This window comes from Anabas testudineus, chromosome 14 (genome assembly GCF_900324465.2).
Source record: "Anabas testudineus chromosome 14, fAnaTes1.2, whole genome shotgun sequence".
In the NCBI taxonomy this organism is placed as follows: Eukaryota; Metazoa; Chordata; class Actinopteri; order Anabantiformes; family Anabantidae; genus Anabas; species Anabas testudineus.
The window spans coordinates 3,260,922-3,549,279 of NC_046623.1; the positions used below are offsets into that span (position 1 = coordinate 3,260,922).

Below are 288,358 nucleotides of genomic sequence, written 5' to 3' on the forward strand. Positions count from 1 at the left end.
ACAAATGTGGCACAAAATAAAAGCAGGTGTCACAGCTGCTGCTCTGAGATACTGGTTAAAGTACTAATTATTACACAGACAGAAGAAGCTCATCTTTTTTTTTTCTGATGTTACATTTAAATTGAAATTGTTTGCCCTTTTATATCTGAAAGCTCATGAACAAAAGTCTCTACTGGACTTACATGTAAACTATTTCAGATGGGCCGTTTTCCCAGCAGATGAAAAACATAGAAAAGCAGGAAAGATGAAGCGCTTGTCCTGTACCTGCCAGACCTGTGCGCCTCAGTCTGTACAAAATATGCACCTGCATTATTTCTCCTGTCCTCAAATGGCTCAGATGAAATAGTGCTGTAATATCCTGTGGACATGTGAGGAGCCACAGATGGAACCACACTGGTATTGTCTAATCCGTCCTGATTAGGTGTCTTGGCATCGCTGTGCTGTTGTGTACAAAACACCTTTACAGGCATTTTAATGGGCTTTATCATTTTGAAATGGCTGACTAACATTAAGGCACACGCACACCAATACAAACACAGACAGAAACTCTTTTAAAGGGGGATACATACATCCATGCCATTGGACTGCAGGATTTTAATAACAAAAAACAAAACAAAACAAAACCTTCCATACAAAAGTATATGTACATGACCACTTACTGAACTGTAGCAGTTTATGGAAACGGTCTAACATGGTTCATCTTTTAGTTTTAAATACAATACTGCTCAACAGTCAGCAACCACAGTACTGGATCTGAGACACAAAGTGGGCTGCTGGTGCGGAGTCCTTCTGTGCCATGGCAGGTGATGCAAAGCAGTTGTCCAGGTCAGGACCCACACACTGGTTATGATATCAGTCTAATGTTAGACAATATGAATGAGTTACATCCTATGTGATTGGGGAAAATTAAACTAAATATTGATTTTGTTTGAAACAAAGAACACACGATCGTTGAGAGAATTAAATAATGCAATCACTGAACAGCGGTGCAGGAAAGAACTCAGAACAGACAGAACACCACAGATTGTGGGACTGAAACACTTGTAATTAACGTTTACAGTGGAGCCTGAGTCAGACATTGCAACAGAACACAGACAGATTTTTATTTTTGGACAGAAAAACAGTTGCAACTTTTCCCTGCCATGTGCTGTGAGCTCCAACCTGCCACTCTTAATAAGACCTCACGGAGAAATCTCTCTGACAGGTGGGTTTAGCTGTTGATCATCGTGTCACAGTTAGGGAGTCTCCGACTGGGCCACTGGATCCGGCTCCCACCTCGCTTTCAAGTAGCAGAACCCTGCTGTGTTCAAAGGTCACTGGTGAGATTACTTGAAGCCTAAATGTGACTGTGGTTGCATGCTAATGTGAAGCCCCGACACACTTGACGTGTACACACGCCCGTTGTCCTCCCACCTGCATGGGCCCACTGCCATGCAACCTGAATGAAGGCTCGGGAAGCGTCTAAACATTTGCTTGAACAGTCAAAACGATGCAAGTACTGGGACGGCAGGCTGTGAACTGAAAGATGATCTGCTGAGATGAAAGTTACAGTTGCAACCACACTGATTGAAACTGATTAAACACTACAAATGAAGATCTTGCAGCTTGCAGAAGCTGCTCTGCTCAGTGATAAGGAAAGGAATTTGGAGCTGCTGCACTGAATTCTTATACCCTGGTATGCTAAGGCTGTACTTTGGGTGTGGATGTGTTAAAAGTACTTTTGGTTATGATGTTACCGCTGTTATAACAGTTAGGGTGTGTGCAATGAGGCTACAGTTGGAGCACCATTGTACAGTAATGGTCCCTGGTGTGGAACAACAGAAAACAATAACTGTGTCAGGTTTAACCTGGAGGGTGATTATTAACACAGAAACATATGTTTTGTGCCATATATTTACTCTAGGTTAAAAATGGGAGTTAAGCTTACTGTTCCAGTACTTGCACATACTAACTGCATTTCATTTGCTATGGAAGTGATTACAACAAGTGCAAATTGGTCGTTATTCAGATTAGCTCCTATGATTTTTGATGTTGCTATAAGGGAGTGAAGACCACGCCTTTGTCCTCTCAATTCAAGTCCCTGCCTTGGATTTATCCAAACCCCCTGTGCAAGTTTTTCGTGCCTCCCTCTCTCCTTAGGTCCTCTCCCTCACTTATCAGAGTTCTTGCGTGGTCTGCGGAAGCTGGACATGTTCTCGTTTAGTGCATAGATGCGCCTGGAGAACTCCTCGAATCCAGCCACGTCCAGCTCGCCCAGCACCTGTTCATCACACTCCACAGCTACTGCGTGGTCCACCGGGATGCAGCGGTAGTCTTCCAGACGGGCCTCGTCCGCTAGCCCTAACCCCATCCCTAATCCCAACCCCAGGCCTAAACCAGTGGCTTCTGTGCCCATAATTTCCTCCGCTTGCTCAACAGAGCAGCGTAGTTCTGGGACCAGGCTAACGGGCACCTGTCCTGGGACCAAAGAACCATTCATGGTGCCCGTGTGTTCAACTGTGGCCACAGTATCCTCACCAGTTTCCTGCACTGTGGAGGAGGTGGCTGCCACTTTGCTGCAGCGCGGTTGCTCTTCAGTCTCATCTTTATCTACTTCTATCTCTTTGTCAGTGCTTCTGCATCGCACCACCTCCTCTGCCGCCTCCTCACCCTGCTCCTTCTCTTCCTTCTGCACGTCCTCCTCATCATGTTCCATAGCCTTCGTCAGGTTAAGTGAGGCCATGCTGGCATCAAGGGAGGAGGGCATGTGTTTGGGTGAAGGTGATGGTGGTGACAGGCCAACTGGGGGCTGGTCTTCACCCATGGCTGTGTTGTAGCTGGGTGGAGGGTTTTGTTTGTACTTGAGATCATCTGCTTCTGAGCTTGCCCTTTTCCTCAGGCCTCGGTCTGGGGACCTGGTGTGGCAGGTGTAGCCCATATCTGAGGCAGCTGATGCAACAAGCTGGGACTTGGTCGGCACTGGGATGGAGCTGGAGACTTGGTGACGGTCACTGCATGGAAGAAAGAGAGGAAACTAATTGAGTAAGGGCATATCAAAAGCAATTATGATAAAATAACTTGCATGTTTTTTCTTCAAGATAAGATTTAGACTTTTTTCCACTTCTTAGAGCATGAATAAGCTCTAAAGCCAAGATTGCAGGGATTCTCCTAAGGAGTTGTATTTGGACCTGGTTCTCCACTGATTTCATCAGCACTGCTCCACACAAAGCAGCCAGCTCCCTTCCCCTGATCCAGGAGAAAGACAGCTGGAGCTCTTTGTAAATCACTTCACCTTACAACATTCCAAAAACATTTGTGCAGCCTGTGAGACTACACTCACGTTCTGCTGAGTGGAAGAGCGCAGCAGGCGTCCAACCAAGTATGTCAGACATTTTGCTCCATAACAGATAACAGACTCAGGATCTGGGACACCCCGCCCTGCGCCAGCACTGCAGCCATAAATTTACTTAAATGGGGGCCTCACTGCCTCTTCCGATAGCTAAGGCCATGTATAATTCAGAGGACTACTTAGTGGTCTGTTTAACGTGGACAGTCTTAGGAGCCAAGGCACTGTACTGTTGGGGTCAAAGGTGAAGCAGGGCCTCTGTGTTCTCTCTAGAGATTTACATCTGTTGGTTGAAGAGTTGAGGACAAATCTCTGCTTGTTCGGTTGGACATGAAGTCATAATAGATGCCCTTGTAAATTTTCTCCTCTCCTTTGCCACTTGCTGAGGACGTTATTCTTAAAACAGCAGCACTTTCACATCAGTGAGGAGAGCTCTGGTTGACACTTGGATGTTACTGTGTACTAGTTCACAGTCAGATGGGTAGCTGCACTATCAAATGCATGACAGCTTGTGAACAGGGCCATGACCTTGACCCATGTAGACACCCTTCTGAGGTGGTCCTGACAGGATTCAGAGGCAGAACAGTCAGTCCAGTTTGAAGAGACAAGTGTCAAACTTCAAAGTGCCTGTGATACAGTAAATGAGAACCATCTACAGCCTGAAGTTACTGTATGAAACCGCTAACAATAACAACCTGTAAATACACACCTAATGGCTAATATTAAAGCTAATTAGAGACACACAGATCATCAAAATTACATAGTCAACTGAGGTCAGGGTTAAGAAAATAAAGATACAGAGTAATGACCTAATCATGTGATAGTGCTCCTTTTAAGAACAAAAGATGGACTGTGTTTTACTTGGCAATACGTGTCCATCGAAACACATCGTATTTAAAAAAAAAAAACTGGCTCAAGTTGCTTCCCCTAACAAGCACATGGTTAACTGTCACAGCATTTTGAGGCAAAATTGAAACAATGTGCCCTTTAACACCTAATTTTCTGGAAATGAAATGAAAACACACACACACACACACACACACACACACACACACACACACACACACACACACACACACACACACACACACACACACACACACACACACAAAGAATACAGAAGTTCAATTATTTGCCATCTCAAACACTTATCTGTGCCTTTCCAAATGAAACCATCATGGCCTCTTTAAATGCCAGTCCAAGAATTCTAAACCTGATTTGGTAGAAAGGAATAGAGACACATGTCATGAGAAGTCAATTATCATTTGAGTAAGTGGAAAATGTGGTTCAGGCTCTTTGAAACACGACATGGGAAACCCGGAGACAACTGGTCCTGAGTGAAAAGTTTATGATGTTCGTGCATCATTTATAAGCTACAAGTCACTACTACATTTTTCTTAGTTTGACTGAGTGATGCGCTCATGGCAGCTAGCTGATTACATGGCTTTGATTTAATTTACTGTCAGCCACTTTCTTCCAGTAATTCTTTTTCTCCGATTTTAATTCCCCATCTATACCATAAACAAATGCAGAATTGACAGTGGCATAAAAATCACAAGGTCATCACACACACGTCTGTTTGTTGTATACTGATGAGTTGCATTTTTGGGCTGTTTCATTTTGTTCCACTCTGTGTCTTGGTTAGGCTTCCATTTGTTCTATTATTTGTGCCATATTGCGCTGCAGCATATGAGTAGCAGGGGAGATTGGGTGTGTCAGCCAAGTAGATCTCTAACAGTCATAAAACATTTTTAATATTTTAACTGTTATACTGATTATATGCTTTTTTTAATCACGCAATTAGGCCACATACAGTCTATAAAATGTAGCCATGTGTGAAATGTTTGTACGCATAAACTTTAAACTGCTTTTCGAAGGACTGGAGTGAAATTCATGGATTGTAATATTGAAGAATTGGTTGGTCCACCACTCTGGTCCAGTAAGTAGCAATAACATGTATAGATTTTTCTAAATAGAAACCTACTTACTTACTTTTTTTCTCGAGTATATTTCCTGCTGCAATTTAATGAAGCAAACTTATTTCTTACTGGATTATTTGATTAATTGATGAAATAATCAACAGAATACTTTAAATAATTTATTGCAGGACTGTTAGTTTTTGCAAGTTGTACCCAGTAAACTGGCAAGTGAGTGTATGTTCATGGTCCCCAGAGGATAAATCTGAATGACTTGGCATTTCCTGACCTGGTGCCACATGAACCAGGTAAACATTTACCTGCTTAAAATCAGCATGTTAGCATTGCAGTTAAGAGCATGATAGCATGCTAATGTTAGCATTTCACCTCTTTTGCATAATGAGGAATTTCATATTTTGTATTTCATCCAACTTTGTCTATGTCATACTTGACAAGCAAAATGTAATCATGAAAGCAGCTCAACATACCATACGTATAGGAAAAAGGCCTGTGGATCATCCTATGATGTATGACACGCCGCTGTGTAGTATTCCAAGCTACACCCCTACAGTAGAGTCTTAAGTCTTTAAGTGTCACTGGGGCCCACTCTCTGTTGCACTACTCTGACAACAGCTTCACTGCACACTGTAAATGCTGCTAAGAGGATTCTGTCTAAATCATCACGCAGAAGACTTGACATGCTGAGCCAGAAATAGCCTTCACTCCTCTAAAGATGCTTGCCTGCTCTCTTCCTTTCCAATGCTGATGTCAAACCTGGCATATTTTAGGCCAGCTCAGAAATTGTGTAAGCCAGACCGTTCCACTGTCCAATCCCCCGACAGGCTTAACAACATGCCCCTGTTCATATCCAAATCCTGCTGAGGAGCCACGATTTTGGGCCAAAACAAACAACGGCAGATAAGATTTGGCTGTTTGATGTGGTCAGGGAAATCCCTACGAAACTACTAGAGCAAACATTACTAAAAATCTGATATGCACTACGGTAGAAGTCTTTTTACACAACACAGGATTTATTGACTGCCTAGCATTTGAAAACAAGGAGTCAACCCCAGCACAGTGTGAGCAAAACGATCAGCAAGTTGAGAACACCCTCATGCTGTTGAATAGTGCATTATCTGACATGCACCATCTACTAAGAAACAGAAACAGCAAAACACAAAAGACACTGATACAAAGGTAAACGCCAATATAAATGCATTATAATAAATGATTTTATTAAATATTCCTGTATTACTGCTCTCTTGCATCATTCATTCAATAACAGTTTAGTAGACTATCCTGTTTAACAAAATATTTTATATATTAACATTTTGGCAGTAAAGAAACATTAGAATAACAGTTAAAGTAGTTTTTACTCCTCTGTAGTATATTGTCTTGCTACTGTTTATTTATATCTACTGTGTCTGATGGGCTTTGTAATAACTTTATTTAAAATGGATGCATTAGGTTATTAATGATCTGTACGTGTGAGATCCTGCATCCTTTCTTACTTAAGACTACTACAGTACTTTGTTGGCTGTGAAACATTGGGGGAAAATGTACTGAATATTTTCTTATTACATCCATGACCATTTTACAGATTTTAGAGGCTTTATTACAACTAAAACTATCATGTTCACATTATTATTTCCAAAGCATAAGAAGATAGTGTTGCTTGAAGGACCAGTGCAACTTTGCAGAATATCACATGAACAACCATCAAGTCTTTGTGTACATCATGTAACACGAGGGGTTAACGTGGTTTTGCTAAGCTTTCACTCCCTATGGGGTCTCTGGGGAAGTTCAAATCATCCAGCTGCAGTGTTCCATCTGCCCGGCAAGGCGATCTGCCACACCTTGCCTTCCCCTGTGTACGTAACCCTGCTTGCAGGCATCGGAGTGGGATTAGGACCCTCTGAACCTTTGCCAGGCCCTTAGCGGATGTGGGGCGGCAAATGGGAGCATGTTGAATGCGTTTGCTTTGATCTCAACAGACGGTGCAGTTTATAAAGAATTGGTTTTAGGTACTGTCTCTGTCTTCCTCTCTGTAATAGATTCACCATTTTTTCCGCTGTTTCTTATCCTTTAGCGACAAAAAAACAAAAACAAACAATACTGCCCATTCTTCACCATAACTGGACTGTATATATAGTGACATGTTATGAAGTGTTTCGGAGACAATACTGCTTGAAAATCTATGAAGATATGATCAGCAGATTGCCAGGAAAGGATTACATAACCTACTGTACAAAATTAAGACATTTTATAGTAGATTCTTGAACTCTGAACTCTTTCCATATCTTTTCCATCCTTTGTTTAAAATGTCCAAGATGAACCTGCAATCCTCTTGGTCTAGGCTCTCCCTGCAAACTGGATGCATGCTGAATTAGTTTAATATGTAGAGAGGAATGTTTCCAAATCGGTTCTGGAAACAGTTCTTCCAGTCACATCCTTCATCACATCATCCCTGTTTGGATGCATGATAGAGAGGGAGAGGTGGCAAGGAGGGATAGAGGAAGTGGATTAGCCTCTCTTACACAGTCTATGGAATAATTACCTGCAGCTGCCAAGCAGCATTTTTATACATCCATATTTCATAGTCTGGGCCCCAGTGCTGGAAACTGTATCTGAATTTAGATTTTTTTCAAACAATTGGGAAAGGGGAACTGGAACTGATATAGAAAGAAAATGGTGCAACAGTGGGTGAATAAAAATCAGTGCATATCCTTCATATTACAGGGCACTGTGACACCTCCTCATCCTGACTTTAAGCTGAAGGTCCAATAAGCATGCTTAAATTGTTTAAATTTTAACGTGTTTTTTATATACCATTTTTTGTAGTTTGGTTATTTCCTGTGAATCTGTGAGTGTTTTAGTTCACTGAGCTGAAGAGAAAGGAGGCAGATCAATTTTTTTTTTTTGTTTCCATCTGTGTGGTCTCGTCACAGAGGAGTGTGGCTGTGACAAGCCACTGTGGAAAAGTTACACTTGTATCTCCACTTCTTTAAAAACCTCCACAAGTGTGTAGACACAAGTATATGTGGCTTCAGGGTTAGCGGTCCTGTGCTTTCATCTCATCTATCTTTGGGCCCTTCCACTTCTCATTTAGGATAGAGAGGTTGATGTGAGAGCTCAGGCTTTTCATGGCTTCTTTCCTTTCAAAACAAAAGATTATTCAATTAATGTGTGTAATACACATTTTCCCCCTTGCTAACCCTGGGAGAGGAGTGAAGATCAAAGACAGCCTTCTCTTTAATAGGGCAATAGAGCTGAAGCCTTATGTAGACCAACTCCCAGGTTTTAGTGAAGGGTTACTTGCAGGCCATAAGACTGTAGAAGAATACAGGCAGAGATCTAAGCATTCCAATTCACCAGGACATTTCAGCAGTTACTGAACGTCTCATCGACAGCTGCTTTTTAAAATGTGGAGGGACTGATGATGTGCAGAAGTTGTACATACAAGTGGCAAGAAAAAGTATGTGAACCTATTGAAATTTTGTGTTTTTCTGCATTTATTTCTGATCTAATCATCTAAGTCAAGAGTATTAACAAATATGATGTGTTATTATTTTAGGCACATCATATATATTTTGACTTTATGACAAATTCATGCAGAAAGCCATGAAATTCCAAAAGCCACTGTACCTGCAAAGGCAAAGTGTAGCATTTTTAACATTTACCTTAGATGTTTTCAGGTAAGCAATTTCAGACAATCGTTCAATCGAGCAAAGTTAACAAACAACTTTTGTACAACTTTTCAACTCTGGCTATTTAGTTCTTTTAGAAACATTTCTGTTAATTAGATGATTGCTAACCTTATGCAAACGACCTAGTTTTACTTTGCATGAACAAGATTACCTTAGTGGCAGGTTGGGGGCAGTAAATATACTGTATGTTTATGCCTGAATATAAAATTATCTCTCAGGCTTTTGTTGCCTATGACAAAATATTTGTGCAAAGTGTCTCTTCTTACTGTCTGTCTTCTTACCATCGGACCAGCAGGCCATGTTCCAGAAAGTTCTTCAGGTTGGGTAGTGTCTGCTGCAGATCTGGGGTGGTCAAGCTATGTTGATATCTCAGCTGCAAGAAAAAAAAAAGAGAACACACACTTGCAGTGTCATTCACCTCAAACAACTTTTAGCATTGAGCCATACATACTGTATACTGTAGTGTGCTGTGGTCCATTATCACTAAGACACGCATGCACATTCTCCATGTTTGGATGTTGTTTGGAGAAGAAAGAAATATCACCTACAGGAAAGGTCTCAAGTCTACATACTTTTACCATGACACATTTCTACACCCTCCCCCATCAGACCCTTGGGACTATTAATCATCTGGACACACAATGGGCATCCCTCTCTGATAACAGGCATGTGCGCTAATATGCAAGGTGTGTGGAAAGACAGGGTGAGATGTGGGTGGCAAGAAATACCAAATGTGCTCCTAAAACATCTGGACAAAATGGGGCAATGCAGCACACTAGAAACCCCATTCCCATGGCCTCTCCATGTCCAGTAGAACCACTTCTAAATTTGGCTTTGAATATTCCCCTCTTTGTTTTACAGTGCTTTATTTTATGATGACAGCATCAAATTCAGTAAAAAAAAAAAAACTCATCAAGGCCACCTTGAAACTCTGGCTCTAGTGCCAGAAATAGCTGCTAGAGCATTTGAGTGATGTCACAGTAAGCCAGCTCTGGTCCCAGAGAGTTTATTTAACCTATATTACTGAACAGCAGAGGAGCATCATGCTGCACGTCCGGCGTATATCTCCGAGGCCCCTCTGTCACACACACTGTCTGCACCAGCTGACATCTGTTTTGTTTCCACTTGGGTCCTGCAACAACCACTATATGTTTTATACACATTTATATACACACACACACACACACACACACACACACACACACACACACACACACACACACACACACACACACACACACACACACACACTTCTGCTGAAAAGATAAAGAGATGACGCATATGACTAACACACCCCACATCCTGGATAATATCCTGCTTATTAGTATATCATCATATAATGGATGAATCACATTATAGGAATTAAGGAGAAAAAATGCCATGTTTTAAATGTTTTATACTCAAAAGGTCAAAGGTAATTTTTCCTTGAATTTAGTTTTACAGCTTAGAAGCAGATACATTGTTTTCAGGGTTTAAGCAACCCTCCTCTGAAACCGCATCCATAGAGGTTTTCTTGAGGCAAAATATGTAATAGTCAGGGTCCAGCCAGATCACATAAACACTTGAATAATGGCCAGAGGAATGCCATAAAAGCATTAACATGTAAGGTCATTTTGACAGTGTCAACTTTCTACTTCACATAAAATGGCTAAATCCCAGCCTGTCTAAGCAGCTGCCAGATTTATGTGCTGCATTGTTTGAATGGTATGGTGTATGTATGACAAGTCCCAATGTGTTCATGTATTCTGGCCTTAAGGAAATAAGAATCATGACAGTATCAATGGTGGATTTTATCAAAAGCACCTCAGATTGAGAGAGCTGGACAAGGGTGTCGCCTTGAAACCGAGCTGGTGATGGAGCAGTCCAAACTATGAGAAACCTATGAGAACAACACAGAGATCCATTCATGGCTCAGACTAAACCTCTGCGTCTGACCAAATGACGGTGCTGAGCCTTCCACAGGGCCGGCTGAACGGAACTGGGTTTAAAACAGCAGGCCAAGATCAATAACACCACCAGTTTAGAAGCAGAAAGAGTGCAGCGTCATTGGGCAGAGGGGCCTGCTTGTTCTGTGGCCAGATGCTATAAAAAGAAGAAAACCCCAATCTCATGGATGGTCTAGAAAGTATGAATCAGAAATAATGAATCAGATAGAAGTAAAGAATAAATATTGTGGCTTCAGCAAAGGTAAACAGCATTCATCGGTTATACTGTATACATTCTTTGATACTCAGCTAGCAGGCGTAACAAAGCGGTGCCTTTAAACCCCAGTACTACGCCTGTTCTCTGAGGTGTAACAACCACACTGTCGGAGAGACACCCTATGTCAAATTACATGCCCGTATGTTTGACTGTGTGGAAGAGAGAAAGAGCATCAGTGTGCATTTGAATGTGTGCATCCTATTGTTTTTCCTACTTTAAGAGGCTTGTACTGTGTAGCATATAGCCGACAGAGACAAATTCTAAACTGTATCTGTAAACTGTATCTGCATTAATGTTCCCTCAGGTTTTTGTCAAATCTCTGCCAACGGGCACCAAAAACACTTGGACTAAGTGTCTGGTTGGCAGTAGTGCAGAGCCACGAGCACTGGGTGACTGCTGCATCACACTGTCTTTGTAATGAGGTGTGTTAAACACATTCAGACAGGCTGAAAGCTGCAGCCCTACTGCAGCTGATCCAGTCCACGGCCAGCCAGTCTCTATCAATATTCATAAATGGCTCTGGCCCTCCCTGGTGGAAATAGCATTACGTTTCTCCACAGAGTGCACTATATGCGTATGTATATGTATTGCTCATGAACTTCGTCCTGGGAGGGCATATATCCTGGAGGCAGGCTGTTGAATATGCAAACATCAGCCCCCACCTTTCTTCTGTGCTTGCTAAAGACAACCAGAAACACATTAGCGACTCGGCTGTGTCATCTGGAGGAACAGAGAATCTTGTAAAAAAGAAAGAAAAGTGTGAGGCAGGCTAATGACATGAAGCTGGGTGTCATTTCCAAAAGTCAAAGCCATGAAAGCTTTGACTATAGAATAGAAACAAACAGCTGAGTGGAAAGGTTTAGATTCTGGTCTGTAAACCCAAACTATTCTTTTAGAGTGTGTTGTAACTGATATGAAGCAATGTGCTGTAATTGACACAAGGTAAAAAAAAAAACAAAAACAAAAAAAACAAGCAACTGATTGATTTCTGTTACACACAAAAACATGGTTCCTCACTCCAAAAGCCAGTAAAATTGGTACCTCGAAGAATTTTTTGTACAAACACAGCATCAAGAAACAATCCCTCAGTGTTTCTATGTCAACAACTCCAGTCCAGATCATACAAATTGCTCAGAATCAGTCCACTTGGGACAGCTTGTCATTTCCAGTTTCCTTTTCATACATGCTTGTGATAAATGTTGGTGGAGTCCTTTGCATGCTTGTGTGTATGTGTATGGAAGAGTGCTTTCAAACTGGCCACGGGGTTCTTTGTAATGGAGCTAACCAGATCGTGGTGAGAAATTCCCAGGGCCCATTGAGGACAGCTGAAAGGCGAGAGGACCTAGATGGGGAGGGGGTTGCACTGGGGGACAACCACTAGGGCTCTGTCACATGATGACACGATGAAAAAGAGCCGGCTAGGTCTCCTTATTGCTGTTCACACCTCTGTGTCTGGACACTCCCTTCCCCTTCCCTGTTTAGTTATTCAACTAAACCCACTGAGGGCTTTGAAGAGTCTTCAGCATGTGTAGTGGGTAATCAGTTGGGATGATTCTAAGGTTTGGTATGAATGTGTGTGAGAGTCTGATAAAGGTGAGGACAACTGACTCAACACATCTGAGAATTTCGGGACACATTCTCATCCATCACAAAGATAGTGTAACAACCCCAAAGAGTCCAGCAGTTTATATAGCCCCAGCCTGCCAATCCACTGAAGCTATGACCACACATGAATACACTCAAACTGTTTACAGTCAGTTTACAGTACATGCCACCCATCACTTGGCAGAACCTGCTTGTTTGCTCTGAGCTCTGTACAGCGGCTAAATAAACACAGCCAGGCTTATGCCACATATTACTGTTTCCTTGAGTTTGTCAGTACAAATCACAGTCAGAACCAACCTCGATTGTGGGCCGGCTGCACAGTCTTTTGAGGCTGATTGCTGATGATGTGGTTTAGGAGGGTAGCCCAGGTAACAAAGCACACCTCTCCCCTCCCCGTCTTTTATGACATGAGGTCACTACAGAAACTGCTCGCCAGCGTAGACACTGCAACTGTTCATGAGGCACGTTATGCATCATTTGAGGAGTGGTCTTCCAGAGTCACTGGAGATGGGCGGTGGAGGAAACTGGGACACAGGATATTTTCATCAAGACCGTTGGATTTTATGTGCCAAGAGGTTAAAAGTCTTCAAATCAAGCTCTGGGGTATCCTGTGCATGTCTGAGCTGCATCATGGACAATTACCCTGTGGTCTACAATCAGTATGTTTTGGTCCACTGGGGTAAAAATAGAAATGGTTATTTTACAGAGTACATGGGTTTTACATACTCCCTGGAGAAGATAATCAGGAAGCTTGTTAGGTCCTGTGATAGCTTGTTATAGGGGGACTGTCCAGGTGCTCCCCATCCCTCTGATCAAAGTGTGAGTTGGATAGTTCAGCAGAGAATGACTGACACAGACCAAGCCGAACAACAAAATTGCAATAAAATTTTCAGTCTTTTTAGACCAACACTGCAATTAAAAATTTCAAGTTTGTTTCTTCTATATTATTCAGTATTTTCACTGCAATTTTTTTATAGGTTCTGAATTATAAGTTGTGCATGAACAGTTACATACCAGTGAGTAAAGAGATGTAAAAACAAATAATATAATAAGAACTGAATGAAACCACAGTGTAGAGGAATGTCCTGCAACAAATCTTGTGTGGACAAATCTTTGTTAGAGCGTGATGAAAGAGTTCCAGCCACTTTGAGCATCATTTCTACTGATTCTGTTAGGAAATACTATAAAATGTGCATGCTGCGCTCTTGATTATTAAACTAAAGCTAACAAAGCTTTGACCTGAACACCAAACAAATGGTCAGACAAACTAATCTCCTTCTGTTTTGAGTCGTAATAATCAAAACACATCCAAGCCATCCAATTAAACAGTGAAAACTGTTGGTACTCTAATGTGCTGAATTTTTAGCTAATGCTGCATTCATGTCTATTTAGACCACTACGGGTGGCACTGTACTGCACTCTTCCAAGTTTTTAATATGTGTAATTGCAAGAAAGACTTGCAATAAAATGGCCAATAACCAGCAGTTTCTTGGGTTATGAGAACAGCTGTTGGGCATCCACAGTGTCCTCTGGAGCCATTTGGCTTATGCATTAAAACCACATACCCCACCCAACGTTCATGCTTTGTTCATGATTAAGCTAATGGAGCTGTCAATTCCAGCCAAGAATTTGCAATTCCTTCACACAACACTGTGAGCGCCAACTTTCCCTATTCCTTTTGGCTGTATTTGAACTTTTTACTCTTCTTGATTGTAGTTGTCATTAAATGTGTAATTTGTATGCATGCTCTTGTTTTAATACTCTCCGTATGTGTCTTTGCCTTTGTATAAGAAACTAACACAGTGGCATGTCAATCTAACTTTTTTGTGTTATTATTGTTAACAGCAGCATTTGTGGCTCACACATACAGCTCACGATCTCTTGATTGGCATCTTTTTTTTCTGTTTGACAACAGAATTGTTGTTGCCAACTATTGGAAGGCTGAGTACAGCTTTGAGATAATAAACAACTCATTCACCTCAGTTAGGCTGATATGGTGCAAACCTTAAAACACTTTATTTACATACAGAGATTTCTGCCTGATCTATTGTTTTGACGCTTCAATAAACAGTTTGACTCGTCCAGAAGAATTACGACATTGGCATTATCTTATGTGGCCAAGATACAAGCCAGACAGTATATTTATTTTAACCCAAAATCTACAATACAGCAGAAGATCACTATATTTGACCATCACTTAGGGCATGGGGAAAAAAACAATAAATAACAGTCGATTTCTCACCTTGAAGCAAAACCACAAAATGAGAGCTAGGTAGTTACCAGTGCAACTGCTAAAAAGACACACAATTCCCCTGAGGTTCTACATTCAAACTGGCCTAAAATTGACCCCAAACAGGCCACATGTCTTGTAAGTCAGTTTTCTGAATGAAAGACTCAAATCTAAATGTACCAGCCTAACAAACTTAGACATTTAAATTGCGTTTCTAGTATTAGCTTATACAAACATCATATATAAACACTGCTAATCAGTAGGTGCTCTGGTTTAATTCATAAAATGTAATTTTCATTTTAAAACTAAATCTTTTTAATTGACACAAAAACTAAAAACACACACACACAGGTAGCAAGGTACATGGATCCTAAGTGAGGGTGAGAATTTTAATCTAAATGCATAAATAAAACTATCAAATCATCAATATTCCTCTTATCCTGTTGAGGGCCGTGGTGTCTTTACTCGGTGGAAAACCTATGCAAGCACTAAGACATGGAAATTCACCACAGAAAAGCTGACCTGAATTTGCATCAGGGATCTTCTAGCTGTGAGGTGGCAATTCTAAGATGTCCTCCACCATGCTGGCCTGTATAAAACTACTGTTACCAATAAATATTAAAAAAATATTATTATATAATTATTCATCTGTTTTGTTTTGATTTTTTTCCTCTGATTTATATCATTCATAACCCACCATCTTGGAAGCGCTTTCTAGCTCACTGGTGGATTTGAAATGGCTGATTATGTTTGTTACAGTGCTGTGCTTTTATAATTCTGCCCATCTGGTGTATCACAGGCAAATTATGAATGTTGACCAGGATGCATACAAGATAGCCACAGATGGGAGAATGACAATATGAGAATAAGAAAAAGCTACATTTTCAGCATTTGACATACATTTATAGTTATCCCTTGCCCTCTTCAGTGTTTTACGTTTGCAGCTATGTATTGGACAATGTTAGGTAAAACCTTACATGGTGCAACAGAGGTTCAAAACCTCAACAATCATGTGGTATAACATGGAATATGAAGTCTAACTTGATTAATCACTGCAGCCTTTCATGTGTCTCTATAAATATACAGAACCGAGCTGAACAGTTGTTTGAGTCTGGCTAGAATCATATAATTCATTCACAACAGAAATTCACTTCCACAGTTTTCTGGCCTTGAATATGTGCCACCATCATAATTATCCTGTCTTTATGCCAGACTGGGAATCAAGCTTCATAAACACAATAGCTGTTTGCTTACCACATCAAATATCCTCCCACATATGTACACTGTAAAGGATCCCTGACGTCTCATACATGACTTGTAAAAGACATTTCTTTAATTTTCATGCTAGATTCTAAGTTATGGTTACAATGGTTTTAGCGTTTCTTGCATTGTTTTCACTTACATTAGATTTAGATGGTCAGAATTGCCATAATGAGAAGTACAACTTACTGTAATGAGTAGGGCCGTGGCCCAATGGACCAAACATGGGGGTAAACAAAATAAGAACAGGACAAAGTATCACATTATTGCAACTTCTGGAAAGTAAAAAAAAATATATTATACACAATAGTCTATGCAGAAACAACAATGCAATTTCAGACAAAAAAAAAAAACCCACAACTTAGACCTAGTCCACCCTGACAGGTGATGTCTCTTGCTAGGCAATGTCTGTATTTGTATTTCGCATTGCATGGACAGAGGTCAGATCAATCTTTTCATGACATTATATACCAATATAATATTTTGACCAATTGATCATGTGCTTCCATTAATTCCAGAAATAAGTCTACATAAGTAATAACTTACAGTCACATTTGTGTGAATTAAATTAACACCCCTGACAGTAAAATGCCATCTCTAGTTTGGCAAAGATTTAAAATTTAAACATAGTCATATTTATATTTATTTTATTATTATTATTATTATTATTATTATTTGTTTTAAAAGTATGAGCAGCAGTTACAACTTTTAAAGGGACAAAGGCCATGTTATACTAGAAAATAAATAGTTCATTAGAATTCAAGTCTTTCAGATGAACTGACCAGCCACTCTAGAAGGTGATGTTAAAGTTAGCCATTATAGATGTGGAGATGCAAGATTATTTAAAAATGCAAACATTTAGCACAATTTTAGACAGTGTCTTCTGGGATTTGTTCAGTATTATGAACACTTAGTTGTTCATATGAAAGCTAATACAAATAGTTTTGCTAAGAATGAAAAAAAAAAAAAAAACTGAAAGGAGAAGTGCAATCCTTAGTGCCTAGTGTCCTAGTCAGCCCCACACACTATGGGCCGATCGTGGCTAACTTAACAACTTACTATTTAAAAAGATGTAAATAATAAAAAGGGGACGAGTTCTGTGTTGAATGAAAGTCATGAGTTAATTATTTATTATTTTTATCAGCCTCTATCAGCTAAAGCTCTTTAGCTTATAGTGGTCTGTAACTGATCTACAGCACATTAAGTTTAATATTCACAATAGAGGAATGTGGACAACATAATCTGAGGCAGAGTGAAAATGAAATGTAGATTTGTATTCCGTGCTGGAACAAAAAAACAAAAAGGCCAGAAATTTCAGCCATGCTATCGAATCCTGATGATCAGTTTGTTTCAAAGGCTGGAATAAACAAAACAAGGAAGAGTTCAATGTCACAAGAACCAATTGCTCTGTACTGTTTGATAAATTCCCTCAAGTGATGCCACTTGAGTCTGTGTCAGTTAGGTCTGAGGACTACAACTTTAAAAATGAAAAGAAAAAAAAAAACTGGGAAGGTGGAGCTGAAAGATGTGCGTTTACCATGTGTCTGTAGTTCACCCCTGCATCTCTGTTTTCACATGAAAAAAAAAAAAAAAAAAAAAAAAAAAAAAGACAGTATTGCTGGTACTGCTGCAAAGACTTGATCTTTATTACGTACTCTTTAAATTGTCGTTTTGATAGTCCTAAAGCCTTTTCACTTTCATAACCATATCCACACCTTTACAAGATTAGATAGCAGATAGTGGAGCAGTATGTTTAAGATTAAGGTGTTTGACTAAGTTATTGACTTTAGCAGTGACCCTATCACAGTAAGATGTTTAAGGACCAAAGTAAACTCTAAACTCTCATGGTCATGGGAACTGCCTGACTGCATAGCTCATACTGTATGTTTAAGCACTTCACTAACAGGTGAAATGTAATATTCTTCTTACTTCCTGTCTCTGTTGCCATTTCAAACAAGCGTGTAATAAAACAGTTTTTAATATTGCATACTCAAAGTTCTTCCACTTCATTTAACATCCTTTAACTGGGCTTGCTTTCTCCTTTAACTCTCTGCTCTCGTCTCCTCTCTGTCTCTTCCACACTGTGGTAATGTAATGCAGGTGTGGTGTACTCACTGCGCCTAAGTCTGATTCAAAAGCTGCCCTAATTCAAACCAGGTTTTTCCGTCGCATTACTTATTGTTACACTTTGCTGAGTATCATGTTGCTGCCAAATTTAGTCAACAGATTTACATAATTACGGAAACGGCTGTGAGAGATGAATAGGAAATTTATTTAGGAAGACCGCTGGTGACAAGACATCAATGCCAGTCTCGTCAGAGCCCAGTAGCTATTCAGCAGGGTCAAAGGTGGGTACTGCCATGCCTTTTTTGGTCTAAATGAAATCTCTTTATGATATGTATGTGTATGTGCTGCTCATTGAGAAGACCAATGAGTGTTGTGTGCTATAGTGACATCTAATGGAAGAGCCACCATCCTTGAGACTAGCTCTGGTCGTCAGGGCTAATGACCCTCACCACTTTAACACTGGAGCCGAGCTATAAGCAACCAAACACCCAATCAGGCTGACCCCGTTTGTGAAGTCACGACTCTGAGGTCAACTTCCTGTTAGCAGTATTCCTATACAGAACCATCATCAATCCTCCAAGACAGCTCTCACAAGAACTCCTGGGGCCTGGGTGAGGCACATCTAGGTAAATATGCTAATTCAATACTTTGTAGTTTAAAATTCAAAGCATACAGACCTTGTTTTGAGGTAAGCCACAAATGTTTGTGGTCTCTACGGCAAATGGTGCCAAATACTAAAGAGCCCAAAATATTTGATGGATAACTGGGGGAAAATAGATAGCCTTAGTGCAGCACAGGTCTAATATCTTCTTTATTAGCATGGAAAAATACACCCATTGACGGAATGTATTTCACAACAAACACACTAAACACACTGCCAACAGAAAAAAATACAGTCATTTTAATTTTAGCCACAGTCTGATCACAGTCATTTTATTATTTAGAATAAAAGTGTTGTGGTATTTTATAAGGGAAATCCGTTTTTATACACATGTTGTGTTTCCACAACACCCCTAGGAAAATAGTAAGCCAGAGAGGAGAGGATGAATATATGGTTTGTGGGTAAATGTCTATCTTGGCTTCATGCTACCCACAATTTCTCTCTAACTCCATTCCACTCCTTGTAAATGAAGATATTATTTTCTTTCCTCTTTACTTTGTGGATGGTTTTACAACTTTAGATTTTCTATTAGTATTACCGGTGGACTGGAGGTCACTGGGAGAGTCTGGGATGGTGAACTGTGTGCATTCTTCCTCATCTGTCAGCGTTACCACCTTTCAAAAATATTGTTTTCAAAGTCATGGGTAAGTAAGCAATAGCGAGAAATAAAGACTGAATACTAACTGACATAGGATTCAGTGTGGTTGTTTCTCACTATTTATCACTATATAAAAATAGCAAACATTTGCATCTGCCATAGAACATTCTAAACCTCTTTCAGCTTACCCTATAGAAACAGTTTGTCAAGTATGAACACAACCTTGATGACAGTAAAATGAAAATGTCTGGCCTACAGTACAACTGACTGGCCAGCTACATGTCCTACCAAAACAGTAGCCAGAGAGCCACAGATTGAAACCCAGACTTCCAATATTTCACAGAGTTCAAAAGATTTGGGTTGGTTGGAATGAGAGTACAAATAGGAAAACATGAGCTATAGCATTAAGTGGCTCACACAGTGCTTATTAAAAAGGGTTCGCCTACGTTGCAAGTTTTCACCTTTCTTTTTTTTTTTTTTTTAAAACACTGAATAATGTTGTTCTGTCTGAAGGCTCAGGAACTATTTGGCAATGCTTAATGCTGCTTATTGGACACAGTACCACCCAGCATTTCACATGTGTCACTCTAAAAAACTGTCCAAGCAAGGTGATTATGTGTTTTGCTTGCTACAATAAATGTAGTAAATGTGTAAATGTAAATGTAATAAATGTGCTGTAATTGTGCTACAGAGAAAAGCTGCAACGATCATTACAATATAAATGTAGGTATTAGGGAGTGAGTTGAACTTGTTTAACTGTTCAATCGTCCTTTAGTGTTGTTGTAGAAATGCAAATCCCAATGAACTAGAGGGACTATTACTCCTAGAGAAGTTGCTGGACTTTATTCCCTGCACACACACAGTGGCAAGAAACTGGTGGAATTGCACCTAACAATTAACTGGTTGGACCTTTTTGACCTCACAAGACTTGTTCTTCGGACAGTGATACAAGAAGGGGTGGATAGCTTTCAAATGGATCACTATATTTATGCAGGCAATGGACAATGCTCCATTGCCTGCATCCAAGTACTGCATTGACTGGCTAGGCAGCAAAGGCTCGATGGCTGAGTGAAAACTTGTTGGCCCTTGAGTGTGAGGTGTGAGTTTTACAATCAAGGAAAGCAATGTACATCTCGGAACAGTATCAGGGAGTTTGTGTTGGCAACTTCGGCAAATATTGTCCGTGACCTAATAAAGCAACTAATGGTTTCCATAGACGTAAAACCCATGCAAGTAACTAAAAAAAAGGTGGCTATGTTGCCAATGAATGTATCTAAATAAGCAAAAATATGAATAGTCCACTGTTAATAAGTGATTACGATAATGCAGTTTTATTATTACTTCAAAAATATTTGTTAGTTCATTATGTACATTTTATAGAAATAATTGGTTATCCATTTGCCTAATAATTCTGCTCACCTGTTTGGTAGAATTTAAAGAATTAGCAGAGTGTACTAAGGATCTAACCTGGAAGGAAAAATGAATAATAGGAAATAACAGTAATGATTGTGCTTTGGTAAAAGGCACACTGAGTCAAGATCACTCACCATCTCCCATTATAGACCGCAAGTCACAAATATCACTGTAAACAAATTGTGCTGTAAAATACAGTGTATATGTTCAGCAAATACAGTAGTGCTTAAAAATCATGTTTGAGGGATAACAATTGAAAAGTAGAATAATGGTATAATAAACAAAACAAAAGAATAATCCTTTCGTTGACTTCAAGTATTAAATTAAAATAAGCCACATACTATATTTTTCTCTATGTTTCATGTTTCATACAGTTTTCTTTGGATAGCCTGGAGCATTCTCTGGTCATCTGGGTTTGCTCAACTATGACCCTGTATAGTGTTTAGGATGCTAAAAGTTTATTTTGCACTGCAAGAGGGATGCAATGCTTGTAACTGAAACAATCATAGATAAGCAGAGAAAGGGTTTCTCATAATGAACTGTTGATTAGAATCAGAGACTGGCCTTTCAAGATCTTAAAGACACAATGTAATGTATGATATGTGCAATGTTTGATATAACTTCGAAAGCTATGCAGTACACATTATTTCCATTATCTCAATAATTAGGTGTAATCTGTGATTAGACTGGCTGATTGAAGCACATGATGTCTTTAGGCCTTATGAGCACAGAAAGCTGTGCAGAGTTTAATCCATTTAACTTGACTGCTTAATAATGACCACTCAGTTTTTTTTTCCACAAACCCATAATTTATTTGTCTAAAACAATTGGATTAATTTGCTCCACTTCCTCTTTGGCCTATGCCAGCGCTGTGCTACAGCCTGACAGAAAATATATGTAACAGTATAATACATTCCTTTCCATTTAAATTCGAACAAAATCCCTGTACAGTCAAATGGTACCCATAATTAGGTTAGGGGCATTTAGGAGGATCTGCCATAATGTATGGTTTTCATAATAAATAAATAAATGCTTAACTGGTTAAAGAAAGTTTCCTAATCCTCAAGAAACCAAATCCAATTAGGACTTGAAGAGAGAGGCAGAGACAGATTGATGAAGAAGAAACAAAAAGCTATTGTGTGGTAATTTTTCCCCCACCACACGTTTGGTGTCCAACTATGCAGATTGTTCCATTAATTCAGAGTGAGGGAAAGAGTGTGAGGTTGAACGTGTGGTTTCCAAATTTCTAATAAGCTGGAAGAAGGCCACAGGGAATGAAATTGAAGGTTGAAGTGAAAATAAGGTCAATCCAGCTCCTTTACAAAAAGCCAATTCATAAAAAATCAACCACTGCTGTAGTAAATTAATACAGTAACCCGACAATACCTTTAAAAACTAAGGCTGAAAAAAAATGTATCACATACACTGATGAAATTTGACAAAATAAAATTAAAGTGAACTGAAATAATACATAGTAAATCATCTAAACACAGCACCTCTCATCAGATGATCACATTATAACTGTGGTTTACTCCCAAAACATTGTACACTGACTGAGTTTGTCAGGTGAAGAAAGCCTTGTCAACTGTGATAGAGGAAATTAATCATGATATTGATGCTGACAGGTAACCTTCTCTGGCTGCTTGGTTCAGTCAAGGGAATGAACTGTGATCTCCTACTCTTAAAAGCAACTATGTTCTCCAAACTGCTTCAGTCTGACTGTTGTAATGGTTGTGAGGCTAGGGCTACAAACACATACAAGCTGAACACGTGTGCTGACATAAGATAATTATAGCATGTGCATTTGTGTTTATATTTGTAGTTGGATGCATAATTAGCTAAAGCAGGGTGCAGTTTCTGTGGACAGAATCCTAATTGCTCTAAAAAGCATGAGTCAACGACTTTGCCAAGACAAGTTTTTACTTAAAAAAAGGTTGTGTTTCCACGGTGACAGCAACAGTATCAGCAATAATTTGTCCACTAAAACCTTACAGCTGGATGCTTGGCGTCAAAATGGGCGTAAGCAACAAACTGGACTACAACAACAAACAAAACAGTTGAGATGCAGTCAAGCTAAATCTTTACATAAGCAATTTTATAGGAAGTGACCTTTCAGCGATGACAGTGATTTCACACTTCTTTAACCATTATCCCCTTCAAATTAAACCATATAGGGGATTCATAAAATATTCAGATCTTTTCATTTCGTGCACACTTTACTTGGCTGTAGATTCAATTCTAACTGGATCAAATTTGGTCCATCAATCTGCACACAACAACGAACAGATGAAAACCTTCGCAAATGTAATAAATGTTAAAAACTGAAATCTTTCCTTTACAAAAGAATAAGATCCATAATCCAGGACTGTGTGTCCCATTTAGCAGTTTATGTAATTCTAAATGGCAGCTACTCGAAAGCTCCATCACAATGAATTGGAAGTGTCTCTAGCCACTTTCACAAATGCACTCCAGACTATGTCTGAAGAATCAGGTCCTGACATTCTGCGGAGGTGTGTGTTTGACATTCATTCTCCCTCAGGAAAATAATCTATTTGATTTCTGGGTTGTGGGGTGGTCATTGTGTGCAAGAGGACACCGTGGAAATCATGGTGTTTTGTTTCCAGTAAATCAGAGTAGAGCTATTCACATGATTAAAAAACAATATGTTATGTATGCAACAGAAGCATGATAAATATTTCCTATACTTTATGGTATACTTTCCTTTTTGAATAAGAGGAAACGCCCACTCACTCGCGGTGAATCCTCCGAAATATTACCTGCCCTATTCATACACGGACATTATGCCGACTTTGTACTAGGGAGGTCACCGGATAGTGCAAGTCCAAGTAATCTCTGAGCTTACTGACTTAGACATTTGGATTCTCACACACAGCCCACCTTGGAAAAGTTCAGGATTCCAGTGCATTTGTGACAGCAGCTGAAATACCATCATCTGGTGTCTCCACAAATGTTCTATGGAGTTTAATTCGGGGCTTTGGCTGGACAACTCAAGCACAATCAGAGACTTGACCTTGCATCACTCCAGTGTGGCATCTGTGCAGAGAACTTCTGAAGCTCTGGGAGAGTGGTTATTGGGTTCTTGGGTCGGTTACTGTGTATCCTGACTGCTAATTGTAGGAAGAGCCTTAATGGTTCCAATCTTCTTCCATTTCACAATTACTGAGGCCACTGAGCTTCCTTGAATGCTCATTGCTTTAGGAGTGGTTCTGCTAAACGATGCCTTGCCGTACTTTTATCACAGAAGTCTGCAGAGAGTTCTGTAGACTTGATGACTTGACTTTGTTCTGTTATGTAGTCTGACATTAGAGACATCAAAACAATCTCCAATGGTTGCTAAAAGGTGACTCCACAAGTTCCACACACATCTCAAAAGTGATTCTAGAAATTTTTCAAGAAGTGTAAACTGTTTGCTTGAGTGCAAAAGATTTGAAAACTTGTACATAAATACATTTCAGTTTCTGATTTTTAATAAACCAGCTGGACTTTCTAAAAACATGTTTACATGGTTATTTGTTATTAATTTATTTGATGTTTATTTGTTATTATGGGCTATCGGATGTTGATTGATGGGCTACAATTGCTATATCCATTTCAAATTAATATTTAAAATAAAGTGTGCAAAAAGTGAAGGGGTCTGTATACTTTTCAAAGCTGTTGTATCCACTCATTGGTGGCACCTTCAAACCCGGAGACTTCTTGGTGCGAGGCTAACAGTGCTAATCCTTAATACCACCCACAGAGCCAGTGTACTTCATATTTAGTATAATTCTGTATTAATTGTGCTGATATGAATGTCTACATAAAATGTCCAGACAAAACTTGTGCATTTTATACTACTTATAGATTAGATCAAATATGCCTTTTAATCATATACATGCTTATACTGTAGGTGTACGTAAGTGCTATGAATTTTAATACACAGAACCACATGATGAATAACATTATTCATGCAGCTAATATGTTGGAAAACAAAAATCGACTTAGATTCAAAGAAAACAGCTCACACTAATAAAATTTCAAGTAAAAGAAAAAAAGAACTCCCTTGCAGCCTCCTTTTTTAACTTGAGCTGGTGTTTATTTAACAGCTGCTTTCATGAGCCACTTAGCCCCTTTTCTCCAAAAACTGTAAAACGATTATGTGGCCTCTGGGGCAACAGGCCTGGACTCATCACAGACGCTTCATTAATAATGAGAAAGTTGTGGCTTGATGGCAGAGGAGATGACATGACAGTGAGGACACCCCACCCATTATAGTCTCCTCCTAAGAGCATAATGGACGATGACATCAGCAGGTGTAGCAGAGACACTACCCTAAATGAGGTGTTAATTTATTTGATGGGGAGGAGTGTTAGAGTGACTGATGATCAGAGAAAAAGACTAAGCCTGAGATTAACTTGACAAAACCAAATTGGGGAAAGAGACATCGACTCTTCTCACTCAATGAGAAGTGCCACTGAAAGAATTCTGTGGTCCAGAGCCGCTGTGTTAATTCAGATGAAAAGCTGCTGATTGGCCAGAGTCAAAGGGCTGTAATGAAATCCACATGGAAGCAAAAACGGCACTGGATAGACTGAATAACACAGAGCCAAGATGGTGAATGTGTTTTTTTTATTTTATTTTTTTTCAAATACTGACCAGATGGGGCCAGCATTGTTTTATTCTAAGAGCTGTCACTGAGATGCAATAAGGCCTGTGCTCATGATAGAGTACCTCTACTCCCAAACACCCATGTGACAGCACACAGGGTTTGATGAATTAACAAGAAAAACAAGTTTTTCTAAACTTGCTGACATAAAATATACTTGGACTATGCCCTCTCCATTCTTATGACAAGCTGGTGGGGGCCTCAGGAGCTAAGCTTGGCTGCACAAAAAAGCCCACAAGCAGAGAGAATTCTTTTGTTTGTGTGCCTTGGGCCAGTTTTGTTTGACTTTACTAAGAGAAACGCTGAATGGACATTAAAACTCCACATATTTTAACACATTATGACATAATTATGATCAACAGAAGAGAAGAAGAAAAACTAATCCTACTTAAGTTAAAATGAGACTGTCTGATGGGGTTTTCCTCTTCCTTTTATCTACTAAGGATTTAGTTTCCTTCTAACCTCAGCCAACATTTTTAGATATTACCACAGAAAAATGGCTGTGAAAGTGGAGTCATAAGTGAAAGGACCTTTGAGAGGTCTTGTTGCTAAATTAAAGTGGCATAGTGTAGCAAGTAGTGGGGCGACAGTAGAACAGACTCCAAACAAACTAGCCTGAGCTCAAAATTCCAACTGGCTGGAAACTGCAGACGCACTATTAAGTAAATGATGGAGCAGAGCAGCCAACACTATTCCAAACACCTACAATCACAGCAAAGCCCTCGTTCACTGCAGCAGTACCAACCATAGTCTGACCTGTAAGAATAATTCATTGTAGGATGACTGGCATACCATAATTATGCTGACTGATTGGTAAAGACGAAACATAAAACTGAATTAATTTATCATCTCTGAATCTCGAACAAAATCCTGATATTCTATAAGCATCAATATCTGCTTGTCTGATGGCACACAAACACATACACACATAACAGTACCCTTATATTTAGTGGAACTAGCTCCTCTGGTACCTCTTTGCGGTGATGGGCAAACCTGGAACTACCAACCACAAAATGTGGAAATTCAATTACACAAATTTAAGTGTTTCATAAAGTCATAGGTGGCTGTCCAGAGGAATTCCCATAAAAAGCTGGTGCTCAGGCATAATCGCAGAATGCTGACGGCTTCACTACGTACACACACCCAAAACTGGAAACCACAGAACAGTGACATACACTTACAACTGCGGTCTAAGAGCTTATGATAAATCACAACTTCTGGCCAATGGCAAGTAGAAAGCTGTCAGACTACAAAGAGCACTCACTTCATTGTACTGGTCTGCTCTGAAGCATCCATTAATTCCACTGCACTTTCTCATTAAATACAGAATATAGGATGGGGTGGTTAAGGTTAAGGCTTTGCAAGCACAGCACCACAGACGCACTGCCGCTTTTCCACCCTCACCCTGATATAGTGGTATATGGTAAAAATCTGTTTATGGAAGAGTGCTCCGACTTCTGGTAGTAAAAAGGGTCCCACCAACAACTCTCTCTGGCCAATAAGTGGTAGTAGATGCAAGCCGTAGCTAACAACAAAAGTTTGTGATGGAAAACAGGGACCACACAGTAAGGCTTTGAAAACCCATTAGTGTACAGAGGTGTGTTAGATAGCTTGAACAAGGAGTTTCAGAGAACCACGGAGTGACTGGAAGGTTTTCGGAAGCTCTTTTTTTCTTACAGGGAGTTTCTTCAGAGGAGAATATTGTTCGAATACATGTAATTTCTCTGTAGTCCTTCCTTCTGTACTGTATTCATGCAGTAGATTTGTCTCTTCTGACACATCTCCTGCTTGCAAATCATGTCTCTATCTCAAATCACCTTTTACTTCAGTCTAGTAGAGCAGCAGTAATTACAGATATTTCTTCCTTAATATGAAATAATATATATACATTATATACAGGGATTGAAGAGAAAATGAAAAAATACACAGTACAAGGATCTATCTGCAATAAGCAAGTATGAATACAACATACAATCTGTAATATTATCACATTATAATGATAATGATGATTAGACAGATTTGGTCTGTCCGACACATACAATGTTCAATCTAGTGCTAGGTGGTATATAGTACTGCAGTACAGCATATTGGTTGCATATTCCTGTCCGGTATGAATTTTTCATACATTGCCATATTTCAGAAGGATGGAAATTGCATGTTGTTGTTTATTGTCGTCAACCTAGAGCCACCTAATCTATGTTACAGTCAAGGCAAGCAAGCAGAGGAACTAAATAGATAGTACAAAAAGGATGATATTAACACAGAATCAAGTGAATTCAATATATTGTGAATTAATATTAAGGACGCTTGAGAGATCTCTTTGAATACTTTATTTATTTTCTATTTTGTGTACTTTTGACAGTACAATATGCCACAAAGCTATATAAAGGCCCAGATGTGTATAAATAAGAAAATACTAGTACTACTGGTAGAAAATACAGCATAGAACAATCTACATTTGATGACAGTATCACCAACTATTTGACAGATCTTATCTCTCTAACTCCAGCACCATGAGAACAGTAGCTTCCCTCTTCTCCCCCTCCTCTTCACATCAATCACCAGGAGACGACCATCAGCCTGCTGTCTCTGCTCATGTCAAGCTGTTAACAATCTCACAATGGAACCCACACTGCTCTCAACTTAACCCACTTATAACCTGCCAAAAATAATTTCTTGCTTGAAATGTGATAAATAAAGTACACTAATGAAGTGCTTTTTACTGTCAGCGGCGTACAGAGATCTTGTTAAAAGTGGCACCTTAATGGCATTCAAATGCAAAACACATTGACAGGCACAGGCTCTATAACTTATCCTCTATTAGGGATGTAAGGGGATGATTATCCAACATTTGTACAGCATGTGGCCATGTGGGAAATGACGCTTAGAGCATACAGATTCAGGCTTTTCTTCACAAGGTTAAAGCAAAAACAGATATGTTGTAGCTTGGCCTAAAGGGGAACTTTACTTGGTACCTCATTTCTCTTTTCCTCTTTCCTGTTGAGGTTGAAAGTGAGGTATATTTCATTGACTTGGTGCTGCATTTCCTGGCCTAATATCCCACCCATCATGTGTTTTATAATATCAATCCCTGTAAAATAAGAAACGGATGGAGCTGTTATGCAGGATAAAGACAATGAGTGGCATAAGGCAGTTGAAATGGCCTGATTACTTCCAGGCTCTGTCTGTCTAAGGCTATAGATTGTGGCCGAGCCTAGGGAACCATGATCCAGGGTTCAGGTAAACAAACAGCATACAGTGGTCTGCATTATGATTTCTGAACATTAAGGAGTCTGTTTGTTGAGATGAGGTTTTTGCAGAGGCGGCTGGACAGAATAATGACTGCTGTTGTTCGAGTGAGACAGAGGAGATGTAATCGTGGGTTTCTCTGCATTTCTTTTTTTTTTTTTTTTTTTTTTGGATGTTGTCTGGAATGAACTGAGAAGTGAGTCATGAACCACAAGCCTCAGCTGGACAAGGAGTGAAAGACCAACAGGTTTCTGTGGGAAACCTGGAATAGTTATGTCTAAAAGTGTTCCACTTCTCAGAAAGATCTTGCTGAGGAATAAGTAAAGATCAAGTTTCTGCTCTCATTCAGAGTAGTAGGTAACAGAGATAGACCAGCATGTTTCGTCTGAAGATCAAACCTCTATGTTTTAACCTTCATTAATGGCTATGATGTTTAAGAAATCTCTTGATTGTCAATACTTGTGTCTAAAATGATTTTCCCTCATAAGGAGGCTGGACTCACCCATATGATAAGGATGGACTTCCAGACACCTTCTCGAGAACATCTTGGATAGATTATGCATCATCTGGCCTGGGAATGTCTCAGAATATGTGGACTAATTTACTTAATTTGCTGCTACTGCATTCATCCATCCATACATATATCTATACTTCTGTTCAAAGGTTTAAGGTCACTTAGAAATGTCCTTGCTTTCCACAAACAAACAAAACAAACAAAACAAAACAAAAAAAAAACACACAATTTCCATCTTTACAGTCAATAACATTAACAATCTCTACTCTGCATTTCTGATTAATCTGATGTTTTAAAAATATTGTTTTTACGTGACCTTAACGTAAAGGACCTTTTTAAGTGACCTGAAAGTTTTAAATCGTGTTGTAGATAGATATAAGCTAGGAGGACTGAAGAAGATATTTTCATAACCAACATTTTAATAGTCTTGTGGGCTGTCAGTGTAAACGCACAACTGCTTACAAAATGTTGATACCATGTGCAAATATGGTACATCTCTCCACAAAATCCAGTTACAGAGCCTGTACCATCTCTAACATCTACATTAAAGGAAACAAGGTAATAACTGGAGATAGTTTTCATGGGAGAACTTTAGCAGTCTTGACAACTTGGTCTGAGGTGGAAAGGAGTTATGAGGTGGAAGAGAGCTGCGTAATGTTCACTTTTTGTATGTCTTCTGTCTTTGCTTGGCTCATATGGTTTTTATCGAAGCACAATCACATGAGCTAATGGCCACAGAGGGTTATGCCAAGATCAAGTTGTATCTCTTTTGACTGGGGTCATGAGCTTTGTTATAGAAAACTGAGGTATAAGCACACAGTCTGGGATATAACAATGTAGACTTAAAGATAAAACTAATAACAAAGGAGCAAATGGATATAATGGGGTTTGCTTGCAGTCTGCCTCAACCAACTTGGTGATACATAGTTTATTTACATATACTTTTTTAAGTTATCAAAACAGAGGCTACTCTCCAGCCATTTCATTTTTTAATTTGCAAATCAGTCAGTCCTTTGTTTAACTTTCTCTTCTTGTGCTGTATCCAAACTGACAAGGTCTTTTTGTAAGGTTGATTTTAGTGAAAGCAAGCTGAATGATGAATTATAGATCATATATTTGACCTGTGTATGGCATGTATATAATGGAAAAATGTCCCCTTTGCAATCAGACTTTAAGGAGATAATGGAGCCACTGAGGTGACCCACTAGAAGACAATAATTCAATAACGTGTAAAGCCTAAAATCAATTCATCACATTTATTTACCTACTTTATATTTATCTGCCTCAGTGTCATTTTTAAACAAACATTTTTCTTTCTCAAATATCTGTAACTTTTCCAAATAGCTTCACCAAGAATACATCCAGCCAACCAGCTCCTGTTCCGCTTGCTGCCACCTCCACTAACCGCAGTAGGTCCCCCCTGAGTCATAGCTGTGTTTTATGGAGCCACAGTTGCCACTCTTGATGGCTACAGGCGCTCTGACGTATGCTTTAGACCACCGGTATGGCACTCTGCCTGCAGCTCATGGTGTGAAACTGCTCAGTGCCTTGGAAGTTGGGAGACTGTAGGCGATTTTCCCTAGTTGACAGAAATAAAGCTGAACCCAGGGGTGACCTGGTTGAGCCACAACGGATTTACAGTTTTGATTTCCAAAAGTTTCTTCTGCAAGATGTCCACAAAATATGAGACACAAAGCTTAGTGACTGAGAACTAATTGCTATATATACCGCCTATTGCTTAAAATCTAGTGAATATAGTGGGCATAGCTAAAAGCACACAGATTGTCCCAGACAAAAGGCTGCTGGTTCTGCTCTGGAGTTATTCACACAAATTATATAATAATTCATCACTGTGAAAAGAATGGCAGATTAAACATTTACTGTGTGCCCCCCTGTGGACAGGCACTTCAGGCCCAGTAATATACCTGTGACTGACTACTTTGAATTACCCAGTGCCACAGATTTATCATCCTAACTGAAAGGAATCAAATTTACTATATGTGGCATTTGTTTACATTTTTGTATTGATTCAACTGGGACCAAAGATAATGTATGCATGTGAACAAAAATGTTAATGTTTTCACATAAAAACAAATTACTCACATAAGCTTGGCAGATTTTGCAATATTTTCTTATTGCGTAAGAAGTAAGGAGTTAGAGAATGTCTCAGTTTCACCCCAGGCATTCCTTAAAGCCTTTCTTAACTTTCTTTGTCAAACAAATTAACCTAAAGTGGCAACATGGGAGTGTGTTACCACCTTACGTTCATGGTTCTCCAAGCTGCTTTGCTATCCTTAGTCCTGGCCTCGGAGACATAATAAAAGCAAACTTCTCTCTCTGCCACATCAAAGCATGGTTGACCTGCTGTGGCCTTGAGCCTTCACCAGCTTCCCTGTATCACTTTCAAACACAACCACACAGGGCAATTTAATAAAAGATAGGCAGCTAATGTCTCCCACCTAGGACTCTACTCAGTTAGCAAGACAGCCAATCAGTTTGGTCTGCCGTGAAACCGGACCTCTTCTTTGTATCATAAAGCTGCACATGGGACTAGATGCACGATACTTTCATCTGTCTCAACCAAATGAGACAATTAAAGAAAGATCCTAAGAAGAAAGATTCTAAATTATTTGCCGTCTGATGTTAACTCATATCAGCAACAGAAAATGCTCAGTGTGTAGCAGTCAACAAAGTAGCCATGTCCTAATAAAAGCCTAGATAAATTAATATGAAACACACAGCAGCGTGTTTGTGGAACTCTTACTAATAAAACAGTTGATAATGGCAAGTTTAACTAATCCTAATTAGATTTCAAATGAGAAATTACATGTAAGGTCAAAGAGGTCTGTGGACATTTGGTTTTTCCAGGCTTAAACCTGACCATGTGTGATGTGAGATCCAAGAAACTGAAAGATCAAGACTCAAGGGAGTATGCAGTTTAATGTGGTGTGTAGAAATCAACAAAACTAGAAAGGAGAAGCTCTGTTTGCGGTGAGTTCTATTTTATCAACTATGACATGTTTACCACTTATTCAGTTTTGAAACAATGGCCTATTATCACTATCATATGGAGCTGCACTGCTCATATGGCACCATTATACTGTTTTGGAGTCAACCTGATAACTCATCCTTAACGTACATGTAGCCAAGGCACACATGGAATGTATAAGGCTGAATGAAAGATGAAATTTCATCTTGTAAAAATACTGATGCTCTACAAAGCAGTTAAAAGCAGTACATGTTACTGTAGCTTTAGTCAAAATAAGAAAAAGAAGTCTTTTCCTCTACTTGACCTTAAATTGAAGACTGCTCTGAGCTCAACTACAATAAACACTCTGCATATTTCTATGTGCATGGTGTGCTGTGGGATCTTACAGTTGCTGAGATGCACAGTAACCTCCACAGAGGTTATATTCTAAGAAGAGTATGTTATCAGTTTATGAATTCAGCACTTCACAGAATAAACATCATGCTCTCCTCACAAGTGCCCACCTGTGTTACAGCTAATGGGTTACACTGACACAGGTGAAAACATCCTATTATATGGATCTCATCTCAAGTGGTTGTGACTGCTTTGAAGTATCATATATACACTTTTCTCTCCCTTTTAGATTTTATAGCTTGAAAGCTAATGTAGATAAAGAAAATAATTTCCCTCACTTACATGTCCCTTCTATCTGTAATCGCATTAAATGTTCTGCTAGAGTGAGTACGCAGAGCTAACATTTGTGCCACAATATGGAAAAGAAGAATGAAACAGAAATCTCTGTAAGCTTAGATCACGATGTGCAGCTCTGATAAAAAAAAAAATGGTGGGAGTTGCATGAGTTGATGGGCAGAAATATCCATTGAGATGACTGCATCTCAGAAGTTGGACATATGAAAAAAAAAAAATCATATTGTCATGCATATTTATTATGTCTGTCCCTAAATGTCACTTATATATCACATATTATGAAATAGCTACCGTCAATTTATGTATCACTTTATGTTTATGTTTGTGTCACATTTTACCTCCACTCCCAAGCAAAAGTGTACATCACCAAAAAGTACAATCTGTTGAATTTTATATATGCAAGCAAATTTTTTTTTTCACTGCAAAATTTTCCTCAGGTCTTAGAGGTTGTGTCTGTTATAAGTCAGAGTGGTGTGAAGGCATGCCTGTGTGCATATGTGAGCAATCATAATTGTGTGTCTGTGCAGTCAGTCTTGACACGTATTGTAGCACATTGAAATAAATCAAATCATACTGACCTCAGTAGTTCAGTGCAGCTAATATTTCACGTCTGAGATGACAGCACTCAGATTGACAAGCAGTCAGAGAATGAGGGTCAGATTAGAGTTTGAAGTTAACAATTTACATGAAGCTAATGAGATGAAATTTAGCAACAACCCTGAATAATGGCTCCATTTTGGATTCAGTCTACAGAAATCATTTTGAAGAACTATGACAAACTATATGCACTAAGACTGTTTAAAAACAAAAACAAACCACTTTGTCATTCCTTTTCATAACACTTACTTCCATTTCCTGCTTAAAATATTTTGGCTTATACTCCTATTCTTCTACTATTATTTCTACTCTGGTGGGAAGACAGCAGACATGGATTCTGGAATCATAATTATAATAATTGGGCTAGGAGAAATGTAAGTAAGTTGGAATGTAAATTGGTAAAAGTCAGTACTAAATGTCTGAGGGGGAATGGAAGGAGTCAGCCAGGTCAACACATTAGGTGTACTTTAATAACTGTGGATAATCCAAGAGCTCAACCCTCCCCTGGGGTGAAAGAGAGAGCAATTTAGAACATGATGTCAACGTATGTGGTAAATATGACCCACACACATAGATACATTACATGTTGTGACTATCTCTAGCTTCAAAGGCAGTTTACTAGAAAAGAAGAGGCTTGTCCAGCCACATCAGAAAACAAACAAACAAAAAAAGAACACCCACTGCCGTAGTGAGGTTTGGAGATGTAATGTGATTTTAAAATGATTTCAGGCTGTCACTCCAGGTAGCTAATCAAAGGTTTGTGCTAGGTTGTCCATGCAGCTGAGTGAAAGAATTGTGGTATAACAAATGAAAAGAAGGAGAGAGCCATTGATTGGCTCCACATAGCTGGCCAATCACAGCATGCTGTGGATATGGACGTCGGAATGTCAATTTCAGAAAGTTACAAAAACAGTCAGACACAGACCTCCCAAATCCAACTCCGCCATGTCTCCAAAGCTTTTCAAACATCACAGCATAGTGGCCCCATCAGGTTCAAGTTTGCAGATATTCTATATTTTTTCTTACTGTCAACAATTCCCTTGAAGAGACCAGGACCAACAATGACTTGTATTATATGCATCCATCCAAGGCCTGATAGACTTCCCTTTCTCTGTGCCACAGAGCTCCACTGTTGTCCCAGAACAACAAGACACAAGATCTTGCTTTTATCTGCGAGGCTGAATTTAGCTTTCAATATGCTACTATTGAGTCCATATAATGTTGAACATACTAACATTTGCTAATTATTATTATTATTATTATGATTATTATTAAGCTGAGGCCACTGTTAATGTGACTGGTATTGCACAATTTGAAAGTCTGGTATGACTAACCATTAACTGGGAGAATGAGCTGGCTCCTATTCCACTACATGTCCGTCCCCTAATAAAAAGCTTTGACTTCGTAACAGAGTAAACAGTTACCTTTATTCTGTCATATATGTATAATGACACTTGTCTGTTATTTGTACCCATTCCTCCAGAAAACATTTAATGTATTAGTGGCAAACATTTGTGTGCTGGGTGTGTGTTCATATATTACCTGGGCAATGTTTTTGTTGAGTAAGTAGACCCCATATTCAAAGTGAAATCTCTCTCCTCTGGGGTACAAGGGGAATCTGTGAAAGACAGGAGAAAAAGGGGAAAACTTGAACAGAAACAATTGATTCATGCCAATTGATCATTACACAGGTTACAGATACAATACATTTAACTCAGTTTTGCAACAGTATTACAGTATATTCATACTGTACATGCATATCACAATGCACTGTAGGTCTGGCACTGTTAGAGGGGCAAAAAGGATGGTATCATGAAAAAGGGATTCATGGCTTGTTATTTTAAATGTAACCGTTTCACTTTGGCTCTCGAACAGCCAGTGACTTCTTTCCATGTTTGTACATGTAGCCAGCAGCGTTTACAGCAGGTAACACTTGCAAATGATTGAAGAAGCTGAGTCTGGGTCTATGATCCCACCATCCCACAGAAATATCAAACAGGAGCAGAAACATCCCAACAGCCCGTCCATCCGCCTCTCAGCAGGAAAAGAGAGAATGTCTCCCTTCAGCATGGTGGGAAAGCCCCATCTGTGCCATTCAGGATCTCTTAGTTAGGACTGAACAAGGAGTGCAAATGAATGATGGTGGAGACAGCAGTGGTGTTGAGGTAGGGGAGAGAGAGAAGTATGCTAGCATTCAAAGAGGGGAAATTCTCTAAGGTTGGTCTCATTCCTTCCTGTGATTATGTGCTTATATCTGCTGGTCTCCCACTGAGCAGGATACAGTATTTTGCCAATCTAGCCTCACAGACTGATCATGGCTATGGTCTGACAAAACACACTGATACAAATACTTGTCATGACCTTTGTTATCTGCATTCATATCTTAGCCCTATCTCAACTCCATCTCTAAGTGCTTCATCTTGACCTTCAGAGTAACCTGAACCTAATCCCACTCTTAACCTCTCACCTAAACACTGAACAGGGCTTTTGAAAAAAAGGGAAGAAAACGTCTCCTTTCATAGCTTATGTCTACACCTGAAACTGAAATGTAGTCTTTTAAAGAGCGAAAAGCCAACACACATGAGAGACGTTACCAAGGTCAAGTACTGTCACAGGCATATACACATGCAGCAGATGCAGCATTCATGTAGTTACTTAAATAAACAGCTGTCGTACACTGTTCCTGCCAAAAGTCTACAGCAAATGGAAACAAAGGTTGACGAACGGCCTTAATCTTAACCATCTTTTTCACAGCCAACTTCCAGAAAGGACAACAAAAAGCTTAGTTTTAAAATGAGTTTTTGATGTGACAGTGAGTTCATTTGCTACAAGAGTAAGGTCTGTAAAAAAAAAAAAAAAAAAAAAAGAGCATTCAGATGAGCTACCTTATCATTAAGACATTTGGAAAGTGGGAAGTGGGAAATCAATGAGAGTTCCAGAGAGAATTCTAAGATGAGACCAAATCACATCTATACGAAAATAAAGCAGCTACAGCGTACAGCTACAGGTGACCCCATAATAACCCAGTGTGGCCATTTCCCTAAGACATATGCCTGTTGTTATTATTATACCACTGTCAGAAGCAGAAGATGTGTTCTGGTGTGTATGTGTGTGTACTGGTCAGTATGTGCATCCGGCATGCCTCCTTCCTGTGCGTGTTTGACCCCAGGAGATTTGGTCATGGTTGTTTGTTAGTCCTGTGTGAGAGCAGAGCACGGAGAAGCGCTCTTCACCCCCTCTCATGACTATACAGGTGCCTGAGGTAATGAAGGGGGCACAGCGGAAAATACATTTCCTCAGTGCTGGCACTTCACTGGACTTTCCTGTTAACTGAGATCATGCTATTTAGATGTGCTACTGGCATGCTGAAGGCCAGGTTTCTGTTATATCCTGATGCTCTCAGAGAATCTTTGATGACACCCACGCCTCAGCATTTCTGCTATTAAAGCATTTGCCCGTAAGGACATGAACCTACATACCCATGTCTGGACATCTCAGACGATATTCTGAACTATAGTGCGCACTGTAAACAGCTCCCCATTCACACATCACTTATATAACATCTCTCAGTTGCAGCGTAAACTCTCTACAGATGGAGATTCTAACAGGATGTTACTGGCAAGAATAAAATGATGTAGCCCAAGGGTAGTACAGACAGCCACTTGTTGGTCCTCCACATCCCTTATATGCATCTAGAGCCCCACAGAGAAAGCGACATGCCAAAGGTCAAATCCTCAGCAATGGGAAATAACTAACAGAGAGAGGAAGAACAACAAAACAGGCATTCCTAATATCACTTCTCTACAGGCAGATATGATATGCTCACTGATAAAGACACATGAAAAGTGGAAACAGAGCCACTTCCAACACACACACGCAAACACATGAACACACATGGGCTGCGTCATAGCAAAGTGATTAATGACCGCTGTCCACTGTGTCTGAAATCACACTGGAGAGACTCCGGTTCACCAAACACCAGGAATCCTTCTCAGGGACATCCAGTAAAGTCACATATATTATTACACAGCAGCAGGAGGGGATCGAGGCAGGAAGTCTGAGGACAGAGGAAAGGAAGAAGGTACAGAAGGAGTATGTAAATCAGTTAGAAAGCACAGTTGACGATTGAACTGAAGACAAGGCAATACAAGCAGGTTTGTCTCTAAACTTCTCTTCTTCAGGTGATGCCACAGCTTCAGACCTATTCCTCACAGTATATCATCTGTTATCACCATCTGACAAATAGAATAGAAATCTATTCTATTCTATTGCTCCACATAGATGTAGTCTAGCAGTTGACATGCCTTTTTGTCCATTTTGACTGTTGTTACTCACATCCTGGTCTTTTCAGAATCCAAATACAGGAATAATAGGCTCAGGAGAACACAAGGAATAAAATTTGTCTTAAATGCAACTCTGAAAGACACTCACTCAATTTAGCTTAGTGGAACAGTTCCACATGCCTCAGCTAAACTTTGGATTTCTTTTTTTTTCTACAAAATGAGAAAAGCTTCAAAAACACAAATAATTACTTTAAGTCCAACAGGAGAGATTTTCAAAGTTTAGAAGCCGTAAATTCAAAGTTTAAGTCTCTTAGTTTTGAATCTGAAACAAAGGAAGAACCTAGAAACTTTGATCAGATGACCCCATCAGATCTCTAATGCAGACAGAGGACAGGAACCTTGAACAGAATTGGAATTTTGACGAAGAGCCAGCACAAAGAAATCAGGACTGGTGTTACATAAGTCTTCTTTGAAGCCCTGGTCAAGAGCTTAGAGATTAGCTGCAAATAAGCATAAAAGATTCAGAGGAAGTTTGCAATATTGCAAAAGTCAAAATTAAGCACTTTCAAAGTCACTTTTTTTATTTTTCAGGTATCACCTAACTCAGCCTTAGGGACCTTGAGGAATAACCCTGGGAACAGAGAACCATCGCTATAATTTTTTGCTATGACTGTAGTAGAAAGATCAGTGGAATGTGTATGTGAAAGACATAGGGAAGCAGAGTAAGAAGAGTCACAACGCCATTTTTAATTACTCAGCCAGCAGCAGTTTAGTTGTATACTAAACGGGATGAAATAAATTACAGTCATGGAGAAATATCCATGCCAAAAACTGAAGACTCCAGAGTAAACACAACCCTAACCCTAACACAAACCAGAAAGATTCATACACAGGCTGGAGAGGTGCTGTTTGTGGCATGAATTAGGCTTTTGCACTGCCTCGAAACAATCCATTATGTGCTGTTTTTAATTAGGTCATGCTTCCTTCCTCTCTTGCACCTTGTGAACAAAACCGTTGTGTCTTTTGTTTAACTTTGTTGTACACGGAAATCAAATCAAATCATCTCTATCACAGCAGACCACCTCGTATTTCTTCACTTTCCTTAATCAAGCCGTTTCTTCCGTCCCCCTTCCCCTCCAGTGGCAGCTCTGCTGAAGGGTCGTGTCCGTGAAACTAGCACCAGCAAACTAAATATGACAGGCACCGTAAGCAACACACCCACACACTTTAGCATCCATTTAAAAGACTGATTACTGAAACATGAAGTCTGTTTTCGTTTAGCTAATAGTCAACTGTGCATGCACTGGACCAAGAGATGAAAAAGAAATGACAGTGAGTTAAGAGCTGAAGTAAATCTGTCACGATTTTTTTCTCCTTCGTCATAAAAAAAATTGCCCTTCTCTTCCAGAGAGATCTCACCACAGGATAGTTAACGTGCAAGTGCTGACTCTGGCTACAGACACAAAAATATGTAATTAATAAGTGTGGAGCCATGACACTGTAAAAAGACAAAAGAAGCTGAATCTCACAGGAAAGTCCCCTGTCTTTTTGAGTGAAAATATGTACACCCTCAGCCTGCCAACTCCTTAAGTGCAGGGTCTAGACACCCATTATTCACACATACACTCTTCAAATATAATGCACAGACTCTTGTTAAAAGGAGGAAACAACCAATAACCAGGCAGTCCCAACAGCGAGATGAAGCAATAGGAAGTCCCTTGCACTTTCCATTTTTTTAATCACTCCTTGCTCTGTGGAGGGGTCTTTTAATACCAGGCTGAGTTATATTTCTTTCATGTTTGGATGATCCTTCACAACCAGTGTCTACAATGTCTCCCTGGACTGCAACCCAGGGGCCTCCTAGCAGGTGTCAGCAGCACATGACGGTTTTTATAGCCTGCAGTTAAATAGCCATGTTTGTGGGCTATTTTTCAAACACAAAAGGTGAGGGTGCTGTGGAGCAAAGACGCCAGTTAAAGCTTTGCTTGCTGGGGTTTTACAACAACAGAGCAAAAATGGAGGACACAGAGTCCATTGGAGCTTTGTTTTTTTTTTTTTTTTATTTATTTAAAATAGCCATAGCCTATTAGAGAAACAAGGTCACAAGGTCGCGGTGCTTCTTGTGCAAACTACAGAGAGCGTGTATAGTTAAACATGTTCCAGTATATTGGGCTCTTCTCTCTCTCCTCTTGGGTCCACTTTAATAAATGGAGGAGAGTAAAGGAAGCCATGGGCATGTAGGTGGGTGGTCGTGCTCAGCTATACTGAGGTTGATGAAGATACAGAAGGAAGACTCCAAGTGACTGGCTGGTCCGCTGTAATGTATACACAGGCTGATGTCTCCATATGTGTTGGCTCGCCTGTTTAGACATCCAAATTAATACTCCAAATGTGCAAAACAACAGTTCTGGCTCACATGGTGGAGACCAGGCATGGCCAGCAGTAACACCATCGTATTAATGGCAGTTGTGGTTGAAGGGGGGTGGGGGGTTGCTTGTGAGTTTTACAATGTCTTTAATGTGCAATTTCAAACGGCATGGGGCCATAAATCTTCACTTGCTTAAGAAAAAAAAAAAAAAAAAAAAAAAAAAACACCTGCCTTGCAACTGTCAAGGTTCTAATGGTAGTGGTTACCATATAAATCACAGTGAGCTGTAATTTTCAATATCTGAGAAATGATTACACTGAGCATCTGTCAGTGAATGCTATTTTAATGACCGCTGCTGCACTTAAGGCCCCAGTATAACGGTTTCGCCATCTTGGTCTATGCCGTTAAAGTGTCTCCAGAGTGATGTGGCGGTTGCTCGTTCTGTCATCCTGGCTTTTTCATCACAGCTCTTAAGAATATCCAGGCTCTGCTGACCTCAGCTCCCAGTCTCCACACCCTCATGTTGTCTTTACTTTCCCCTTTGTTTAATTTCATTGTTTTAATTATAAGTAGAGAGGTAGATGAGGGGTACCATCTGATCTGTGTTCACAACAGCAGCATTACTTCTTCATTACTTATGAAGCATTACTTCATCCCAAATGTATGCTATCTGACTCTAAATCAAAAGATTATAACAGCTACTTAGGATTAATATTCAAACCTAAACAATTAAATGTAAACTTGGTAAAGTGGTGATAGAGGACAGTTGGGGGACCACCAAAGTCATTACGATACACCCTACAGCTATGCAGACACTGAAAAAAAGTCTGGACTTTTTTTTTTCTTTCCATTTACTGTATAAACAAGCAACCAAATACTAGTGAACGCTCTCAGCTGGCTGCATCACTCCTTTCAACCTACAGCATCCTTCAGAAAGTCGTTAACCCCAGATGCTTCTTGTTATCTTTTTAATAAAGTATGGACTAAGACTGCTCGAATCGGCTACATAACAGCAGGGCTCCAAGATAAAGGGCTGCTTATGCAACTAACCTGTCATCCTAGAAGAGACTCCTTGACTTCTTCACAACTATTATAAACATACCATTCCCTGCCATTGTCCTTGAGTGATTTGGCAGAAAACCACAAAAGACAAGTAAACATTCGGTCCAGTCCGAGGGTCCCTTTGTAGTTGACATACAGACCCAAATAATGAGCTATTTGTTCAAATTTGATTTAAGCTCTCTGGCTCCTAGGTTGATTGCCTCCTTCATCTCTTCTATGAAGAATACGGTAACTGAATCACTACCGAACATGTGCATGTGACGCTGCTTAAATAAAAGGATTTATACTGCACTGCCAGACGGGGATAGAGTGAAGGAAATAATAAAGACGGCACATTCAAAAAAGAAAACGTTATCATGTGCCAAAGATGATATTCCACTGACTGAACTGTGTGAGCAGAAAAAAAATGATATCCTTAGGGATAAGATCGAAAGTTAGTAATTGTTGAAATGTCAACTAATTTAATCCAGTCAACTCCAATTGTTCTTCCAACCTACATTCTTCCGTAATGTAGGTTTTTGAGCTGGGTGTTTCACCCGCCCTTTAGCCTCACATTGCTTTTCCCTGTCACTGCTACACAACCTAAAGCAGGTCAGAGTACTTTAGGTGTAATTCTCCCTCTCCTCCTCTGCACATGGTCCATGTTAAGAGATGTGAAACCGCTGAAACCCCCAAACAATAACCTCTTTTCTTGGAGCTCACAGGTTCTTCTCGTCTCAAGCTGGCCTCCCTCCCTAGGCATTCACGGTCACTACCTCCACCAACTTTCTATTGTGCTCAGACCAAGCAGTGATGTGTAAATCCAACTTACATCCGTTTTCTTTTAGCTGATGATAAAGAAAGTTTTAAAAAAAAATGATTTGCCTCAATACTTTGAGCGAAAGACTATATGAGCCAGTGCTTGCTTTTTAATGGCTGGGTTCTGTTCTCAATCAAACACAGGACATCTGGATCACATCTCCCCGTTTCTCCCCCATGCAATCAGAAACACTGGAACTCTGCTCTACACAGGACAAAACGTGGGCGCAACATGTCATTAGCATCCATTGATTTCAGAGAATATATCTAACCCCCCACCCAAAACAAATAAAAACTGGGTGTCAAACAGACCAGTTATCTTTCATACCTTACTTTCAAACGTTCATCTGAGCCAAGTGGCTAACACAGGTCAGATCAACACATCTCTAGATGGTGGAAAAATATGAGAATAGAAATGAAATAATTGCTGTGTCCCATAGGTGGAGTGGAATGGAAGTGATATTAGCCAAACTCAGAAGGTCCACGCTGTTCACACCATGCATGCAGAAAATCCTGTGCTTGTAAAACTCAAATTAACAGGCTATGGATAAATGGATAAAGATTAGTTTTTGCTCATTGTTCCACTTTATAGTAACTGGGGCAAATATTTCAGCTACTGAAATCTGGTTGCACACTCTTACTGCAGTAGAGCCAACAAATAGGATCCACTCACATCATATTGCAAAACCAAGGTTAGGGTAACTCCACTTCAAGGGGCTCATAATGCAACATGTGACTAAACCATAAGGTTCCTATGTGCATGCCATTATAATTGCCTGACTGCTTGATAATCCTGCTACACTTTGAGAAACTGATCCCAAGTCACCTCACTTATCACTGGCTGCCTCTTTCCGACACTTTAATCGCCCCATTTTTGTACACTTTTAGAGCTCTGCTAGTTGCTTTCCATCGCCCCACACATCATTTTGCTGTGTGTTTGCAGCCTGTTGGAGCCTCAAGGGTCATAAACATGTTTGGCCCCTACTCAGGGACACCTAAACTGGATTGTTGTGTCTACCTAAACGGCCACACAGTCTAGAGGTTTATTTTTTGTTGCTGGAGGTTGGCATAAATATCCTACGTGGTCACACTGGAAATGTGCAAAGTGACTCCCACTGAGCTTCTCCGGCTGTTGTCATGACAGAGTCACACTCATAGATAAATAGCGGCTTTGTAACTTTCCTGTCTAATGCCGCTTTTTCTCACACACTTTCTCCCAGCTGTTTGTCTTCTTCTGTAGACAAAAGACAAACGTAGAAAAGGTATCTGTGCCTATTCCTATGCGACTCAATCAGGACTAAGCAGTGACTTGTTTCGGACTGGCTACCTTGCTGGTAGCTGTCCTCAGTTCTTCTCTCAGTGAGAAGTTGCCGAGAAGTTGGCGACTCTTACAGGGTTACAAATGTCTAACATGCTACGCTATGATCACCTTAGTATAAAATACAGAAACCAAATAATGAGTATTACTGACCTGCAGAACTGTTACTGTATAACAGCCTGGTTTAGGCCCACATCACTTTTCTTAATAATTTAATTAGTTTCAAACAAACCCCCCAATATGAGGCTCCAAGATACAAAAGTGAGCAAATTTGTACAGCATCCAGCCACTATTGGAACTAACACTACTGAAAATGTGTGAAACTTATTTCCATAAAAAATCTAAAGCTTATGAAATGCAAAAAGAATTATATATTGATATAAATATTCTATACCAAACATAATGTGAGTTAGTGTTGACGAGTGCATACATGACTCTGGACTTTCATCTTTAGTATCTTTGAACCTGCCTACACTCTTCACTCTAACACTGAGGGCCAATCACATTCACCCACACACATTAGCAACACTGCTGATTATAACATAATCTGTCTCACGACTCCCCCTCTCACACTCTGTGCTCGTGTGGAATGTCAATATGTATGTAAGAAGCACGTGTGTTCCAGGCATGCAATTATCATAAACCAGTGTGTTTTTTTTTTTGTTTTGTTTTTTTTATTTATCCTCACCTGATGCATAGTTACAAAACCATAACAGATGCAAATAATAATTTCATTGCATTGCCCTGTGCTGTAATTACAGTGCTTGTACTATTCATGCCTTACACAAATAGCTCTGGCAAGGCCCCAGGTGAGTTTATATTCTAAGTTTATCATTTGCCGAGCTCTATGTCAGTATAGCTTTCTTTATTATGTTTCTCTGTGCTAAGTTCTTGGTGCAACAAAATCATATAATGGTGTAAGGATGTGAGTCAGAGTAGTTACAGCCCTACAGGTGTGACAGAGACACACAATGGGCACTGTGATTTACAGTCTCAGCAGGAACTCAAAGTATATTCTCTGAACACCTGAATCAATTTCAAAAAGGGGAACTTTAAGTTGTTACCATGGTCGAAGCAAAACAGTAAATGAAGTCAGCGCCTCTCATCTAAGCCATGCATGTCTGTAGTGGAACGAGGGAGGGATATGAAAAAATAAGCATCTCTGCAATGTGGCTGCTAGGCCCACTGGAACATTTTATATTTCAACATGTATCTGAATCTAGAGGCACTGCACTTACTGAGAGGACATTTGCAGGCAGCGGATGAGAAAAGGTGCTGGATGACAAAACTGTTTCTAAATAATGCATTGTAGGTCTTAATATGCAGATATGAGCCATATTTAGTTACATTATCCAGTCCAAATCCTTTTTCTGTTTCTGCTCATAGACAGAATAATGCAGCTGCTATGAGTTGATGGAAAACAGGATAGTGTAGCAGGCTGCAGCTGATGACTGTGATGAAAACAAATATAATCTTCTTGTACTGTTCACTGCAAAGGAACAAACTACTGTTACCATGATCGCTGCAACTTAGTTTACCCAAGACAGTTGTCACAGTGACCACAACAAGTAGATTAAAAATGCATGGGTAGGTAATTCATTCAAAATCATCTAAAACACACCACTTATAGATGAGACATTACAATTTTCTAAAGTTGTTGAAAATTTCATGGTGCATTCTGGAGACTTTAGGGCAACTTTAGTCATTTCTACGCTCCCTGAAATGAGTTTCTCTCCAGATGCTTTGACTTAAAGTGCTTACTTAAGCAGTACAAGACTCTTTACACTACAGCTCCATACATTCATACCACTGTGTGTAGATACAAGGTAAAACTACCTATTAAATATATTAATTTGTTATTTTTATAAAAGACTTTATAGGCAGGATATACAGTGCACACTGTTACTAACTATGAGTACAAGGATGTATGTCTACTCAACTTCACATGCACCCAGGCAACAATATAGAGAGCAGGACTGGTGTGAAACACAGTAGCAGAGTTACAGGAATCAGCTACGTGATGAAAGAGATAACATAGAAAATTCTAGATACTAACTAATTTCAGTGGAGGTAAAAATTGGAAGCTTAGAGAGAGATTTGCAGTGCAAGTTTTGGGGGTAACTAAAACACAATCTTGACTGTAAATGCCTTGATACAAAACACATGAACTTAAGTTGACACCCTGTATTTATTTAATTCAATTTAGTCACGATAGTAAAACTTAGATAATAGAAAGCGACAGAGAACATTACCAACACCAGATGCTGGCAACAAAGGTAAAGCTGGAAACATGAGAAATGGGTTGCACAATCTTAATTATCGGCGTGCAAATTACACGCACATCTTACTAGTCCAGGAGTCCAAAAACTGTATAGTGATTTCTGATTCAAAAGATTTATTTTTTATATCTTTTTTTTTTTATTTCATAAGATGAAACATTTTAAATGGAGTTATAGGCCCTATGTCAGAATTAAGAATGCAAGTTCGTCCTTTCGTTTATTTTTGACACTAAAAATGATTTTTCTCATACAAATGGAGGCATTAAAAAACATAATAATAATAATAACCCACACAAACTGTTTACAAATTATGACAATTATCTATAATAATCTTAGAAAACATTTTTTAAATAAATAACTCAGCTGCATTATATAGAAGAAACAAAACAAGTACAGTCATGAATACACTTTGTCTGCACTGCAACTAAAATGAATGTCTGTTACGAGTGTATTTTCACTGTGTATTTACTAAAATAATGTATACGTTAACATATGAAGTGCAATGGTTCCTTCATGCTCCGAGCACAATGAAAACAGAGCTCTTAATCTGAACATCAGTTCACCTGATCCAAATATTTTGGGAAAGGGGAACTAATCACACAGCCCACACAAAGCTGAGCAAGAGCTCCAGTTTACTCTAGGATTTATTTATTTAACTTAACTTTAACTTAAAACACTTTATTTGAGTATTGCAATGTCCTGTTTATACAGCAAGAAAGCGTTTGTGATGAAAGAGGTGCATGTGAATATTTTATCATTTGGTGTTTCACTGTTTGCAGTCAACTTACTCTCTCTCCTTCTCAGTGAGCCGGTCAGTGATAGTGTCCTTGATGGAGGAGCGTGAACCCTTGTGGATCACCGGATACCTTAGAGGGATTTGCAGGAAGCACGAGATCATCAGGACCAGGTGTGCTGTGTAACCCAGGGCGACAGCTATGCTCCCATCATCCTTTGCTGCAGGACAGTGTTTTTTTGGAGGACACAAAAAAAAAAAAAAAAAAAAAAAAAGAAAGAGGTTCCAGTAAGTCACACATTAGATATGTTTTCTTCTAGTTATATATATTGGATGTATTACTAGGCTTTTAAGATGATCTACACAGAGGTTGGTAGTATTAAAAGAGTGTAATCTATTGAAAATAATATTGAAAATGGCAGCATTTGGATCACCCCAAGTCAGTAAACTATTATTATATCAAAAACTTCAAAGCATACAGTCAAGAGATGCCTGTGTCCTTTGGAATGTCCTTTCATTAGATTTAGAAATAAATTGTGTTTTCATAAACTGTGTCCACATCTTGTGAATGCAAACAAAGATGTAGAAAGAGGCAACCAAAGACAACTTGGCAACCAAATATCCACAAGAGGAAGAGCAGATGCATTCATGTGGGGAGGAAGTTTTGAAAGAGACAGCATATATAGTATCACAACAGCACTGGCTGCAGTCGGATACCCAATTTAATTTGAGATATGTGCTTGAGAAGCAACCCATCACGTTTTTCTATCCCCTCTGAGCCCAAATATTTTAAGGGGGTGAAAGCTGGATGTCTCTGTGAAGTTTCTCTGACAGGGGGAAAGAAACAGAAAACCAGCTCGATTTAAGTACGAGAAATGGTTTCAAGACAACAGGCAATGTGGTTTCACATTCTCAAACAGCAGCAGGACACTGCCTGAGGCAAAGACTCAAAATCACTGTGGTTTTTATCTTAATGCTTGGAAATGATAGACTATGGCAATAGTGAGTTTTAGGCTCCTTGGCTCATACTTGTGTTTATCAACTTAAAAAAAGCCTACTTTGTCTCGTTCTACTTCCTGCATTTTTTCTACTTCATAGCAACTAAAGCACCTGGAGAAAACTGCTTCCTGGCCTCTGGTGCTTTTGGATGGTGCTTCACACTAATTGAGATATCAGGTCAAGTAAAGGATATTCAGCTATAAGCGACACCTCAAGGTGCAACTGGAGACTGCCAATACCAAGCTAATCTGACAAGAAAGGCTTAGTTAAATGTTAAAAATATAGATGAGCTTCAGCACCACCCTGTTACATTTTGACCCACAGTAGGATTAGGACTTCAACTAACCCTGACCCTGCTCTCTAATGTGGAACATCCTCCCCTGTAGGGCTTTTCAAACCGACTTTGACACACATCCAGACAGTTCTGGACTTGAACAGCCTCTCTCTGGGACAGACCTCACACAAATAAAAGAAGGGTCAGCAGTGGGGCTGAATTGAGGAAGCATGCTTCTCCAACCTTTACTTTTGTCCTCTCTTTATAATGTCTATACATGTTGTGCAGGACTTTGCAGGATGTCTAAAAGTCATAGCAGTTAGAGCATGAATGTTAATGGCTACCTGGAACTGCATTTCACAAACCACAAGCCGCCTGAACATGAAGGAGGGCATACGGGATAAGGTAGTTAGCAATAAATGCATTAGGACGTTCTCTGTTAGGCCTTTCATCTTCTACACATGCTCAGTAGTTTACTCACTGCTAAGTGTCCACCTATGAAGCACTGGGAGGCAGAAGCAGGCACAGGCCTCCACCTTATGGGAACATGTGATCGCTGCAAACACAAACGGGCTGGCTGTCACTACTGTGCACTTCTGTGTGCCCCTATAGATGTTAACAGGTGGAATGTGACAGCGGGGAGCGGAGGAGATTGCGAGTGGTATTTTTGAATTATAGGTTTAGAAGCCTGCTCGGTCTCACCAGCTGTGAGGAAGAGGTGCTTGAGAACGCCGAGTGGACAATGGCGGTTGTGTTCTCAGTATTAGACAAGTGCTGCACACCAAAGCTGACCATTCATTACCAATTCAATCCACTCCCACCCCCCTCAATCCATCTGAGCAACAGAGAGGTCATGTAGTGATCAAGTTGCACTTGCTGTGACAGCAAATCCCATTCATCACAACACATACAGCGTGACCCTTGGCCTGACCTACCCCACTGTTGTCCAGTACTGTATGTTTCATATTAAATGGTTTTTGTGGATGCATCTCTCTGGGTGGTGAAACCAGATACAGAAACATCTTGTAACAAGTAGTAGCTCCTCCTGAACAGGTCCTCCACCAGTAGTCAACAAAATATAAAAGGGAAAAAAAAAGTCCCCAAATGCCCAAGAATGCCCAAAATATTTCTATCAAAATACCTTCAATAAAAATTATATTTTCTGTCTTTTTACCATGCCAACAAGAACAAATTATGAAATTTAATGTTGGGGAGAAAAAAAAGGAAGTAAGAAACTAACTATTCGTGGTTTGTGTTCATTAATTTACACTCAAATACTTTCGTTGCCACAGGAAAGTGATTAAATTGGTGTTCAATCATTACTGACTCATCTCACATATTTCAGTAAAGACCTGTTGTCATGTTTGGGCAAATTGTGACTGTGAGGAACCAGCCAGAATAAAAAAGGGTGTCACCGTTACCCAGCTACAAGTAGGACTGGCTCTCTATTGATGATACAATTATGCTATTATGTTTTTTTATGCAATAAAATGACATACCGGTAATTTAAAGAAAATCATGCCATTTATGCATGGTAAAGACTATAATAACTTAGCATAGTAATACCTACTCTCTTTTCCAAATTGCCATCTACAGTAGCCAAATGATGATATCACGGACACTTTATGTATGAGATCATCACCCTCGAAAGTGCAAAGCATTAAATTGCTTTTCTTCACCAAATATCTATGTATAATCATGAGTATTAAGCCTAAGACCAAACATTTGTTGAGCATGCCTTACCACGGCTTATCCTGCTGTAACCCTGAAACACAAAAGCAGGCACACACACAGTAAATTACCTTGAAACTCTTCAGAGTTTGGCAGCTTCACTCCGCAGATGACATAATCTGACTGATTAGCCTGTGGATTTAAATGAGAGGTTTCGTATTAAAGACAGTGATCAGACAGCAGAAACACACCCAGACAAGATGAAAGCCGGTGTGGGACGAAACACCTGCTTCGCTGCTGGCAGAGGCACTCACTTTAAATCATTCGGTCAGTGTGTAGTGGTGTTTTAGGGTACAGTATTTAGTTTGCCTAAAGAAAAAAAAAATCTATAATATTATCTATATCTAATATCTATAATATTAATATATAATATTAAAGCATCAGTGAAGCAAGTTTACTAGAAAAGTGATGACTCTCGGTGGTCACTGACATTCAGGATCACACATAACTCCAGTATATGCACCATTTCTGCTTCATCAAAGCCTTGGATAATCCCTTGTAGCTGCCTTGCCAAAAATGTGTTGTGCAGCAAAGACCCATCAGGTCCAACTCACCACATCTATGGGGTAGATGTAGGAAAGCTCAGAGAGGAGCTGACGACAACGGAAGGTGAGCTGGGCGTTAGACTTGAGAAACTGCTCTCTGGGGAGACAAAACCAGACACAAGGAGGACGCAGTGAGTAACCGGCTGGCACAAAGACACAAGAGCTGCAGTTAAAGAGCAGTGGACACAGGGTAAAGGACCAATCAGAAAAAGAGCAGTGGTGAGAGCACAGGGGAAGGTGTGTAGCTGTAAGACATGAGCAGAAATAAAGTTAGAGAAATTTCAAAAGGATTAATGACAAACAGAAAGGATAGTTTATGTATTCACTGTCACTATGTGTGATGGCAGGTTAATGTCAGCCCAAGGCTATTCTTCTTTTGATAAGGCCACATTTAAAAGTAACCTTACTGACTTGGCACTGATTCAGTTTAGTCCTAAAATGTGTGACCAAACCTACAGCTGAAAAAAAATACAAACAAGAAGAATAATACCTTTCAATGTGCTGTATCGTACTTTAAAAAAAAACTCTCAATGTTTCAGGGTATTCCAGATATTTCATGTCTTAATATCAAGTCAGTGAGGAACCTACAGCAACATTGGTTTTAACTTTTTATCATACCTTGTTTGCAGATTGAAAGTAAGGCTCTGGCTGCACTAAAAACAAAATGTAGTTGACAGAAGAATACAAATATAAATAAAAGGTATACAAATTTAACAACTAAACTAAACCAAACACCAATCGGTCTAATCAGGTGAAATTAGCTCTGCATATAAACGGTGACTGCTCAAGGGAGTGCTCCAGTGAATGCTGTTGTCTAATATCACAGCAACATCCCCCGGGTTTAACAAGCTGATGAATCAACTGACAACTGTGTTGTATATCATCTCTTTTTCTAAAGATCGTGTACAAAATATACATCACTGCTTCTGAGGAATAGCCCATCGTTCCATGTAGATGTAGAGTGAAATGTGAGGAAAAGGATACCCCAATGAAATGCACCCTCTCATCCGTGTTACTCGCCCTTCTCTTGAAATTTCTATATGGTTTTGCCAGTGGTTGGCTGTCTTTTATCATTTTCCTTCAACAGTGTGCAGATGCTTTGAAGCAAAGGAGGGCAAAGATGAGTGTGTAATGATTGTTTGATCTGAGGCACATCTGTGCTCCCAAAAAAGTTCAGACTCTGTAAAATGTAAATAAAAGGAGAAACGGTTCTCTGTGTATTGCTAAGAATTTGGGGGTTTTATCATCTACAGCTCACAATATAATTTGAATATTCAAAGAATCTGGAGAAATATCTGTCTTTTCAATCTGTCTTTGTACATCTGCCTAACATCAGGGCCTCAGATGGCATTTGCATTATAAACCAGGGAATCAGTGCATGGACTCAGGAACACCTCCAAAACCCAGTCAGTGACCTCTGTTGCTCTATCCAAGCAAAAAAAAAGCAAAAAAAGCAAGTTAGGACTCCATCAGACACAGACAAAAGGATACAAACAAGATCCAGAAACACTGCTGCCGTCTCTGACTGTCTTGTGGTCTGTTCCAGCCAAAATGTGGAAGCTGAATCATCTAAGCTAAAGAGGACAATCTGGCGTATAATGAGCGCACAGTTCAAAGACAACATCCGTGATGGTATGGGGGTCTGGTATTTAATACTGAAGGATATTTTGGAGGAACATATGCCGCTTTCCAAGCGAGGGCTTTTTCAGGGACGGCCTTGCTCATTTTTAAAAGGACAATGCCAAACCACATTCAGCACATATTACAGCAGCATGGCTCAGTAGTAAAAGATGTCACCCACTAAAACGTCTGGCACAAGTGAAACGTACAACAAATAAGGCCCCAAACTCCTGAGCAGTTGAAATCCTATGTCAAGCAACAACAGGGAAAAACTTCCCTGCAGAACTAAAAGCAACATTTGATATTTTGCATTTGTGCTATTTTCAATCAAATTTAAATTATTTGCAAATCGCTACATTCAGTTTGTATTTATATTTTACACAGCGGCCCAGAACTATGTAGTTGTAATTTATCTGTTGTGTGGGATTGGAGTCAAATTGTTTAAAGCATTAAGCAAAACCTTAATAACCCAGTGTCCTTCTCCGTGTAGGTTCATAATTAAAATATTTGATGGATATATTTGCTAGGAAAAGTAACCATGCTCAACAGTGGTGGAAGAATTTACTGCACTTCCTATCAAGTGACAAGTTTGTCTACCGCTACAGTAATCTACTGAAGCATAGTGAAGTCACAGATCTGCTACAGGTGAATATACCACCCTTAGAAATAACAGAATTAAGCCGCATTTAGTGACATAAGCTGTTTAAAAGCAGCACAGAAATAAACTGGAATAATGAACAGCTATGAAAAAGTGTGCATGTGCATGTACAGAGGTTCCCAAGATAAAAGAAGTTACCATTTCAATGAAAAACAACACTGATATTTCCAAGGAGTGGATGTTAGGCAGATGTACAAATGTCGGGGTTAATTTCCTGTTTGCTGGATCTCTTGGCCCTTGCTGGCCTTCCCGGGGCTCTGGTTTACCCTCTGTGACTGCCAGGTACTTCTCAGACAAACAAAGCTGTATCTAGGGTCGACAACCTCAGTGCACATTTCCCCACAGGCCAAGGCAAACACGGGCCAACAGGCTGTTTAACACAATCTGCAAACTCTCTGTTGAGAGCACACAAATAGGCAGCGCCAACCATAAAAATATCCCCTTGTTATGAAAAAGCAAGGTGGGAGGTAGGGTGCAATCTCACTACGACTTAATACAATTGTGCAACACATTGGGTCACATCATTCAGTGGCGCCCTGGGCGATGTCTAGCTGGTGGGAATAAATGCAAGTGTGTTTGTTTTCAGAAATAAAGCAATAACTAATTACAGGTTCACACGTACCTCTTAGCAGTACATTCCTTTTGCAGCTTGGTTAAGGATTCTTTCTCCTCCTTCAGACTCTCGTGCTGAGCAGAGAACGCTTCCTCTGATAGAGACAGAAAGAAGAAGAGTAAATTATCAGGTGCGGGTTATGTTCAACTACATCTGAACATCCAGGTGGGCTTGTGTTTGGTTGGCTGCCATCCACTGTTAAATCTGAGGCAAGATCAAACGGCTCCTTTGATCAGACCAAATCCATTTCCTTTTGACACCACATAAAACTAAACAACATATGTATGCAAATTACAGGATTTGTCAGACTCTGTAAATACAGAGCAGGGCAAATAAATAAAATCAGACAGATAAGGGACAGTGATACAGCTTGTGGAAGTTGTGTAACCGCAATATTGGCAAGCTCACAATGACTCAGTGTAGCATAAAAACAGAAAAGTATTATTTAGTCGCAACTGAGTATTTCTCTAACCTGTGTTCATGCAACGTAAAATATGGTGGGCTTGCAGGCAAATGCATCAGATTCATGACTTACGGATGCACATGATTTTATTAAAAAACATAATCAATGCTCATAAACAGAAAAAAAATAATTATAAAATTATTGACAAGTTTCAAAGTCAGTTTTGACGATGTAAACTGGATTATGTTGTGCAGCAATCGTTACATATGATCCCCATTATAAGTATGTTGACAAAGCAATAATTAAGAATAATAATGAATGAATAAACAGAAGAAAGTGTTTGCTTATTTAGTGATCTTGAAAAAAAAGAAGAAAAAAAAAAAGGGACACCATCAGGTGTAATTGCTAAAAGACTGTGACCGCTCCATCCGGCAGAGCCACAAAGGAAAAGCTCTTCATGCCAAAATAAAAATCACATTTGTTTTATGCTCAGACTATGAATATAAACAACTGTAATGAAGTTTCTCCCCAAGCAGCTGGTCTCACAGCTGCCCCACAGTCAGTTGTTGCTATGGATACTTTTCAGGTGCCTCCATTTAATGCACGACATTGACCACAGCACATCCATTGGTCTACATAACCTACCTCTGTAATCTTCTACATTGTCTGCGTAGTGTTAAAGTGCTGGAACTCGACCATCAACAAAAATGTCCACCCGTTTTTGACATGTGACGGTTCAGGTTTAAAGAGAGATTGCAATCCACCCTTCTTCAGACAGAAGTAAGGAGAAAATAGAGGTACTCAGAAGTATCTCCATCAGATTAATTTAGAAGACAGATAGAGTCAGGCAAAGATCAGACGGGCCGTCCTTCTGCTGTGAGTGATGACATGAAAACATATTTCAACACTGACTACGCGGGTCTGTATTGGCTTTTTGCTTTCATGTAATGCCCAGCTCTGTCTATCTGTTCTATCCATCCATCTTTTTATCCTGTCAGCCTTGTAACATGTTCCAGTCTGCATCACGGTACCATCACAGACAGTATGGAAAGACTTAACAATGTTATAAAGCTATTGAATTTAGTGTGGAAAAATCATAACCTGACAAAAAATCAATTTTAAAAAAATCAATTAATCAGGAAGCTAACTGTCTTTGGACAAAAAAATATGTAAAGTAAGGTCTGTCTGGCAGTAAACGAAGGGCTTTGGGTGGAAGGAAACTCATTTTTGGGGTTTGTTCACACTGCCACGAGGTTAGTGACGTCTGTGTAAAACCTGGCTCTGTTACAGTTTTAAAGAAAATATATATAGCCTATTTGAATAAAATTGAACTGGTCAATAGAAACATTGTTGTTATAAATTACAACAACACGTTCATGAAAAAAACCCCATAAACACAATCTTTAAAGGCACATATAATCTGATTTTCATTAAAAAACTGTAAACGATCTTACAGATCCGTTGGTAAGTTTCACTTTGTGCCATCATCATCAACTGACATTTAATCTGAACAGCATTCAGTGCAGCTGTGGGAGCGATGATAATAAAAAAAAGCAATGATATCGAGTGAACAGAATTAAAATTAAAAACAGTGAAATGAGCCTAAAATCACTGTGAAGCAGTTTCAAAGGGATACATTATACTAGTGTCAAAGAAAAAATGCATTATGGGAGTTTAATAACTATGAAAATGTTGAGCAGACCATGCCTGAAAACTGCACCTTGGAAAATTAAAGAATGCATTTTTGTTTCCAACTAAAATAATCAACAGCCCGATTATTAAATCATGGCTCTTCATGCTATATGCAGAACATGTCTGACAAGCTGAGTGGGAAGTCAGGGGAGTTAACAAAAAGGCAGGAAGTAGGGAGAAAGACATGTTATTGAGTCATTAGGCAGTGTGTTGGCCTGCAGTACCTGTCGGCCCATATCCTGAGCCAAAGCTGCAGCCAGCTGAAAGATGTAAATGTGTAAAGCTCAGCTGCTGCTTAAGGAGTCTTAATGATGATAGCTTCAATATGAGACCTTTTCTCTGAGGTGACAAATGCCTCCACACACACACTACACCTTCCACAAAGCTGCCTTAACCCATCGCTGACATTTACTGGTTGGGAGCCCTGGCTGTGTTACATAGCGTGAGAAAAACTAGCGCTACAATAAACGCTGTTCACAGGCCTGATTTATGTTGTCTGCTCAAGGTGAAAGGAGGGAAATTAGACAAGAGGAAATTGTGACAGGAGTGTGACCCCACCGGAACCAAACCCATTAATTCGAGGCTTTTATTTTAAACCCACAGCCTTGGAAAAAGGAAAAAACTGCGGTCATGCTCATAAGTCTTCTGTTATGATTTGTGTAAAAGACATGAAGTACACTTAGCGTGACTATGTGTGCAAAAAAAAAAAAAGAGAACAAAAAAAACATCAGCTTTTCTCTGCACTACTGCCATGATTTCACTGCCTTTACTGTAAATCAGCAGGCATTGAACAGCCAGTTATTAACCTGTCATCAGGATGATACCAACTGCTGATGTTTTTCAGTACTTATTACGCTAACACTGTCCAGGATGGTAAAGAAGCTGCATATGAGACGCAACCAAAGATGTACACAGAACAGGTATCAGCAAGTCCGAAGCAGCATTCTAATAGTTACTTTACAAAAAAAGCGGACCTCAAACTTTCATCTCATCTTTATCTGCTGGCTCACATGTAGACGCACACACACCTGCAGGACCTCCGCTGTATGTTTGGGTTTTCGGGGGGGCACTTGTTTTGAGAGAGGCCGGTTTCCTGGGAATAACAGGTTGATAAGAGTTATTTGCTAATGGGCCCTAAGACTGTGTGAGAGATGAGAGGACCACACAGCCAGGTACAGATGAGATCCTAAAAGCATGACGAAGAATGGAGATTAACAGTTCATATGGGATGGCCTCTGGGGATATATTGCATAGCAATGTACTTACACGTACTGTTAAACCGTCAATAAAACTTACAAGGAAACCTGTGTCTAATAAGCTTTTGAATGTCATAAAATTCAACAAATTAAACACTCACTTCTAATTAAACCAATATTGACACCAAATGAGTATATAAATCATTGGTCCTTGGCCAATATTCAGTATATTAACTGAACAGAATCGAGTTTGCTTCCTCGAGCTTGTGTGGGAAAAGGAAAAGTTTCTAAATGAAATTTAAGCTACAACTGATAGAAATCATACACACCCTCAAAATGAAAGATGAGATCAGATGAAACAAACAAGTTGTGGTGCCAATCTAAATACAATCAGACAAAAAAATCAGCTGCTGTATGAAATACTATAAACAGCTGTCTGTGATAGTATCCTGCCTGTAATTAATGCAGGGTTTTTTTCCGATCGTGAAACAAATGAATATGTGCAGGCTGATTAGAAGAGTTAAACAACAAGTTGGAAGTACAGCAAAGCTCCAAGGCATATGGTTTTTGGCTTTTGAGTTATGAGTCCAGGGGAAAAAACAACAAGTATTCCAGCACAGCCCTACTTGGCTACAGCATTTCAATTTCTCCTAAAATACATTTTCCTTCTCTAACCAGCTAAAGGAATTTTCTTCATCCATGTCTTAATAAGCACCTGTCCAGTCTGGAAAAAAGCCATGAAAGGGCTGCAGAGAAGGAGAGCAGCTAGTTCTCTTGGCTGTAGATACAGTGGTGACAAGTAGAGAGGCGGAGTAACATCCATTTTTTTTAAGAATAGCAGCACACAGGAAATTTCTCCCTCCCACCCTCTTATTGCTGTCTCTGAGTGAGTGTGCAGACTTCTTGCTAATCATTAACGATGCCTACCTCAAGCTGGGGCTCAGTAAAGTGCCCTGCTCTGTGGCCAAACAGCAGGCTGATCCTATATAGACACAAGCTGCCTATGGGGAACGCCTGACCTGCTAGAAGACAAACTCCACTGATGTTGACTGTAGAACCAAGATACAATCTATCTAGTCACTACATACAATGCATTGTTGATGCACAGGAACAAACTAACTGTACATTAGAAGAGATGTATGGTGCTGCTTAGCTTATTGTTGACATTGTAATGTAACAACATTAAAGTAACCTTTAATCTACAATCAGAAATAAAATCACCGTTACTAAGATGTGTCCACCTGAATATGTGTTTATGTATGTGTATACATGTGCTAACCAACACTTCCCCAACATCAGCTTTCATAAGGTTTTTATTCCCCTGTGGACAGTAAGAGGTGGCCGTAAAATGTCCTCAGGCATCAGAAATGCAGACTTCACAGGGTTAACTAAATGACACTGCTGCACACTGATCTCTTTTTTTAGTGCTCTGCTACAGGCTGCACAAACCACAGGAATGACTCTATATACTGTACGAGTGTTTGTATTTGTGTGTGCATGTTGAGTGACGGGACACGCGCACACTTAGGAATGAGATGCTTCAAATAGCAGTTTCCTGAACAACACATTCACTAACATGATATGTGGCTGTAGCTTTAAGACAGGATTATGGATATCCTTTCAAAAATGTATATATTTATGGTAAGATAAAAATTAAGTCAGGTTGAAATGAATCTTTAACTGAAAATGTGTTTTTGTTACAAAGACAAAAGACTAAATGAAGGCAGTCATTATGGGTAGGGAAGGATTTGTGATTTACCTGCAGAGATATATATTTATGAAGGTTAAAATGAAGGAAATTGTTTAATGTATTTTTAATTCAATGGGCCACAGAGAGATTTACTGTGTTACTCAAACTGAAAATGAAAACTATCCAGTGCTTTCTGTGATATAGACAAAATTATGGTCAAACAGTCTCATAACAACATTCCCTTTACAATTAGTAGCAGAAACATAGGTGTTTTGTGAAAGGTTTGGGGATTCTGGTCAGATTTTCTGAACATGTTTTGACCTTTGTGTTAAGTTTTCTTACACAAGCTGGATTTGAGTAGCTCATGCAGCAACATAAAATACGATGAAAAGGTTGCAGAAAGCTTGACTGTTCGTCTAACATGATACTTACGCAACTCTAAATACTTCAACTTCTGTTCTATTTCCAGCAGCGTGTTCATGTAACCTCTACCAGTAATGTGGGGATAAAACACTGATCTAGTGTACATGACTACTATGTTTTCTTGAAATGTTTTGCAACACAGCGAAATGACACCGGGAATTATTTCAGACCAAAAAGAACACTGTTCAGAAAAGATATTTGTGGGGGTGAAAACAATATAATCATTAACCACCACCATTCAATGAAATTAAATATGTTTAATCCGGAGGCACATTATTAAATGTCTCTGCCACTTTACCTTTCTTTTGAAGCTGTATCCTCTCCTTCTGCTGCAGGTCTCTCTCCCTGCTGAGCGCCTTCTTCTGCCGCTGCAGCTCACTGCGCAGCACGGCTATACGCAGCTGCATGCACTCCCGTTCTTTCTTCTGCTCGGAGCAAAACAGAAGACAAAAGACAGATATGGAGAGAAAACAGAGCACGAGGATGAAGGAACATATTAAGTATGAGGTCACAGAAATGTTGGTTTTTCAAAACCCCAAATTCCTACTAGCTCCCTCAAAAACAAGCCATGTTTTTGCAGGCTGGTCTCCTTCATATCTGGTGTGCCACTAATCCAGAATACGCTGTGTCAACAACTAATGACAAGAAAGATGGAGACTAATTTGGCTACTTAAAACATCTCACTGAACCCTGAGATCAGTGTTAATGGTGAAAAGGTTTAGTAATGGGCCCAAGTCACGGGACACTGCAGCTTGACTGGTGTGGTATCTGTTCTACCTCAGCTATCAATATGCATGTCTGTGGGTGGGTTAAACATTTATATTGTTTTTTTGTTTTGTTCGTTTTTTACATAGCAAACATTTTCAGACAACATATTACCTACAATACTTATCCTAATATAAAATGGGCTGCCAATGCCAAGGACCTATAACTGCAATACTACATGGATTTCATTAACTCAGTAATCACATCATAGCTTTCTAATCAGGAAGATGTCAACGCGAAGTGTCTTTAAACTGTTGCAGACACTGGCGGTATCAGTGTGTTATCACCGTAAAGATGTGTGTAAAGTGGCAGGAAGGAAGTCAAAGATATGCAAGATAGGACATTTGGAGGCACTAGAAAGTGGTGGATATGCTGGGACAATGGGAATTAGCTGGGATGGGCTGCAGCCCCCCTTGAAACCCTCAAGGATAAGTGGGCGTAGCTAAATAATTGGGTTGCCTTTCACCAGATAAGTATAAAAATACCAACAAGCAGACAATAATGGCACATGCAAATATGCGGACACACACGTAACATCTGTGAGGTCCAGATTAGTCTTTATCTCTATGTATCTACAACTTACAGCTGTGTATCTCTCACCACATGCTCCCTGACCAGGAGCAGTATCAGTGTGCTGGCTATTAGTCAACATCCTCATGGGGTGTCCCTTTATCAGGCTCCATGTCTTTATCTGGAAGAGGGGGGGTTGCAGTGGGCAACACATCTAATGAGGAACAGCACAGGGGATTTATGGATTGATGGATGTGGTATACAGTAGATAAAGGGGAGCGATTTGGAGGTTAACAGAAATGTTCAATGTAAAATGATAAATTGGGATGAACAACTTCAAAACAAGCATGGAGAGATTTAAGAGGTGATGTTTAAGGACTGTGTGGATGCTGTCAAAGACCCTGATAAGTTGAAAGAGTTCCGAGAGAAAAACATGACATGCAACAGAACATGACATGGTTAATGGAGAGCTGTGAAGGCGGGAGCTTGCAGGCAGGATAGCAGAGATTTAACCTCGTTATTTTTCCTGCAGCTTGCAAGCAGGGACTGCAGCATCTCTTTCTCACACTCACACACACACACACACACACACACACACTTAGATAACGATCTTAGCTGGTGTCTGAGAAAACACAGACATGCATCTTCTTGAAGACTTCTGAGGGCTTTGTGACAAAAACAGAGAGGGGTATCAGGAGCAGAGAGAAGACTGATAGAGCCTCCATCCATCTCTTTGTGCATTTGTGTGTGTGTGTGTGTGTGTGTGTGTACCCTGATGCTTGCATGTTAACCACCACTGGTCTTGGCACGAACCACTAACCTCCCACACTTTCACTGAGCAGCACAGTTGACAAGTGGGTCACAGCCATGTGAGTTTGTGTGTGAGAAGGACTGTAACTGACCAGCAGGGCCTGTCTGACTCCTACTGAACATCAAACAGGATTGGGTCAGCTGAGTAAATAAGCAGCCATGTTATAACCCAGCAGATTAATGGCAGAGTGTGGGTGAGAGGGTGAAAGGGCCATGCACTAGGGTTGGTGGCCTCCAATCTGTCCCCCTTTGATCTATGCTGGCTATGACATGAACAGAAGGATAGTACAGAGCTCTCCAAAGGAGAGGAGGGAACCTCTTAGAAGAGCCACACAATGCTCCACTCACTCTAAGTTGCTGGGTTTTTACAGAAGGGTAGAAGATGAGGATTATGTGATTTATTCGCTGATGTGGGCTCTGAAAGGGACTTTTAATGAATGTTTCACTGAGGGGGAAATATCAGAGACAAGTTTTTGAAAGGTATCCTTTGTGTTAAAAGAATGGAGCCTTAATGTTTTTGTGTGACGGCAAGAGAAGGCTATAGTGGAGCTGCTTCAAAAGATCGGGGGGGACGTCCAGGGAAAATAAAGAGCCTTATCAAAAGTTGACAAAGAGCATAATGAAAAGCAACAGCTTGAACAGGCATTCAAATGATAAATTTGGTATCTTTGCATAAAAAACACATCCACAGAGACTCCTAAATAAAATTCAGCATGTAAAGTATGGTATGTAATCCTGTGAACAGAAAAATGCCTTTTCCAAAGACAAGTCTACCTGGGGACTTGTCTCCAGTGTGTCACCGCCTCTGAGCTTTTATAGACAGGGAATGTTTTTGAAATGAATGTTTACAATAAACACAACGTCAAACCCGGGATGAGCGCTTCATTTTTACAGCTGCACGGCTGCCAATTTCAAAAATGTTAAATATGTTTTCTTGCTCTTGCTTTGGATCCCAGTAGAGGATATGACAGGAAGTGAAACCGTAAACAGTGGATGTTGCCTTTTCTCAACTTCTCAGTTGAGCCATCAAAACAAAAGAGATACAGCAGCTGATCAATTTACATTAAAATTTGATCTGGGGATTTATGTCATGCAAGCTCTTAAATCCTGTTAAGTATTAAGCACAACACTGTCTGCCGAGGCTTATTATTGGTGCGGAAGTCAATAGTCGCGTTAGTGCTGATCACAGCGATTACTGCTTCCTGGTGTTAATGAATGTTCTCTGAAAACATCAAACTTCAAACTGCACCTTTACCTTTATACATTTTCTCAAAACATTAACTTCACCTCACCTTTACAAAACTTTACTATAGAACAAGATGAGGAAACAACATCGACTCGTGCTACTAAAGCGCATGAATGTTTTTTTGCAGACGGGTGACTGTGCTCACCCGTTCTGTACAGGTCGCTGTTGTCCTTAGCTTCTCCTCAATCTCCTTCCCAATCCTCTGCACTGTCACTTGGGTCTGCTTGATGGCTCTCTGGGCTGTGTGAAGCCTGCAGGAGGAAGAAAAACACAAAGTCATCACCCTGATCGTTGTTTGTTACCAGACACCGGACCACAAGAACAACCCCATGTTGAAACTGTGTTTCCAAGCGGCCACTGAATTGACTGGCTGAATAAAAATTGAGCGTCAGTGTTATGACTACACCATTTCATTTAGCTTAGATGTTTACAGTGACTGTTTGGAGGACATCATAAGAATTATGACTGTCCCCATCTGGAAGTGTTTTTTTTTTCTTTTTCTTCCCCTTTTTTATTTTATTTACTGGAGTTGATCATCATTCTTCCAGCCCCACTGCCAAATCTCCAAAACTGTAAAATGAAATGATGAGCTTTCATAATAAACAAAAGGACAGAAACAATACTAACACCGTTCCCAGTGTAAAAAGTTTACAGTTCATTAGATGTTTACAGATCAAGTTCTTAAATAACAAACATCACCAGAGTGTAATCACCGTTACTCGCTAATAATCTAACCACAACATAAGATCAAAAGTTGTCTGAACGACCTGAGCCCCTCAGTTCCAGAAAGCGAAGACAACCCTCAAACCTTCAGCTGATTAATTGAAACCACAAAGATGGAGGCCCATTTCCAAATTGCCTTGTCCCTGTCATCGCTGAAATAAAGAACAGCAACATCAGTACACAAATGACAAGCAAACACATTATTTATACCATCAATCACATGGGCAATTAACTTCCAAGGATGTTTTCTGCCCATACAAACAGGGACACCACCCCATCACCCTGAATACAACCCGAGGGACACTAACAATTCAACAACAAAGCCTGCGTAGTGGAAATTAGTTACAGGAGATGGACAAAGAGTGAGAGCTTGAAATTAGCAGCCATACTGTCAGACTGGTGCTGGGTCATCCACGTCTTGCTTAATGTCTCGATGCCATCCACATACATGTATTCTAAGAGCTTGATGACACAACCAGCCTGGGGCCTCGACAAAGACGTGATTAGCTCTTCTTGTTAGTGTGTTTCTTTCTCCCTCCCTTGCTTCCAGGTCTCATTCCTGAAATGTATCACCACAGGGTGTGTTTCTCTTACTAGCATCTGAATATTACTGTCTCTTGCTGGCAACAAATGCAGAAAAAAAAATGTTTCTATGCCGATGTAAATAAATCTTTAGGGAGGAATCTCGTTTGAAAACCATTTCATGTTGTCTACCCACATTTTTTATCTGTTTGAGGTGACAGCGATAGAACTTGGAGATAGTCTTTGGAACATCAAGGCAAATCTGTTTTGACAGTTTCATCTGTTTAGGTGATTCCAGTGAGAGAATCTGATCTGGCCCTTTCCCCCAGGTGAGAATAGTTATCTCCTCTCTCTTTTTCACGCATGTCTGCCCGCTTATCATTCCCTGAGACTTGGCCTAACGCCTGCCCCCTCAGGTTCACACACAGCCTGTAAACCAGCAGGGGTCTGGGGGGCTCCCAACGTACACCTTCACTGGGCCAACAGTTCAATCAACTGTCCAGACAAGGGCTTCTCACGAGCCACGTCAACTTTGCCACGAAGGATTTGCAGGAAGTTATGACTGAGGTTGAGCAATCAACCCTTGATGGCGATAAACATCAGAAAAACAACAACATTTGCTCCTTTGACTGTGGCACTAGATCCTGCAGGGGTGTCAGATTAAACTTGGGCTTTTAAAACTTCTAGATGTTTTGATATACAGAAGGCATCTTCTAGAAAATCTAGAATAGGGGCATTTAAATCTAGTATAATCAGAAAATAGCACGTTTTTAAGAGTCCTTTTGGAACAGTTGGATGGCATTACATTTGGCAGCTTCTCCAATCCAGGTATAATTTCCGTTGCTCTGTTCCAACGCAAGGTATGAATCAGCAAATGCACATGTGTGATTTGGTTTAAAGAGATAAGCAAGAAAGAGGCCAACTCCCATCATACAAAACAACCTAAATTGGTCACATGACACCTTTCTATCCCTCTCCAGTAATCCCATCTAAAATTAAAACAGTGAAACAGGGAATCAAGTCAAATTGATTGACTGGTCCAAACTCAGCAGACATGTACAATGGCTTTTTCCAAAGCATATTCTGAATGCACAGTATTGAACAATACGAGGCCCGGTCAGTCTAACAGCTGTTAGTCACATGCAAGTGTGCCCAGTGTTCTTGTCAAAACAAACGTGGGTCAGATGAAAACAAGCCCAAAGACTAATGGCCTTACTGAATTCATTTCCAGCAACCATTTTTTAAACAGCACAGGGTGAACAGGGCAGCCAGTTAACCAATTCAAAACAGTCTCAGAGACATTTGGAGACAACAAATTGAGGATAATATCCCACCATCACACCTCGCCCAGGGACAAAACAGATGAAAAAAGCACAACAAACTAAACTCAATTCTATTTGTATCTCATTGCCAAAGAATGTCAACATTTTAACGAGTGCCATTCACATCACTTCACCATAGTCTCCGTATACACAGAATGGAAGATAAGATTATTGGAGTGACTTGTCTTTGTCAAGCCTGCATGTGCAATCCTTCAGCCTTCTGTTTTTGTGTGGACCTGCTTGTTGCTATAAACTATGCTTACATGACAACAGAGAAACAGAGAAGCCAAATAGATCTTGAGAAAAGATATTGTTGGTCTCTAATGAGTCAAAAGGGTCACACACTGTGGACAGCTATACATATTTTGAGATAGATAAAAAAAGGAGGGTGACCAGTGGGTAAAAACTGGAAAGGGTGTTTTAGCACCGTCTAAACTGCAATTCAACCCACTGCTTAATTTATATGTTGCTTTGATATTCCAGAGGTGTGAAAGAAGAACAAGAGCATCCACATTCTCATGTCCATTTGATTTAAAGTTTTGTTGCTGTAGCCTGCCTGCTGCTGCTTGAGACCCTGGGGTCAGCCGTAGACTCCAATCCAGCTGCCTGTTTAACGCATATTCACATGAGCGTCCTGTGGTTGAGAGCTGTGGCTGCAGCACCCAGCCAGCAGGCAAGCAGACTCCAAGTGCTGCCAGTAGGAAAGCATGATCACCCCAGTGGTCTCTGGGACATGAGAGACCCCCACAGAGTGTCACTATCACAGTGCACTGCTTCTGTGTGTATGTACTTACCATAATCATAAAAGTATGATGGGGAAAAGAGGAGAGTGCTCGAAAGTGTAAGTGGTGCTTAAAGAATTATGTTTAACGTGTCACATAAGAGCAGATCTGAAAGTTTAATATGCGTGTTTGGGAGGTTGTCCAAACCTGTGTCAAGAGTCTCTATACAAGGAAAAAAACCACGACTTTGTTGAGCAGCTGGATCATCTTCGTCACTGTCTTCTCGACCATCTTTCCACTCAGACAGGGGCTCAGCACTGCGTAAGATGTGGCTCAACCTCTATATCAGCCTCTGACAAGACTTCGCTGATGGATTATCTGTACGCTCCCTCTTCATCTCTCCATCTGAGACGTGTTGTGTTTGCAAGCCCACATCGCCATGTTACTCACACAAGCAAGGGGTGTTGTCGACTGGAGCCAGGCAGAGAAGCGGACTGTGAATCTGCTGACAAATTACCATCATTAATAAAGATCAGGGCATTCTTAGCGGAGCAGTTCTCATCCTCTTCCATTAAAGCCCTGTGCCGAGAAAAGGCGTTCTTGTACTGGGACAAGGCTGAGTGGGGAAAGCTGGGTGAGAACGTCTGACACTGTGGGTGTCTCCTGTTGACATACATCAACACTGTTCTTCAAGAAAAAAAAAAAGACATTTAATACAAACTCACTAAACAAAGCACAATAAGGCTTAGATTCCCAAAGGAGAGCACTATTTTTCACTCAACTATATATTAACGCAGCATCATCGCAGACGAGCCAATAACATTCCCACAGAAAGCTTCAGAAAGTCAGCACACGCACTCAGGTCAGAAACGTGAGTGGTATATATGATTACGTACCACTGGGTGGTAGGATAATCCTTGTTGGAGTGTACAGTATCTGATGAATTATTCTACAGTACATCATCATAAACCATGCACATATGAGTGCACTAAGTCAAGGAAAAACTCTGACAGGGGTCAAGAGCTGCAGGCCGGAGCAGCGTGAGGGAAGAACGCAGATCAATGTAAAAGTGTGTTCAACTTCGCAGAGTCCCACTGGGTGTGGATACGAGAGGAGGATGTGGAAGAAGGCTGCAATAACAGAAGAAGCAAGAGCAGAGGTCATTAAAGTTTGGAGTAAACTGTTCTTTTTTTCCCCTGTACTCTGCTGGGGAGGAAATAGTCTCCTCTCACATAAACACAAACCCTGACCACTTCTGGATGAGGGAGCACTGTTTAAGTTCAGCCGACATATCTCCTTTTCCATGACACTACAAAGGCCTGCAACACATTTATAGACCCCTATTAAATTCTTATGGGAGGAAAATGTTAGTTGAAGCCTTCATAATGTTCTTAATGACAGGATTCTTATCTTATTTTGGAAAGGTCTAACTTGATCATTCCACATATACGTTTACTTAGACAAACCTGGATGTAATTATGTTGTTAAGTGATCAGACTTTGGTTAACAGTGGGTTTCCCTTCGGGGAAGCCCTGGTGATTCTGAAAGCAGCATTTACATTCTGCCACATTTAAATATAAATGCAGAACAACGCAGAGCGTATGTTTGTCAACAAGATTGCAGCACTACCCCGTGTGTCATCTGGACTTCTTAATTACTTACTGGGGTTCCCCACAAGCCGGCAAGTCTATGTCTCCTTCTTGTGGTGGAAAGCTGTACTGCAGTCATTATAGTCAACTGCAAAGTACTTCAACTCAGATGAAAATCACAGTGCCAGGTGTGACACTGTCAAGAACGTGCCTTAATTCGGACAGACTACATGAAATGCTCCATGTACACTATTTGTACTGTAGTGTCCAAGAAATACAGTGCAGACCAGAAGCTCTGAAACTTCAAATAAAGTTGGAGGCCAGCAGAGCTTTCTGATAATGAGCCTAAAAGTTGGCTTTCCTATGGCACCACCTGCTGGACAACAAATGCTCATAACAATAACGCTGCACACATAATTCTTTGGAGTTGATTCACACTGCATAAAAACGAAATGAAAAAGTAAATTAAACAACTACTTCATAAAATGTTTTAAATTAATCCACTATGCAACTTGAGAGAAAAGGAAGAGGAATTGCAGTTAGTTCATAGGATTTTAATTATGTAACAAATCTGACAAAAGCTGAGGCCTTAATGAAATGCTAATATGATGTAATACTACTGCTTGGCACGACTCTTACCTGAGCAAAGCGAAAACACTGTAGGAGTTCCTCACTGAACTCTGGTCGACCTGAAGCAGACTGTTTTTCTTCCGCTCCGACTGATCCTGCAACAGCCACATGTTTCAGTGCAGAAGCTCAAACAGTGTCCAGATAAAACTAATAAGATCAGGGCTGGGTACTCCTCTATGATGAAGAAATTCTGGAAAATGGTCAAATAACTGTACCTTGTGATCAAAGTCAGCTGCATAGTAGCCATCATTCAATCCAAATATGATCTCATTTGGATTCCTGGAGCGAATCTGTGGACAAAACAAGGCAGAGGCTCAGTGTAGAGACTGAGTCAAAGAGAACAAAGGACAGAGAGCATCTGGATATGCATGAGACTGTTAACTGTTTACAAGCCTTGAATATTCTCACTGTGAAATAACAGCATTAACACTGACCTCTTTCACTGTCATTTACCAGAGTTTTATCTTTGACTCACTTCTCATTCTACAGTTTTAAGAATACCAGTATAGATGATGATCTTAACCAAAGTCACAAATATATACAAACACAATTTTTCTAAACTGATAAAACACTAACAGTCAGGATCTCCTTATTGAACACACCCATTAAACATACAGAGTAATGGAAAAGTAATGGCGACAGTAATGGTGTTTTAATAACTGGTTTAACAACTTTTGGCAGCAATACCTTCAAGCTAGCTCTTCCTGTAGCACAAAATTAAGGAGGAACTTTGGACCATTCTTGTGTCACAGCACCAGTTTAGCTCCCATGCTGCCATGCAGCTGACTTGACCAGGTCACCGGGGTGACTTTGGGCTCAGTATCTTGTGCTCAAAGACACTTCAATATATGACAGGAGCAGCCAGGAATCCCACGATTGGTAGACTGCGCTACCTATTGATCCACAGCTGGCCCTGTGGCTGAATTGTTCACAGCAGTATGCACAGTGTGAAAAAAATAACAGCAAGCCAACATGAAAAAATAATTCCAATAGTGGAAGTACAGCGGAGAGAGTATCTAGATTTTGGGGCGTCTTTACTGCCTTCGAACCTGGACAGCTTGCAATCGTAAAGGGGTAAATGCATTCTCAAGTTTTTCCAAAGATATCCTACAGGATGATGTCAGGGTGTCTGTCCACAAGCTAAAGCTAAGAAGAAGATGCTTAATACAGCAGGACAATGACCCTAAACACTGAAGTAGATCTACCACAGGAGGCTTAGTGGGTATGAAATTCACCTTGTGGTGAAAGTGACTCAACCAGAGATCAGACCTCAACCCAATACAGATGCTGAAGAATGACCTCAAGTAAGCCGTTTACATTAGACATCCTAAAAATATGTCTGAGTTGGACAGGTTCTGTGAGGAAACATTGTCCAAAGTTCCTCCTGAATGTTGTACACTCAATTCAAAGCTGCCTGTCAAAGCAGAAACAGAAAGCCTGCTTGAGGTTATTACTGTCAAAGATGGTTTAACCAGTTTCACTTACTTTTTCCACTATATCTGTGTATGTTTAATAGGTGTGTTCAATAAAGACATGACAGATCATGATGTGTTTTACCATCCTTAGGAATATTGTGTTTGTTGATATTTGTGACTTTAATGAATCACATTTAATGACCAATTTAAGCAGAAAAACAGGAAATTACAAATAGTTCACTTACTTTTTTCTCCACCGTTTTTATAAATTTAATTTACAATAATATATGTGCATAATACAATAATACTATATAACATAATAATCACATGTAAATCATATCAGCTTACCATATTTGAAATAGTTAAACTTAAAGTGACTAAAGCAATAATTGGTGTATGGAATTAACCAAACTTTGTGCTTGACGCACAACAGAAACAGTAAGCTAATGCAGTAAAGTACAGGCATAAATGGTTATGATTCATCAACATTAAAAAAAATATAGGATGTACTGTAGTGTAAAAATTAGACTCTGCATTAGATGCTGCACATGACAACTGTAGCATCTCTGTAGGCAGCTTCTACATACATGTTCCCAGCACATGGGAATACTGTTTGTTGTGTGCTTGCTGACCTGCTGTCCTGTGTATCTGAGGCCATCCAGATTAACCTTCCATTCTATGAGGAGTTGATAGTGTTCCTCCTGTCCTCCCCAGATCCTCACCACAAAGCAAGACACTGAGGTGTCCAGAAGGTCTGGAAGCATACCAAAGTCCAGGCTCCGCCAAGTAGGGTTCTGAAAAGTGCACATACACACACACACGTGAGTACCATTCATTTGGTGAGGCTTAAGTTTATCAATATCAACAATACAATAACAATTTCTTTAGTGCTAATCAAACATTCATAACAGTTGAATCAAAATTTTGGAATTCAGCAGGTTTTTCTGATGTTTTGTTTATACCTAAAAGTCTAGATCAAAATACCTCTTGAAGTATCTACAGTAACTTTGTTCAAGTCAATGTCATATTGTGATCTTCAGCTCTTACAGACTGGCTCATTCAGACTGAATCATTTTGTTCCACATTAACCTAATAGTCCGACTCCGACTACTATTACTATTACAGATCTGTCCTTAAACCTACACACTGACAGCTCTGAGTAAGGTTTCTACAAAGCACTGTAGCCACTTACAGAATCTAATTATGTGCCATTACCCTCTAGAGACAAAATAGTTTGCTCCTTGAGTCACTTTCAAGGGCTGGTTGGAGAGAAATGTCAAAAGCAGAAGTACAATCCACTAGGGTGGGGTGGGGTTGTTGGGTTGGGAAAACAGAAGAGTCCATAGCGGAAGCAGAGGGTCACAGCAGACCAACGATGACAGGAAGGAGAGAGAATACTAAAGATGAATGTCAGCAAGGATGTTACATTCAACAGGAGGAAGTTGGGCTGGGGGATGACAAGTCATGATTCTTGCTTTGAATTATACAGTCTGTCCGCTGAGGGTACTCAACGGTATGATTGGAAAGCTGCTTAGGTCAGCTCATGACTCGGCAGCAGGCCCAACAGTAATGACTTGCTTGCTTTGGCTGCTTCTATAGCTTCGTGTGGAGCTGCCGCACAACAGTGGGAACAGCCAAAGAACACATATAACAGCTGCTTCATTTACACCAATGCTTACAGAGTAAGGCAAAAAGGTGCAAAAGGGGAGACTATATTCATCATACCTTATTCATCTTGATACTAGTCTGATATTTTATTCATTGACATGTTGTCAGAGAAGACTAATGTTACTTCGATGTTTGAAATGCAGTTCAAAGTGAAACAACAATGGCTAAATGTGACTGGCCGATAGGCAGCAGGTTTAAAAGATGCCAGCCTCAGAATCAGATACGATACAGGAAGCCTCTCTTCCTTCATTACGGCACTGTGGTACCGCATATAAAGACCAGAGCACTAACAAGCACTACAACAGCAGACTGCGGGTAATGAGAGCATCCTCAGTCTATTTCAGGAGGCAGGCATTAAGAGTTAGAAGGTTTAGGTAAGTCTACTCACCAGCGAGTCCCGTATGACTTCACTCTTGTAAAAATCTAAAAAGACATTAAAGAATGTTGATTAAAAAAAAGAGAAGCACACTTGTGCAAAACTAGACTAAAGTACAGTTTTAAAAAGGTACAGGTACTTTACTGCAGCATGTCCATTTTAGGTTCCCTTTACTCCACTGAGTTAATTTTAACATAAAATTAGTTACACGATACTTTTTGCAGGATTAGATTCATATAAAATCTATCTATATAAATAAAATGCTGGTGTATCATTTATGGACTAAGCTCTTATCATATTATAGAAGGTGGTTAAAATCAGCTCCCCCTTTACCGACTGCTGGTATTGTTCCACAGTGTGTAGGTAACAACACATTTTAGTCAGAATTTTCACCTTTGGAATTTTTATCTGCATTAGGCTTTTAACGGTATGAAGGTCAACATTATTTAATATACACTATTCTCTTAGTGGGATACTGTACTTAGTTGTAGTTTGTAGTGGACTAGTTTGACTTAAACCCAATTATCCCAATATTGTCCCAGAAGCCATGCAGCCCTAGCCATGACATTACCTCCTCTGTTTGCCTGACTGCCTGGCCTTCCTATTCTTCTTGCTAATGAGTGGTTTGTCATCTGTACTTTGTACATCTGTTCAAGTAGACTTCTGTGAACAGTAGATTGTGATACCTTCCTGCCCTCTGGAGGTTGTTACTGATGTTACTAACCGTTGTTTTAGGGTCTTTCTTTGCAGCTCTCACAAGGTTTCTCTCGTCAACTGCTTTTGTCTACCTTAGTCTACCCGTTCAATGTTTGTTACTTAATACACCAGTGGTTTCTTTCTTCTCCAAATTGTTGTACTAGGTATGGCCAATGTTTGTGCAGTAGCTCTGATTGATTTTCCATCTTCTCTCAGCTTCACAATTGCTTGTTTCTCACCTAGACTTCTCTCTGGTTTTCATGTTGGTTACACCTCTTAACTATATATGTCTGAACGGGCCTCTGGGTGATATTCATTATTTGATGTCAAACCCAAATGTCTACAGCAAAAATTAAAGGAATTGGCCTCACTTTTCCAATACTTGCATGTGTTAGTATTCCATAAACACTATTTGACATTGCTGGGTTTTCCATAAAAACCTACTGAACCAGAACTGAACATGGTTATGCTTTTGTTTTCACTGCCCCCCTTGGATTTTGCAGGGGACAGGGTGCTTGTGCAATTGTCACTGGTAAATAATCAAATGTGTCTGGTGTAAAACACGTGTGTAAGTGTAAACAGGAACTAGACACAAGAGAAGACAGAAAACTCTGTAAATGAGAAGCAAACCAGAACTCAACTCTCCAATACACTACAACTTCAAGTTACCGTTCAGTTAAGTTAAATTTCTGCAGTGGAAACCCACCATATGACACCCACAGTGATTCTGGGCATTTTGTCTTTGAGAAGTTAGCTTTACAGCAAAAGACTAAATTACAGTCCGCGATGCAATATGTCCACCATTCGGATATTCAACTGACTGCACTCTAGATGAGTTCACAAGTTATAAATCCCTAATTTAATTAAAATCTTTCAGTGGCTTTGTCTAAGATCTGCTAATTCACAAGCAGGAAAATGGCATCAGATCAGATCCTCATAACTCAGAACATGTTCTACATTGTGTAATGTTGTCTCCTGACTTCACATTCTCTATTACCAACTGTGAGTTACACATAAAACCAAACATCTGACACAAGGTTGTCCATGGCTCACATTATTTAAGGGTTATCTAAAACATTAGGTAAAGAGCTTAGGTAAAGAGATTTTGTGAAGGTAGATCCAATATTATTGCAATAGTATATACACTGTCTATTTTATTTTGTCACCTCACTCACCTCTAGATATGCGGTCTCCTATACAGAGGTGCATGGTGAAGTATGTGTCCAGTAGTGGGGAACCATTCTTGTTGACAATGTTTCTGGCTGCAATGCTCCTGAGATGACGCAGTCGTCTCTGTTTGACAGGGGAATATATCGAAAGAGATTGGGAGAAAGTGAGGAGAGATGGAGAGACAGACATGGGAGCCTTTTAGTTCCATTCTGATTGTACGATGCTCATGGACAAATACTATCTTGAATGTTCTACATTGAACACTGACTGGGTCCTACGACAAGTGAAAAAGAGATGCCTAAAGAGATCATTGACGTATTAGCATCAGCATCAGATGTCCAAGCTTAAAATAGCAGTTATTTCTCAAACACAGAGGCAGCTGCAGTCTGCTGCAGGCCAACAGTTCAATTACTAAAGGCATGACATGCTTATGGTAGAAGACTGACCATTAAGAGAGTCACATGAGAAGATTTACACCTCTATCAGGTATCTGATACCTTTATCACAGAAGCTACAAATCACAATGAGCTAGATAAAGAAAAGCTATAATTTATAACAAAGTGACTCACAAAAGAAAAGTTCACTTTAAAGCCAACTCACCGTGATGCAAAGTTGACATATAAACTTCTACTTCTGCATTAGTGACATTAATTCAAAGACCTTCATGCAGAAAGTTGTGGTTTAGCAAAACTTATTATTTCATAGGAAAAACAGATGTGAAACAAATGTTGCCCGGACCAGCAGTATGTGTAAGAAGCACAGAGCTGGTACTTGGCAAGTTCCTGCTTTAGGCAAAGACTTCACCACAACACAGCACAACTTCTCCCTTGACCAGCAAACCCGGCCTGTCTCAGGCAGCCATACTGAGAACAAATCTAAGTCATGGGATTCCCTATAAGATTAAGGCCCCCAGAAACAAAAACACTGATTGTTCCACAAGGGACTTTTAACCCCCCTTAAAACTATCAGTGCACATTTATGCATGCCCTAATGTGGACCACAGGCACAGAGAAAAGGCTGTGATCACACTTGTTCATTATGAAACAAAGAACAAAGCAGGTGATCAAAAAGTCTGACAGTGGTATGTGACAGAGTGATTAGCTGGTCACAATCTGTGATTCAGAAACCTAATGATGTCCCATTTCTTTAGAAAGACTAACTAAATCTAAGCTCTGGCTAACAACACAGTGCTGTGTTACCCTCAAAAACCGTCTGATTAGAAATGAAACTATGCTTTCATATGTGAGTGTCAGTTTATCAGGTACATCTAGCTAAAACCAATGTAACCAAATATAACAGATCTCCAAAAACGGGGACCCTCTTTTTGAATAAACAGTAGTAACTGTACTGTACAGTAACTGTCAGTCTAACAAGAAGGAAGTCCAGTTGCCATAACTCAACTTCCAGATAGTAGTAACTGTATTTACATGATTTCATAATACAGTTACTGTCATTCACTGCATAGCATCATAACAACTGTTTTCAGGAAGAGAATAACTGAATTGTGCATTACACAAAATAAATTAAAATTTACTGAAAACTTCACATTTTCAAAACTATAAATGAAAAACATTCTTCACAAAAAATAAGAACACAATTAAATAAAATGTGTTGATTTTAATATACTTTAAAATATACTTAATCTACTATATAATCTCCCTATAGTAATATATTGTTTTTCCTGAGGTTAAGAGTGAAACGACAGTTTAAAACTAATAAAGCAAAGCAGAGCTCGTTCATATGTCATAAATACTTATTTACAGTTATGATATTATTGATATAAATAGCTTTTTATAACAATAATATAATTACTGTAAATAGGTAGTGTAATTTTGGGTTGTTAGGCCTGTTTGTTGTGTCATTGAAGCACCACTGTTTATCACAAAATATTTGCACATTATCATAAAACTGACATGGTCAGTACTCACTTGTGTTAAACAGTAAGCATGCTGCAGCTCTGACACTAAGATTTTGTCTTTTGTCTGTTTTGTTTGTAAAGAAATGTCCAACTCTACATAGCAATTTTATAAATAAAGATATCACATGATTTATGCACAAGTCCCTCAGTAGAAACTTCTCTGTGTATCTGATCATTTGTACCACTGGGAGATCTTGTACTGAATGCTGTGAGGGGATACATGTTGTACAACTATACTATTTTTTGATTATTTAAAGTTTTACATGTATTTTTTTAGCACTTGATGATGCATTAAAATGCAATCAGTATAATCTAACCAGCGGAGTAACTCTAGAGTAGATCATTTGATTTCTTATATTGAATGAAATTATTTGATTTATTTTTCTTCTTAAACAACTCTAAAAACCAGTCCTGCTGCAGACATGCTGTATGTGTGCAGATCAGACATGGATCAGTCTTAAATCTGTATCTGTAACATTTAAGCGACTGTCAGTGTAAAGAAGCTATAGCACAACATGACGTGGACGGTAATGTGTCTGTGAGGGACTTTTTAAAGTGTAAACTGTGAACTTGTTAGCTATTATTTCCAAACGAATGAATGAATGAACAGATATGAGGCTTCCTACGACTGGCCGAGCACTAACAAAGTTAGTCCGTCGTCTAGAGTCTAGACATTTTCATTCTACATAACACACTGTAAACTCTTTGAGAGCAAACACCGACACCAGAATGACATCTGTAACACTTCTAACTGTTTCAACTGTCACCTGCGTGCTGACTTAACACCAAGTTTGGTTTCCATTAGCAGGAGCATATTACTGCAGCTCCGTGCACAAATAACCACGAAAAGCAATATTTAGGTTTAAAATATGACAACACATCGGTCGGCTCAAATATTTACCACTAACAGAAGTCATTTTGTGTGTCAGCTGTATCAGTTTAGCTCTAATCATTTCCAGTAAGCTAGCTAACTGCAAGCTAGCAGCTGTTAGCTAACAACTAGCCTGCCAGGCCTGCCGTGTCTCTCCAGGCAGCAGTAACGGACGTTGTAGCTAAACTAACATACAGGAGCGGCCCGGTCCGCGATTCCCTGTGCTCATTTAAACGCAGTCGGTCAGGCTCTACATGTACCTGCTGGGATGTGAGCTCTACATGTAAGGCTCGAGAGGATGAAGCTCCAGAGTTGGTGACAGAGGCGGCGGGGATGGTGAGGACCCGACCGGTGATAGAGTTCATCCTCCTGTCGGCATGTAGCGGCTCCCCCTCATTCAACAAAACATCCCATCCTTGACATCCAGAATACCCGTTTAAAAGTGTACGAAGCTCCGGAAAACCACCAGAGACACGTATTTGTGTAGAGAAGGCGCTACAACAGCTGTCAGCTAACCAACGGGACGTAAACAAAGTACAGGCTCTTTTGCCACACTTGGTTCGGAAATCCGTCTCCGGTTAGGAGGGGCGATAGCCAGCCTTCTGATTGGCTCAAACTAACGCCTGTCTTACAAAGGCGGGGTCTAATTCTGTGAACTCGCGCTGTAATTGGTTGTATCATCTGTTTATCTTCCCGGATGGGGCGGGTGTTCGTGGAAATCTGTCAAAGCTGCAAAATATGAGGAAGTTGCACAGCACAGCGTGACATGCAGGTGACACTTCATACGATGATCAAGGCAAGAAGTCTCTGACCTCCAACTACAACAAATAAAAGAATCTGATCGATGAGGTCTGAGTTGTGTTCTCAGTTTGAAGTGCTTTCAGTAAATTAGTACGCTTAATGTATTCTCCTCATCCAGCAGCTGGGAAGAGAAAACGACCTCCTGAGGACGCAGGAAGTACTGAGACTTAGAAAAGTAAATGTTAGAAAAAGTCATAGTCCAACATTCAAATTCCGACTTGAGTGCACAAATATGATACTAAATAGAACAAGTAATAAAAGTACTCACATTTTAGAATGTTATACTATAGGATATATAATGAGCAAGACTTGGATTATGATTCTTATGAATACACTTACTTATGAAAAGGAGTGTAGTGTGTTTCAATTGAGCTGAAAATTAACTATTTTATGGGCTGTTGCATATTTAAATCTGTTAGTGTTTGTTGTTTTATAAGCTAACCACGTTTTGTTTGGAAAATATTCACGCAAATATAAAACATAAGTGTGTCAAAATACCCTATTGCAAGTACATTGAAATTATGAGCCTGCACAAGTATGTTACTTATATAAATGTATGCTTTTCACTAGTGCCCCAATTCCATACTATGCTTTACTTTATTTTAAATAATTTGTGTTTTTAATCACCCCGACTGTAGAATAGTTGACAACCATCAGAGGGCAGCAGCAGCCACATCTACAGGATCACTTTACAGCAAGAATCTATCACTTTCAGCTGCAGGTATGTTTCAAATATGGCCGTTTGTAGTCACATTATTCTGCAACAAAATCCTTTTTAAACTGAGTCTAATATTCCTAATATCAGACACAAAACGCATTACAAATCAGAATTTTTGTCTTCGTGGGGACAGAGTTGGCGATAGGCCTATGGAAGTGAAACAAGCCATGCAACGTGTATTCAATCCCAAGGTAGAAGAGTCAGACCAGACCTCACAAAGTTGACCAAGCAAACATGCATGAACACTCTTTTGAAAGCTTAAAAAAAGTTTATTAAAAAATGTGAGCACACATCATCTTATAGACAGGTCTCATTGTGTTTATTGCTTGTATATTTATTGCACAGAGATTACACTGCTCAGAAGAGGTTCATAATTGTGAAACCATAGAAAAATTGCTCTTGTATTGACAGTCCTATAATTTACCGCCCATCATCATGACACAAGCTTACTTATTCTGATAATTCACAGGCTACATTCACATAATTTACATACATGCTAGCAACACCCTGAAATATAACTTAGTACTAGTAGTAAGGCATTACCTGGTGCAATCCCTTCCTTTTTGATTATCACCCATGGCACAGAGTGGTGCCCTGTACAGTGGAATCAAACATCCAGATCAAAAAACACCCACAATGCTACTTTATCTTCAACTGCTGCTCAAAAGCTTTCCAAAACCTGAAGATACAAGACATTACTGTAGTCCAGACCTGGACACCAGTTGGACAATAGGGAAATCAATCCAAGCACAGTGACACAGTGAGTCTTGGGGGCGGAAAAAAAAACCCAAAAAAAAACAAAGGCATTTTTTCTGGAGACAAAAACCTCAAAATGTAATCAGAAATACAAAAAGTGCATCAGAAATATTCACTGAGGGACAAGCACTAAAACAGGCTTTTTCCCCTCTCTATTGAAATTAATACTATATGGCATTATGCAATCTCAGGCACACAACAATATGAATCCACTGTGTCAAATTCCTTCAATTTCAGCTTTCATACAGTGGAAATAAACGCATGTGTGGGACAGCATTGGTCTTTGGTTTAATCAACCTTTGGGTTCATTATCCCCATAAGAAAGTGGTACCTTCAATTTGCATTGTTTGTGCGTTTAGCATATCTCAAAGAGTTCAGGGAGAATTCTATGAACGAGTGGAGGAAAACATTGGCACGCCTTCAAAACCCTGCATGTTACCATCCAGCGCCATCTAGTGGAACTCTCCCCCACCCTCTACGCTGTCCAAATTAGATGACTGAGAAAATGGAAATGTAGAAAACAAAGGCACAATTTCTGATTCAGAATTTGGAGTCACTTTGTCCCAAATCAGACCGTTTAATCTGGTGACAGCTGCGAAGAGGAAGGCGCTATTCTTCACACCCTGCTATTTCCTGAGGAGATAATATGCTTTCGTGTGAGAGACAACACAGAGGAAAAAAAGGTTTCTTTAGAAAATGTGCTCGTGTGTTGAGTGTGCAGTCCCAGCCAAGCATCAAGATTGGACAGGGGAGGGGTAGGGGGCGCCGGGGTCTGAAAATGCTGCTACAGTTCAGAGCTTCAACAAGCCCCCCACCCCTTCAGCCTTTCACTGGATGTACAGGATGTCACTTTCTTTCAGGCCAAAGCGGGTCTTATACTTGTCGAAAAGGCACTGGAGGGACTTGATGTACATTGCATGGTACAGATCCACCACGTCGGCAGATGGAGCTTCAATTTTTGGCACAGTGATTGGTTCCCCCACTATTTAAAAAGAACAAAAAAACAAAACAGAGTGTTAATGCAGCCTCTGTAAACCTGATCATACACAAACATTAGCAGACAAACTTGCCTATTGTGGTGATAGGTTTGCAGTAAGGCACGATGCCCCATGAGTTGCCAAAAAAGAGGCCACGTCCATGGAAAAGACACGGGGCAAAGCCTAAGACTTTCTGCAGTCTCTTCTGGAGAGCTCTCGACCAGGTTCCCTCCTCGAAGATCACCTGCTTGTACGCATCATTCTCTCCGAAGGAATACACCGGAACCAGGTCGGCCCTGAGTGAACAAGGGACAGGTTTTAACGAATACAAAAATAAAAGAAGCACTAGAAGCATGTTTGTTACACAAAAGCACAAAAAAAGACGACAATGTCCCTCATGATGAATCCAAAAATTGTCTCCGGTTGTGACAGCAGGCACACGAGTGTTGGTGAATAGGATTAGATATGGATATGTGTTTTTTTGGGCAATGTGCAACAGTTCTGAAAGGTATTATGTAATGTCCTGGCATGATCTAGCTAGATCTGTAGCCAAGCTTCAAATGTAACCTTTGACCATTGGCCGAAAAGACAGACTGTTTAGTTTCATTAGTGTTAAATAATCACATTTAGCTCAATATTTGTTGTGCAAAAGTTGTGAGCACCTCAGGTAATGATTTTTACTCTAATGTGAATATCATTTCAAGTCTGGGGAACTAAAATGGTCCAGAAAGCCTGACCTGATAAAATGTCCCCAAATATATAAAATATAGAGTTTAGTCTTTGTCCCACCTTTTTCATAGTCTAGTACTTTAAGTGAAATTTCAAGACACCTTTCATTTTAAGTATAAAGATGTACAATAAAAATGTATTGCCTTTATACAACAACTTAAAAGGTCCCTTTTCAGCTGGTTTTGACATCATCTATTGTAATCCAATTAAATCCATAAAAGCTATACAAACAAAACAAATGTGACCTCTATTCATTGGTCTCAGCTAGAATGCCAACCCAGTTTTTAGGAATAACGTTTTGCATAACAGCATGTCTTTTCTTGCAAGCTCTAAGCTTCTTTGGACAAGGTGCACCCAGTGATAATCCTCAGCAATATCTGAGAAGAAACCCGGCTTGTCTGGGTTGGCGAGGCAGTCTCAGTCCACGTCCTACACAGGACCTTATAGTGATCAGGCCACCACTGCAGAGCCCAGTGCTAGTTCCCACAGGCTAAACCTTCCAAAAGAGGAACGCACAAGAAGCTCCAAGCTTCATGAGAGACAACACTGCAAATTCATACAAGATTTGTTAAAGCTCTTTGAGGTAATTCACCCTTTCCTGGAGTAATAATCTAGGGTTTATTCATTCCAGTGAGCCACTGCAGCCCTGAGAAGGACATGTATATGCTCTAAACAGATTTGGTCAAGGCTGTGTTTAGTCGCAGTAACTGCACGTGTCCTTGTGGGTGATTGTTATGCAGCCAGCTCACCCTTTCTGCAGGGCCAGCTTCACAAAGCCTTTGCGATTCTTCAGGGTGACGGCATTCTTGCCCGGTGCACAGTGCAGAGACTCAGCTGCTCCCCCGACAACGATGACCACAGCATTTCCTGTCCCGTTACATGACAGCAGGTAGTCGATGGAGTGTCTGTTCACAGGACAGATACCTGAAAGGAAAAAAAAAAAAAGTGGCATGATATTTCAAATTGCAATGAAAAGCAGCATGCGAGATGTACATTTACTGAGATTAGGTCTGTTTACAAGAAGAATCTGCTCCACTGCAGCAGATAAGCTTACAGAAATAAACCTGTGAAGGCCATTTAGCACCAAAAACATGTGCAATGATCTACAATAACCTATGAGTGCATATACAGCATGTATGTGGCTGAACAGCCCTTCAGAAAACAACTGGTAATGGGCTCTAAATCAGTGAAACCAGCATGTGCAAGTAAACACCACCTATATCAGCTGTGCAACAGGGCAAAGGTCTGGTCTCTTACAGATACGCTTATCAGTGTTATCGGACATTTCAATAGCACAAACAAGCCCTCACAGCTTCTTGAATCATCTCACCTCCAGACATCAAGTAGTCTCGAAGAACAGGCAAGCGGAAGTTTCCGGCCAGGGTAGCCAGGGAGGGCTTGATGCCCGGGAATTTCTTAGTGAAGCCAGTGGCCTCTGTCCCAAAGTTGCAGAAAGCACCAAAGCAGCAGATGCCGTGGGGATGGTAGCCAAATATGTAGTTCCGGCTGGGCAGTAGGTTGTGGGTTTTAATGAGCTGAAAGACAACAGCACTAAGAGTGAGAGTCTGATTTCAATATCTGAGGGGGCATGCAGCAGTCCATTTACTGCATTTCTACTATTCTTTTACTGTTTACCTAGGAAATGTTTCAAGATTGATTTAGGCAGAAGTGTTAGACAACAAAAAAGAGGAATATGCTTGTGACATTTAAAAAAAATAATAAAAATAAGAACACCCTTGCCTTGTTAATTCATAACCAATTTATCACATATCAAAATGGAGAAGAGGAGGAAGTCTTATTTGCTGGGAAAGTGCCCATAATCAATTCAGTGGTAAACAGTTCATCTTCTGTTCTACCACTTATCTAAGAATCGTTTCAAGCTGCAAAATGATGTAATGCATGAAGAGTGGAAGCTGCAATTTTAGAATAGGATTTGAACTTAACACTTGAACCTAACACATAAGGCCTGTTCATATTGCTTTGAGGAATAAACTGTACACAAAAATAAATAAATAAAATAGTTAAACCGTCTGTATCACGACATACAGATAATATTTACGTCTTCAGTATATACATATTGTTGGAGTCTGTGTGTGTGTGTGTGTGTGTGTATCCAGGTTTCATGGTTTATCTGTACAACTCCAAAATCTCATAGGGAACTTTAACTGTGCTCGTACCTGCAGCGTAGAATTAGAGACATAGAACCATCACGATGTGTACACAAAGCTCTCTTAGCAGCAAGGCAAACACAAGCGTTGCATAACCACATTAGCAAAAGGAGATCACACTCAAGATCCCCATAGTACCGCAGACCACCACCTGGCTGCCACAGCAGATGTGAAGCATCGGAGTGGAACAGAGGAAGACCTGTCTACTGATACACCTGATAGACTGGGACACTATTTACTAGTAACTGGGGAAAAAAAGCACTAACTGTACACTAGGAGAGTGGCTTCTGGTGTTAAGAGACCGGTACAGGCATTCAGCACACTGTTATCATCAACAGTCAGTGTAGACCTACCTCCCTACAGCTTTAAGGATGGTTCGGACTTTGACCCATTTGCTTCCAACTCACATAATTACCAGTCTCACGCTCATGCTGGATGGAGAATGCCTGCTGTACAAACAATTGATGTCCCAGTAGATATTAGGGTTATTTTGAGCAACCAGACAGTAAAAATAGAAAGCACCTTAAAATAACTTGCTCAGCTCTGACACAATAGACGAACTTTCATCTACAGACCCCAGTCACTGTCGTCTTTAACACAGAAAGGTGCATTTTTGCATCAGAAACAAGTGTTGGCTAATTTAGTCTTTACTCTTGCAGCAGTATTGAGTCAGATTTGAACCAACCAACAGGTCAAATGATGACAGTTTTTCACATTGTACAGAGCAGTGTGGTGAACTTTCAGAGAGGAGGCTTTCAAATGTAGCTTCTGCTCTCAGTACAATGTTCTCCTTGACACTGAAGTGATCTAAGCATGGTCAGCAGTTGGGCATCCCCCCCCCGCCCCCCCGATTTCACAAGCGACACGTTGAAGATGAAAAAATGATGGAATCACACGAGCTGGTTATAACCCTGTGATTGTGACGAGTGAGGCGAAAGAAAAGCGCAGCTAATGCAGAATTAAACATCCAATCGTGTAACCTCACTGTGGGCTACTGCTCTTCATGTACAGATGTGAGAGTTACTGCAGGGAAAATATTTAGACCTATTTATGGATGATGAATCCATAAATAGTCTCTGAAAAGCCACAAACATACATACACCTCATCATCTCTGTGTCCAAGGTGATACCATCAAATGACTTAAAGGCACGGTTCAAAAGGGACATCCTATGACTACTGATTGAATCATGTCTCAGGACTCGTATCCACCCTTTAAACACACCGACCTTGACCTCTGGCTTGTGCAGTGGCAGTTCAGTCACTCACAGCTACTGTACTGTACCTGCCCATGCATGCAGTGTGTGGTGTGTGTTTATGCAAACTCCCCTTTGACCAGGGTTGTCCTGTCATTAGAGATTAGAGACACAGGGGAACACCTGAAGACAAAATGAGCTTAGCTGTGCTCTATAGCCCGTCAGGCAGGACAACATCTGAAACCCCCAATCAATGCCTCACCCATATAATAATCAACAGGATCCAGCAGTTCAGCCCTGACGAGCTTATCTGTGTCACAGCAGTGCACGAGTGGAAGATCAATGCACTAGCTAAAAATCACAGCGCTGACTTTCCTTTATTAGGATTTCAGCAGGTCTCTATCATACCATCCATGCTCTGGATGTTGATGAAGATAGCAACAGTCAACAAGTCACCTACCCTGATGGGGAAGTAGTCTCGAAAATATGTCCACACAGTCCAGTTCCTCACCCAGGAAGACCTCCTGCCACCTGAAGAGATCAGAAATGACCAAAGATTAGAATTACACCATCACTCATAACAAGCTACCCGGGGTCCTGGGAAATTTAAATGTCCTTTTAAATTGATGGCTCTTTAATTTAGTAATTTTCTTTTCTGATCTTTCTTTTCAAAGCTTTAATTATACTTCCTCTATTATTTGGTATTTGTGATTGATGTGTGTAATGCATTGCCTTCTTTGGGGGTGTTCCAGTCAACGATGAGCCAGGCAGTGTAAATGGCTGCAATAAGCCAGCAGTCAGTGCAGAACATGTAGATCAACAGCGCAGTGCAGGCAACACCTTGAGGGAGGGAGGGAGGGAGGGGAGAGACAGCCAAAATTCAGTTGAAATCATTACTGTGAAAAATAGAATTATTCAATAAAAATATCTGAAGTCTAAAATACTGAGTGTCGAGTCCACAAGCAGTGAATGAATGAGTCTGTGTGCAGCTTAGTGCTCTGACCTTATTATAAGACTAATGCGGCTACAAGCTTCTGGGTTTCTTCGCTTAGTTACAGCTTAAGTGAAATGCACATTGGTGCTCACTCAGACATTTACCCAAAGCTAAGAAGCTGAGGACCCACTGCAGCACAGAGATGACCTGCAGGTGTTTCTCCATCTTGGATCTGCAGGGCCAGAACGCTGACGGCACGTCCTGCAGGGCAGAGAGGATGCTGGAGCCGGTGCCTGGAAATGACACATGTAAGACAGCATGAGCTGAAGTCAACACACGACTAGTGCTGGTTTGAATTGAGCCAAGCTTAAGATGAACATCCAGCAAAACAGAACTCTACGACCACTGAGAGTTTCATCAATATACACTTAGCAACTCAGAGAGAGACTAAGAGTCAGTGAGAGCCAATAAGAAGAAGATCTCCCCTCCAGGAAAGCAGCAGTCGTCTAATCCTTTCTGCGTACACTGAAAATAAACCAGCACCAGGCTGTTTTTGGCTATACCTGTGAACTATGATGCTCTGACTCCTGCTCTGAATGGTGAGCGTTCATGTTCTAAATCCTAGTGTGAACCAGTTCAAGCTTGGCAATTGGCAACTGGCTGCTGAAGACGGAGCCACCAAGTGGACCATGTGCTTGGCAGTCAAAAGCCCTCTCGTTTGTGGCTCACGTATAGTGAATGTGACATGACTTCAAGTGGCTCCACCAGCTCAGTGGAACAGCCGTCGCAACTCTGTAACTGCTCGACCCAAACTCCTGCAGAATGGACTTAAAGGATAAAAGTTCACCCTGTGTAGTTTTATCTTTCCTGTGTACACTGAACCCCTTTTAATGCAAATAGGCTCATGTGAGACTCATATTACCATCCTATCACTAACATCTAATTAAAAATCTGCATTTCTCAGTCCACACAATAGAAAAGAGTCAAAAGAAAATGGAGAGGAAGCAGCAGAAGCAGACTCCGGTGCAAACAATGTGCTAACTGAGGAAGTCCATCAAATTCATCCATTCATCTTCCCAGAAGAAATTTTAAGTTATTCTTTAAAATGCAACAACCTGAAAATATCAAATTGCAACTAAAACTGTGCATTTGTTGGCACCGACTTGAAAACAGAGGCATGAACTGGACTTGTTCTCTTCTCTCTCCTACATTCACTTGTCTTTTAAAGATCTTCTAATGTCAGCGGGTCATTTTTGTGTCTTTGTAGTAGATGATAATCATCCTATTGTTCTAAAACCACACACGCTTTTAAAATGTCGTAGCTGGTTTAATCAGGACTCTGATACATGTGGTTTTTACGCAGCTTGCTACAGAATCGACAGGGACCCAGGTCCCAGCCGGCGTGTGATGAGTGTGTTCATGTCTCTCTGACCTCTTCCAGGAACCGATCCTGATTTGTTTGACCACCTCTGTTTGTTTGCCTTCTGCAGCCCTGTTACACTTTCCCAGTCCAAACCGCCTCACCTTTGAGGACGCCAGAGTATGCGGCAAGAATGGTCTTCATAGCTGAGGCTTCTCGGAGGACGAGGGTGGCGCAGAGGACGAACCAAGTAAAACGAAGCTCGGGTGGTGAGGGGGGGCTGTCAGGACGATCCCAGTCCGACCCTACAGCTCTTCACTCATGACCGGCTGCCTTCAACTGCAGCTGACTGAAGGGCCGAGCGGGCATTTAATCTGCGCGGGGAGGAGCGAAACGAGACGGAGACGGGAGGCAGAGGATCTGAGCAGGAGCAGTGCGCACAGGAGCCAGTGGACGGAGCGCGTCCCCCCCGCTGAGCAGCGCGCAGGTGTGCGGATCACGGAGCAGGAGCAGGAGCAGCAGTGAGGCTCCTGCGACGCTGCCCCCTCTATTTATGACGCTGGTCACGTGAATCCATAGTGGAAAAACATCAGGTCTGTAATGTTCACCCCAGACTCACCTCAGCAGCGCGTGCGACCCGGAATCCAGGGGCCAACAAATAAAACGGTTTCATTCTTATGGTCGTTCATCATCTGGAATGATTTCTGTATTTATATCAGTAAGATCACTACAAAACGTTTATACTGTCCCATGATATTATTATTGTTATAGTATGAACAGTATCTGTACCACCTGATCCACTATGAAGCCTTGTTTCAGGTTATCAATCCAACAAATGTGAAACTCCTGTGTGCACTGTGCTGGAGACTGTATATTAGTGCAGCACTGTTTGATTGATGCAACATTTAGTTTGTTGTCCTCTTATAAGTGTTTGGAGAGAACAGCATTTACTGTGCTGCACTGATCATCCTACATGGATGTCCAGCTTCAGCTGTGTGGTGATAAGGTGCAGGACAACACACTCGGAGTCAGTGTACTTTATGATTTGCAGTATGATCTGTTAGGTCTGTTAATCCAACACAGGGTGGGATAGAGTACATGAAGGCGGCATGACAAATAGTTACAGGAGTGCACTCTTGGGAAGTGACAGCTGCAGCAGACTGAGCTACATCTGAGCTGAAAATTCACTCTTCTCTACAAAATATGCACGTTCACTGGACATGTCAGTGGGTTGCACTGTGGTATGTTTGCAGATAGGTCCTGCTCTCTATGTTCTCTAACAGTGACTGAGTTTGCCAGCTGGCACTGCAAACTCACCAAACATAACCTGCCCAAGGTGGACACTGACTCATTTATGGCTGTTGATACCTGCTGCTGTGGTGGATTAGGTGTTAGGATCCTTTACTGATGTAATGCAATGGAAGAATACTTAAATAAAAGCAAAACTCCTGCATTTAAGCACCATGTATGATTAATTCAGCTCAGATTGCGTATGAACTCAGCCTCAAATCAAAGAACATCAAGTCTGCAGACTGTACCGTGCACACAGTCATATGTGGGTTTAACACAATGATTTTACTGAAGTCGTGATTCCTAGAAGATTTCTTTCTAACCACACTCTCCAACCTTGACCTGATCCTGTCAATTTTTCAAATTAAATATTTATCTAATGAAATATTACACCCAGCCTCTAGTGGCTAAATCCTTTTGCACTTTGTATCTAATGCTGTTCAGAAAGTTGAACTGATACCACATATCTAGTGGGACCAGGCCCAAGAATCATAACGGCTTTTGGATTAAATCAATCATACAGTCCTTGGCATGAGGCTGCTGTTTCACAAATGTCTCTAACAGTCGCTGATATAACCAACAGCGGCCTGTTCATGCAATCTCACAGTCGAATCTCAGTGATACACTGCTAATATCTTTTATTCTCCTGTCATTTATGATTCTATCTGAGCTTAGATTTGTAGTTTTTGCTACATCCCAACATTTCTTACCCTGTTTCTGCATGTGCTGCTGTATGTAACACTTAGCATTTCTTGTTCTCGTGTAAGTCATGTTACATGTACCCAATCATTTACTTTACTGAAATGACTTCATCACTTTCTATAATTTGTCTGATTAATAAATGAAGGGAATAAATATATGTTGTTCAAAGTCTGTCATACATTAAGAAGGATCCAGCTGTTTTCAACATGTTTGTAACCATCTGAAGGACAAGAGTTCCATTCACAATTCTTCAAGATAAGATATGACTGTAAGGATTCAGTGAGCACACAGCCTTGATTTCTTTCTCTGTACTTTGCCCAGCGTCTTCAAAAATAAGTCAATAATGTTGTTACTCTGACCTCACCCACATCCACCTGAGAGGAGTCTGAGAACAAACAGTTATCAGCTGTCAGCAGCACTGTGCAAACAGTACATCCCAGAGTAACATGTGAATAAACGCCCCATCACAGTAATACTCTTAATGCAGATGGCTAAAAAGAATATCTCTGAAACACAACGGCAGGTCCTCTGCTTTTCTACCATAGACAAGTATTCGTTTTCTTAGCTACTGATTGTCTTTCATTCTTATATCTAATAGTCCCACAGTGTCTTTTTTGCATAATTGCAGTAATTCTTTGAGCCAGCATTTTTTGAAGCCCAACACACACACACAGACACACACACTCACACGGAGAGAGAGAGAGAGAGAGAGAGAGAGAGACACACACACACACGCACGCACACACATGCACACACTTGTCTAGACAGTGTTGAAAGGATCAGGGCATTGTCCAGTTTGTCAGCCATTTAATTTTGTAATATCAAAGTCTTGCCATCATCTATAAAAAAGCATCTGCCAAAGTTCACAGACAGTCTTATCGTTTGGGAACCTGCTCCAAAGCCAAACTGAAACTTTAATGTGGCATTTAGAACTTTAAAAAAAAGACAGAGCAATATCTGTTTCTTTCAAACTCTAAAAACAAATGTTGTGGTTCAACAGAAATAATTCATACAATGGTTTGCATGAAGATTTCCAGTCATGACAATGTGTGATGGAATTAAGTAGTTTACTAGTAGATAATGTGAGGGTGACTGTCTGCAAGCGGAAGCTTAGAAGAAGCTGAGTGATACAGCTGAACATTGACCAAAACATCAAAATAAATCTACTACAGAGTGACTTCAGAGAAATAAAGTGCAAACAAAGTCTAGAGATGCTGTGGAATGACATGAAGAGAGCTGTTCACGCCATCTAATCTACAGTTAAACCAAGAGCCTGCTTGAGGTTAATGCTGCCAAAGGTTCAACCAGTTATTAAAACACTGTTTCATTTACTTTTTCCACAATCACTCTGTATATTTAATGTGTCATAACTGTTTGTTTCTATTTCTATTTCTCACTCTGGTGAAGATCAGATTACATTTCATGATCATTTTATGCAGAAAACTGGGAAACTTCAAACAGTTCACTGACTTTTCCAGGCCTCATAACCAGGCAATCGATTGGGACCTGGCCACAAGCTAATCTACAACAACTGCATTACAGCTGAACGCTGCTGAAAACCAAACCGTTACAGTGTTTGAGGCCCTTAGGAAAGAGTGACACCTGTTCTTGTTTCACAGTTATATATATGTTGTTGTTTTTTATATTGTATTTTGAATGCATAAAATGTTCTCTTCCTCTGGGTTGTGGCCTAATATTTTCATGTTTTGAGTTTAGCCTTACAAATGTATAAATTTCAGTGTTTCGTTTTCCAGACAATTTTTACACATGTTCTCAGGTTCTGTTTAGTGTACTGTAAGATGTAACGTGTGTCAAAGACGATCAGCTGAGTTTAAAGTGCTGTTATTTACAACTATAGTTACATTAATTTAGTAAAATAATATATAGTCTATAAATATTGAATTGCAATAGTTTTCTTAATTTTGATGCCAGGTGGCGTTGATGAAATACCAAAACAATTTAAAAGAGTGAATTCTTCAGTGAAGTGCTGCAAAAGCTTAAAGTACAGATTTCCCGTTTTTCACAGATGCCCAAACTGTATGTGCAGTAAAACAGATTCTACTTTGCTTTGCTTGTTAATCGATCCTACAGTTTCATCGAGCCATTAGAAGATCACTCATGCTGCACAACAAGTGTGCAGTAAGTGATGAAGACCACGATCCACAGCCAGTCTATTCTTATTATTTATTTATCGAAGAATAATAAAAGTAATAACAATAATAGTAAACATTCAGGATTATAGCCGTTATAAATGCTGCTCTGTTACATTGTTGCACTAAATATGTTATGTTAAAGAGATACAGCCAACATATTGCAGTGTGTAAATGAAAATTTAAAGCTGTTACACCATTAGTCTATTACCAATGTCTTTAGAATTCCAAAGTGACATCTGGGTCCTTCCTGCAAGCTCGGCTGACCTATCCACACGCTGTATTGGTTGCCTTATGAGTTATGTGCCAGATTATGTGCCAGGTCACACTGACACAAAAGGTGTTACGACAACCCTAGAGTACAAAGTATGGTCTTTATGTTTATTTTTGCAGCTAAATTTTTCAAACATATTTGTTCAAATTTCTGTACATTATAACAATTCCAGTTCAATAAGATAATTAAGATCATCAAAAGGGAGGAAAAGTCCAACTGACGTAAGTAAAAACAACAAAACTGGGACAAAAATGTCAAACAAAAAATGTCAAAGGATGTCATTAAACAGTGACTGAATAAAAAAGAGCTGATTGAAAGAAACAGTTCATTGAAACACTTCACTGAGACTAAATTGCAATACAATATATGCTTTATTGATTGGATAACTCCACTGCACATCTCTTCCTTCATGCCAGAATCACTGTAACGCCACACATAAAGGCACCCTGCCGACCCATCGATTCGAACCAGTGAGGCGACAGTGCTAACCACTACACCACCGTGTTACCCTCTTTGGACCCCCTTCCTCTCAGTATATTTATATTGAGAGGAAAATTTAGCCTCAGCAGGTTTTTGATGGTCCAGTCTAAGAATGACAATCAGATAATATTATTTGTAAGTCTGGATAAAGAAAAAATGCAAATAAAGCTAAAAACTATAAACTACAGTAAGAGTTCATTACTAAGTCTCAAGAACAGCAAAGCTACAGTATATTTGGGCCCTTGCTAGACTTGGGGCCAACCTACAGCTCGTTCAGTGCTGCTCTTTGGTTAGGTTGTGAGGCTAACTGGCACCAGTTTGCAGCATTGTGAAAGTTAACACTTCACGAGAAATAGTTCAAAGTTTAGTTCACACAGATTAAAATAAACTTTAAGTTCAAAGATCATAATTTTTAATTTTGAGTCGCAAAAGTTCACAGTCTTAAAAACATGAGCTGAACCAGGAGAGCTCGAATCTCTAACCCTGGGTTTATAGATGGCTGCTCTACCAACTGAGCTACTGCCACCCTTATTTCCAAGGAGATATGTGATTTGTCGGTGGGATGTGACTGATTACAGACTATTCAGCTATGAGTGCTTCCAAAATGCAACTGACCTAAACTCTGCGAGGTCCCTGAACACCTCACGCACACATCAGGTGAACAACGCCTTTGCCTGTGTGTTGATGATGCGCATGTTCATTTTCTTTAGTTGCAAACGTCTATGCTCTGTTCTGCGTTTACAGAAGAAATGACAGTGTTCAGTGAACAGTGCTCTTTAACGCACAACACTGACGGGTCGGTTGTTGTTTAAAGAACAAGCTGGTTTTTGCTCAGCTGTTTTCCTCATGTACAGTGTTCATTGTAACATAAACAGAGCTGCAGCAGCGTGGCTACAGTAATGGAAACATGAACACAACATCTGTATAAATACAATAGTGGTGGTTTGACTATGCACACCAAGTAGTGTGATCTGGAGGTGTTTTCCGGTGTGTTGTAGTTCAGATGTGTTTTATAACAATATTATATGTATGTATGTGTGAGCACGTTCAGTTTAGTATTGTTCTTTATTTCACAATGTACTGGTTCTAAAACTTACTTAGAACAAAGTGGTTCAATCTGTAAGGAAAAAAAAAATGGTTCGGTAACTTAGATGAGATTGAAATTGAAGTTGTTTAATTTTTAACATTCAACGTAATAAAATAGATTGTTGCTGTAATAGGGTGCTGTGTGATATTAAAGGAATAGTTCACAATTTTAGAAGTTTGACTTTCTTACAGAGAGCAAGACTAGAGGATTGATTCCCATCTCACATCTGCCTACTGACTGTGAAGCTGTAGCCAGGAGACAGTTTGCTTATGTGACTCTGGGAAGTCACATCTTCCTGCCAAGAAACAGCCTTCATTTATTTACCCTTGGACAGCACCTAATGCTTGCTAAGCTAATTGTTTCCTGGCTGCATCTTCATTTGCAACAGACAGTCATGAGCATGGTATCAGGTCACTGGGTACTGGCAAGAAATCACAGTGGATATTCCAAAAGGTTCTACTTGCTCAATTAAACGTCAAAGGTTGTTATATAGAACAAATGACAGAAAATTCCACTGAGTTGTGTTTATAGTTTTATTTATGCTAAATTTAACATTTGCAAAACTGCCAGAATGCAAATTTTCCATGTTACAGTGTCTCCACATGATGTTGAAACTGAAATTAACCTGTGACCCTATTTGAGAAAGTGTTAGGCCTTACACAAACACCAAAACCCCAGACAGATGCAACAACTGGGAGAATAAGTGAGGGGAAACTATCTTGTGTCACTAGTGTTCCCTTTGCACGATTTTCCACATGGCCCTGAAAGGAGCAGAGTGAACACAGGTTTCATCAAATGAATACTTAAGCATTTCCATCCTTATACTACATGAACAGACACAGCAGTGTTGAGGCCACATTCAGGTGTTGAGAGCCAATCAAAAACCACAGTTATCTCAAGCCGCACCACCAGAGCTCTAGAAATAAATATGCATTCAAATCCCCTCCATCCCCCAGCTCAGACAAAGTTGAGATGTACGTCTTCTTCCACTCCATAGTTGCCTTTGTGCTCCTCAAACAGATTGCTGAGTTCATCCATGTACAGCTGGTGGAGGGCATCAAGCTCCTCGGCTGTTGGCTTCTCAATCTTCTTCACCCTAATTGGCCGTCCCACTGCAGAGGGGTGAAAAGGTGCAGGACAACACACTCACAGTCAGTGTACTTTATGATTTGATCTGTTTAATGTTACCAGAGGTCTGCCTAACACAGGGTGGCATATATTAGGTCTGGGTGCCAACCAATTACAGCAGGCTGAGCTGTGTGAGGGTACGTGACTGTTGCTAAGTGCGGTTGCGGCAGACTGAACTACATCTCTGTCTCTTTCTGCTCTTTATCTCACCGATGTTGCCTATCTAGTGACATTAGATGCTTCTGACAAAATCAATAGCTGGTTGGGACATAGGTGAGCAGAGGTGCAGTGATAAGTTTAGCTCAGGATTTTCCTAAAACAAAGCATAATTAGCTTGATGATGATGATGATGATGATGATGAGTGATTTAAACTGTTTACTCACCCACTGTATGGATGGGTTTTCTGTAAGGCATGAGACCAAAGGAGTACTGGAAAATGCCCCGTGCATGGAAGAGAGGCAGGGAGACACCCATGAGCGCTTGCAGGTGTTCCTGTATATATCTAAGCCATGTTCCTCTTGGGTTTTCAACTTGATCATAGACGTCGTTCTCTCCGAAAGAGAAGATTGGCACCAGATCAGCCCTAAGAAAGTGTTTATTGACAATGTTGTTTTACATCAGTTTCTGTTTCTAAACTGATCACGTGACAGGCAACGTACTTTCCTAGGAAATTCCATGAGAGAGACTTCAATGAGCCTGAATAGATTGACATGATCTTTTGAATAAACTCGCTGTGTTTGAGAGAAAAGGTTTCATTCCCTTAAGGCTCTCTGCTCTTACCCATGCTCCATTGCAAGCTTGATGAAGCCTTTCTTCTTGGCCAGGAGCACATTAAAAGTCCCAGGGTGGGCATCAAGGGCCTCTGGGGCCCCGCCAACAGCTATTACAACAGCATTCCCCCCACCCTTTCGGTTTAGGAGATATCTAGCACTCTCTTTGTCTGAAGGAACCAAACCTGCAGCGATATAACAGAAAGTTAGAAGTGATCAAAGCTTGTACTACTGTCTGTAACACAATCTGATCGGTGTCTGATCCAGTATGATTTCTCCAGGCTCAGACCTGCACACATGATGTAGTCTCTGAAGAACGGGGCTCTGAACCAAAGGGGCAACATGAGCAGGTAGCTGCTGAGACCAGGGAACAGCTGTCTGAAGCCTGTGGCATCGGTGCAGAAGTTGGTAAAGGCTCCTGCCACCAGGACGCCATGAGGATGAAAGCCTAGGACGTAGTTGTGCCTAGGATCCAAGTCAGCTGTCTTGACTAGCTAAGGGAAGAAAAAGAGGATTTACAAATCAAAGCACTAATGTTGATCCACTTCTGTATGTGTGTGTGTGGATCCACATTCACAGTGGTTCAAACCACTACAGATTTACAGGTTAATCCTGTACAATGTCTTATTTCAGGACATCTAATTCTTCCTGAAGAGAAGCGTGTGTTGCACTGTAGTAGCCCAGCTGGCTTCAACACAGACATGTGGCTCAATATCCCAGTTTCAACACTGTGTTTGACCCCCTCACATCTGCAGTCTGTGGTGTGTGCACACTGTCCAAAAACACTCACAGCCGGGCTACTGTAAGACTCAAGCCACCACAATACCATCAGGGGTCCAATGTAACTAAGTACATTTACTCAAGTACTTTACTTGAGTGCAATGTTGTGTTACTTTATGGTATTGAATTACATTACAAATGGAAATGCCATGTTATTCTATTAAGACATAAGATGTACTGTATATTTGATTGACAGCTACAATGACTGTTTACATGTCATCTTATGAAAGAGCAGTTATACTTTTGATGCATTTTGCAAATAAGATGTTTGTGTTTTTAGCTATGGTAAGTCTGATTTGAATTATGGCACTTATAGATTGTTTTTACAGTGTTGAAGTGGTATTTATACTAAAGTAAAGTGCAAGAGTATTTCATGTGTTCTTCAGTTCTTAGAAGTAGAACAGCTTCACCAAAAAATAGATCAATACAGCGTTAGTCACTGCACTATACTGTACATAAACAATACAGCTTAAACACACAACACCATAAAAGTCAGTAGACCTTTGACCTGTCTCTGAGGTCCTGTTGTTCCTGTACCATGTGCAGTGAAACACAGCAGAGTCACCAAGGTAATTCTAGTCCATTTGTCGCCCCCACATTAATCTGTGTTCATATAGTAGTAGCAGGTATCGATTAGCAAGTCATTTGTTCACTCGTAGGGGTGATAAGACCTCAGGGCGACTCTTCAGATCTATCGAAAAGTCAAAATGAACTCTGCTGGTGTTGACATACAAACATCCTGGAATAGCACCGTACTCCATCTGTTTTTCCCTGGAACTACACACTTTGATGTTTTCACTTAGCACTCAAGTGATCTTTGTGTTAGGTAATGAATCCTTGAGCACTTTGAGTGGTATTTCTACAGTTGATCAAGAGAACAAATGTTAAGGCAGCACGCCTTAACATTTGTTCTCTTGATCAACTGTAAATGATAAGATGTTTCACCTGTGGAGCGTCGTATGCATGTCTGCACAAGCCCAGAGCGGATAGCAAGAGATAGCAAGAGGCATTAAAGGTCACTATCAAGAGTAAAGAGCCGGTTGTCGTTTGATTTGCAGCACGGTGAGCGACGTGCCCAAATTGTAAAAAAACAAAAAAAACAAAACAAATCTGGTCCCCTCACTGTATCTGTGGGACATTAGTATTTCAAGGTCACAGTGCTCTCCCATTATCTGGGAGCACTGTTATCTTCTCAAGGTCAAACAAGCAGCTTCAAAGAGGGATTTGATACGCTTTCATTCTTTCTGTTATTGTTACTTTTAGCACTGACCAACCACGCAGCATCGATACAGTGTGTTTGTCAGACATCTTCTTGTTGTTGATCAAATGCCGGATTTGAAAAATTTGACTAAACCACTGTTTTACTATATAATCCAGTGGTGATATTGAACCTTGACGAGGTTGATTTGTGCCTACTCTGTTTGTATTGAGGGGACCTGCAGCTGGTCACAAAGTTACTCACTGGCTCAATTACTGGGCCAAGGCTGTTTACAAACAAAACAAGTAACCAATCACAGAGCTCTCCTGCAGGGTTGTCACCACCGCACAATCGGTGTTGCTACTGACCCTGTCAAGGACCTTCATTTTAGTCAATAAACTTTAGTAAACCAGAAGACCCAAGCACCAAGAAAATACTTACAGCCATGTTAGCTGTTTCTACTTGTGTCCTGTCTTAGTGTTCTGTCTCCTGGCTGCAGCTCATCATTTATCATGTAGACATGTTGTGTCAGTATTGTCATCTCTTTCATCATTATTAACTGAGAAGCTGTTGATTTGATCATAGCCACCATCAAGTTAACTATATGCCTGGGGGGACACCTCATGCGATGGTGTATTTTGCCGTATATTCAGACCCATATGGCTAATTTAAATCTCTGACTGTTTTAGTTCCATGCAAATTTGCATCGTCATCCAATCTGTTCTCTTAAAACTTCAGTGAGCACAAATTAGCTTCTAGTCTGAGTGGATGAATTAGAAACAGTGGGAAAAGACACACCAATGAAACAAATTTGGATCTGTGAAGGACACGGCTCCTGATTACCCTCACACTGAGTCTTTGTGTCAGATTTAATGTGGCACACAGTCAGATGATAGTGGAAAAAATTCAGTTTGAAGTGGATACGTGAGACAGGGAATTTTAAACGTAATCCTTGGAAATGACTTAACTTGTATTTATCTTTTACAGAGAGAGGAAAAGAGAAACAATATTGTTCTGTGCATTCACATGACATCTCACATGACTGAACATTTAGTCCAATCACTCAAAAGGACATGCAGATCCAGAATATAGCGCCCACAGAATATCATTAACAAAATATTGCTCTCTAATGCACACAGAAAAAAGCTTGAATGCTGCATACTGCTACAAAAAAAATCTAATAATATATTTATATATATGTATTCATATATAAGACTCAATTAACCTCAAATAGTTCAACTTAAAACAAGCCAATATGGATTACTGTGTCATGATTTATGGCTGTGGAGGCTAATCCATATAAACAGGCACATGACCTACTTACTACTCAGAGATATGAGTCGCTCTAATTATCTTAAGCTTTTAAGATTCTGCCCTCATGCTGATTCTTCCCTTTAAAATGTAGACCTATGATAAACTAATGCACAATGCAGAACACATGTTAAATAAAAGGATCATGTGTATGTAACATTGAAGAAAAATCCAAGTCTATTAAATACACACAATGGTTTTAAAAATGCTGTTGCACATATGCTGTTGTTGCTGCACTGTGTCTTATCAGCATCTAGTCTAAAGTAAAGTCCTGCCCACAGGAACAGAGGTGTGATATGGTGGGTGTTGTTGGATTTATCAGATAACATGGTGTCCAGTTATTTTGCATGGTTAAAACATCTCTTACACTAATTTGACATAAACCTGCAGTCAAATTGACCTCGAAGTTGTAAATATGCAATACTCATGGATGGCCACAGGAGGGACACAGAGGGCTGCAAGTGGAAGTAAGTGGCAGTTTGCTGGGGTCAACTCCAGTTTAAAATGGATGTTGCATTAAAAGCACTTTTTAGCTATAAGCCTGTGAATTCTGCCAAGTAATCTCCCTAACAAACTTCAAAACCAACACAACAAATCAAGTACACTTTAAAGCAACCTGTGTATGATATTGTGTTACTTCTGTTCCTGTTAAAGCTGAAATCAATATTTTTCAGTTTGGCGGTAAGTTCACAGATCACATTGCTGTAAGAAACCTTAGTTGGAATAACATTCATTTAATGCCTCTGAACGCTTAACCGAGGGTAAATCTGGGAAAAATCCCCACAAGGTCACTGATGCACAATTAAAGGAATTATTTTTGGAATCAATCCAACTCTCACATCTGTCCATTAAATATGAAAAACTGTTAGGTAATTAAGATGGTACATATACTGTTTATACTTTGTTTAATCCAAAATGTACACAAGAAAAAGTATCATTTTATGGAGGTATTGTGTTGGGTTATCTCTGCACCAGGAGCAGCTACATCCTAGAAATGTTGTCTCATTGCCCTGTGGTTGCTCTAGAAAGTAATTCATCCAAAACATGGTGTGACACACAAACCTGCTGTTCAACTGTTTTCAGTCTCCAAGCTAACCTAAGCTAACCTGGCTCCAGGCTTCATATCTAACTGATATGGGAGCGGCATCAATCTAGACTTCTAACCTCCAGTAAGAAAGCCTCATACAAGGTGAGGCTTGCAATCATTATAGAAAAGAATGTTTCCTAAATTTCTACTCTAATTCCTATTTGTGGCTCTGCATTTAGAATGCATCCAAATCCAAATCACTGTTATTTAGTGTAGTATTTTAGCTCAGTCTGTATTTCAACAGCAGCAGTTGAATATTAAGAGGCTACCTACAGTCCTGTATTTTATTAGGCATGGATTGCTGCAATGTTTAGAGGCTGTTTGCTAAATGCAGCAGATGACTATGGGCACAGACTGGTGTCATCCATCACTGGTCTGTTTTCTGCCAAGGACAGAGATAAGGGCCACCGCTCATGTGTAGCTGGAGATCAAAGATTAGATCAAATGAACTGGCAGAGAGAAATGTTCCAGTGTCCTTCTACCCCACCTGGAGAGTGAAATCCTGCACCAGCTTTCACAGACCTTGCTGACAGAAATGTAGGGAATGTACATAAAAACTGTCTCTCACCTTGATGGGGAAGTAATCTCGCATGTATTCCCAAACTTTGAGGGCACATAGGGAAGGCACCTTGCGGCCCCCAAGAGCTGGTGTGTCATAGTCATAGAACCACCAGATGGCGTACAACACGCTGACCAGCCAGAAGCGAGTGAACAGCAGGTAGAAGAACAGGAAGATACAGGTGGGTGCTGAGGAGAGAAGGAATTTGTGGAGTGAGCAGCAGCTTTGCAAATAAGTCAACCATATCGTTCTGACCAGACACAACACACTTCCTGCTATGACTGTCCTGGCACAGCTTCCACCAACACGGATCACATGTAACATGAATACCAACTGTTGTGACAAGCAGCCACCAACTGCCTAGAGAGGTGGAAATAGAAAGTAACTGATGAATGGCTGAAGGCTTCCCCTAGCTCTGCTTTTGGTTCACAGGAAAAAAGGTTTGCACAGCTAGAATCATAACTACACATGCATTTTTCTTTTCATTTGGATGGCAAGATCACTGTTAAATATTCAATATATAAGGTCAGCTGAGGGGTTAGCGATTTCAAGACTGCAGACTCACTTCAGGTCCGACTGGCTCCCTCTTCTGGACATTCATCATTTCATGTCTTCTCTACCTTTCACTTGTCTACAACACTTCACCTAAATGCAGTCAGGCCTGCCACCTTCACACACCTATCGTAAAGAAATGAACTAACTGTAGTCAATCTTGACTTCTTCATCAAGAGGCCCTGCCAATTAACAGTCAGACAAACACAAACTCACCCAGGCCAAGGAAAGAGTAGACCCACTGCAGCACCGCGATCGTCTGCAGTCTCCTGTGGAAGGGCACGTTCAAAGGGGCAAAATGAGCCTTCATGTTTCCAACAAGCGAGGAGAGACAATCCGAAGCGCTGCAGCTGGTGGTGAACAAGAAGAGCCAGTGAAGTGAGTCCAAAGTCTGCCCTTCTCACCTCTCCACCATCACCTCAGCTGTGTGTCTTATCTCAGAAACTCAGAATAGGGTTTGATTTGCTAGTCCATCTATCACATCAGACTTTTGACCCTTGAAGGAGCTGCTGAAACACACAGCACAGCGCTCAGAGCAAGACATGCAACACTAACCATAAGTCACTGAAACCTTTTTGTGTTGCGTTTACTGCTTATTAAATCCCTGCTCTGCAAGTCCACTGACAGTGGTTGGCATGACTGTGTAACATGCTAGTTTTCCAAACTGCAAAGACAGGCTGGTTGAGCAATCACCTAACTACATCTCAGAGCGATACAGTTGGCGATAAAGGCTGTTTATAACATTTCTTATCACAAAATGCCAATATACGTGGAGTATGAAACACTTTAAAATGAGGACGCTGTTTAAAGGTAGAGTGTACTTGTAGTTTTGCAGTGTTTTCCAAGATGTTAAAGGGGAAAAAAGATAACAGGAGAGAGTGAAGGTCGTGTGTCACAAACCCACACACAGCACTTAATTCCTTATGCACTATATGTTCTCACTCTCTTCATCTTTTTAATCTTTCACTCACTCTCTTTACACTGACACTTGCCACGTCCAGTGGGGTTGGTTGATACGCCATTTTCTTTTGCTTTGATTAGATCTTCATAAATTATTAATTTAATCCTGGATTATCTATTTTAATTACCTCATTTAACATTTCTCAAACACAAAGTTGGTTAATGTTTTACCTGCATTCGCTGATGAACGAGAAAGGGAGTGCAATTAAATAGCTTAAGTCTTCATTGTAAAACCCTACAATTTAGACAATGTACTTGTCTTTCAGACATCTGAGAAATTGTAGCCCAATGTGAAGCAGGCCCTCTGGGTGTTAAATGAGTTGGCATTATTCATGTATTCTAATATTTGCTGGCACAGTCAGGATAGTCTTTGTCACAAAGGCAATTTTGCATGAATCAGTAGCCTACATTTCACAGTGTGGACCTTTTTTGGCTTTGATGGGGTTTTTTTTTTACATACATTGCAAAAATGTTTCTGTTACTTTAATGTATTTATTATCAATTCAACAGTGAGTGAAAATAATCTATAAGGTTTTAAGCTGTGTTTTCTTACTGTGTTTATTTGTCCTTTATAGACTATTTATGTATCCTAAAATATAAGTTACTGAGGGTATTTTGTTTAAGTTTAACATTTCTGATTTCTTAATATACATTTAAAAAATTATTTTCAAAAATAATTTTCAAAACGAGTATATAGTTGTGTTGTATTAAATGTGAACTAGCAGAGTGGTTAGATGGCCCTGATGTCCTTCCTCCTGTCTGTCAAGTTCACTGTGTTTACTAGGCTTTCTAACGGAAACCAACTGTACTCAAATTCCAAAATAAAAGCCCAATGCCCATTTCAGTGTCGCTCCAGTTGTAATAAGTGGACGGAATTTATCCAACCATAGAAAAACTTTCCCTTCACTCTGATTTGTTTCTCATTAGATGGCTATATTTAAGACAAAAACGCCCAACTATTTTTTGGTCGAATGTGTGGCAGGAAGTGAATTTCTTCACCTTGACCGTGTTTTCCTCGTCGAGCTCCGGCTCCGTGTCTCCGGGATGCTGAGCGAGCGGGCGGGGCCGCTTCTCCTTGCAGTACCGTGCAGTGGAGGGATGTGGCAAGACGTACGGGGCAGAGCGGACACGGAGGGACGCAGAGCAAACGCCAGCAGGACTGCTTTTTAAGAAACTAAAGACCTGTGCCAGGACATTTTAGAAGTACAATGGGTTCACTTATCAACCCAGTGTAACGTCAGCGGCAGTGGAGCCCCCCGTGCAGCCCGACGCACGGACATCTTGTTTCTTTCATATCGGGATTCCGGAGTGTAGACAACGTTTCTTTTCCATTTCGGAGCCGGTGGACATTGTGCTGTAGTGGACCCCTCCGAGCCTCACCATGGCGTGGCCCTGTATCAGCAGGGCGTGCTGCATGGCCCGCTTCTGGAACCAGCTGGACAAAGCTGACATTGCGGTGCCTTTGGTGTTCAGCAAGTACACGGACGCGTCGGAGATGCAGCACATCCAGCTGCAGCCGCCGCTCCACCCTCCGCAGGCCCGGGTCGCCATAGAAACGCAGCCGCCTCGCGCCGAAACCCGCGCCGCCACGGCGCCTCGCGCGCCGCGCAGGTGCGTCTCCGAGGAGCGCGTGTGCAGCTCGGTGATGCGCGAGGACTTTAAGCACTGGAGAGTGCGACCGGAACCGAGCTGTAAACCCAAGAGCGAGTACCACGAACCGGAAACACCGTTCAACAGCGAGACCCAGTACCAGAAGGACTTCAAGCCCTGGCCCATCCCGAAGAGGTACGACCATCCCTGGATACCGAAACCGGAGGAGCGGGTACCGGACAGGTCCAGGCACGCGAAACAGCACGTGGCGCTGGCGTATGCGGACAGCGGCGTGGAGAAGAGCGCGATCGCCGACAAGGTGCAGGAGAAAGACCTGCTGCAGGGCCCGGAGCGGAGAAAGCGGCCCGGCAAGCAGGAGGGGGACAAGAAAGTTGTCCTGAAGGTGGAGGGAGAGGGCAGAGGGAGGGCGGCGGTGGATGCTGTGAACCGACAGATCAAAGAGGAGATTACAGCCGGCACCTCTTACAAGTGAGTTTTACAGTAGTGATCCTTCTTATTCCATCACTTCATTAACTCAATACCTGCTAAGCTGATCCTTTAGGGACTGTGTGTAAGTTATGTTTGCATCACTCACTTTAAATAGAGTTTTTGATACACTTTATTATAGTTTTGCCTCTTGCTAAAATGCAGAACTAGCAACTCCTTCAACTGTCCTAGATATATATGCTACTATAAGATAAAAAAACATGTAACTCTCTCCCCTTTTCCTGGACCACTTTCACTGAAGACTTGTGTACAGTCCCTTGTTTATTGATGGCTCTTGGACAAACCTGCAATGAATGAACATACTTTAGTTGGTGGTTGTGTTGCAGGATCTGGCCTCTGCTAAGACATGCCAGCTGTGATATTTTAAATAATGATCAATAATGAAGATCAAAAAAACAGAAGTTTGATTTATTGGAACCAGCAGCACACAGCATGTGAACACATTACACAGCAGTCAGCTCTTATTTTCTCCACAGTGTAATTTAATTAACTGAAAAGGTCAAGGTGGCTTTGTTGTTGAACAATGTTGATGTGTAGGTCCGTGAGGCTAATCTCCATCCTATTATGTAATGCCCCCAAGGATGATGGGGACTGGTGGATGGATAAGCATCAAGTCACGCACGTCACAGTCAGTGTACACATGTCAACAAAGGCTGTGCATCGTAGTTATGGGTTGTATTCATATTCTGTGAAGGTTGATGGCTTTGAGAGTGACCATATGATGTGATTTGTGAGATCAGGTATGAGTTGAAACAAGACGCCTGACAGAAGTGTGACTGTGCTGCCAGGGCTAAGGGCTTCTCTGTGAGTTTATTACAGCTGTTTGGTGCCTCGCTGCCGTGCCTGCGTTTTTGAGAACTCCTCAGGGTGAAATCCACGGCACATTCTCCCACCGAAGTGGCAGCACAGTGAGAAGCAGAAGCCCAGTCAGCCCTCTGTCTGCCTCTGCCAGCAGACATTCAAAGCAGGTCAACTGTGGGTTAATACCACAAAGAGTGTGCACAAAGTTACACAGCATGCACATATACATACACATACTTGTACATACGCTAGTATGTTCATTATTGAATAATTAAATATACAAAATCACCAGAGCAGTTAAAAAACAGTGACAGCTGATCTGTGAAGTAGTGCTGAGCAGTCATGTTAAAATCATGCTAATTCATCATTTTGTTCTCACAGCTTAGTAGTTCATGCTTTCAAATCTATGAATCCTGCACACTGTTTAGCATTTAGTGCTTTCTTTTCTTCCTGTTTTTTAAAATCTTCTCACTATGGATAGCTTGAATAAAACACAAGTGTTGATATATGTGGATATCCACACTGTGTTATCTATATTTGTTTTTTCTTACTTTCTATATATATAGAAAGAAAGAAAAAACAAATCTACAGTGTATGATATTAATCTGGTAATTAGTAATTTGCACACTCACGAGTAAAAGCATAAATCTTTAGAATAAGAAACATTTTATCTAGCACCAATATAAGGTTTAGATTTATTGTTTTTAGTAAAAAATATATGTCAGTAAGCTAATGTTCTAAACTAAGATGGTGAACATAATAAACACTGCTCCTGTAACTATATCTGTATGATTATGTTAGCATTTAGCTCAAGCACCACTTTTAAGGCAGGCTTCCACTTAGCAGCCGTCCTGCTGATTAGAAATGTGATTGGGTAGTGACAATTGGTCAGATCTAATTCGTCCTGGTGTGCTTTAGAAAGATTCTAATCTCTAGTTGTAAAATCCGATTGCTGCCTGTAGTTCTCATGAAGATTTTTGTCAACATATTTCATATTTACAACTTTCATCAGCAGCGGATAACATCGTAACTGACTGAGATGTATAGTGGTTTGTACAGCTTTATCTGATATTAGCTTCATTTTACAAAGGTAATGCACTTCCAGTTCTCTATAACTCTACACATCAAATTGTCCTCGCCATCAAAGACACCTGCACTTTTTTTCTTTAAGTACAAATTGTACAATGTGCAAGCAGCCATTTGTCATCTGTGTTTGTGCTGGCTCAAGAACAAATAGCTTCCACTCTCGCTGGAATTGCAGGTCTGTTCACTGATCTTCCAGTTGTTAGCTACCATTTGTTCAGTGTGTTGCCCACAGTTCAGTCAGTCATCAGGTGTCCATTCAGGTGCCCCTTCTAGACAGTCAAAGACTAGAAAGCTGTGACAGTTGATGCACACAGTCTTTCAGTGTTAATCCAAATGTCTGTTTGACTTCCAACAGTCCCTTACTCAGACTACAGACACACATGCTTCTACTCATACTACAGAAGCAGAAAGAAACCATCTCAGTTAATGTGCAGGGAGGGGGGTCTATTCTAGCTTCTGATTGGCTGTACACACTTGATTCAGGTAATTAGCAATGGTAAGGGCAGGTATAGATGGAAAACAAGCAGGGCAGGGTGCCTCTGAGTATTGGAACTGCCTACCCCTGCTGTAGTGTCTCTAGCAAGAAGCAGCTTTCATTAGTGAGCCACATCCAGTGTCTATTCAAAGGCAGCCCGGCTCTACCATTGTGCTGGTTTGCTCCAGGCCAATTACACAAAGCTCTTCAGCTCTACTTTTTGATGAGGACACTTTTAAAAACTTTTATTTATCCAGCTTGCTGGAGATAAAGACTCTTTTTCTACTGTGCACCTGTAGTCAACTATAGTTCTTTTCTTGCCTGAGTTGGTGCAGCGTTTTCATCCAACAGCCTCCCAGTCACACGCCCCATCCAGCCTTTGTCTCACCGCCAACTCTCTGCAGTATGTTTAAAATGCCACTTTCTGCATGAGAATAAGTCATAGTGTTAGACAGTAGCTGCTGGACTCTTTGTCTTTGTTTTTGTCTGTGCTGCCATACTAAACAAAGGCCTTTCTTCTTCTTGTCAGCATTATTTGTTGCATTATGCGCCGTGCAATGTCTAATAAAAGACTTTCTAAGAGCAGCGTGCATCAAGAGTGATCAAGCAAATGAATCAGGGTGAGGAATAAAAGTAGAGTTGCATCACTAACAGGAAGGAAGGTAGTGCAGGTTTACTGAGTCCACAGAGGGGCAGAGAGACTGAGGAGGAGGAGTTTTTAATTTCACTTTGTGTCACAACCGTCATCACTCAACATTTTTCACACCAGTGCAATCTCAGAGCTCGTTGTTTCTCATGATTACAACCAGGCCACATAAAACTGTCCATATTAAACTCAGAGTTAGTTTTTTATGTCATGTTTACAGAGTGTACGTTGGACTTGTGGTGGACAGTTCACTGGAAAGAGGCGAGTGGACTCTGGCAGATTTAAAAATGATCGGCTTAGTGAGGTTGCAGAGCTTAATGTTTCTTCTGCTCAGTGATCATGCTCCAGCGCCGAGACAAAGAGATGAGACAAAACACCTGGTCCCAAGAACACAGTTTTCTCTAAAACTTCTTTGACTTCTCTGCTCCTTGATATTAAACCCAGTGTGGTTTACTGTAGCTTTGTTTTCCTTTATTGTCGCCAAAACGTAATCCTAAAATCTCAGCTGATATCCAGTTTTCGGCTGTTGCGTCAATTCAGAGCACCGCCAGATAAAGCCAACTCTCTTACGTAACTAATGTGATTTTATCATATCTGATTACAGTTAATTCACAAGAAAAGATCGTCAGATTTGATTCTGGACATGAATGGATTATGTAAGATACTGTAACCCAGTTAAATGGGCAGTTGTAGCTAAAGTCCACATATGTCCATTTTTATAAACTGGCCACATCATTGTCAAAAAGAATTATATGAAAGCAACATTTTAATACATCCATTGTTAGAAGATTTTTAACATATGGTTTCATGGAAATTATCTTTGTTCCAATTTGTTACAATTGCAAAGGCCCAGTTATGAATACTTAAATAACGTAAAATATGCAAGAGATCCATCGTGTGTGACCCTGTGAGAATGTGCTGCAGTCCTGCTATGTATTGTTCCCATCAGGCTGCTGCCCGAGCAGCAACAGAGAAGCTGTAAGATAGAGATGAGGCCAACTGATCCCAGAGGAAGGAGGGAGTATTGACCAGAAGCCCGTCTCAACACCCACTGACACACCAAAGAAACACAGTTAGGAAGTGAAGCTACAGTACCATGCATAGGCACATTGATTCCCTGGAATACTCTGAGAGAAGCTGGCCAGGCTTTATCTCTGACCAGCACTGGTGTGGAATTGAGGCCAGACCCACTGTGGTCCCTGTCTGTGATAACAGCAGAATAGTTAGTACTCAGATATGTTTATGGTGTCCAGAGCGTCAATGTGCATTTTAACATAGTCAACAGTAGTAGACACAATTCTATAGTATGCTGCATCTTTTTATACTTTTATACTCCAATTTTATTTCATTTCTGGTTTTGACATTTTTACAATAAATTCAGTCTGCAAAATGTTACAAAATGGGCACCTGAGGCTTTAATGTGCAACATTTACATAGATTTTCCATTGGCATTTTCATGGCTGTGTGGAGATGGGAGATTTACAACATAGTTTGTGTACTCTGTTAAAGTTCTCAATACTGCAATGATTTCTTGTTCACATTTGGATGATGCTGTATTAACGTATGTTCTTATAGCAGTTTGTGTGGTAGTATTACTGTGGCTCTTTTATATTCCTGGGAGCTGCTTACAAGAAAGGCTTGATTCATGTTATTTACTTTGGATTTTTAAAATACAGATTGTTCTCTTTGTTGAAATGTGATGTGACTCTTACTTCACTCACATGTGGTTTATTGTGGGATTTCAATAACCTGTCATTGTGCTTTTAACTTTAATACTTTGTGCAGCTCAGTGCTGTTTGTACCAACGATGCAGATATTTGCTGGCATTTGTTTGTATTCTTTACTCTCATGCATCTCCCTTAGTTAGTGGTCCAGATTGGGGTTGCATGTGGCTCAGCAGTGATGTACCCTGGCGTGGGTCCATGGCTGTCAGTGCCAGTGTTGGATTGTAGAGGACGAGGCCTTTCCCTACACTGCAGCGGGTCTGAAGGGTCAGATGTCCAAAGCAGCTTTAATAACACAGCAGGAAATATCAAGCAGCATGATAACATAGTTCAGGCCTCAGTGACTCACAGGAGCATTATGTGTATGTAGTGTGTACTGTGTTGGATCCAGTAGAAGCAAATGTATAATATAAATATTAAGATAAAGATATGTTTTGTATATTTAGAATCTAGGGTGATACCTCTAGTCACCTGACTTATTAATATAACATCTCCTGTGACGTTTAAATATAGAATATGACACAGCACAGTAAAATAAGGGTTTAAAAGTATGTTCAGTACCACAGTGCCTGCCAGTGCTTTAAAGTCTCAGTGAGCTGCTAGTCTCTCTGTTGCTCAGTTTGGTGTGTACGTGTAGATGACATTAACGACCCCAAGGCACTGAGCACTGACATAATAGCTGCAGAGCTGAAGTGATCCTCACACTGTTATGTTTTCAAGCCCATGTTATGGACAGTAGCTGGATGCAGCAGCTATGTGACATGACAGCCACTGAACCAAGAGAGCTTTCTGAACACACACTTTGAAACAAGTACCAAGTACACACTGACCTCAGAGACACAGGCGTTGTTGTCACACAGTCATGTTCATGAATAGGAGCTACATGGGAGCTGCGTTAAAGTACGGACTGTGAACCCTGTCCGCACTCACAATCTGTCTCTTTCTCTGTGTTTCTCACACACACACACAAAACCTGTTGTGTCATGAGAGAGCTTGGACATTGTTGTATAACCTGTCTTTGCATCGGCTTCTTGGCCCAGCTGTGCACTGAAAGTGGACTTCAGACCTGTTATGTAATCCCTCTGTATGATTTCCAATTCTGTCCTCTGCACCACTGGAGGCACTTCTGTATTCAGCAGCCATGTCACTGTCATCAGTCTTTGTGTTGTAAACAAAGTGGTGACATGGCATTTTACGCTTCAGTTTTAAATGTGAGGGTTTGACATTTAAAATGAGTTAATTAGTTAATTAAAGCTCTATTTATGTATTTATGTAGTTAGATATTCTAGCAAAAGCTAGAACTTGTCTTATTAATGTTCTGTCAGCAGAGTTTCAGAGAGCAGCTTAAATACAGTACCTCTCTAAATGTAAGACTGGACTTAAAACTTTCCTTTTTTATAAAGCTTATAGTTAGAGATGGATCAGGTGACTCTGAACCATCTCTTAGTTATGCTGCTATAGGTTACTCTGCTCCCTTGATACACTGTGCTCATCTCCTCTCGTCTATCCATTCAAATGCTACCATTGTATGTCATTAACTCATCCCGTAGTTGTGCTTCCGCCTCTCTGTACTTTTCTGCAGGTATCCTCAGTCTTGGAGCTGTTTATCTCCAGAGTGCAGTTACTGGTCCTACCAACCTGCGCAGTGTTTTTGCTGCTTGTTGTTGTTTTTTTTTTTTTTTTTTTTTCAAACTGCTTAAATGTGAGGGTTTGACATTTAAAATTATTTGCTTAGTTAATTAAAGCTTAAATTATCTAATTATGTAGTTTGATGATCTAGTTGTTTTCTGTTGCCTGCTGTTCTTTCCTCTTTCCACTCACCCCAACCAGTTGAGGCAGATAGCCGCCCACCCTGAGCCTGGTTCTGCTGGAGATTTCTTATGTTAAAGGGAGTTTTTCTTCTCCACTGTTACCTAGCACTTGCTTAAGTGGGGTTTTTGGGTTTTCTATATAATTCTATATACAGTTATATTTCGTCAGGACTGTGCTGTCTTATACAGTTTCTGTAGCTGCAGGTATTGATTTGATGTCTTTCCACATTACGTGACTATACAGATTGTTAAAATGAATCTTGTACAGTAACTTGCTCCTCTAGCCATACTTAGTGTTGTTGTATCTGGAAGTATATTGTATCTTTTCTTTACTTCTTTACAGAGGTTTGGTTTGGATTAGGTTGCCAATGAATTCTCATTAATCCGGGTGAGTTTATCTGGAAGTCGAGTCATAGCATTTTTCTTTTTCTTTTGCTTAATCAGGTGAGTGTCTTGTTTTCTGTTAAAGCGTGATCTGGTGACCTTTTCATAAAGAGCAACCAGCCCTGCCAACAGAAAGGTCCCAAAGAAGGCATATTACAGTGTGTTTTCCAGTAGTAATGAATGAATGAATCTGGAATAGGGTACTATTATCTGTTGGAAAAGAGTATCTTTTGGTGAAAGTAGTGAGAGTGATGCTCTGTTGTTATGTTGTTAGTAAAGTACATGACTTTAATAACCACCTGGGATCAGTCCTTCCTCTGAAGTAACCAGAGGATGCCGTTTCTGGAGAAATTGTACTGGGTTTGCTGACTTCTACAGACATTTTTAAACTGTGTAGATAAAACTGAGCTGAGTTGCTAGAAAAACGTAGAAGAACTGGAAACTGTGTGCACTGAGATCATTATGTTGAACTTCTTTAGTGCACATGAAGCTCGCTGTAAGCTCCTGTTGTCTTTTGGAGCATTCTATTTTAAGTCCAGCTTGTCCAAGGTCTCATTCTAAGTTGTTGTTATAGTTTTTATTTATTATATAGAAAATCCTGCAGACCCAAAGAGTCCTCTCATTTTGGTTTGGTTTTGGTTCAAAATATGATTTAGCATTCCAACCAGTCTTTCATTTTCTTTATGTTTAATTCAAACAAAAGGTTGTCAGTCCAAAATCAGAAGAAAATATACACGAGGACAAAAGAGACACCCAGTTTATTATGAATCAGTATAAGTGGGCACATACTGTACCGTTTATGGGTGTTAATGTTTCTCATAATAGTTTGTTCTTTCCATACAGAACTGAATTCAAGGCTTACAGGGATGTGAAGCCTACAAGGATGATTCGGGCAAAGTCCCAGTACCTGCCACCTGATGAGAAGACAAGCCTGGAGACCAGCTACAGTGCCACCTTCAAGGGGCAAGCCCCGCTGCAGCCTGCTGAAAATAAGGCCCTGGAGAGGAGGAGGATACGCAGTTTGTACAGCGAACCTTACATAGACTCCACCAAACAGGTGAGAGCACGCGTGGTTTATAATGAATTTAAAGTGTTGATGCAGTCTTTCTATTGCTGTAATGTTGTAAAATTGCACAAACCCAGTTTTAGAAAGTATTAGCTGTTCAAGCAATCTCATTTCCGTTATCCGACATCCCTAGGTTGACAGGTATAGTGTCCCTCGCTCTAAACCCAAAAAGTCTGGAGCCGCAGCAGCAGGACAGGGCAAGCCAGTGAAGAAATCCAAAGATAAGCAGAGCGGCGCGCTGAGGGGCTCCAAGAAGACGAGCTCGGAGAACCAGCCCGAGAACCGGCCAGCAGTGAGGGACAAGGAGAAAAGTAAAGAGATGAACAACAAACTGGCTGAGGCAAAAGAGTAAAAATCATTTAGCACTACTTCTCTTTTTATTTCTATTTTTACGAGGGGAAATCAGACACAGAGGCTGCAAAATTAATTAAGGTTCTCGTCTTTCTCCTCTTTCCTTTCTGCTTTCCCCTCTAATCTCTTATTCTGTGCTCAGCTTTTCACTGTCCACTCCTTCTTCTCTGTCCTCTTTCACTACCTCTTGACTACGTTCGCACAGTAATGCTAGTATGAGATGTCGGGTTTAGACATGACACCTCCTGCCTCACGCTATGTTAGATCGCTATAGTAGTGAGTGGGTAGGAGCATCCTCTTCCTCCACCATTTGATGCCACCCACCACCCCTACTCTGCTCGCCTCCATCTCCAAGTTGCCATGGCTACTGGCTGCCTAGTTAGCCAATAGATGGCTCTTGTTGCATGGGCCCAGCGACAAGCAATTCTGAACTGTTGGCTTTGATCAACTGAGCAGATTGCTTTGTTAAGTTTATCAAGGATTTATTTTTTCCTACTTGCTTTGGGTTTTTTGATAAAAAGAAAATTAAATTGGTACTTTTGGTTTCTGTACTAAATTAACAGCAAATCTGAAAATCTTTGATAAATGTCCTGCTTTGTCATCTTATTAGTGCTCAACAGCTTGTTTCGTTTTTTGCTACTGTTTCTGTTCACATAGAGCCCAGTGCTCAGAGTTTGTCGTTGGAAAATCATTTTGTTAAATGTAATTTTGTAATTCAGTATTTCATTTAAACTGATGTCTGCTGCAGGCTACACAAATAATCTTGTTGTGTCTCCTTCATTCATGTGGAATCCATTCATCCAGTGGGGATTTTAGTGTAGAGTCTTTTTTATAACCTGCATTTTTGTTGTCAACGAACCATCTGGGTCACACTAAACTGATTATGCTTTAAACACCAGTCATTTGCATAGCAGATGAGTATTGCCGCTGAATTAGATAACACGGTTGTGCATTTGTAACGACCTTTATATTAGAAAACCAACACTTCTCAGAATCAGAGAGGGATGGTTCAGTGGAGCTGTGTTGTGCTGAGTGGTTCCGTTCGCGTCCTGTCGGTCAGGCACAGTGAGTGCAGAGCTGTCTCACAGTTCAGTGAGACAGCTCTAACACAGTCTTTATTCACAACACTGATCACTCTGTGAAGCATAGGCAATGGCAGTAGCATCCACTTAAACACACGCCTGTGAATAGTGCTCCTCCCAGGGTGACCGTAACCAATGTGATTACACTGCCATGGTACGATTGCAGACACATTGTCACTAAAGAGAAGCACAGTCACCATTCAAAAAAGCCACAAAAAATTATTCTCTTTGTTAAAAGATACTGTTTGTTTCCAGGAGAAAAAAGATCTAAATTTCTTTATAACTAATAACTTCCCTACTCTTGTCTTCTAACTTAAACCAAAAAGATCACAGTGCCGTGAAGTGGAACTTGGACCCCGCTGCTGGTCGCTCTCTGTTTCTGAAGCCGTGTTGTTCTACTTGTTTCGCCACCATTCGAGGCAGACAGGATGAAAAGCATGTCGTTTAGACCAGGTTGAGTTGATGAGTTAAAAATGCTCTGTCTGGCAGGTTTAACATGGTGGTGATGTGTTTGTGTGTAAGAGGTGAAAAGCCTCCATTTTGAATCCTGGTCTGATTCACATTTCCACAGTGAGATGTGCTGAAGAAAAGGGAACATAGAGGAAGTTAAATCGTAACTGATTATCTGATAAAACTCATTCTGACCTCTTTGATAAATAAAGCTTATATCTATGTATATATATTACAGTATAGCAGGGCTACATGTTGTCTCTTAGAGCCATGTCTGACTGTCACGGGTCAACCCATCAGTGTACCCCACCATACACCTCATTGTTCTTGTTAGGTCTGCTACCAGCGTTCTTCCCTGCACCCTGACTGGATGAGCACATCATCTCTGTCCTCAGTGTCGTCTAAGACAGCATCAACCACTACCGCCGCCATGTCTATCCCAGCTGAGGCCCCAACTCATTAGCATTTTGCAGCCTTTGGTTGGAGGACGTTTTGTCATGTAACACACGGGAGGGGGCTTGTAAATGTAAACAGTGCTCAGCACACCACACAGCCGGTGCTATCTTTATGATTATTAGACAAATAAGGATAGAAAGTATGGTAATGAAAGTTATGTCTTGGGCAAAAAAAAAAGTGATAATTGACTGTGACGTGCTTGTGTTTCTATCTGCTTGCTCATATTTAATGAAACATTACAAATAAATGCAAAACTCCGAAAAAGCAGTGTCTTCTTGCTTCTTTTTATTAAGAAGAAAGGTTAAAGATGAGCGGTTGCAGGTATCTGTCAGCGTTTCTCATGTCCCAGTCTTTGTCTTGCTGAGACAACATTTCTGAAATATATCCACATGGAAGAGAATTTTGCTCTCACAACTTCTTTCTATGCTTATCCAAGATTGCGCCGCATTCTGGCATGGGCTCTAGCATCCTATCCGCGCCGTGTGTGTTGCTCTCACGTGAGAACCAAAGAATATATTATTTTTGCATCGTGTCTCAATATATTCGGAAAACTCATGGAACTTACAGAGCAACGTGCACGCCAACGGTTGTCCAGAGACCTATTCCAGAATGAACACTCATGTGCTTTCTAGTCCTTTAGTTAATGTGTAAATGATGCAAACAGCCTCAAATGTGTGATTCTTCCTGCTCATACTTATGCCTGCTGTCATTTTACAATATCTGAGGATGCCACATTTGGATGATGCTGTGTCCAATTCGTTGTGTGCTAATGAGTGACATTCTTATTCATTTGAAGGGTTGTGCTAAAACAGTACCACTACATACAACTCTGCCAGCCAATCCGAGATATTGGCTGGGTGCAGACTCTAAAGCAACACCTGTGGGGCTGTGCACTACCCAATCCCAGGTAATCAGTCACAAGAGCAACGCAGATCAATAGACCACGAGCCACAAATGCCACTCATTCCCATTCATTACTTTTGTTTTCTACTACAGTGGCACAGTTTTGTTCTTGTTTTTCTTTCTGGTGAACCACCACATTGTTTCTGGTCTATTTCTCAGGTCATAGCCCCTCTGTATTTCTCTTCCATATGGACACTAGTGTATGAGGGGGAGGGGGTGAACGGGGCTGTCTGACTGCCTGCTGTCACATCTACATACAAGGTTCCTTAAGGTGTCTGCTCTTAAGGAGGCCGCAGGTTTAATCTGGTCATCTCCAATGTCATGAACCTCTGTCAGCTGCTGTAATTCAACCACTCCTCATGGTTTAGACAGAGTGCATGATTGTAGGAAAGTGGAGGCCATCTCTTCACACATGTACAACTGTTTTATAAACCACAGCACTTTGCATCTGAGCTCATTGTCACTGGGTAAAATCAAATCTTTCATTCTATATGGTTTTCTAAAGCATGCTGCCACTGTTTTCTGTTGGACCTGCAATCCGATTTCACGTTCAATAATTCGGTCTAGATTTTGGCAATATGTCCAGATCACCTGAGATGAGTTTTAGCATGGATGTAAGATGAACTCAATTGGGGTAAGGATGAATGGAGTGAGGGAAGCGGCTCTGCTTTGGAAAGGCCGTTCAAAGGAAATTGTAAGTGCATGTTAATGTTCTTTACTCTATTTTTTTTTACAGCTAATAGATTTCCACTCAGATGTGATTTAGTTACGATATTTGTGCTGCATCACCCTGAGACCATCACAGCGCCAATGGCATCCTGTAGTTCAGAATGTCACTGTGATGAATTGAATGAAGTGGTTTGAAACCAGTGTTCAATCCATCATTCGAAATAGATCAAAATCTGTATTTGTCATGATTTATAGTGAAGATTTCAACATTATCCTGCAGCATTTTATGGCAAGCAATAAGGAAAATATCAGTTTCACCCCTAAAACAGATGCCTGAATGGTCACAGGGTGCTCAGCTCAGTTCAGCTGAGCCCAATGACTTGCTGTTATTTGTGTGAGAAATGCCTCATCCCATGTCTCTTTCTGTCTCCTTCTTCTTCTCTGGTATCTTAACCATGTGCTGCCTCCTAGAGATGCTAAGGACGAGGTTCTCCGACCCAATTATCATCATTCCCAGGGTGCTGCTGGAGGAGAACCACAACCACCACTGGAGAGACCCGAACCTCGGAGGAGCAGCGGGGTCGTACGCTTTGCCCTAGATGTGAACCAGACTGAGTAGTTCTGCCTCTGAAGATGGAGGTAGATATAGCTCCATGCAGAGATTGTTGCTCTGTGCTGTAAATACCTAGTACTTAAGTTTAGGAAGTTTAAGTTGCCTATTCTCATGTTTGAAACATGCATGTTTGGAACAGCTTTTGACTCAAAGGTCACGGCTGTTTGGCATTATTGCAAAGGTGCTACATCATTTCTGATTTCCTGCTTTTTATTTTAAAGGAATATGTCGATATTGTTAGAAATACCACACCATGAAGTGCTTACACAACAATTATGGGAAATGTACTGTACATTCATTGGTTTTAGTCTAATAAATGAGCATACCTTGCAGACTGCCAGACTGCATTTTCATTTTCAAATAGCGGGTTTGAATGGTACTGTATGAAGTGATGCTTAGCACGTGTTGGACACAACTCCCAGATTTGGATAGAATGTGGCTCCATGCAGTTAAAAAGCAACATAAAGGGGAAAAAATGTTATGGTCGGACAAGTGAGTCATTGCATACCAGCCCCCAGCATCCCAAGAAACCCTTCACTTGTTCAACCATGGTTATTATTACTCAACAAAAACTAGGGCAAGAGCCATGGATTTCCTAGTTTCCTTAAAAAGCATCAGCAGCCTTTATGGAAGGCATTTCTGCAACCTTTTTGGATGCTTCATTAACGCAAAAAGTCATATTTCATTCATGGCTTATGTGAGAGAGAGAGAGAGATAACTGGGAGGGAGGGGCACTCAGTAAAGCAGCTGGTTTGTGGCTTTAGTGTCGTGAAGCTGTGTCCTTGTCACAGTTCATATTACTCCTCATTAGGCCGATCTCCTCTCATTACCACTGTTAGCTTTATAGCAAACTGTCATTGGCAGTATACAACTGCAGTGTGCACATACAGTACAGCATAGAGATGGTTTTTCATCACAACTTCCGTCGCAGCTGGAGATTTCGGGGATTTGTGTACATGTAATAATGTGCGGGAGGAGGATAGTAGTGTCTTTAACAAAGGGGGAGGGGGGAGGCAACTCTCGAGCTGTCAGTCTACAGTACATCAGTAAGTCAGCCATCGTGATGAAACATGCACAAGTAATTCAAAGCTCAGAGGACCACATGAGAGAGAGAGAGAGACAGAGAGCCACTGATTCCTTTATGTTACACTGAAACATCAGGGGAACGTGGATTTTCCAAAAGCTCTGTTTTGCATTTCAGTCACTGTTCTGATCTTTGGATCTGGATCCTACCTGCAACAACAGCAAGTGTATCAGTGGTTCTGATTCAATATGTTTACCTACAGTATTCACCCTGGACAGGTCGGCACATGACAATGTAGAGTGGCCAGTTAACGTAAGCCGCATGTGTTTGGACTGTGGGAGAAAAGGGAGCAACTAGAATGTAGTTAAGCAAAGTGAATGTACTTCTTCTATTATTCAATTAATGAAACTGACTGAGAAGCAAACGTCACACAGCAGGAGATCGACACTGTCTCTAGACAGTGTAATTACACTGTCCACAGTTGAAGATAACAGTCCATTACACTGCAGGTACCCGCAGGACGGTCCTGAGCTGCTCTATAAAAACACAACAGAGACCTTTAATTAGTAATGAAGTCTGTGACTAAAAGCTTTTGGAGGTCCCTGCATATCCAGCAGACCATAAGCTATGAGGGATGACTGTCTCAGAGTACGACCTGACCTGGATGAACTGAGAGAGGCGGACGTGAGGAGGAGGGGAAGGAAAGAGGAACACCAATGGAGACACCTATCATGTTGCAGCTGTGATGAAGAATATAGCTTCAGAGAGATGTACAGGGTGGAAAAAATCTCCTCCAGTGTGTGTGTGTGTGTGTGTGTGTGTGTGTGTGTGTGTGTGTGTGTGTGTGCTGGTTATAAATAATCAAAAACCTTGCAAATTGCAAATAGAATGCATTCCAAGGGCATCGCAGCACTGCACTCAACACTGGAGTCGAGGGAATCTGGAGTCGAAACTCATAAATATTATTGTTTCGTATCAGTAATTAAAGGAACATTTCGGCCAATTTTACGTGGTTGCTGAATTGTTTCCCTGCTCTTTCTCTCCCCTTTGATGACTGTTGTTCTCCCTCCCTTCTTCCATCCATCATTACCTCCATCCCTACACTGGGGCTGTTGCCATAGAGACAGGTTGCCAGGTCTCAGACGGTGAGGCTGAATGGGTTAATTAAGAGGCGGAGCATGTGCGGCGCTCCAGATGGTAGTAAGCCCTCCTTCACCACAGGTCTCTAGGGACATCCCTCCTCCTGATTAGTATTCAGCTCCACTCACCACTATCAAGAGCTGCTCTTACAACGCCGTAATCAATGAGGGATTATGGGAAATGTTGGAAGAAAGCTGGGTCTTCTGCCTCAGCTCTGCTGAACTGAGAAAAGGTTTACTGGAGATATTTTTCTTACCCACTGGTCTGATTAAAGGCAGAACATGACACTCCCACCCCCCTCAGCAACCTCCAGTGTCGGCCACAACAGCACCAGAAACCCTTTTATTTCTGCGCTCTGTGAGCTCTGTGCATGCAGGAAGCCATCTTGTATTGCTACATAGTTAAGTCGGAGGAGCACCAGCAGCACCCCCAAGTGTCTACATTCACACAGGACACGTTTATTTAGACACGCTTTCCTCTTTTCACGAGAGCAGAATAAATATGTCATACACATAACAAACATTACACAAGTAAACATAATAAATGTGTAATTTCAGTTAAATAGCAGCTAACAGAAAATAAAGTGCTAACTGTGCAAGATGATTGTAAATTGTACAATTTAAGGACTTTGGTTAATATGAACATTATTGTTTATACACAGATGTGCAACACAGACTAATGGCTAATGGCCTTACAAATATAGTGAAATATCTGTGGGGAACACCATCATGTGTCTCTCTTCTTACTGTGATATTTTAAGGTTGCAAAAATATAACATCTCAAACTAATCATATACAGTACATTGATGGTATGTTACTTATTTTGACATTTCAGTCAATTTACACGTAAAATTCAAAATGAATATACTTAACTTATTGTATTATGAGCAAAGACTTCCGGTGTCTGCTGACAACTAATGTGTGGATGGTGCGCTGATGAAACCTAGTGGAAGCTGTGTGTTAATAGTCTTCTGAATGTTTTTTTCAAGTTGTGCTGCTGCAGCACTAGGCGTTAAAGACAAGATAGGTGAAGTTCTCCTGCTTGGGTTTGGCACTGAAGTTGTAGTGTCCAATGCGGTTCCTCTGGTAGTAGAAAAGGCAGATAAAACCAACAATGAAGAAGAGTGACAGACCGACTCCAAGGCAGGAGAGGCCGACCACGTGCACAGTGTCGTATTCCTGTTCCGGGGACTCTGCAAGAGCAGGAGCTGGGTGAGTTGGGTCTGGTAAGTACTTCTGACAAACTCTTCCATTCAGCACACTTACTGTACAAACAAGTTGATATTTTCAGACACATTTTCTGCGTGTGATTTCCATCAAGCTGCTTCTCAACCAGAGTGATGGAGAGACAGCACTCCTACCATTGCAATTCAAAGCAATTCACATTTATAATGAAGAGACACTCAGGTTTATAATGGATACAGAAGAGAAGAGTGTAATAGCTTTTCTACTTTTAAAAGTGGCCAGCTTGCCAGTAGAAGCTGGAGTGGCATGGTTACCTGAGCTGGAATTCTCATTTTTGCAGCTAAAACCTTTATTCTAACAGAACTACACACTATAAGAGAAGAGGAAATTGTTCAGTAGCTGTTTTTTTTGTTTAATTACTCACTTTCCTCTGATCTGAGTAGAGGTCCAGATGTACCTAAAGCTGTTCCAACTGTATTTGAAGACCGAGATGTTCTTTGCAGACAGTCCTGCAAAAAAAAATTTTTTATTACATTCTACACATTAAAACCATGACATGTTCCAGTCCAAGCGGGGCATTGGTTACTATACTATAGATACTTCTAATATGTATCTCAGTTGCATCAGATTGTTTTTATGTAATGTACTCACAATCGAACAAGTACTCGACGCAGTCTTCACACAGATCTGGACCTGGCAGTGCAGATAGATCAAATTCAGGTTCACCATGGAAAATATCTGCACAGACACTCGAGACTTGCTGGAGTTCCCATTCATCAACACTTTGGTGTATGCGTTCAGGGAACAGCTGTGGACATACAGACAGTGAATAGGACACATCACTATTTAATCCAATAAGGTTTCTATTTCACTGCTACACACTGACTGTCTCACTGAGCTGTGGTGAATCCATGAAGCCATCAGCGACAGCTGCTGACAGTGAGGTGCTTACTGAGCTGACCGAGCGACCTCTGATTGAGAGTTTCATTGAAATAAGTTAGATTTGAACTTAGCGGCTCCAAGCAGCAAATAAAAAAATGTCTCCTTATCAACGTAGTTGCAGAATTATTACTTACAATTGCAGAAAGTATGGCAGCAAAGTTAATGTTTTCTTTGAATATGAAACAACAGTTGGTAGTACTATGTTAGTAATTCCATGTATTCAGTAGTACAGTTTACTTCACAGCTTTAGTTACTTTACAGAAGCACATTCTTAAAATGAAGTAATCCAATAACATAATATATCATTCTGAAAAAGGACCAGTCTGAATAATAAGCACTTTTTCTTTAGGGTACCTATAGTAAAACATATGTGTGTTTGTATTTTGTATTAAACTTTACTTAGGCTCTGAACCTGTTTTTATATGTTTTAGCCTGTTTGTATAATTGACACACACTGTGTGTATCTCTGCCAGTTGCCTGGCAATCTCACAGAGACGAGGATAATCCAGTAAGACACTACATTTATGGAGCAAAGGAACAAAGTAGAATGTGTTATTACTGAGCTTTAGAGATGTGGATAGGCAGATTCTGTTCACTTCAGACTTCAGATTTGGAGCTTTACATTAGAAACAGTTAAGAGCGTAGACTTGATCTCATCTAACTCTGGGCAAGAAAGTGAATTAGTGTGTTTCCCAATCTATTACTTAATATGGGCGGAAAGAAAAGCAGTTCATTTGTTAGCTTACAAATGTAAATATGTAATGTTTTAGTACAGACTTATATTAGGCAGATCACCAGCACATGAAGCAGAGCATGTGTTCTCAACCCTTTTATGGTCTGAGGCCCTATTTTTAGGTGCACCCAGCATTTCATGTTGTCATGGAAATGTGGGAATCAGTTATGGTATATTTAATTTTGAAAAGCATGAAGGGAGCACCACATTCACTATGTGGGAAAAAATGACATATTTGTGTTTTACACCTACATGACAGTGGCTGTGCTGGTCATAGTGTTGAGATCAACAGATGAATTTCCCTTTGTTGTGTAATGCTTCTGTTATAATGAAGGATAACAAAATATTTCATTTGTGATGTTAAGAAAATAATAAGGTTATCTCGGCCTCTATTTAAACCTTTTATTTAATAATACCCAAATGTCTGAAATCATCCAGGTCCCCATGTACTCATCAAATGACTCATTACAGGGTCCAAACCCCTGGGTTTTGTCTGGTAATGTTTATGAATTTGCAGGAAGTATAGAAAAATAATTATTAGTTGTAGCTTTTTATGTGACAGAAACAGTAAAAGTATTATATGACAGCACAACTCTGAACTAACAGTAATAGAAATGGAAACAATGGTGTAGCAGTAAACTAGAAGCAGACCTGTTCTCCAGGAACGTGTAGCTGTAGGTGTCTGCAGGGTTTTGGGTAGGAGTGGCCCAGCATTTGTTGATGATTACTTTAATGTACTCTGAGGAGGTGTTGACGCTGACCTCCACCACCACCGCTTCCCCAGGGGACAGGCTGTAGTTGTGGGGTAGAGGCTGCGTACCATCTAGCAACTGCACCGTCACCTCAAACGACCCCGAGCCCACGATGATGTCCTTCATCATCTCAAACCTAGAGATGGGTGAAAACAAAAAGCTGACTTCACGGTACCTTCACTTACTAGAGATTTGACAATTAAACTTGGTTTCAAATAAGTTTCTTTAGAGTTCAGGTGACATCATAAAACAAAGTTTAGTGATGGCTTTTTTTCTGTAAACTTGAACTTACAAACTGATTATGTGACTTTTTGACCATAACAAACTCTAATTCTGAACTCAAAATGGATCATTTCTGTTAGTTTTGTCATTTGGTTCAGTCAGTTCTCATCAGTTACACCTGGCAGTTACCATGTGTAAATGTTTAATGACAACTATTGTAATGTCCACAAAAGAAGCAGTTAGTGTAGTACAACCAGTTTTAATTTGATTTGCATAAACCACTAAGTAAACATGCGCATGAGCAAATTGGGCCGCGTTTGACCTTAAAATCAGGTTCAACTGGCTGCAGGAGGTTACAGGTGAAAGTGAGTGAGTTATTGAGCTTTAAAGGTGCTGGTAGGCAGATTTCTTTATAGCTGGACATGAGCAGGCTCCAGTCTTTGTTCTGAGCTAAGCTACATGTAATAAGGAATTAACGTCTACCATTTTTTAAGCGAGAGTATACCGTTTTAAAAACAGTATTTCAACCCATCTATAATAACCAGCTTGTTCATCATATCACAGTATACTAAGTGAAGCGTACCCCATAGAGCCAAGGTCAGAAGAGATAAGCAGGCTCTTCTTGTAGGTACAAATGATGGGTATCTCCAGCTGTGTTCTGGGTACCTCCACTGTTCCACTGGGTGAGATGTATGAATCAATGGTACTGGACAGGGTTACGGATGCTGTGTAGTAGGTATCATTCTAATAAAAAAAAAAGATGCTGGAAGTTATTCAGGTTCTTTTGCATTTCTTTTGCAGTTTTAGAGACAAAGTTACTGAAAAAAGCACAACTTTTTCAGAAGAGAAAAAAAAACTCACATGCACAATGCTCGTGGCACACTCATTCCATGCCACAGTCAGCTCGGCATGGGTGGCATTTCCTCCGTTGACGCCACATCCCAGCAAACCCAGGTACAGGGCACTGTCCCTGATCTTGTTGTTCTGAAGAAAGTCCCTTGCAACCGTCACAGTGATGGCAGCAACCCTGCACTGAACTGAGATGGCTTTGGTAGCCATTCTCAAGGCAGTGCTGGTAGCAGTGGTTGACGGGTCGCTAACAGTGGTTGGGGGGGTAGAAGTCAAGGATGTCATTGCAGGCGTGGTGGTTGTATGGTCAGTAGTGGGATCAGTAGTGGTGCTTGTAGCATGGACAATGCTAGTTAGTGATAGAGAAGTGGTGTTTATAGTGTTAGTAGTATTGCTGGTAGCAGGGTCAGGAGTGGTGGTTGTAGTGTGGGTGGAGCTAGTTGGTGATGCAGTAGTGACAGCATCAGTAGTGGTGCTGGTAGTAGGGTCAGGAGTGGTGGTTGTAGTGTGGGTGGAGCTAGTTGGTGATGCAATAGTGACAGCATCAGTAGTGGTGGTGGTTGTAGGGTCAGTAGTGGTTGTTGTACTGGTAGAGGTGGTGGTAACTTGAGCAGGGAAAACAACTGGGATTTCTGTAGCTGCATCAGTTGTGAGTATAGAAGTGTTTGAAACCACTGTGGAAACCAATCCATCGGTTGATATAATGGCTCTGTTTCGGCCTGGAGAAGTGGTTACAGTGGTTAAAGCAGGATCAATGGATATTATTTGAGAAAAGGGCACAGTAGGAAATACTGTGGGTGCCAGTGGTGGTGTGGTCTCCAAGGTAGCAATTGCTGTACAAGACAAAATGCAAACATGTTCTGTTATTGGATCTGTTTAAAATGAATCTCTCTCTTCTCTTCTACTTTTCTGCACTCTGAGGCCCTACCTTGGCAGGCTCGCCCAGGCCTTTCTGGGTTGTTGTCAACAAATCCATCCAGGCAAACACATGTGTAGGAGCCCCAGGTGTTCATGCATGTGGCCCACTGAGAGCAGTCATTTTCCCCTGAAGCACATTCATTAAAATCTACAGAAAAAAAACAAAATAGTTTGGCTTAGTGCATCAGGCTGTGTTGTTCGTTAGTGTCACACAGCTGAGGCCGAGATATCTTTGTCATCGGTCCTGGTGAACACTGAGATCCAAATACACGCAACCTTACAGTTCCCACACTGGAACTTGACGGCATCATTTGGTTTCCCCTCTCTGCCTGGTAATGACTTCCGTTTTTCACACTCCTGCCCCACAGGTGGAACAAAGGCTCCAAACCTAAGCTGGGATAACCTTCATGGTATCATCATACTTTTAGTAATTTATTTTTAAATCACTCCCTAACTAATGTAGCTGCCCTGGTTCTATGAAAAGTGTCAGAGAGTAGAGATATACCATTTATGCTTAGGCTGTTTATGTCCACAGTATATCTGGAGCTGTTCACCAGCGACAATAGCAGAGCTGAGGACACAGTGCTGATGGATTGGGTTTGTCTGGTGGTCAGGATGATGGTGAAGTTGACCACGACACTGCCCGGTGAAAAGCTTCTGATCTCGATTATCAGCTGGCCTGAATCCACCATGTCTCTCATCTCTGGAGACAGAGACTGGTAGATCTATGGGTGACAAAGGGTCATAGTAGCAATCAATGAGAAAAGCTTTGGTAGTTGTGTGTGAAATTGTACTGTATACAGAGATGACATTCTGTCACAGGACAGTCCTTGTAACACGCTGTGCCTACCTCCTGTGTGATACTCTCAGAGATGTTTTTGTAGGCCTGGCTGCTGGTGTTCTGCAGGTCAGCAGAGAACTGGATGTTGGTAAGTCGGGCTGTGGCGTCAACAGTCTGCACATCTGCAAAGAAAAGCCTTATTTCATACAATAAACTAAATGTCATGTCATGTCATGTTGTGAACAGCCCTGTGCCCACGAAAGGTGCCTTTTCATCACACATTAGTCATTAAGGGCAATTTTAAAAGTCATTTCCTTCTCATGTGGCTCAGGGAAATAATAATTTGTCAACTTACACTAGACCAATCTTCAAAGATTTCAGTCTAACAATTTTGTAATAAAAGCAATAGCTGTGAAACAATATTACATTTAAAACTGCAGGTCATGACAATACTAATTATGAATAAAAGTGAGAGTTCACTATAAGTTGTCAACTGCCATTATAGAGCTGTACACACTTTGACCTCATGACATTACTGTTTATGATAAAAGCTATAAGAACAGTTCTTACCAGTCCTGACCAATAAACAATGGGCAAGTCCATGGCTGGTGCAGGCATGAGGCGTTACAGTAACATTGTAGAGCACTCCCGGCTGAAGTCCAGTCATCATCATCATCGTTTGGCTGGTTTCCCATAAATGGATGACCTCTGACCCCTTGCTTAGAACAACCAAGTAGGTCTGGTTTGTCTGACTCTGACTGGACCAGTGCACACAGAAGGAGGTCCCAGTAACATTCGCTGACTGGAAGCTGCTTATGCTGGGAGGAGCTGGAAGATAGTGGTGGGTGGAATAATAGACATGGTGATGGGGTATCGTTTATTCATTGCGGTCAAAGGAACAGTTAGAGATTTCTAAACACATATACTAGTTTGCTTTTAAAAGTTATGTGAAAAGTTCACACTCTCACGTCTAGTGTGAAGCCGGCAACTATAGACATCTCACTGTAGGTTGGCAAAGTGCCTGCAGACAGGGGAAATCAGCTAGTCTGACTCACTCCAAAGGTAATAAAATTCACCTACTCGTACCTCTGTAGCTTAGTAATAAGCATGTTAGATCATGTTTGTTTAAACCTATCCCTTTTGGAGATGGTCCCAGAAGGTTCCACAGAAAGGCTCAGGGGAATGTCTGCTCTTTAAATGAGGCAAGGTAAAGGTCAAACTAACTAGTTAGTGTCTTTTAGTCTTTTATGTCTGCTGTATGTCTGGTAAGGTGGGCCATTCCCTAGTTCCTTCTGTGCACATGTGTCCTTGGTAAAGACACTGAACCCCTGATCTCTAGACGTTGGAGCAGAAGTCTTTGTTTTGCGTGTTTGGCGTTTGAGGTGTGGTATAGGCTAATGGTTTCCTCTTGTGGCTGTTCTGGGAAAAAAAACATCAACTAAAACTGTAGTTGTCACCAACCATCAAGTACTAATAGGTTGTAAGCTTTATTGGAAATATAATTTTTTGGTCTTGCACAGCTGCTTCCAATAGCTTTTCTATAGGTAAAAACCAGCTCCAGGTCTGAATGGGAAGTTAAACTGAGATATACTCATATCATAATCAAGAACTTACACTCAAAAAGACACTTTTCTATCAGGACACAGGGATTGATGTAGGAAAACTATGCAGCCTTAAGATGAAAATAAGACACTTCTTACAGCATCTGGTTGCCAGCGGAGGTGACTCTACAGTTGAGTTCATTCTGGTATGAGGTCCAGTGTGCGTCCACTGTGGAACATGCGAGGAATTCAAAGGGATGGAGCTTGTACTACTCATAGATGCCATCATGCTGGCCTCAGAGGAATTGAAGACACCCGTGGAAATATCACCTGGAGGGCTCTGTGTGGTGTTCGAAGCTGAAGTGTAAGTTGAGTTGATGCGTGGTAAGTAGGTCAATGGGGACTGTGTTGTGGTCCTTACCCTGACGTCAGCTATGGACAGAAAACAGTTGCAATCAAGTTGTGGTTTTAGCATCTCTTTGAGAAATCTTGAATATTCACTGTAGCCTTCCTGTAAGGTTTGTGTTTGACAAGATTTTGCTTGGTAATTTTATTGCAGTGCCAAAAACATACATGAGAACCAGAGGGCCTTTCTGTGCAATGTGACCCTGGTAACACAAACACACAAACATCGCTCAGCCTCTAAGATCCAAAGAATCATGACGCTACTGCAGCTCAAAACCTTAGCAATGTTACAGAAACCACCACATTTTATTACAGGCTGTGAGTGAAGCGGTGCATGTACAGGGTCATGAAGATGTATAGTGGGGTTAAGATTAATAGACTCAGCCATACGTCATATTAACACAGGTGGGAAAAACATTTAACATGGTTTAGCATGTGTAATAGGTAAATTATACATTCTGTATATTTATTTGCAACACACACACATTCTCTCTCTCTCACCTGTACAATTGGCTCCAGGATTACTGGGGTCAACGTCATTATATCCCTGACGGCAGGTACATGTGTAAGAGCCCACTGTGTTGCTACAGTCTGCTAGAGGGGAGCAGTGATGGAGAGCAGACTCTGCACACTCATCTACATCTGCAATTAGAAAGACAGAGGTGAAGAGGGTACATTAAAGCACCAAGAAAATGATTTACAGAGATTTTGAGACAATATACAGAAACCTGTGAGGTCAAACTACGTCATCATATTTAGTATTCTACAGTAAAAATTTGACCACTTTCTAACTTCATCAGTAATGTACAGGCGTTCACTGAAGCTGTCTTCAGCTCTGACATTTTAATGGGGTCTCTCTGCCTTTAGTCTTGGTCTTTAGCGAGTGGATTGCAGCTCAGTCAGCCTAAGCCTAATGAAAAGTACCATCCACTAAGTTTTGATGCATTTGTCTAAATCTGAGCATACAGCATATGCTGAATTCTTCTTGTTGCTTTTTGTAGTGCAAGCATAAATAAATGGCAGTGTTACAGGTCCATTAGCAGCCAAGCCCAAACTAGAACTACACCAGCAGTTTACAGAGAAGGTGCTTATTTCAAGTTGAGTGTGATGAAGAACAAAGCTTGAAAAAAGAAATTAAAGGTGTTTCTTTAGAAAACCACAGGAAAGGCTTTTATGTATGTATACAGTTACTTAAAATACAAATGTATGTTTCATTTAAATGGTAAGTAATTCAGCTGCGCCTAATGATGAAAGTAATGAAAGAACATTATGACATTAGCAGTGAAGTGATGAATCAAATGTGTCTATACTGTATAGAAAGAAATTCATTAACTGTTAAAGAGCACAAAACCAGCGTAATGTGTGTTTGAAGGGAAATTTGTTACTGTCTTCTGTGCAAATAACAAGTATGACTGATTTATGATTAATATCTGTGTGCATTTTGTGCATTGTGTGTGTCTGTGTTTGTGTGTGTGTGTGTGTGTGTGTGTGTGTGTGTGTGTGTGTGTGTGTGTGTGTGTGTGTGTGTGTGTGTGTGTGTGTGTGTGTGTGTGTGTGTGTGAGCGACTGCATCAGTCTGGTGTTATTTTCCGCTATTGCAGGAAACATCCCACAGATGACTGTCACTCAAATAGAAGTGGTGGGAGAAGGAAACTGTGGTACGACTGAGTCATTTTTTCCTGAACACCGTGTTCTCTGAAACATGAATCATTTTCACAAACTCTACAAGAATGTCATTTCTCTAAAGGAAAAAAAAAAAGCCCCAAGTAGATTCATTCAACCGTGTCGCCTCACCTTCTACAGTTACAGCTGATACCTCTGCTATGTGTTCAAGAAGAAGGTTCAGCCTTGACGTGACATTGTTCAGTGGAAGAGTAAAACTGAAGTCAACCAGCAGTGAGGTTGCAGTTCTGTAGGGATGCACAGCCCATGAGCTGAAATAATACACTGAAACATCATCAGACTGCAGAGCTCCGGTCACCTGTTAGTGATACACACACAGAAAGTAGACAAAATAAATAGATTGCATCAGATTGTACAGGTATACATCAGTGGCCAGTCAGTGTCTATAATAATAAATGCAATATTATTATTAGCCATAGAGTTAGCAGGAGTATTACCATTGATTGTAGTAATCGTGTGTGATTCAGCAGTCCTTCATCCTTAGACATCAGTTGGTGGTAGTCTGTCTTCACTGTCACCGTTGCATTCATACGATATCTTCCATTCTCAGAATAATTTGCCAATCCTGAAAGTTAAGCTAAAAGCTATAATGTAGTGATAACGTCTGAAGAACATTATTAGACGACGGCTCAAACGTTGTGTTTCATCAAAAAAGCAAAGAGCTCCAGAGGTTTGCCCAAAACAGAGGAACTTGCTATTGTAGTTCCCTATCACCACCAATACTTTCCATGCAGTTCCTTATTCAGCCTGGTTTAGATGTAAAAACTGCCAAGTGGCATTTAGAAAGACCAGCAAAGTAACTTCCCCAGTGAATCAGTTCACTCTAAACACACTGGCACCATTTCTTCAGCAGAAAACGGTTCCAGTGAGAAAAGTACACAGTAATGTCTGGAGGGCATCACAAGACCCCAATTTCTAAAGAGACTTGACTATTTTAAAGGACACCGTGTGTTTTTTTTTAAAGAAACAAGCAGTTGAGCAATACTCTTGCTCAATTCAGTACACCCAGGGACTTTGTTGCTACAGTCCTACTTGGTGTGCTACAAACAGCTGAGTGAGGCCAGTAACTTTATAACTCCACACTACCCGTGCTACTGTTACGCTGTACAGGCCGTCATCTTTGTTGTACCGCCTGAAACTGGCAGTAGCTGCTAGATAAACAGTAAATTCTGAGTGAGGATTTGAGTGAAAAGAACAAATCAGCTAAAATTATACTAGCTGTTACCTTGTGCAAATAAAATAAAGCAAAACAATCATCATGCAAACTAACCTGCAGGATCAGTGCAGAAAAAGCGATTCAAACTCTGGCAGCATTTTTGCCAGCCTGGGCAGTCTATGTCCCACTCACAGTCCTCGGATTCGGGATACAATCCATCTGCAGTTGGACAGGATCCTGGCTTGGCACTGAACTCCCTACTCCTGTTTACAGCTTCATTCAAAGGAAATAACACATTACAGGCCATATATTAGCAGTGAGATATTTGTAGCAGTGCACTTTCTGTTCTTCCATCTGGTGTCTTGCACACAGCACCACACACTGAAAGGTCAAGCCGATCGCTTGTATGTCCACAGTGCATGATACTACAGCATCAGATGTATTAACAGAGAAATGTAGGAACTAACAGAACACTTTAAACCCAGACACAGTTAAATAATGAGCAGTGCACTCACGCAGGGCGCAGTAACGGCCGACTTGAACGTAGCCACTGCAGCAGCCGGTCACCTGCTCCATCACTGTCTTGTACTCAGTCTGATAGGTCATCCTGTAAAGTGTGACTGTGCATGTCTTCCATAGAAGCCAGCCACCACAAGGCTTTGTCACAGTATAGGGAACCTCACGCATCACCAGAGAACTCACGCTCCTTGTCTCATTGTGAATACAGAGATGGTAGCCAGATTCACACAGGCTGTTTCCTGGAATTAAAGGTATCTTGTCAGTTTAACTGTTGGTTATGTTTCTAGTACTTGATCACATAATTTACATTTCATCTGACTCACTCATATAAGCATAAAATAATACTGTGCCAGTTCTTTGTGTCAATAAAAATATTCAAACAAACTACTTGCCTAATAGGCAAAGAAAGAGGTGCAAATCCTCATAAACACCACATTCAGCTGTGGCAGTGCATCAGTTTCATATTAATCTTCATAAAGGCCTACCTTCATACAAAGTGTTTTGTCCCCTACAGAGAGCCAGCAGGGCCGCGGCCACCCAGAAGGAGAGCATCCAACTCATTTTTCACAGCTCAGAATCTCAACCATATATTTAACAGCCACATTGTATGTGTGTGTTTCTCTATGAGATGATGCAAACTCACTGTTCAGGGTGTATTCAAAGACCAAATCCTCTGTGGCTCCGTCTTTCCCCTCCTCCTGTTGCACTATCAGCCCCTAATGTCACGGCAGCCAGCAGGTAGGTATCACATGATTATGAATATTCAGAATTACATTTGTAAATGAAAGTACATTTGTTTTATGTATATTACAATGTTCACACGATTTGAAATTATGAGTTGCCGTGATGCATTGTTACAAGCTTTATGAGAGCCGTGTGATTTTCCCAAAGGAATTACCTAGCTTCTATTTTTGTAGAATAACTGAGTTGTTATTTTACTCATTCTTTAACAGGATCGAGGTCAGTAAACATGTTTATGATACCAGGAAGAGAGAGATGTGGGACGGGAGGAGTGAAAGTCCCTAATGACACGGTTTCCACACAGGTAACCATGGCAGTGTCTCTATGCTGCTAGCATTAACAGCCTGTGACAGCCATTAATGATAAGGAAGCACGAGTGGGAACTTCACTGCCATTTTCTCATGCCTTCATACTCATTATAAGAAGTAACAGTGGGGTGCTTTGGCTGTCAAAGATGTGCTCTAAAAAAAGACATCATCATTATCATCACTTTGACATGAACATGAATAGCAATAGCTCAATCCACTGCATTCTTTTAAATCTTTTCATGCATATTTTTATCCTCAGGAAATAGCTATTTATATTATGGTTGTCTTTCTATTATAATGAGCTGTGAAAATGTGCCTGATTGAACGTCCTTCTGTCATTAAGTGCTCCAGAGCATGTGGATGTACAGTAGGGTGGTGCAAGGCTGCAGTCACAAGTCAATGAAAGTCCCAACACATTAAGTCCATTTACACAACTAAATAACTCGCCACCTGAATAAAAACATTGTTATAAATATAATGAGCATCAGATCTGGCGCATCGGGTCTTTTCACCACCAGTGCCATGCCTAATTGGTTCATGAGATTGTCTCCAGGTACTGTGGCTGACAAGGATTTCCAGTAAGAAGCCTGTAAGCCACATAAACATAGCAACAAGTCCCCCTGGGCGGCAGTAATGGCACAAATCCACTGCCATGCTATATTGACTTCTATTCAGTCACAGATCTAATTAGTTTCACTGGGGTTAGGTAGACTTGTGGTTGCATTCATATCACTGCACACTAGAGTTGAATCTTTACAAAGATTTTGGTTTTTAAAACTAGAAATATAAACTAAAATCAAGGTGTGGTCTATCTATTTGAAAAAATACACTTTTTAATGTTTTTTTTCTTATATGTATTAATAACAATAATAATTAAAAATAAAATGTGATATTTGTTATAACTTTTCTAAGTACTTACTTGATTTAAACAAATTTAAATTGCAGTACAACTTGATATGACACTACCAGTCGGTTTCACTTTGTCGTCATTTAAAAATCTTGCTTATTTTAAAAAAGAGGTGTTAAGAAGAAAAACATGACCTGTCCCTTTAAATTAGCCTCAGTGTCAAGGCTTCCGTTTTCCCGCCTCTTGCTCTTTGACCAGCCAATCAGAGCGCAGTGCACGTGACGAGCGCTCTATGCGATGACCTCATCCCTGGTGTGGGATGACGTCAAATTCAAGATGGATGGAATCACGACCAGCGCGCTGAAATCTATACAACACTGAATAAAGTCGTGGCTGCGTGGAGGAAAGAGCGTACTGACGACGGCCACGGTAAGTGGAGACAGACTATTAAAGTTCCCATTAAACAGAAGGAGCAGGGAGGGTGGAAAATAGTTGGCGGAGTGCTGTTAGGAGAAGCTTTTTCCTTTTCCTCCCTGACGTAACTGGAAAGGAGGGGGGGGGGGTGCTGCTGTAAACCCGACCAGATACTACCTGTTTTGCAGCCAGCAACTACACCGTGTCAGTCTGGGGTGAACCGTTGTTTTTTGTGGGGGGGGGGGCACTTCCACAGCGGGATAGTGGGTGTAATTGACTCCCCGCACACTCCAACAGCGGCTCCGTCCGTCCGCACCGACTGTGTTTTCATTCCGGGATTACCGCGGCGGAGTCCATTGAAACGCGCTCAACTTTTCTCCTCTTGATTTGATGGAGGCGTCGTGCCGATAAAGCGGAACAGCTACAGCTTCGGTGCTCTCACTGTTTCTTTTTGTCGCCTCTCACACTAAAAGAGAAACGTGTGACTGTTTGGCAAAGTGAAAGCGGCATTTCGTTTGGAGAAGTTATCTGAGATGAGAAATTGAGCCACGTCTCATGGATGAACAAATGCTGAGGAGCCTCATTGGACTTCCTCATAAGAAAACTGACCCTCCTGAATAGTCCCTTTTAGTGTCCTAGCGTGGATTACACGTTTGCTCAATAGCACACTTAGCGGGTGTTAGTGTTTGATGACTGAATGAAGCTTCAGTCTAGGAATCTATTATAGCAAGTGTCAGTTTGCCTAACGTAAGTAACTTGTCTTCCGGTCAGGCTTTTCAAAATAAACGCCTGAAGGAGAAACGTGCAGTGTTGGTGAGATAAAAAGAAACTTAAAAGATCAGCTTTAGCGGGTGAAGACCCATATGCATTTTCTGTTGTAGTTTAGGCTTTTCCAGTGCATCTACCAGCCTACAGGTCTGTCATGAAATGCTGTATAGTAGGCCACCTGTTTTTGATTGCGGGAGGAATGTGTTCATCCATGACAGCAATTAAAATAAATGGACTAAATCTGTGTTTTATTACTCAGCAAAGTTAGTACATTCAATTTATAGCTATCCTTATAGCTATCTATTTAAAGCTAATGCAGTCTTTCACAGCAGCTCTACCTTCATAAAAGATCTCACAGCGCCACATACACTCCATAATGAATCAACTGCTTTCTAAATCAGCGTCAATACAAGCTGAACATTTTCATGTTCATCAAGGCAGGATTTATTGCAGGGCTTTTGAGTTCAACCACATTGTGGTAGGTTAGATGTGCCTCATAATCTGGCAATGTATGCTGCGGGAAACAGTAAAATTGCGAATATATTTTCACATACAGTATGTAGGAGACATACAGTATGTGAAAATTATTATCAATGCAGGGGTTCCCCCAGCAAAATGTTAAGGTTAAGCAGCCACATTCTAAAATGTCATCTCATAACTAATTTAGTTAGCGTACAGCATATGGCAAGTGCTGTGTATTAATGTTTTTGTTACAATATCAGTGGAGGTGGATATAATTTCAAGTGAGCTCTGCCAGTAGTGACAGAGAGTGAATTCAAGTGGTTATTACACATTTTAACATTGCGTGATAAAGAGCTTTTATTTTAATGCAGAACTTTTTCAACTTCCTGCTTTAGCATGTGTCACTGAGCATAATTTGACAGAGCTACATATTGATACCCTCTCATTACAAACATGATGTAATGCCCATAAACTGCTGTGTCTCTCATAAAGTATTACTGTTCACCATACTGTGTGCTCATCAACAACCAGTGCAAATAAGAATTGCAAGATAAACATATTCAGTCTTCCCCTTTAAACCACATGCAATATAATAAGTTTACAGATTGCTATTAGAATATATTTACATATTATTCATAATAATAATAATGTGAAAAATAGGAACAATCACCTTTGCGCACAGTAGGGCTGTAATTAATGATGGTTTTCATGATCAATTAGTATGTCCAATTATTTCTTAAACACTTATTTGGATTAAAGAATTTTTTGAAAATATTCATCAGTGTTTAAGAAACCCAGTCTATATCTGACAACAAAACACTGAAGATTTTTAGTTTACAGTGAAAAGAAAAACAGAGAAAAAACCTTTGGTTTTATTTGCTTGGAAAAATTACTGAAGTTAATAATTGATTATCAAAGTATTTGCTAACAATTCTTCTGTTGAACAAGTAATCATTGTCACAGCTGTCTTTTACAGTTACTGTAGTATCATCACTGCGTTCAAAACTTTGATGTATTTCAGCAGCAAGTCAATAATAAACTTGCTATTGTTTAAAGTAATCATAAATACCTTTATTTACCATGAGGTGCCAGCTAATAACTTGTAATAACGTGATAATACTGGTGTTATTGCTTCAATGTAAAATAAAGGATGTTCTACTCTCCTTAATACATGAAGAATAAAAAAATAATGATCTCTTGCTTTACATTAATGTGAGTTCTGAAGGTGAATATTTTTTGTCAGCTTGTATTGCTGCTAATGCCAGTTACTATGAAAATGTATGACAAAGCAGTTTTATGCAATCCTCATTAAAAAATAAACTACAGTACATTACAGTATATTCCTCTTCTCTTGTCTTTCAGCCATGGAGAGCCTAGTGCATTACAGTAACCCCTCCCATGCCCTTTCAGTGTTAGGGCTTCTCAATGAGCAGCGCCTGCGGGGACAGATGTGTGATGTAGTCCTCATTGTGGCGGACCAGAGGTACCAGGCCCATAAGAGTGTTCTGGCTGCCAGCAGTGAGTATTTCCAGACGCTGTTCACACGGCTGGACGCACAGTCACTGAAAGTTGTAAACCTGGATTTCTGCGAGCCTGATGCATTCGAGATAGTTCTGAATTACATTTACTCCTCCTCACTCTTTGTGGACAAAGGCAGCCTGGCAGCCATTCAAGAGTTGGGCTACAGCCTTGGAATCCCTTTCCTCACCAACATTGTGTCAACAAGGCCACATGCATCCTACTGTGTGTCTAGAAAAAGGCTTTCGTTCTCAGAGGGAGAGGAGAATGATACCCAGACAAGGAGTGTTATTGTGTGCCGGGTCCGGAATGACACAAACCATCCTCACTTAAATTATCAGAGAAAAACATCAGAGAAATCATCTCCTCACTGTACTCCAGAGTCAACTCAGCCTCCATCAGAACACACCTTGTATGAATCAGTGAGAAACTCTGAATCCATTCATAGGAAATCATCTGAACAGACTGAAGCTGCTGAAAGGAAGTCAATTTATCCATACAACTCCAAATTAAAAGGGAATCCATCACACATCACATCCATTAGGCCCCAGCTAACATCATCAGTGTCTTTCAGTGATGCTGAAGTGCAGCACAGCAGGCTGCAGCCTGGCGTTGACCAGGACACAAAGGAAGAAAATGAGGAGCAGAAGCCCCACTATCACACCAAAGTGCCCTTTCAGGGTCAGGCCAGTGAGCCAAGCCAGACCATCGACAGGAGCGGACCGCTCATTAAAAGCCTACTCAGAAGATCATTATCCATGGACAGCCCGGTTCCGGTCTTCTCGCCGACACTGGAGCTCAAAGAGCTGAAAAATCGAGAACAGTCAGTTGTTAAAATGGCATCAAAAGCATCTAGCCCAGAAACATCTACTCATAATGGAAATTCCAAAAGAACATCCCCTCTTGTTCTCAGGCAAAAGTACCCCAGCAGGCATGATGAAGAAACTCAGGTAGAAAGAGAGGTCAGTGTAAAAGCTGAGCCCAGCAGCCCCCTCGCTGACCCCATGGACATTATTCGAATCACAGTGGGAGATGCTTTGCCAGTTAATCTGAAAGACTTGCAAACAAATTATGAGCAAGCTTCGAGACTTGACTGGAGTCCTCTTGGGAGAAGAAAGGACAGGCCGGACAACAGAAGGTATCCATTCAAGAAGAGCAAATTCTTTAAAGAACACTCCCTCTCACTTGATAAGAACATGTCAGAAACTGTACCTCACGGTGGCAGCAGTGACTCTAATGAGAATAGTGGAGATCTGCCTCAGAACAAGATTTTCAAATGCTGGAACTGTTTAAAGGTTTTCAGGTCCAGTGCTGGATTGCATCGTCATGTAAATATGTATCACAACCCAGAAAAGCCGTATGCTTGCGACATCTGCCACAAGCGCTTCCATACCAACTTCAAAGTGTGGACCCACTGCCAGACTCAGCATGGTGTAGTACAAAACCCAGCCTCATCCTCCAGCTCCTCTGTACTGGACGAGAAATTTCAAAAGAAGCTAATAGATATTGTGCGAGAGAGAGAAATAAAGAAAGCTTTACTTTGGAAGCTAAAGAGGAATAAGCAGGGTTTGCAGTCCCCTGCGCTAACCAAGAAGAGATCAAGGCCCAGCTTCATATGTCCTTACTGTGGGAAAGTATTTGTGTTCCAGTCTCAGTACAGACAGCATTTAAGGACACATCCTGCTGAAAAAGCTGACGAGGACACAACAAGTGAGAGCATCCTCTACCAGGAACAGGATGAGATCATTCAGCAGAAAAACACAGGTGACACTGGTGTTTACTCCTGTAGACTCTGTCATATGAAGCTGTCGTCACTCTTCGAGCAGGGCGATCATGAGAGAGGCTGTCAACATGCAACCGTGTGCCCTTACTGTGGTCTCCGATTCTCAAGTCCAACTGTCAAGAGGGACCACGAAGCACATTGTAAGTACAAGAAACTGACATGCCTGGAGTGTATGCGGACCTTCAAGTCCTCTTTCAGCATTTGGCGGCATCAGGTGGAGGTCCACAACCACAACATGATGACTGTTAAAGACCAGATTCACCTGAAGCAACAGGAGAGCAATGAGGAGGCGTCTGAAATGCTCACAGAGGAGAATTACAGTGACGAGCCTCCGATAACTGGGAGCTCGAGAGAGAATATCAGTTACAGTGACTCCTCAGGTCCACCCATGTATGATTCAGAAGACTCCTCATCCTACACGCCTGAGGACCTGAGTATGGGTCACCATGGCAAGCTGGTAGTAAAGGAAGAGCCTTTAGAGGAGGCTGTGAGTGAGAGGGAAAACCCAGAGGCGGGCAAAGCTATCTCTGAGGAGCCCGGTGTATGGCCATGTGAGAAATGTGGAAGTCTTTTCAGCTCGCGCAAAGACCTGGAACGACACCAGGAGCTGCTGTGCCACATCAAACCTTTTATTTGTCACATTTGCAACAAAGCCTTCAGGACCAACTTCCGCCTTTGGAGCCACTTCCAGTCCCACATGTCGACTTCTAACGAACCTGGAGCCAAAGAGATCGACCGACACCCCTCACCTCTGTCTCCCTCCCCTCCCACGACCCCTCAGAACTCTGAACGTCCATCCCCACAGGCCTCTGTGCTCAAATCCACCCAGATGGCGCCAGTTTCTGCGATGATGGGCGAGGAGTCTAGCAGTCCAGAGCCCTGTAGCTCATCAGTAAGCAAGACGAAGAGGCCAGAGCTAGACCAGCAACCCAGCAGTCACAGCCCACTGTCGAGGTCAAACAGCACGGAGAATCCAGGGGGTCCTCAGGAATCAGACACACTCTTTTACCACGCACCGTCTCTCTCTGCCCTGACTTTCAAGAGGCAGTACATGTGTAAACTCTGCCACAGAACCTTCAAGACAGCCTTTAGTCTCTGGAGCCACGAGCAGAGTCACAACCACATGTGAGAAGTTCTAGCAGTTTCTCTTGAGAGACAAAACTTAATATAAGAAGAAACACACCTCAGTCGACAAAAGGAAGACTTTGAATGTATAGCTTATTGGCTTGCCTCCAATGTCATACAGTAAAGTGGCCATGTTCATTAGAGGTGTAAATGTGAATGTGCAATCAAGTGCTAGATTCCTCTGTGAGATGAGATGATCATAAATGGTTTATTTTCCTTTCAAAATGATCTATAAGCATTTATCTATTTTCAATCTATTTTAGTTGTCTACTTGTATTTATCTATCTCGGTGTTTTGAGAAAACAAGGTACAGAGTTTCCTCCCCTCAGCGCACTATATACAGTACATTGATATCTCAGAGTGTGGAAAAAGTGCTTTAAACCTTTGGAGGCTGCAGCTGAATTAGTGCTTTTGTTTTTGTATATTTTGGTGTCAGTAACATCACTTATGGTGTTATTGGCTGCCTCAACAATGTATTCAATATGCACTTTGTTTAACGGTTTGATGCTGTCGTAGGGAGATTTAGTCCATAATGTAGGCTCTGCAGGTGTAAAAATGATAACTACACCCAAAATTGGTTTAGTTTCTCAGTATTTGGCATTCATTTGAAATTTCTCCTCACTGAGTCTCATGTTCCCCTTGAGTCATTTCACTGAATGGGCTGATTGAATCCTTCAGTATAACATAATATACATCAAACACACCTAAGACACCTGTTGTTTAAGCACTGTGTCTTTATGCTGCCTCAATGAATTGCTTACAGTCTTCACTCAGTACTTATACTTTGTCTTCTAATTATTAGCCCAGTGAATCATTTCTACAGGTATACAAATGAACGAGCCGCTGCAAGCATCAGTCTTAAGACTTGAGAACTATAAAAATTTTAAATGTTGTTGAATATTAATAATAATAATTTGTAAAAGGTGCTCAGATCAGCTGTCTAGTAAAGATGGGGAAAAATTGCAATTTGTTTAAGGCACACTGCAAAGTGATGCAATTTATGCTATTTTAATTTGTGTATATGAGACTCCTCCCACCCAGTGCAGCACCAGTGTTATGTAAATAGTCAAACAGATAGATTTGTGCAATTAAACAGATTTGTTAATGAACCAAGCTTTACAGTGCTTTAATGGCTTTATGCAACTTTAAAAGAATATTTTGTCAAGATTATTTTACATAAAAGCACAATTGAATTACACATGACCCATGACTCAGGCATTTCAGGGTAGTAAAGTCACAAAGAGGCAGAGGCACGAGAAAGCAAATCTCATGCACTTATTCTTTGGATGGTGAGAAAATATTCCTGCTTCCTAAAGATTCACTATTGAAGATTGTGTTCTGATTGTATTCTAGTTGCTTCACAATTGTATTCTTGTACAAGTATATACTTCTGCTTTGGCTTGATGGATTAGAAATGTGTCCTAAATTATTACGTTTGTTACTGTTGGGGAGATGTCACAGAGTACTGGGAAGTTTATTTCCACTAACAGAGCAATGTGATGTGTGATGTTAACTTCATAGGAGATATTCTGTATTGATAATAGTGCTCTTATAATTTCTTTGAAAAGAAAACCTTTTTGAAAGTTTCACCGAAATGATCAGAATTGTGTATATGGAAGTGTTTGTATTCTGGATTTTGTACCGATTTTGTTAGTAAACAAAAGTTTGATCTTTTTAGTATTCCCGTGCTCTTGCTGCATTACTGAATATTTGTATCAGCATCGGTTGCATTATTGTTGCTTTTGGAGACTTGCAGCTGTTTTGTGTTTAGTTTTTCTACAGGTTTTGTGCTTCATTTCTGTAATAAAGATTAACATTGGACAATACATGTACAATAGTTATTTGTGGTCTTTGTCCTACAAACAATATGAATTGACTAGAACAAAATAATTCAAAATAATCTAATTCAATCAACTGGAAGCAGTGACTGTTTTTCATTTGCTGCTTTGGAAATCAATCAATATAATTTGAATAATTTCAATATACAACTATATAATAATAGCTATTAAGTTTCTGTCACTGAACTAAAGGAGCAATTCATTAACCTTTGCAGGAATTGTATTAACATGCAGTTCTACATGCTGAAGCTCAGAATTGATCATTTATTCATTATCACTTATGCTTAATGCACACTTCTGTACTACATTGGCTGCACCTTTTAAACATGTCGCCAAAAAAGGACAAATCCCATTTCCAGAAAGATTGGCATGCACTTTTCCCACAGACATTACATTTTGAATGCATAAATACAAATGTCATATATTGGCGTTTGTGTTACATTCTATAATATTTCCTTTGCAAACTAGGAAAGATGATTAACAGTCAGTTCAAACAATGTGGCTATTGAGGCAAATCAAAGTCTGTTTATTAATCTACCTGTGGAACTGACTATGTTAAAGTGCACACACATTATCCTGTTGGAGGACAATCCTGAGTCAGGGGGGATGTTTTTCAAGCTGTGGGCCACTGTGACATTTTCTGGCTGGAAACTCTAAAATGAACTTAGGAAGTGTTTGCTTTCATTTGGAAAAAAGGCAAACTGGAAATCCTGTCCTACCCATGTGTAAGGTCATGCTCTTCATCGAACTGCGTGCAGAGAGGAAGTTTTGCACATAGAGGAAACCTGTTTTCAAACTCATCCATATCTTTCACATAAAAACACTGTGATTTTATTAGATCTTGTGAGTTTATCTTTGCCAACAGTTGTTCTCATCACAAAGGTTACGATAGGTTTACAAAGAGCTATGAGTAGTTCACTATAACTACAATCAGTTACGGTTAACATTTACTACATTGGAAAGCAACACTTTTAAATACTTTAGCTGTGATATAATGTTATTTACAACAGTGTTAAAGTTGTATGAATCAACAGTGGAAGGTAAAGACAACAAAATATCTTCAAAATAGGCATTACATAATTATGAATCTTAAGGTACAAGAAAAACCAGAACCATAGCAGAGACATCAGCAAAGTGATTACGCTGGAACTGTTTCAGTGTAGCAGGAATAGAGCTGAGCTGTCAGACATTAATAGTTGTGAATACAATCATCCATATCTTTCTTCTCTGATTTGGGACTTTCTCACAGTGCCAGTGTGTCTTTAATCAGTCTTCTCATGGTGGTGCTTACAGAGGTGCCCAGAGAGTCAGTGATCTGGTATGTGATTTTGTAAAGGTATGGCTGGACATCTTTGAGACTGGTGTCAAAAACATTGTCCACTTCAGACTGGGTGGGCATCTTTGGTAGGTATTCGTGACGATTTATAACCTCAACTACGTTGATCACCTTCTCACCCAGCTTTTCGCCTACTTTCTCCCTGCAGATCTGTCTCTCCTGCTCATTAGCCAGGTTGACAACGTTGACCTTGATGCTCCACACTTCCCAGGGAATACACTCATCAGAAAAGGGCCAGCGAGACTTCTTCTTCTGGTAGAACTCCAGTGAGATCTGCCCCATGCCGTCGCTGCCAGAGTTGCTCAAAGCATCCTGTGACCAAAGCATGTAAAGTGGTAAATTACAGGCCTGTCCGTGGTTTACAGTCAACAATCACGTTCAAAACACCGTACCTTAAACTCAGACACAGCTTTCCTGATCATCCTATCCAACTCCTCCGATGACACTCTGACAAAGGTGAAATCAATGAAGTCGCAGTCGATGTCTAGTGTGCCCACAGTACCGATGGAGTAGGTGCCCTCTTTTTTGTAGTGAAATTTCCCAGTGCTGCGGTGTAGTAAAATGGTGTGCAGCAAAGCCAACATAGCTTCTTCCACCTGCCTCGCCTCCACTGTTACTTCAAGAACTTCCGAGCGACAATTCATGGCGAAATATTTCTATTTACGAGCGACGACACAAGTAGGGTGACGATGGCTGCTGTTCACGTTAGCTGACAAAGATACACTTTGTTTACCTCCGCGACTGGGCGGAGCCTATTCTACACAGTGTTTTACAATACAAAATGCAGTATAGGTGTCTATAGATTACCTCCAAACGTAATTTATTGGAACTAAGCACAGGGACACTGCACCAGAAACATGCTAGCTAGTTCAATGTTTGCTACAAATCGGACAGGAAGGTGCAATAATGATGACAGCGGACAAACTACGGCAAGTCGCGTAGTACAAAATACCCGTTCTGTGTGTCGTAGACAATAACAAACACTGGCAGCAGTCGCGGTGCATTCTGGGATTTACAGTTTGTGCCACATATCTGTATCCGAACGGCAGCGTTAACTTTGTACAGTCAGACCGAGACGGAGCCGCAACCAAGTCCCGCGGCAGGGACCGCACTCTTCGCTCTCAGGATGTTTTCCGGGCGTTCGTGTTTAATATCTGGCTGTGGTCTGGTGGACCTTAGCCGTGGACTTTGTAACTGAGTCTTTTTTGGTCAACTTTGGCGACCTCGGAGCTAATGAAGGATAGCTAGTTAGTTAAGCGAACCGCGGCGAAGATTAGCTAACTAAGCTAACCAGCATATTCCAGTAGAGGAGTGTGCTATTCTGCAGGTTTAGGTGAACACGCAGACTACCTTTAGCTCATTGACGATGGTCGTGGTCTCTGCAACCAGCTTGCGTAATTTGGGACCTCTGTATGGCGTTTAAAAGCTGCTCTAGAGTACTGCAATATGGATAACAATAAGCACGGTTTGTTTTGGGGGTTGATAACTGTGCGATTATCTGTTGTGGGAGTTTGCTTCCATTGATTTCGCTGCTCCTAGACCAAATAAATACTATGAGGTTGCCAGGATTTTTATTAAAGGAGGAGTGTTAAGCTGTGATTATCGCTTTTATTTGCAAAGAATGTCCGAGTTGGAAAGTTCTAGTTCTTATCTTGGTTCGGAGGATCCGCAGTGGCTATGCATGGTCACACTGTTTTTCGCATCCGTGGTTACTCTGATACTGTATTTTATACAGTATTTCCAACAAAGGGGTGTAGGAAATAAGCAAAGAACAGCACAGGACAATGCGGCGAAGGAGGAAGCCGCCGCTTTGTTGGGATGGGCGCTGTCACTGAAAAACTGGAAAAGTCAATGGAGAGGAGCCTGGTGCAGAGCTTTGAATGACGAATCAAGGAAGCGTAGGGTAAGTCTCATGACCACCAAACCATCAGTCTGCTCTGTGGCAGGTGACTTCAGTAAAGAAAAGGAAGCCTGGTTAAAGTCAACATGAAATGAAATCTGTTGACCGCTTGTGCTTTCATATAGTCAGGTTGTGATGCTTTTAGAGTGTTAATACTACCTCATTCTTTGTTATTACACAATTCTTTGACTAATTTTACTCATGCTTCGTTTTAGTGATCACTCAACATTATACAATTTTCCTCTTTTTTTACTCTATATCAGCATCATTATTTAATCAAGTCAAAACATAGATATAGATATTGCCAGTGTGAAAGATTACAGCTCTGCTCATTTGTTCACAATAACTCAGTTTTTCTTACCTGGAATTGTCACTTTTTGTTGTTTTAATGTTCCTGTCTTCTTCATCAACAGGGCTCTGTTCTCTTGACATTTGAAGAGAATGATTTCGAGGCATCAGAGCTCATGGTCAGCCATGTGTCTAGCTTTACAAAGTCTGCAAGGAACAAGGTACGTTGTAGCCGTATCAGCTACTTATCGATACAGTTGAAAAGCTTTTCCTCCAAAATGTATTTTTTATGTTTGTAACTGTAACTAGTATTATCTCTTAATCTTTTTTCAGTGATCAATAAATATATTTTTCTTGGAGATATCTAGAACATTTGTGCTGGTGATGAATGTGCTTGTTGTATTGTCATCATGCTCCTCCAAATGCATCTAAAAAATAATACAGTTTGTTTTCCATGGCAGCTTCAGCATTCATCTGGATACAGCAGCACACACTATATAGATTTCTAATTTCCTTTTTCATGTACTTTACTGATGAAGCCTGTCCCTTAAATCATCTTCATTTTAGCCTACAGTTGAAAAACACTAACATCAGCTCATCAGCTCTTGTACAAATACCCCCCTCCCCAAATAATTCCCCAATCACAAGACACCAGTAATGAATACTTGTGTTTAAAACAGGCTATATATATATATACATGTATATCATAATAAGTTTCTTTTATCGGTCATTCAGATTATGTATCTGCATGTTGTCGAATGTGTTTAAAACAAACTTCCACCACCAGGCTTTCATTTTTTAGAGGGGTCAAACAGGAACATATTGTTCACTGTGTTGATGGCCCAGTTGGCTACGCTGTGCTCCCCAATACTGCAAACTCAGCTTTTTCTTTGTAATAATCGTGATATGGACCAAAATACCAGGTGCTCTGTTGTTGAATGCAGGGAGTTTAATGAACAGAGGCTTATTTTTACCCTCATGGTGCGAGTGTGCGCACACACTTGTGTGTGCTCGTATAGTATGTGTGTGTACGCTTTAAGAAGCTTACATATGTGTCAAGCTCAGCACAAAGGAGGAGCAGGCACACAGTATGTTTGTGTTTCGGTTACCTTTTAAAGTGACGTCATACTGAACTGGATGCAAACAAACTCACTCTACCCTTAAATCAGAATGAAGGCACTAAATAAATATCTATATAAGAGGACCTTTTACCATTGTGTGGTAATTTACTTTCCATGCATTCAGTTGTAGTGAAGGTGACGTATTGTACTTGATTACATGACTGAATCTATTGCTGATGGTTTAAGAAGTTAGTAAAGATGTTCTTCCTATATTACAGTTCAGTATGAACTTCTCCTGTGTTAACTTGATTGTAGATTTGTTTTAAAATTTTATTTCAGTACCACATTTTTATTGTAGTAATCTAAATGTACTGTTTAGGTGACTGAATCTTGTACAGTTACTTTCACAGTTGGACAGCATTTTACAGATTAGCAGAAATTTAGCTCCTTCCTGTATGACATGGTTTGTCTGCATGTGGGTTACATGCAAATGCTAGCTCTTTCATTCTCAATAGATTAACATTACACTAATGCTTTACTTTATCTTCCCAACAGGCTGCTTCCTGCAGTGTGACTGGGGAGAAGCTTCAGTTTTTGCTCAGTGCTGCGTCAACAGCCATGGCTACAGCAGATCCTTGTAAATACACAGTCTGTATATCCCCACTGGAGCTGCAGGTAAATGCTCTATATTTCAAGGGTATGTGTTAAAAGTTGCTAATCTCATGAAACCAAACAATACAAATCTGTTCTTTTTGTGAAGGAACACATTTGAACACATTCTTTGGAGCTCACTGTGGTTTACTTTAATGGGAGATTTTATTGAACATGACGCGCTGCCCAGCATTGGCTTTCTGCTGGCAGCAGCATTAGATTCAATCATCAGGGTATCTTTCTGTGGTTGGCAAACATCCAAAAGACTTCATTAAAATCACTGTCAGGTCCTTTTCCAGTAACACTCGTCCAGTGTCTGCGTTCGCCTTTGTCAGGGGTCTTCACAGGACTGAAGGCACCCTGAAGTTATATCAAAAAGACTAATGACTGTTTTTTATTACCTGGAAATTATAGTCATTTATTGTCATACTCACATCTGACTGCACGTATCACTTCTCATCTCTTCAGTAAAATACTGCTATGGTTCATCACCAGTCTTTCCTAACATCCTATCCTCCTCAGACTTAAATGCAACGTTGAAATTCTAATATCAAAGATGGTTTGTTGGAATATGTAGTGTGCAATGGGTTACGTGTTCACCTTCGTATGCATACAAACAGATATACAGGCTAACCCAATTATATTAAGTCTATTATTAAACCAGTAATATGCCTGCCCCCACCCTCATTGAGCTCACTGCACCATAAATACAACAAGAGTTAGAGGTTACAGAGCTTAAGAAGAGATTAGAGTTGGGGTGTTTTGGTTTTAGTTGTGCATCAGTTGTTGCAGGAACACAAAGAAACCTTTTGTCTCTTTTTCACTCTCACTGTTTCAGTCTGTAACAGTCAGAAAGGCCATAGCTTTTGACAGTCATCCAGGCTAGAATTATCCTGGCTCGTCATGAGTGCAGAGACATGTGGAACTGAAGGCCTGGCCGGGGACATAATAATACATCCTGTATACTATGGTTTGTTGCTGAGTGTACTTTGTCCTTTAACACACTGTTACACCACATGCCATTATATTATGTATTGCATGGTTATGAAAGACACCATGTGTAGAGCTAATGAAGCATTCCCCTTTGAAATACAAAAAGTGCCTTAACATCTCATGTAGTTTGACTACACAACCATTTACACAATCATTTAAGTGATAATATATTTGGAGAAGACAGGAGCCTTGTATTTTTTAGTTCATATGTATACATGTTTTTATTTTGGCAATTTAAGCTAGTTTTAGCATGATACTATACGCTGCTCTGTGGTATAACTCTGCTTCACCCTTACACTGCACCTCTCTCTGCACAACTGCTATAAAGTTATAATAAGTGAGAATACTACTAAACTTACGAATCAAGTAGAATACTCTACTCTGACTGGTTTCAAGGGGCCACCACAATTAAAACCTTTTAGAAGCAAATATTTCCCCACCACTGCCAGGCTGTTCTGTGAGGCTGTGACAGGAGGCTTCACAAGCACCTCTGCAGACTGGGACAAGTTGAGCATATTTCTATTAAAATAATGTAGCTTTCATTATTATGCTAAAATACCTAATGTGATATATTTCTATGAATTGATCAGGGCTCCGTGTGGCTGTGATATTGTTCTTCTGGATCTGCATTCTTACTGCTATCTGTTGAGGCCTTTGTTTGGCATGAAACAGGAGGCTGTTCTGTCTTACACTGGAATCCTAACATGCTGCGGCAGGATGGCCCATTCTCTTCTCCCTCTCTCTGTTCTGTTTTCTTTCACTTTCTCTCTCTGATGAGCTACAGCAGGTGTTGATGTACACCTTGCTGACCTTCTCTAAGAAGGTTTGTTTGTCCGATAAGAGAGGTATTGTTTAACTTAGCTGGACTTAGAGCGTAAGGTGTTGACCAAGGGCAGGCCAGCCCTCCTAGCAGAAGAGGGGTGGAGCAATATTTGTATGGCCTCTTCCCCAGTCACTTAATGATGTTGTTTGTACACTCAACAAAAAATGTTTCTCAGTGAGAAAGTTTTGTAATTTCTAAGACACATATACCCTTGTCCTGTTTAGTATCTCTTGCCTTCTTTCATACTGAAGTCACTCTTTTCTCCTACACAGTTAAGTAACTTAAAGCCAGCTTAAATACTTTTATAAAAAAAATTAAAATAAATTACAATCTGTCAAGTAATTTCTAGTACCACCCTAAATATTCCTGTTATAATTTGTAATTTTATAAGATATTATATGAATACAAGTTATTATATTTTGTAGTAACACTGCATGGTGTAACTCAACATAATACTGTACATATTAGAATTAACTTTTCACATCACATACTTTTTTTCTAGCTACTCAACAGTGAGTTTGTTGTTTTTTCTCAAACAATATCAGTATCATATCTAGAGAGAAAGGCTGTCAGTGTTTGGAGAGTCGATGACTGCGTGTCTGCTCTCAAAAGTCAATTCTTAAATGATCCTCAAGTGATCTTCCAGTAGACAGTGCAATGAATACAAATTAAAATCTCATTCACAGATTGCACTTATAGTATATCAACAGAATAATGATGTCCACGTAGTTTGAGTGAGTGCAACATTGCTCACTGCCACTGAATTACTATAAGTCAACAAATGAACTACAATATTATAATTTCCACTGGGAACAATTATTTCTGATGTTATGAAAACTGGTGTAGAGGTGACAAATGATCACTTGCTAAACTGTTTGATACTTTGTCTTTTAATTCATCACCAGACCAGTGAGCTGAAAATTAGAAAATGAACTCAACAGAAAAAGCAGCACTTGCTTTTCCCTCTATAACACCATTTTGGTGTCCTTGAGCAAAGTCAAATGACCAATAAATCTGTTGTAAATGTAAACAGCCTCTGAGTGTAATTTTATCTGCTGTGTTCCTCAGCTTGATCTACAGAAGCAGGAAGCTGAAGATGAGGTCAAGGTGAGCTGGTGGGTGTCTTCCATCAAGACAGGGGAGCTGCAGGTGATGCTGGCATCCACTCAGGTAATTTTAGTGCTATATTCATTGAACCTGAAAAAAGAAGATAAATTGATGGCTGAATTTGAGAGTATAATAGTTTACGATATGATCATCTGTCTCTTTTAGAACAATGCTAACACTTGCAGTGTAGCAGCCATGAAGGAGCAGTTGAGGCAACTGTTACTTGCCACATGTCCCTCTGTACTGCTGAGCTGCAGGCCTGCTCGGGCCTCAGAGGTCAAGGTGAGTGGGAGAGTCGTGCATGACATCTCAATAGCTGCTGTTGTGCCTTGAGATGACTTCTGTTGGGATTTGGCGCTATCCAAATAAAATTGAAATTGAAATTACACAAGAATGCCATGGAGACAAGTGCTTGCAAATATGTCAGACATTATTTGCTGTATGCTGCAATAAGTCAAACCAGACTTTAATCTATCACATGGTGGCTGTTTGACAGATATGACCTGCAGGTCAGATTTTGACATGAAATGGAAAACATGAAATGTTTTATGAAATTGTTGCCAAGTAGCTTAAGAATCGTGTTGTCAGTATTTCAACATTATTGAGTTATTTACTTGATATAATTCCTCCAACAGGAAGCCCAAAACAAAGTGGTTTCACCCCCAAAACCGCCCCGTGCCCATGACTGGAAGCTGCTGGTAAAAAACATCCGGGTGACACTCAGTCAGGAGGAAGATGCTGCAGGTTGGATGTTGATGTTGTCTGTCTGTGACTTCATTGAGTTAACACAGCACAGAGCCCTAAAGCTAGGAAATTATACTCAGTCAGTCAACTGAGCTTGATGTTTTTTTCTAACTTATCTTCTATCAAAGCGTTACTGCTATGCTGGCGTCAAAATGCACTGTACACTGTCTGTGTCTGCAAGGTCTCTGATTTGCTGGTGTCCTTCAACATTATTGACTAATGCTAACAACACCAAGAGTAGTACTGGAGTCAGTGCTCACTTTTATATTCTTGTATGTGAAAAACGTAGGTGTAACATTAGTTTTAGATAATGTCTATGCTGCATTGAGAAAGCATACTAAAGCATACTACTGTACTTAAGTACAATATTGAAGTACTCATGCTTCATCAGATCAGTTTACTGCCTCATATAGTGGCATGCTTTGCTCTCTGTTAGAAGTGCTGTGTTTTCTTACTCTATTTGAATTGTTTTGTTTTATTACTTCTATTACTACGTTTTAGAGACTGTTTGAATTTGGCACTATATTTTGCCAACATAGTCTGTGTAGTTTGGTCATAGGCTGTAAAACCACTAGTTTTAACAACATCTCATCATTTGCGATGAGGACCAACATCATCATCACAACTTCGTCCACAACAACTTTGATTTGGTAGTTGCTGTGGTGACTCACTGTCTTAATTGTGTATCAGTGACTGTCAGTACAACCTGAGGTTTTCTGTGCATCACAGATATGACACGGTGTCAAGCACTTCCCTATTTGTGTTCCTTCTCTTGAGTAAAGAGCAGTTATACTTAGCTTAGCTTCACTTGTGACACTCCTTGGACACCAGATCCTCATCTGTTGGACTCTGAATGCCTTTAAACTTCTTGCTGTTGTATTTATTAGGAGACAGTCATTTCACATCACTGGATCCTTGCATGTGGCTAATAAAGTTTAATTTCAAACGTCAATTAAATAGGCAGACATCTATTTAGTCCAATGAAGTGAAGTCATGGATTCCCTTATTTGATCACTTCATTCAGATGACTTCACCATTGTCTCCTGGAACACCTGTTTTTTCTATTTGATGCAAACAGACTTTTTTCTGCTGTGTTTGCAGGCAGCATAAATCCTCTATGTATAATGCAGTTAGATGAACCTCCACAGAGGTTTAACACGTCTGTCTTGAAGAACACAACCAGTCCTGCTTGGGACCAGCCATTTATCTTGTAAGTATGCATGTAGAGCTCCGCAAACCACTGCTGTCTTTAAGATGCTGTTTTTGTTTGTTTCTTCTCTGTTCGTCTACATTGATGTGTGTTCCTACACACTTTGTTTTCATATCTTGACAGTGAATTAAATGGACAATCCAAAGAGCTCAAGATTCAGTTGATAAATGATGGGCAGCCTGAAGAGAGTAAGAGAAGTCCAGAAATTAGCTGATATCTGTGTGGTATTCTCAACGACAAAGAGTTGTTTTATTCATGAGCAATATCTCTCACATGCTTTGATACTAACAGACTAAATGCTATCTCTCTGTCAGATTCTTTACTCGGTGAGATGTCAGTGCCTTTTGATCTTGTAAAGAAGCAGCCCAAAGGACAGCAAACATTTGCACTCATGACCAAAGACACAGTGACTGGATCACTTACTACTGAAGTAAGACCATCGTCCCAGTGAACACACTATTATGACTCATGTTTGTCTTAATATCATGAGATAGAGTTTGTTTTTCTATCTATCAGGTGTTTATGTACAGGTTATGTGGGGAATTGTATTTTTCAGTTTACCTACCTGGACCCCAGTGAGGTGAGGTCCTGGCACCCTCCCACCCCAGCCTCCAACAAGAGGGTGGAGATGGACCGTACAGTAATGCCCTGTGGCACAGTGGTCACCACCATCACCGCGGTGAAGAGCAAGCCAGGTCGACCACTCCCTCTTGGACTCAACATAGGTATTGCACCTCAGTGCTTTGACACTGCACTCCAGTGACAAGGAAGAGGGGCAGAGCCTTGTTCAGTGAAGATATGTGTATTTTTTTTAATATCTGATAGTGCTGCTGGTGTAAGCACAACTTCAGACAAATACAGTTTTGAGTGTTGTCCCTGAAAGTGGAAAACCCAAAACAAGGAAATTTCAGTTTTGAAACCCAGTCACTGTAGCACTCAGCAGATATACTGTCGAGTTACTGGCAGCAAACCTGTTTTTCCTCTCCTGATCTGTGATGATCCTTTGGAGCCAATCACAAAACACTCTGAAAACATTTAGTACAAATAATTAAAACTAGACCATTTTTAGCAAGACATTCATGGTCCTCACAGGTTGCGTCCACTGTTAGATAAAAGCTTTCAGTTATTCAGTGACATATGCTGACTGATATTCATGGTTCCACAAGTTTCTTACCGACTTTGGTGATTCCCTTTCTCTTCTAACACCAACACTTCATTAAAAATGATGTTTGTCCACCACTAATTTCCTCCTCCAATGTTATGGTAAAGATTCTCAGTCAGGTTCCTCCTCAAATGTTAGCTTGCTAACACGGTAAGTGCGTTTACATGCACTCTAGTAACCAGGTTCCTGAGAGAAACCAGGTTTCTTGTGTAAATGGGGAACTAGCAGCATGGTTCTCAGATTTTGTCTGTATGGAGACAGAAGAGATGCTTCCCAATCTTCTTTCTCTCTTTCTGACTGTGAGAGAAAGACGCTGCACTTATTTAGATGCCCATGGGGAACTTTGTGTCTGTTTCACTTTCAGTTGGATTTGTAGAAGATTAACACGTATGTTGACCAGGAGGCGGAACAGCTCTGCAAGATTGTACAATGGCACAGTGGTGCTTTACGTTAAACACATTGTTACACCGAAGTGAGGTCAGCGATGTGGTGTGAATGTGGTAACACATCTAAACAGTAATAGGAGGATGTTCTAGATGTTAATACATACAAATATAAATAATAGCAGTAATGATTGTTGAATTAAGTTTAAAGTCCTGGTGCTTCTGACTCACTGCCATGGCTTACTGTGACAGTTGGGTAGAACAGAGCCATTGTTAATATTATTAGTAAGAGCTGCATGTTTTCTAGCATGACAAATCCATATGTCTGATATGAAAAAAGCCTGTCATTGGACCACAGCTGGACAAATTACACTAATTTCTTTAACCACGTGATGCACATGAACTTTTCTTAACAAGCTGTGACTTCAACTTTCATTGGAAGCAGTTGGTTAAGATTAATGTGTGGTTTCTCAGATACTGCCCAGAAAGCTGTGGCCAACAAGCCCAAGCTGTCTGAACGCCGTGTTTCAGAGCAAGCATCTATGCTGGGGACCACAGTCAGCAAGGCCTTGTCATCCTCTGACACCGAGTTGCTGATGCTCAATGGCACAGATCCAGTGGCCGAGGCCGCCATCAAACAACTCCACCAGTCTGCCAAGCAAAAGCTCAAGTCCCCGGTGAAGAAGAGCACCATCATCATCTCTGGCATCGCCAAAGTAAGGATGAGCTCAAACTTTTATAATTTCAACATTGTAAGACTGTTTTATTTAATTACTTTTTTTAAACATAAGTGGTAATTGCTTAGAAGCTTAGGAGTACCAGTTTCCATCACTACCTTTAGGTGGCTTAATGTCCTTAAATGTAGTTGATAATGAAAGCGAAACAGAAAAGATCTCAAATGAAAATACAACAATGTGTAGCAATTGTGCTTTATTTGTTTTGTTTTGTTTTAAATACACCTCCTGTGCCAGTAATTAAAGCTGAGGCATCTTGTGGTAAAATAGTTCCAGTGTCCCTTATCTTAATACTGTAATCTGGTTTAAATCACATTTAAACAGAACACACACACATAGTTGTAGATTCACAATGCCAGAGGAAGTATTTGCAGAAAGAAATGCAAACGTTAAATCAAGGGAAATATCACTTTACTAGAAATTAATTTTAAAAATGTGAATGTGCTTAATTTCCCAGACGCCGTTGTCTCAGGATGATGAGCTAGCTTTGATGGCGGGCTACGCTGCAGCAATGGATGCCTCAATGTCAGAGGGCAGCTCCACTCAGGACATGACCACAGCGATTGTGTCAGGGACCAGCAGCCCTCCAGACATATCGGAGCCTCAAGAAGGACCCAGTGGAATTGGGCGACCTCCAGAGGACTGGGAGAGCCAGACAGGAGAGGAACTAGAGCATACCTCACTATCCATGTGTGTGTCTGAAGCAAACTGTAAGAAGGGCAGAGGTGAGAGGTCACAGTCTATATGGAAATGCTCCAAAACTGAATCTCCTAAAGGCAGAACCTCACCAGTTTCTCTGTCTGTTTTTTTTTCTGGCCATCTGTTGCTCCTCAGTAATTATGTCTGTTGTAATATTTTCTCTTTTTCCCTCTTACTGTGACAACTTTTGTTTTTACGCCGTCTTAGAGGAAAGCAGTGCTAAACACACATTATGCCCAGATGAGTAAGTTACTTCATGAGTTACTTGTAGTATCCTTGGTACTCTAGTATGTGTAGTTTATGCTAACAGTAGAGTAGATAACATTTATTCTGAACTTTTAAATTCATTTTTTAATTCGTTAGCTTGTATTAGCTGCTTTATATTAGTGCTATTGGGCTGCACAATATGGACAACATACTGGGAATATTTTTTAAATGTTCTTTCTCAATATTCCCTTTGATGTAATCAAGTCCATCCTCACTATTCCAGTCTATGTGTATAATTGCACTATAAATTTGGCATATCAAAATGGGTATTGGTAATGGGTAAAATTCAGTAATGAAAACTGTATTATAAAATATCATACACATTATCTGGATCTGACATTTTGTCATTGCCTTACCAGTAGAAGTTGTTGGATGTATATTGTTCAGCCTTTTGGTGGAGGCTTTTATGTGCAGAGGTTACTGATGTTTATTTTTGTTCGTATCAACCTAATCTAATTCACAGATATTTACAGAATTATGCTTGCAGCCAGGTTTGACTGTGCGGTTGCTCTCTATTGGCGTGAGTGAGTGAGTTCACCACAGTATGTCTTTGCTGTCAATTAAACACAATTTTACAACTTAGTGTCAGTATCCAAACCCAGAGCTCAGACAGAGCGAAGATAAGAGTTAAAGACACAGATTTGTATATAGTGTATATTTTTTTCCATTCTGTTTTAACTACACCTGTTTTTTTTTTTCTTGCTAACAAATATGGTCCCACTTCTACTTGGGTTCTTCAAATACTGAATATACATAAGGTTTTGTTGTTGTTTGTTTGTTTTGTTTTTTTCTTATTTTCTTTTGAGTGATGTCATCTTAACCAAGTCCTTGTCTGCTTCTCTGCTACAGGCAGCTTCCTACAGAAGAGTGCCAAGCTCTTCTTCCGGCGGCGTCACCAACGCAAGGACCCAGGAATGAGCCAGTCACACAATGACCTGGTTTACCTGGAGTCTCCGGCTGCAGTGGAGCGGGCCAGCCGAACCGCCACGCTTAGCCGCATGCTGCACCGCAAGAGTAAGAATAAGAGCAAAGCCAACGGCTCTACCTCCATGGGGGAGCCACATGTGTGATCCACCCCCTCTCCCCCACCCTCTTCTCAATCCCTCCCACAACAACTACCATCACCACCTCAAACTTGCACTGGCGGACTTCCTGGTTAACCCACTTCCCACAATCCCTAACCTGCATACTGGGGCTGCTGCACTGTGATTGGCGGAGCAGTGCAGATGGAAAAATATCCTCTTCTATTGCCATATCCTGCTTAAGTGCTTCTTTTTCCACCAAATACAAGCATGCATGGCTGAAAGTACACTGTTCTGGATTTATGACATTTCGGAGGACATAATTCCACATTTCTTTTATTTGATTTTATGCAACATTTTGAAATCTTGAAGTGCTTTTATGACCTTGTTATGGACTGAAGGGACTGGTGTGGGCCGTCACTCTTTACATTATGTCAAATGCAAAGGGTAAACTCTCCCTGCTGTAAACCATAACGTTTCCTACGGTGAAGCAACAGGGCCAAAGATAAAGAGCAGAGTGGTATTTGTATGATTTGCACACTGTTAATACCTTTATTTAAAGTGCAATGACAGGAGCTACTCTTGTCATGGAGACTCTTTTGCAGTTCTGATTTGTGTTCAAAAGATTCATAAAGGGAGACGATTGTTTCACCATGTGACCTGTGCAGGTGGGAGTTAGAATACATACTTCTTACACTAAAACCTCTGAAGAAGCACCCCACTTTTGTTTTTTAATTTACTTATAATACTTTAAATGTATTCCAAATAAAACAGTACATATGCAGTACTGGATGCAATGTGCATATAAAAGCTATAAATAATATTATATTAGTAAAAATAATATAAAGGTATCCAGAAAAATGCCAGCCAAGTTAGGCGTGATTGGCTTGTAAACAAGTGATCCTATCATGCAAATGAATTGACACCTTTCTAAAGAGAAACAGTGACACTGTGGCAAACATAAAACCTCAGCTATATGTGAGTTGTTTTTAATGTTTACTCCATTCTGCAGTGTTTTCAAAAAATATGCAACTTCCTTATTTGTCTTCCTACAAGGGTCCTCCTGTACACTACTGTTTTCTGCAGGGTTGTCAATGTATTGAAAGGGAAGTGAATGAAATTTTATCCAGGGACCGTGACGTTACACTCTGCCATTCATGTCGCATTACGCACTAATGAAACTTGTTTTACGCTCAGTTCAGTCTTGCATTTCATCTGTATGAAATCCACATTCTTTGACTTTCTGACTTGCTGTTTAGATGTAGCTTTGAACACATGAACACAGAGAAGAGTGAACACATTTGGGAGCAAGGAAATTGTTTGGCTGCTTTTTTTAAATCCAGCTAATGATTGTATTTTTTGTTTTATTTTGTAAGCAGCTCAACATTTCTGAACATCATCTTAACTACTGCTTCTTAAAAAATGTGGCGTGCCTCAGACAACTGAGCACTCTGACCAACAGTAGCAACAGATTGCCTTACGGTTATTCTGAGGATATTGACACGGGAAGACTTGCTCTTGGTTGCATGTGACTTTTTGGTCCTGAGGATGCATCATTCACCATCAGACCAGAGAGCTGAAGGAAGCTTTTGGAGTATCTGACGAGTAACGAGTGTTCCTGCACCATCAGCGATGTTTATAATCGAGAAGCCTATGCACCTAACATATCTGTTAACTGAGTGTTTACATCATTTGACTACCTGAGAATTAAAAACACTCACTTGTGTTCATGACAACACTCCTGTGCAGACACAGTGGGGGTTGTCTTTGTGTCATAGCGTTGAAATGATAGAGCTGGGTGTCCCCTGCTCTCATCGCCTGCTTCTCTGTCACCACCAGTCCGATTTTAAAAAAGAAAAAAACTTTATATGTAAAGATTCAGGCTGAATACAATTTTGCAACCACTCAGACAGAAACCCCTTTAAACTATGAGGAACAGAGGGAAACACGGGTCATTTAATCATGCTCAGCTAGCAATGACTACCGTAATGCATTTAATAAGTGGTAGGGCTGTATGTTATTGCTGAACTACTTCCTAATGTTTTTTTTTTTATTATTGGAATATGCTCTGTGCACAGAAACTGACTGACATGCCTGTTGTTGCAGAATGTTCAGTCCTTTCCCTGCAGGGATTGTAACTAATTTACATATTGAGTTATTTCATTTTCAGCAATAAATACTGATTGAATAACTATAACTGATTGAGATTGTGCTGCTACTTTGAATGTCCTGTTCCTAGTTGATTCGCAGTGATCTGTTGGTACTCCATTTTTCAAGTTTTTATTGATTATTATTTTATTGCTACTGATAACTCGGTATATCAAGTACCACGGCTCTTTTTGATGTGGTATTGTTTATTTTCTTTGTCTTATTACTTTTTGTCATATAAGACACCAAACTAAAACACTGCATATTTAAAAGAGCTCTTAATCTGATCTGAAATCAATTGAAATCATTTTCTAATATCTGACATAATCAGTAAATAGTATCTCACTTTGTGTCTTCAGTTAAAACAAACTAAGAAATAACCTCATCTAAATTAATGCTTGATTGACTGAGGAGCCTACAGTTCCCATAATGCACTCGACGCGCCTCGTTTCCGGTCCTGCGCCGTTTCTGGAGCGGATTGGAACCCGGAGTCAGGACTCGATAAATGAAGGGTCTCTTGCAGAAAAGGTAACGTGTTTTCCCAGAAATGTACATCGATTTTCTTCCAAATGGCGACGCAGTTTTATAGTAGAGGTGCAGCCGTCTCGTCCTGTTCGCTGTGAGTTTCCCTGAACCGCCTCCGCTGCCGACTGCATGGCGTTGTTCAACATCGACTCCGGTTTGGAGGTTTGCGTCTCCGGTCCATCCGCCATACCGACTGTTCTTTGTTACATTTTAGTGAAGAGGAACCGCGCAGATCGGAGTTAAAACCCGGCTAGAGTTTGGGAACGATTCAAATCCTGGATCCCATCTCCTACCCGGACTGCATACGTTAACATGCGAGCTCCATAAAGCAGTTCATGATATAACACAGTGGTGTTGAGCTGGGAAGTGTGATAGAGTCAGTGCAGCTCAGGACTTCCAGTTAAAAGTGTGTAGACAGGCTCGGAAGTTATGTTCCCCTCTTCCATACTCTTTAAACGAGTTCCGTGCTATAAATGTACATTTTCTAAGTAAGTGGCTGCTGACCATCCTTCAGTCTTATCTGATCCTAGTTTCCTATAAGTGCTGTGTTGAACTGTCTCTCCTCCATTTGTAGGTTAGAATAATGACTGAGCAGGCGCCAGATGAGTTTATCTGTAAGTATGAATCCAGCTGTTACTGTACACTGTGTGTGTGTGTGTGTGTGTGTGTGTGTGTGTGTGTGTGTGTGAGTGTGAGAGAGAGACTGGGCTGTGATGACAGTTGTGATGTGTGTCACAGGGTGTGAGGACTGTGGACAGTACCATGATTCTGAGTGTCCTGAGCTGGGACCTCTTGTGACCGTCCAGGACTCTTTCGTCCTCAGCCGAGCTCGGTGAGTGACAGCTCCCGGTTTCTGGACTAGTGATCTCATCCTATCATTGAGCTTTGGTTCAGTTTTATGGGATGAACACAGAGATGACTGCCTTTTCATATCATACATATTTGTTGTTGTTGTTCTTGCCCCAAATCAGATCATCACTTCCAAACAGCTTGGAGATCAGAGAGGTGACTAATGGGGTGGAGGGGGTGTTTGTCCAGCGACGGCTGGTCAAGAGGACTCGGTTTGGGCCTTTTGAGGCTAAGAGGGTCCCCCATCTACAGAAGGAGGGAGCGTTTCCACTGAAGGTCCGACAAATGAATCCTGACCCAGTTTCTCTGTATAGTAGACATGTTCGGGTCTTACAGTGCACGAGCAGCTTGAATCGTTTATTCTCCATCCATCTACAACAGGTCTTCCAGAAGAACGGCATGGTGGTGTGCTTTGACTCCAGCAGTGAGGAAGACTGCAACTGGATGATGCTGGTACGACCTGCGACCGACCACAAACACCAGAATCTGACGGCTTACCAGCAGGATGACGAAGTGTACTTCAACACCTCCCAGGTGACAGCAGCCATCCCAAACCAGAGTATTCTGAGTTATCCTTCAAGACGGGACTGGTTGTCATGTTTGTGTCTGCTGTTTGTTTCCCAGGATGTGCTCCCAGGAACAGAGCTGAGGGTCTGGTACGGAGCTTTCTACGCCAAGAAGATGGAGAAGCCCGTGCTGAAGCCTCCACTTCAGCCACCTCCACCTCAGACAGGGACATGACATTAAAGCTTTATTATTTTTTTCCTGTCACCGTGGCAACAGTGAGTTTTAGCTTATAGTTTCTCTCTTCTTCTTCTTCTCTCTCTTCAGAAGTGACATCATCACCTGCTAAAACAGAGGAGACTTCAGAGAAAGAAGCCCACATACCCTCAGCGGCTGAGGAAAGTGGAGCAGGTAAGCTAAACATCCCTCCATCTTCATTTGCTTCTCACAGTGTGTCCAACAAGCGTGGAAGTGAAACTGTTTACCCCTTCAAAATACCTCTAACCTGAGGAGATGCCATGGCATATCTTCACGCACTCTGAATCCTTTTACTTCTTCCTGTTGTTCACAGGCAACATGCTGAGTCGTCTTGATGAGGTGAGCACAGTAATAGGGCTTCCAGTCGACCCGCTCCCTCCTCAGCAGGAGAGCCTGGTCGGCGCAGACAAGGAGGAAAGTGGCCTCCCTGCAGCGCAGCTGGGTCCCAAGACCGGGCAGGTTAGAGGGAGAAGAGCTAAGGGACGCAGACTTGGAGCCATAGCAACCACAGGCAAAAATAAAGGTGAAAAAGCAGTTTAGTGGGTTTGTATTGGAGCAGAACACGCTCACAATCCTGTTTAGAGACAGATGAACACTTGCAATTAATCTAAAACATCATCAGTAAACATCAGGATTTGTGTTAGTCCTTGAAAGAGTCAGAGCCTCTTCAGAGATTTACTATTCTGAATTGACATTCAGGAACCACGCAGTCAGAAACATTCATCATCGTAAAAGCAGAGCTGCTTGTTATTCCACTGTGCTTGCATTTCCCAGTGCAGTGTAGGCACACATAGATAATGTAGCCCATACAGCTTCCTCTTTATCTGGAGACACGAGCGTGTCCACTTGCTTTACCTCACCTTCACCGTCCGTGTCACCCTCTCTTCCTCTACGTGTTGCGTGTCGCGTAACATGTAATGGCATCTGATCAAGAATGTGATGGGTTCAGACATGTTCTGCAGAGGAACACTTTAGGAAAATGTTTCTCGTCATTATCTGAAGTGGTTGGTTAGTGGTTCTAACACACTGAGCTAAGAGTGTGTGTTTTTGTGGCTCAATAAACGTCTGCATGAATGTTCAGTATTTATCAGTATGAATAATAAACAGACTAATCCAGCATCAGTTTCATCTCTCTTTGACACTGGGTTCCTGATGTGTGCAGATGTCAAGCTCACAGTGGAGACCTCTGCGCCAGTGGGCCCAGAGGCAGCAGCAGCAGCAGCAGAGAGGACTCCAGACAGCGGGGCTGTCCTGAAGAGACACAAAGCCAGAGAGCACAAGAGGGTTTACCGCTGCTCCCTCTGCAACAAGGTCTTCCAGAACAGCAGCAATCTGAACAGACACATCCGATCTCATGGTAGGTGGCGATTTGAAAAGCTAACGTTAGCTTTCAAAGCAGCATTTAATTGATCAGCTCTTTCTGAAAAATGACAAAACTGAATCGATTCAGATGGAGTGGATGTATAGTGGTAACGCATCCTTCGTGCGCATCCTCCCAGGTGACAAGCTGTTCAAGTGTGACGAATGTGACAAGTTGTTCAGCCGCAAGGAGAGTCTGAAGCAGCACATCTCCTACAAGCACAGCAAGAACGTGGTGGGTGTTAGTTCAAGAGCTTTTTTAATAATAATATTGACACACTTTACTGCATGTGTTGGTTGATGTCTTCTTTTTTTGCACACCCATCAGCCTGATCAAGAGTACAAACATAAATGCAACACGTGTGAGAAATCCTTTCGCCTGGAAAATGCCTTAAAGTTCCACAATTGCCGGACAGGTAGTATGGTCTGTTTGTTGTTGTTGTTGTTGTTGGTTGTCTGATGCCGGCTGAGCCTGTTTGATGGTCATTGCTTCTGTCACTTCAGATGACAAGACGTTCCAGTGCGACATCTGCTCGCGCTTCTTCTCCACCAACAGCAACCTGTCCAAGCACAAGAAGAAGCACGGGGAGAAGCTCTATTCCTGCGAAATCTGCAACAAGATGTTTTACCGCAAAGACGTGATGCAGGAGCACCACAGGAGGCACGGAGTGGGTGAGTCCGGGAGCAAGGTCGTACTGTGACCTTTGTGGGGTTTGATGCTTTATCATTGTCTGTCACGTTGTGGGAAACGTTAACTTCACATTTTGTGTTATTGATGTTTTTATTCACCTTATTTCTAATGTTCTAATGTCATTTGATACAGAATGTATAGAGACCGTTTTCTAGTTTTCTGGATATATCAGTCATGGAATGTGATCTGCTTTTCACCAAAGTTACCAAGCAGTTAAAAAACAAACAGTGACGATCTTTTATATCTTTAGTGAGCACGCTCATTAAACATACGTAGTGATTCTTTTAATAGAAACCTCAAACATGCTCTTCCTGTAGCTCCGGATCAGCTTCACTCAGCCTAAAGCCGTGACCTCTCAGTGCAGCAGCTCCACATCATGATGCTTCAACCATTTCACTTCACTGTTGGGATGTCGGGCTCTTTTTGTGTCCTTGTGTGGTTTGTGGGTGCCAAACCCTTGATTTCTTCTGACCACAAGACATTTTCCAGTAGTGTTAGTTCAGGTGTGCAGGGGCTTCTTCTGTGATGACCTGCTATGGATCCCATGCCTGTTTAATGTTTCGCATGTGGTTGACTCATGAACAGATGTTAACCAGATGGAACTAATCCTTACAGTCTTTAGCTGTTACTCTAGGTTTCTAGAGCTAGCTTTCTTGTGTTGTGTGAGAGTAGTCTGTCCATATTATGATCCTCATGTTCAACAGGACATTTAATTTCTATATTGTGAAGAGTCTGGAAACAAAGACCTCAGGTTTTGGGCAATCCCCATATTTCCATGAACAATATTTGCTACAGGAGCCTAACTGAACTAACTTTGGTTTAACTACACCCACTGACATCATATTCCACATCGACCACAGTCCAAACACATCATACTGTAACTGTAATGATGTTCACGACACTACTAACTGAACGACTTAAACCTCCACATAAACAGTCCAAGTCCAAAGTCCAAGTAGCCATTTCACTTGACTCACTTCAATATATGTTTTTGATCAACCAGTCACAGGTTTTAAAACAATGCCTCACACCTAGCAGTGTGCTCAACCACACCGCCTCACTGAGATAAGAGTTGTTGTCCTGTTTTTCAGCTACATTAGGAGCTCCTTAAGAGTATAAACCCTCACATCACATGTTTCGTCCAGTATATGCAGAAAACCAGAAACCTACTCATGTATTCAAAGACATATGGGAACTAAACATTACTGAATGTAGATACCCAACATCTGCCAACAAGTTGATAAAGTGGAGAGTTTGCATCAAGTGCGTCTCTGAGTTTGCACGTCACCACGTTTTCTCTGCCGGGTTTGTGAACACTTTCCTGAACTAAACCCACAATGCATCTGGGCAGGACCAAAGCACATGAAGAGAGAGGAGCTGGAGGCCAATGGAGAAGAAGGGACCAAGTACAGGAAGGAGCCATCACCCTGTCCCATCTGTGGCAAGGTGAGCTCTGCTCAGCAACTAGGTTTTTAAACCTTTAACTAACTGCACATACTGTAAATCCCACAGGTAAAAATCCACCATAGGTGACCAAAAAGACTTTATCAGTGATGTGTGTGTGTGTGTGCAGGTGTTCTCCTGCAGGAGTAACATGAACAAGCATCTGTTGACTCACGGTGATAAGAAGTACACCTGTGAGATCTGTGGCCGCAAGTTCTTCCGCGTCGACGTCCTTCGAGATCACATTCACGTTCACTTCAAGGTGAGAAGGAAAATTAAAACCTTACATTCATCATGTTAATGTCGATGAATCTTGTTTCAAACAGTGTCCATCCTGTGTCATCTGCCTGTTCACCCTGTACCTGGCAGTCAGAGGGTTTACCTCTGAGGGAAAACATACAGACCAATGTAAATTCACTGGTTATTTCTGTTTCCAGTGCTGCTGCTCTCCTCTGGACAATTTCATTTACTCCTTCTTAGCTGAGGCGGCAACACGGTGCAATCAGATCTGAATGCTAATACATATGCATCATGTTTACCAGCAAGCTGCGAAGGCAGCAGCCACCTCAGCACCCACTTCCCAGTCTCATCACACATTCCGTTTGAATGAAAATGTACATATATTACCAGGTTTTACCCGATCGTATGCTCAGTGCCTCCCAAACATGTTTTGACATATGTTGTTAAAAGGAAGCACAAAATGAGCGGTAGACGCAGTTCGATCCATCACCATGGTGATTAGATTTCACCTCGGATCACACACATTTCAAATGATGATTTGACACCCTGTGTGAACGGCAGCGAGCGTCACTCAATCGACTCATTTGGGGGAGTTGCTTTGGTTTCAGGACATAGCCTTAATGGACGAGCAGGAGAGAGAAGTCTTCATCAGGAAGATCGGCATCTCGGCTGGCAACAGCGATGAGACGGACGATGACGAAGAGGACGACGATCCTGAGCACCACAAGTACAACTGCAAGAAATGTCAAGTAAGCCTGGTGCTGACGGCCACGGAGGAGGCCTGCAGACGTCAACACATACTGTGTCATTCATCTGAACCCATTATTACCTTGTAGTAGAGCTCTCAGAGTTGGTCTGGTGGAAGCACGTTAGAATATTAAATGTTTAGTCTTCAGTCCCAGTTATCTTGAGCAGAGTTGCAGGTTTACAAACATGTTCAAGGTTTTTCAAGAATCAGAGCTTTGGTGACAGATGTATAAAGATGTATAAAGATGTATAAAGCCCCCATTTGCACACAACTAGGAGCAGATAGAGTAAACTTATAATCACTGCACATGTGTTTGTTTTACACTAATCACACACCAACTCCCAAGCTTCCTGCTCGTGTGTTTCCAGCTGTCGTTTGCAAAGGGAAAAGAGTACCTGAAGCACATCATGGAGCAGCACAAGGAGAGAGGCTACGGCTGCGGCATCTGCAACCGACGCTTTGCGCTGAAAGCCACGTACAACGCTCACCTGGTCATCCACCGAGAGCAGCTGCCCGACCCTGCAGTGCAGAAGTAAGACCGCGGGAAGCCGAACCTAAACACGTGTTTGGTGCTGCACATGTGTTTGTGTAGGTTTGTCTAGTCAAGGCTGAGACACCAGATAAGTAGGAGGCAGGGAATGTCAGCTGAGGTCTGGTGTATACTGACTGTAGGAAACAAGTGTGTTTGAAGCCTATAAATATATGTTGATCACAAATAAAGATAAACACATGTTAAAATGTGCTCATCTCTCCTAAAGGTACATTCATCCATGTGAAATTTGCGGCAGAATCTTCAACAGTATCGGAAACCTGGAAAGGCACAAGATCATCCACACCGGTGAGTCCCTGTGGAAAATGGAGGTCACTACCTAGAAATAGGTATTTTTTCATTTTACATGTTAATTGAATGTGTGTGTTTGATCGTCCAGGTGTGAAGAGCCACAGCTGCGACAAGTGTGGCAAGTCATTCGCAAGAAAAGACATGCTGAAGGAGCACCTCAGGGTGCACGACGACATCCGAGACTTCCTGTGTGCAGAGTGTGGGAAAGGTGAACGTCTCGCCGTTACATCGCACACCTTTGTCCTTTTTTTCACAATCAGCATAGTTGTAGTTGACAGTGTTTTGGGTCACTGCCGTGTTGAAGAAAGGTTTTCCCTCTGCAGGCATGAAAACCAAACACGCTCTGAGACACCACATGAAGCTCCACAAGGGCATCAAAGAGTACGAGTGTAAGGAGTGTAACCGCAAGTTCGCCCAAAAGGTCAACATGCTGAAACACTACAAGAGACATACAGGTGAAAACACGTGCTGCATCACTGGTCTCATGAAGAGATTTTTTTTTTTTTACTGCAAGTGCATCTTCACCTGACGCTGCCAGAGAAAACACAGACATTACATCATGTGTTTTTCTTCTTCTTCTCTAACCCTTCACCTGCAGGTATAAAGGACTTCATGTGTGAACTGTGTGGAAAGACGTTCAGCGAGAGGACGACTCTAGAGACACACAAGCTCATCCACACAGGCACGTCTCATGTCACGGCACGTTAAAACCAGGCAGCTCACTCGCCTATGCTGTGCTGACTATTCTAAGCCAGTTTCAGGCCGAACATGGGAGCCTGTAATTTAGCTTATTTTTCCCCACTATGTTCAGATCCAGAGACATGTAGTAGAAAGTGAATCTGCAGCTTGATTTATGCAGCCAGAAGCACGTAAAAATATCCCCAACCGCCACTCAGAAATTAAAGGTTTACTATAATTTACTGTAAAACTGGAGGAGTTGGAGAGTGGCTGACGGGTTGGTTAGGAAGATAAGAGTTTCCCTCTTTTTCGCTGCAGTGGGTAAGACGTGGACATGTGCAACGTGCGATAAGAAGTACCTGACGGAGTACATGCTGCAGAAGCATGTCCACCTGACCCACGAGAAGGTGGAGGCTCAGTCATGTCACCTCTGTGGGACAAAGGTGTCCACACGCGCATCCATGAACCGACACCTGCGACGCAAACACCCAGAGGTTAGTCGAGATGCTCCTGTCAGGAAGCAGCTTGTACCTGCTTGAAAACCTTAGAGGGGGTCTCGCCAAACGTGTGATTGTTGCCATTTGTGCTTCTAGGTTGTGTCTGTGAGACTGGACGAGTTCGATGATCTTCAGGAACCTTCGACAATCAGTGATTCGTCTATCAGCATTGTGCAGGTTTGAATAAGTGCTGGGTTTCTGGATCTGCGACCTCCTCATTTCTCCATTCACCCATGTCTCTGTTGTTGCTCTCGTCTGTGTTTATTTTATCAGTTTGAGATGCGGACACGGGCTGATGACAGCAGACAGTGTGTGTATGTGCACAGAAATGAGACAATTAGCTTCTCAGCTCAGTTTACGTTTTGTGTTATTTAGGTTCGGACTTCCTTGTCCTGCACTTTAGTATGTTTGAGTTCCTTTGTGTTAACTGAGCATTCTGTCTCAGCTGTGTATGGTAGTGTTGCTTTGTTACCTATTATACTTGTGTACATCCACGCTTGAGTTTGTCACTGATCACATGTTAACATGTAACATTTCACCTTCTTTGTTCAGCCCACCCTGACCTTGGAAAAAGACAGCATGTCTCAGGATAGGCCCAGCCGACCAACCCGGCACCCCAGGAAGAAGCAGAGAGTGCTAGCAGAGCCGGAGCTCTCTGAGCCCGATGAGTACGTCGATTTCACTGAGCCAAGACACGAGCCCATGGCAGAGTTCAACACCGTCATTGTCGGTGATGAGACAGAGACGAGCTCTGCTGTGCAGAGTATCCAGCAGGTACGTAGGAAAATGTGCACAGAGATAGCTGCTTTATGATTAGAGTAAGATTTTTCACATGGAGGCTTGATATAAAGCAGGTGACCTGATAGTTTAAGCAAATGAAGCTGAACTTAATAATAAAATCCACTGAAGCAGTGATCTGTGGGAACACAGTGCTTTCACCTCTTCAGCTCTGTGATGCTTTGATCTCTGGTTATTATCAACAAAAAGAAAATGATCATTAGAACTGTAGGTTGTTATCATCAAATCAAATGTTCTTCTGCACAGGTAATAATGAAATTTGACCTGCGACACTAACACCTCACTGTTGCATTTCAAAGTTGTTGATGGTACATATTGAACTGAAACAGGAAACTGTGAAGACTCTTTGCAGGCTGCCAAGCGTAGGCTGTTTCTCTGACTGAGCTTCTGCTGCTGTTTCAGGTCGTGGTCCTCGGAGACCCCAGTGCTTCATCAGCCTCCTCCCCCAACAATTCTGTGGGGCTGACTAACATCACCGTCACACCGATCACCAGCCACGCCCCTGCCCAGTTCACCAGCCTGCAGCCTGTAGCTGTGGGCCACCTGACAGCCAGCGACCGGCCCCTCACGCTGGACAATTCAATTCTCACCGTCACCTTTGACACAGTCAGCGGCTCCGCTATGCTGCACAACCGTCCCGCTGAGCTTGTCCCAGAGACGGTGGGTCCCAGTGGAAGCACCGCACCTCAGTCAGTTGCCCACTTCATCAATTTCACTACTCTGGTCAACCCCATGAGCCACCAGCTGGAGGCCCCGACTCTCTCCTGGAGGCCTGTACCAGCAGCTGAGGGCGGTCAGGTCACCCCGGTGGTGGAGGGTACTCAGGGGGAGTGTCAGGAGGGCCAGAGCCAGGGCCCAGAGCCAGGCCAGGCCAACCAGAGCCAGCCCCCCACTCCACAGCAGCAGAGTGGCTCTGCACAGCAGATGTTCAGCTACTGAGCAGAGACCAGAGGTGCTGGTCACCTCTCACTCACAGACATTGTTTCATGGTAGAGAAGGTTTCCTAGATGAATTGTACAAAGCTTTGATCGCTGTCACCCAGATGCCTCTCCAGCCCAATAATTCTCTATCACACTGAAAAAAACAAAGTCAATGTCAAAAAAAAGAGAGAGAGAGAGAGAGAGACTGGTACATTCTGCCACAATCACTGACGCTCCTCTGGAAGACCTCCATTTCAAACCAAAGCAACATGTTGAACAATCTATTGCCTTACCAGTCTTTAAAAACGAGCATGTGTTCAAGTTAAATCTGCTGCTTGAATAGTGAAAAATTGAACAGAACCAACCTTTAAAGAAGAAGACGCAGTTTGTCCATTTGACAACTTCCATGAAAATACCGGGTTGTGTGTTACGGGATGTTTGGCATATTCCTAAAAGTGTTTCAGTCATGAAATGTTATTTTTGAATGCTGTAAACTGTAATTATTGTTAGAACTGCCTGGAAAGTGTGCTGGAAAACCTTTTCTACTGTTATTTTTAAACAAAATGTCTCCTTACACGTGTTCTTGTTGTCATGTGTCATATCAGTTTAGGTGTGTGTGTGTGTGTGTGTGTGTGAGTGAGTGAGTGAGTGTGTGAGAGCGAGCTGAGCAGTGACAACCAGCCACAATCAGGTACATTACAGCATCAACAAGGTTCACAGTGAAAATTCAGTAAATCTGCTTTTGTCTCCGTCTGTTTACTTCTACTACTGTTTTCTTGAATTCCTCAGATCTCAGCCAGATGCATCGTCCTGTAGTCAGTCAGAAGCTGGCAGCTTTTCTGCCAACAGCATGTGAGTGTAACACACACTCCGTCTACAGACAGGTGCGTGTGTGTGTGTGAGTGTTTAAATTATTTGAATATTTTCCCAAAGATTAGTTGGAAATGTCATTGACCAATCCAAAATCAAACAATTAGATGAGATGAAATTGGCAGCAGAAGTTTGAGATGCAGACTTCCAGCACATTATTTTGCTTTAAACGGTATCTGGTTGAATAACTTATTTGCTTAAAGCTGTTTTCTTGCTGATCCACTTTCTGTACAACTCAGAATTCCTACTCATCAGTAACAACAAGCTATTGTGGTCAAGAAGCAGCAAAACAGGCCCAAAGCAACCTGTAGACAGACAGCAGTGTTCTTTTAGGAAAGCGTCTTCTTCCTTGCAACTCTGCCATCTTGTCTTGGACCACTAACCCCACAAAGACTCCAAACCCTGAGTGCAGACCATCTGATTTGCCCTTCAAATGAATGACTATCATAAAGTGAACATGTTCCTGGTTGTATTAAAATTGGATCAGATTTTAGCTCCTACAGAAATGGAGACGGTTCTAAGAGGTTCACAACAAGTGACACCTGATACTTTAGATACTTACATTACATGGAAGGGTACCAACATATTTGCTCTTGTCTGTTTATATTATGAATTGTACATATTTTAGTATTTTTATAACTATAAAACTTTGTTTCACTTAATGTAAGTTGAGTCCAGTTGTGTATTTCATACTCTCTGTATCTGGGCCTGTTGTTTAATGCTGGACAGTTCCAACACAGCACTGACCTCTTATTATAAATGTACAAGTAACAGTTTAAGCAACTTTTCACAGTCAGTCCTCAGTGTTTCCAATGTCAGACTAGATTTAGTTTTATAACAATAAATACTGCAGAAGCTCAAGTGTGAAACTGAATGCTTGAATAGGAACCTTCCAGCAGATGGCGATAAAGATCTAGATCATCTTATGCATCAGGAGAAACATGTTACTACTATTACTGTTGAATATTGCACATGAATTCCATTAATGTAATGTAATTAATATATTTGTTCCACAACTAAGACTAACAACAAAACAAGATTTTTAAGATTTAGGGTAAAGACCTTTCACCCAGAGCTCCGTGCACCGTATACATCTGTAGTACATCACATCACATCACATCACAGTAACACATTCATTTAAACACTGCTAACCAAACCATTTATATTTACTGAACACCAGCAGCTGCATTCCTGGAATAATTAGGGTGCCAACACACACTCCTAAGAACACTTAATGACAGCAGGAACAAAATACTCTGGAATAGATTCAACCTAGATATAGGATGCCAGCACATACCTGCACCGCCACCTGCGAACATGCCGTCACAAGCCAGGACTCAAACACTGTGACAAACTAAGAACGAGGACAGGGCTGTAAATGATTGTTGTCTGCAGCATGTTATGATAAATGTTTATGAGATGGTTTATTCTTAACTAACTGCTGCCTTCATTGGGAACGTTTATTGGATTCACAGAGGTGACAGAAGTACAAACACTAAAAAAAAATGTAAAAGTATCTGTACCTGCCTAAAAAAGCAGATTAACAAAGCTCTCTACTGAAGTCAAACACAACAGCAACATCAAGTTGAGTCCACAGGAGAACCACGTCAGTGGCTTTTACTCTTTTACAACTAGAGTAAAAGCATTAATACTTCATTAGGACTTCAGTCAGATAGAAGTACTAAGACATTAGCATCCAATTATACTTAGAGTGCCCAAAGTACTGGAGAATACTATATATGTAGATACACACACATACACATATATAGTATTAAGGCTTTCATATGCAAACATCACTAATGTAGGTGGAGCCATGAACCATTTTATGCACTGATAGCTGCTTAATTCATAAAAATACAACATAATTAGCTGATTACAGAAGGTAATCTACATTTGCAAAGTAACTAATAACTACAGCTGTCAAAAAAGTACAAAAGTGAACAATTTCCATCTCGACTGTAACAGAGTGAAATTAAAAGTAACACAGAGAAAATTCTTTTGAACTCAAACTTGTCCTTGAGCTCAGCACATGAGTAAGTTGAATAACTACTGGCTGCCTCTGTTGATCGCTCATGCTGACTGATAGCCGCCATTTGCAGTATTTCACACCAGCTCATTTGAATTTCGCATAAACACAGTGGAGGAAAGTGGTCTGTCCTGATCTCTTATGTTTCTGATCAGAGCAGCAGCACAGATGAAAAGAGCTGATTCATTAACACACCAATAAAACATCTTCCTCCATTCTAATTACCAGACGTGTGATGACGCCCAGGAATACATTTACACTTTACACAGGTGGGGGGAGGGGCTCTCACATCAAAGGGTCCTGTCTACCATTAGACAAGTGAAAGGGTGAAAGTTCACTGATGACTACTGTCAGGAGCCTGACATGAAGCCCAGCTCCTCACACACCAGTCTGATCTGCTGTTGTCTCAGCTGCGTCCCTGATGACATTTTTAGACTTAGTTTTTATACCTCGTCCTTCCAGTTTCCTAGTTAAATCTGGAGGCTAGGGTGGAGGAGGGTTATATCATGAGATCATGTGTTACACCACTAACTCAAAAGGTAGGCTTGTCAGCAGCTAATCACCACAAAGCAAATAATATAACATAGAGCGAATTGCATTTCAACCATACTTATGTCTTTCAACAGAACAAGTGAAGTGACGCCCCGAGCATCGAAGACCCCAAAAACACAGTCTGCATGCACAAAGGTGGATGTTCAGGTAAAATCATTCTTAATACAAGAACAAGAGAAGAAAATATTCAAGACCAGCAAAAGAAATGAGAGATTTACTGGGATCAGAGTAAAATGAACTTTATCAAAACGTTTAGGAGGGAAACCTGGATTATCCTAGATGGATTTCCCCCCAGTAAAATGTAGTGAAAAGGTCTCTGTAAAAATACGGAGTGATGGTTACATGTTGTCAATTTAGTTAAAATGTCTCAATAATTATATTTATTAAGTGGAATCCAAAGGATGGAGGTGGAGCAGTCACTGTGCACAGGCTAATCAAAAGCCACTCAGCTGCTAAATGCGTCAATAACATATATTTTAACAGTGACTAGCTGCAATATTCACCCAGGGCCCAAAGAACATACATTAGTGGTAATGCTTTTGGTTGTTGTTGTTTTTCACATCACATCTAAGATTCAACCCTCCTCTCAACCCCGGTCATTTCCATACACTTCCTAAGATGGACGAGGTTTCTACATTTGTGTGATAGTTCCCTTATGATTAATGATGTATTCTAGAAATATGCCTCATTATATTTATGCCAAGCAATAAAAGACATAAAGCTGAGATAAGAGCAGTCTGCCACACTGACGCTTTATGATAAGAGAACATGTTACAGTTTCCTAGTGACGCAGGTTTAAAAGCTCCTAAGAGCTTTAAGTGTCCTTGAGAATTGTTATGAGCTCCAGTGCTGAATTAGATTTCATTGTATATGTATTATTCTAAAAATACAATAGACTAGATACAATTAATAATAATTGATAATTATAGCAACAGCATCCAACTTAATTAATCCTAATTAAATCTGGTGCATGTGGACGTCATCATTAGTTCACACACACCTGTTTTCTGTCACACACTGTTCTGTCACTGTTATATTTGAGCTTCTAATGATCCCCAGCTGTGAAAGAACGTGATGTTCCCCTCTGCTGGATGAGTTTGTGCACACATTCCCAAACCTTTTAGTCAATATCACATAACCCACCTGTTGTTGACATATTCTCCCGTCTTACCTCTGGAGGGCTTAGTTGAATAATGGTCTACAGTGGGACAAAGGTGTGTTTATGAAATGACACATTCCTGGGTTCATGGACTCTGGCTCATTACAAATCTTCTTTTCTTTTCTTTATGGCAGAAACCTGAGAGGTGTTGGGACTTCGGGGTAGGTGGAAAACAATTGTCTACAGAGGCATACACTGGCACCGAGGTGCCTTGTGGCTTGTTTTTATTTCTTTAGTTAACTTTTTTTTTTTTCTTCTAGTGTCTCAACACCAGGAAGTGATGTCACAGCAGCATGGCCCAACCCCTCTATTCACCTGAACAGAGGGACGGCCCACACTAAGCTAGACAAGGGGAAAAACAAGGAAGGGCTCACAAGCACACAGGTCGGTGTGTACGTTCACTTCCTCAGACTGTGCTTTGGAGACGAATACAAGAGGAGTTTACCCAGTCGGTGGGTTTCTCAACACGGATATGGATGTCCCGGATTCCCCACACTGGAATATGGGGTTGTTAAAGACCTTTGATTCATCTGAGTTTGGCAACTGGGAGAAAATAGGCTCAGGTGGATTTGGACAAGTATACAAAGTCCGACATGTACAGTGGAAAACATGGCTGGCTATCAAATGCCCTCCCTGCCTTCATGTGGATGACAAGTAAGTTACAGCTGCTGAGTCATATCTCTGCATATGTTGTCTTAGAGTCACTTAAAGTGAGGTTTGGAGTTCTTGTCTCTCCACTTTATCATTTGATGACTAGTTTATGGCCAAATCGTAGACAGACAGAGGTTAGATTATGACAGCGCTGATGAAAAGTCCTTGAAAGGTGAACACCGGGAAATGTGTGACTCACTGACTGACAGTCTGGGCCCGCAGAGCAGCTGGAAATGTGCCTAAGAAGCAAACAACAGCGAGTGTTGTGGTGGATTTTTAGACACTGTTAAATTGTGTTGCAGGGAGCACTTACATCTGGATTCTTCCCTTAGGCAAAAATGTATGTACGTTGCTCCGGGACAGAGGTGTTTACTTATTCCAACCAGAACTAGGCATGAAAGGTTCACCACTGATTTCCCGCAGTTGGCAGTGACATTTATGTGTCACATATGCCACAGGGGAGAGGTTGATTTGAATAAATAAATGTCCATTTGAGTAAGCCCAGCAAGTTGGTCCTTTCCTCCCGGCACTTCTAGAGATAACACAACCCCCCTAGAATTCTGTGAACCATGAATGTTATTTTTACTCTGCAGGGATTTCACAAAAAAAAACAAGTGTTTTATTTCATTTATTTTTTTATCTATGTGTGTGTGTGTGTGTGTGTGTGTGTGTGTGTGTGTGTGTGTGTGTGTGTGTGTGTGTGCCTCGGCTCTTCTGCTGTGTGGTTGTCAAGTTCAGTGTGAGGCTTCATTGAAGGTCAGCCCCTAATTAGAAACCTAACCTCACAGGAAGCGTTCATGTTTTAATTTGTAGACAAATGAGTCACTGCTCAATATCTGAGGTCACGATGAGGTGTTCTGTAACGAGCGGAGCTGCTCCTGTCTATTCTAAATGAAGTCAGTGATTGACAGTACGTCAGACACAGATGTCCGAATTTGTCTTTCCCTGATTGGTCATTCAACTGACTCCAGATCAAGAGCTCTAATCTGGTCCTAAACATAAACTTCATATTTCACAATATTTAATCATTGCCAAAAAAAAAAGGGTGGGTGGGTGGGTGGGGGGGGGGGCATTCTCTCCCCAAACATGTGGTGCAACTAAAAGCCTGAGCTGAACCGGAACCAGAGATGTTATCACCTCCAAACATCTGCAAAGTACACGAGCATTCATTTCAGTCCGTTGACTGCAGCCTACATCAACCCACACATAACATCTAGTAACATGCACTCAAAGCCACCTTTGTCTGCCTGGGTTGCAGGCTCCTGCTGCGTGGCACAGACAATAAAAGAAGCAGTAAAACAGGTCTTACCGGGCGTCTCTGTTAAAGCAAGGACTTTGTTTGGTTGTGAGGAGCTGCTGAGGAGTACTCTAGAGTAAGCAGAGGATTTAGCAAAGAAGTCCTTGCCCATTCTTTTATATCACACCTAATTATTGTTGCCCAGAACATGTGCCTCCTTCATTTGTGCATATTATAACAGACCTTTATAGCAGGTTCCTTCCTCTACAACCAAAGAAGGGAGTCTTTAAGTCGTTGGATTCACTTTGCACATAATAGACCAGTTGTACAAATCTCTTCAGTGCATGAGTTTATATTATTGATGATGGAAAAACAGAATTTCAAGTGGGCTTCACCTAATTCTGCAGGTGAGGCAGACGTCCCTATGACTACAGTATCATGGATTTATCATTTCTAATTTGTCCGCACTAAGAGGTTGCATTTTTTTTAAGCTGGAGATGTGTGCCTGGTGGTTAGGAATGACCTGCACAGTTGTGTTTGAAGTATGTCAGCAGGGCCAGTGGACTGATAAAGAGAGCAGTGCAAAGGTTGAGCAACAGAGAACAAGAGCTCTGTTTAAGCCCACTGCGCTCTCCTGATGCATTCCAGCTTGTGTTGGAATGTCTTTAAGGCCTAAGAACATGATCCACATACTCGGATTGGTAAATGAACTATAGAAGCCCGCGGAGGTCACATTTTATTAGCCGCTAAGGTAAATGTTAGTCTACATTCTGCATAGCTGTGAGCCCATTAAGGACGATGTGTAATGTGCTGGAATTTGGGTTATGACCAAAGCTATGCCTGATATTACTGCACTGTGTGCAAAGTCTGACCTCAGAGTTTTTAGGCTAATGTTTTATAAGAGGGCAGGTAAGCTATGGGATGTGGAATGGTAGATTGAAAACACAATGGACTAAATACCTTAAGGCAAACATTTGAGTTGTACAGATCTGTCCTGACTCACTGAGGCCAAACACATAATCATTAATATAATGTAATGCAAACGTCACATCATTTAACATTTCTTTAACACAGAGAACGTTCAGAGCTGCTGGAGGAGGCTAAGAAGATGGAAGCAGCCAAGTTCCGGTACATCCTTCCCGTGTATGGGATCTGCGAGGACCCCCAGGGCCTCGTCATGGAGTACATGGAGACCGGCTCCCTGGAGACCCTGCTGGCCACCGAGCTGCTGCCCTGGGAGCTGCGCTTCCGCATCATCCACGAGACTGCCGTGGGAATGAACTTCCTCCACTGTATGAACCCACCGCTGCTCCACCTGGACCTGAAGCCTGCCAACATCCTGCTGGACGCTCACTATCACGTCAAGGTAGAGAGTTTATCACAAAGAGACACCACTGCTGTCTTACAAGACTGTCATCCATCCTTCACCGTGAAAACAAACAAACAAACAAACATATTAATAAAATGTTTTAATGTTGTTGTGCGTACATTTAAGAAATACATTTATGGTTCATGGCAAAAACGCCCTCAAAGTGATTGAGTGCTACTTTTCTCTGTGGTAACAATATGTAGATGTGTTATTAGCTGGGACAAATAATCATTATCTTGTTCACCCAGTCGTATATTACTAGAGCTCCCTTGAAGTTTAAAGAGGGTTAGGGGTTTGGTTGCTGGAACTCACAGCAGTCTTTCCTTTGAAGCTAAGACAGCTGTGAAAGTCACAATTTTCAGGTTTTAGAGGGAATTTCAGCCATGATGTGCTCTGCTTTGCCCTTTCATCCATTTGAAAATTACAACCTTGCACGCGCTCTGGGCAGACAGGTGTCTGTCAGCCTCCTTCCAACCTCCACACGCAGCTCCAGCAGCACTGAGAGCCATGGGTGGGAACCGTCATTTGTGAATTTTAATACCTGGATGTAAACACCTCACCCAGGCCTGTCTCGACAGGACTGATTCAGCTCCTGTTGAGTCTCCCTCTGTGGTGTGTGGGTGTACTCTGTTCTACACGAACGTGAAGGGCCTCTCCTCTCCTGCAGGCTGGGACATGGCTGCGGTGCCCTCATCATTCCACTGAGTACACATAATAAGAGCTTAGCTGCCTGTCACACTCAGCGGGCAGAGTTAGTCATCAGGGACATGCCTCATGAGAAAGGCAGCGGGGGCAGCTCTGTTTGAGGGTCTTATCTGATCTCTTTCTGTCTCAGATATCTGATTTTGGCCTGGCCCGGTGGAACGGCCTGTCACGGGCTGAGGACATCAGCAGAGATGGCTTCTGTGGCACCATCGCCTACCTGCCACCTGAGAGCATCATAGAGAAGGACAGAGTGTCAGACACCAAGCACGACGTATACAGGTTGGACTTTACATGTAACCTTTGTGTGTGAGTGTAGGATTTAGTTTGGGATATGTGTCCACCATCAGGCTGGTGTTTCCCCACTTTGTATGTTTACTTTTATGTTCTTTCAAAATAATAAGCAGCCATTTAGTTATTTCATGTTTGAATATATTTGGGTGGATAGTTACTCACCTCCAACATGGGAGCACTGTTTTATGCTGGAAGGGGCAATTTCACAGGAAACTAAACATGATCTTTTCCTTCTACTGACTTCTTTCAATTTCATTTTGCCTCCGTTCCAGTTTTTCCATCGTCATCTGGGGAATTCTCACACAGAAGAAACCGTACCAAGGTGAGACCTGCATGCTAGTGAGGTGGAGCTAACATGTCTTAAGGCTAATAAGAAAATATTTTATAGAAGCAATTACTGCCAACAAAATAAATAAATAAATACATGTTTGACAGTATTATGATATCATGGTGTTTTCCATGGTGCTAACACGCTGGTGTTTAACAATGTTCACCATCACTGCCATTTTAGCTTAGCATGCTAACATTTGCTAATTAGCAACGAAAACTGAGTGCAGTGAGAAGACCGTAATTAGTTTTAGTGTTAAAGTGTTAAATTAATATGTTGAGATGTTCTAAATGAAGAATCTCTTATATCTACTCATTTCAGTGCTATATGTGTCAGGTTTCATGACCATTCAGAGGTTCCTGAGACCAAACTTTATTATGTAGTTCTTAGCCAGTTACTGCCAAGAAAACACTTTCATAATTCCTAATAAAAACAAAACCAAATGCAGCTTCCACCCTTCAGTGTGTGTGTGTGTGTGTGTGTGTGTCTGCGTACAGGAGCTGTACACACAGGCAGTGTGTGTGTTTACTCAGTAAATTCCAGAGCAGGCAGGTGGACAGGGCCAGACTGGCAACTAGAGTGGATTTTTTCCCAGGCGTATCAGGTAGCAGTGTTGAAGCACACTGTCTAGATGAGGGTGGCCAGGTTGTCGCTGGCACCATCCCTGTTGATCCCGACACAATTAAAAAGTCCGAAATAGCCTGGTTGCCATCCTTCCCCATCGTCTGCCTCTACCTGCAGAGGGTATTAAGGCCACAATAGGAGGACCTGGGATTAAACCTCTACCTGTTTGCTCTGAATCACTGACTTGGCTGATCCCACAGTAAGATAGAAAGAGGTCAGACCAGGAACTCTTTTTACTCCCATGGGAAACAGCAACACACTCCCTTATCACGATGCAGATGGTGATAAAACTGTGCAGACTCACTGTCTACATAGTCACTGACGCTTACCAGCACCTTAGTTTATGTTGTCATATACCGTAGTCTGTCATCATCTCAGCATAAGGCATTCAAACATATTCCGTTATGTCTATAACCTGGTTGGTTAATGATAGAATGATGACACTAAATTATGGAACTGTATTTTCTTCTAGGAGAAAATAACATCCTGCAGATCATGGTGAAGGTGGTCAAAGGGGTGCGTCCAGACCTGAGTGCGATACCACGCAATCGACCTTCAGCCTGTGCAGGTTTCCTGAGCCTCATGCAACGCTGCTGGGCCACAAACCCTGAAGCTAGACCCAGCTTCCAGGGTAAGTTTTTCGTCTGTACTCACATGAAAAATGTCAACATTCTTCTATCACAATAACGATCCGGTTCTTCTAACCACCCACTCTACGGATACAGCTCACAGTTAGAATACAAGTGCAGGAATCTGTTAAATTGAGGCTTTTGTCTCCTACTTTTACTTTTAGTACTGCTTTTCTTTTCTTTTGTTATCTCTAATCCTCTTCCTGCCAATTACTGAAACCTAACCCAGACCTGTTGTCCTTGCAGAAATCACTACTGAAGCTGAGGAACTCTGTTCCAAACCTCAAGAGGAGCCCAGGAGCCCAACTTTGTCCACATCAGAGCCAGAGCCCCTCTCCCCTAATGCACTCACTAGTGACCAGGTACCATATTACAGCATAATGATGTGTGAACGTTTGTGAGAGTACACTGATCACATAAAGCTCCATATAAAACAGGGACTGAGCCATAAAGTATTCTTTAGATTACAGTGAGCACCCACTTCTTTGATGTACTTGACTCTCATAATACAGTAGCTTTTGGGCCAACTTTATGCATCTCTCATTAATGTATAACTGCACACCCAGACAACAAGGAAGCTTATCTTCAGACGTAATTATGGCTTTATAAGTCATAAGTCCTGTAAGCGTTTTAACTTGAATGATTGTATCACAATTGAAGAATGTTGACTGATGGGATTGTTCACCGTTTGTGCTGCATTTATTTCTGTGTACGTGACTTGAGAGAAACATGCTGCTCTTGAGAGGCAATGGCGGTTACTCAATGTTATCCGTCTGCAGGGACAGAAGATAAGCTGGTTTGAACTTCCGTGTGTGATCATGTGATTTCGAGCAAATCAAATTTAAGTTCACAATGTCAACATTTAATATCATTGTGGCTTGGAATGAGTGATTGCTACAAACCTGAGTGTAAATACAATGGAATGTACACAGTTCATAGGACAACCTGTCTAAATATGCTTTACTGGATTTTTTCTCTACAGGTTCAAGACAACAAACCAGTGCGTCCGAAGTCGGCCATGTTACCGGAAAAAGATTACAGCCTATCAGAGCTGTTGAGCCAGGTGGACTCTGGGATCTCTCGAAGCTTTGATAGAGTGAAGGAAGATAGCTGTCACAGCAAAGAGAACACTTGCAAGAGACTGTCTGGCATCTCCTCAGCTGATTCAGCCTTCTCCTCTCAAGACTCTATCACACTGTCGTTTGAGAAAGAAAGCACGTGTGGTAAGAGCTAATGAAATACCTGTAGCTTGAACTATTATTTTTGTAAACATAAAAATACTATATTATCGTGATAAATTGAGTTTGTGCCAGAAAGGATCCCATCTAATGATCTCCTCCTTACTGCTCAGATTCTGCTGAGGTCCAGAAGCGGAAGCTGTGTGAAGCCATCAGGACCAAAGACATTAGCAAACTAATGAAGATTCTCCAGCCCCAAGATGTTGACCTTCTCCTGGATGGAGGAGGCAGTCTGCTCCACCATGCCATCACCTTAGGCAATGAAGAGGCTGTCAAGTTCCTCCTACTGAACAATGCTAATCCAAACTTTGCTAATGCCCGTGGCTCCACACCCCTCCACCTGGCCACAGAGAAGCACCTGAAGCCCCTGGCTGACCTTCTGCTTGGTCGGCGCAGCACAAACATCAATGCCAAAGATGAGGACCAGTACACGGCTTTGCACTGGGCTGCGCAGAATGGGGACGAGGCAATCGCACGCCTGCTGCTGGACCGCGGGGCAGCCATCAACGAGACAGATGGCCAGGGGCGCACACCGGCTCACGTGGCCTGCCAGCATGGCCAGGAGAACGTTTTCAGGGTGCTACTTAGCCGTGGTGCTGATGTCCGAATCAAGGGCAAGGACAACTGGACCGCGCTTCATTTGGCTGCCTGGCAAGGACACCTGGGGATTGTCAAGCTGCTGGTCAAACAGGCCGGTGCTGACGTGGACGGGCAGACTACAGACGGCCGCACACCACTGCATCTGGCATCACAGAGGGGGCAGTACCGCGTAGCACGAATCCTCATTGAACTGGGAGCAGATGTTCACATGAGATCCGCTGAGTTAAACACACCGCTGCACGTGGCGGCAGAGACGGGCCACACCAGCACATCTCGCCTCTTGATCAAACACAAGGCGGATATCCACTCCCAGAACGCCCATGGCCTCACTCCCCTCCACCTAGCCTCCCAGCGAGGCCACCTGGCCACTGTCAAGATGTTGATAGAAGAGGGGGCAGATACCTACAGGTCCAACCATGCCCTACGCACCCCCTGCCACTTTGCGGCAGAGAGCGGACACTGTGAAGTCCTGAAAGAGCTGCTCCTTCACTGTCCAGACGGTGGCGCTCTGTCGGACGAGCAGGGGCTGAGCCCATTGCACTTGGCAGTGCAGGGTGGATACACAAACATCATTACTATGCTGCTGCCACAGGACTGCCAGGACTTAGTGACACAGAGCTCGGTGCAACCTGTAGCTGAAGAGCCTGTTTCTCCAGAGGTGAAGCAGCTGCAGAGGAAGGTGGTCATTCTCAAACTGACGGAGCAAAACGACAAAGACTGCCCACAACCTGCCAGCTCGCAGTGTGCATCAGCACCCTGCTAACAAGAGCAGAGACACTGTCCAAAGTGTACAGAACTGTCTTTCCCATCATTTTTATACTCTATTGGTGCCTCAGAGTTTGGGAGGGGGGTGGCATTCTGACCTTTTGTTTTTTTGGACTAAGAAGCCCTTTCAGCACTGGAGGTATTTTCTAATGTTTGTAAATATGTAAATGAAGTAAATACTGTATTTGAATTCAGACCTTTTTTTCTACTGAACAAGCCTTTTTTAAGCACATTTTTTTAAATTCTTAAAACCTGTGACCTTTGTATTATACTGCACTGCAGCTGGTATGCCTGTAAGTTATAATTGATGGAACACAAACACAGTCACAAGGCTCATTAGGTGAATGCTGTAGATCATCATCATTTATTGAAGAAAAAAAAAAAAAACCTTTCTAGTGTTTTCTACCTGTTACATATCAGTGCTTCATCATCATTAAAACATTTAAACCTTTGAATGTATTTGATCTTACTGTTTTTTTTTTACATTTATTCCTTACACATTCTGATTATCACCTTACATGTGACATTTTTAAAGCTGACATAAAACTTCACCAAGTCTGGATTTTTTGATACACAGGACATTTTCTCTTTCAGCACATTACCCTGCAGCAGACGTTACTTACCACTGCTCCACCTGCATGTGTTCAAGATGTTGGGCAGATCTGGCATGTCTGCATCTGCAGCCTCACCTGTAGTGTTATTATAGTAATGTCTCTGCTCTAGACTCCATGGAGCACGCTCAGGTTGGCACAGACCATGGGAACTGCCCCCGAGGGGGATCACAGGCTGTAAGATGATGAATGTGATGATGGAGTGATGAGAAGGGGCGCTTGTGTTCTACCTGCAACTACAGCCTGTTGGCTAATTCCTCCGACCACTTTAACTTTTCAGCACTCACTAAAACCAACATGCCGTCCCTGATGCCTCGAGGGTTCGACTTTCCGTAACCCGAGAAACTAAGTTTGGTTGGCTGCTGTGTGTAATTGTGTTTTCATAGCTCGTGTTTGCAGAGTCATTTTCTTCACAAAATGACTGGAGAAATGTGTGTAATCTAAGGCCTGTTTTGTGAACACAGCGCTCTATTCTCCCTGTTGCCTGGTGATCTGTCTCAGCTCCAGCTATGGGGAATATACTGTAATGTGCTCTTATTGCTCAATCTCAGTGTATTTCTCCACACTGCTGTTGTGATAGACTGGTCGGTTAGGTTTTTCTTGTAAGAAAACTTTTGCATTGTGTTTTTTTTTTCCACTCTAGGCTACAGTTCTCTTTTCTGTTGACTCCAACAAGCCATATACCTCTAGTCCTGAGTAATCACCATGAAAATGTATGATTAACTTCTCCATTTTTGAGTAAGTATGTTGAAAACTGACATCAGCAGAACCATGACTTCCAACATCATTTATTACCTACTGTATAATCATTTCCCAAGACATGATTCAGACACTACTTTAATTTCAACATCATTTATCATAAATTTGCTTCCAAGCGTTGTTACACGAGTGTCAGACATGATGAATTTTACCTTCGTTAATTGCAAGGTCAGTTTGTTAAAATAAAGCCATCACTTAAACGTTGTTTGAACATTCATGAGTCATTTCCTTTTCTCCTATTTTCAGTTCAGTTCAAAGTTCAAAGTTCAGAGACTTATCTGGTACTTCATGCCCTGATGAATGATGGATGAAGTCAGTTGCTACTATTGCATTAGTCATAGGGCCTTGGGTGAAGGTAACCAGTCTGTGGTACTGACTCCATAATCCCATAGAGCAGTCCAACAGGTGCTAAAGTCTTTACAGTATTTATTTTGCTCTCTGACAGGATGTGGTGTAACCTGCTGTTAGAAATGTCTGACAGGTCTGTAGGTCAAGCTGTATCCCTGAAGACTGTACATACAGCAATAGTAAGAGGGGTTTATGATAACATGGTCATGTTCTGCATAAAATGAAGATTACTTCAGCTTAAGTAAATAAAATGAAAGAAGGCCTGAAGATTTCCTGGGACCAGACTCTACATCCGCGTATCCAGAGCGGTCCGAATGACATTTGATTGGGGACACTGTAGCAAAGGTTGGTGTTCCAGTGACCTGTGATGAGCTGTAAACATTGAAGACCGTACGTATTGATAGTTTTGACCCACTTAAAGTAACTGGTTTGATAATGATAAATAATGTCATTTGTGTAATAAACTCAAACCAGGAATTATTATTATTTGGCTTTCATATTCCAGCAATGTCTACATACACTGTTAGAAAGCAGAGGTGAGACGTAATTAAGTACATTCACTCAAGTACTGTAGTTAGTTACAAATTAGTGTACAATAGAGTATGTCCACTAGTCATTTACTTTTACTCTACAACAATTCAGAGGGAAATGTACTTTTAACACCACATTTATTTAACAGATTTAGTTAGTAGTTATTTTTTTGCATATGTGGATTCTTAATTTTAAAAAAAACATAATGTTTTACTCAAGTATTGACTTTATGTTCTTCCCAGTCACACAGTTTTGATTTTAAAATTGGTCCTCAGTTTCTGATTTATGCAAACGAATGCTTTAACTCCAGAACATTTCAGAATATTCCTCCTTCTTTGGCTCTTTGACAGCTGTTATTACTTACTAGTTCCTTTAGAGACCCAACATTTTCAAACAAACTTATATATTCTACTGTTAAAAGGATTTTGCTAATATTTTCTCACTCCTTATTGTTTATGCATTTACAATCAGTACATACATATTAAATGCATGATTAATACACTACAATGAAGAGAACATTTTTCCTCATAGGCGTCCACAAGTGGATACTACAGTATAAGTAGAGTTTGATGATGTAAATATGTCTTAGAGTAATGAGAAAAACAAATTAGTACCTTAATAAAAAAGTACTTCATCAATAGCAACATTTCCTAATGGTCTTTAGAGCGGTGTTCAAAGCTCGATTCATATGTTGAATCTAATCGTGTGTGTTTATGTGTAATGTCATACCTTTTAGAGATTGCTATTCAATACAGTATGCATCTGCACTCAGTTGCTAAACTTTATTGCAGACACAGTAAGTGTCTTAAAGTTTGACTTCCCCTTTGACTGGTGAGGTGTCTGGTTGCACCTTTGTTTGCCTGTGATAGGGACTTTTCAGTTTGGCTGAGTCACGCCTCACTGCTCTGTCATACTGTAGCAATAACAAAGGCAGCATGAAGCACAGGACGTTTGCAAAAGTGATGCAAGACCATTATCAAGATACAGAGGTAAATAAAAGGGTTGATTAATGTCTCCAATCTCTGTAGAAAAATGTATTGATTTATTCATTTGTCTATCATCTCCAACCCCCTTTTTCTCATTATCTGAAAACAAAATTAACAACCAAATGGTAACAACATCTGTTCTACGCTCTGTGACTGGTTGCTGGGAGAGCAGAACTCATACAGAGCGCTGTGGGCTGTTTTCCTCACAACTCTTTTCATCCTTTTCCCTTTTTCTAACCTCACAGAACCTGCCGGACAAGATCTGAGACGTTCCTCTTAAGGTGCAAGGCAAGCTGTAACATGTGCATTTAGCCTCAGGGTGAAAACATTGGTGTGAGGACACGCAAGGCTGATGAGTTACACAATTTATGCTTAACTAAGAGTGAATACACCATTTAAATGTTCGAGAAACAGATTCACAGATTGATTTGATTTAAAGTTATGATGTTTACTCACCTCATGGCCAGTTGGTTTTTAGCATTTTGACGGAACCATAATGTTGAAATAAAAAAACAATGGTAGCATACATTCTTTTGTCTTTTCCAAGTACATTAGGAGAGAAAACTTCCTGGAAAAGTTACGTCTGAGAACAGAATCACTGAATGTAAGGTTAAAGTCCACTGTGGGGGGGGGGGGGGATCTGTGAAGTGGAAAACATGGCCACTTCACCACACAGGAACATGTGTACTACTCAACACGTGTCCCTCCTGTTTGTTAATGAATCAGCTCAGCGACGTGTCACGATTTGTTCCTTGATGACATCCCCAGTCTTAGCACCTAGAAGTCCACCCTTTGTAATAAACTGACATGATCATAATAAGAAATTAAATCTGAGCTGTAGTAGCTCTATTATCTTATAGGATGGGTTTTTTTTTTCTGCCTCTTTAGTTGTTATTGCTGCTGGCACTGGCTTTATACTGCACTTGAACAGTGCTGGTAGTGAATGTGGTTGGACTGCTCAGATGTTCAGCCTCATGAGCATATTAATTAGGACAACAAAGCTCAAATCTGACTGTCTGCAAACACAAGGCCTCTGTGTAATGATTTGATTTTGATAGACAGTGAAATTTGTTGCACCACTGGCTGTGCACACACCAGATAGTGCCAGATAGGTCAGAAGATGGTCGTGTGGACTATTACGGTACACTGTGAGCATGAAGCATGTCGTGGAGTTACTGCAGCTGGATTTGGTAGAAGTTGTAATACTGTTCCTTGAACAGGAGATGGCGCAAACTCTTTGTGAGAGCTCAGGATCATTACTTTCTATCATAATCCATTCATGACAGCCTTTAATCAGTGTTTTTAAAATAAACTGCATTTCTGTTCCAAATACTTCGTATCCAGAAGAGATATAATATTGAATTTTATAGACAGTTCCCCAGCAGGGCTGAGGGCAGGGCAGAACATGCACTGTTGCCTCTAAATAAAATACTGGTTGATGGCCTGAATGGGGTTGCTTTCAAATTATAATTAGGCTGCCTACTGTCACTTCTTATTGGAAAGGATCATTATGCTGTTTGTGATGCAGGAAAAAAAGCTAATTACAGTTACCTGGAAATTTCACGGCCAATAAGAAAGATGACAAAATTTGCGATGTCTAGCAAAGACACGGAGCAACTATACTGACAGATCAACAACACCGCAAGTGATGATATTCACTTTGAAAATCAAGCTAATATTTCCTTTAATACAGAAAACTATATCACAATATTAGGGTCAGTCTCAATGTCGTTCATAGTCAGGACTGGTGCTACTGTAGTGGAGAATCTCTGCATTTAGACGTTAATGTATTCATGTGTGTAAAGTGTTATGATCAGGTATAGGAAGCCCCCACATCTACAAACAGTAGAATACCATCAAAACAATGGGACACTTCTCATAACAGTATTAACAGCTGTTGATCTCCATGTTTCGCGGGAATTCTCCACGTGTGGCTTCATGTGAATAAGGAACAATAAATGTCCTGATGAGGTAAGAGTCGTCAAGTATAAAGGTTTTCACCCCCTCTTACGATGTATTCGCCAAACATCGCTGTAGATTAACTATCATTTCCTAGTTAAACTCGATCATCCTCAATTTCGTTTCCCTTCTGATATGGAAATATTTTGATGACGCTAGGAACATGTAACTTGATTAAATCGTAGGGGTGTCCTTACGGCTGTTAATGTCGTACGTGGCTTCCTTAATGAATTGAACAAGTATGTATGGAACATAATGGTTATAATGAAAATAAGGATTCACTAGCTGTTGTTTATTTAGTGTTCTATCAGTAGAGTAGTCAAACCTTTAACTGCTGCTGATGGCTTCACCCCTTCAATAAACTATTGGTCCGTTCCACTGAGAGGAGCGACAGAGGCAGCGTCTCTGGATTCACCGTGACGCGCACTGTTCTCGATGTTTGTGTTCTCACAGTGTCGAGGGGGAACCGAGGGGTCCACACAAACACACAAAGGCAGCAGACACCCGAGTACACTCTTTACGTTAAGGTGAGTTTCTGAAAAAACAAGAAACTGCGTCCTAAATGTTGATGGCGACCATTATTTAGCTGTGTAACAACGCCAAATAACGGTCACGAATCAGCCAGACCAGAGTCCTCGGTAGAGGATGCCAGTGTGCCGCTAGCTTAACTTCTTGTTACAGTAGCAACATTTTCTTTACCGTTTGTTTACACAGACTGCGAATTGTTTACAGCCGAATTAGCATTCAACTGGTATTAAGGCGTCTAAGCTGCGACAAGGGTCATATTGAGCAATGGCGAGTGGTAACAAATGTGAATCCAACGCAGTGAAAAGTTAAAATGGATGGTTAAAATTAGTGCTATCGCTGGCTATTCCTCTGAACCACCACTGAATGTACAGTAATATATAAATTAGTCTTGGCAGGATTATATTGCTTTAACTTTAATATATTACATTTTGTCCTCTGAAAGTTCCTACATGTGGATAACATGATGTAAGTACAGTTGAAGAACTTTCCAATGTGCTTTGTCTGTGCTGCCAACGACTTGAAAGGGTTTGTATTCTCTCAAACAGCTGGGAAGCAGAGTCCTCTCCTCTAAAATCTCTGGTGTTTACTTTAGCTTTTACTTTGTCCTCACATGGTTGTCACGGTGGAGGCAATTTCCCCAAAAGACGTTCAGTCCCTTTAATGTGAGTGGTTAAGTAGGTAACCACTCTCAACAGAAACACTGGACTTTACTAGTCCCCTTATTATTAAAAAGACATTTTAGATACAGTTGACTGTGCAGTGTTTAACAGTCTTAATCGTGGCTGGAAAATAAAATAATACAATAACCCTAACACCACACCAAGATGGTGTCTTGCAGTATGATATTACCACACTGATGCTAACATTACTAAATATTTTGTGGGGAAAGATACACCAGAGCAGAACTGATGTTTATGGTTCCTTAAATCTCTGGAAGCGTTCTGCTTCCTGCTACTTAAGACTTCATCGGTCTTTATTGGTGTTGTTCAGTTCTCTCAAAATATGTTTCCCAAAACATAGTTTTAAGTGCATTTCTTGAAGTGACTCTCACTTGTCTGGATATTTTGGATTCAATACTTCCTGTCCGTACATGTTGGCTTACAAAATCTAAAGTTGTTATTCTTACCACTTGTATGTGTCACACCATTGTTGTGTGTTCCTCGCTCACCGAGCTATGCGTTGTTTTAATATATAATCGCTAGTGTTTATTGTTGTTATTCCTGTGAATGGATGATTTATTTGGGATTCGAGACTGTCCTCTTCAAACTAGCATTACCATTTTCTCTGCATCCATGGTAATGAAAACCACACTGGCGGTTCTGCACCAAATATACTGTGCACCAAAAAACATCTTCCCAACTATCCCTAGCAGAAATGCAATTGTATTTAAGTTTATTCAAAAATGTGACCTAATAAGCAAAATAACTCCAAAAGATGGTGCATGCTCATGGTATTAAGCCATATGATCTCTTTCACTGGTTGTTTTTCCCCAGAAGCACTATGGATGAAGAGGAGCAGTTTGTGAATATTGATCTGAATGATGACAATATCTGCAGCGTCTGCAAGTTAGAGACAGAAACAGGGACCTTATCATTCTGTCATGTCTGCTTTGAACTCAGCATTGAAGGTAAGAAACAGGACCGGAGTGCAGATTTTGTTTGTTTGCTCACTTGAGTGAGGAATAAACCAAATGATAAACCAGATTTTCAAACTTGTGATTGTGAACACACATATGCACTAATGTGTTTCTAATATGATTCAGAATTAAAAAGTATGTATGCACTGGCTAGCCTTGTAGATCAATAATCAGCACTGGCCTTCGCTGCCAAGAGCCTGAAGTGTGTGGATCACACAGTAAATAACTTTTGCAGAAACCTCCATATTCTTTTTGATCATTAGTTTCCACCTTAGTAAATATGCACTTGCACCCGGAGCTGTGCAACCTGAGTGTCTTTCAGATTTGTTGATGTCCGATTCTGTTGCCTTCCATAAACACTTCTTTTATCCTCTCCAAAAACAGCATTATGTGCAGGATAATGAGCCTGTAGGACCAAAGCTGTCACTAAAGCAAGCCACTGTGATTTTTCTTTGATGTGCCACTCTAACTCAAGAGCATGTGTTTGAAGTTTTTTCAGATATGAATTAATGAGTGGCCTATTTGAAGAAGAATGGGCAATCAAACAGGATTAGATGTGCCTCTCATTCGGCCTCTGTCTTAAAGATCCGTAAATGCTCTTTTCTGCAGTAGTTGAGTGTGTATGTGTGTTTATATCTACACAGTTTGGTTGAGTATGATTTGTAAAACAGTGTCATAGCTGACTGACTTAAGCTGACACAAAACGGTATATCATTCTTGCCACAGCAGGGAGGAAATGTATATGCATGAAAGATTTATGGCTTTGTTCTGTTTTGGTATAAGATAACTGTGTGTGTATTTGTGTTGATAAATCTTCCAGTCTAGTCTTCCAGACAAGCATTGTTAAAGTACTAGTTGACTTAAAGTTGCATGCGAACTTATTCGCAGGCAACTTTAAGTCAGGTGTTGTAGTAGCTATTACAGAGAGAAACATACATACACACTTGGCCGATAACAGGAATAATGCAAGAAAAAAATACACATATAAACTAATTAGAACTTGACAGAAAACTAATTGCATACAGTTAAATCTACAGAACAAAACAGGCAACTATTAAGCATTCTGTGCAGTTGTATGTTGAGATGATTGTGTCAGACCAAGGGATGCGGAATTGCATATAATACAATATAATGAATTCATAAATATATGTCACTGACTATAATTTAAAATCTGGGTTTGCTGGCAGGTGCAAACCAAAATGTTGATGCTCTGCATTCTGTTTCATGACAACTAAATAGAGTTTTGAGGATCGTGTTTGTATTTTTCCATTTTTGTTCATATCCTATTCAGACGCACCAGTCAATGAATGTCTTTAAAGGAATGATCCATCTTTTGACTAAGATGTCGAAATTCCAGAAATGCATGGGTTGCTCGCACAGGCTCAGCTGGAGTGTCCTTTCTTGCTCCATTTAATGTTTCAGTCAGGATGTTTAGTTCATGCAGGAGAAAGTCATTTGGCGGAAGGCAGTTGTGTAAGTCTGTCCCCAGAGATTTTCATAGTTAAGGGTAACCTTGGTATTGGTTGTTTCAGACAAGTCTTATCAAACTTGCTTAATACCACTGTGTGTTTTTTGGGGTATAGGTTTTGTTGTAGCCTGTGTGGCAATAAAGTTATATAAGGGGTAAGAGTGGGGGGAGTGTGGGCGTGGTGGGGACTGTAGACATAGTGTTTCTGATGCATCTGAGCGTTTTATTGGTGGAAGGGGAGTTTGCCATGCTGCATGTGGCTCTTTAGGCATGGCTGATTGGAAGCCATGTGTCGGCTGTCTGCTCATGTAGATTTAATAGCCGCAATACTCATTCATCTTGTGCCATCCTTCGTTAATGGGGAAGAGAACAAAAGCCCAGTGGCCATACATGCAGACAGGGTATACAAAAATATGAAGTGGAGGAAATGGCCTTTATCTTCCTTTGCACACACAAACTCGCCCTCCAAGGCCTTCTGTCCTTAACCATATCGAGCCATCTCAAGGATAAATGACTGCTGCTGAATATTCTCTGCAGGTTTTGAATATTTATTAGAAGCAACATAAAATAAATTGCTGCTTGTTTTTTTGTTGTTGTTGTTTGTTTTTTATTGACAATGGAAAACAGTATATAAGACGACATATGTACAGTATGTGTGCATGTATGTATGTGTGTGTTTGCATCGGGGTATTGAGTAGAAAGAAAAGGGGGGCGGGGGGTTACAACATCCATCAATAATAGTGATGGCAGATTGTTAAAAAAAAATAAAATAAATAAATAATAGAAGAAAAGAATATATTACAAAACTAAACTAAGGTGAAAATAACATTTGTAATGGCAACAAAAATAATAATAACAGTAACTCTGTATAGTAACTCTATTTTATAGAGTTTAGATACTAATTTCTTTGTGCTTGTAATGTTCAAAATCTTTTCTCTTAGTATTGGAGGCTGTAGTGGGTTGTTAGTTATATTATTTAATTTCTTTTATTGTGGATTTTAGTTGTTGCTATTGGAGGAACTGTTCTCCCCCAACTACATACAGTGACTGTTGAATTGGTGATCTTGTGAGCTTTTCACCAGGATGTCAGAGTTAAAGAAATAGTGATATTCTTGAAAATAGTTATTTTCTTATTGATTGTGACATGAAAGCGAGATCTGTGACTGAAATGGTTTTACATAGATTTTTCTCTAAACCTATCCAGGATCTGATGTAATTATGTTTTTGGATCCATTTGATTAAGTATTGTAATTGTGTTGCTAAGAAGTAGTGTTGGAAGTTGGGTGCTTCAAGGCCGTCTTGTGATTTTTTTTTTTTTTTTTTCCTTTGTAGTGTTGACAGTGAAATTCTAGGTTTTTTTTGTTTTTCCAGTAGAAGTGAGATGTTAGTAAGTCCAGTGATTTAAACCCTTCGGCTGTTGGGGTTGTAGGAAGAAAGAAAGAAAAAGAAATGTCCAGTCTACTATATCAAATGCCTTTTCTGTGTCTAATGATACAGTTATGGTTTTGGGCTATTTTTGTTGTGAAAGGTTGATTAAGTTAAATATTCTTCAGACATTGTCTGAGGGGTTCCTGTTTTTGTTGAATCCTGTTTGGTCTGGGTGAATAACAATGGGGTGATTGTCTTTATTTTGGTGTGTAGTGCTTTGGTTATTATTTTTAAATCTGTGTTGATAAGTGAGAGGGGACGGTAACTGGAAGGGTGTTTTAGTAAAAGTGTTAGAACAGCTATGGTATTATAACAGGTATCTTTAATTCCTGTAAGAACTCTGTGAAATAATGGTGATAAAATTTGTCAGAAGTGTCCATAAAATTCAGCTGGGAATCCGTCCGGTCCAGGTGATTTGTTGTTGGCCATTTTATTTAGTGCTTTATGAAGTTCGTCTTAGGTAAGTGGTGCATCTAAACTGTCTGCATGTTCTTTGGATACTGTTGGTAATTTGAGGTTGGTTAGGAAGGTACTAATTGCCTTTTCTTTTCTGTATTACTGTTGATTTGTTAGATATTTACCTGTTTTGTTACTATATTGGTACTGTTCATATTTCAGTTGTTGAATAAGGAATTTTGTTTTTCTGTGTAGAATACTTTTCATACTGCATTTTATGATAGTTCACTAGGGTTGTTGGAATAGGGGTTTGTTAATTATTGAATCTTTTGTTCTAAAGAGTTTTTCAGATCTTGTTGCTGTTTTTTATTTTTATTTTTTGTATGATGAGTGAGATATTATTTTACCTCATAATACTGCTTTGTCTGTTTCCTATAATATGGAGTGCATGATATGAGGAGAGTCGTTCATCTCTAGAAAGGACAACCACTCTTTCTTAATGAGATTGTTGAATGCAATGTCTTGAAGTAATGATGTATTAAAGTGCCACCTTGTGAAGGGCTTAATATGGGCTTGAATGTTTATTGTGAGAGAATTATGGCCATGGTCACTCATAAAGATTGTATAGATTGTGGTGTCTGTTGCTTATTGTCCATTGTAAGTAAGTTACTGATAAGAAAAAAAAATCTATTTGAAAAAAAATCTGATGGATGGGTGAAGAGTAAGTATGTTCTCTAGCTGCTCTCCCTCTAGTCCTTTCTGTTAGAGATTTACTTAATGACGTGATGTTCACGTTTTTATTTCAAGTCATTATGGTTGGTGTAAGTTGTTCCTGGCTACTGCAATCCTGTAGCTTAGCACAGAGCAGGCCCATTACAGGCAACTTTACTGTTTATCCTTAAGAACATGTATTCATTACCACCCACAACCCCCTTGGGGGTTTGTGTGAAATAAGGATGTTTAAACTTTCCTGTTTTAACAACAGCTGCTGACACACACTTACTTAAGCACCTCTGAAATCCACTGATAATAAAAGCAATATGCTTTTTTTCAGACTCCAAATCAAAGTATGTCTGAGCTTGGAGTCTGCCTATGATGACAGCATGCAGTGTTTGAAACAATACACATTCATGTAACCAGTGCTCCAGCCCACAGTATCACCATGCACAGAAGTAGCCATGTGTTTAGCACAGTTCAAAGCAGGATGAATGGTAGTGCAGCTTAGTGGTTGTTTCCTGAGGAAACTGCTTTGGCCTCTATGTGCTAGTTTCGTCAAAGTATTGAAGAGAAATGGTGCCTGTTCATATATTGCTCAACCACTGCCTAACTGGCCATTTCTTACTTTAAGACCATTTGTTCTTACTGCACCATCTGAGCTGCTTGCTGCACATCGTTATACAGCCTTGAGCGTCAACACAGTGCAACACAGAACAAGATAGCTGCACTGAGAGCCAGTTCAGCCAGTCTCCATTTGTCATTTATTTTCTTGGAAGGTGATTTGTTTTAGGCTGCGATAATTGGTGTATTTCAGAAACTAAACATACGAGCTTAAAAAACAAATCTGTCTGAATAACTGCACAGAGAAATGTAGCACTAGAATTTCTGTGAGAATATATATATAATATATATCTCTCCGCTGTAGTATATTTCCTTTTAATGGTTTTTTGGGTGTCTCTGGCCCTTGCCCAGACAAGATGTCTGCTAAGCTGCCATATTCAGCAAAACTTCAGCGCCGTCCTTTCATCTGCTTACATAATGCAGATGGAATTTTTGCTGAGGCCTGGCTATATTACCAGCTGGGTTTGGTTTGAAGTAACAGATCATTCCTACAGCGAGAGGCTCGAATGATGCAGTCGCTGCTGATTCTGGTGGTTGCTCTATTAGAGCTATTGTAGCCTGCTCGCATAAGCAGCTCATTCATTGTTGGTGAACTCTCCACCCTGGGGTGTATAGACGAGCCTAATTATGTTGCTGCCTGTGACAGCTGTATGATGGAACACAGTAAGGGTCTAGAGATTTGCTGAATCACCCACCAACTTATTTGTGTAGTTTTAAACACTGAATACAATATCAGGGTAATATCAGCAATACGTTTTCTTAAGAGAGATTTGATTTTAAATGATTTACAGCACATATTTACATAACCTCACTGTATACACAGCATCTGAAGGCAATTGCCCTAATTGGTCTCAGGTCTCGGATATTTCAAGTCAAATTATTTCTTGGTAGATGTCTATTACTCTGTTGGTCACTGTCATGGGTGATTTTGTGTTTTCTAGCACTCATTGGCACTACATTGTGTTGCTTGTCAACATGTGCCTGCCAAATTAGATGGTGTTGGGTTTTAGTCAGATAAGTAGTTTCTTAGTAATGTGTAGTGACAGCTAGACTGGAGGGTCTGCAGTGGTTACTGGGCAGCTTACGTTCACGTGTCGTTAAGTTCACTCAACGCTGCTGACAACACATTCTTCTAAACTGTGCCATCCACCAGTGAACTATGTCTCAGTTGTTCCCAGCACCATATCTCAGTCCTCGAAGTGTGTCAAGGATTGCATGTCCTTGCCTAGCACACGCACACATATTTAGTTCAAAACAAAACCAGATTTCTGCAGATGGTTGCTACAGGTGAGACAGAAATTTGTTAATTTTTTCATAGCACTTAAACAAAGCAGTGTCTGTATTGTGTAAACATGAATAAAGGCCTGAGTATTAAAACTTTTGGCACTTCTCCTTCCATGATGACAGTCATCAGACCATAAAATCGGGCTAGAATGTAAATTGGGTAATACAGTTGCCACAAAATAGAGTGCAGGACTAGGTTAATCAGAGGGAGAGAATCTTTATACAGCGTGAGGATTAATAATTTGACGTGTAGGGAAAGTTCCCTGGATTTCTTTGGTATTAAGAATTATCCACACAGGCGTTGCTGAAATATACTTCTACATGAGTTATGTGGAAAACACACTCATAATGGCTCTTACGAGCAATTTTAACATGTGTTGCCTGCCACATCTGTGTGGGATATTAGTATTTGTTTACTAACATGGACTATTTGATTTCTGATTCGATTGAGGCTCTGACCTTGATTCTAGTGCTTTATTATGTATATATTTTTAGCAATAACAACCGATTAACAGTTCAAAACTGAGTAAGGTGTTTATATTTTACATTTCCTGCTTTGTCTTTCTTAGTTTTTTCATGGAAAGACAGCCTAACCATGACACCTATCTAACAAAGGAGCAGGAAAAAACAAGCTCACTGGTCATCAGTGTTGTTGTGCTAAATGCCTCTAGCTGTCATAGCTGAACAATGTTGATTCACCTCCAGTGAATAGTCTGTTGTATGTGTGCTGGCACTTATGTGTGCAGCCATGCAATACCTAGTGCTAAGCTGCTTAGTCAGAGTGTGGTCTTTAGCTGGCGGTGCTCTGCCCTGGTTGTAGGCCAGTGATGTTTTTTGCTAGGCAAGTGGTAGTCAGTGTGTTTTTGTGGTGGTCCAGAGACTAATCGGATTAGAATATCGCTGTTTGATGAGCAGAAAGCTACTGGATCTATTAGTAAAGTGTCTGCAGATTCCTTGGCAAATCGGTATGCAATAATCTCACATGACTTACAAACCTTTACATAGATACATATGTTCCCTCACATGATTAATCAATTAGATCTGGCTGTCTAGGCACTTGGGGTCAGAGGACAAATATGCAGAAGCTAAGAATAGATCCACACACACAGTTGTGTAATGGTCCAAAACCTTGCTATGCACAGAGGCATATAAGGTCCATTAATGCTGACTGTTTTACATTAGGTATGGGCTATTTGCTTGATCCTGCAGGCGTATAACAAGATCTCAAAATATATTCAAAGAAGTCACATGTGACAGAAATATTATCAACTCTTTTCCTTCTTAATTTCTCCTCATTCCTCCTCAAGTCATTTCTTAATATGCTAAAAATCAGAAATTGGCCTGAAAGACTTTTTAGTCTTACCAAGCACATATAACACCCTCTGATTTTATATTCTCAATTCTAATCCTTCAACATTATGTGTTTTAAAAGGTCGTCATACCCCATAAAGATTAGTGCTTTAGCGAGTAGGTGTTATGGCAGCTCCTCACCCAGCTTAGATAAGTCTGTCTGCTCAGAGACGTACTGCCACTGTTGTTACCTTCTAAACCTTTTGAAGTGAATTACAGCAATGCTGTGTTCACTGTCCAGTTATTAAGTTTATTTTTATCCTGCCAGTCTTACCATAAATATGGTTTCTAAAGAAAACTTTTCACTTCATACATCTACATTTATGAGACTTTGAGTCAAAACAATTTATCCTAAATTCAGCCTTAGTGCAGGTTGTTTCCTGACCTCTTGATATCCTGATGAAACTACATCAGATTTAATCACTGCATTTTTGAGACAAAAAAGAAGCCAAGTTAGTTTTTGAGTATTTCTGGTTTTGTTTGTTGGTATTGTTTGTCATTTAGTGACTGCTAATTGCCTACTACAACTCCAAAACTTTCTTTTTGTTGACGTGCAGTTTTAAAAAGGCCCTGCAGACGGTACTAAATACTACGGCTGTGTGTGTGTGTGTGTGTGTGTGTGTGTGTGTGTGTGTGTGTGTGTGTGTCCTACTCCACTGTGGTATACTGTGTAATGTTATGTTATGTCCTGTGGTTTCCTGTGCTCATCTATGTGCCAGTAAAGCGCTGATTGAGTTGTGCGAGGTGGTCCTCCCCGAATGAGCTCCTTCATCTGTATGAAAAAGATTGACTAATCTCCTCACCTCAGTCTTGAACATGTACAGTACGATTGCCTGCTGAGAAATGTAGGTCATAACAACAGTGCCATCTCACAATGCCTGTGCAGCACACTCTTCACTCCAGCCTCATCTGCTGTTTCCTGCACACACACTCTTGTTCTTTTTCACCTTCAGCTTCCCTGGATTTATCAGTCCTGGCCCCATTTTACTCAGGTTATTTTAATTTTGATCCACTTGCTATGTGTTAATTTCCTCATTGCATGCTACACAGGTTATACACTGTAACCTGTTTTGACTGGATTCAGGAACGTTTCTTCATTAGAGCAGAACTTCCAAGGAATATAGTCTTCATTATGTAACAGCAGCATTGATTGTTTACGTATGTTTATCTGTGATAAACAGTTTGGCAGGCAAAGGTGCATTTAAAAATGAGAAACTAATGTAAAAGAAATTCTGCATCACATGGGCCGAAACCACTCTGTAGAATTTCTTTCGTTCTGTTGCTCAATAGAAATTTTCTAAATCTGTTTTATGTGTTTGCATTGAGACTGGGTTGATCTATTATCCCTACTATCTCAATGCTCTACTGGCTAATCCACTGAACACTAAGCCGCTTTCACAGAGAGATCATGGCAGGTCAATCTGCCAGTTTTAGCTTGCTTCTATTCTAGTCTACTTTTATTTGCTGTGGCAAGTTCAATGGGTCAGTACTCTATTTGTCACTGTGTAGGTCACTGATTTATTTCCTGTCAGTTGTTATGTATGTTTTTATGGACTAGGAACCCACAACTGTGTTTTTTCACTTATACCTTTTACAGTTGTATTTGACCTGTTAACTCACAGCTTCTTGTCTGTCTGAATGCAGGTGTCTCCTCTGCTACCTTGTTACATTCAAAGTCCTTGCGCGGCCACAGAGACTGCTTTGAGAAATGTCACCTCATTGCCAACCAGAAGCTGTCACGTTCCAAGGTCTCCCGAAGTGCCTATGAGGGCATGAAACTGGCCCTCAGCCAGAAACTGAATCGCATCATCCAGTATGCTCAGAACAAAGACTCTGTCTCTTCCAGTGGCCCCAACAGACGGGGAGCGAAGCTTCTTTGTTACAGTCAGCAGAATGACCGCAAGCTGCTCCCCCAGTCAGATGCCCAGGTGCCCCGGTATGCACCCCACTGGGACATGGCCAAAGCAGCGGAGTCACCTAATTACACTGTGGGGATGTTGGAGTGCCACACGGCAGAGGAGCTGCGGCTGCTGCAGGAGTCAGAATCTAATGTTTGGTCCAGTGAAGACAGGACGGGCCTACGCAGCCGGAACCAGTTGTCAGAAGGAGGACCGACACAGCACAGACACCAAGGCCACACCAGAGATGAATGTGAGCTAAAATCTTTTTTCTAAATACATCTTTAGTGACTTCAGCTTACTTAGTATGTAAAGAAAATAGCAGTGCAAAGACTTTTTGTTTTTATTACAAGAAAGGATAATATTTCAACATGTGTAACTTACTCATGACAGCTGTCAAGTGATGTGGTGTTGACAACATCACCAAGTTTATTGTCATATTAGTTACAAATGATAAGGAGAAGTCCTAATTTAGACCTAAAATCTTGCGACTTGCCTCAGACTTGTATTTTGCAACTGATGACAGACATGAATAGCTCCACTCCTCTGACTGTCTGACTGTCACCCTGTTCTGTGGAATCTCTGTTTTTCAGAGATTTCCTAAACCTCAGATCACACATTTGTGATCAGCAGACAAAACAGTAACACAAGACCACAAGTCTGTCCTTCATCATTCCAATGGCTATGATAAAAGTTAATTTTCCTGAAACCTTGAGTTGATGTCCTTGCTCTCTCATGTCTTGTCTCTACTCACCCAAGCTGCTTATGACCACAGATCCTGCAGGAATGTGAGAAAATCTTCTAAGATCCCTAATTCAAATTCAGTCCTTTTTAAATGAATGATGCCGCTAGGACGTATTTGTGTACATATGTCTGCATGAGCTCACTGTTCTGACCAGTTTAGGTGTGTAAATGATCAGTAAAGTAACAAAGTTTAGCAACTACGTCTTTCATGAATAAGTAACCATTTCAGGTTTTTTATTGCTTAGTAAAGTTGAAGAGTAGTTGCAGACAGTCACAGCTTGTAAACAGCTCAGAGCTTTCCAGCAACACCTCAGCGTAATAACATTCCTTTTGATATTTGTCATGGTATCCTGTCTAGATGCACATTTGTTCTAAGAAGGATGTGAACAAATTAAATAAACAAGTCATAAAATATGTTTTCCAAAATGTGTTTGAGACTAAGTTACACAAATTGACTTATGTGTTTTGTTTTGGCTAAATGACACACTGACATGAAGCAGCCTCCACCTCTCATACTCTCTAAAATACTGATATATTTTTTTCTTTTTAGTGACTAAAATGAGTGTGGATGAGCTCCATCAGCTGAATGCCCAGCTTCTGATGCAGATTCAGAGTAAGTGAAGTGCACTGGCATTCTGATTGAACACATGCTTCCTTAGCACGTCGAATAGTCAGAATAAACATGTCATGTTTGGTCTGCAGCTATTATCTCTAATACGTCACCACAATACATTTTTGGTGCCCTGAGGTAAAAGCTGCATTAATAAAGAATGTTTCAACTTACAGCTTATTAGATTCAGAACAGTAGAGCCAATAAAGCAGGTGCTAAGATGCACTAGAAGGACTCTCTAGACATAACGTCTCCTTCCATTTGACCAGCTGTGCTGAGCTGGGCACTGTGCAGTGCTCTCTCATGCATATAGTGCCTGTCTGTTCACCTGATTCTTCGTCATTTAGGCATGTTGTTTGCTGCACTCAGTGCTCGTTAAGCTTCAAGCATTTTATCTCAAAATGCAAGAAGTTTTTTTTTTTTTTTTTTCTTAACTCAGTCTCAGGTCTCATCATAGCACATGGTTGTGGCGACAGTTGACAGTCCAGTGATGTCCATAGTAAAACAATCTCTAATGCTTTGTATAAATTCTTATTCACTCTACAGGAGCAGTCAGTTCCATGTAATTTTTTTCATTTATTTATATGGGGGGGTTATTACCCATCTGATATAGCAATGATTGCATACAATATGCCCATAGTTTCCTGATAAACCTGTTTAAATAACAGTTCCTCTGCTGCATAACAGCTTTTGTCATGTTGGCTTTGCCCCCTGCTCCTTCAGTAATGACCACTAGTGATTTTCTTTGCCTTGTTTGTTTTACGCATTTGTTAGTGTCAGTATTCATTAGTTGACTTTGTGTGTAAATGAAATAGCTGATTCCAATTTTCTTCTTGTCCTCTTCACAGAGGTTTTTGAGGAGCTGACTGTGGCTGTGCAGGAGAAAGACTCGTTGGCGTCGGAGCTGCATGTGCGTCACATTGCCATCGAGCAGCTCTTTAAAAACTGTTCCAAACTGCCCTGGCTGCACATTAGTAGGGCTGGGGTCAAGGCCAGCAACACCGGCGGCCATGTGGAGTGAGGCGCAAGGTGGAGCTTGTGTCATGCATGTAGGCAAACGACAAACACTTTAACACGCTGGCTGCAGCAAGGCTGAAAATGCCTTTATACTAAGTGACTTATGACACTATGACGACACTGAGTTGTTAGCTCTGCGTTAGCGCAGCATCAAGGGCTGGATTGACATGGCCTCCATTCTTATGGTTGCAGTGATGATACAAAGATTAATGGTGGTGTGCAGTTTTAAATAAAATGCTGACCTGCAACCAGATCCCCACTCATCCCAAGTAACCAGAACGCATTTTAATTGCAGGCTGGACTCGGGGTCCTCTGGCTCTAGCACACAGTGGCGACATGTGGGTAAAGAATAGCTTTTAAGATTTACCATAATACAGACTGAAGAGCAGTTTGACTGTGTAGTTTTACATAGATGGTTGTTGTTGTTATTTTGTTTTCAGTTTTCATAGTTTCATTTCATTTTTTGTAGATACATTTTTTTATGTTTTTCTTCTGATTGTGTTAAATGTAAAATAACCAAATATGGGTTCCGCACTGCTTAGTATTCCTTCATACAAACTATCTGGTAGTTTTCTAAAAAAGTGGTCAGTGAGACGTTGGTGGCAGTATTTCATAATAAGGCATGGGCAATTACTCAGTGCAGATGAATTGTTTTCATTTGTATTCATGCCACCAGGTACTGCCAGAAGTAGTGTTTAAGTTACTGTTGTTATGTGAAGAGCTTACTATTTTCTTCTTGTGGCTGCACTGTAGGAATAGAATTACTTTAAACATGAGTTTTTGATTTGCTTTCCAGTTGCCCAAACTGAAGTGATAGCTTGTTAAAGCAGAAATATGTGTTGGTCAGATTAATTCAACTGTAGTGAGCTACATCTGCTGGAGAAAATTAAAATAATTACACATACTACAGGCCATGGTTCTTTAGAAATACATTATAATATTGAATACATTATAAATTATGGCACAAAAGTTTGACCTTTTTGAAATCAGTCAATCATGGCAGAGCATGAGTACCCATCAGTCCAATAAAGAAAGTTGTAATGGAAATCAACATGTCTGTACTAGCTGTGTAGGTTTGTGGTTGTCGGTATTATTGCGGTGTTGGGAGTGTCCATAAATTAATGCTTTGTAACAGCTAGTTAGAAAACAGCAATTGGAAATACCAGTTAATATATTGCCTCCATAGCTGAGAGGTCATTTGTTTTTAATCAAACAGTTGGGTTTATAGCAACTTTTAATGTAGATGAGATATACTTGAAGCCCCAAGCTGTTAGTCTGTTGTGTAGCTGCCAAGCACAAGTCATATGTGGCTATACACTGAAGGAGCTGTTGGTAGAAAAAGCTACTGAAAAAGAAATTCAGCTTTCAAACCAAAGTCACGTGAACTTTAAGCATTTGACTTGATGAAATGAACAGAGGGAGATGCAATACCAAACTGATTTTAAGACGAGGTGTTGATGGGATTGTCCATAAGGTGTGTGTGTGTGTGTGTGTGTGTGTGTGTGTGTGTGTGTGTGTGTGTGTTATGGGTTTTATTGTAGCTTGTAAATTGTTTCTCTTCTGCATTATGCGAGAACCCATGTTACAGCAATACATTCAGAATAGTCTGCTCTACTGTGCCTCTGGAGGTCCCTGGTTCTGAGACAGTAGTGTAGTTTTAGTTTATTATTCCGGACCCTATGCAAGAAACGGACAACAAATCAGCCTTATTATGTAGAAAATATCTAAAATAATGTTGGTATAACAAGCTGGGGTAAGATAGGGTTAGAATCTGAGCGATGGTTAAAAAAACTCAGCCTTGTCAGTGTGTCTGTTTGCTCTCTCTTTGTAAGAGATTTAATGCATTTGACCCCTCTCGGGTTTCAACTTAAAAGGCTCCATTTTCAATTAGTTTTATTTGAGTAATGTTGTGTGCTTGTGTGTTTGAGATTACACATTACTGGTCCTTAATGCAAAGGTCAGTCTTCACTATAATCATATTTTTTCTTTTGTGTGTGTTTGTTTTAAATACGAGTGCTGTGTATTTTTGTTCACTGTTGAAACATGCCTGGGCCTATTGCTCTGCTCTGCAGAAAACCCGGACTGCCTGTTTTTGCATGTCTTTTTTGGCAGTCTCATTATCTTTTACTGGAGAGGTAGGCATACCTGCTCCACTTCCACCTCTCATTTAGACTTCACTTGTTATTCTTTTGTTGAACAAGGCTGCATTTGTGTTGTGTGATCTTTTGCATTCTATTTATTGTGCGTGTTCACGGACCTTACACAAGCTGTGTGATTTGTGCTTAAGTGACTTTGTATTTTTTGTAAAGAAAAAATATTCCAATAAAATTAAATTATTTTACTACAAACTCAGATGAACTGGTATTTCCTCAAAGCTTGTTTCACTCCAATGACGCCCAATGCTTTGAAATGTTGTGTTATAGGTGGTAGCAAATAAAGAAAACCACGATCAAATGAATGAATGATTGTTAAGAAAGTTATGGTTTTGCAGCCAAAATAAGTCGTAATAGTAATAGTGTTAGAAAGTAATAAGACATAATCATGAAAATATTTCTACTTCATCAGGTAGTAACATTATGAAAGTAATAGTGTTATTATTATTATTATTATTATTATTATTATTATTATTATTATTATTATTATTATTATTATTAATATTAATAACAAATTTTATTCTGCAGTCACCTCACATCACAACTCATGAAATGGTTCTTGTTAATATATGAAGGTTTCTTGGACAACATATTGACTAAATATTTTAATGTCATAATGCACTAGTATCTACTTCTAACAAAGCACCTCTGAATAATCTATTATATATAGATTTAAATAATTTGAGCCTAAACTGTGATAGTCAGCAAGGTGTTGGTATGTGTTGGCCCCAGATTTTAAAAGCTGCTGGAGATTTCACAAGTCAACATTTGTCACTTGCTTTGTGTGACGCCCCAGGCTTTGTCTCTTATGCTAGTGGGTAATACAAAGTGACTGCAGACATTAGGGGAGTGCAAAATTCAGTTAATTAGGACAGTTTTTACTTGGTTTTAAATTGATCATCGTGTCATTCCGAGTTCATTTCTAAATGTGAGTGCATGTCTTAGGCCAGATGAGGGTAACTGTCCTGAGTGGTAGGTAGAGGTTGAGCGCCCCCTTGTGGTCTAAAAGCTTTGCTTAATCACACGTGATCAGTGATTGTAATGACTGGTTTTTCCGGGAAACATGCACACTGGGACAATCATGAACAGGTAAACTTCAGCAGAATATAATAGTCTGAGAAAATATAATGATGTTGTTTTAATTCTTTTAATAATAATACAATTAAGCCAAATACATTTTCCAGTCTTTATAAAACTTTTGAGTAGCTTAAAAGAAATAAGCCATTATTAGATTGACTAAACTAACATAAACTGATTATTGCTATATTTGTGTAATGTGTCCCATAATTGAGTCAATGAGATGATCGGGCTGTTCTTCCTATTTACTGTATATTGACACACTCTAGTTAAACTCCAATTTCGTTGTTACATTAAAGGCATATGCAATTACAATCTATATTCTGCGTTACAAAGTAAATGTAGGTTTTCTAGTTTCCCTCATGATTAACCTCCATCACTGGATACAACAAACAAAAACACTCATTTAACTCTATGAGTCATAACAGTGTGACTCATTCAGTGACGACAGCGTACTCGACCAATGAACGCGCTGGGTGGATCCTCTTAGAGCCAATGAAAATGAGCGACGGGCGGCCATTGGCGTGTAAAAGGCGGGGTGAACAGCGGAACTTCACGGCTTCTTTTGTTGGCCAACTTCTCCCATTCATTTTTCACCCACACGCTGGAGGGACCAGTGGCTAAGGTAAGTTCAGCTGTGTAATGTTGCATCTGTTTCTCCCAAAATAGCAGACACACCTCCTTAATGTCACTGTTATCTCGGTATATCACAACTCAGTATCACTGATTTATGTCTTTCTACAATATTAGCAGGCTGGTTGCTACGTTAGCAACATGATGCTGTTAGTTCCAACTTAGCTAGTTAGCTAGGAAGCTAATGCTAATAGCTGTATAATTTTCTAAGGCGTTACTCATACGTATTCACAATGGGATTGAAAATAGTGTTAAACGTGTAACTGTCATTATTATTATTATTATTATTATTATTAAAATACATTTCAATATGACTAGTTAAGATTTGTATCGTTAGCGGAATTAGCTAGCTCTGGGAGTACAGTAGCCCGTGTTATGGACTGAGGGGGTGCGGGGATTACCGGAACATGTGCGTCACAGCCCGCCTTTCTCGGACATGTACCGTTAACTGAAATTAGCACAGTGGATCAAAAAGTAAGTTGTAACATTGTGTCTGATTCGGATTTATTATGTCTATTTGGTCTATTACAAAACAGTCAAACTAATATTCTCGAAAGCAGCAGCAGTTTATGTGCTTCTGGACGATTAATGTCAACAAAAGTCAACTAAAATGAGATGTAAATGCTACTTGTCAGTGAAGGACTGGCATGCTCATTCTTATGTTAGAGGACAAGTCCTGCTTACAACCCCCCTCACGTGTCATTAGGACGTGTGTGTTATAAAATAGAAAAGTTACGAGGGAGTATCATTATGGGTTAGTGATTATAGATGTGCTAAATCACAGTTTTCAATCCATTTAAAAGTAGATCTGCGTTAACTAGTGAGAAGGGCGCCTGAATAGTTTCTGAAACCACTGTATGACAACTTAAACACATGGCTTTGACAATTTAACAATAGATGGAGATGTTTTTTTCTCAAATGTCACAGACACTTGTTTACTGCTGTGAGTGACCTGTTGCCTATCTGACTAAAGTTGGTTTACAGATACTGTCCACGCGTAATGAAGCACATGTGAAATATGAGGAGAGAAATTGCAGCCGTGGTATTCTTCCTAAAGAGGCTTGTGAAAAAGGGGGAGAAGGTGGAATCGCACAAGGTCGATCTGTTTGTTGAGAGGCTGGCTGTTGCACTGCAGGAGAAGTTCAAGGGGCACTGGTACCCTGAAAATCCCAGCAAAGGACAGGCGTACAGGTGCTGCTATCTTTTTACTCTTTTTCTCACTGCTGTTAATAGGGATTCTTGTCATTGTAAGTCCTTGGTGAAACCTTCTTTATCATTATATCTGACACAGCTTTTTCTTATGTTTTTCCACTAATGTTAAGACTGTGTGGTTTGTTTAACTAAACCTTTTGTGTGCTTTGCAGGTGCATCCGAGTGAACAGGTTTCACAGGCAGGATCCAGAGATCTTTCGGGCCTGCCGGGAGAGCGGGGTTCAGTACAGTGACCTGGGATTACCCCGCGAGCTCACACTGTGGGTGGACCCTGGGGAGGTCTGTTGCAGGTGAGAGCTTAAAGTGACTACGTAAACAAAGCTATTTGTGGATTTAGAATTCAGAATAACTGTGTAAAGAAACTACATTTTTAGGATAATGTTTTCAAATAGTTGCATTTTTCTGTGATCTTTTTATTAATACAAAATTATTATTTTTTAGAAAATAAATATGGGTCAGTTCTATGTCTACTAGGTCTATTACAAAGTAAGCTTAATGCTGCTCACATTGTGTATAGGGTAGAACAAAAAGGACAACTAAATGTTTGCACACATATGGTAAATACAGTATATACAAATTAATAAAACAAAAGAAGGTAATGATTGCTGATGATCATAACTAAGACTAGTTAGTAATATACAAGTACTCTTACATGTAATAGTGGAGGAAGAGATGCAATTGAAACAATATCCTTTCCCTAAATGTGAGATTTCTGAACAACAGGATGGAAATAATCTGGCTTTATTTCAGTCTACATACAACTTACACGCTTAAGAGAGTTCTTTAGCTAAGACTAGATCTCTAATCTCTTTAGGGCCTAAGTTAGTCATAGGTATCAAAAAAGTCAGACAAGCAGGATGTATTGAAAAGATCACCCCATTCACCTGTCTCCATTTTTTTCCTAACTTATCTTTTCTATAACCCATAACTCTGTGTGTTAAACCATGTAGCCTTGATCAGGACAAGCTAGCACTCTAGCTTACTGGTACAGAGTGCAATTTAAGTCTTCGCATTTGTCTTTATAATTCTGACTCTGTGGATGTTAAGACAACTGTCAGGTTGTCAGTTGCATCCTTTGAAACATTTACTAGTTGCCTGCACAAACAAGCTACAGTATGCATATTTTTGAAAATCTATAGTAGAAATATTCACTAAACATTATCTGAATTTGGAGAGTGGGAGTAGAAACATGCCAAACAAGTACTGTTCTAACTCTAGGTTTTGTAGCATTCTTGACTTTTTGAATAGGTAAAATACTGTATATATGTATTTTGAATCTCATGCTTGGTTCTTAAGTTACATATTGTAGCTTTGAAATGTAATATTAACGATCTGTCTGTGTAATGAATTGAATAGCTGCATACCTACTGTATCAGCCCACCTTGAAATTGCCAGTTTATAGTTTTGTAGAATATTTTCAGTAATGACTATACAGCGAAGAAGGAGAGAAGAAAAAAAATATATATAAAAAAAAAAACAGATAAATGTCATAGTGATATCCTTTTTTGCAAAAACAAACATTAACTCTGAGTTCTGAGCAGTCAAGCACACCATCTGTTCCACATTACTTCCATGAGATTATCTGATTAACTCTCTGAGTCATTTTAGGGCTATTATAAAAATGTTTTTTTTTTTTTTTTTTTAATTACTGATCCCAACTATTCTAGAGTCTTGTTTACTGCTAAGCATGCTAACAGGAGACTTGAATTATTCATATTATTCCTTTCTTATTAGGTATGGAGAACAAAATCCATGCTTCTCAGTGGCCACTTTCTCTAGTGATGAGGAGGACAAAGATGTCGCAAAGAAGGTGACCAGTGCTTTGGAGAGGGTGACATCCGACTACCACTCAGGTTCTTCTTCTGATGAGGAGAGCACGCGTGCCTCCCCCCTTACTATCACCAGCAGCCGCTGTACTTTCAAGGTATTGTGTAATACATTGCATAATTCTTATGATATAAATTTCTCAAATTCCTCAATGATAGTGGCTAGGAATGTGATGTAATTAATGGCAGCTTTTTTATTTCTCTAAGGCCATGAATCCGGATGCTCCCACGTGGCATCCAAAAAAAATGGTACCAGGGAATGGTCCCATCCTTCCACGGCCTCACTACAGCTTCAGAACGCGCAGCAGAGCCTCTCACACTTCAAGGCATAACCTATGGGTCCCTCCAGGCTTTGGGGGAGGGTCTGGATACTGGAACACAAACCAAAATCTGGCACATTGTTACAGTTAGGAATCATGGTGCATATCATTCACACTGGACATTAAAGCTGAAGGCAACTTCAAGATGACTGACCAATATATATATATATATATATATTTTCTTTTTTTAAACATGAATTTTTATAGCTTACAGTTAGTTTTTTGTTATTTTTGACAGTCATTTTTGCACTTTAGACAAATTGTTATAGTTTGAATGAATCACTAATAAATTAGGTATTGAAATTGGAATACTACACATGTAGTCTTGGAGTACCGTATTTTTACAATGGGAGACGTTCATGTATTGCACCTACTGTCCTTTGTGATAAAATGTTTTATTTATTCATAGTGTACAAATGTGCAGATGTATAGGCTTAAATCTATGTTGTTTTATTAAACAATTTCCAAGCATCACAATGATTTTCTTGTTCTTTCTGTGTTTTCTAAAGGACCCCAACAGGTGTTGTAGTTGTATAATGTTGTTTTGCTGTTGCAAAGTAAAACGTGCTACAATGGTCCCAGCTGGAGTCAAACATGGGGCATTAAAGTATAAAGCGGTGTATATAGAACTCACTGTAACATGATTAACATGCATGATTCAAGCAGTGGCTTCACAATCATTTGGAGAGAGGCGGGAGACATTTGTACTTCTGTGTACTTATTTAACCTGGAATCCATCTGGGTTACAGCCCCTTGTGGTGTTTTCCTTCCTGGGAAGCAAGTCAACAGAACTGCCTTTAGTTTTCTTAAATAAATCAACACTGCAGGCATCACTAGACATGAGAGCTTAATGTAGGGTTTGTGCAAAGGTTTTGGGACCTAACAGTAAAACGCTGTGAATACTTATCTGTCTGCTCGTTATCTCTGTAGATGGTTCTTTAAAACTTGGGTTGTGAGCTGCAAAAATGGATTAGGGACTGATTGCGATGTGTGAATCACATCATTTCAAATGCCAAGAAGGTTTAAACACTGTATGAACACAGTTCTGCTTAAAACACCATTTGAACTAGGACTCCTGTGTGCTAACCTAGCTGCCTAGAGCTACAGCACCGAAATAAACACGGGTGACGGGACGCGGTGTGTCGAGGTCCGTTTCCCCGCTGACGTCCGCTTAGCTGAACCTGAACCTTATTCCTAAAATGCTTCACCCGACTTCCACATGTTGACTCAGGCCGAGCGGGAGTCGCGGTCCCGGGGGGGGACGGGGGTTCAGATGCCGGTTCGCCGCCGGCAGAGGGCGTCACCGGCTCTGTTTAGACGACGCCGTCTGTCACGTGACAGCCCGGGGCGCGCTCCGCTGTGCACCTGCAGAGAGCGGAGGAGGAGGAGGAGGAGGAGGAGGAGCAGCAGAGTCTGGATGCTTCAGTCGAGCTGGACTGCTGCCGCCGCCGCTGCCTTCAGTTCAGCACAAGTTCTCCGACCAAGTTTCACTGGTAAAGTCGAGGGATTTCTGGACAAGGAATGGAGCTTTCAGTCGGCCGGCTCTGCTGTGTCCTGTTGAGCCTGTTCGCAGGTAAGTTTTCCGAAACCAAGAGCTACTTTGATCCTTTTGATATTTTTTACGTAAACGGCAACGAGTCCAGTCCCACGGCGGTCAGCCGTGTCCAGCACCAGGCGTCAACACGGAAACTTTTCCTTTAGTTCAAATACTCACGGGTGAGAGGTTTCACTACCTCATGTTAGTTAAAATTTAACTTGACCAGTCGATAACCAACGCTTATCTGTGAACACACTTTAAAGAAACTGACCAACAGGGAGTAACTGACCCAAGGTCAGTTTAGTTAACGTTAGCTAACCTAGCGGAGTGTGGGTGTATATATAAATATACATATATGTGTGTGTGTGTGTGTCAAATGATTCTTCTTTTCAACACTATCTTCTGTTTTACCAGTGGTCAAAAAGAGAAACAAAGAAGAAAGAATGTGTCAACATATAATAAATCAAAGTTTGCTAACGTCATTTATACACAGTCTATCTTAATAACCCAAATACAGTGTCAGGATTGGTGTGCATTCTTCATAAACTAAACAATACGGTGGAGCTCTTGAGGCTAGCTAATATACTCGGACTTAATGTTTGTTTTTGTCTTTTTGTAAATGTATGTACAGTATTGTGTTAAGTGGCCACAGGAATGAAATGGTGATTGGTTTTAGGCATTTAGACATTTCTCGTTGCCAGAAATCTTGGTGTCTGCTAGTTAACACAATAGCTTGATCCGCATTTAAACCTGTGGCTGCAGGACTTCAAAGAGCTGCCTTTTTTTTGTCTGCCATCTGCCAGCAGCACTGACCCCCCACCACACACACACACACACACACACACACACACACACCCCCCATTATCATCAGCTCCCCCCTGAAACTCCAGGCAATCACATCTAACTTAGCCACATGTTTGTTTGTGTTGACAGCTTTGTTTAGCTGTTGTCATTTACTTTGTTGATACAGTAGGTGAGGAGATAAATGGCCTGTGTAACCTTGATTAGACTGGATTCTATTATATGTTCATTAGAAGTAGCTGTTATTAATTAAATAATGCAGTTAACATGAATGCATTTGTAATATGGATAGCACACGTAGATCAAGCAGGCAAGTTGTGTTTTTAATTTTCAAAACTCGTCGGCTGTGGTTTGTCATCAGGAAAATAAATTTAAAAAGTATTGGTCAAAACAATTTGCTAATAAGAGATTATTTTAAAGAAATATATTTATAAACTCACTGCTGTTGTTTGTTAATTGTAACAGACAGATTCTATTATATGCATATGGGTGTGGCTGTTTGGTGTCATGGAATTTAGACTGAAACTAGCTGATCACTCCTCCCACTCTAAACAAAAGCTTGAAACATTTTAGAGGGGATTGTCTGTTGGCTCCACTTATTGTAGTTAATGAAATATTTTCTGAGATTTGGATGGGAAGCCACAGAGTCATGGTCAGACCAGTCACATTCCAGTCATCTGATTAGTGAGAAACTACATGCAATGAACAAGTGCTTTATTTACGGTCTTCCTGATCATCTTTCTATGTAAAAACTGGGCCACTAAGTATAGTCTAAGGTTCTATAGTGTGTTGTTTAGTCTTCCTTTGTCTCATGATTCACATTGTTGTGTACACTAGTTTGGCCTCATTACCATCTTAATGGCATCAGGGCCTCGTCATTTAGGCGCTGTTCCACTTCAGCAAACAAGAACAGTATCTGCCAGACTCGTAGCATTCTTTTAACGTGGCTTAGAAATACACAGTAAAGCACTAACCTCTCCTAAATGGAAAATAAGTTTCTTTGCTTCCCAATTTTCTTTCCTCTGCTAGCCCATGAATTGCTGCATTCAATATCAATTGCTAACAAGACAAATAGAGTTGTAAGTGAGAGAGTTAAAATCCTTGAAATTATAACCAGTGAATGTTGGGGATTTAGAATATGTGAAAGTGCAGGTGACATTCATCGAGCATTGGAATTGCGATTTATTATTATTTATAATTATAAATAAGTACAAAGTAGGAGTATCATTAAGTAGAGAGACCTTTTGGCACTTGATACGTTGTGAGAAATCAAGTTATGGTGTTATGTACTCTATATTCTGTGTATCCCCCTGGTGCTTTCTTTACCCCTTTCCACTTGTGGTGGTTTGGGCAAAGAGTGTAGTCACTGATTTGGACAAACGGGAACCTGCTGAATCTGTGCGCAGGCGCAGAAAGCAGTGTACTGATAAGCCTACAACAAAGGTCCCTGGCCAGGAACTGGTTGCTTGGTTACTGTTTGAAAACAGACACGCAGATCCAGGGAGTATATGTGCTCTTTGGTTGCTCTAGAAAGCTACCCTGTCTTTGCATTTATGTATTAGGTCTTCTTTTACCACAGATAGAAGTGCCCATTGTATTGCTCAGTGACTGTTGCACATGTACTGGATATTTTGATATGATTAAGTTTTTATATGTAACTCTGATTAGGTCGAGCAACTTTTCTCACTTTGAAAATAATGTATGTTGTTAAGGCAATAGGACCTGTGAAGAAATAGTTCCAATCCCAGAGGTGGTTGGAAGCATGAACAGCACTACCTGTGCCATTGTCATTGTCCCCACACAGACTGTAATGACTTGAGGCCATGTTCACTTGTCATGACCCAGCAGTTCAATGTCACTTCTTGCCTCCTGTTGACTGAAACACATAGCCATAGCTTCCTCTAACCAAGCAGCCACACACTCTGCCTGGAGCCCACTGTCCTTGGAAATTAAGCAGAAACATGTAGAATTGGATTACACCCCAGGGACACTGCTTTGTCCTCCACAATCTGATGACAGGGACGGCTGGGCATGAATATTCACAGCCCGGATGTTAATATTTTAGCATGCCAGTCCTTTACATGTCCTGTGCCAACTCCCAATAACCTATATGCTAGTGTGAAATGATGATCCTGGCTTTGCTTCACCACGTTAACCCTCCCCTCCTCTCTTCTCTTCTCATTTCTCCCTTCATTTCATATGTGAATTAGTGAATGAACAAATAGGTGCCTGCTAGAGAATGAGTGGAAATGATTAATAATAGTGCTTGTTTCTGAGTCTTGCTAATGACTGTGTAGCCACAGCTCTTTCCTTTCTCACAGTTAGGGAGTGAAACTGCCTTCTGGTCTGCTGCCAAATGTCCTTCTCAGAAGATATTTTATCAAGATTCTACTTAAACCCTTTTGTCATAAAATCAATGTTACGTTGACATTTTCAAGTTTCTACGGCATGTCTTCTGACTTGGCCACAGTATTGACCTACTGACAGCAACAAGCCCTTCAGTAGTATGTAAATTGAGTAATGTGCTTGCCTGAGATCTCATGTAAAGGTTACCTACCCCATCAGATCCTCCGAAAGCCTGTCTTTCAGTATCCAATACACCTTTATAGCATATTTAAAAAAATAAAAACCTTTTGACTTTGTAGTGTTTAGTAATACACAGTCAGGAAACAGTGGGGAGACTGACTATCACTTACTGTAGTGTTGACAGAGCCAGGCTAGAAGTCTTCAGAAGTTACTGTTGGAGTCCCCTTATCTCCTCTGGGAATACAGGGGGTCTGCTTGAGCTTAAACAGTCACTAGAAACACATTTATAGACCATTGTGGGAGGCACTGTGTAGTATTTACGTTGTAGTTCAGGAATTAACTCTATGAGAGGTTCTCCAGTATGTGCGTCTTTGGGGGAGCGTCAGTACTAGGCACAGCCCGGCTGTTTATCCCAGTTATCATTACAGTTTGCCAGGCCAAAATATCTTGTTGCACTGTTTCCAGCAGAGTAACCAATGGGTTTGTGTGTCACGTTTACTGCAGAGGAATAAATCTAATGTCACCAGAAGTTTAAATGGTCTGGTTTGTATCATTAGTGTTTTGTACTACTGTGAGTAGAAAAGGCTGCTTGGTTTGGAAAAATCATCTTTATCATCAACATTTGCAAACAAAGCTCACCACAGAATATAATTTAGGGTGTAGCTATTCTTTATTAGATTGATAAAATATAGATGACAACTACAATTGGACAGTAAAATTTAATATCTTTATCTGTAATTGTTAAAATACAAGTTAAATGGTGATTGTACTGAAGGACAGCTGTTGACCTTGCGATCCATGTAACCTATCACTTGAAACAAGGTCACTGTAGTGCTGATTTTTCCCCGCTTTCATGACTCCATCAGTCATCATCACCATGTCGCACTGTTAGGGCGATAAACACCCTCAAAGCTCATTCATCACTTAGCCACTTCATGCAGCTCTGCAGCGCCCACAACGCCCTCTGCTCCTAATGAGGAATAATAGGTTTTGTGACAAATAAGCTGTTGATTTTGATGAGGAGGGTTTTCACGTACCTTACATCTCAGATGAACATCATCAGAGTACCAATTTTCTACAGATAAATCGGAGAGAAACAGAAGATGCGCCATGCCAATGAAACCAAGCGTACTGGATGTCATGTTCAGAATAAAGTCAGTACTATACTTACAGCATTAACTCAACATAACTATATCTCAAAACAATACATAATTTTTTGTCTATTAAAACTGGAATTACAAAACATTCCATAGCCAGGATTCAAGTTTTCAAAGCATGGCTACTTCTGCTTTCTTCCCTCTCTCTTCAATTTAGCATGTGTGTTTTTTTTCCAGTTTCTGTTCTTTGGTTCTTTTGCATAATGTTCTCACAGCATCTGAACTAGCCATCACAGTGTGATGATACACAATGTGGCAGGCAGGTCCCCAGGGTGCTGCATCTGCAGGCGCTGGTGTGCAGTCTGTTCCCTCTTACCTGCTAGCTAAGTGTCATCTCAGCTCTACACATACTCGAATCTCTGTTAGATTTTCTGTTGTGCAGTGTTAGAGAAATAGGATTAGTAGTAAAAAAATGCTCTCCATATATATATATATATATATATATATATATATATATATATATATATATATATATATATATATATATATATATATATATATATATATATACACAGTATATATACACAGTATATATACACAGTATATATACACAGTATATATACACAGTATATATATAGTATATACACAGTATATACACAGTATATACACAGTATATAGCAAGTTACTCTGATCATCTTTTGTTGCCTGTTCTGTCTTTGGAGACAACCACTGTATATTGTACACATTATACTATTATCAGCTAATGTCCAGGCATTGTCTTATAGAGAGATGAGTTGTGGCAAGTTGATTATATGTTGTCCTCCGTCGTTAAGCCCCAGCTTTCTCTTCTGAAAACATTAAGCGTTAATTGTATGTCTAATCTTATAGAATATTATGGCTCAGAAAGTAAGCAACACAAACAGAAGGTGGGGTGATTTTTTTGGAGGAGGAGGAGGGGGTAAAGCAGCTGTTGGGCCATTTTTAGCTCCGCTATCTCATTGAAAAACATTACACATTAAGCAGGTATGGTGAAAAGGCAAAAAATGTTGTGTGTAAAAAGCATCTTCTCTTGATTCAGTTCCGTTCAGCTTTGCACCCTGCAGTGCTGATATTCAAGTCTGTCTTAGTCTGATGTTTAATCATGTTAGATTATATAGTTATGCTAATAACTCCAGTAGAGAGGCAAAAGAAATTTGATATGAAAAATGCCTGTTGCCAGGCACATAATCCTACTGTGAAATATTTTACAAGGAAATGATTGCTTGTATTATAGATTTTACAATTATATTAAAGCAGCTATGTATTAAAGTTTTTACGATGCAGGCCAAATCTCGTTAGGAGCATTTAGGGGGTATTGATCCAAGGCGACAAGGAATTAAAATGAGGAAATCCCATGCTTTTAACATTTTTACCTCATTATTAAACTAAAGCTAAACTGAAGCCAAGACTGCAGTGCAGATCCTCAATTCCTCAAACAGATTTAGAAGCCTAGCCCAGGCTGGTGATGCAGCTGCATATCTGTTTTTTGTGCATTGTTTCCACCATTTCTCTGATGTGGATAATGTAAGATGTTGTTGCTATGTTTGTTAAACTGTAGCTTGTTTGCTAAGAGTCCCTAATTTACTTTGCAAATATGGATGTGAGAAAAACATTTCGTTTCCTGTAAAGGAATGAAAACAGATTTGATGAGACCTAAAATATACCACTCTAATCTTGATCTTAAATGTCTAAAAATGTACATTTTGATGAACACATTTCTTTATATTCGAATACTTCAATTACCTCAAAATGATACAGTATCCTAAGTTAGTCAGTGTTTTCTTAGTTTTATGTTAATGCAAGCTAGCAAGCAACTCCAACAGTGGACTCCAATGTGTATTGTACTATTAATTTTAACAGGCCTTCATTTCAGGACACTTCACTCAGATGACTTTCATTTACTTGCTATGGCTTTACAACCAGGTGTCCGAAATGCACATGGCTCTCTGCCACCTCCCCTCTCTTCCATTAACATTCATTAAATTGGTCTTTTCCTCGTCCCCTCGTGCCTCTGAAGTCATTACAACCGGGGAGTTGTTGGATCTATATGTATGATGACCTGCACATCTGCTACATCTGGGCATAGAAAGGGCTCAGCGCCTGAACCACAGCAAGGTCAGCAAGCCACGACAGACATTTAATTACTGTAGTGCATTTCGCTGCTGTTATAGGAAATAGGCAGCTGGCCCAGTCCACCTCCAGAGAGATGAGCTGGAACTGAAAATAGCTCTATGACTGGCTGGTTTATGATGGTCAGTATGTACATTACTTCTCAACTATAATCACAAATGCTGCTGTTTTAATAAGCAGGCATCCAGAGGCCACCAGCCTGAAGTTGTTGTTGGTAAGTTCCTGAGGAACCAGCAGGTAAATGTCTTGGAGCTACATTGGAGCTATGTATAATTCATGGCCACACACAGAGATTCCCGGCTGACTGGTGTCCTCTTGATGGTCGATAATTGGAGTAGAAGATTAAACCTCACCTCAGCCTTACTGGCAGTCAGAGCACTACTTGCAGGTGCAATGGGAACATCAACTTACCATTTTATCCATCTGAGACAGGACATATATCTACTGAGAGTAAGGAGATTATTTAAAAGTGACAGTTAGTGCTGTAACACAACTCAGCAGCTAGAGTTGTGGATTAATGACCTGTGGACACATAAAAAGAGATGGTGAATGCCTTCAATGTCACCCCATGTTTTATCAACTACAAAGTCTGTACAAAGTACACATTGTTTGGTTGCCTGTGTAGACTGCTCAGGGATCAGACTTTTTTAGTTGTTATTGGAGCCATCATGTTGTAAAATTGTCATGAATGTCGATTTCAGGCAAAAGCCTTTTACCACATCCTTTCAGTGATCAGCAGATGACCTTATAGAATCTTCTTTGGATGTCAGGATCTTTGTAATGGATATTTTTGCCCATTGTTTCACACACATGTAAAATGAAACAAGTTTTGTTGGTGTGGTATAAAGTCACCTGTGCTGTAGTTGTACAACAATAAATATGGTTGCCCGCCCACCCCTTATTATTTAAAGCTTATTTTTACCTTGATTGACGCAATGTTTCTAGTAGCAACAAAGGTTAAACTTGATTATCTGGTTTGTCATGAAAGATAGATTCTCCATTTCCTCTGCAAGCATTGTGTTGACACATCACATAGCATCACACACACATCACCTGTTCTCTCTTTATTCACCATGTTAAGGTGTTTGCTTCATCACGGTGACATCTTGAGGTTGTTTCTGGCCTTTTATATGCAATAATGTAATTAATCAGACACCACAGGTACCATAACATTTAAAACATCATGATAAAATATTTTTATTTTTAAAATGTCTTTTTACTTCAATAGTAGACAGCACTTTTGTTGTGTTGAATAGTGTTTGCAGTAGTGTCAGCAGATCAACCAGGACTGAATTCAAAGCGTTATGGCTTTAATGACTTGATAGTGCTTTCCTATTGGAGGATATTTCTGCATAAGTCAAACATGATACAAAACTTGTCTATTTTTTCCTGAACCTATCTTCATTAAAAGCTGAAATTTACAATTACTTTTAGTTAGATTGTTTTGGCTCCTTATTGCCTGGTATCAGTTTTACTGCACTGTGTATTACAAAATACACCAGCAGCTGCACCTTTATTTAGAAGCAATTTTATGCTCTGCAGTTCCATTTAATGTATATCTATTGATGTATGTACGCTGTGCTTGATGTTTTTATTTGCAGTGATCAGCTTTTTAAGATTCTTGTTACAGATGCTTGGGTTTTGAAGATGGATCTAATTAGCCTGGAAAGACTCTCTGAGCCAAAATAACAAATGTTCACTCCCTCAGCGCAAAACTCCTAGCATCTTGCAAATCTTTAATGGTCTTTAATGGGTTTACTCTATTTATCTGTACTGTCCAGACTCTCCACTTCTCTTCATGAGTCTGACAAGCCTCATCCCATGCACAGTTCAACAACACAACATGGAGAATAAATACTGTCAAACCATGTCATGACTAAAAGTGTAGGATTTCCTCTTTGTACAGGATAGCTAAACTAGTGCAGTGGAGTTATTTTTAACATTCCCAAATGTGTCTTGTCACTTAATGGTGTATGTAGACTAGAGTGGTCGTTTTGAGCTTTCTCCTCATGTCTAGGCTGAGAATGTGAGCTGGAGGCACGAATAAACCCAACGGTCTCTGTTAAGCTGTAACAACAACTGACAGTCTTTGCCTGCAGCTTCCTACAGGGCTCAACACTCAGGTGCTTTTACTACACCTGCCACAAAGTGAAGAAGAGACTTCAGCCTTAAAGCATCAGGCACTGTTTTCACTGCCTGTGCAGAAGAGGAAAAAAGGGGGGAAGAAAAAGGATTATCCATCTTGTTATCTTTCAATAGCAGCCGTATCTTGATGTCCTGCTGTAGTGTCTCCCCCACACAGAGAATGGGAAGGGCTATTTGTTTTGTTACACTTTCACAAAGACCTTATTTTTGTTTTGTGGAGACTTCTTTGGACAGGATGAGAGTTTAGAGAGAAGGGATTCTACAAATGCATTTGAAAAGGAATTGATTTTTTAGCACTTAGTATTTTAGCACAAAGTATTTTGCCAGTACACCATTTCTGCCTCAGGCAGTTTTTAGCGGCAACTTTTCAGTAACAAAATACTGTTTTGGTTCCATAGTATTTGACAGCAGACTCCAGCCACAAAACACATACAGGATTGTGTATTTTCTAGCAATGTCCGGAAGATTAACATCATGTAATATCCTTCAGGCAGGGGCCTAATTTTAGCCCAGAACCTGGAGAAATGGTGTGAGCAAGGCAAACTCATTGACACCCAGTTCAACTGAGCACACATGGATCTTCACTACACTGAAATGTGTAAATCTTAATCTGCAGGAACGATCCCTTTGCATGCTGCAAGAAACATGAGAAAATCAGTTGTAACCAAGGTAACTGAATCATGTGTTTACCATTTTTAACCAGCAAACAGTCAGATTTCAGAGAAATACGCCACTTAAAGTCCGTTTTTTTTTTCTAGTCCGACAGAATGTCCAGAAACAAGGGAGGAACCGTGGAATTTATTGGGAGGCTTTTGTATTTGAATTCTTGATATTTTACACTTTTCTCTGAACTGTCTGCAGTCTAGCCTTATATTTTAATCCTTTTACTGGCTTGGCCTCAAGCCACAAGTCTTTACTTGTCATTAGTGTGTACTACAAGTACATTTTGTGCCTGTGTGACTGGTTTTACTTCAGCACCTTTAAAGTGAACAAGAAACCAGTCCTGTCAGTTATTTGTTGCAGATGGTATGAGGAAGTATTGTTCTTATCGCTGAGAAAGGCCAGTCGAACTAAGCCTACTCGATTTATTCTCACAGGCCCCAAGTGGACCATGCAATGTGTATTTATCATTAAACAGCGACCTCCTGATATATAAGCAGCTTAACTGCTCATAGAGTAATTCAAAGCCATTGTGGGCGTCATTAATATTATCAATAATTATATCCCAGTCTGATAAAGAATAAAAATATATAGCAAACAGCCATGCAGCCATGGTCTTTACAGTCAAGCAACATCAACCCCCACAAACATATGTACAGTGTGTGACAATATCTAAAAAATAAGTTAATCAGATTCCTGAACTGTAAACTAATGTGAATTGATCATTAGCACTATCCTCCATCTCCTTCATCCTCACCCTCACCAACATCTTTTCAGCTACCTTGTTATAATAATATCAATCTCTCATAATAAGGTGAGGTTTGAAAGTCTGGCCTTCTTCATGCATGTCTGGCCCAGAGATAGTTTCAATTTACAGGTGCAATAGTATCATCATTATTATTAGTAGTATTTTTTTATTTTTTTATTTTTTTATTTATTTTTTTTTGCAGCAAGGAATACAGAAATGCAGCAGAGAGACACTGGCAGTTGCCTCAGATTGTTGGGGGCCCTGTTAAGGGGGTAGTAAGAGCCTGGAATCAGTGACAGTACAAACAGATCACAGAGCTGCTGTTGGTGGTTTTTGCTGCATAAGACAAGAACCTGTTAGCAGCAGTGAGGAAACTTCACTCAGAGCATTTACACACAACAAAAAACATGCATGTTCAGTCAGAATATTTAAGTGAGATTATGTGAAGTGGGCCGTCTGCCCCCTACACATTGTGCTATACGATACAGTGAAAAATCCACCAACCTCACACAGAGTAGATTAGTTTGCTGGGAATTCCAGAAATTTAAAATTGTTTCCTTTCTGAGAAATCTGAATTTTCATTAAAGTCCATCATTAACAATGCTGAGGTTGTCAGGAGCTCCTAGAAGGACTTATAATCCCTCTGTTTCTTGGAAAATGTTCTAGTATGATGTTCATGCTTTATTGCTTTAAGCTCACCTCTTGTGTGTTCACCACTGATATAATTAAGCACAGTTGTGAGAAACTTTTGTTCACTTCTTTATACATTTTGCAGGTCTTCTAGATCACATGTGTATGTGAGTATATCAACTGCCTGAATGAAGTAGCTGCACTTGTGTCTCAGTGTTTGATCAGCGACGCTGCCTCCTGATCACAGCTGGCATTGTGCCCTGTGGCCTGGACAAAGGCTGGAGCTGGGGCGCAGGCAGGGGCCTCGTCTGTATCAGACACTTTATTTGTTTTGGGGGATGGGCGATAGGATAGACTGCACTCCTGTGTCAGGAGAGCCAGACGCCCCATGATTACACCCCACTGGGACATGTGGCTTTCATTTTTTGGTTCATAGTAAACTCTTGGAACCTTAGAAAGGAATACCTGGCTTAAAAAAATGTTATTTCTTTCAACAGCCTTACTTACTATCCTCATTTGTTTTGAATTTCACCAATACATAAAGCCATGCTTTTGCCAGGGCTTTAAATGTGTTCCAGATTATCCAGTTTTACCTTTATAAGATAACATTGTTTAAAATATCACGAAGAAGTAAGAAGTGGTCAGTGATGCATTTCATCACGTCAGCAGCATGTGATTGCGTGTGTCTCCATGCAGATAATGCAAATAAAAGCTTTTCTGTGAACAGTGTCATCAAGATATTCTGACAACTCAGCTAAACTGCAAGAAGATTTAATGCATCAGTGAAAAGTGAAGTCAAATAGATAGATATAAGTTGATAGCAGATGTAGAAGAAGGGTGTGATGTCTGGCCAGCAAATACCTGATCCCCTCCATCTGTTTTCAATTTGACCTACACTCTCTACACTTAACATAACTGATAATTGATTCACCCCCACCCCATCCTCAACCCGATTCTCCACCCACCCCTTCTACTATTATAAGGATTATGTGGCGACAAAGACACTGGAATGTGTGAGCGTGTTTGTGAGGCATATTTCAGCATATTTAGTTTGCACCATTATTCAAGTCATGCAAACAGTTTTCACGTGTTCAGTAATTGCTTTGAGGGAATATTTTTTTTCCCCCTGCAAAGTGGGGAGAACATGATTTTGTAATTACTCCTCTGGCATTTCTGACTGAAGAAAACTCTCCAACTGTTTAATGGGTGTGTCTCTTCCATGTTTCATGCAACTACATCTGCAGTCAGGCATTTTTTATAAACAAGGCACACCAATCTACCTTTGACATATCTCATTTTCAGCACTTTTGTGTTCCTTTGCCTGTTTTCTCTTTTAATTTTGTCCTTACATGACTACACTGGCACTTTTGCTGCCCCTGCCTGCTATTTTCCATGAAGGTGTTATCAGTAGGCTGTCTGTGCGCTGCTTCCTCGAAGTGGCGTCTTTCTTATCAGCTTTACGGCATAACCAGCCCCCACATTGTCACCATCTCGCTGTTTCCCTGGGCTCCAACAAATCCTGAAGGACACAAGCCTTTAAATGTGTGTATGGAGAGATATTACCATACCAATACCATTGGCTGGTGCACACAACTTTAAAGAGCTGATTGAAGTTTATGACCTGGTTTTAGGGTTAAGGCTGAGGTAAGGTTTGGGGTTAGGAATTTAGCTAGGATGTTTAAGGTTTAAGAATACGTTATGTCACAACTGTAGAAACAAACACCCAGACTAATCCAAGAAACACTGGAGACACTAGGTGTTATCTGCCTCTTCTTGGTGCTCTAGATAAATTTGCCCTCTCTCACTGGGAGGAGGGATATAGAAAGGAAGGATATAGAAGGGTTTGCCAGGGTTGCTTTAAGTGCTTTGTGTCTAGCTTTAAGAATTCATGGTGACAGCAAGAGCCAAGCAGCAGTTGCTTAAATCCACTGTTCTACACCTTGTAAAATGGTAATGTATCCTGTAAAAAACAGGTACAACTACCTAGGACATGATCTCAGAATCTTTGTGATGAGGACCTTTTTGATTAACTGACCATTAAGAAACATGCCAGTGTGAATTTGTCCTTTCTGTCTCCTCCTCTTCTATCTTTTCCTTCCTTTATACCCTCAGTTGTTCTGTCTTCAGCTGATCTGATTTTAATCTATATAAAATATGATAACATTCTGCCTTTAATGGGCACATTAATAAAATGGATTGTTAGTAAGTCCAGACTTTAATAAATAAAGTAATTAAATCTGAATTATTGTCACTGCCACTGCTGATGTTCATAGATATGTGGCAATTGGTTGCTGTGGACATTCACAGGAGTGGCATTAACCACATCCCCAATAGGCTCATCTGAAAGCTGTCAAATGCTCAGGCGGCCAAGTAAAGTGCCTGTCATTCGTCACCCCTTCATCATTTAATGTTCAATTATGTCAAAACAGCCTTTAGGTCATCCACACTGGGAATTGATGCAGCTCCGGTTGGCAAGTGGAGCTTTCAGGCTGCATTACAGCACAATCAGTATGGTTCAACAGTCCTAGCCAGCCCAGCCACAGCCAAGCTCTCTCTCAGGGCACCCACATTGCTTCAAATTGAATAGCTCTAGTGGGGGCACTCGGGCGAGCATTCAGTGCCTTCTTTTTGAGCAGCGACCAAGTTAAGAAGTTATGCTCTGCTGTGCCCAATATAATTGATGTTCTTAGGCATGGTCACAGGGGATTGGCTTGCCTGTTTATGATGGTGGTGTTTAATTTGCTCATTCCAGAGCTCCCAGATTGGAGTTTTACTATAATGAATCACTAATGTTCATCCTACCATCACTGTCCATACAGGAAAATATGCTCTCTCTATAGGCTCTGTTGTTGTTTTTTTATCTATCTCTTTTAGAGATGCTTTTTTTTTTTTACTTGGTAGCAAAGTATACTGTTTAAAAATGTCTGTGTACTTTTGTTTTTTTTACTACCACACACACTCATACATTTCTTACATTAAAGATATGAAAACCATTTAAAAGAAGGTAAACAGAAGTAAAGCCCAGTGAATGAAAAGTCATTCACCTTTCACCTAGCAGAGCTTTTTCGTGTTGCTGTTGTTGCTTTGTGGGCCTAAAATAGTTGCTGTCTTTATCTCCCCATAGTAAGACTTGGCTTTTCAGACTTTACTCCCAAGGATGCTGTTTAAGGTCAAAGAGTAGAGAAAGAAGCTTATGATCCACTCTGCGCTCTGCCAACGCTCTCAGGGTTTGGCTAGCACAAGGGTCATGAGAGGTTAGCTTGTCAAACTGTGTCCTGGTTTCAGGCTTTATTGTTGTCTGTTGAAGCTGCTCCACACACACCACAGCTTAACCTTATGTCTGTCTAGAAGACCTCTGATAAATCGCTTCTGTGTAAACGGTATCCATGTTTAGAAATCTATGTACATGTCACTGAGAAACTAATCTGTCCTGGTTGCAGTAGCCTGATGAATTGTCTGAGTCAATACTAGCCTGTTGCAGTATACTGGTGCACTATTGATGTCCACATCAGCCATTAAGTAGCTATTAATTTTAGTACAGAAATCACTTACCTACAAGAACACTTTGTTCTTGAGATGTGATTGTTGGGTTTTCTATCTAGTATGTATATAGTTCTGTCACATTCTGCAAGGTATTAAATCTAATACTGTAAAGCGCCTCCAGTTGACTTTTGTTGTGATTTGGCCCTATATAAATAAACCGACTTAAATTGAAGTTTTTTAAGTGAAAGTTTTAACAGAAGAGAATTAACTATCCCAATTGTGCAGTATGTATCCTGATCAAAACTCTTTTAAAAAAACACAGGGATCTCTATCAGTATTCTTTTATCTTAAAATAAAAAAAAAAAAACTACTGTTGCCAATTTTAATAATTTGGTCAATAGTATTTTTATTAGTTTTAGTTAAAATGGATGATTATGATAATGCAACCCAACATTTTATCTGTGTTTTGTCCACCCAGCACATAACCATTCACATGACTCATAACTGTAGCCCTTTTTAGACGGAGATCACAGACTTTTGCTAAGTTGACTCATCTTTAAGGCTGCTTTTGTTATTTACACTGAAGTCTTATAGGCCAGCAGAGTGCCACCCCTGAGCCTGTTTTACACAGCTGTCAGATTTCCAGTATTAGAGAAGTGTAACTTAACCTGACATCCATGATTTCACAACAATCCTGGGAGATAAACTTAGTATTGATCCTTTATTTTTGCTGGTTGTGCACCTTTACGAAATGACCCAAAAGTTCTTGTGCATTGAGTATAAAATCTTGTGGATTATGCTCATGGATTTAAATTCAAGTTGTTGGCAAGTTATTGGCAACAAAATGTGCACTTTTATTATTTGTAATTTTAGTAAAAGTAACTGCTGGTCAACATTTATTAGCTCCAACTCCTTTCAGTTGCTGTTGTTGTACTACACTGAAAAAAGTTCATACTGGTGGAGAAAAGATCAAGACAGTGAGATGCAGAATCCCACCGGTGATACCAGTTAGTTTAATTGCAGAGCAATAGAGAAAGTACAACTGCTGACAGCACAGATGATTCAACGCAAGAGCATAAATCAAGATTAAGGCACACGTTAAAGGAGCAACAGGGAGTCTATCAAAGATATCCAGCTTGAGTAACATTACGCAGAGGTAGCTGGTTAGGGTTGGAGTAAGACTGAGGCACATGCACTTTCTAGTGGTCTTTTACGAGTCTCCACACTTCTCCTCCAGTGTAGTATACCATCTGATTTCCCAAACACTAGCTGAGTGTCTATGCTTAATTTTCTAATGCTGTTTTCGTACATTGTAATTATTTTTGCAATAATTACAGTTCGCAAATGGTTTAGGTTTTATAATATTTATTTAGCTCTACTACACATAAAATATAGCCAATCTATGTTTGAGTTTAAAATATTTTAATGAACCTGTGTGGACGTTGCAGCTTTGAGTTTGTCAACTTCCACAACTTTTTTTTTTTTAATGTTTAAGCAACGTTAACTTGTCTTTTCATAACTATTCTTACTATTTTCAGCTCTTTCTGCGTCTCTTTACCTCCCTCTCTGTCTGTCTACCTTCGTCTCTCTTATGCTGTCTCTTAAGCACCACGGCAACCTTCTCCGAGGGATTGGTTGCCAGGATACAGGATTGGCTCCCCATTGTACGCTGACAAAGGTGGAGGGGGTGGGTGGCAGGGTTACAATCAGCAGGACTGGAGAGAATTGGAGGCCCAGGGGACCGGCTTTTCTCAATGGTGTGTGTGTAAGAGGGGAGGAGGACAGGCAGGCAGGGAAGAGGGCGAAGTGGTGGGGTGAATTATTGGCAGTGGGGGATATAGGGTGGAGCACTCTGATACCCTAAATTCCTTTTACTCATTCCCGATCTCCATGTAACCATGCTGGGATGTGCTGTGTCAGACAGTGTGTTGGAGACTTTGAGGGAATAAGACCGTTATAGGGAGACAGGCAGCCATGAATAGTTATTAAGACAGACTTTTTAATTAGCCAGCGTTCCCTCCCCCAGTGCTCCGCTCCTCTACTACATGGAGACACACGAGAACACACAATGTCACTATATTGAGCTCAAGGAAATAGTTGTGTGTGTGTGTGTGTTTGGTGTTTTTGCAGAACTACCTTCACCATCAGTCGATGGAATTAGAAAGACAGTTTACTTTTGCTCTGGTGCCATTACTCTAAATAAAGACTGATGTCACCCAATATAAGCCAGAGATTATATGGAATGCTCTCTCGATGTGGCAGAGACTTTGAGCTCAGTGAAATCGTTGCTGCTCAGAGTCACATGCTCAAGGGTTCACACATGTTTATGTACAGTGTTTGCCAATGCCTGATAGTGACTGATAAACACTGTAAGCTGCCTTTTGTGAGCTTGCCAGTTGTTTGTTGTTCCACAAAGAGCAGCTACTGGTAAAGGATTTTTTAAAAAGTATTTATTTATTTAATTATGTATGTTGAAAACCTTCCTCAATCATGAGATTGGCTCCAAGCAGCAGTCAACTAAAATACCAGCTTGTGGTTAGTGACAAGAGCTCTTGTTTTACATGTCATGATCATTTGTGATCTTAAAACCAGAAGGAATTAAAAGTTACTCCATAAAATGATTTGATCAAGCTTTCGCTTTTACTTTAACATCAGCAACAGAAGTGACGAGGAAACAGCAGCTGGTAAATACCAGGTGTGTACTCTGTACTTTTAAACGCCCTGAAAGCACATTTCCTTGATCACCATTTTATATACATACACACTGTTTACTAGATTGACTTCCTACACTTTCGCTGTCTCTGTTCTCTTACTACTTCAAAGTCATAAAGATTTAGTTATGTTTGAAAATCTGTTCTGAAGGCTCTGAATAACTGCATTTTCAAGTACTTCAAGTACTAAACGCTTATTAATGCCTAAAGTTGTTATTTTGCAATCAACCAGACATTGATGGATGTAAATGAAGTGATTATTCAGTAATGGGTTGAAATATTGATTATTGATGAGATTCAGTCTACTGCTGCAGCTAACAAATATTTTCGCTAACAATTAATTATTTTCTCGATTAACGGATCAATCGTTACCACAGCTAAAGGACACTTTACAAAGGCTAATGACAGGTCCACTTACAACAAGAAGACAGATCATATCCATCTCGGGTACCATCCCAAGATGATGGTACAGAGAAATATGTAATTTGATTAGCTTGGCAATTAGCATCTGTCACACCAGTAACAGAAACTTACTTTTCTTCCTCTCTTGCCTTAATGCCTTCCTATGGTCATTTGGTTCAGACGATCCACCAAAAAAAAGCTTTGTTGCTGCACCTAATCCTTTAAATTTAGTTAGGGAAAAACCTGGAATGGCATTTTTGTTTTAAAAATGATTTAATCCCTTCTTGCTTTGCACTGCACAGGTCCTATTCAGTTTACTTTTTATTCAAATGATTAGAGATTTTTACTGTGCTTGTCTTTCCATTATAATAATTTGCATTTCATTTAAAAGATCGACATCTGGGTGCATGTACATGAAGCACAGAAATAGGCACCTTTTTTTGTAAATGCATACTACTAAAGATGACAGCGAAATTTATGTTAATGGGAGCACAAGGATAATTTCAACATGGTTGTTGTAACAAATCTTATACATTTATCAGTAATATTGAATATTTATGAAACCCACATTAAATCGCATTTAGAAAAGCAACGACAAAACCACAAACACAGAAATCTCTTATGATGAATACCCACAAGTGTTTGTGTCAGACCCTGTCACTCATGTTAAGAAGATGATTGACGAAATAGGTTTCCAGGACCTGCAATATTTGATGACTGACAGCCTCGCTACAGATGCAGATTTACCGACACTTGTAAGAAAGTATGCACATGATCTTATTTGCATTTACCACAGTTAGCTTACTTGTGTTTGTACTTACAGTAGTACGTTTGGTGTCTGTTGATTGATTTGGTTTTATACTTAGATTATCCTTGTGATGCTTAAAGTTTCCCATCCCTAGTACTGCTGTCACCTGAGCCGACAGACAGACCGGTTTATAAGCAAACAAATCTGTTTGCCAGTGGAAGGGATGATATCCTGAAATGGTGCTTCTCCCCATTTGTGTGGCCTCTGGCTGAACCATAAGTTAAACAAATGCAGCCTAAAGCCTCAGCAGTCTGTCATTGATTTAAAAGGTGCATCAGCTGGCGTCAGAGAATGCAGTCGCTCTGATAAACTGTTCCAGCTGAATACTTTCCTTTTCCCTCCGAATGCAATTTTCTCCCCTTTCTAAGCGACTTTGAAAAATACCCAGACTTCTTCTTTAAGTGGTTGATGAATTGACACAGCTTTCCATCACGCAGATGCCAAGCTGTGTATACGTTTTGACAGTGACAGACGCATATCTCAGTTTTCTCTGTATTGCTCCCTGTTTCTCTTGCTACCGCTGAAGGCGATGAATCGTTCTCATCAAGGGCGTCTGTCAAAATCTGTGGGCCGAAACAACCAGCTGCACCACCAGAGGCACCGGAGAATAAAACTACTACTTTGCGCTTTGTGACCATATCAAATTCATACAGGTCTCTGGGCTTCAATAATAGTGGGTGTGACTGAGATTGTCACTTTGTATATGTGTGTGCTAGTGCTCATGCATGGTGATGTATTTTCATTCGGTTGTGTCGGGAGTGTGGCTTAAGGCTCACACACAGCTGATGATATAAGGCAGGGAACTAAACTTGTAGCTCACACTCTCCGTACCACGAAGGCCAGGATGCAGGAACTAGTGACATTACAATGACTACAAAAGGAATATTTTTATTTCATTTTATTTTGCATATATGATATTATGGATATCATTTTGACCTTGTGCGTAGATTTGAATGAGAAGCAGTGCAGCATAAGTAGCAGTCGTCTGTGTATAGATGCATGTACTCTCATTTGTTTGTCTTTTATGGAAACTTGTAAGCAAAATGAGAAACCTTTCCAGGAAGTGAAAAGAGGTTAATTGTCCTAGTAACTAAGTGTTTACAGTTGCCAGGAGCTAAATGAGATGCAGATGTAGTTTGGTAAATAGTGGCATTTAAATTGTAGATGGAGTGAAGAAGAAATGGTTAGTTACATGCGTTTTTTACACATTTTCTAGTTGCAACAAATTGTGGTGATTCCTTTTTTTTAAGCTGTTCTCTTCCCCTGATCGCTGACTGGAAGGTGGCAGGCTGTCAAAAGGATTTTAATGTGTCAAGGCAGCATGTGACAGCTCCATTCTCTATGGGCTGTGTTCCTCGCCGCAGCTTAAATCTATTGAATGGAGAATCTTAACCCAGTTGATGTCACCAGGAAATTATGTTTATTTGTTCTAAGAATAAGTACTTAAGAGTGCGCTCCAGTTCGGTGATGATCCAAATTCATGCAGCTAAGCTATGTTTTGCCCTATTTATTTGTTGTTTTTTTCACTCTGTGATTTACATTATGCATATTTTAGGAGTACTTTGTTTCACAGACAGGATGTAGCCATGTTTATTTTATGACTGACATGTTCATCGAAAGAAAACATTTGTTAGCTGATATTCGCAGCTTAAAGCAAGAGCCCATGAAAATTTTTTATTTTGCATCCAGATGATACAATTTAGATGCAAGCAGTGGAATTTACATCACTCAAACTCAGTATGAATTTATAATATATGGGTGCCTGTCACTCATTTTGCACACTGAGCATCATTTATCAGTAAAAACCGTGTAAGCGATTATCCATCAGACAGTTGCTTTCAGGCAGGGCTGACGCACCACCAGATCATGTGTGATTTGGTGGTGCGTCTGTCTTAATGCGTGATCTTTCTCTCTTTTATGAAGCTCACAGCAGCCAACCATGACTACAGAGGTTTAGCTCATTTCAGGATGAAAAAACCATTTATGAATAAGAAATGCACTTCAAAACAGATAAAGGGAAAAGCTGTTTCAGCTGCCAAAGCCAGAGAGGAAAACAAGAGATTGTCAAAAAGCGTGAAAAAAAGCTTGAAAAATAGATGAAATATGCCCTGTGTTACAGAAAATACTGTGGATTAATTAACAGTGTGTTGATGGTTTTTCTTCTAACAGGCAGAATGTCAGGTAGAGTCTGAAGTACTTTGATATATTCAGAATGTCACATCATGTTATCTGGAGCTGCACTGAAGAATTCATCACTTGTGAATAGGATGAAAAATGATTTATTGAGTAATGTGTTGGTGCATGCAGGTTTAACAATCTTCCAGTCCAAGGCCTGGTGCCTCTCTTTATTAATGTCTGTAGCTGTTTTTGTGCTTTGTCTGGCTAAATGTTTGTGTATTTATCTCTGTTGTACTTACAAAAGAGCATTTCATCTCAACTTGATTATTTAAATAAAGGTTATAAACACAGAACCTAGCACTATATGAGGTCTGCGTTACCTCAGAATGTATTAAATTTAAAATGTTATGATTAAAATTAGTTATGAATTGAAACACGTGATATAGGTGCCAGTAGATTTGTAAACTTATGTGTACAGATGTAAAAATAATTGTAACTAAATTAAACAGTAAGGTACTAAATTGAACAGTGTACGATCTACAGAGGTTTGGTGAGATTTTGTTTTTTATATGCATATTGCAGTGTTAACATTAATGTCTTCTTTTTGTGTGTCTGTCCAGGTTTGGCCTCAGGTCTAGAGATTACATCAACAGGCCCGACATCCATAGAGACGGCCAGCGGTAAGAGTGTAAAGCTGGACTGCCAGTTCACTCTGGCCCCTGAAGACTCTGGACCACTCGATATTGAATGGAGCCTGCTGTCCTCCGACAACCAGAATGAGGACAAAGTGGTACGTATACATGTTCCACACAGATGTTGACAATATAATTGAAATTTAAATAATGTGAAACACTTTTTTGTGTGAAATTGCTGTTTGTTTGTGTGTTTGTTTTTTCTTTTTTAGGATTAAATACCCTAAAAACCCTTTATGTGTCCCATCTGTCTGTGCAGATTGGTGTGCTGTGAAAGAGGTGAAATACAATAGACTGGATTTTCTTGATGTGTTGGGTAGGATACAGTATGCAGGAAACATGTAATTTGAGCTGCATACGTGTATTGAGCATTTGTTTTCTGCATCGTTCTCACAAACTCACGGAAGCAATGGGAGCTCTCTTTATCCCAGGCAGTGTTGTTTCCAGCATGGCCCTCAGCCATGGAAAGGGAGGACTAAGCATAGGAACTCTACATGCCCTCAGGGCTTTCACAGCCATAGAGGCATATTCTTGTTACCACACCATTCCAGTGGGGCGGCCCTCTCCCTACCACAGGATCCTTGTCATCCCCCTTCATTCCTCACTGTCCTGTGGCTTTAGTTGTTTTGGCCGAATGTTAGAAATAGGTCACAGTCTCATCACAAGGCTTTTCTGTCTTTGTCAACTACTGTCCCATCCAGCTCCACTCTTGCTCAGGTAGAGATCTACCCTCTTGCCTCTGGTTACTGCTTTCTCTCCAATGAGAAAACATTCAATCCCCCCTCCCCCCATCTACCTGTTTCTGACCTGCTTTTATTTTACTCTAAATCAGTGACTGGACTAGTTGAGAAAAGAGAGGTAGGGTTGATATCAATATCAATGTTGTTTTGTCTTAAATGATCAGTTTCAGTGCTTTTTAAATATCTGTTTGTTTTTTTTTTCAGTTTTCCCATTGAACACAGACTTTGTAACAGTTCAGTGTGTTGTTGTTTTTTTTTTCTCTGAATGTAGCTAGAGAAATTGCATCTGGTGCTTTTTTCATGATTTTCACACACTTTAATGTTATCAAACATTTAATTTAAACAGGCCAGACATCTTTCTCTGAACGCATTTGTTCTCCTTGACCTATCCCATTTTGCTCGCTAGATACACACTCACATTCATGTAGCCTTTAACCAGTATGAATTCATGCAAAGAGAAATTTCTTTGTAATTAGCTGCATATTAGTTCCAAGGGGCTGCTTTATTATATTTGACAGTGTTCAGTAGAATTAAGCCAATCTGCTTGGGCCAAAGTTAACAGGTCAGTCAAGGCTGTGTGAATGAAAACCTGAACCTTACAACTGGAGGCACTCAGATGCTCACACACCATGGAGAACCTTTGCTCACATGGCTTAAGATGAGCTACTACAGGCTGCTGTTAAAGGAACATTCACTATCAGATAAAACTTTAAAGCAGAGAAATAGTCAGCAGGATCTGTCCACAGGGTCACACATTTCTTTGCTGGCTATGTGGTATTCCTTAAGTGTGCAAGTAACTCCTAAATTAAGAATTGATGAATTCATGTTAATAACCCATAAATCCCAGTTACATTTTTCTTACTTTAATGCATTCAGAATTAATGCCACTGCATTGTCTATTCAGCCCCAGTACCTGGTGGGGAATGATGGTGCCCATCATCCGACATATCCCACACATCATCAGGGTCTTTTTGAGGGTAGTGAAGCATAGCTAATACATGTTGCTTAGTTGAGCTTGAATGAGAAATGCCAGGCATGCCTACAGTAACAGTCATTTGCATTTGGCACTCATTTCCTGGCTACAGATTAGCTGAAAGGAGGGTGTGCCCTGAGTATTTACCAGCACTTTGAGAATGAGGAAAACAATTATGAAAACCCAATGCGAATGCTGTGAATAGGAGGCGATTTTGCTCGGAAAAATACATTAAAATAGATAGCTTTATCCCATGTTGTACAAACTGCCTTTTATGTCCTTGAGCCGCAGCAGCAGAGCCTTTTGTTTACTCAAGTTATTGTGACAGGAGGTTGTGTATGCTGACAAAGTATCGGAGGATTTGTACATAAAGCCTTGACATGGTCTGATGAAAATTGCATTGTTTTGTTTGTATATCAGTGAAGATCGTACATGCCCCTAGCCATGTCAGTGATAAGGATGCTAATTCCATTTTCAAGTGATGATCCTGCTTTAACCTTGCAAAGCAGTATGGAGCAGAGCTGTTCCTGTGAATGTGTGTGGCAGCAGTACTATTGAGTCATTTAAGTGAAAATAAAGCCCAGTGGGTCTGCAAACACAACACTGTATTCTCTGAGGTCTGCAGATTGTTTAGAGTACACAGGTATCGCAGAGCTATGCTTTGCCTCTCAAATGATCTGCAGCTCTCTTCCTCCTCCCTCCCTGAGCAACAGCATCACGTGACAGTGACTTCATCTTTACATGTGTCTAATGAAACTAACCCTGGCCAATAGAGATCTTTTAACTCTACAGTATAATCTGTCCACTGAGAGTGGCCAGGCCAGGTGGCGATTGTATCATTGAGTGTCCTATTGGTTATGAAACACAGCACACAGACAGTGGTGTTCTTCTGTCCTTTCCAGCCCAGCCAGCTTGTCTAGTCATTTGCCCTTTCATTTTCATTCCCTAGGCTCTTTATGGGATTTTTTTTTATTGACTCACGATTCTCAAGGTTATTGTGCAGTTCTGTTTTTTTCTGCTAGAGGTGTGCATGTGTGCCCTCCTGTGTGCATGTGTTCCTATGAAGTGGTTGAGCCCATGTGAGAGTTCCTGTCTGGTTTAGCTCGGGGCAATTTAATTTCCTCTCCTCCGTGGTCTCATCTTGCATATCACTGTTGTTACTGCTGATGCTCAGATCCCCAGTGAACTTAGTAAAAGTAGATTTTTCTCCCCTGAGACCCAAGTAGAATTTTAACAGAATTACCTCTTGGCATGACTAATATGTGCAAGATGAATACATGCCCAGTGTGAGCAGGTCAGCGCCAGAAATTCAAACTTCCAGTTGGACACAGAACAGCAAAACAACTTGGTGTAGAATCTCTAGAACTTCACTCAGTGGCTGACTGACTCTCTCTTTGTTTCGTTCATCTCATTTTCCTTTTGAGCACTCTGGCTCCTCTGATGGGTTCATTCTTCTTCTTTTTCACTTCCTGCTGTGTTTACTTTTTCTTCTCGTCTCTCCTCTCCACCATGGAGCATTGCTGTGTGTATGACTTGTCAATTCTGGCACAGAAAAGCCTCTTGATGACTGTCTCCATGGAAATGTGGAAGAATATGCCAGTGTCTGAAGAAGTCATTGTTTGCTTTTATTTTTCTCTTATTTTTGTTTCCCCTCCTAAATCAACCCTGCTATGAGCTATGTGTCTTGTTGGCTCCACCTAGCCTTTATTGCTAGGTATTTCCTTGCAGCTTTCTTGAAAAGAGAATGGGAGGGGGGCTACTGGGGATCACTGCTCTTTGTTGACACAGCAGGTGTTGATTTGGGTCCACAGTAGAGGCTTTGTTTGTTCCACCTTCATTTCCCCCAAGCACAGAAATGGCAGAGCAGCACAGGCTGAAGGGCAGTGCAGAGATAAAAGAGAGGATGCTTTCTCCCTTCCATATATTTTTTTTTTGGTTCAGTGAGCAGCACCTTTGGTTTCAGAAAACACACAGCTGCTTTCAAGGCCTTTTCTTTTCATCAACAGATAAATCACAGACAGGACATCATTCTAAGAACGTTAAAATTCCTAAATCAAACCTTTTTTCCACTTCTTCTTTTATACAACCAGGTGATCCTGTACTCAGGCGACAGAGCCTACGAGGACTACTATCCCCCTATGAAAGGTCGAGTCCACTTCAACTCAGCTGACCCCAAGAACGGAGATGCCTCCATCAATGTGACGGGGCTGAAGTCGTCAGACTCGGGCACCTACCAGTGTAAGGTGAAGAAGGCTCCCGGTATCCGCAGCAGGAAGATGCTGCTGATTGTCATGGGTAGGTGGAGCAGTTGCTACAGCAGGACTAAATATTTGTGTTAGGCCAGCAACCTTTTTTTCTCACAGGGTAAATTCACTCTCTCCACAAAGTGGAAATGCACCAAATCACATGGCCTTTGCCCTTCTTGGCAGTTTGATGTAATCCCTTCTAAAAGGGATAACCTTCCCACTGGCTGAAGAGCATTGCCCTCTCTGTGATACTATTCTGAATACACTCTAGATGCCCTGTGATGATTTTTAAATTCATAATACACTTTTTTTCTCTTTTTTTATTAGTCGTCAATAGTACTGAAGCTGTCCTTTGCAGTCGTTCAGATTTATATATCTGTTTTCACTTATAGTTCACTTATTAGTTCCTCATCTAAGTAAACTGAAGATTATCTTTTTTTTTTTTTTTACAGCATTTGCTATATTTGTATAACATTAACTGGCAATACAGTAATGATATAACATTAATAAATATCAATTTTAAAGCCCTAATTTACACGTTGGTACAGGCAGACAAAGGTATCTCATACACTGGATCATTACAGATTATATTTAACGTAAACTACCTTTTATGTTATTAAACAAAAGGTTATAGATATTTCTGCACTCAGCTGGCTTTTTACTATACATGGTGAGATGGGTGACACATCAGAGTTGTGTAAGTCAGATGATTCACTCCCTAGACAAACACATACGTCTTGCTGTTTGGTCGACTGACTAAATGATTTCGAAAGTGAATTGCTTCCCGAAACCTGACCTGGTATTTGCATATGCAGAAGAAAACCACATGCATCACACTAGTCTGTGTTGTGGGATAAGCTGTGAATTGCGCTGTTATCACAAGTGAGTTTCTCCTCCCTAAAGAAAAAAAAGGTAGGATAGGCTTAAAAAATGGCTGCTGTTCATTTTCACATAATATCTTGTGTACAAAAATGACTGCACTGCACCAACTTGCTCAACCAGAAAGTCATGGGTTATTGGAAAACAAACCAGTTTGCCTGATTTTATGACACCACTAAGCAGCTACCTAATAAAAAAAAAAGATGGATGATCATAGATAATCTTGCCATTAATTGTGACTACAGCTGACCCACGAATCATTGATTATACCCTCAGGGAACTATTGTACATAAAAATTGATCTGACCAGAAACAACATGAAAAAGTGAGTCACTGTACATTTTCTGTAACAGCTTCTCCCTGCTACAGTTCTATATTCCTCACTGCTGAATCAGGTTCGCAAGCCTGCTGATTTGCCAGAAGTTTTCAAGCCTATTTTTAATTTTGGTCACTTCAATTATGAAAGTCATCAAAAGAGTCATGTTAGCCACTCCTGCATAAAAAAGAAATAGAAGTGAGATTTTATGATAATTATCAATGCAGGTATCTTCAGGGTGTGTGTGTGTGTGTGTGTGTGTGTGTGTGTGTGTGTGTGTGTGTGTGTGTGTGTGGTGTGTGTGTGTGTGTGTGTGTGTGTGTGTGTGTGTGTGTGTGTGTGTGTGTGTGTGTGTGTGTGTGTGTGTGTGTGTGATAGCTTGAGGCTACAGAAACTGACAGGTTGCTAGCTATTGACCCCAGAGGCAGGGGTGCTCTTAGCAAAGAAACATTGACAAAGAGGAGCAAGGACATCTTGCTTGCTCTGCATTTACCTTCAGGTTGATCTTGTCACAAGGTGAATGTTCCTCAGAACAGGGGAGACATGCATGCATATGTGTGCACCTCCATTTTCAACACTGTGAGTTGCTATGGCTTGTCACAAACACCAGCCATATGCACATGCTGACACCTGCAGCATACATGTGTCCAGGTACTGTACAGTCCTTTGCATCCCTCATTGTGTATTCCCCTCTGGTTGCAGCAGGACATTAAAGTTAAGAGAAGGAGAGTACCCATCTGAAGTAGAGCACCATAGTCTGAACAGCCAATAACTGAGCTCTGCTTGACTGAAATCCAGATAGTCCTCAACACATCCAGGATCTCTCCGCAAAGCTCAACAGCCAGTCTCTTTAATTCTGTCTACCTGACTTGAGTGTCCACTAGTAGCTTTTGTTTCACTTAACTATTCAACATCAGTCGTCACTTTTCGAAGCCATGCATCGTCTGAGTGCAATGAATGCAACAATGTAGCAATCCTGTTCTGTGTATCTCATCCTCAAGATAGCCTTGTGCAACTCATAAATCTCTATGCATTGTCCAGGCTCTGCTTAGTTGTATCACTTTGCCCTTTATCTCTTGTTGCTTTCCAGTTCCTGTCACCTTCTTCTTTGACCTAATCTTTCAACCAAATAAATCTGCTCATTGGAGAGTTGCCCTAATACAAGGAGCTTTTTGTTACAGCCCTCAGACATGTTGTTGTTTTTAAAAGACACGTTCAAAATGTCAGTGGTGTCTGACATTTTCTGTGTGGTGTGAACATGTGTAGGTGCAACCTAGCAAAAGCAAACGGCAGTCCAGTGAGTTAGGAGCTGTACAGCCTTGGCCCCCATCACTCCACCATCTGTCCGTCACGTTTCGCTTAATTTTTGCTCTTCCACTCTCTGTTTTTTCCCCCTTGTATTTGACCCTGTGTGTGTTTTATTATATTGGAGCACTCGGTACCGTCACTCTACTCTTAATCCTTACAGTTATGCCTGCTAAGCTTCCCCCTCCCACCTGACACCTGGTTTAGATCTAGACAGCCCCACTCCAGGGTTTTGTTGTTACAGAACCCATTACCATGCTATAATGTCAGTTTTATGTCAGTGAGCAGAGAGCACAGATTTGGAATGTGGCCTGAGATTTTCTCTATCCAAATATTACCCCTCAGTTGCTTTTTTAGTTTCTCTCCCTCCCCTTCATCTCCTCCCTTGGCTGACTGTGAGTCTTGGTCTGCTTTTAATTTGGAGCTCTGTTTGTTTTGAAACCCCCATCTCATCTGCTGCCAACAGTCTGGCCGTGGAGTGTTTGCACACGTTCAGCTTGAAGACAGAAATGTATACCTCCATCCTTAACCCTTTGAGCACGTGTTTGCGTGTCCAATAGCACACAGCTCCCTTGTTTCTTGCGATTATCCTGAATGACAGCTCCTGTAATGACAGCAGCTGTGTCAATTACTCTGATTACTGCTCTCATTAAGCTGATGACTGCTCTTTTGAGTGAGGGAGGAAATCTGCTTCTATAATGTACAATACATACAGACACACAACTTGCCTACAACATGCAAGACTGAAAAATAAGAGGATTGTAGGCAGGTGGACTGTCGTGTTTTAAGCTACTGTAACCACCTGGATGTGTCTGCTCTTTTTCACCACTCTCAATTACTCTGCTGTTCTCCATAGTGAAGCCATCCATGCCCCGGTGCTATGCTGAAGGCCCCACACAGGAAGGCAAAGACATTGTGCTGAGGTGTGTATCGAGTGAGGGCACCATCCCCCTGCAGTACAGCTGGGAGAAGACAAGTGACAGCAAGCTGCCTACCCGCCTCCGCTGTGATGGGTAATGGACGCTTTCAAACAAATAAAAAACAGATTTCAAGTCCTTCACACAAGTCCTCTTCCTCATGTGTATGTGATGTGTTCTTTGCCCTGACTACAGATCCTGTGGCAGGAACGGTTAACGTGAGGAATGCATCTGCCAGCGCATCTGGCACCTACCGCTGCACTGCCAGCAACCGCGTTGGTTCTGAGCAATGTATACTGAATCTCAAAGTAACGCCACGTGAGTACCCAACAAACTTCATGCTGGTGAACAAACCTGCGTTTAGCCTGTTTCACATTGAGACCTGTTTTTCTGTTCTGGAAGTTATTGATACTACTATTAAATGCCCAACTAATGTATTTCCTCCATTAAAAAAAAAAAAAAAAGGGGTTGATCAGAAATGTACTTCTCAAGTACAAAATCTAATCTCTGGCACAATACGCATACGTACACAGTAACCTCAAGAATGTACTTTCAAACCCAAAGTAACTAGAATATTCATACAGGCTAAACAGCCATGCTAGCTGATCTATGAGGCTATCCTTAGGCACAGCAGTGGTTTGAGCTAAATGCTACATTTTAGTATTAACATTTGCTACCACAAAAGAAAATTAAGTAAGGTTAACAGGAATGTCCATAGTTTGCAGTTACAGTATTTCCCATTAAAGACAAAACAATTGGACAAATTGAAAAAACTGGCATGCTTATTTATTATCACATTTCTGATATATTTTGTCGGAATAATTTTATCATGCAATGATTGCAGCTGTATTTAAGGTACAGTTCAGACCAACACACTGACCCTCACTTCCTTCACTTTAGATATGCAGTTAGCTTGGCCAAAAATCGTTGTTGTGCTACGTTAGTAATTGTACATTATGGTACAAATATTTTACCTTGTAGTATCAAACTGCTTAGTACATGTTTTGTTCAAATAGTTCATTTGCTGTTCTTCTACAAAAACTATTTAATACATTGCTCCACTAGGCGACCTGTTTCTTCATTCCAAAATGTTTGGTCAGGAAATTGTTTAAACTGTTAAGAAGTTGCCCTGAAAAAGAGAAGATTTTGTGTGGCGATTCAATTCAATTCAATTCAGTTTTATTTGTATAGCGCCAAATCACAACAGAAGTTATCTCAAGAAACTTTACAGTGTAAGGTTTAAGACCTTATAGAGTATAATGTATGGAAAATTACATAGAAAACCCAACAGTCCTATTTGGGCAAGCTTTAGGCAAAGTGGAGAGGAAAAACTCCCTTTAGAGGAAGAAACCTTCAGCAGAACCATGGCTCATTGTGGGTGGCCATCTGCCTCGACCGGTTAGGGTAAGTAGAAAGTAGACCTGCACTCTGAGAATGGAGAGAACTGGGAAAATATGGAACTTTGAGGTCTTTAAGATACGATGGAGGGTTACAGACAATGAGGCTAGTCCAGGTTGCAGACTGACATCTGAGTCATGGAACTTGTTGAATGTACAATAAACTAGACAATGCCAAAAATGATATTCATTAAATTGATTAGTTGAAAGAAAGTGTACCACTACATGTTGCAAACCCTTACTTATCAACTTGTTACAGTATATTTATGGAACCATCTAACCCCTGTCTTGCTTGTGTTGTCCAGCCCCGAACACTGCAGGCATCATTGCAGGAGCCATAATTGCTGTACTCCTGATCCTTCTTATTATTGCCATCATCCTCTTCTGCTGTATCCGTGCCCGTCGCAGGAAGAGGTACGAGAAGGAAATCTGCAACGAGATAAGGTAACTAAAACATGAATGAGATTTGGCTCACAGATACTCAGAGCTCCTTTGTAACTGGTGAATATCTAATGCTGTGTCATGTTTTATTAGAAATGTGTCTCCAGTTGTATAATACTGGATTGAAGGGAAGCATCCAAACTGTCAGATGATTAATACACTGAGCGCCACATGTAATATAACCCATGTACATCTTGGTTGCACACACACGTATACACACACAGCTCCACTAGCCCAAGCGACCATGAAAATGGGTTTCCTCCATCAGCGTTTTTTTTTTTTTTTTTTCTTTTTCAACCCCTCCTCAAATGAACAGCTGTGGTAATCAGTTTAAAAGCTTTGTTTGCTCTGTGGATACTGTGTCATGTCTGCTGCTGGCTGCCACCCTCCAACCCCCCCCCTCGCCTCTCCCAGAGGCACCTACCCTAAACTCCCCCTCACCATCCAGCTTCATCCGGCCCATAGGCACTGTAGAACCACTGGGCTTACTATCACTCTGCTGTGGGCTGACTCTGTCTAAGACCACAATGTGACACTGCTCATGCTGTAGGACAAAGAGGATTAGAGCGCTGGCCCTGTCTCGTATACACAAACACACACATTTGCTGAAACACCATAGCACGAAGCTATGGACTAAACAAGCTCCAGCCCCTCAGGCTCAGTTTGATTGAGCATTTAACTGGATTATTGCTGCTTATTAGTTGTTAATATGGTGGCAGAGGGAGTAGAGGGCATTGCTGTGTTTGGTTGCTCAGCTCAATCTCTGCAGGCTATTACAAAGTCAGTGTGGCGGAGCAGTGCAGATACTGCTTAAACCAATCAAACAGGCCAGCTCCAATTATTTGCCTCCTTTTGTTGAGTCAAATCATGTTTTGCTCTTGAAATGTCTCCTGTAGACTCCTTAACTATTCATTGTTTTCCTCACTGTGGGACACAAGTGCCAAACATTTCTTCAGTTATCAAACTTCATTATGATATATAGGACCTCAGAAAATCATTTTCCATTTTCAGTTTCTCAGAGCTGACACTCGGGTCAGCTCATGAAAAAGAGTTTACAACGTAGTCTTTTTGCCTAAGTTGTGCTGTTATCTGTGTTTCTTTCAGAGAGGATGTGCCTCCTCCTAAGAGCCGTGTTTCAACAGCGCGCAGTTTCACAGTGGGCAGCCAGCGCTCCTCCCTGGGCTCCATGTCACCTTCCAACCTGCACGAATACGCCCTGAAGCCACAGTACGACAAGATTCCATCATCAGAAGAGTTTGAGAGGCCACCAAGCCACGCACCTCTGCCGCCAACCACTGTTCCAAGGATGGGCGGCCCCAACCTCAGTCGTATGGGGGGCATCCCTGTCATGATCCCTGCCCAGAACAAGGATGGCTCAATCGTCTAGCATGTCGTGGTCTTGAGAAAGGACCATGCAGCAGGGGAAGGGAACGGAGGATTGGAGTAGGACACAAGCCAATGAAGATAGAGCAAGAGCTGGGATGGACTGCCTCACCTGACTTTTAGCTCTTTGTTATTTACAAATGGGAGTATACTCCTCTTATGAAGACCCGACTTTGCTGTGGTGCTCCATAGCAAAGCCAATGAATTGTACTGGAATGACAACAGAGCACATAAACTTTTTATCATATACGGGGGAAAAAAAAAACTTTTAAGAATTTTGCTTCCTGGACTTTATCACAGAAAAATGAATTAGAGTTGATATAAAGCAAAGTGGTTGACATACAAATTTTATTGTACATAAGTGAGTGCATGTTTTTTTTATATATATATATATATAATGATAGCCTTTGCTGTAGAGATACTGTATGTTCACTACAGACAAGGCTCCTAAATGGCCAGCTGTACAGCTGTATCCATGCATGTATGTATGATATGCAGCTGTACATTTGTGTGAATATACATTTATGTATGTGAATGGAAATTGGGAAAATTTATAATTCATTTATCATATGCACAATATCTGTATAACAGAATAATAATTTGTCCAGCAATTTGATCTTTACTAGTTTTCTCCCATACTTTTAAGAAGAAAATTCATCAGGTTATATCCTTCAACCAGGCTAAAAAATAAATAAAACGTGCATTTAGGTCAGCCGTTTTCTGTTGAACCATTTGAACTGTTTGAATAGGTAGGGGTCTTAAAGGGTTAGGATTGGCTGGTGGGGAGGGGAAGGTTCAAGCCACCAAATCATGTGATTGGGTGGATTATTGCTTCTGACCGATCTTAAAAAACAAAAGACCAGTGTTCATCCCCCATCCCTCCTCCAGAGAGGAGGCAGTGTATAGTGAAATAATGGAGGCAGCTGAACAGCAAGGGTCACTAAGCAATAGACTTTAATTGTGTTTGATTGTCAACAGGTCCCTAACCCCAGTGACCACTAGAACATCTAGGCCTTCCTGAAACAACCACACGCACAGGAGCACAGCAGGACAGGAGCACCAAGTCTTAATTTATCACATATAGCCCCTCCTAAATTGCCAGCAAGCCACCCTCCCCCCCAGAGTTGCCACATATGTAATCCTTTTTATTTGCAGCGTCATTAGAAAGAGTGAATATCTTGATATCTTGGTCAGTGTTAATTGGACTTTTAAATGAAGACTGTGTGCATGAAGAAAGTGTGATAAACCTTAGAGTCCTAGATACTGTTTGACTGTGTTGACATTACAACCACATCGGTTTAACTTCATATTGCGGTCAGTGCTACAGTATATAATATAAATATTCAGTCAGTGTAAGTTGCAGTAGGCCAGTGCTTAAAGTTTGTAGCTAATTGTGCTGTTAAACCATACCCATTTTTCCATTTATTGGGCAGCCCATCATCTCATCTGAGACTTCAGAATCATCGTCAGTATGAATAGCCGGACTGGGCAAACTGTTACTTTTCGCTCTGACGCCTTATTCTATTCCTTATTTTCGCCTTACTCGCATCCTATCACTTCACCTCTACACAGCCCTCACAGCTGGATTCTGATGACTTCAATTGTGCCTTGTAACTCCAGTTGACTTGTGTCATAGCACGTTCACCAACTGCGCTGTTCTGTGCTATGTGCAGTAGCATCATCTCAAATGGCCGCCTTCACCCAAAGCCTCTAGAATAGTCTGATAATCCTGATAAACCTGGTGATTGTTTTCTGTTGCCTTGATCAGGTCTAAGATTTCCCACACCCACTCAACTCACACAGATTCCCCCGTAGCTTCACAAAAGCTTTATCTGTGTCTTAAAGCTTTTGTATTCCATTCCATTACTTTTTTTTTTCTTTTTTAATAACATAAATGTTTGTGGCTGTATGTATAGATATTCTGTCGAAGTAACCCTATCTAATCACAACAAAGTCAAAGGATGTTTGTATGTTAATGTGATGAATTATCATGCTGTGCTTGGCAAATCTATATCTAAATTAGAAAAGGGGCGACTTGTCAGTATGATATAAATGCTCCCTGATACAATCAAGAATCTTTGGCATGGTGTGTGTGTGTGTGTGTGTGTGTGTGTGTGTGTGTGTGTGTGTGTGTGTGTGTGTGTGTGTGTGTGTGTGTGTGTGTGTGTGTGTGTGTGTGTGTGAGAGAGAGAGAGAGAGAGTGTGTATTGTAGCTTTTCATGGGTGAATTCTACAGTCTAAGGGGGAATGGCAAGCTAGTTAGAATTTCACCTACAAACTATCAAAGCTCCTGGGGAGGTGATGCGGTTACTGTCCCTCTTTGTGCTCACATTATTAATGAACTACTACTAACAATATTAACTAGCTTTGAAATCTGCGTATTAATACTGTATGAGGATTTTTGGTTTGCAAACTGTGTGAAGACCTTTTTTTTCTTTTCTGTGTATTTTTGTGCTGTATTTTTGAATAATAAAAGGCCATGAAATTAAAAATAGCCAGCCATGTTTGTTTGTTTGTTTGTTTACAGAAGTACATCTGTTTATTTTGAGCCTGAATAAAAACTACACAGCCCATCCATAAAAAATGGTCACACACTCTAATATTGTCTTGGACCTTCTTTAGCTTTTTTTTTTTAGCTTTCTTTCATTGCTCCAGAATCCAATCTTTATACTCATTATACATAAGTGTACAAATTTAAGCCTCACTGACAAGTGGTTTTCTTAAGGCCAATCCCTTGAGTTACCTTGATATTGTGCGTGTGGAAATGCTCTTACTTTCACTATCAAACATAGCTGTGAGTTCTACTGTTGTTTTTCTACAATTTGAATTCACCAAACGTTTAAGTGATTGTCAATCACGTTCATTCAAGATCTTTTTCCGACCACATTTCTTCCTCGAAGAAGAAAAAATTCTTCTAGTTTTTATTCATGCATTGGACAGGTCTTAACCCAATTTTAGTACTTTCAGCAATCTCCTTAGATGTTTTCTTTGCTTGATGCATGCCAATAATCTAACCCTTTTGAAACAGAAGGGTTAGATTGTTGGTTATTTGCTTAGTTAAATCAAGGGACTGACTTTTTTGTTTTTGGGAAGGGCAGTGTACATTTCACTTGTTTCCAGTATCATGTGCTCTCCAGGGACTTAACCTCCTGCAGCTTTTTGACTGCGATTCATTTTAATCAGCTGCTGAATTCCACACCTTAACACCTGGTGAGGTGACTTTCTAACCACTTAATGACTGTAATTAGTCAATGAAGCAAGCAGGCAAGCCTAATCCCCTCTTGCCATCTCTAACTCTCTCCATTCAGCTCTAGTATTAACATGCATGGGTTTGTGACCCAGTGGTCTTTTGCCAGACAGTGAAGATATAACCTAGTCCTGTAGGCCAGACAGTCATTCCACTGCTGCACTGCATTGTCCCTGGCACGGAGGCCATTTGTTTCAACATTAGCTTAGCTTTTTTCCCCAATTATTGCCAATTTCCTCGCTTAGTTAATGTTGTGGGTAATTACTTTCATTGCAAGCCAGCACTAATCAAAGTTGTACAAAATTAGCTTTGTAATTAAGTTTGCTGAGTGATGTGAAAAGCCTAGTAAATGGCTGAGGGACACATCATCATGCACTCATCAGTTATTTTCATTGTGACCACTATCCTCTTCCTTTTCATACACTATTATACAGCAACATGCTGGTGATGTTGACATGTGGTTTGATGGATAGCTGATTATAAGCCAATAGCTCCACTGTGTGCAGGCTGTTGACAGGTAGTCAATAAAAAGACTGAAGCACTTAGTAACAGTGCTAAGCGGACCTCCATTGCTATAATTGGATGTCAGTAATAGATAGGGCTCTGGAGCATTGATCTGTGGCCAGTTGAAGTCACTCATAGATCCTAATGGCTCCCCCAGTGGCTCTGCGTGTCGGGGGCTCTCTGGGTTTGTTCAGCTGCTGTTATACCGGCACAATCACATCAGTCCATACACGATGCAGCTGGATATGCACAGCCACCTTTATGACTGTGCATTCAAAACATTCATTAAAAGGACATTAGTGATGTGTGGTACGGCATTTGTGCAGATTAGATTTATGGACTAAATGATGTTCTCTCATTGAATTAATGTACAAATGAGCCATAAATCATCCCCCAGTGTCCTCCAGCCCAATATCCATCTGTGACATTTTTACTTCATTCACATAGCTGAAGGGAGGGAATGGTGTTTTGTTAAGCACCTAGGGATTTGTTGCTTGCCTCCCACTTCCCCAGCTCCCACCCTTCTGCCTGGATAAGGTATTAATTGTTTGCACAGATCAAGGAGGCTGGTATGGCAAAAAAAAATTGGTTGGTTCTCCAGGAGGGTTTCCTTGGCAACCTTATCTGGTTGTATACAGTCTAAGCCGGCTGCTAGAGGGATGATTTATCTTGTAAAGCGTGATTCGCTCTGTGCTAACAAAAAGGGCCTCTAAAAGCATGGGTCTCATCAAAGTCGCTCTCCTCCAGCGTGACGTCTGCTGTCATAGACGAGCTTTAAGCTTTCTGCCGTTTTTAGAAGCCTCAGTCAGGATGGGAGAAGGTTGCAAGGGGAATTCTGGGCAGGATAGTGGGATATGCATATGCATGAAGAGAGTGCTCCGTCAGCTCCATTGGCACAGAAGTACATTAACATTTTGGCTCTGTGCTCTTAGCACTTTGGATGTAAAATGACACAGATTATGATGTGAATGTAAGCTTTTACAGCCACATCGGATGAATGACTGAGGAGCTATAGCCATTTTTGGGCATAGTCCCCTTTGCTTTTTGATTTCTGTAGTATTTAGATGGATGCAGAGAATATTTAAATGTACAATCAGTATTCCACTTTGCAGAGTCCGAAATCTAAAATAGTCCTACATCTGTGTATTAAATTCTCTTACTAGCAGTTTTGCCTCATGTTTTCAATTCAGCATCATTTGATACTTTAATAATCCTAGCACTAACACCACACATGCGGGACTTTGAGGGCAAGTAAGTCAATACATGACTGTATTTCTTTTAACAACGCAACCAGTCCATCTGAAACTACCGTTAAATTAAGGTTGACAGTCTGAACTTTAAATGCACAGTCATTGTGCCATGTCAAATGAAAAGGAATCGGAAAAGGAGGCACAGCATCAATGTGTCACCATGCAAACACTCACGGCACTCAACCGTATGTCGCCTTGAACAACCTGCACGTCGCTTCGGCAGAGAGAGTTGAGTCCAAACACGAGCCAATCATCCCAGGCTCCCTGCTACACCTGCAGACAGCCCAGATTTCTCATGAGACGCACCCAGCTGCCATGCACTCATTTGTCAGTCTTCTTCTGCTCCCAGTCTGGAGAGAGGAGAGAGCTGGTGCACCATCCAACAGCCCCTTTTCACCTCTACCATCATGTCCATGGGAACATTTGGTTAATATGGAGTCATCTGTTAAGGGCTGACCTCAACATCTGTTGCAACTCCCCATCATCTTGGGTCACCATTTCAACCTTGTGCAACTAAAAATGTGATGACTAATATATGACTTTTGATGAATCGCCCTCCCCTGTGTGCTGTAGGGAGAACAGGGAAATGGCAATGGATCCATGCTGAGATTATGCTCGGTCCAGCAACATCATGTTATGTTATTTCAAGATCGCCCCCCCACCTTCTCCCTCTCTCTCTGTCTGTCTCTTGGATGGTGCTAATCATGTAGTATTTTATTCGCTAATGCCGAATGTGGTGTGAGTGAAAAAGAGCAGCACCTAGCTTCTTACCATGGGAGTCATGCTGCGTGAAGCAGGTGACAAAAAAAGAAGAAGAGAGCAGATCCAGCCACATGTGCTCAGAGACAGGACACCTGGCGTAATATCCTCTCTCAGTGGTGTACTGCAGCTTCATGCTCACACTCCTCTTTTGATCTTTTGTCCCATCGTTGTGGTCTGTTATCTTTTATCTTCCTTGGGGTAAGCTGGAACCAGATGAGCACTGTGGTTTTAACCCAGTAGACATAAATAGAGGTTGTATAGGCCATTTACAATATATTTTGTACTTTTAATCTGCACCTCAGCTAGATGCTAGGTGATGAACCTCCAATGCCATGTCATTGAAAGGGCACAATGGAGGCTGGAAATAAAATGTAGCCTTGGCAAGGGAATGGGAATCAGTTCCTTTTTCTCCCTCTGATGATTGGGGTCATCTCTGTTATTACCACAGCATTGTCAGTGATATATCGTATGTGTTCTCTCAGTGCCTGTCCGTGTGTGTCTATACATATTAGCACTGAGTGTGTGCATCCGTGTGCAGCAGCATCAGTCAGAGTGACCACATTGAGGGCAAGGGTCACTGTGATGATTTAACATAATAGGGCAATCCCGTTTCCTTCTGCACCAGCGGAGCAAACCCCTTCCCCCACCTCAGGCTATTTCCAGCCAAGCAATTAGACATTGTCTTTTTTCCATGCTGGACACGTAGCTCAGGCCACCTTCACAGACTGCAACCTACCCTCCACCTCCATGCAGCAACCCAGCCGTCACATGTGCTAAATGAGACTGAGGCTCAGGATGAGACATCATCGTAAAACTGCAGTGCCACTCCCGCAGAAATATGGATATGAACGGGAAAAGAATTAGTATAACAGACTTATATTTGGCATTTTACTGTGTAGTCCAAAGGGGTTTCTGAAATGGTATTGATGAGGTTGGACAAATTACTGTCAGAAACTATATTATAATGGAACTCAACTACACTGCAACCCAAAGCCTTAAAAATCGATATATAATATTAGAGGCTTGACAGGTAATTATTGATGGGGAAAATCCTCTATATGATAGTAAAGATGAAGCAGACAATATGATGCAGTAAATTCTGGACCACTACTCTTTCCAAGCAGCAGCCTGGTGAATTAGGGACATCCGGTAGTGGTGGATGATGACGCTCCCCAGTGACGTCACGTCGGCTTGTTAGTGCTACAGGTGTGTTCACAGGTACCGTCCTCTCTCTAATAACTGCAACTATGAATGTAACATATAATAACACATGATAATAAACCTTCTGCTCACGGTTACTTTGTGACCTCAGGTTGTCTTTGCGGTGATCAAGGTCGTGTTCGTGCACCATCTTCTCCCTGGACTCTCAGAGCCGACTCCGCTAGCACTGATTCGACTTCACCTCTCTAAGGTAAGTCTGTGCTGGTTGTAGTCAAACATTATGAGTCATTATGTGTCTTGACTGTGCTTTTGGCAGCGTTCGTGTGTGTGTGTTAGTGTTTGTTGAGTGTGAATGCTTTTTGTTATGTTGGTAACCAACGTTAATTGCTGCCAGCTTGTTTCTACTGCGACGCCATCTTTTGTCGGGACCAAACGTCATTTAAGTAGCTCATGTTCTTCGTATGTTTTGACAGTTGATTCATTTGGTTGTTAATTACGTCAATAACCACAGCTGTTGGTTGAAATTAACATTTATGTGTTTGTTGCTGTAGTTTTCAGAGGTTGACCCGACTCACGTTTCTGCTGAAGTTAATATTGTCTGTTTATTTATTGTATAAAACAGGACAAACATTCGTCCTAAATGTGTAATTTAACACAATCATGTGTTCGTTTCTGGTCAGCTACTTGGAGAACTTGTTGTATGTTTCCTAGCCAGCAGCAGAAATTATCCATTGATAATGTTATAAACTTGTGCTAGCCCCGACTTTCCTTCATGGATTAGCATTATCGTGCTAACATCTGCAGTTGCTTAAAAACCGTTTTGCTGTTACACGATATAGAAAACCACCATATTTAGACACCTTCAACTCAGAGTCTGGGTTTGTGTCACCATTCCTAATTACGTCGGCTTAATTCATATGAGCTGTAGGCCTATTTAATTGTATATAAATGCGACTGAGCTCCTGATGGTTGCTCCTGTACTTACTGCTAAGATCATATCCATATATGTCCTATTGTTCATTTTTGTTTGGGAGACATCGGGGTGAAATGATTGTGATTAACACAGCACAAGAAATCAGTCTGCATCTATTTTATTATAAAGATGAGTTTTAAGCAAAACGCAGAACCTCTTCTTGTTTCTGGTTAATTGGATACAAGGCACTGGGAAATGTCTCCTAGGATCTGTGCCATGGCTGCATAAAATGTCACAAAAGGGTGTAAATGCCCATAGCAAATTGCTAAATCCCAATATGAAGTCATCATGTTTCTTGTTGATGGTTCATAACCTTAGGATAGTCAGTTTACAGCATGTCTGACTGCAAATGAATGGAATCGTATCAGCTGTAGTCATAGCCCTCGCTTTTGTTTTAATATGCTTAATTAAATAACTATCTGTGACTTGTCTGCCTGCTGATGCTTATCGCTTTAATAATTTAATTATTTGTAAGGATTCATGTACTATTGTAAACAAATGTTTTTATTAGAGTAAGAGAGTGAGAGAGTTCTTGGTGTGCAACTGATCTACACATAATTCCACACAAAGGCTGGTGTTGTGGGCTGGATTTATGTTTTTATGAGGAAATGACTCCTCAGTCACTGCTGCGTTGGGCTCAATGGTGCATCCTTTTGAGGACTTAGAAGGTCATATCCTAAACAAAAAATATCACGTCTGTACATAGTCTGCATTCACATAATAATGAATTTCACAAGAGATGACTGGCTGAAATGTTCTGGTGCACAGAAAACGTCTCCTGCAATAATTAAAGTTCATCTGTCTGCACGGTTGGAGCTGAATCATACAGCTAATGAGGGTCTTGCTGCATCAAGTGTGTGTTTGTGTATGTGTGTGTGTGTGTGTGTGTGTGGGGCACGGGTGGGCGTGCGGGCGTGTGTGTGCATGCGCGCGGGCGTGTGTGTGCATGCGCGCACGTGAAGGTCATCTGAAACCATCCTGTTGGAAATAAGATCTGAAGACCTGTAGGATTAAGCTGTGTTGTTTTCATGGCCGTATTATTTCTGGATCAGCCGGATCTTGTCTGAAAAGGAAAAATACATAACAAGTAGCAGTAGTACAATGCAATTTGTGAAGGATTCCAGAGTGATGCAGTGCAGACAGGCTATTACTTTGATCACCTGTGATAAATAAGTCATCCTCTATTTTTCTTTAACATTGTAGCTGTGTGTTTGCCTTTGAAAGTCATTGCTTTGTGAGAACATTCCTGTTTCCATTCCTCCCTACAGAAAGACGTGGCTCAAATGGTTTAGTCTATTCAGCTGAAGACATAATGACTGGAAACTTCCCGTCTCTTACTATAGTGTTTGTCGTGACATCTTCAAATACTGCAGCAAGTTATCATTCACAGGGAATAAAGCTTCAGTCATTGTCTCGGTTACCTCAAACAACATATGTGCAGCATCAGCAGTGATGTGGGAGGATCAAAAGAATCAGTTAAACTCAAGAAAACAAATTATGTTTTGGTAAGGGTGTACAGATATGGTCAGCTTGAACCTGGTGTCAGAATATATTTACACTATGCTGTACGCAAATAAGACATCTAATGCCTAATCTCCCCCTTAGAAAAAATATACATGTGGTGCTAGTAAAGCAGCCAGACCAGCTTGTCTTATTGTGACCACTGTGAGCAGTCAGTGTGAAAGATTATTAGGTCCATATGTCTAAAGCATTAATGCTAATCTTTCTGGGTTCACTGAGGGGCTGGATGGACTGTACACTAATACTAATACACTTTTGGTCTCATCCTTTCCAGAAATGTAACATTAGCCCATCACTGATGTGTTAGCACATTTAAATGATTCAACTAATGAAATAATGGACAGTTTATATGGCCTGAGCATCAGCTTAATACCAGTAAAAGAAGTAACAACAGTACTAGTAGGCTTTTGCTTAGGAGAGTGGAAACGGCAAGAAATGTTGCCTTCCCATTAAAAAACAGGAAGGTATTTTTAGGACACCACAAGCACATTTGTTTGGTTATGATTAGAACCATTGTCAGCAGGGGGAAAAGGCATGTAATAGCTTTTTTTCTAAGGGAAAAGGGTGGTGTATTATCCAGAGCCAGTGTATTACATAAGATTAAGTTGATAGAGAACAGGTACAGTAGGAGGGGATAGTGAATCCCTGTAGGTTCATCCCATGTGGTTTTATTCTCTTAAATGGGATACGATCCTGTCTTTTGCATGAGCCAGAGACAGGTTTTGCTTACAGTAGCACTGAGGCGTCAGATGTTCTTGTTTGCTGATATCATGTGAGCTCAGAGGCAGAGAGAGGTGTGTCACCATTTGACAGATGTCTCTCTGTATTGGGATGAATTCCAAGCTTTAGGTTCAGGCAGCTGACGAACGAAGCCTGTGGCTTTTTAGCCGTGCTCAGACACGAGAACAGGACGCCCAGGGTGTGTTGTGTATGCCATGCCACTCTTCCAGTTTGACAGTATGTGTGATGACAGTATTTATTTCAGTTCAGACAAATACTAAACACATGCTGCTGGTCACAGGAAGTCAACCTGCAGAACCGGTTCTTTGCTATTAGGTCAGAAGGAAGGATGGGGCCACTGTGTACCTGCTGCACAACATTCTGGCAGGGAAACTCTTGTGTTACCTGGCTTCAAACTGCTCAGTGTACACTGATGCCATCTTGTGTCTACAAAACAGAATTGCATGACTAGAAGGCTTTAGTAGTTAAAATGTTCAGGTGTCAAATCAATAAATGAGGTCAGTTCATGTCAGAGTCACTTGGAATTAAAGACATAAACTAAATATTAACTGGTTGACTTTGACATGGTCCCCAAATCATTTAGGAAGTCCCAGAAAAACAGTAGAGCAAAATTCAAAATAGTAGAGTGAGTGTTGTGTCAACTGACAAAACCAGTATGAACACATTTTGATGTCAGGTAAAAACAGCTAATTTAATTGGTTACAGCTTGTCAGTTGTGAATATTTATACAAAACAAACAATTTGACATTAACTTGAGCTCCAGGAAAACATAACGTGCAGGCGCCACTATGTTCTACTGTTTGATAGATCAAATAACGAAATGTATATCTGTTTAAGCTGTAAAATATCATAAGACAGAGCACATAATTACAATTACACAGGAAACCTGAATAAAATTTGTCATACAATGGTTGATAATATTTAATTCCAAAACAACCTAGTCAGGTTTAGGTTTAAGTGTGTGGCACCATTAAGAATTTTAAATGAAACTATCAAGATGTGCTTTAAGTCTGTCAGCTTTAAAAAGGCTATTCAAAAATTTTGTATGTACCATACATCCAATATGGTGCCATAAAACAACCCCTAGAGCTGTTTGTAAAATAACTACATCCGTTCTCCAAAATAACATATCAAGAAAACCTAATAGACAGAGCTGATCTACACAACTGTCTGTAGCAGTGATTTAAAGTCAGAGAGCCCAAATTCCATCATATAGATCTAATTGCAGTAGTTTCAGGAAGGGTGTAATCAGGTACTAAATAAATAGCAGGTTAATCAGTAATGTGAATAATTAAGTTCAACAAGTTACGAGCACTGTCACCTCACAGCTAGAAGGCCCAGGGTTTGAATCAATGGGTGAGCCGGGTTGAGTCTACATGTTCCCCCCATATCCCTGTGTTTTTTCTCAGGTAAATTATAGACTCTAAATTGCCCATAGGTGTGAATGGTTGTCTGTATATGTAAACGCTTTAATAGAGTGTGTACCCTCTCACCCATGATGGCTCCAACAACTCCCCAACCATTAAGAGCAAAATTGGATATAATTGGATTGGACAAAAGATGGATAGGACTTAACTGGGAGTTTTTTTTTTTTGACTAGACTGTAGCTCAGAGTGAAAACACCTGTCACTTACTGATGTGTCAAACACCAGAGTTGTTGACTGGTTTTGTTGTCTTTAGTGTTATTCATTCCTGTTGTTTTCAGTTGTCAGTGCTGTGTGATGAAGTTGTATTCACAGGAACACATTTTCAATGAAACCTGATCAGACACACTACTGTCAGACCTCATTAATCAGACACTATTGTCATTACAGTGGATAGTGTCTCGTCTCCCTTTGCAGACAAATAACTTCTCTGTTCCTCTTGCGCAGTAACTTCCTCAGATTGTTAAAACGTCTGAATCTGGCTGAGTGCATAGCTTTGAAATGTATGTCAATACACCAACTGGATTCTTCCACAATTTACATTATTCATGTTTTCCTCCAAAAATAATGAAAACTGTTGGATTTTACTACTGAGTAGTCATTTATTTATTTGTTGTCAAATCAACTGTACAGTGGATTTTTATATAATGAGTGTTTTTGTTGGTAATTAGAAAAAGCTAATGTCTCCAGGTAGATTTCTCCTGAATGTGGCAAACAAGGCATATGAAATAAACACATTGTATCTGCAGTGGTGACCGTAAAACCAGTGGTGGAAGGATTTATTGCAACATTGAAAAGCACTTTACTCAGGCAGTTCAGGACTTTGTTGGTAACTCCTTAGAACAGGATGTTCCAGAAGTAGCTGATAGAACGGCCAACAGATTTGGCTGAAGAGGGAGAACAGTAGCTGTGATGTAGTTTTCAAGTGGATTTCATGACTAAGGCAGTCAACATCCTGAACCCTCGTGTGTTCATGAGAATAAATGAAATGCACATCAGGCCAGGAGTTAGTTCTGACTGGTTCAGATACATGAAGCTGATTTGTTTAGCAAAATGTGAAACTTTTTCAGGTTATTACACAATGTTTGCGTTTGTTTTTGTGACCGTAGTGGAATCTCTTTGGATTTTAAACAGTTTGTAAGACAAACAAATTGACAGTGTCAGCTTTACTCTGAGTTAACAGAGTTATCAGCATTTTCCCCACTTGATAATTAAACAATGATTAATTATCGTATTTTCCGCACTATAAGTCGCACCGCATTATAAGGCGCACCTTCAATGAATGGCCCATTTTAAAACTTTTTTCATATATAAGGCGCACCGCATTATAAAGCGCATAGAATAGACGCTACAGTAGAGACTGGGGTTACGTTATGCAACATTAGATGGAGCTGCGCTAAAGGGAATGTAAACAAAACAGTCAGATAGGTCGGTCAAAAGTTGTGACAAAGGCAGCTAAAACGTATTATAGTATTGTTCTTAAAATTTGTCAGAGTGAGAGTTGTGTCTTTTAGTTGATCTTAGTTAAGATAAGTAGTTGCAGAGTGAGCGCTCTTTCCACTCTCTGTTCAATAGAACAGCTTTGACGTATCTTCTCCGTCTGTAAATTAAACTAGTTTAGTTTCCACAGTAAAACAAACTGGTTCATGTTTATGCTGAGTGTGATTTATACGTTTTATACGTTTGTGCCTTGGAAAGCATTTGTCTTTGTAAGTATTAACATGTTTATTGTCATTAGAAGTTTGTTAGTTGTTCCCTGTTACATGTGATAAATTATGTGCGTGTTATTGTAATTGGCTTCATTCAAGTCAAGCTAGCGTGTGCGAGTGCAACACACCAAATGTGTAACGATGTGTATTATTGTTAATTTAGTTTCTTTCTGTTTCTTTCAATTACATAAAGAAAAGATAGGATAAAATGTAGTTGAGAGCAATGTACTCCTCAGTTCACAACTCCAGTAAAGACAGGAAACCGCACCATTGATTCATTAATGTTAAATTCTCTCGCTGCTGGTCTATTACCGTGTTCTACTGCGTGACTGATCGACTTGAGTTTAAACTCTGCGTCGTAAGCGTGTCTCTTAATAGGAGCTTTTTTGGGGTTTTTGCACAAACACACAAATGGAAATGAAACGGCATGCTTCACGAAGTCATATATCCCAGCATGCACCGCACGCTACTTCTTCTACGAGGGAAAATGGAGTCGGCGGCTGCTTAGCGTAGTTGCGAGACCTGTTGCGGCTCAATATTGATCCATATATAAGGCGCACTGTCGGCTTTTGAGAAAATTGAAGGCTTTTAGGTGCGCCTTATAGTGTGGAAAATACGGTAAATATCAGTTAATAATAACTTTTAAATTAGAACTGCATTAACAATTCTCAGACGATTTTATTGTAAAGATTATTATTATCAGTTGACTGGATTTGGTCTGTAAAATATGACAAAAGCCAGATTGTGTCTTGTTTTGTACAACTAACAATATAATATAAAATTCAAATGTATTCCATTTACCGTGTTCGCAAAGAGAAATGGATCAAATCTGTAAGCTTATACCAAACAAGTGGACTTTTTTGCTTTAATGTTGGAGCTCTTATAAAATAATGTAGTTGCAGTCTGAAGTGATCTGAACAGTGAGGAGGGCGTGAGAGTATTTGTAGGAGTCTGGTGCCCTCTTCTGGTATGAAGCCCTAACAACCACATACTGTTAGTGGCTACCCTTGACTGTGCTGTATATACAGTATGTATATCTGGAAGGAATATCAGTGTGTGTTTCAGGACAGGAAGGCATTTACTAGGCAGGAGGAAACATGGGCAACCCACATTCCTACCAGACATTTGATTGATGCACGACCTGGGTGCTTTGGCGCTAAACATCAATCAGTGCGAGGCATGACTGCTGTGGTTATTCAGTGTAATGGGAATGTCAATAACTGTTGCATCCTCTGATGAATACACAAGTACCGTGCCATGATTCATCAGTGAAGGCAGCTGATGTTTAAAGCTGTTACTGAACCAGGCACAAGCCCTCACAAGTGGCTGATGTGCTGCATCATCTTTCTGTGGTTTTAACTGTTACCAAGCAGTTTTCTAGTAAATTGGCTAGGATGAGTAGAGAGCAGTTCCATCTTTTGGCTCTTTAGATGTCAGATAACCCAATTAGAGGTGACTGTATGAAGTGGCAAAGTCTTTATAGCTACTGTGTAACTACACAATCAGTATCAGTTAAAGTATGAAGCAGCTGCGAGTTGTACACAGTAGTTTATCCTCCTTGGAGCCTAATGTTGTTAACTGTAAGTGTAGGGTGCCAAAAAGCCTGTTTACTCAGATCAGTCCATGCTGTACGTAGGTGGATAACTAAAAGCCTAAAGACAGAGTTGGTACACATTTTTTAATAACATGGCACAATTTACATAACACAAGTTTAAATGAGGAGCATGCTGAAGATTCAGTCGCTTCATATTTTTTCTAATTTTTGTACATGATCTAGAAAGACTTAGTTTTTTCCCTGTACATGGTAAACAGCAAAAGGTTTCTCATTTAACAATCTTTTTGAAATATGCATTGACTAACCACTATGGCTCCTGTGGACATTTTATGTTGGATTAAAAAACACTGCACAACATGGTATCACAGTTTGAAGCGCACAACTAAACCTTCAGTGGACTACTAAAATAGATCTCTGCTCCGTAGAAACAAACTGTCCATAGTTTAGACTTGGTTTTTTGTCTTTTGATTTTGTAGGTACAACAACTTAGGAAAGCACTGTAATACACTGTTAGACCAACAGAACCTATTTCCAAAACATGTACTTTACACTCCTCCATCAGGGCTAATGTGCTGTCATGGTGTTCAGTGTGCTGCATTCTCCCCAGAACAAGACTGGTGGTAACTGGGTGAAAGAGGAATGAGGGGTATATCCTAATACCATTTGTGCTGCTGTTTGTTTTTTTTTCCCATTACAATCAATTGAAATTGAATATTTTCTTATTTCTAGGATTGTCACAACAATTTATACCATTTGAGAAGATAATTCTCAGAACAATAGCTTTTGTTGGATTCATAGTGCTGCCTACAATCCTGCCTGGATCATTTAAAGCTTTTATCTGTCTGTGTGGACCCAGTGTTTGTCAAGTCAGTTGTGGAGAGAACACAGCTCTTTGTCCTTTGTTGGTACAGTCAGTAGTGATGAAAAGGCCAGCTTTCAGGAAGGCAGCCCATAGATTTGTTGCATAGTTGGATAAGGAATCTCTGGTAATATGCTAACCAGCTGCGTCAACCAAAAAAACAGGAAAGGAAGTTGCTAAAAGCACATTCTGAATCACCGCCTTAATACTCCTATGTACATTTGTTCAAAGTAAAGCTTTCAAAACACCCTTTTGCATATTTGTACCATGATTTTTAATCCATACAGAGTAAGCACAGCAACTGTACATGTTATCTACACATTTTTCTGTCTGTCAGTGCTAAAGTACCTGTACATTCCAAAACAGATCATTTTTACTCCATGTCACTTTGCTATACAAGAAAAAGAATGCACACAAAAAGCTGGAGCAAATGGAGGGCAAAAAAACCTCTTAAAAATTATTTTTTTTGTTCTGTGATTATTGTCTCTTTGTAGTTTTATACAAAAACAATTCATTATGAGATTATTCACAACTATATTACAGTCTTGCTTTGTCCAAAGCTAAGTGCTTGGTGTGAGTTCAGTGTTAGTGAGGCACAGAGCTGAAGCGCTATTCAGTCTGCGGAGGCTTAGCTCACCGTGCCTCAATGTCTTTGTGAGCTCTGTCTCTGAGATCTGTGGCTAGAGGAGTAGTCCGTCTAGGTGAGCCAGGCCGTGGACCCAGTGTCGGGATGAGAGGGGGTGGGGCACTCAGAGAGGCAGTGGGTGGTGTTTTGTTCAAAATACCATTTTGATGGGCAGCAGCTGCTGCAGCTGAGGGGCTGACCCTTGAGTAGTGCATTCCTGGGAGTCCAGGGGCCATGAGGCCTGGGGCAGGGTGGGGAAGGTGTCCGTCAAGGGCAGGATGATGCATTGTGGGGTGGAGGCGCCCATGCTCATAGTCCTCTCTGAGCATATTGAGGCGGTCACGCTCCTCCAGCTGGGCACGCTCCTGCTCCCTTCTCTGCTCCAGGGCCAGAGGGTGGGCGTGGTCACGATTAAAGTCATGTGGCTCACGGTCCCTGTAGGAACGCTCAGCCTCATATAGGCGTGGCGCTCCTAGTCGGTGCAGAGGGTCATTCCTTAGTAGCAGGTCTCTGGCCAAAGGGTCCCGTCTATGAATGTCCAGGCCCCTGTAGGGGTCCCTCATGGGATCCCAGTGGAAGGCAGGATAGGGGAACCTGTCAGCTCCTGGGATGGGGCTGATACCCATGAAGGGTGCCACCACTCGAGTTCTCTCTAGACTGCTGATACTGTTGATGGGGTGGACACCAGCCATGCCCATGGGCATAGGCATTGAGGAGGGAGGGTGGAGGTTTGGTGTGGAAGGTGCCTGTGTTGGGTGCTCATTTGGCCTCTCTGTTGCACCATCCTGCTCCTCCTTTCTCTCCTCCTTAACTTTCACCTCACTGTTCTTCTTCTGGTGCTCATAAGGCAGCTCTACTTTCTTCTCCTGGACCTCCCGGCCCAGGCCGCCATTGGGACGATCTAGGCTGGTCTGCCGGATGTAGGGCGATGCTGTCCCCCTGTTGGACAATTTGTCCTCTGACACTCGACCATCGTGGATGACTGGTGCGTCCTTGTCACTGTGCTGGTTGTCTTTGAGCTTGTGGTCATCCGTGCCACTGTCTTTCCAGGAGTCTGAGTGCTCCCTCTCTCTTTCTTTTGCCTTGCTTTCCTTGTCCCTTTGAGATTCACCAGAAGCAGGTGGCAAGTGATTCCTGTGGTGCTCAGGAGGCCGGCTGTGTCCAAGGAGGCTAATGGGGTTGACTGGGACTGGGGATGGATGGCTAGAGTGCCGCTTTTCTATAGAGTCCCTAAAAATAAAAAGAAAGTCCCTTTATCAATACCGTTAACTTAATCACTGTATTCTGCATGTTTTAGTTATACCTTTTATTTGGAATAACAACTGACAAGAAGCTAACAAATCCAAATATGTACTCAAAGTCCAGTGTGTGTCATCGTCTGCTGTACTACACCCACCTGTCCTTGTCATCTTTACTGACTGAGTCCCGCTTGTCAGAATCCCGATCCCTCTCGTGTGAGCTGACTGAGGCGCTTCTCTCAGAGTCTCCTGGTTTCAGCCAGGGTGGTGGTGTGGGGAAGGAGGGTGGTGTACGGTGCAGGCGGTTCCATGGCTCCTGATGGTTGGTGTTACTGTTGCTGTTGAAGTGCTGCTGTGCGTTTGGGCCATCTTTATGGCCGAACATGGAGTTGGCCGCCGTTAGGGATTCAACAAGTGGAAAAACACGGCAGGACACAAGTTAAATGCATGTCTTCACATCTTAATGTGATGCGTCTGTATTTAGATTCACTTTTAACAGTATCATCTATTAGATTTCTATGCAGTTACAATAGTATGGTAGCCAACAGTATTCATGAGGTTGAAACTCACTTAGTGCTGGATTTCCAAGTCCGCCAAAGGCTGATGAACTGAGAGCTCCCAGTCCTCCAAATGATGAAGGTCTAGGAAAAGGTTCTGGCAGGAGAAACAACATGTTACCATGCTTACAATGAACATGCTTTAACATAACTTTCCTTTTTTCAGAATCAGCTGCAAAGAACTGAATTGAAGAGTCCTCATACCTAAGTGAGATGCTGGGGGGAGGAAGTTTCCAGGATGATGGGGTGGATGGCCGAAGGGACCTGCTGATGGGTGTGTGGGACCTGAGAATGTACAGACAAGGTGGCATCAAAGAAAACTCGATCAGCCAAATGTAAGTGTTAACGGGATAAGAGTTCATTCCTGACCTCAGAAACTAGGAATTAGTAAAAACATTAATGTCAAGGTCCAGTTACTAGCTTTTTTTCTGGAAACTGAACTATAAATAATCTGGACTGATATTAACTGTTCATAGATACAGTTGCTAAAAAATTATTCAACCCTTATTGAAAATTAGGTGTATTGGCAAAATGTACAAACAAATGAAAAAGCTCAACACAAAATGCAACTTTTAATGGCTACAGCAGTCTCAAAATTATTAAATCCTCTTGACAAGCATGCTCAGGGACTGCTACAAATGTGATGCATGTGTTTATTGCCAATGTAATATTCTTACATTTAAATTTAGTCACTGAGCAGATGCTTTTATCCAAAGCAACAAGTGAAGTACAAGTTATACGGCAGGGTATACGTAACAAGGTCTTGCGTAAGGACCCCTACTAGAGGTAGGCCACAGCTGGGATTCGAACCCCAGCTCACCTAGCCTTCTTCAAATCCCACCAGAGATTTTCTGAGGTTTAAGTCAAGTGACTCTGACGGCCACTCTAGAATCTTTGAGGACTTCTTCTGAAACTAAGCCTTGGTTAACTTTGAGGTATGCTTGGGATCATTGTCTAGTTGTCTAGTTTCTCATGTGTTCGGGGAACCAGTTTACCTGCATTGGAGCGACCTGGTCACTGGAATACATGCAGCAGATGAGTAATCAGATTTCTCTTGAGCTAATTTTGGAAGCATGGTTCACATATTTTAACCACTTCCTTAAAGAAATACACAGTGAAAAGCAACTTGTTCAGACTATGTGTTGGTTCAGTCTCAAAAAATGAGGCAGCATACAGTTGTATTCTGGAAAGTCTTAAACCTTGCCCTGTAAAGTGCCTTAAGATGACCTTGTTGGGATTTGGCGCTATATAAAAATGCTAAATTGAATTAAACTAAATCCCAAAACCTTGCTTATTTACAGTGGCAGGAAAAGGTATGTGAACCTTTGGGAATTGATTTTAAGCATATTAGAGCCAATTTTTCTTGTGCTTTTGCGTGTGTAGTGATTTGAGCGACGGATTCTGTTCATTAGTCGGCTGAAAGTTTGAAAATAAGGTCAAAACACCTAATTTGCAACAGGGTTTGAGTTTAACTGTGCAGCAATATCAGCATATAATGCAGCATAGAAACTCACGTGTGAGGTAGTTTAAAATAGACTTGAAACTACAGACACTGTTATTATATTATTGTTGTTTTATGTGTTGTGTATAAAAGACATCTGGTGATTTTATTTTCATTTTTAGCCATGCTAGTGCTGTGGGTTTAGTCTTCAATGCCTTTAATCTTTTCACTTATCCATTGTTATTATGTAATTGATTGCCTTCTGGTGTGTGGCAGGGGCTTCTGTTAGCCACCCATCAGTCTTTCTACCCAGAGATGTGACATGCACTCACCTGCAGCAGAGAAGAGTGTGGCAGGCCGTGCCAAGTCACTGGGGTGATGGATGGCGCCGAAGAGACTGGGGCCTGGAGGTCGACTCAGGAACTCAGGCTTGAGGCCAAAGTCTAGCTTGTGAGGGTCAACCTGCATCTGCTGCTGAAAGACGCCAGAGTGACAGAGAGAAACACATGTAAAACCCTTACACACTGCTCTAACAGTATCTTTTACATTTTGTAGTGCAGTCCCTACATGTTAGTGTCATTATCACCACAAGAGGTGAATATAGCTATGACTGCAGCAGCCACATAATCACTTTTTTTATTATTCAAACAGTGATTTGTGAATTGACTTATGTTTATGTTATAAAGACGACTCCTTTTTTGAAAGGGGAGTTATTTAGGAATGTACCTGAGGAACCTCTGCAGACTAAAAGAACTATGTATGTGCTGAGAAATAACATTTCACTTGTTTTTTTCAATTGGCTGTTGTGTTTACTGCATGATCTCCTGTTTGTATAAAAAAGTAATAAGTTAATTACTTGTAAAACAACTGCAAAAAACAATATGCTTTAAAGAATAATATACTTCTATGTAGTTAGTATGTGGATTTAAATCTTTATCTCATATCTTTAACACTACATCAAGACAATGCAGAGAGAGGAGTTGTGAGTCCTCACCTTTACTTTCTGCTGGTGGTGGTAAATCTGCCAGGCGATATGAACATGCATGGCACACCACTTCCCTGGTTTCTGTAACCACAAAGAAACAAAAGCTTTACTCTTTAGATACTGCTAGATAGGATATTACAGTACAACTCTGGTGCAGTAGGTTTGTACTTATAAACTAGGAATGTTCCTGATGTTCAAGGTATTTTAGACTCACAATTATTGTTTATATTTAAATCTCTCTCTCCCTCTCCAGCTCTCTCTCTATCAAATTCAAATGTCTACCTGTAGTGACTATAATTAGTTTCAGTACAGAGATAAACAGACATATGCACATTCTGCATATAAACTATGTCCAGTCTATTCAATTTGCCTCCAATGAAGCTCAGACACAGTCCATCTGTGTCTGACTGCAGCCCCACACTCTTGTAGGCTCCCTGATCAGCAGTAGTGAGTAAAAAGAACTGATTTCTAGGTACTTTATTCTTATTAAACATCATCCAATTCCTAATGGCAGGACTATTATGTGTACTAGTAAACTGTCAAACCTGTATTAGTCACATTCTTATATTAATAATTTTTAATTATTTCTACTCTGGTTTTATTAGTACTGAGTACTATTTGCTCAGTGATCATTATAAATGACCACTGACCTCCCTGCTCTCTAAAGATGAGCACTGGTTACTGAAAAACCCGTATCAGTCAACCACTAGTCTAAATACTGCTCTGAAGCGACTGCATTACAGCAGTACATTCAATTACATAAGTCCTTCTTATTTTCAGTCTAGAGGCAGGATATTTGACACTAAATAAGGTTTTGTTTATAACCATTGCTTGTACATTGAACTACATCAAAATGGCCTTGTTTGAAGGTGAATAAATTGTCATTTGTTTATTTGCATCTTAAAGTGCAAATAAAATCAAGCTCTGTTGCAGTATTAAGTAGTACACTCAGCTTCCAAGTGCAGCACTTATTTAATTAAAGACACTATCTACTTCATTAGCAAAACCCCTTTAAGGCATCTTGGATTATTTGTGTGTGTGTGTGTGTGTGTGTGTGTGTGTGAGGACACACTGTAGACAGTAAGCACTCACCCTGAGAATGGGCCGAAATGGATCTGTTAGCTACAGAAGCAAGAGGAGGAAAAAAAAGTTATTTTTCTGTATTATTTTACAAACACTAATTAATGTCTGTGTGTAAATTTCATTTTAACCTTACTGATATCAAATTTCTTCAAAATTGAGCATTTCAGAAGTAAATCAAACACAGCTGTTAAAGATGTTTCTACATATAAATATATCATGTGAAGACGGGAAACATCCACAAGCTGCATATGAAGCTTTTACAGTAACAGTTTGCAGTTGAAAACATTTATCTGATGATTCAAAGGCTTATGTAACACTAAGGCCTAAAGGTTCCTGCTTTACTGTGAACATCGGGTGTATGTGCTCTTACCCTGGGGTCCTTCTGTAAGAATGTGTGTGGGACGGCTCCAGGTCTTGTGGACACATCAAGGGGATTAGAGGTCTAGACGGCACCAGACACAGATCAAAATAAGATTCTCCGTAAATAACTCCTGTACTCACTTTGTCTGTAGGTGTATGCTGGCGTCCTTACCTTGGGCTGAAATGCGCCCTGCAGCGAACCAAAAGGCCCGGTCGGAGGGATGACAGGGGGAAGGCCAGACATGGCCGGTGGGTAGGAGTGGAAGAGCTGAGGAAGAAAATAGGGAGAGAAGTGTGAGGATGGTTCAGTCTGTCAGCAACATGCACAACAACGGCTTCATGAGACATTATGGAACAAACACATCACAGTGATAGATGAACCACAACATTCAGTCAGAAGTTACAACTGATGACCGACTATATGTTTGATGTAAAATGCAAAGCCAAACAAGCGTTTAAGGCTTCCATGACCTTCCATGACGTTATCTTGAAGAGAAACAGATATAAAATCAACCATATTTAAACTGGAACTGTTCTTGTCGCTCACATTAGTGGAGAATATTTTTCTTGTTTCTGAACTCACATTGCTTGAATCGTGGATGCTGTAACAGAATGATTTAAACTTGAATTGCCTGTAGGAGTTATTACAAGCACATCAGGATGTGGGTGAAGGTTTTAAATACAACTTGTGTTTCCTCATGCATCATGTTTTAAGACATCACTGTTTTTCATAGAGAGGAAAAGGCCTCAGGGTATTTGCTGGTACTAAATGAAGTGTTTAGAAACAAACAACACTCTGCAAGATCTATTTGACCCAGTGGTGGCTGGAATATAAATACTTTGTTTTTCTTTGGCTCTGAGCTTGAATAAAAATACCATGTTCTACAGGTGTGTAGAACATGGTAGGAATGTGTTTGGAATGAGTCCCTTTAGTGCGTAATAATGAGCAGGCTGCAACTGTTAGCAGAAAAATACAAATGACGAGTACACACAGGACAAAGATATAAGAATCTTCTGGCAATAACTTAGTTTCCTCTGTAATAGAGCAGCTGGCTCTTCCTATATTCATTATGCACAACAATTTCACTGTTACATGCACACAAAGTAAATCTGCGCTTCCAAGGTCTAAGAATCCAGCATTTTTTCATTAATCACACCACTGGCTGGAGCTGAAGTGTAAAAGCTGAAGTTGTGGGGACAACTTAAATCCCTAGTCACATGCAGCCTAACTCTCACAACCAAACGTCTACACTGCAACCCTTAGCCCAACTCTAACCCTAACCTAATCCAGAGCCCTTTGAAGTGGTGAGGACCTTCCACAGTCAAGTCAATGCAAAGTCCTCACAGTAATAGTACTAAACTGACATTAATCCACATATATACACAAATATACACACACACAGATTTCAAACAAACTCGCATGGGCTGGAATGGCAGAATAGGCAAGCAACAAACTGCTCTGCAGGCAGATAGGACAGCGGTAGGGAAACTCACACTGTGTCTGTAGAAGGGATCAACTTTTGTTGGGTATTTTTCAAACTGTAGGAGAAATAAAACAGATCTAAGTTCAAAGATTTAGAAAAGACATGATAACCTAGAAAGACTAGCACAGATTGAGAGTGGCTTGTTTCTGGGCAAGTTTAGGCCCACACGAAATACATCACAAACTGTATTTTATAAATAAGAACATTGTAAACTGGTGCAGGCTCCGTGTCTTAGTTGTGGAGCAACTGTCTGTGTCTTATTTGGTCTCCTTTTAGTTGTGCATCACAAGCTCAGGGAGAACATTTTCCCAGTCAAGACTAAACAGTGCAGCTATAAAGAGCCTTTTTATGGCCTCATTAGCTGTCGGAGGCCTCACTGTGCTGCCTTTGAGGCATCATCAGAGTCAAGTGAACCCTATGTGGGCGAGGGAAGTCCAACTACCCGTTGCCTGTGGTCCCCTCTAACAAACATAAGGGTTCTTAACACAAAGCATTTGCCAGGAATAGAAACCTTCAAATGGGACTAAATTACGTCATTAAATTCATAAAGTGTATTATGTTCTGAAAGCTGACTCTGAACTGATTTGGGAAAGTTATTGCCAATTTAGAAAATAACAGTGTTCAAGTCTAGAATCCTACAGTATGCCAGAGAAAACACTGGAAAGGCTCTCTGGAAGAAAAAAAAACCTCACTGTGGCGTGAGCGGACACACATGATCATCATTGAAAGGCCACAGAAACTCACAGGTCCCTGCAGTACTGTGTAAAACCTTAGGCTCCAAACCACGAAGTGAAAACACTTTCAATGCCATGCCCGCCCACTCCTACACATGTAAATGTCATTATTAGAGAACATCAAAACTCTTTTCCATTGACCCCGCCCTCCCCAACACAACACAGTTGTGTTCTACTTATCCTCACATTTCTGGCAGGGGTACGCACCATGGGCGGTGCTGGGGTAGGCATTATGGCGTGGGGGAAGGGCGTGAAGGTATGCTGGTGAGTGTGCTGGTGGGTGTGTTGGTGCTGATGCTGGTGCTGATGCTGGTGCTGGTGGAACTCTGTTCGCAGGTAGGGTGGAGGGCCCAGTGAGGCACCACGGTCTGCGCTCTGGGAGGCCAGGAAACGGGTGTTGAGCTCCTGGCGAAGAAGGTCTTGCTCTGCAGAAAAAGAGAAAAGGAGCAGGATTAGTTTGTTAATGAACAGAGGGGGACTGACCAGTTCAAGCATTTTGACTCAGACTTATAGTTCCAGTACTAACATGCAGTTTTGTTGCTGAACACATTTTCAGCTTCCTATACTTCAAACAGCTCTGAAAATGAAAAAGTTGTCATTTCCTTTAAATGTATGCTCTAAATAACAACAGTCTGTTCATTACACCAGTACATGCATCTATAAAGAACGTAACCTGAGAAATGGTTATTTTCTAGTGGTCTCTTTTTATTTTCCAGAGCTGTATTTCATTCAATCTTAATCACACTTAACTTTAAATATGGTCCATTTGTTTAATGTAGCCTATAATGTGGTGTTTGTAATAGGTTAAACATTTGTTGGTTTGGTCAAATACATGCAGAGAATTCTCAAATGCTTTTTCTACTTGTAACTAAATTCAGCCAAACCAATTTAATAATGAAATAAAATTATACAACTCCTACATCCGGCATACACAAGTTCCACTTAGCATTGTTGGGACATTTCTTGCACCACCATGTGGTTAGTTATAAAGTCTGGTCATTTTTCATACTTGCACATGCACACAACTAAAAACACTATTCTGCTTCTCAACTGTTATGCTGATGAAATATCCCAGCAGCAGCTGCAGCATTTTTTCCTTCAGGAAATGCACATCCTCATTTTAATTAAACATTGTTTAGGCTGTACATGAAAAAATAAGTTCTGAAAGAAAAGACTGTAATTAGACTTGTTAATTATGTCACAAATTAAGACAGGTCCTGGTGGATCTCCCTCAAAGACCCCTGGAGGGTCTGGGCCTCATGTATATATGTCATCTAATATAAAAAAAAGAAATAACCAGGAAATGACTGTGATTATCATCGTGTCATTTTAAATTTAAGCAAGGCTCAAGAAGATTAGAACAGTCTGACTGCAGGAACTGTCAGATGTTGTGATTTGACACACTACAGCCCCCCTGAGACAAAAACATCTGTTGCTCTAATAACCTCCGCTCAGTCTTTGGAGAAAGAATGGTTTTCAAGTAATCACTGGCAGTTTTTTAAATTTCTTCTCCAGAGTAATCTTATCCTTTCTATTCCACTGTGACTCACGATAGCATGTTCTACATTTATCTCCAGCTGTAGGCTTGAGATTGACCTGGAATTCTCTAGGTATAAACATTTGATCTGAACAAAATCCTGCTCTGTTCTGTATTGTCCATTGCAGGTGAAAATGTAAGTTTCAGGCACATTGCTCAAGCCTCCCTCCTGTTTCCACACTGACCCTGACATTTAGCTTGACAGCTCGGAAATGTGCACTGGGTCTGTAATCACTTTTGTGTCCTGGTGGTAGATATTACTGGTGTGGAGGGCCAATCAATCAGATCATGGCAGAGCGTGAACTTGAACTGCCCACACAACTATAAATGCACAAAACAATGGAGTACATGTGGATCTTTAAATAGTTAGGAGTAACATTCTGTTTGGCCAACAGTCTTCACACCTCAACTACTTTAAATTCAAGTGCTGCTCTGAAATGTGTCCTCATGTACTACCCATATGTCTCAGCCTTCCTGGGAACCTGATGCAAACCCCCACTGAAGGACAGTAAAAGGCTTGTTGTTTTTTTGTCTCCTTCGTGCACAGTTCTCTGCCACACCACTTGGGGGCGACATGGGGACATATACTGGTAGTCTGAGATGTTTACCTGAGTAGGCACTCCCAGCAGCAGGATGTCCGGGTACTGGCAGGGTGCTAGATGTCAGTGGTGGTGGTGGAGGCAAGGCCGCTGGAGGAGCGAACATATTTGGGTGATGAGGGTGCGATGAGGACTGCAAGGCAGGGGGAAAGCTGTGAGGGGTGCTCTGGTTAGCCCCCAAGGGCAGGGGGAAGACAGAGGCTGCTGCGGCCGCCGTTGGAGGAGGCGGGTGGGGAAGGTGCAAGGAGGGAGCAGGGGGTCCGTGGGGTTTGTTGCCCGGGGTGCTGCTTCTGCTGCTGCTGTAGAGAGAGATAGAAAGAAGGAAGACATATAGAGAAAGGAGCCAGGTGAAACTAGGCATGATCAGTCAAAATTAACAGTTGTTCCTCCACATCCCCTCATCTCCATTTGCTCCAACATTCAATTCCCAGCTCAGTGTTTTCACACTTCAACTGTCCCCCATTTACAAATGCCTCCCCATTTCTCTCTTGTGCTTCACCGAATCCAGGGCAAACATCATCCGCAAAAACACCACATTCACAACCCTCAGATGCAAATAAACCACTGCTGGCAAGCATTACAGAATGAGCATCTGTCTTTGAACAGCTTCTGTTAAGGCACTTCCTCCAGTGCCAGGTACTGAACATGTGCACTGGAAACGGGATGAGACGGAGAGAGGGTATGTATGCATGTGTAAGCAAACAGCCTTTTGTAGTGTGTGTGGGTTTTCCCCAGGGGTAGTCACAGAACCCACGTCTCCACAGCTCTACAAACTAAGCCTAAAAGCTCATTTGCAGCGCTCGCTCTTTGCTGTGGGCCCCAGCCGTGATTATTCACAGTGGGTGCCAGGCCCTGTTGGCACACCGGCAGGGCTGGCACAGAGAGTGGGAGGCAAAGCAAAGTCCTAAGAGCCTGCGAGGCAGAGCTGTCGCTGGGACTGAGTGGGTTCTGAAGCAGCGATCTTGGAGTCTTAAATTATGAAGAGAGTTTCAGATGCCTCTGTGCTTCTCAGCAGACACAGAACAAAACAGACTTAAACTGGGCTTGCACGGGCTCGTCATTTTTTAACTGTTGGGGGCTGGAACCTCAAAAACCCAGATGACAATGTTGGCTAATAAAATACAGGTACTCAGAAAGCAGTGTGGCCCCTAATGTTAATAATCCAGTGAATGCTACTGTTTAGCGATCAGGAACTTGAAGCTCTCCCTGATGGCAATTTACATCTCAAGTACTTTTAGCACAAGAGATATTTTAGTATTTGCATGAATATGGAGGTCTTGTTTGTAATAAGCTTATCTCTGTGTAAAGTTGTCTGATATTAGTCCTACCTGTGACCGTTGAGGTTGAGGCTGTTGTAGGCAGAAAGAGGCCGCGGGTGGCAGCGGGATGGGGGCCGGTGGGGCCCTGCCTGACTTAGATGCTGTTGATGAGGGTGGTGTGTTGGGAGGGCAGGCGATGGTGGATGTGGGTGAAGGCTGGGTGTCGGTGGTGGTCGGGGGTGGGAGAGCAGTTCAGCCTGGTGGTGTGGCCTGGGAGGAGGGGGCGGTGAGGGCTCTTGGCCCTGGGCGAGAGGCAGGACTGCAGGTGTCTGAGGCCTGGGAGGAGCCTCTGAACGTGGGGGCAGGTGGGTTGAGGCAGAGGCCTGGGTAGGGCCGTTTGTCTGTGTCCAAAGAGGGGACAGGGACTGGGGGGCGGATGGCTGGGGCTGGGAAAGGGGGAGGGCTTGGGGGGGCAATGGCTGGCTGGGGATGCTCGATGCAGGAGACTGTGGATCCCTGCAGCTCTCCTGGCTCCTCTCTTGACTCCGCTCTAGACCTGACACCTTGAGGAGGCCTGGGCCGTGAGGCTCCTGGCTGCCATTGGTAGAGAGCACATCGATGCCAAAATCTGGAACTGTATAAAAGAAAGAAGAACTGTGAATAAATGCTTTCTCCAACCTCCACTTACAACTAGTGTCCAAGCTGATTGTCCATTTGCACAAAAGAAATATAAATGCAATGTTAATGGACTATAATCTGCTCAAAGTCAAGAACAAGGTCATGGATTTTACAGATGCTAAGGTCTTTATCTGCATAATGACTGCCTTTACTCAGGTAAATGAAGACTACAGATGAACACCCTTAGTTCCAACAAAGACACTGCATAGGAGCCGCAGGCCCTTTGTAGAGTCTTGTCTTTCTAACTGCCATCTCCTCTGCCAAGCTTACTGCGTTAGGTTTTAGCCAACAGACAGCCCCACAAACTGGCACCCACATTGTTTCCTACTCTTCCTCCTCATACTGACGCCCTGCTGGGGTTTGAGGTGGTGCCATCAAAAACACTACTTCCCGCCCTTTAGTGCAGGCGTTAGCACCAACTCTGGTGAGAAACTACACAGCTCAAATGTGATTTTCTCTTTTAGGCTAAATACATTTATATGATATACAAGGTCGATTACCAGCATTGTCTGGCAGAACAGCTGAACTATGCAGGGTGCAGGTTTGCATGGTGTCAGGTTGTCTCCTTATTACCACTTACCTAACTTTAATTTAATCTAAATAACATAGACCAGGAGTCATATCTTATCTTAGGAGACACGGCTGTGTGTTCTTTATCTGGCTTGAGAGTTATGACTGTTAGTGCATCTTAAGGGACACTGCATTCACTTTGGCATGTGACATGAATAATGCCTTTGGCTTTAGCCAAGCCAGCAAGCCTTTAGCTTGCTGTCTGGAAAGGTGAGGATTCATTTTATGGATTTTCAGTAATTGCACAAAACCAGCAATTACCTGCCATTAAGAGCCCTGGCTGGACTCCATTATGTCCGAAGTGTGAATTAATCAAAAGAATTAATAATAACTGCTGTACATCGTTGAAGTCACACAGAACAATAGCTAATAAGCTCCGTCCAGGGTATTCCTCTGCAGGGACCTCCTCCTACAGAACAAAGTGCTCAGAAACCAGCAGTCAGCTTGGCTGCTTCAGAGGCAGAGAGGCTCATGGGAGATGACAGTGCATACATAAACTGTAATTAACTCTCCCCCAGGCCTCAGGGGGCTTAAGAGTAGAAGCGAGGGCTCCTCCTCCTCCTTAGCGAAGCCAGCTAAGCTCCTTTACCTGCCACAGAGTTGTAGATGGGACAGAGTCCCCTGGGCTGAGACAGGAGCCTGCACTGCAGGGCTGCAGGCTGTCACAGCGGACCTCCATCTCACTGACACACTACTCCCTGTAGACCAACTCCACTGGGAGCAAGCTGAGCTAACAGGGCTCTATCAGATCATTCAGCCATTAGCATTTAAATGCTAAGCAAGGTATTAGCAGCCCCAGGTGCATGTGGTATTGTAGTTAAGGTTCAGAGGAGACAATTCTTAGTGCATGATCACAATCAATATCTACAATAACAGCTATTGACTCCTACTCTGTGTGGGAGAGCTTACTGGGACATCTACCAGCCTGTCAGTAGACAAAAGATAATGCTTTGTCTGGGTGAAATCTATTTCTAATAATCTCTGTTAGTTGTTTTTGGCCGAGTACAAAAAAGAAAAGTTCCTTCGTAATGCAGCAATGTGAAACTATGTTTCTTCATCTGCACACAAAACACGTCACTGTTCAACACTTGCATGCATCAACGAACAAGAAAACCTAGCAGCCCTTAAATCCATGTCCCTCATCCACATCAGTCTTCCCTTTGCTTCCAAATGCTATTACCGGTCAAGACTGCTGCTGACAAACAACTTCACCACAACAGACAGGAGAGGAGAAATTCCCAATTCTCAAGTCTCCTGCTGCACCTCTGAGTCCCTGAGGTCCACAGCTTGTTTTGAGAATGTGCTAACATGCTAAAAAGAAGGTGTCTATTCTAGTCATAATGAAGACTCCAGGGCCAGGCGGAGCGGGGAAGAAGAGAAGAGGAGTACACGCCTGCTTCCCTCCCACAAGGGTTCATTTGTCAGTCTTCTTCATCCCTGGAAACAAATAAGTGCAATTCCCACTTGGTTTACTCAAAATATGGAGCCCTGCTGTTTCTCAGTGTTTCAGCAGTGTTGTGGTTTCTGACTTGTATGTGCTGCTTGGTAGAGTGTGAGAGTAAAGACTGAGGCCTGTGGCTGAGTGGGTTAGTCAGGGAGGCAAAAGCTAGAGACCACATTTAAGAAATGAACTGGGTCCACGAAGACTTTGTGAGGCACAGCTAAGTGTGTGAGTGTGTGTGTGTGTGTGTTTAAGAGAGACAGAGTGTGCAGGAAAGACAATTATTAAAGACTGGATGTCAGGGTACGTGGCAATGGGCTTAGGAGGATAACTCATTATCCCAGGGTGAGCAAGCTCCTACTGTTCACAGTGCATTAGCTGCACACACCACCACTGCTTTGTATCTCTCTACATGGTTAAAGCTACACTGCAGCATGTAATCATTAGACAGGCTCCAACTTTGATCTGGCTGAACAAAATCTAATATGATAATATAAAAGAGAATGTGACAAATGTATAAGAAAAAACTCTGTCTGTGATTAAAAAGTGCAATAAACACCTCATTTGTATGTAGATCTCTTTCCTGCTCTTTTTTAATCTCACCTTTGTTGTCTCTGTCCTGTAGTGGACCACAACTCATTAGAGCTGCCAACATCACTTCAAGCCTGCATAGTTAACGGGTCTGTGCACTGATTGGTTAATGGTTCTTAGTCATCAATGTATTTACATTGGAGCAGCAATTTAAAAAAAAACATGACCAAGACCTTCTATGCACAGTACTATGATCTGCAGAGGGACTTATATGAGGTCTGGCAAAATGACATGAACAATGTTATGTAGTTTAATATGTTACAGTACATAAGTGGATTAACTTTACATATTATATTCCAAAGCTGTCACTAGATACAGCTAGTCCCTCTAAATGATTAACAAACAAGCAGTAAGATCATCTTTTAAGTGCAACATACAGGTCAGCACCTGTCTGAGTGTACATCAGCCCAACTCCAGCCAAAACCTTTTTGCTAATGTCTCTCTCTCTCTAATTTGAGTGTGGGTGGATATGACAGCGGACACCAGGGCCTGGAGACATCCTGACAAATTGATGGCTATATCGGTATCTGCGACATACCAAGCCTGTGTCCCATGCAGTCACCCATTTTGCCCATGCCTCCTCAAAATAGTACCTTGACACATTCTAAACCCTCACAGTCATGTATGGGATTTCATCCAGGCAGAGGTCACATAGCTCCAATCAAACAAAACCAACAAGCTCACACATAGCAGCAGCAGCAGCCATGAGACTGACAGCTGACCACAGCTACTGTGTGTAGCTCAAACCTAAAGACTGATCCAAGGCAAAATGCAGAAAGGGCTGACATGCTGTTGCTGGTGCATCAGAGATGAGGCAGCATTTAGCTTTGTGTGAATGTGGATACATTATAATGAAATGTAGCCTGCAGACACATAGCGCAGTATCTATGGAATTCTAAGGTAGAAAAAACAAGACAAAACACCTCTTTGTCAGGAGAGGCCCTGACTACTCTGAAACCCAGAGCTGTCTGTCACTGTTGACAGAGGCCTTGGAAATTCCACTCATTCACTGTCACCCCTGCAACTGGTTTTCTCTCTCCCCACCCCACTCCCTGCTGTGCATCGCTAAGCAGAATCAGATCCAAACCTTTCAAATATCATGCTGCTCTCAGTAGAGCTCACTCCAGACAACACAATGCATTTGCTGGAAACTGTAGTCCAGTGTGGAACACGAGGAACACATCAATTTGGTCCAAAGAGATTTTTAAAACTGTGTGGGCTAGTGAGGGTGGACTCCCAGCAGGTGAACAATTGTGTTACTGAGATGAGGCTTCATTTTCCTGCTATTCACTTTGTCTTCTTTGCTCGGCATACATCATCATCAAGCTTCTCCTCAGAAAACAGAACAATAACCACAGAGGCAGACTCTTTGTTCCAGTTGAATGAATTAAAGTGCTGAATGAGGATTTGTGGATGTCACTGCACCATCTATTTTCACTGGTATATCTCAGTAAATAATATTTCCAATCAGGATCTTTCTCGGCTCCATGGGGCTGGTGGAATAAAAAGTCTTCCTCAAAAATATTCATATTCCCCAGTTATTCTGAACGTCTTAATAAACAATTTAGCCCCAGGCTTGAGTCTGGAAACCATTTAGTCCCTGAAAAAAATGGAGCAAACTCACTTCTCTTCTATTTACATAGTTTTGACAACAAAATTAGAGTTGTAATTGAGCAGCAAGTGTTGACAGTGGTCTGACCTCAGGAGTGGTTTAGACAGCATATGTTCACTAATAAACTCCTTGGTGAGGGACTAGCAACTGTTTATTTGTTCTTAATGAAGCCAGCAGTCGCATTAATGGTAGACATCTTTAACAGATTTCTGTTCCACACAGAGGAGAACAATAAACAGCAGACCTCTAGTTTCTGTCAGTGCCTGCTCCCACTTGCACATGCTCATAAAACCACAGTCTCAGCACTGTGACCCGCCAAGTCAACACACAACTTACAGCAGCATCTTTCCCTTTACTCTCCATGTGCTTTGAAACTTGCCAGTTTATTAGGTATACATATACTGTACATGGTAATGCAGTCCAATACAATGCCACTCCAGTGAGTACTTCATGTGAAACTTACGATGTTGTCACACTCAGGAGAATCTGTCTTTGTCAGTGGAATACCCTGGAGTTCATATTAGCAGATGACATCTGTGCTCAACTCCCATGTCTGTGGGACTGGAAGGTGTTGTGAGATCCCTGATGATCTAATAGCCCTCTATGGTGCCCGGAGTGGTGACAGTTCATGTCGCCCCAAGTCTGCACATTAATCAAGGGATTAATTTACTCATCTGCAGAGACACCACAATAGAGCCTCTATAGAGGCTTTAAGGGGCTGTTAGATTGGTTTTTGCTCTGGAATGGATTAATTCATATTTATCCAGCAAATATACTGTATAAGTAAAAAAAAGTTAAGACATGTACTTCAGTCTTGGGATATCAATTCACATAGAAGCTTAAACCCTGTGTCAATAACCTTTGCTGAGGAAGCTTTCTCCCTGATCTCATAGCCAAAGCCTCCAGAGAATCTCCAGTCTATTAGCTCCTTATTCCTCCCTCCTAAGGCCCTGAAGACTTTAACAGCATTAGCTGCTCTAAGAGCAGTACCACCACCCTCAGTGAAATCCCCCCTGTCTTGAGAGTACACCTCATGGCAATGAGTTCATACCGCACAGGCATGGGTGTTGGACATGCCCCAGTTGAGAGCTCAGGGTGCTAGGACCTGACAATGATGGACGCTCCCCTGCTGGCCCTCCCAGACTCTCACTCATGTCAGCAACTCACCAGAGTAGCGTGTTGGGTTACTCAGCCTGCATATCATGCTGTGTGGAGGGTCTTGGACTGGAGCTGTTTTATTAGTGGGTGCCATGGGTAGCTGGGGAAGAGGGTGAGTGGGAAGCTAAACAGAAATAAAGACAGGGGGAAGGGGTAGGTGAGCAGGCCAACTATTCTGGCTGTGAGAGCATGACGTGTAGTCTTTCAGTGAGAATTCCACAGTGTGCCGATATCACCTCACAGTAACACAACCTGCTTCTTTAACAAGCGGTAATCGAGCAAAAGACCATAAGCAAGCGGGTGGTGGGGGAAAGTTGTTAAGCCTTTCCTAACATCTATATTTCATGCTTGTCTCTTTTGGTTTATGAATTTTGTATTACAAGTTGCAAAGCCAAAATAAGCACATATGTAAATGTAAATAGTGTGTGTATAAGCAGTGAGGTCATTGTGCGCGGTGTGTGCGGTTAACCGAGACATAAACCCCAGACTCCTCTTCTAGGATAGACTGTCTGTGACTCTGATCCTCTGTGAAATGGTAGCAATCTGGGGTAATTGGGCTTAGTAAGCCACTGAATGTTCTGAGCTCTTCTGACAGATGCAAGGCCATAGAGGAGCCGTTGCCAGACCACAAAGAACAAGCACTTACACATGTTTACAGTATGACAGAGTGAGAGAGACAGAGGAAGATGGAACTGCAAGAGTGAGAGATAGGAGCCGAAATGGAAAGAAATTTGCTCTGTCCCATCGCCTACCTTTGCTAGTATCCATCCATGCACCGTTCATACTCCACTCAATGCCTGGTGAAGGTAAAAGTGCTCTGTGTCCTCTCTCGAGTTATAATGAAGCCATTTACTAACAAAGAGCTGTGGCGACAACACTCTTCCACCCGCTGTAGCTCTGGTTACAGATGCCTCTGTAATGGCTCTTAACTGTTTCTGTGTCTTACTGTCACTGCTCACTTCCCAGCCTGCCAGCATGTAGAAAATCTGCTGCCTTCTTGCTTAGACAGCTCCTGAGCACTGAATGTTTGGATATCTTCCACTTCACCACCAACCGAAAACACCATCGCCATCTTTATGTGCACGGGTATGTAGCGGCAAAAGAGTGTCATATTTCCAGCACCCCTTCAGAGAACAAATCTTTATATATCTCTTAGGGTGTGCGGTCAGGCTGAAGAGAACATAACGAGAGAGGAGTTGGGTCAGAGACTCGATGACGGGTATGCTGGCACAGGTGACCAATGGTAGGGGGAGGGTGGAAAAGCTCACCAAGGGACCAGACTTTTCCTGCCACGGGCCTGTGCAGGGCAGCCCTCAGGGGGACACTTGTTGCCTGCGGCTGACAGATCCTCTGCAGGTTTGGCTGTGATGACCAGGCTCACTGAGGCTTTGAAATAACAGCAGCGTGTAATGAGGATCCATCCAGTCCACAGCAATTGTTTAGCTCACACTGTCACAGCAGTGTAAAAGTACACCAAGAGACAAGACAGCTGTGGAGCAAGCCAGACCATTTGACCTCATACATGTCTGATATCTCTACTAGTGTGGAGTGAGAAGTGGTAGGTGGCCATTTTTGTGCATGTTCCCTAGAGAGAGATCCACAATGAGGGGACTGCTGAGAAGCACACGGTACCATACAGAGTCGCTCCTTTGCCAGTTCAAACATTTACAGACGAAAATCACTACACACCAAGTAAAAAGTGTAAACTCTCAGACTTATTTTGGAAATAAAAACATTTAACATGTTCAGCTGCTTTGGCTGGCTAGAAAATAGACCTGTGACTTATTTCTACTGTGCTGTACTAATGTGACTAGCCAAGCTCTGCAGGACATTTTTGAAATTCATGCAAAACTTGGCAATAGGTTCAGTGCTTTGACTTGAGGCTGATGTGTGACAGGAATCAAAAGGTGTTCTGTTACAACCTGAACATTGTCATGTCAACCATGTCATCTGCTTCTTGCCCTAATGTCCCCACTGCGCCACAATACCCCCCAACAGCGATGTGTGAGTAAGTATGTCTGCTGAAACAGAAAATCTAATACAAAAAAACAAAACAAATAGCATCAAAGAAAATTGAGGCTGTGTCAACAACTCAAGTATTTCACAACACACTTACTGGCTCTGCAACATGTGTTTCTTGTCAGTCACTGTGGCAGCTTAGAGAAACAGACAATCGCCACTTGATCCAGTAAACTGCAGACATGCTGAAATCTCAATTACAATCACATGCTCATAAAAACCCACACTGGCTCTTAAACACCTTCCACATTCTCATTGCTTTTTCACTCCCTCGCTCTCACTCTCTCTTTACCAGTCCACAGGTCCAATGCCACCCTGGCTGAGGTACAAGTAGTGCAGCTCTATGTCCACTGCCTGGATCTGTTGCGTATTGGCCTGTCTTCCATGAGGCCCTGTCAGCTTGTCAGCTGAACCCAGCCGACTGAACCAAACCAGCCCATGGGGGTTGTCTGTTAATTGTACAGTTGGCTCCTCTGAGGTGATAGACAGCCTGAGCTCTCTCCTTCATTCTTCCAAAACTCTCCAACTGCATCATGGGGTGCTGACACTGCTCATCCATTGTGTCAAGTAAAAAATGCCCCCTTTCTTTCTCTATTGCTGCTGCTTTTCTCTCCTCCTCCCTCTCTTCAGCCAGTAGGCACAATTTGAGAGTAACTGGCTTGCAGCAATAAGGAGAGTGACAGCTCGAGCTGACACTGATAACACCATGTTTTCACTGGGGAGAGTGGCATGGAGAGCTGGAAAGAAAATCTGTCCCCAGAGACTCATCAGCCTGGGTTTGCACTCTTTTTCAAATGGGGCCAACTGGTTTTACACACATCTACACTGCATATTCGGGCTGCTCGCAAGGATCAGATTCAATACAGCCTGTGCAAAGTGTTAAAATGATATAAGAAAACCTCATTCCCAAGGGGTAATAACTTGAATGCATGGATCAAATGTCTCGAAATCTGGTAAAGTATCAATTTACATGTAGCCTTTTCACTTTTTAAATCCTTACTGGCATTACAGAAGCAGCCAACGTGTCTACGTGCATGTGTGTGTGAGCGTGTCAAGTGCCGTCTCATTACCCCCTTGCTCAGGTTTCACTGCAGTTGGATTAGCGGGACACCCGGGGCAGATTTGAAGCTGTTAATGGCCATCTCTCCTGTCCTGTCCACTCATACTTTGATCCTTCCTTCCTTCTAGCATGGAAATACTGTGTGGTCTGCTAATGCTACCCATCTCCCACAAAAGAGAGAGCAGTAGGGTGTAACCAGGCCTACGTTCTCACCCTCTTCTCTCTGCTTGCAGCCCTCTTTCTCAGGAAACCCCAGCGCAGCCACATCAACATGCTTTTCAAAATAACTCCACAAATTAGCTGAGGGCTGTTGGCAAGCCTCACTGTGATGAGCTATGGCTGTGGAACTGCAATACTTGGAGAGGGAGGGTTAGTGTAGGGGAGGCTGGTTGGGATTTGAGCTGTTTATTTGAACTGCACCGTCGTCCAAACAGTCAGCTGCCTTTCTGCTCCCTTGTCAAGCCTCAGAGCTTAAGCTAGGATTGTGGTGTTATTGGGGAGAACAACTTGATATCCCCCTTTGGGCAGCGGCTGCCCTGAGCTTGGGTTACTTTAGGGGAACAATGAAGCCTCTGTCCACAGCCTCCTACTCAGAGAAGACATGGGCTCAGACAGGCTTGCTTGTGTCAGGCATGGCCAGGGGATTCATACATCACAACAACACACTGCACACTGACTGAGTGCAGGCTTTAGGGGAAAAAGCTTCCAAACACTGCTTCCCAGCTTTTCCTCTAAACGGACCAGCAGAGCCCCTGTCTCAGCACACTAAGAGCTAAAACAGATGTACAGCCTGTCCCGGCACAATGGCCAGTTTGCTCTTGGCTCAAGAGGCCTAAAAAAGCAATTGCTTCTGGCATTTTGGTTTTTGTATGACAGTATTTACACTAAAACCTGACACGTGGAATAAAGGGGGGATGCTCGATTCCCAAAATCAAATAGCTCTCTTCAGGAGCAGCTTAATCTGTAGCAGATGGTAACAGTCTGATGGACATTGATGGGTTTGGCAAGGCTTCTAAAGAACAATGGCCAAAAGCCAGAGATAATGAACCAAAAGATGGTGATAAAATGGAGCACTGTACAGTTTGTTAAATTGTGTTTGTATCAAATGCACATGCATTATATTTCCTTTCCAAGATACACATATAACTTTACACACACATAGCCTGCCACAAATTAACCACATCATCACCAAACACTCAGCTCTGAAATAGCATCTTTGGGTTCCACCAAACACCAGGGGGCGATATTGCACTAAAGTTTCAATGAGAGTGTCACATCTTCCCTGCACTCATTTTACCTGTCTCTGTGCAGTCAGTAGCCTGTGAAAATATGATGCAGTCTGAGACAAATTAAAGCCAGGCAAAGTGTGTGCAGAGCAGAAACACATACAAGGGATCTGTGGACTGCTGCTAACAAACCAGGATCCTGCTCTGAAGTCCTCTCTAATCTGCCCTGAGGCTCATTAGGGCTTTATTTCTGCCCTGCATATTTATGAGACTCCGAGAGGGTGAGAAGGGAAAAAAAGATAACCTCTTCTCTTGTGGGAGCAATTAAAGCATTGCTTTCATCAATGCTGATCAGAGTCCTCATGCTCTCGCTCTCTTGGCTTTTTGTGTCTTTTAAAAGCCTGTGTTTACACTTTTGCGGTACTGACCCACCTCTGGCACTGCAAGAGTGGATAGGGAAATAAAGACTCTTTTACCCAACATCATTCCTTAAAAAACACCCACTGCAGCTGTAAGATGACTCTAGACAGTGTTGAAACCACAAAATCTGACTAGGCTTCGATTTCCAGGATTCCTGCAGTGACCACTGAGGATTAAAGAGATTGGAGTGGTGGTGAATTTTTTTGATTCAGGTAAAAAAACTTGAACATGATAGTAGTGCCCTGTGGTGTGAGAAGAATCCAACCATCTTTATATTTTAACACCATATAATTATATGGTGTTGTAAAATATAAAGATTAAATATAAAAGGAGTACATTTTTAGTATTGCTGGCCTTTGGTTTTATTTGATAAACTCTACATGACCATATAATCCAAAATGGGTAGTTCGGTAAACTTTGGGCCATTATTCAGTTCAAATCCTACTTCATGCTGCTCAAAGCAACACCAACACCGTTGGGGTGAATCGTTTTGCAGTAACATCCTATTCGCTCTGTTAATCCCATGTTCTTCTTTACTAGCTGTTTCTATAAAGCTGCCATGCTACATTTCAGGGACAAAGTCCTAAAGTCATTAACCAGAACCAAAATCTGGATGCTAGAATGACATCACGAGGCAGCAGCAATTGCTTAAAAAACACTGAGATTCACAGAGGGGATGTGATGGAAGTGGCCGGAGGGGGAAGACCTTGAGAAGAGAAAAGACACACATGGTAGATCATGACAGAAGGGTGTATCATTCCAGAACAGCACCCCTGCTATTATGCATGCACACATACATTGACAAACGGGCTCACACACTCGCTCACTCACACATACACTATGCACATGCACCTCTAAGCCACCATGAGGCCTCATTAAGGCCGTCTGCTCTCTCTCCCTCTTTGGCAATGTCACCTCTTCCGCAGGGACCAAAGACTGACACAGGCATAATTGGCCTGAACATACCAACAGTGCATTGGGAATGGCCGGGTCTTGATAAGTGGTGTGTGTGTGTGTGTGTGTGTGTGTGTGTGTGTGTGTGTGTGTGAGAGTGAGGGAGTGAGTAAGTGTGCTGTGCCCTGACCCTGTTAATGCTGCACAGTTGGCAGGAGAGTGGCTGATGTCACATTGGATCAGAGGATGCTGGTGATGGTGATGGGAGTAGGACCTCTCCTGGGAAGAGGAGACTGGTGCTTTCAACACCTTCACCTGCCCTGTTCACATCTACTACTAGTCTGTGGCCTCTCCACCATCAACTTATGTCAAATGACATAGTGACAATAAAACACTTAAAAAGGCAAGTGCTTGCTAAAAGGATGTTTTTTATGTACAGGAACTGCACCTTTCCCAACTCAGAAAATAAAAATGTAATTAAAGGGAACCAAAAGACTGTGTTTTTCTTCTTGTTTTTTTTATACCAAACCAGATTTCTCAATAAACTGAGTATGCTTACATTAATCATTTTACTTTAGCTAGACCAACACAGAATCTGCCACAGTGTTACCCGAGAGACCTGACAGAAACAGACATGTACAGTATACATTTGCTAAACTGCCAAATATCCTAGTGTGGCAAACACAGGAGGGGTGGGGGGGCAGCAGGAAAACTAAGGCCTTTCACTTTGATCCCTGGAGTGCAGCCTATTTAAATGTTTGTGTTTGAGATGTAGACATTTAATTTTGGCCTGATGGGTTCCATGCTCTTTGGTTTTAGAGTGGCATGTCGGATATAAGAGTGTTTACACAGTCTCCCTCCTGCTCTCCTGGTGCTGAAAATAAGTGCATTAAGATGGATGGATTTACTTAGTCTCTAACCCTGGGATTTGGGAAACATACTCTGAATGACCTCGTTGTGTTGCTGGAGGGGATGGAAGGAGACTAGCCAGCACTGTGGTGTGTGTGTGTTTCCTTCAGCACTAACAGACCCATTCACAACATGCCCTTAAAACTGATTTTGGTTCACAAACTAGACCCTTGGTCTCACACACAGTATTTACCTGACTAAGGTATCTGCCAAATTTCCGTAATTAGACTTGATTGCATATGACTGTAACAGAAAATATGTTCACACATTAAAAGTGCAAAACTTAGCCACATAAGGCTAAAGTAGGATTCATTTATAACCAATAGGTATTGCAGCTGAGATCAGAACTAATGAGCCATTAGCAATACAAACATTTAAATGTGGTTTTAAAATATATACAATTGCAAATATTGCCCCTTTTTTCTTTGCCTACAGACACAGTAAATGTGAGCTGTAGACATGGAGACTGGGCCATTGTTTGCACCAGTGAGGCAGTAAATCAGCCAGTGCTACTCTTGATTTGTTAACCTTTGTTTGGCTGTGTCAGCAGACGAGGCATGGCTGGAGCGGGCCCTTTCATGGTCATGAAATACAGCCTCTCTCACAAGTCAGGCTGCAGCCAATGAAGAGAAGGGGGTGGTGGGGGTGTGTTTGTAGCACAGGATATTGAGCTTCTTTACCCCTAGAGATACATTAAATGCTCCTAGCATGGAATGAATAACCAACAGAAGCAAAGACTACTGGTGATCTGCTTCAGTGATGTATCAGTCAGAGTTAAATCCTTCAGATCTCCATCTTATTTCTCAAAACATGCAGTTATTAAATATCAAAAGAGAGTTTTGATTTCTTTTAAGCTCATGTTTGAGCCAAAAACAACAATGATGCTTTTTCCCTGCAGTTATATCTGAAGGGAGGGGGCAGCGACCTCTCTGTGACCTCTCAGCCCCTGGCAAGGAAAAAGAGACCGTCCTTGACTGCTGCTGCTCCACACAACGCACAAAAGGCCAATGGTAGTCAGGTCATCTTTCCACTGCGCATCAGGTCAAGTTCCACAGGCAGTCCTGATTTCTTGACACACAAACCCACACAGACGGCAGAGGTCAGCACGAGGGCGGTGCAGGGAGCCTGGGGCAGTAAACCAACACTGGTGCTGTGAAAGGCCAACCATCTCTTTCCAGTCTACTGAATGAGTTAGGGAGCTGCCTGGGTGATTTGTGGTGTGATGGTTGCTCTCTGTATCACTTGAGATTACAGCAGGTGGCGGCCCACAGCTTGGAAATACACACAGCTCTATAACCAGTCCTCCTCTCAGGAAACTGTGAGAGAATGAGGCAGAGAGAGAAAAACAAGCCCTCTGCTCCCTCCCACACAGCAGTAATACGCTCACAGGCAATTTTGTTGCCAGCAGAGCTCTCTACGACAATCCAGGGAGCTCTTCAGCTCTGATATCTGCCACAAAAGTTCACCTCCGCTTTTCTCTTTCCACTATTTTTTTAAACAATGCCATCAGCGCTGCAAATTACACCTTCCACATTGCACATTATTCTCTCCCCTGGTGACAGATGCACTCAAGCCTGACACACTTCACCAGCGGCGCTCTTCACGCTGGCGTGAGCCCCGGGTCTCGCTGTAGCACCGCTTCATTTTCACATTAACTCCAGCAAAGCATGGTGAAATCAGCGCTGTGCTGAGGGGGGGAAACTGAGAATCACTACACTGTTCACTTCAATTTACCCTCATGCTGAACTTGCTCTCACATCGCAGACACAGCTGCAGGAGATGTCTCATCAGGGACTTGCTTCTTTAATATATCTACCAGATGAATTCTTAGAAAAGAATCTCAAGTGCTCTTTTGTTATAACCCTAAAATTAAAATTACATGATGAAGTCATTTGTAATTGTGATCACAGTTTGAATGTGACTTTAATAATGTATACAAAGGTAATGTAGAATTCTGTGTATTAACTATGTGTTGTTACTTAGATTTTCATTTTTCAAATTTTATCCAAAGCACCCACTCTGCTGTAAATAGAGTCCAAGACTCAACAGTTTACTGATGAGAAAATGTTCAACTCCACTCTCGATAAATAACACTGTGGAACATTTTAAATGTCATCCAGCATCATACGCTTGCTGCTGTGTTTATGCTCAACAGGTTATCTGCTCTCAAATGACAGCCTTTAGGTTGGTTTGTGGTTTGATTGTATCATGAAGGAATGTAACTTGGTGACAAGGTATGTCTGTGCTCATCATTTATATCCTCCTCTGCAGGCCTTTGGGGTGGAACTCTCATGCAGGTTAATCATTAAACACTTCAGTTCACTTCCTGGATAGCAGCCACAGCCTTAATAAAGTTAGGTATCTTCCTGGTTTCAACCTACAGTTTCTTGAAAGCAGCTTAAACTTCTAAAGAGTTTTTTTTCCACCGGAGCCAAATACACAACACCACAGCTTTTGACTGGTGCTTACACTCCTGCAGAGCAAATGAATCAGATGAGCTAGCTGACACCTGCAGGTGCACTGACAACTGTGGCAATTAGAGGTAGCATTTAACGACTCTTAGTTAATGAAATCCATTCCAAGTCTAAGTGAACTCAGGGTGAGAAGGATGGAGGGAGAAAAACAGTAAGGAAAAGAAAAGAGTGATGGCAACTGTATGCTCTACTGTAGACAGCTATGCACAGTTGACACCAACAGACCCGAGATGACGTTGACACAGGAGCAGAAGAAAACATACAGAAACTGAAAAGACAAATCACCTTCTTATCAGCTGGACTTTCTTTTTAAAATTCAGTGTAGAAAAAAAAACACACACACCAAGGCTTCTCAGAGAGCACGAAAAATACACTGTAATTATTGAGTAGGTGAGAAAGCTGTGAGATTAAAAGGTGAGGGATCAGCACTAAGTCTTCAAAGAGATCTGAGGTTGCCCTGGGCTAATTTCCAGTCTTGCTGCAGAAAAAAAGCAACAGTCTTTACCAAAGCTGCACATCAGCAGCTGAATTACAATGGTCTGTTGTTTTGATGTATAGTCAGTGCGTTATTATTTGGTATTATTTTCTGCCATGGCGGCACGTAAACTTGCAGTAGCCCAGTACTGCTGACTGCACAGTATATTGGAATTTATACAGATTCAACATATAAATTTTAGAAAGAAATGAAAAACTCCTGCATGTTTATTTTCAGCTTGATGGGCGAACATGTTGGAAGTAGACAGGAAATCATTGCAATGAAGAATTAACCTGTCATATGGCAGTGAAGAGAAGAAAAATGCAATTATGCACAAAGAATGAATGGCCACTTGGCTGACATACCGCGATTGGAGATTTTGTTCCACTACACTCTTATGCATCATGTGATGTTTGCTGGAACCACCTATGCCCCTTGGTGACACGGTTTTGTGTTAAACTATAGACAATGTAAAAAAAACACCTCTTCAAGATTATGCCCTCACAAAGCAGTAGAAACTGGACAGAATCCTGGACCACCTTTAGGAGGTCTGTGGCCCAAGAAGTCTTCTCCATATTCTTCATCCTAATGACAATGGCGTAATATAAATGTTGAGTTATTTTGTGTATATTGGCTGGTAATAAGGCGCAATAAAACTCTGGCTGTACTATCTCTTCTATTTCTTTACCAGACCTTTTCCTCATTAGTAAGTAAAGCTGTATTCCTAGATGACAGTCTACAAATTTCATGTAGGCTAACTGATCTGCAGCATCAAGACTTTACTGTAGTTTCAGCCAGAAGGGTTCCTTTACTGCAGAAGCCAATATTATAAACCAGCCGTTGCTTTGTTTGAGAGTTGCTTTTGCTATTATGGCCTGTCATGACCTTCTCAGTCCTATGCTCAAACGTGAAGCTCAATAAGTATTTTGTGTGTACCAACAGAGAAATGCACAAACTGTCAAACAAACAGAGACTTTTTGCACCTGTCTTTAGGCAAATATTGACATTTATCATTCCACAAACAAGTCTCTCTCTTGATGTTTTTGTTGGAGCTGTCGCTTGTCCTGATGTTTGATGGCATGAGAATGGTAGTAATCCCTTCCAACTAAAAACACAACTGACTCTTCTAATCTTAACACCACCCTCCAGAAAAATACCAGTTGTCCCTGCTCTCTTTGCACCTGGATTCTTTTACTTGCCTTTTGCAAAAGTGTCAGGCATTAGCATATGGCAGGAGAGGAGGTGGTGACGGAGATGGTAAAAGAGAAGAAAAGAGGGGATATTTAAATGGAAATAGGGGCCAAGCGAGTGGACTATCATGCAGTAAAAAGAAAGCGTATTTTGTGTACTGTTTCCCAGTCAGGTCCTTTCATAGATGGGGAAAGAGGGCGGCCCTCTGTTGATTTAGGCCACACAAAGGGGGCCTTAATCCTTTCAAGGGAACCAAATAAGTCCACAGAGAAGCAAGTTCAAAAGGAAACCTCTCTGTCAAGCACGGCCATTGAGCCCCCCCAATGGACGCCACAAATCAAGCCCTGAAGGGAATCAAAGGCCAGAATGTGGGAAATGTGTTTGGCGGTCTGCGCAGAGGAAAGTGCAGAGAAACAAGGAAGAAGGGGGGATTAAAAGAGACCTATCATCAGCAATCGTCCCTGTTTCTGCCATGGCCCTGAAGGGGTCACAACCCTCTTCTCCGAGCCTTCCTTCAGCCTTGCATGGTAACTCCCACCATTACAGAGGAATGTCCATTCATGTGGGGCACCTCCATTATCCCTGAGCCAGAGAAAATGGGGCTGCTTTTAACAGCAAATTAGTGACTTGATAATGAGGTCACATGTGGTGTTGGCACACTGAGGCCACAGGCAGATGCCTTTCCTGCCCTTGCAGCTTTACTACACTTGCCTCCTAGAACTGCAGGACAAGCCACAACAGGTTTCAGCACATCTGCAACAAAATCTCCCAAAAGTCACCAAATTATACATCGGTTCCGAATCATTTCATATCACATGTAAAAATAACAGTAAGGATGATAATATTTTAATGACTATTGAATAATTGTATTGGTGTAATTTATAATTGTGCGCAGTGGGTAAATTGGTTCAGGTATATGGATGTGATGCATTATTATACCTTCATTATTTTAAATGACCATACATAAATATGACAATTACTGCACTGAAACAATGCATATTAATTTCCAAATGGTGAGAACAACAGAAGTAGACATGCCCCAGCGCCATCATTGTGGAATATTTCACCACACACACACGCACGCACACACGCACACACACACCAAGTCTGTACCTTTAACTGCAGCTGTGCTGAAAAATTTCTCGGAGCCAGCATTGGAGACCTGGAAAAGAGGAAAATGGAATGAGCAAAATTACAAAAACCTGAGCATAATACAGTTTCCCTCCAAAATATCCAAACACAATTTAAGATAACATTTCTGGGCATAGGTCAGAGCAGTGACTATTGGCTGAGAGGTCATTGTTGGGTTGTGGTAAATAGTTACTACTCTTAAATCACTAAACTCATTCATAGTAAACCTTAAGCTTGAATTCACTCCAGTAAAGTTTTATTAAATGTGGCTTTGATATACATCTCCTGCTGTGTGTACGTGACCAATAATCTTAATTTAGCTACCAACTTTAATCCTATTTAGGTTAGATCATATCTAGTTTCCACATCCTTCCATGTCCAAATTGTGTCTTCGATTATTGGGGTAAACTAAGAACAAGGATCAAGCCCAAATACTGGACTCCAACAAAACAAGTGGCTCTTCATATACAGGCCACTTGATGGCACTGTTGCTCCTTGACAAAACAGCCCAGTCCATTTTCCAAGCAGAGGAGCAACAACACAACTAAATAATAAAACGTGCAGGACAGGATTAAAACCCAATAAAACGTTTCTATACGCACATGAAAAACTAATTATAATTATAAAAGTATTATTATTTAATTATTTCAACATTGACACTGAGGGTTAAGATTATTATTTTATAAAGTAACTACAGGTTGTCAGTACGGGAAAGAAACTGGACAACACCCGTAAAGCTGCACATGCAAAAGAGAAGACAGGTTTCTCTGAATAACCTTCAGTTGTGATAGGTGGCTTTGTACTTTCATTCGCCAGGTATTGCAATAACAAAATCCAAATTAAATCGCAACAGAGTGGCGATACACCGACATGTCACAGAAATGACATCGGCTGTTAAAATGTAAACAATGCAAGCTGCAGAAGAAATGACAGCACACGGGGGCAGGAATATGGTTACTATTATAAAACACCCACTCAGACCATTTTGCAGACTCTCTAACACAATGATAAATAAATCAATCTTAGATTATAAGCGGCTCAGAGCCAGCGCGCATACCTTTGATGTGGCAAGGTTAGGAAAAAGCAAATTAGTCAGGATATTACTTTCTCGGTCTGGTAAATGCCGCCTCGTTTCACATTCTGCTTTTCAAATAATATAATCCACACAAGGGGCGGTGAAGTCTACTCCGTTTAAAATGGACAGCCATGCAAAGAGAAGAAGCCTTTCCAAGAAAAAAAATCCAAAAGCCGTTCACAAAGCTACTGCGCCTTTTGGACAAAGGGAACCATGTGTCTCGCCAAGGAGCTGCAACAGCACTGAGGCGACGAGAGGAACGAAATCCCTCCACCTTCCTTTGCTTCCTTCTTCGGGACACAGATTTTTCTTTCACGTATATTCTCCTGTCGGAAATATCCGTGAGAGGTAACAAACCGGATCCGGGAGGGTTTGCGTGTTGGTGCGCAAAGAGGTACTTCGTCCGACGAAGCAAACCAACCCAACAAAGCGCACGACCAGTTTCCTCTGTTAAGGCAGAGACGGAGCCAAATCACATAAGCAGTGAGCAGAAATTCACGAGGTGTAAGCCCGGCGTGGCTGTGTGACCAGCTGCAAAGCCTGTCTGCCGTTCACACTCTGACGGATCCCGGTCGTGGCCACACAAGAGCCTCGCTCCATCCGCTCCCAAGCAGCAGACAAACTCCTATTCATCCAGTGACTGACTGCCTGAGTGCTGCTGTTGCTGCTGCGTTCCCGGTGGGGTCCTCCCACTTCCTGATTTCCAGGCGGACTTGGATTCAACCTCAGTCGTGCTTCTTCAGAAGACAAACATAGTCGTGTTTTGAGGCTTCGGCTGCAGAGGCGCACATCACCGCGTTCAGCTTTTGCGTAAATGGCGCGCAAAAGGAGAGACAGCAGCGGAACACAGCTAGATAGGAGCGCTGAGCGACAGAACAAGAGGCAAGAAGAGAGATGAGGGAGCGAGTGAGGGAGGGGAGGGCTGAGGCAGAGAGATATTCTTTCTTTCACTCTGTACTGACTGAGATGATGTCAGCCGCTAATGAATTCCCCAGTAGGGTGCTGCTACCGTGATGGGAGGAAAAACAAAACGCTGCTTTATGAGCAGCACGCACCTCCTTGCAGCCCACAGGCGCCGTCTTCCTGCTGGATCAACTCCCTCTCCACTGACCTGAAGGGAGGTCAGCTGGTAATATAAAAAGCACTTCGGGTCATTCAGCCTTCAATTTAAGCTTTGAGCTCTCTGTGGCCCACCCTGACAGACCTAAAACCTAACGAGCTACCACCCTTTACACTACAGACATAAATCACCGCTACCAAGTTTACAATTATGTGAGAACTCGACCAAACCCAGAAGGGGTTTTATTTCTTAGTGTGCCTGCTCAGGGTCATAACTAAACAGCCCTGGTGGGGCTAGTAGAGCTTAGTTCTTTGCTCCTTCTAGACATTTCCCAGTGGTGATGCCAGACAGTGTGTATTTAAGAGGGATCACACAGATTTAAGGTGGGTCACTTGACAGTTCGGATTCACACTGCAGGCCTGACACTAATGTTTACCTGAGAAGTCATTATGCTCATCCTTTCTTGCCTTGATCCTTACATTTTCTGAATCCTGATCTAATGTGGGGTATTCCAGAAAGAAATCCTATTATTAGTTCAAACCTTTGAATTCTATAGCTTGTCTAATGAGCATTAACCCACTGGATGGGAGGTCAATGGATGTACAATCGAGTCACACTGCAAAGTCTTCCTGTGCCAGCTCAGCCCGCAGAGTAGAAAACAGACTTAGCTCATAGCTGAGATGCTAATCCGTCTCTCGGTAACGGAGAGGTCGAGGGTTTGCTGGCTGCCGGGGACCCACCATACAAACATGAAGTCATGGGAAATGGGATATACATTTGGCCTGAGACTGCATGAGAGTGGCAAAGCAAATCCTTACACATCTGAGTTGACACAACAAAACCTTTCTAAAAACTGCAGTCAGATGCTCAGTCTGTTTAGCTGACATGTCTACATATACCAGAAAATTACTTATCTATATACTTTGCAAGGCTGTTTGTAGACACACTGATATGCAGAACCAAAAATGTGGAATTATTACAGAATAAAACACTGTAGTTTCAATTCACTGTTGAAAAAGTACAGTCTAAAGGACCAGGAGTTCATCAAGCAACAGCAACAAGAGTTTGTTATGTTAATAATATTTTTTATCAAGACATGTAACTACATGGTTTTCAGCATCCAAATAAGATGGACAAGATATGACTGTGGCTCTAAAAGTAGAACATGGTGCTTCGATCTGATTCCAAGGCAAACCAATGAGTGATGTCACTCCAGTCTGTGGTGTGCCTAAACTTTTAGGCTCCTGCTATGGGTCCTTGTGTGTTTCACAGATGTATGTATTGTGCACTGAAGCACTTGCCTTCCAGCTTGCCGTTGCTTACAGGCTATGCAAAAACATCTTTGATAACAGAAAAATTTACCTCTACAATGCCAGTAAATCATGTCTAAAACAAGTAGCAAATGTTCTAACTGCAGATACGTGTAATTAGATCATAAAAATTCTGATGTTTGAAGCGGTGATTGTGATGAAACATCAAGAGCATATCATGGTTTGACTTCAAACGCATGACATGTTTGGCTCCAAGATATGTATTTATGTGACTACCACAGACAGAAAATGGCTACCAGTCGGGGCTGTGCAGCAGCAGCAGCAGCAGCAGCAGCAGCAGCAGCAGCTATGAACGGGCTGCTGTTCTCCATTTTAAATGGTCATTATCAGATTTGAGAGCAACCACAAGTCTGTGATTACAGCCACACTGCCAAACAATCAGCATCCGGATCTCTCACTGCACATTATTTTTAATTCAAATGAAACGCTGACAGAGATGAACACACACATAAAAATGAGAACCCTGCACAGTTTTACTGTGGAAAAACATTGTCTATGCAAGAGAATGAAGCACTGGGAGATCAAACGCAATGTCTGAATGTATGCTATGTATCTCAGTAATTGCTGTCTGGGCACGTAAGTTCTGTCTATAGACCATCAGCTTCATGCTGACATTTTGTCATCTTTTATTCCTTTTTTTGGATGCTGATTCTCCACTTCAAACAAACCAGAGGCATGTTTGTCTCTCCCCCCACAACCATGGTTTAATTTTACAGGAACTTTCTTCTAGATTACAATCACAGGGGACTGGTCTGCCTCTATGAGCCTTCCTGTCATTATGCCAAATCTACCCTCATCTAAAATATTACTGATAGTTGTAATGTGAGTGTTGGAAATGCAATAGAGTAAAAGCTCTTATTAAGTTTGCCTGTTTACTCTGAGCTTTGTCTTTGTTTTACAGGGGCTGAAAAAAACCTCATGTAGTGCTGTGCTCTGACTATTATTGGGTGCAGCACCCAGAAAATGGCACAACTGGCACCGACCACAGTTGGTACCAGCAAAGAACAACCGATGCCCCATATTATGTAATTGGATACTTTATAAACAGTTTCACCTTATTGTAACATCTCTGTCAGAATAAGATACAGGACTACAGGGTAAATATACTGTAAATGAACAACACTATCACTGTACAGGTACACTATGTTAGGCTGTTCTTACAGACCCATTATGTAACCATTTCATGACAGACATTTTGACTTGTTAAAGCAAGAAAAGCACAGGTGAAACTAATTTGTGAATGACTCAGTTCCATCAAGCATCCCACTCTGAGTCAGTAAGCACAATACCAGCAACCTGGAAATAGCACAACTGAGTGGCATTCTGACATGCTAAAATGTCTAGAGTGAAATTTTTTTGTAACTTTCTGAAACAGAGATTCCTGAGCACATCACATAGCAATTGGCCAGGTGTGGTGTATACACAACTCCTTTTGTCACTTTGACAGCAACACTTAGAATGCCTTCCAGAGAAACTATTCAACAATGCCCTTATTCGTGGATACAACAATTATTGCATCTTTTCCTTTCATCTTTATGACTGTAAACGTTTCACCCCAGCTTTGAGTGTAGCGTTTGGAAAAGCATAACAGTTTTGCCTTCTAAGAACATGTTGTATGGACAAGTTGTTTTCAAGCATTACATGGTCTTTAGTCTTGAGCCAGTTTTACATATGATCTCTGGACTATTTCCGGAGGATCAGGTCCAAACATGTGTGTGTTCACACATGCAGCACACAGCAGGAGAAAGTGCGGGGGACATACGTTCTCACTTTAGGAAAAAGTTATTTTAATGTCAGGGAGGTGGTCGTTTGATTCGTAGATCGTGCAGGAGGAATAAGGTGACACAAAATGTACACCACAGAAATCAATTATGTTTTGTATCCAGCGTATCAGTAGCGCGAGTCACATAATTAGGAATTATGTTTTATGTATACACTCATTTTCTTCTGAAGATAAGAAGAATGATCAAATAACAGAAAGCTGGGTTTTAACTCTTAAACTTTCTGGTCGTGTGCTGAGTAGATTAGCTGAAAAGAAGCCCCCTCCTACGCTAGCTGTGAATACTCTGGTTTGAGCTCCTTTACACACGTGAGCTTACTCAGACATTATGTGGACTTTGTACTAGGAGGCTCGCAGGATAGATCCAGGTAATCTCCGAGCTGAATAACTTGGGCTTGGACATTTGCGTTCTCACATGCATCTCACTGGGGTAAAGTTGGGACAAGTTTAGGGTGTCGGTGCATGTGTGAAAGCAGCTCTAGCTGCAATAGTGACTTGAACTAAACGTTAGTCTGATATTATTTAGAATTAGCATTAAAAAAAAGTATAAGTAAGTCATAAATCTACATACAGGACATATTCAAATTTGGACTTGGTTGTGAAGCTAAATGAAAAGTTAAGGGGTTCATGACAATCCATCTCACAAATGCGATAGTTTGGACCAAGTGGTTGTCCAATGCCACAACATACACAAGTTAAACATTTAGAAGGAATGAATTTCCATATTTGGTTGGTAAAAATATTAGAAACTTACTGACTTCAAAAGTCTCTGAAAGTACCTTCTATCATTCCTATTGTATCATTTCCTGATTATTCATTGTTATTCATCACCAGCCATTGATGTAATTTCACTTGAGGCCTTTAAAGAACTGGTTACAACCATGTTATTTAATGGCCATTTGGCAGATATTTAATCACTATTTATGTTTCGTATGAGATT

General features: G+C 41.0%; 14 protein-coding genes and 1 long non-coding RNA gene across 20 annotated transcripts in view; 9 read left to right on the forward strand and 6 right to left on the reverse strand.

Annotated features, from left to right (window-relative positions):
- Positions 1–574: 574 nt before the first annotated feature.
- Positions 575–75,886, reverse strand: uvrag (UV radiation resistance associated gene). Its single transcript, XM_026371484.1, has 15 exons — positions 75,585–75,886; positions 72,541–72,658; positions 70,682–70,716; positions 69,258–69,419; positions 67,426–67,500; positions 67,220–67,305; positions 61,848–61,953; positions 58,670–58,796; positions 52,977–53,061; positions 50,086–50,173; positions 49,603–49,663; positions 46,583–46,748; positions 35,229–35,304; positions 9,230–9,321; positions 575–2,990 (listed from the first exon to the last, which is right to left on the reverse strand). The coding sequence occupies exons 1-15, from the start codon at positions 75,687–75,689 to the stop codon at positions 2,150–2,152; spliced, it is 2,223 nt and encodes a 740-aa protein (XP_026227269.1). The 5' UTR covers positions 75,690–75,886; the 3' UTR covers positions 575–2,149.
- A 1,254-nt stretch (positions 75,887–77,140) lies between these two features.
- Positions 77,141–87,022, reverse strand: dgat2 (diacylglycerol O-acyltransferase 2). Its single transcript, XM_026373055.1, has 8 exons — positions 85,126–87,022; positions 83,766–83,894; positions 83,400–83,507; positions 83,128–83,198; positions 80,636–80,840; positions 80,055–80,229; positions 78,670–78,872; positions 77,141–78,581 (listed from the first exon to the last, which is right to left on the reverse strand). Exons 1-8 carry the CDS (start codon positions 85,163–85,165, stop codon positions 78,427–78,429), a joined length of 1,086 nt encoding a protein of 361 aa, XP_026228840.1. The 5' UTR covers positions 85,166–87,022; the 3' UTR covers positions 77,141–78,426.
- Positions 87,023–91,547: 4,525 nt separating this feature from the next.
- On the reverse strand, positions 91,548–100,408 carry mogat2 (monoacylglycerol O-acyltransferase 2). Its single transcript, XM_026369936.1, has 7 exons — positions 100,290–100,408; positions 98,547–98,680; positions 97,788–97,966; positions 93,133–93,337; positions 92,854–93,028; positions 92,457–92,656; positions 91,548–92,056 (listed from the first exon to the last, which is right to left on the reverse strand). The coding sequence occupies exons 2-7, from the start codon at positions 98,638–98,640 to the stop codon at positions 91,902–91,904; spliced, it is 1,008 nt and encodes a 335-aa protein (XP_026225721.1). The 5' UTR covers positions 98,641–98,680; positions 100,290–100,408; the 3' UTR covers positions 91,548–91,901.
- Positions 100,360–114,212, forward strand: map6a (microtubule-associated protein 6a). Of its 2 annotated transcripts, XM_026369934.1 has the most exons (5): positions 100,360–101,369; positions 109,158–109,371; positions 109,514–109,728; positions 112,516–112,626; positions 113,763–114,212. In XM_026369934.1, exons 1-5 carry the CDS (start codon positions 100,672–100,674, stop codon positions 113,908–113,910), a joined length of 1,386 nt encoding a protein of 461 aa, XP_026225719.1. In that variant the 5' UTR covers positions 100,360–100,671; the 3' UTR covers positions 113,911–114,212. The 2 variants fall into 2 exon arrangements, with proteins under 2 accessions (XP_026225719.1, XP_026225720.1); XM_026369935.1 differs by lacking the exon at positions 112,516–112,626 and having other exon boundaries at positions 100,361–101,369.
- Positions 114,213–116,522: 2,310 nt separating this feature from the next.
- On the reverse strand, positions 116,523–128,412 carry umodl1 (uromodulin-like 1). Of its 2 annotated transcripts, XM_026373472.1 has the most exons (17): positions 128,397–128,412; positions 127,750–127,992; positions 127,349–127,507; positions 126,516–126,643; positions 126,190–126,376; positions 124,897–125,037; positions 124,150–124,422; positions 123,020–123,277; positions 122,519–122,631; positions 122,174–122,393; positions 121,679–121,816; positions 120,763–121,583; positions 120,485–120,645; positions 119,579–119,815; positions 117,904–118,060; positions 117,677–117,761; positions 116,523–117,260 (listed from the first exon to the last, which is right to left on the reverse strand). In XM_026373472.1, the coding sequence occupies exons 2-17, from the start codon at positions 127,919–127,921 to the stop codon at positions 117,073–117,075; spliced, it is 3,438 nt and encodes a 1,145-aa protein (XP_026229257.1). In that variant the 5' UTR covers positions 127,922–127,992; positions 128,397–128,412; the 3' UTR covers positions 116,523–117,072. The 2 variants fall into 2 exon arrangements, with proteins under 2 accessions (XP_026229257.1, XP_026229258.1); XM_026373473.1 differs by lacking the exons at positions 127,750–127,992; positions 128,397–128,412 and having other exon boundaries at positions 126,516–126,655; positions 127,349–127,399.
- A 1,340-nt stretch (positions 128,413–129,752) lies between these two features.
- zbtb21 (zinc finger and BTB domain containing 21) lies at positions 129,753–137,545 on the forward strand. The gene is made up of 2 exons (XM_026373449.1): positions 129,753–130,078; positions 132,656–137,545. Exon 2 carries the CDS (start codon positions 132,658–132,660, stop codon positions 135,721–135,723), a length of 3,066 nt encoding a protein of 1,021 aa, XP_026229234.1. The 5' UTR covers positions 129,753–130,078; positions 132,656–132,657; the 3' UTR covers positions 135,724–137,545.
- An 816-nt stretch (positions 137,546–138,361) lies between these two features.
- atg101 (autophagy related 101) lies at positions 138,362–139,803 on the reverse strand. The gene is made up of 2 exons (XM_026373451.1): positions 139,286–139,803; positions 138,362–139,205 (listed from the first exon to the last, which is right to left on the reverse strand). The coding sequence occupies exons 1-2, from the start codon at positions 139,535–139,537 to the stop codon at positions 138,801–138,803; spliced, it is 657 nt and encodes a 218-aa protein (XP_026229236.1). The 5' UTR covers positions 139,538–139,803; the 3' UTR covers positions 138,362–138,800.
- Positions 139,804–139,913: 110 nt separating this feature from the next.
- On the forward strand, positions 139,914–154,138 carry LOC113171077 (C2 domain-containing protein 2). Its single transcript, XM_026373450.1, has 13 exons — positions 139,914–140,796; positions 141,207–141,302; positions 142,698–142,817; positions 145,678–145,779; positions 145,882–145,998; positions 146,352–146,460; positions 147,562–147,670; positions 147,794–147,858; positions 147,985–148,100; positions 148,227–148,395; positions 149,690–149,931; positions 150,407–150,674; positions 151,765–154,138. The coding sequence occupies exons 1-13, from the start codon at positions 140,515–140,517 to the stop codon at positions 151,983–151,985; spliced, it is 2,016 nt and encodes a 671-aa protein (XP_026229235.1). The 5' UTR covers positions 139,914–140,514; the 3' UTR covers positions 151,986–154,138.
- Positions 154,139–154,514: 376 nt separating this feature from the next.
- Positions 154,515–165,916, forward strand: prdm15 (PR domain containing 15). Of its 3 annotated transcripts, XR_003299555.1 has the most exons (25): positions 154,515–154,613; positions 155,185–155,224; positions 155,349–155,442; positions 155,582–155,735; positions 155,841–155,993; positions 156,084–156,192; positions 156,291–156,374; positions 156,535–156,744; positions 157,384–157,578; positions 157,721–157,815; positions 157,909–157,996; positions 158,085–158,252; positions 159,623–159,717; positions 159,845–159,976; positions 160,563–160,703; positions 161,071–161,234; positions 161,461–161,540; positions 161,632–161,751; positions 161,867–161,998; positions 162,142–162,225; positions 162,540–162,715; positions 162,815–162,895; positions 163,271–163,492; positions 163,919–165,127; positions 165,226–165,916. XR_003299555.1 is itself a non-coding variant. In XM_026370705.2 (24 exons), the coding sequence occupies exons 1-24, from the start codon at positions 154,515–154,517 to the stop codon at positions 164,453–164,455; spliced, it is 3,453 nt and encodes a 1,150-aa protein (XP_026226490.1). In that variant the 3' UTR covers positions 164,456–165,916. The 3 variants fall into 3 exon arrangements, 2 of the variants coding, with proteins under 2 accessions (XP_026226490.1, XP_026226491.1); XM_026370705.2 differs by having other exon boundaries at positions 163,919–165,916; XM_026370706.1 differs by lacking the exon at positions 154,515–154,613 and adding an exon at positions 154,621–155,098 and having other exon boundaries at positions 163,919–165,916.
- A 3,485-nt stretch (positions 165,917–169,401) lies between these two features.
- ripk4 (receptor-interacting serine-threonine kinase 4) lies at positions 169,402–177,939 on the forward strand. The gene is made up of 8 exons (XM_026370707.1): positions 169,402–169,697; positions 172,006–172,297; positions 173,136–173,284; positions 173,569–173,618; positions 174,721–174,879; positions 175,124–175,239; positions 175,860–176,100; positions 176,229–177,939. The coding sequence occupies exons 1-8, from the start codon at positions 169,516–169,518 to the stop codon at positions 177,476–177,478; spliced, it is 2,439 nt and encodes an 812-aa protein (XP_026226492.1). The 5' UTR covers positions 169,402–169,515; the 3' UTR covers positions 177,479–177,939.
- Positions 177,940–183,062: 5,123 nt separating this feature from the next.
- Positions 183,063–198,671, forward strand: c14h21orf91 (chromosome 14 C21orf91 homolog). 2 transcript variants are annotated; one of them, XM_026372001.1, is made up of 5 exons: positions 183,063–183,201; positions 184,696–184,829; positions 193,747–194,253; positions 195,295–195,357; positions 196,203–198,671. In XM_026372001.1, the coding sequence occupies exons 1-5, from the start codon at positions 183,110–183,112 to the stop codon at positions 196,373–196,375; spliced, it is 969 nt and encodes a 322-aa protein (XP_026227786.1). In that variant the 5' UTR covers positions 183,063–183,109; the 3' UTR covers positions 196,376–198,671. The 2 variants fall into 2 exon arrangements, with proteins under 2 accessions (XP_026227786.1, XP_026227787.1); XM_026372002.1 differs by having other exon boundaries at positions 183,071–183,201; positions 184,699–184,829.
- Positions 198,672–200,047: 1,376 nt separating this feature from the next.
- On the forward strand, positions 200,048–204,066 carry btg3 (B-cell translocation gene 3). The gene is made up of 5 exons (XM_026370008.2): positions 200,048–200,226; positions 201,208–201,425; positions 201,599–201,736; positions 203,181–203,370; positions 203,480–204,066. Exons 2-5 carry the CDS (start codon positions 201,253–201,255, stop codon positions 203,681–203,683), a joined length of 705 nt encoding a protein of 234 aa, XP_026225793.1. The 5' UTR covers positions 200,048–200,226; positions 201,208–201,252; the 3' UTR covers positions 203,684–204,066.
- A 937-nt stretch (positions 204,067–205,003) lies between these two features.
- Positions 205,004–238,692, forward strand: cxadr (CXADR Ig-like cell adhesion molecule). Its single transcript, XM_026371266.1, is given in 8 exon segments — positions 205,004–205,165; positions 226,048–226,217; positions 229,923–230,127; positions 233,434–233,567; positions 233,569–233,590; positions 233,690–233,812; positions 235,197–235,335; positions 236,437–238,692. Coding segments are annotated over 8 exon segments (1,128 nt in total). The 5' UTR covers positions 205,004–205,113; the 3' UTR covers positions 236,720–238,692.
- A 4,954-nt stretch (positions 238,693–243,646) lies between these two features.
- On the forward strand, positions 243,647–256,685 carry LOC113169786. Its single transcript, XR_003299582.1, has 4 exons — positions 243,647–243,696; positions 243,791–243,889; positions 255,008–255,176; positions 256,559–256,685. It is a non-coding gene; the product is annotated as an uncharacterized LOC113169786 (long non-coding RNA).
- auts2a (activator of transcription and developmental regulator AUTS2 a) overlaps positions 251,672–288,358 on the reverse strand; it is a 271,187-nt gene continuing 234,500 nt past the window's right edge. The window contains exons 6-19 of the mRNA XM_026371485.2: positions 282,155–282,203; positions 264,393–264,957; positions 263,074–263,363; positions 261,115–261,353; positions 260,205–260,249; positions 258,883–258,978; positions 258,721–258,792; positions 258,360–258,389; positions 257,277–257,348; positions 256,615–256,756; positions 255,046–255,126; positions 254,855–254,938; positions 254,443–254,692; positions 251,672–254,276 (exon numbers count right to left, since the gene is read on the reverse strand). Coding sequence (XP_026227270.1) covers positions 253,055–254,276; positions 254,443–254,692; positions 254,855–254,938; positions 255,046–255,126; positions 256,615–256,756; positions 257,277–257,348; positions 258,360–258,389; positions 258,721–258,792; positions 258,883–258,978; positions 260,205–260,249; positions 261,115–261,353; positions 263,074–263,363; positions 264,393–264,957; positions 282,155–282,203 — 3,237 coding nt within the window. The 3' untranslated portion in view covers positions 251,672–253,054. The remainder of the gene's footprint in view (positions 254,277–254,442; positions 254,693–254,854; positions 254,939–255,045; positions 255,127–256,614; positions 256,757–257,276; positions 257,349–258,359; positions 258,390–258,720; positions 258,793–258,882; positions 258,979–260,204; positions 260,250–261,114; positions 261,354–263,073; positions 263,364–264,392; positions 264,958–282,154; positions 282,204–288,358) is intronic.

Coding starts and splice junctions, on each gene's coding strand:
- c14h21orf91 (XM_026372001.1), top strand. CDS start 183,110: ATGTTTGTGTTCTCACAGTGTCGAGGGGGAACCGAGGGGTCCACACAA. Junction 183,202..184,695: donor AGTACACTCTTTACGTTAAG/GTGAGTTTCTGA, acceptor GTTTTTCCCCAG/AAGCACTATGGATGAAGAGG. Junction 195,358..196,202: donor GCTTCTGATGCAGATTCAGA/GTAAGTGAAGTG, acceptor TCCTCTTCACAG/AGGTTTTTGAGGAGCTGACT.
- dgat2 (XM_026373055.1), bottom strand. CDS start 85,165: ATGAAGACCATTCTTGCCGCATACTCTGGCGTCCTCAAAG. Junction 80,230..80,635: donor AGACTACTTGATGTCTGGAG/GTGAGATGATTC, acceptor TTTTCCTTTCAG/GTATCTGTCCTGTGAACAGA. Junction 78,582..78,669: donor CAAACCTATCACCACAATAG/GCAAGTTTGTCT, acceptor CTTTTTAAATAG/TGGGGGAACCAATCACTGTG.
- prdm15 (XM_026370705.2), top strand. CDS start 154,515: ATGCACTCGACGCGCCTCGTTTCCGGTCCTGCGCCGTTTCTGGAGCGG. Junction 154,614..155,184: donor AAGGGTCTCTTGCAGAAAAG/GTAACGTGTTTT, acceptor CTCCATTTGTAG/GTTAGAATAATGACTGAGCA. Junction 156,375..156,534: donor GGCTGAGGAAAGTGGAGCAG/GTAAGCTAAACA, acceptor TGTTGTTCACAG/GCAACATGCTGAGTCGTCTT.
- uvrag (XM_026371484.1), bottom strand. CDS start 75,689: ATGAACTCTATCACCGGTCGGGTCCTCACCATCCCCGCCGCCTCTGTC. Junction 69,420..70,681: donor AAGTCATACGGGACTCGCTG/GTGAGTAGACTT, acceptor TGCACTTTTCAG/AACCCTACTTGGCGGAGCCT. Junction 46,749..49,602: donor AAACTCTGAAGAGTTTCAAG/GTAATTTACTGT, acceptor ACTGTCCTGCAG/CAAAGGATGATGGGAGCATA.
- umodl1 (XM_026373472.1), bottom strand. CDS start 127,921: ATGCGTGAGGTTCCCTATACTGTGACAAAGCCTTGTGGTGGCTGGCTT. Junction 126,644..127,348: donor TTTCTGCACTGATCCTGCAG/GTTAGTTTGCAT, acceptor CTTAACTTTCAG/GATTGGCAAATTATTCTGAG. Junction 117,762..117,903: donor CGTCGAGTACTTGTTCGATT/GTGAGTACATTA, acceptor TTTTTTTTGCAG/GACTGTCTGCAAAGAACATC.
- mogat2 (XM_026369936.1), bottom strand. CDS start 98,640: ATGAAGGCTCATTTTGCCCCTTTGAACGTGCCCTTCCACAGGAGACTG. Junction 93,029..93,132: donor AGACTACATCATGTGTGCAG/GTCTGAGCCTGG, acceptor ATATCGCTGCAG/GTTTGGTTCCTTCAGACAAA. Junction 92,657..92,853: donor AAGCTTGCAATGGAGCATGG/GTAAGAGCAGAG, acceptor ACACTTTCTTAG/GGCTGATCTGGTGCCAATCT.
- atg101 (XM_026373451.1), bottom strand. CDS start 139,537: ATGAATTGTCGCTCGGAAGTTCTTGAAGTAACAGTGGAGGCGAGGCAG. Junction 139,206..139,285: donor AAGCTGTGTCTGAGTTTAAG/GTACGGTGTTTT, acceptor CTTTGGTCACAG/GATGCTTTGAGCAACTCTGG.
- btg3 (XM_026370008.2), top strand. CDS start 201,253: ATGAGGAGAGAAATTGCAGCCGTGGTATTCTTCCTAAAGAGGCTTGTG. Junction 201,426..201,598: donor AGCAAAGGACAGGCGTACAG/GTGCTGCTATCT, acceptor TGTGCTTTGCAG/GTGCATCCGAGTGAACAGGT. Junction 203,371..203,479: donor GCAGCCGCTGTACTTTCAAG/GTATTGTGTAAT, acceptor TATTTCTCTAAG/GCCATGAATCCGGATGCTCC.
- zbtb21 (XM_026373449.1), top strand. CDS start 132,658: ATGGAGAGCCTAGTGCATTACAGTAACCCCTCCCATGCCCTTTCAGTG.
- LOC113171077 (XM_026373450.1), top strand. CDS start 140,515: ATGTCCGAGTTGGAAAGTTCTAGTTCTTATCTTGGTTCGGAGGATCCG. Junction 142,818..145,677: donor TATCCCCACTGGAGCTGCAG/GTAAATGCTCTA, acceptor TGTGTTCCTCAG/CTTGATCTACAGAAGCAGGA. Junction 148,101..148,226: donor CTGGATCACTTACTACTGAA/GTAAGACCATCG, acceptor TGTATTTTTCAG/TTTACCTACCTGGACCCCAG.
- map6a (XM_026369934.1), top strand. CDS start 100,672: ATGGCGTGGCCCTGTATCAGCAGGGCGTGCTGCATGGCCCGCTTCTGG. Junction 101,370..109,157: donor ACAGCCGGCACCTCTTACAA/GTGAGTTTTACA, acceptor CTTTCCATACAG/AACTGAATTCAAGGCTTACA. Junction 112,627..113,762: donor TGTGCACTACCCAATCCCAG/GTAATCAGTCAC, acceptor GCTGCCTCCTAG/AGATGCTAAGGACGAGGTTC.
- ripk4 (XM_026370707.1), top strand. CDS start 169,516: ATGGATGTCCCGGATTCCCCACACTGGAATATGGGGTTGTTAAAGACC. Junction 172,298..173,135: donor ACGCTCACTATCACGTCAAG/GTAGAGAGTTTA, acceptor TTTCTGTCTCAG/ATATCTGATTTTGGCCTGGC. Junction 176,101..176,228: donor TGAGAAAGAAAGCACGTGTG/GTAAGAGCTAAT, acceptor CTTACTGCTCAG/ATTCTGCTGAGGTCCAGAAG.